General features: G+C 42.1%; 2 protein-coding genes and 2 pseudogenes across 3 annotated transcripts; 1 reads left to right on the top strand and 3 right to left on the bottom strand.

The window, feature by feature from the left end:
- Positions 1–47,482: 47,482 nt before the first annotated feature.
- On the bottom strand, positions 47,483–136,104 carry CD58 (CD58 molecule). 2 transcript variants are annotated; one of them, XM_036769221.1, is made up of 6 exons: positions 135,950–136,104; positions 135,583–135,713; positions 89,007–89,300; positions 66,434–66,682; positions 59,590–59,682; positions 47,483–48,148 (listed from the first exon to the last, which is right to left on the bottom strand). In XM_036769221.1, exons 2-5 carry the CDS (start codon positions 135,647–135,649, stop codon positions 59,591–59,593), a joined length of 702 nt encoding a protein of 233 aa, XP_036625116.1. In that variant the 5' UTR covers positions 135,650–135,713; positions 135,950–136,104; the 3' UTR covers positions 47,483–48,148; position 59,590. The 2 variants fall into 2 exon arrangements, with proteins under 2 accessions (XP_036625116.1, XP_036625117.1); XM_036769222.1 differs by lacking the exon at positions 47,483–48,148 and adding an exon at positions 50,060–50,972.
- Positions 48,523–50,717, bottom strand: LOC118858636 (annotated as a pseudogene).
- LOC118856398 lies at positions 95,980–97,470 on the top strand (annotated as a pseudogene).
- A 10,104-nt stretch (positions 136,105–146,208) lies between the features above and the next one.
- Positions 146,209–278,865, bottom strand: IGSF3 (immunoglobulin superfamily member 3). Its single transcript, XM_036768702.1, has 10 exons — positions 278,188–278,865; positions 205,559–205,936; positions 200,380–200,790; positions 192,649–193,038; positions 187,512–187,913; positions 181,443–181,847; positions 164,723–165,133; positions 160,856–161,263; positions 153,392–153,823; positions 146,209–149,601 (listed from the first exon to the last, which is right to left on the bottom strand). Exons 1-10 carry the CDS (start codon positions 278,255–278,257, stop codon positions 149,351–149,353), a joined length of 3,558 nt encoding a protein of 1,185 aa, XP_036624597.1. The 5' UTR covers positions 278,258–278,865; the 3' UTR covers positions 146,209–149,350.
- Positions 278,866–288,358: the final 9,493 nt, after the last annotated feature.

Genomic DNA, 288,358 nt, shown 5'->3' with positions numbered 1-288,358 from the left:
TCAGTTCCACAAGTTTTTGAGTTCCAAATTTTCTCCCCCTCCCTCTCTTCCCCTCTCCCCCGTAAGATAGCATAAAATCTGATATATGTTCTACATATGCCTTCACATTAAACTTATTTACACAATAGTCAAGTTATAAAGAAGAATTATAACCAGTGGAATGAACCATGAGAAAGAAGAAACAAAACCAAAAAAGAAGGAAAAAATAGAGAGAAAGAGAGCAAATAGTTTGCTTCAATCTGCATTGAGACTCCATAATTCTTTCTCTGGCTGTGGACAGCTCTTTCCATGAGTCCTTTGGAGCTGTCTTTGAACCTTGTATTGCTGAGAGCAGCCAAGTCTATCAAAGTTAGTCATCACAGATACCGCGTGTCTGTAATCATGTATAATGATCTCCTGGCTCTGCTCCCCTCACCCAGCATCGGATCACGTAAGTCTTTCCAAGTTATAATGAAGTCCGTCTACTCCTCATTTCTTATAGCACAATGGTACATTCATATACCATAATTTGTTCAGCCATTCCCCAACTGATGGGCATCCCCTTGATTTCCAATTCTTTGCCACCACAAAAAGAGCTGCTATAAATATTTTTATACATACGGATCCCTTTCCCCCTTGTGTGATCTCTTTGGGATACAGCCCCAGAAGTGGTATTGCTGGGTCAAAGGGTAGGCACATTTTTATAGCCCTTTGGGCAGAGTTCCAAACTGTTCTCCAGAATGGCTGAGCCACAGCTACTCTGAGGGTCAATACTTCTCATTACCCTCTCCCCTCTGCTCCCTCCCACACACAGTCTTTCTCAGAAGAGCCTGAACCAAAGCCTGCCCTATGCACCAGCCCACTAGAGCACCTCCCACATAACATTGCCTGAGGGCCACTGAAATGTCCCCTGAACTAAAATATCTCCTCCTTTGGACTGCCGTGGTGACTATAATTCCAGAAATTTGCAATCATTCTTCTGTATTACAGCTTCGCATCCAGAAGGTTCCAGGTAAGGCACAAATGTATAACCCAGAAGGAGTAAAACATTAACCTTCTTGGCAGCATAGTATTGTGGATACAATACTGCACCAGGAATCAGGAGAACCTGGGTTCAAATGCTGCCTCCTACGTTTACTGACTGTGGGACCACAAGACAATCACTTAACCTCTCTCCACTTCATTAGGAATAACAATGGCTGCAGTGCTAATTCACAGAGCATCCAGATGAAGTAGATTTGAGGAGGGAGATGAGCTTGTGGGGATTTAGAGAAGGCCTCCAGGAGAAGATGGCACCCAAACTAAGCTGTTGTGAAGTCGAAATGAGAGGATATTTGTTCGATATTTTGCAAAATGTCATTAATACAACATAGTTAGCTAGAAAAACTAAATCTCAAGAAGACCTTTGAGTGCTTGATAGCCCAAAACAGTTAAGTTTTGATTGGTGGGTAAGAGTGGGGAGGTAGTAAGAAAGTTCCTAAAGATGGGTTACCCTAGGGAGGTGGACTACAAAGCAATTCTTGGAGCAGCTAGAAAAGATTAAAAAAAAAACAGGTCAGGTGTTAAAGAGAAAAGCAGTGAAGACAGACTAACTTCATCTACTTCACTACTGTGCTTAGTGATGACCCCAACTGGATGTGTTGGGACATTCCTGCCAGATGTCTTAAGGCCCTAAACTGTCTTTCCAGTCTAATTTCACATTATTGTCCTCCACATATTCCATATTCCAGCCAAACTAGACATCCCCCAAGTGAACCCAGGCCTTTAAAGGCAAGAGGAAACCTCAGACACAAAATGCTGCATATTTGTTGTTGTTCAGCCATGTCTGACTCTTCATGACCCCATTTGGGGTTTTCTTGGCATCAGAGATACTGGAATAATTTGCTATTTCCTTCTCCAGCTCATTTGACAGATGAGGAAACTGAGGCAAACAGGGTGAAGTGATTTGCCCAGGGTCACACCGCCAGTGTTTGAGGCTAGATTTGAACTTGAGAAGATGAAATCTTCCTGACTCCAGGCCTAGCACTCTACCCACTGCACCACCCAATTGCCACATGTTTATGTGTATTCTTTCATATCCCTTTCTCCACTCCACCCTCCCCAGTAAACTCTCTGAGTGTTGGAATTCTTTTATCTTTTTACTTCAAGCACCTTAGACATAGTGGCCACTTAAAAAATGTCTATTGAATAAATGAATGTTTCAACCAATCAACCAAATGGCATGCAAGCTCAGTTGGCCAATGAATGCCATTTTTATATGATCTTATTAGAAAGAACACAGGAATTGTAGTCCTGCCTCTTCTATGACAAGTTAATTGATTTCTCTATGTCTCAGTTTCTTTATCTATAAAATGGGAACAAGAATAATAGTTGTCCTACAGAATGGTGAAGATAGAGTGATTGATGATGGATGTGAAAGTACCTTATTTTTCAAAAATTTATTCATTTCTTTTCAATTCCAAATTCTCTCTCTCCTTCCACCCTCTCCTACACCCATTGAGAAAGCAAGAAATATGATACCCATTAAACATATGAAATTGGGTAAAACATATTTCTGCATCAGCCATGATTTGGGGGTTGGGGGAGCCAGAAAAATAAAGGAAAAACTATGCTTCAATTTGCAATCTGAGTCTATCAGTTCTCAATCTGGAGGTGGATAGCATTTTTCATCATGAGTCCTTTGGAATTGTGGTAGGTCATTGAACTAATTTATCTTTATAATATTGTTGTTACTGTGTAAACCGTTCCTCTGGTTCTGCTTACTTCTCATCAGTTCATATAATTCTTCTCAGGTTTTTCTGAAACCATCTCCTGTATCATTTCTTACAGCACAAAAATATTCCATTATATTCACGTATCATAATTTATTTAGCCATTCCCTGATTGGTGGATATCCCCTCAGTCTCCAGTTCTTTGCCACTACTAAAAAATCTGTTATAAGTATTTTTGTACATATAGGTCCTTTTCCTTTTTCTTTGCTCTCCTTGTAGTGGTAATGCTGGGTCAAAGGGTATGCGCAGTTTTATTGCGCTTTGCGCATAGTTCCAAATTGTTCTCCAGAATGGTTAGACTAATGCACAGCTCCACCAACAGTGTATGAGTGTATCTGTTTTTCCACAACCCTTCCGGAATTAGGAATCCTTTTCCTTTTCTGTCATCTTAACCAATTTGATGGGAATGAAGCAGTACTTCAGAGTGGTTTTAATTTGCATTCCTCTAGTTATTAGTGATTTAGAACATTTCCATAAGATTGTTGACAGCTTGGATTTCTCCCTCTGAAAACTGTCTGTTCATATTCTTTGACCATTTATCAATTGGTGAAGTGAAGGAATTTTAAACAATTAAACATACCATACAGATCTATGGTGTTGTTATTATTAACTGGACAGAGACTATGATTTCTGGCCTGTTTAAGCTAGTATCAGATAAATGTTCGTGGCCGAGAACACTGAACTGAGTCAAGATTGGGTCCTTTCTGTGTGGATTGGCAAAAGTCATTTAAGGCTCTCTAAGCCTCCGTTTCCTCATCTATAAACTGAGGGTCACCGCACCTGTCCTTACCATTGGAAAGGTCATACAGCAAAGTGGATAGAGAGCTGGGTTTGGAATCCGGAAGATGGGTTCAAATACTACCTTCTAAATATTACAAGCTGTCTGATCATGGATGTGTCCTTTAAATTCTTCACCTGTAAAATAAAAGGAAAAAAATTAAAAGTTAAAAAAAATAGCTGTAGCAGTTAACTCAGAGTTGTGTGAGACGCAAGTGAAATAACATACATAAAATATTTGAAAAAAATTAGGTACTATGGAAATATCAGATATTATTATCACTTACCTCATAAGGTTGTTGTGAAGGTCAAATGAGATAATTTATGTGAAAAACTCTCTAAAAACATATGGCAGTGTAGGGGTGAGGAACCTGCAACCTTAAGGCCACATGTGGCCCTCTAGGCCCTTTGACCAAATCCAAACTTCACAGAACAAATCCCCTTAAGAAAAGGATTTATTCTGTAAAACTTGGACTCAATCAAAAAGCCGTACCTGAGGACTCAGAAGGCCACATGTGGCCTCAAAGGCACAGGTTCCTCACCCTTGGCATAGTTTAAGGGACACTGGACTTAAGAGTTAGAAAGAATGGGTTAAAATCTCATTTCAGATACTTCCCGACTGACTGTGAGTAAATTACATTCTGTGCCTCAGTTTCTTCATTTATAAAATGAAAGTCTTGGACTCAATTACCTCTAAAGTCCATTCCAACTCTAAATCTATAATCCTATTATCTTATTTTTAGCCTATGCTTCATAACAGAACTCTAGACATCAGTGACACTATAGCAGCTCAAACCCACAGAAAGAAACTTCCCCTTTCCCTTCCATTCCTTCTTCACTCCTCTTCTTCCTCTTTCAGTAGGAGGCTTTCTCTGTAGGCAGAGCCTGGAAGGGCCTTCTTGCTTTCAGAAGGGAAGGGCTCCTGAGGTCCATCTACTATGGGACAGCCCTCTGAAGGTCCAACTGGACCAGACCCAGCAGTCTGTCATTCTGACTTCACAGCTCGGTATCTTGCATAGCTGGATGAGATTGAAATGGGCCATAGCAGAAAAGCTACTAGCTTATGGTAGAGCCAGGTAGGATTTAGACCTGGAAGGTTTTGAGTGAACAACAAAACCAACCCCTCTCATTTCACAAATTGAAGCTTAGAGTGACGATTTGCCTTTCTCAAAGCCGAAAAGCCAGTAAATAGCAGCTCTTAGATTTATATGTTCTAGGACCTAGAGTGGAATATAGAAATTGAACTCCAAAAAAATTAAAAAATTAAAATTAAAAAAAAGAAATTTAATTCCATGTCTCCTTGATATCGCCTTGATGTCTCCTTGATATCCAGGTGGAGCTTTTCAAGGGGTGGAGGATGCTGCAAAGGACACTGCAAATTCATTTTGTTGTAGTTATTGGAAATGGTTTTATTTTTGTTTAGCTTAATGCCATAATACATACACACAAAAAGATGACTAGAAGGAACTTTAAACACCATCCATTCCAACCATCTTCTCTGACAGTTGGGGAATCTGAGGTCGAGAAAAACTGAGTGACTGGCCCAAGGTCACAAAGGAACTAAATGGCAGAGCAGAGATTCAAATCCAGGTCCATTAGACTTCTATTTCCTCTGTACTCCAGCTGCAGCCTGAGGTGCTGTGACACTTTCCAAAACAATGACGGAATCTTAAAGCTAGAAGAGAACCTTAGAATCATGTAGTGCAAACCCTTCAATTTACTCTTTTGCGTTCCTTCCATTGAAGTCATGTCTCTGAGGCCCAAGGTCACACAACTAATTGCAGCAGAGGCAGGTCTCCACATGACTACCTGTTTCCACTCCATCATATTTTCTCCTCTCTGGTATCTACTAGCATTTTCCTGAGTCCCTGTCTAACTTTAGGAAAGGAGGAATTATGAGGGCCATCTATGGATAGGCCCATGAGTCATCCAGGATGTACATGTCATCATGTGAATGTGTCACCAAAAGATCTGTAGTTCTCAAGTTGAAATTCCATTACAGCTTCCCAGCAGTCACTGTGGGAGTCTTCTCTGCCCCCACTACCCTTTTTCTGTTCACTCTCACAGTGAGGAAGCCATAGATCCTTGAAGTATTGGCCATTCTGACATCCTTCTCTTTGGAAAACATCGGCAATGATAGGGCATGCAGCTTGGAGCTGTAGAAAGAGTCCTGGGTTTGGTGTGAGAATGTTGAGTTTAGAAACAATAGCAAGAGAAGGTCCCAGAAATACGCTTGGCTCTGAATCCCACCTCTAAGTCATTATTAGTTAGATGTCATGAAGTCTCACTTTCTTCATTCGTAAAATAGAACAATACTTCAGCTACTCACATCACAGAACTGTTAGGGGACATGGGGGAAGGAGGGGACATGGGGGGAGGAGGGGACATGGGGAAAGGAGGGGACAAGGGGGGAAGAGGGGACATGGGGAAAGGACAGTTTTTGCCTTTCCATATATCCCCAGCTCTCAGCGAAGTACCTGGCAAATAATAAGTTCTCAAGGAAAGAACAGAATTTAATAATACCACAAAGGATTAAGTTGCACCGATAGGCACAACACATTTTTAAAATCCACAAGGCAAAGAAAATAAAGATAGGATGACCTATTTTATTTCAGAGTAAAATTATAATAAATTTTATGCATCAGTTAACATGCCTAGTCCTTCTAGTGTTAATCAACACCTGATGACGGACTCCTCTCTATATTTATGAACTATTATTATTTAAAATCACAAAGCATGACATAGTAGATAAGGAGTTGGCCTTAGAATCAGCAGAACTTCAGTTCAAGATTCATTTCTGACATACTGGCTGTGGGATCCTTGGCAAGTTATTTAACTCATCAGGGCCCAGGAAACTCTCTAAGACTTTAAACTGACAATCTGCATTGGCAGCTTCTCACCAGCATTTCCCCATGCCAATGATATCACAGGTCTGATTTAAAAGAAAAACTAATTTGTTAAAAATAATGTCTATTAATAATAGAATGTCAGAGGTAGACAGAATCTTGGAAGCCACCTAGTCCAAACTGGTAGCCAATCAAGCATCTCCTCTCCAAATTCTCTGACAAGCAGTCGTTCATTTTTTTAATACTGTCAAAAATAATCTGCTTCGCAGATAGAGTTAAATTAGAGAAAAGTTTCATTTACAGATAAGTAGCAAGCACTGAACACTATTCACCACTGAGTTTGCCACCAGATAACACACTAAACTAAGCCAAGCTGAAAAGGCTTTTGTTGGGAGATTCTGAGCAGCTCCTTCAGTCTATTGGCCTTCATTTTGTGACCCTCATTTGCCTGTTGCCACATCAAGGCCCAGGGCAAAATGTTGATGGAAGGGAACATTAAGCACCAGGGTTGAAAGATTTCTATTCTAATACACTGCTCACCTCCCTCCACGGTGAAGGTTAAAACTGCAGCCCAACTCTCCAGTGAATCACTCCAGGAACAGGACATGTGACATGAATGAACCTGGTTCTCCCAGGCCTGCTCACCAGGGGGTGAGACAGAGATGGCATTGTTCAAGGGAAGATCCAGGAAGTCAAATATCCGGAGTAAAGTTGATGTACTCAGTTCGTCCTGCAGCCTTAAAAATGAACTCATTTTTTCCACTAATCAGACCAAGGGGCTTACTTATTGGTGTCCATTTTCTGAGAACACTGGACAGAGCTCTGGAGACATTAGTTCATTTTTTTTGGAGGGGGGATGGCAGGGCAATTGGGGTTAAGTGACTTGCCCAAGGTCACACAGCTAGTAAGTGTGTCAAGTGTCTGAGGTTGGATTTGAACTCAGGTCCTCCTGACTCCAGGGCCAGTGCCACTTAGCTGCCCTGACATTAGTTCATTTAATTTCTAGGAGGTAAGAAGGAGAAGAAGACAAGCCTCACCTCTGCACAAATATGGAGACAAAGATATGAGAGAACTCACACAAAAAGTGTGATCACAGGGCAGTGTTAGGCAAAGTTAATAAATGTAGTAGGCTTCATAGGGCCAAGGTGAACATGGAAATACATATTCAATCACTACTAACCGAGAGCCCTGTGCCTACTACTGTATGTAAGTATCTTGTATAGAAGGGCCACCCAATTTTTCCATGAGGAAAAATGATTCTTTTAAAAATAAAGGTCTATTGAAAGATTAACATTGAACACAAACACAGCCAACCAAATGTGCTTAGTAATTATTTTTCAATGCATACTATTGTTCAGTTGTTTCTGTCATGTCCTACTCTTTGTTACTGCATTTGGGGTTTTCTTGGCAAAAATACTGGAGTGGTTTGCCATTTCCTTCTCCAGCTCATTTGACAGATGAGGTAAACAGAGTTATATGCCTTGCCCAGGATCACACAGTTAATATCTGAAGCCAAATTTGAATTCGGGTCTTCCTGATTCTAGGCCCAGAGCTCCATCCACTGTGCCACCAAGCATAAAGGATCCTAAAAAATGTTTTCAGTCACTCCCTCTAAGTCTTCAGGATTTGTTGTTCATTTGTTCATCCTCATTCCCTTTTCCTGCTACATGGTCGTAGGGTTATCTCCAACCTTCAGATTCTGCTTCCTTTATTTTGCAGTGTTCTATATAGATCTTTCTAGATTACTTTGCACACTTCATACCCAGATTCCATTAAATTAATGTACTCCCAATTACTCAACCATTTCCCTATTATTGGATATTTAGGTTGCTTCCAGTTTTTATTCAATGACATATACACAGATCTCTTCCCAAGGAAAGAGATCCAAGCTATCAATAGCCATATTTAAAAAATGTTCCAAATCACTAATTACTAGAGAAATATAAATTAAAACAACTCTGGGGTTCTACTTCACATCCATCAGAATGGTCAAGGTGACCAAAAAAAAAAGGAAAAGTACAAATATGGGAGAGGCTATAAGAAAACAGCAATATTAATATACTATTGGTTGAGGCATAAATTGATTATATAAAATGCCATTAAGAAAATTTTTGTATAAATAGTTATTCTGTTGTTTGTGACAATACTTTAAGGCTTTATTCTCAATTATGGGATTATTGGGTCAGAAGGTGTTATTTTCATAATTTTTACAATGTACTGCTATAGTACTTTACAAAAATTTACATAAGTTTGCAATTCCACTAACAATGAATGTGTTCAACAACCTTGACAGCACCAAGTTTCATTGCTTTTAATTATTTTTGCCTATTTAATGAATGTGGGGTAGTACTTCAGCATTGTTATGATTTAAAGAGGAAAACCCACTCTTCATTTCTTCCAGTGTCTTAAGATCAGTGTGGTTGAAAGTTACTGAGAGTGAAGTCATATCTGGGAAAGGAAAGAAGGAAGGAAGCAGCCTGAGAAAATGTGGTAGGTATAGTGAAACTAGATTTCAAGAGGGCATTTGTTAGCATCCTTATGGACAAGATGGAGAGACAGGGGACTCTAGGCTGGTTGAAAGGCATTACCTGAATACCGTTGATTAATAAGCCAATGTCATCTTAAAGAGTAGTTTCTCTACTGGAGTGCCAGAGTTCTGTATTTGGTCATTTTGTTAAACATTTTTATTAGTAACTTCAAGGAAGAAATAAATGGCACATTTATCTTATGCTTACCTAACTGGTTTATAAGATTTAAACCTGGAAAGGACCCTAGAAAACATCTAGTTGAACATCCTCATTTTACAATGAGAAAACAGAAGTCCAGATGTATGGAATAAGGCTGGAGGTCACACAGATCAAAAGTACAAAAGATAGGATCCAAACCCAAATCCTTTGACTTCAATGTTTTTTTTTTCCACTAAATCACACTGCTTTTCACACAGATGACATGTTGCTAGTATAACAGGGGGCTAGGCACTGAGGGCCCAGACCTCATTTTTTGCCCTTCCTGGTGAGTTATACAGAGCATACAAACTATACCCTACCTGATTTCAATCCAGCAGAAGGCTTGGTGAACCTTCTTCTGGCCAAGAATGAGTAAGAGCCTGGTACTGTAGAGTGAAAGAGCCTTCTGATTGGCTGAGGAAACAAAAGAACTAGTGATACCAGAGAGGCTGAGCTTAACCTGAATCAATGTGCTCTCTTTCCTGGTGATTTTCTCCTGAGGAGGACTGCTTTGAGTCTCCAGGTGGAGCCAAGGCAGTAGCCTTTATCTCCCACCCAGCTACTCTGTGTTTGTGAATTTATGATGCATCTGTTCCTTTGATCTCTTTTCTGTTTATTTTTTCCTCATTATAGATGAATGAATTGACCAGGTTACAGCCTCATGAGCTTCAAAAGGTCAGAAGGGTCATGCACTCAGGGGCAGAAGTAGCTGAATCAGGTGAAGAGTCAGCCTTGAGGATCAACCTACTCCACCTAGCCCAATAATGGATTGTCCCATCTCGGCCAATACACTCCACTCCACTAGGAATCAGCCAAGATGAACAAGTGAGTCACTTGTCCATGTCCAAATGTCCTCAACCCAAGGCAGACTTGATGGGAATTCCCTGAAATTCCTTGGGGTCATAAGTTAAGTATCCCTGGGTTCCACAGGTTCCTTACAGCTCCATGAGTCTCATTGGAATGGCAATATAAGTTTGATCCCATTTTCACTAGGGGTGTGTGTGTGTGTGTGTGTGTGTGTGTGTGTGTGTGTGTGTGTATAAAGGGAAAAGGTGCCCTCTGGTTTGTGGAAATTATTTTGTTCTCGGTCAAGTCTACTGTTCTTGCTACACATTCTAAATAAATTCCCTCTATAAAAAGCTAATTGATGTCAGCTGATTGGTTGATATTAGGGGAAAGCACACCAGATGGGGGCTCATTAACATCAGCAATCTCAGCCCTTTTGAATTATCTCTTGAACTCTAGGTAATAGGAGGAGAAGCCACACTCTGGGGATCCAACTTGCTAGTGAGTGAGTCCAGAGGGAATGCTATGCTAAGAAGGATAACTTAGATGTCAAATAACAAACTAGAGATCTCTGGGCATTCTCACATGATATACTGAAATGCTGATCTAAATCTAATGAAATTCCGTAGAGATGAATGTTAAGAAATGCACTTAAGTTTTTAAAAATCCATTGCCAAACTACAAAATGGAATAAACCGGTAGTTCATGTGAAAAAAGATATGGTGCACTTAATTGATGGCAAATTCCATATGCACCCTGAGGGTGATATGGTTACCAAAACCCCAGCGAGATCTTAGGTTGAACAAGTATCACATTCAAAAGGAGGGGGCTTGTTAGCCCTACTTCACTAGGCCCTGGTCAGACCATATCTGGAATCAAGCAATATATTACAAGCCTGTTGTGACCAGGCACTATAGTCAGGAGGCACAAGTCAGACAAAGATGAAAACGAATGGCCCCTGATCACAAGGAGCTTTACTACTGATAGGGGAGCAAAAATGTAGATCTATAAGAGTATACCGAATGTGTATGTGCAAAATAAATACATGGTATTTGGGGAGCACAACCCAAGCAGTGGAGGAGATCAGGATACAATTCACACAGTAATATTGTCATGAGACTGTAGGAACATGGTTTTAGAGCTGGAAGGAACCTTTGGCTATCATGTAATCAAGAATTCCCAAGTCAAGTGTTCATGTCATATGGAAAAACAATTAGGGGAAGAAGGGTAACTGAAGAAGAGAATAATTGGTTGAGGGGAGCATCATACCTGTCTTCAAATTTCTCTCTGGCTGTTGAGTGGGAAAAGGAGCAGACTAAGAGTTCTCTGGAGAGGATAGAAAGAGGACTGAAAGAAAGATAGAAATTATATCCAGGCAAATTTCAACCTCAGAGAAGAACGTTTTAACAATTAGAGGCATCTGAAAATAGAATAGGTCGCCTCATGGGAAAGTGAGTCAGCTTCTGCTGCTGCTGTTTAGGAAGAGGAGGCTGGAAACCACTTGTCAGAGATGCAGTAAAGGGGATTGATAAATCAGGCAGGGGGCTGGATTGCCTGAACTTTTTGAATCCTTCCAGTTTTAATTTAACCTTCCCGAAGAAGAAGTCTGGAGAAGCCTTCCTTCCCTGGTTACTCAGTTCTTTTATTCCTTTACAATACTTCTGTTTTTCTCCTTCCTTTAAACACACACACACACACACACACACACACACACGTTTCTCCCTCTTCTTTTTATTTTTTCCTCCTTCTGTTTTTACCCCTCCTCTTCCCAACCACCTTCTGAAAATGCTACAGGATCTCCCAACCACACAAACAATACTAGTATTTCACATTACTTTTCTCTGTATTTTTCCATTTCCTTTCCTGACCTTGGTCAGACTCCTATGCTTCATTGTCTCTGTCCGCTCTGCTGTTTGCTTTTCTCTTCTAACCAAAGGAAGGAAAGCAAAACCTTATTGAGTCATGGAGAAAACATTTATTGGATGTCTTGTACCTTCCTAAAGACAGTAGCTGGTGGTGTTGATTCTCCACTTTTTCCAATTCTTCCATACTCCTCTAATTTCACACTGACTCCCTCTTCTTCCTTCACAAATAACTCTACTTGGCTCCCAAGGGGAAGTGTGGAGAACTGAAGGATAGTTGGGAAAGTGATCCTCCTGAGTACCTAGGCTCAGAAGGTACAATTTATTTCTTTCCAGGCTCTACTCCAGACTGCTTCATCATGTTCCAGAAAACTCTTCATCTTGGAAGATGATTTTAGTCTTGGAATGCTCACTTTGGAAGGACCCTTAGCACCTTAGGCCTCTCCCTTTGATCATATGGCTCCTTCCATCACCTCCATTTAGAGGGGCTCCTAGTTGTTGCTTACTCATGTCCGACTCTTCATGACCTCAAGGACTGTAGCACACCTGGCCCTTCTATTTTTCACTATCTCCCAAGTCTGTCCAAGCTCATATTAGTTGCTTCTGTGACACTATCTGTCCATCCCATCCTCTGCCATTCCCTTTTTCTTTTGCCTTCAATTTTTCCCAATATCAGGGTTTTTTACAATGAGTCTCATATTCTCATTTTGTGGCCAGAGTATTTAAGCTGAAGCTTCAGCATTTGACTTTCCAGTGAACAGCCTGAATTAATTTCTTTAAGTATTGACTGATTTGATCTCCTTGATGTCCAAGGGATTCTCAAAAGTCTCCTCCAGCCCCACAATTCAAAAGCATCAATTCTGCGGCGTTCAGCTTTTTTTGTAGTTCAACTCTCACAGCCATACATTGCTACTGGGAAAACCATAGCTTTGACTATAGGGACCTTTGTCAGCAAGGTGATGTCTCTTTTAAAACATGTATGCTGTACAGATTAGACATAGCTTCCTTCCAAGGAGCAAGCATCTTTTAATTTCATGGCTGTGGTTGTCACTACAGTGGTCTTTGAGCCCAAGAATATAAAATCTGATATAGCTTCCATTTCTCCCCCCTCTATTTACCAGGAAGTGATGGAACCAGTTGCCAAAATCTTAGCTTGTAGACTGAATGACTGACCAAGGGAAATATTGATGCGGTTGGGAGGACAATCCAAATGCTAGAAGAAAGGAAATGCCATATAGAGAACTGAGTCAAATTTACAAGAATACAAGTCATTCTCCAATTGTTAAATGGTCAGAGGGTATAAACAGGCAGTTTTCAGAGGAAGAAATTAAAGCTATCTATAGTCATATGAAAAAATGCTCTAAATCACTATTGATTAGAGAAATGCAAATCAAAACAACGCTGAGGTATGACATCACACCCATCAGATTGGCTAACATGACAAAGCAGAAAAATGATAAATGTTGGAGACGATGTGGGAAAATTGGAACACTAGTGCATTGTTGGTGGAGTTTTGAATTGATCCAACCATTCTAGAGAACAATTTGGAACTATGCCCAAAGGGCTATAAAAATGTGCATACCCTTTGAACCAGCAATACCACTTCTAGGGCTGTATCCCAAAGAGATCACACAAGTGGGAAAAAGACCCACATGTACAAAAATATAGTAGCTCTTTTTGTGGTGGCAAAGAACTGGAAATTGAGGGGATGCCCATCAATTGGGGAATGGTCGAACAAGTTGTGGTATATGAATGTAATAGAACACTATAGAGCTATAAGAAATGATGAACAGGCAGACTTAAGAAAAACCTGGAAGACTTATATGAACTGATGCTGAGTCAAGTAAGCGGAACCAGGAGAACATTGTACACAGTAAGAGCCATAGTGTGCGATGACTGACTTTGATAGACTTAGCCCTTCTCAGCAATGCAAACAATTCCAAAAGACTCATGTTGGAAAATGCCCATCCACATCCAAAAAAAGAAATATAGAGAATGAATGCAGATCTAAGCAAACTTTTTTTTTTGTTTTGCTTTGTTTTATGTTTTTCTTTCTCATGGTTACTCTCGTTCATTCTAATTCTTCTATATACCATGGCTAATGTGAAAATATGTTTATAGGAAAGTATATGTAGAGCCTATATCAGATTGCATGCCATCTTGAGGAGAGAGAGGGAAGGGAGGGGGGAGAAAAATTTAAACTTGTGGCATTGAATGCCGTAAACTAAAAATAAATAAACTTATTGAAAAAGAAAGAAAGAAAGCACACACCACAACATTAGTCACCTTGAAGCTACCATGAAACTGTAGACAGAAACCAATATATAAGCTACAATGGCAGACAGTTCACCTAGTGGATCTGCGAACTTTAAAAATATGTATTTTGACAGCTATATTTCAGTATAATTGAATTCTTTTGTAAATACCATGTACTTTATTTACATAGCTAAAGACATTATTTTGAGAAAGGATCTATAGGATTTAAAATATTGCCAAAAGGTTAATAATAATCCCTTATCTAGTGGCTGGTTCCTGGGAGACCTCATGTCTATGATACTAGAGGCTGTGGGAACTATTACATGAAAAAAATGGCTTTAGAAAAATGAAAGCACTTTAGTATGGAGTTTTGTTTTCAGCTATAAATATACTCAGGTAAGAAGAGACTTCTGAAGATTCTTACCCTACCATATATTACAGAGAGAGAGAGAGAGAGAGAGAGAGACAGAGAGAGAGAGAGAGAGAGAGAGAGAGAGAGAGAGAGAGAGAGAGAGAGAGAGAGACAGAGAGAGAGAGACAGACAGAGACAGACAGACAGACAGAGAGAAATAAAGGCTTGAATAGCTTAAAGCTGCACTTAGACTTTTGGGACACCATATGGCATCTAATGCCTAAAAACCATTCTCCAATAGATAAATGGTCAAAAGATGTGAACAAATAGCTCTCAAAAGAAGAATGGCAAACTATCAACAACTGTATGAAACATGTTTCAAATCAGCAAATGGGAAGAGAAGCAAACACAAATCAAAGTAACTTTGTCAGCTTGACAAAGTGGAAAAACTGACAAAAGATGGGAACAGCCGATGTTGGAGGGCAACTGGGAAGACAGTAGTAGATGTTGGTGGAGCTATGAATTACTACAGTCATTTTAAAAAGAAATTTGGAGTGATACAAATAAAGTGACTAAAATATCCATAGCCTTTGACTCAGAGATTTCACTAGGCTTATGTTTCAAAGAGGTCATCAATAAGAACATCTCCATATACTCAAAAATATTTATTGCAGCAGTTTTTGTGGTGGCAAAGAACAGCAAACAAAGCAGATGTACATCATTTGGGGAATGGCTACACAAATTGTGGTACATGAATATAATAGAATATGATTGCTTTGAAACAATGCATATGATGAATACAGAGAAGCATGGGAAGACATAGATGAACTGATACAGAGTGAAGTGAGCAGAACCAAGAAAACAACATATACACAGACTACAACAATGTGAATGGAAAGGACGACCACCACAAAACAATCAAAAATGATTGTTGTAAAGTTAATTAGAATAAATATGGCTCAAGATAAGAGATATGAGGAAATATTTCCATCCCACTCCTTTACGGAGATGGTTATAGAGGAGTGGAATATTGTATATATTTTCAAAATATTTTGATGGATTGTTTAGTTTTGCTGTGTCTCTCCCCCCCCTTTCTTTTCTTTTTCTTGAAAAAAATATTTTTTGTTACATGGGATGGCTGGAGGGAGGATCAGGAAGAGTGGGGAAAATGTTTGTAAACATGTAAGCATGTAAAAAGAAAAGATACAAAAATACATATTTTTTAAAGATCCTTATCCTATAGACTAGGTTAGAAAGTGAAGCTATTAGAAAAGGAATCAAGCGCCATCTGCTGGAAAGCTGGTGAAAACTTTGATACTTCAAAGGATCTAGGATCTCATCAAGGTGAGTATGCACAAATTTAGAGAATCCACCCCAAATGTTCACATGGACTATTTGTGCCCAACCTGTGGTAGAACATTCCAAGCTCATGTTGGTCTGATCAGCCACAGCTGGACACATTGAAACTTGACTCTGGCATAGTGATGTTATTTTGGTCCTCTTTGAGAATGAAGGAAGACAACCAACCAACCAACCTCCAACAGTGGATCCCAACCCATCCATGCTTCCTCATCCTGGGAGACTCTTGTCCTTATCCTCTTGTTAATATTCCACAGTGGATACACCGACCATGCTTGCATGCTTCCTTCAGATTTCTTGACCTTGCATAGGTGTTCCTGTTGCACAAGGCTGCCCATCATTTGGGCTCTGCTCTCATTACATGACTGGCCCATCTCCCTTTCTAATCATACATTTCTTTGAAGGGGCAAGAGTGACATAAGAATTACAATGCATCAAGGGACAAAGAGGCCTGTGAAAAACAACCAACACATTCTGGGAGCAGACGAGAGCTGCAGAAAGTAGGGCTGGAAAACAAGAGGGGATGGGAAGACAGACCTTGGGGAGAGGCATGGAAGAGCATCCTTCGAAAGAACAGCCACTGACATGGAGGGGCAACACCACGGAATCACACAATTTGAGAGCTGCAAAGAACCTCAGAAACCACCTAGTCCAGTCTATTCATAAGAGGAATCCCAAAGGATGAAGAGGAATTTCCCAGAGCTTTGGGGTTCCTAAAAGGAATGTAACTATAAAATGATCCACTGTTAACTCAGACATCCTAAAAGTCAATCAACAAGCCTTTATTAAGCATTTACTATATGCTAAGCACCAGGAACACAAATACAAGCATAAAGAAAGGCAGTCCCTGCCCTCAAGGAGCTTACATTCTAATGGGGGAAGACAACACATAAAAAGAAGATAGCTCAGACAAGGTAGAAAAAGTCCATAGAGTCAGGAATGAGGAAGAGAAATGAAGACAAGGTTGGTCCAGGCTTGGGAGGGTCCAATAGCAGGTAATGAGGTAAATAATGCTTCATCTGCCCTTTTCATGCCATAAAAAGCCCCCTTACACTACTCTAGAATCATAGAATTTTAGAATTGGAAGTTGCCTCAGTGGCCTTCACTATAGCATACCCACCAAAGTGGTCATCCAGCCTCTTCCTGAAGACCTGTAAGGAATCCATCAAGTCTCTAGGCAGTCCCTTTGCTTTGGGACCACTCTGATTGGTATGGAGTTCTTTCTGATATCAAGCCTACATTTGCCCATTTGCCACTCCCACCCATTGCTACTTATTTTGTACCATGTGGCCAAGCAGAACAAATCTAATTACTGCTCTGTATAAAGCCCTTCAAATACTTGGAAACAGCTAGCATGTCCTCCCAAGTCTTCTCTTCTCTGGAACAAACATCACCAGGGTCCTTCACCATTCTGTGTGCCTTTTTCTGGTCCTTCTCCAGCTATGTCTCTCTTAATTCAGGCCAAGATTGTATTGGCTGTCTTAGCTGCTATATCACACTGCTGATTTATATTGAATTTGGAATCCACTAAGACCTCTAGTTCTTCATCAGAACAACTGCTATCAATTAATCAATCAATCAATACTTATTAGGTGCCTACTGTGTGACAGGCACTATGGGAAGTGCTAGGGCTACAAAAGGAGGCAAGAAAATCCAGTCCCTGCCCTCAAGGAGCCTACAATCTAATGGGGGAGATAAATGCAAACTATACATACATACACACACACACACGCACATACACACACACACACATAAATGTACATACACACACACACACACACACAAAGAGAATTGTAAACAGGATAGATAGAAAAACAATTTACAGAGGGAAATTACTGGAATTAAGAGGGGTTGGAGAAGGCTTCTTGCAGAAGGTAGGATTTTAGTAAGGACTTAAAGGAAGTCAGAGAGGTCAGTAGTTGGAGCAGAGAAGCAAAAATTTTCCAGGCAGGTATGGGGACAGGTAGAGAAAATGCCCAGAGCTGAGAGATGGAATGTCTTGTTCAAGGACCAGCCAGGAGGCCAGTGTCACTAGGTGGAAGAAAACATGTCAGAAAGTAAGGTGTAAGAAGATTGGAAAGGTAGAACAAGGTTAGGTTATGAGGGGCTTTGAATGCCAAACAGCATTTTTTTAATTTGATCTTGGAGGCAATAGGGAGTCACTAGAGTGTACCGAGCAGGGCCTGATTGGAGGATGGATTGGAGTGGGGAGAGGCTTGGGGCAGGCAGCCCCAGCACCAGCTATTGCAAAAATCTAGGCCAGCGATGGGGAACCCAAGGCCTCAAGGCCATATGTGGCCTTCTATGTCCTTGGGTGTGGCCTTTTGACTGAGTCCAAGTTTTACAGAACAAATTCTTTTCTTAAGGGGATTTGTTCTGTGAAATTTGAATTTGGTCAAAAGGCCACACTTGAGGACCTAGAGGGCCACACGTAGCCTCGAGGCTGCAGGTTCCCCACCCCAGATCTAGGTTATGCCTCCCAAGCCCATTCAATACCATGATAAGACTATGCAGACCTCTAGGGGATGGGCTACTCAGTGGATATTACTATCTTCTACGAGTTCCAGCAAGTGTTTTATTTCCATTGCCCCTAAATAAACCTGCTTGTGTTCAGGATCTTGTGATTCTGTGTGATTTTGAGGGGAGTTAGTGACTGCAGCTAGGTCTCTACTAGTGAGAACAATTCATCCAGTGAAATGGTTGCTTATTTGAATTCACACTGCCTATTCCCATTGGAATGGAACCAATGACTATATTTTACGTATAATGACACCTCAAAGAGCACAAATTAAAATAATGTGACCACTTCATAGGACTAGTTATTTACACTAATCAGGACCCGGTGGTATATACCAGGATGTTTGGAAATTGGGGAGTAATCAGACCATCTGGGTAGGTGTAAGGAGAGAGAGAATGGAAAGTGTCCAAAAACATTTCCAGGCCTTTCTCTTCAGAAGGGAGCCTCTGAAAGAAGACTTTGAGTCATAACAAAGTACTTCTGAAGTTATAACATTGTTTTTTGTTAGCATTCCTCTTCCTCTATCCCCTAAGGTACTCCCCCCCAACCCCCGCCCGTTCTTTTACTTATTATTTATTTATTTATCCATTATATTTGAATTTATTTTAAACTTAAATCCAAAATAAGGAAACAAAAAAAATATTTCCATGTAGATAGCGAACATAAGAGACGATTCAGTATAAGGCAATAAACCCCCAAGGTACTCTGGACTGCACTTGCCCACCCCTGCTTGCCCATCCCCTCTCCCTCCTCATTTTTTCTCACTCTGTTGCAGAACTGGAAGATTGTCAGGGCTTAAGGATGGAGGGGGTGGGAGGGTAAGTTATTTAAGGTAAACAATCTTTTATTTGTGGAGGGCTTCATAGATTATCAATTTCTTGAAGGCCTCGGGACCTGTTCATTTTTCCTTTCCTATCCTCAGTACCTGAGATAGTGCCTGGCACATAATGGGCACTTCAATACAACGAGCTTTTATTAAAGGCCTACTATGTGCAAGTTAAGTGATTAATAAATAATTGTTGAATTGGTGTTTGAAACAGAATGACAGATCTGTGAGGCGGGAAGAACATGAAATTGGGAGTTAGATGACAAGTATTGAACCAAGCAGTCAAGCTACTTCCTGTCTTTCTCACTCTCTCTGGCCTTCAGATTACTCATTTGTAAAGTAAGAGTTCTGGAAGGGATGAGCTGTAATGTCCTTGCTTCCTTTTCCCTTTCCACCCTCTCTTTCCTGATCCTTCTAAGTGTGAGTGTAGAAGAGGTCAGTTGTATCCAGGTTCCTTTTTCCTCCTTTATGCAAACACTGGGAATGGGCCAGAGCAGCCTCTCCTCCTTCCCCCCTCCTCCCTCCCCCACTCCCATTAATATTCATGTCTTGTTTTGGCTTAGCCTTCATAATTTCATTCACCAGGCTTTACATAATGCAGAATCATCTCGATCCTGCTTTTGCACAGTTTCCTCATCCATCTTCTTTGAAAACTTTTCCTTTTATCCAGGTTGTATCCAGGAGGCCATTTTGATTATCATCCCATGACTAAACATAAAAGATCATCCATTTGGTCACCCAGTGCACATAAAACTTCATATATTTGAAATTCGATATTTGGAATTGATTGCTGAACTTAGATTATATATGAAGAAAGAGTTAGCCAAGCCAATTAAGAATATACACAAGACTGTGATGTGAGTGTGGGGTAGAATTTTTAACTACTTGAGAGAACAGATAGTTTTAGTACACTTCATTTTAAAAATAATTTTATATTTTAATAAATGAATTATCTTTTATTTACATCATCTCCATTTCTTGATCTTCAGAGATTTAGATTTCAGATTTCAGAGATTAAAATTTAGATGCACCCATTTAAGAAAGCACATAAGACTGATGTATCAATTTCAATCTATTCTTATCTATTGATACAAATAGAGGATCTTGGGGTCCTTAGCAGTCAGCATTATTAAACAAGGCCTAGTTCAGGGGTTCTTAACCTAGGGTTTCTGTATTTGTTGTTTAAAAATTATGTTGATAACTGTTTTTCAATGTAATTTATTTCCTTTGTAATCCTGTATATTTTTGATGCACTTAAAGTTTTTGCTTCAAGGAATCCATAGGTTTCCCCATCACCTGTGAAATAACAAAGATGTTACTATGCTTGTTTTATAGAGGAGGAAATAGTGGCTCAGAGGGGTTAAATCCCTTGCCTAAAGTCACACAGGTGGTATCTGGGGTACTGTTTGAGCCCCCATCCTTCCTAATGACAAGGCCAACTTTCTTTCGGCTATACCACACTGCTCTTAAAATAATAAACTTCATTTCTCTAACATTCATATTTTCATTAATTCAGATTGCCTCTGCCCCCACCACCACTACCTTAGCTCAAATTAGTGAGGACTGTATTTGGTATCATAACCCCTAGCAAGCAGCACACTCTAATACCCAGGAGAACTCATTAAATGAACGGGGGAGTGAATGAATGAGAGCAAAGATCCTGTTAGATCATGATTCATGACTTAATCAGTGCTATTTTCCTTTAAATACATTAGAGATGTGTGAGATTAAAATGAGTGTATGTAAGATGCCTTCTTTTCTGCCTCACAAATATTCCATTGTCAAACAGAGGCCTGCCCTGCCTGCCATCTGCCCCAACCTGGCAGACTGACAGAACTTGTTGTCGGCTGTCCTTGGGAGCTATCTTCCTTGTCGGCCCTATTAGATGGTTATTGTTGGTTTTAGCAAACAGCTGATGCCTCATGGAAATTTCAACATGTTATTCTTCTCTGCTCCATTTATCTTTTATTTTGTATGGTTTTTCTCGTCTTTATTAGCAGGGGCATTTACTGGGGAAACTAGATCTCTGTCACTTAGTGGTTTTCTGTTCCGAACCCACCTGGAGTCAGAAACACATCTCTGTGACAGAACAATTGGTTGCTATGGAAACAATTGTCCTCCCTAGATCAGAAAGCTTACCCTCAGGAAAAGTGAGAGTCCTGTACGGGTTGGAATGAGAAGCTTGGTAGCCTTGGGCCTTGGGCTATTATTGATTAACTTCTTCAACTTGAGTCCTTTGTTCCAAGGCAGGCGATCTTCTTTGACCCAGAGATGACCAAAACGGTTTATTCCCATCTCCCCTCTGCCAGCTCAGAAGAGATGTAGACCTAAAAGCGACCTAAGAGACAGATCATTTCACAGATGAGGAAACTGAGATCCACTGAGGTTAAGGAAATTGCCTAGGGGCACATGGGTAGTTAGTGGCAGAGCCAGGATTCAAATCCAGGTGTCTTGCCTCTAAATCCAATGCTCTTAATGCTACCTCCTTTCAAACACAGCTCACAAGCTTCTCCTTCCAAGACTTCCCTTGTAAATCGTTGCCTGATTCTGTTTCCTTTCACTCTATAACGAGACCCACCACCAGCATTTAGATATTTGGTTTGCATGGGATTCTTTAGTATCCTGCCTGTTCTTGATTTTTTCCAATGTGTCTATCTTGCCTCCCCAACTGTATCATGGGCAGCACAGTGCTGGGACTGGAGTCAGGAAGACTCATCTTCCTGAGTTCAAATCTGGCCTCAGACGTCTTCTAGCTGTGTGACCCTGGGCAAGTCACTTAACCCTGTTTGCCTCAGTTTCTGAGCTGTAGAAGCAAGTGGCAAATTACTCCAGTATCTTTGCCAAGAAAACCCCAAATGGGGTTGCAGAGAGTCAGACACAGCTGAAAGCAACATCACATATGCTATACAGCGTTAACGCTTTGAGAGGTAATTTGGAACTTGACTGGAACTTATCTATTTCTCACACGGTGCCCCAGTGCAGGATAGCAGAGTTAGAGCAGGACAGGACCTCAGAGGTCATCTCAACGAGGTGAAGAGTCCTGCACAAAGTCACACAGGTGGGAAACAGCAGAGCTGGAATTTTAACTCCAAATCTAGACTCTTTCCCACCCCATACTAGTCATAGCTTGCATTTACAAATCACTTTAAGGTTTACAAAGTGCTTTATAAATATTTCATTTTAATCCTCACAACAACCTGGGAGGTAGGTGCCATTATGATTCTCATTTTACAGATGAGGAAACTGAGGCAAGTAGAGATTAAGTGACTTGCCAAGGATCACATGGCCAGTAAATATCTGTGGCAGCATTGGAACTCAAGTCTCCCTGACTGACTCCTGGGTCTAGTACTCTATCTACTGTGACCCCTAGCTACCTCTCTTCATGTTTCAAACGAGTAACTGCCTCCCAGAAAAGGGAAATGATTTACAGAAAGTTAAATGAAATGTGGGATTGGAACTCGAGTCCTCTCCAAATCTAGGGTTCTTTCCACTAAACCACAGATAACTTTTCCCTCTAGGGCATGATGGGAAAGGGAAGAAGGAAAAAGAAAGTAAAGAGTGTTATCGTTCTTACTTGAAAGGCAACTATTTAACTGATTTTTAAACTAAAGCTCCATGTAAACAAATTAGAGATTTTCAGTAGAGTTAAATAGTAACTATGTAGGCTCACTTACCTTGGAAAGAAGAAAGGTTTGAAGTGTAAGTATTTCTAAAGAGCTGTTTGAAAAAAAAAATTAGACTGGATGGAAGAAGAAGGAAGAGAATAGAGGAAGAGGAAGTTGGGTCTAGCTTTGAATTCTAGTATTTCTGATGACCCACTTTGTCTCTGTCAGGATGCATAGTGTGCTATGCTCTGAGTCAGGAATTCTCCCTCAGTAGCTTGGTGAGCCTGCCACAAACCCCTCTGGGCTTCAATGTCCTCAGCCCTAAAATGAGATGGTTGTACTTGACAGCCCCTGGGTCTCTTTCAGCTCTTGACCTAGGATCCTAGGATCCCACAACCCATCGGTCTTCACTCTATTCAGTGGAATATTACTACAAAGAGTCAATGACTCTCTCAAGGTCAGATACGGGGTATTGTTGTTTGTCTGTTCGGGTTGATATTTTTAGTTTTGTCTTTGTTTTTATGGGGGTTGGAGTGGATGGGGAGGAACAGATTGGGGTAGGGGAGGTCGAAATGGAGAGTGATGATCTGACTCTGTGATTTCATGTGCAGGAACACCTACCACTACCCTCCCCCCATCCCAGAGCCCATAATGATAGATGCTCCCTTTCATATGGTGCTTTAAGGGTTTCAAATAATTTTCTATACATCTCATTCCATTCTCGTCGCCACCCTCTGAAGTCAGGGACAACCACAGGGTAATAAAACTATTGCTAGAAGGGCCTTCAGAGGTCTTCTTGTTCAACTTCTTCATTTTACAAAGAAAGGGAGGTTCAGTGCTTTCCCCAAGGTTAGTAAGCATTAGAAAAGGTAGAATTTGAACCCAGGGCTTCCGATTCCAGAATCAGTGTTCTTTTCACTGTGCTCATTGTCTGTTATTATCTCCATTTTACAGATGAGGAAACCGAGGTTCTTCCAACCCTTAATCTTTAGAAATATTAGAAACCCTCTACTTTAGAAATATAATAGAGAATGTATCCACCAACATGCTTTATAGCCTAATCATTTTCCCAAAAAATCATATTTAAGTCAAGCAGAGCAATGCAGAATATGACTTTTAGGGGCATTACCTGGGAGCTCACTCAGTAGTGAAGGTAATGATTGACCACAATTTCAAGCCAAGGGCTAAGAGAAAGGCAACGTAACACCAGACTTGGAGCCAGAGGACCACGGTTGTGATCCTGGGAGCTGCCTTCACCTCACTGTGAGGTGACAGCATGGTACAGTAGAAAGAGGGCTGCCTTTGGAGTCAGAGGGCCTGGATTCAAATCCTACCTCAGTCCCCTACTACCTGTGTGGCCTTGGGCAGATCACTGAAACTTTCTGGGTCTCCATAAAAGAAGGGGATAGAACTAGACAATGTCTAATGTCCTTTATGGTTCTAGATCTCTGATTCTGTCGATGTCTAAGGTCCCTTGATATATGGAGTCCATGAAAAGAATTTGGGGGAGAAGTGCATAGGTGCCTTCTCCCTGATGTCTGCAAAAAGTAACTTTGTATTTTAGTTCAATAACATAATACCTCTTAATTTTAAAATATAGATCATATTATGTCTTAATGCATTATATAATGCATAAACATTATGCTTAAGTTTAGTTTGGTTTTAGGTTTTTAGTTTAGTGAATAAAAATAAGATCCTTATAAACAAATAAAGAAAATTCCTTGAGTGTAAGCCTGAGTGAAATATGCTGCTCTCACCTTGGTAGCGAGGGAGTACAGACTGTACTTGCTGCTAACCTTTGGTGCATGAAAATTATCTTTTAGCTGAAAGAGGGGAGCTGGTTCTTTAGATAAGCATCAAGATACTTATCTGGAGTCTACTGTGTGCAAGGCACTTTTAGGTGAGTGGGCCATATGGCTGGACTGAATTCAGTACATTGTGTTTGGCCCTTGTACAAAGACCTTCAGCAATAAATTAAATGCCAAAGATTTAAATGTGAGAACACCTCAACCTAAGGAACTTGCTAAAGAGGAAAGTCTCTCCACTAGTACAACCATCTGTGATTTCACAGGTAAGACCTAGGAAGTAGCCTCAAGTATTGTTAGTCTGGGGGTTATCACATGGTATAGGATGATCCTGTGGACCAACTTGAGAAACCTCACACTGAAATTGTTCTAAATGTGAGACTCCAGTATTAGTACCAAAACTCAGTCTGATGCAACCATGTTGGGAGGACTTGGAATCAGAAACCTGGGTTTGAGCTCCACCAGTTTGGTCAAGTTTAAGGAGTATGGGCTCTGCTGCTTCCTAGTCATGTGATCTTGGAGGGGGCCATTTACCTTTTGGGGCTTCAGTTTCCTGATCTATAAAATGAGGGAGTTGGACTAGGTAATCTTGAAGGTCCTTTCCAGCATTAGCATTACACAATTTTATTTCATTTCATTGGCATCCTCCTATGAGGAGTCTCTTATGAGAGCGATGGAAATGTGGATGACAGGTTGCAAGGAACCCAGAGAAAGAACAAGAATAAATTGTGTCATTGAAGAAGTGTACAAGAGAAAGAGAAGATAGGCTTGTCTAATGGCAAGAGCGAGGAATGACTGAAGGCTAGCCAGTCTCCTGGCACCCTTGAGATGGAGAGAGAGGGAGGGGAGAGAGAAAGATACAGAGAGAGAGAGAGAGAGAGAGAGAGAGAGAGAGAGAGAGAGAGAGAGAGAGAGAATATTGAACACAATTGCCCATGGTAAATTTTTGGGAGAACATGAACAAGTCACATAGGAGGTGTAGCCATGGATGGGTTGCAATCTACATAATTAGAAGGAATTATTGGATAGATGAGATTACAGATTCTCCCAAATATCTGATTCTTCATCAGTATCCTCCAGAGGAAGACTAGGATGGGGTTATTCTCTGTTCCCAGCAGAGGATCAATAACTGTATCCTAACTCAGTGACTTGGTTACCAACCAATCTGCCAAACCAAGCATCTCAAGTCTCATTTGTCAGAGAACAATGGCTCTTGGAACACAATGATCTATTAACAATGCCATTTCCACTTCCCAAGCCATTTTTTAAAGTGTTCAAGAGTAGCTCTTAATGAATATTTTAATGCCTCACTGTATTTTAAAGTCTCTAATGTCCATCAACCAAGACAACCCCAGAGAACAATTCAAAATGTTCTACCCCAGAGCCCATAGTCACTTTCAGAATTAATATGTAAGAGAAGCCCTTCTGCATTTTAATGTCTGAACATGAGGGAGAACTGTGGTTACTCCAGGCTGAAAAATTCTGGAAAATTCCCAAGAGTGACCCTGGGCCAAGGTTGGGCTTGCTTAAGTTACTAGACCAGACTAAATGATCTCTCAGACATCTTCTGACTAAATCTGTCACAACTTATGTATATTGGGCCTTTGAATTCAAAATGGTGGCCAGTGTTATCTCTAAACTGCAATGGCTGGCCACATACAAGAAGAATACTTCCAGGCCTAGCTTTTATTGGTCTGAACACAATTGAAGGTGAATAAGATAGTGCTAAGAAAGAAAGAAATGAAGTTTGTCTTTGGTGTCCCCTATCTCCTTTTCTCTGTGCCCTTTGCCCCCCTCCCACCTCCTACCACCTCTTACCACTCCTACACCTCCAGGTGAGGCCAATGCTGTAACCTATAGGTAAGCAACTATGCAATGATTTCAGTAGTGGGTGCTCACTGTAAATTCAGCCAAGGGGGGAAGAGAGTAAGGAAAGAGACAGGGTGGGGAGGGGCAGGGAGGGGAAAGGCAGCATTCATAGTGTTGTGCCAAAGAAAAGCCATCGAGACCTGGATATAAATTTGGATGTGGATTTATTCAAGTGAGTGATTGTTAGGAGTAAATCCCCGAGCATGGGTAGGGAGAGGGTACTTAGAGGGAAAGAACACAATTTGGTTTCTGTAAAGATGGGAACACAAACAGTGGGACAAGCTGAGGCAGGATTATTTCTGTGGAGAAGGGAACACAAACAGTGGGGTCCATGGAGATGGGAGTGAAAACAGTGGGGTGAGCTGGGGCAAGGTGGAGAAACTGGAGGGGGGGCAGGGCATAACAATAGAAAGAAGATAAGGCTGAAAATCGTCAGGCCCATAACAGAAATGATGCAATTAAAATCAGCAAATATTTATTAAGCACCAATTAGGTACAAGGTCCTTTTCCAGGCACGAAATAGACAAAGATGAAAATAATTCACACTCCTTGCCTTCAAGGAGTTTAGAATGTTTTAGGGGCAAGGCAAGGCCACGAGAATCTATTAAGTACTTACTATGTGCCAGGCACTGTGCTGAGGACCAGGGGTTCAAATACAAGCAAAGAGAAACACAATCCCAGCCCTCAGTGAGGAAACTCTAATTCTAATGAGGGAAGGTAATACATGACAGTCATGGTTTGGGAGGACAGTGACTAGGAACAGGATACTTGGTCCATAAACATGGCTCCCCACCGATTACATATGCATTCAGTATCTATAGAAAGAATAAATGAACTCTTGCTCTCCCATCTTCAGAAAGGTGGACAGTCAGTAAGCATTCATTAAGCACCAGCTATATGGTATCAGTTTTCTCAGATATAGTGTTAGGTGCTGCAGATGTAAAACCAAAAAACGAAACCTTTTCTGCCTTCAGGGAGCTTAAATTCTATAGGAAAAGACAACATGTATTTAATAAGTATAAACAAAATATATTCAAAATAATTAAAGGGTAATTATGGGCAGCTAGGTGGTACAGTAGATAGAGATCTGGGCCCGGAGTCAGAAAGACCTGAGTTCAAATTTGTCCTCAGATGCTAGTTGTGACTCTGGGCAAGTCACTTAACCTTGTTTGTCTCAGTTTCCTCATCTGTGAAATGAGCTAGGGGAGGAAATGGCAAACTACTTCAGTATCTTTACCAAGAAAACCCTAAATGGGGTCACAAAGAGTCGAACACAACTGAAAAATGACTTAGCAACAACAATTATAAGGAGAACTGATAAGAAAGAGAAACAAGAAAGGGTTCATGTAAAAGGTGGTTCTTGAGGTGAATGATGAAGAAAATAGAGATTCTAAAAAGGGGAGGTGAGGAAGAAGCATCTTCTAACCATGGAGGACAGTCTGGGAAGATGTGAAAATATGGGGGGGGGTGTGGAATATCTTGTGTGAGGAAAACCAAGAAGTCCAGTTCGAGGCAACATAGAGAGTGTGGCCAGGAGTAATGCGTAAGGGAGTAATGCGTAAGAAAGACAGAAAAGTAGGTTGAAGCCAGCTCACGAAGGGCGTTAAATGACAAACAGATGAGTGTACATTTGATTCTGCAGGCAAGATAATACATCAGATGTGTCTAGTACTATCAGGTGGCATTTTCCCCTCATCACCTCCTCCTCCCTCTCCTCTTCTTCCTCCTCCTCCTCCTCCCCCTCCTCCTCCTTCTCCTCCCCCTCCTCCTCCTCCTCTTCCCCCTCCTCTTCCTTCTCCTTCTCCTCCTCACTATCATGGAAAGACCTTAGCTCTAAAAGGTCAAGGTCTCCCACTGCACCTGGGGCCATTGCCAGTTGTCCTGACCTATGTCTTCCCACTGGACTCCAATGACTCTGGAGGAGAGAGTGGGGCTGATGACTTTGTACAGCCCGGCCTCACTTAAATCCAATTCCCTTGTAAGTTGAGACATAACCCTCTTGATGTCATTGATCTTCAAGAATGAAGGACAAACAACAACAATCATTTATATAGTGCTTTAAGGTTTGCAAAGTGTTTTATAAATTCAATCGATCCTTGTGCCAATCCTAGGAAGTAGGTTCTATTATTGTTCCTATTTTCCAGATAAGGAAACTGAGGCAGGCAGCAGTTAAGGATCACAGAAGTAGCAGGTGTCTGAGGCTGGATTTGAACTCAGGTCTTCCTGACTCCAGGACCAGTGCTCTATCCACTGCACCGCCTAACTGTCAGAATGTCAGAACTAGAATGGACCTTTGAGATCATCTATTCCATCTCCCTTATTTTACAGATGAGAAACTGCCTCCCAGAGAGACTGAATAAATGCTAAAGGTCACACAGATAGAATTCACCCCTTAGTTCCCGGGTTGATTCCAAGTCCAGGGCTCTTTCCATTATACCATTTCCTAGTGTTAATGCCAAACATTGTGTTACATAGTGCATGACTAGTTCTAAGAGAAAAAAAAATTGATCTGTTGACCATCGCCTTGTAAAAAGTGCATATGCCGGCACATGTCTACATTTCTAAACTAGGGAACCACAGGATTTAGGACTAGAAGGAGGCTTGGAGGTTACCTAGTATAGCCCACTTATATGACATAGAGGTAACTGAGGCCCAGAAAAGTGACATTCCTAACCCAAGGTGTAGCCAGAATGGACTTTGTTTTCTTTGAATGACTCAGCTTGCCTCATTGAGCTTCCCTGGACGCTGGGGCTTGCTCTTCCGGGGCAGGACCAGAGCTTCCTGTGTGATGAGTCGTGGCGCTGGCTGAGGGGAGGTGTGTTAACGTGGTCTATGCTGGGGGAGGGGCCAAGTCAAGAACCAATCGGCCCTGGTCGTTCAGGCGGCGCTTGATGATGTCAAAAACTCTATAAGAGGGGAGAGGACAGCTTGAAGATCCTCCTTTCCTTTTCCGGTTGGAGCCAGAGACGCCTACAGCCGAAGCTGAGCTGCCGGTAGCAGAGCTGACTGGAGGCCAGTGGGTAATCTTACTGTAGAGGGGAAGCATGTATACGATTTTGCCTTATACCATCTCGCTTCTCTGTGGCCTCCTAGTTACTCTTGTGAGGCGGACTTATTGGGCCTGGAAGCTTTTGATGAAAATATCAAAATGGGGACGCTGGTTTGTGGGATTGTTACTGTGGAGTGTAAATACATGCTTTAGTTCTCCTGCCTTCTGCCTAGAGAATTCTTTATATCCTGCGGTTCCGGACCTTTTAGGCACATATGAGATTCTCTTTGAAATCATAAATTCTGCCTTCCTAATATACAAGGTCACAGAGAGAGGCAGGATTCAAACCGAGGTTTTCTAGGTTCTAGAATCTAGCATTCTTCTTATCTACCATTCTACCCCATTCACCCTCACCATTCCAGGTCCTCCTGATCTGGAAGGCAAACTTATCTGGCCATTCCAACCTGAGTTCAAAGAGATCCTACCCCATTCCTAAGTGGATTTTTCCAAGAGCCAGGGGCCTGTAGCAGAAACACAGAGATGACACAAGTGGAATCTTTCATCCACTAATTTCCTGACTAGAAGGGCCTTTAGAGCTCACCGATTATGACTCCCTTATTTTGCAGATAAGGAAATTGAGGCAAGATGGGGTGAAATGGATTGCTCGAGTTTGCACAGTGATGAGGATGCAAACCCAAAGTTTCTAATGGTATCATCCAACACACATTTTTCAACTGAGCAAACTGAGATCCAGAGAGGAGAAGAAGTGATAGCCATCTTCACACAACCTTGGCATTCAGATCCAGCCCTTCTGCCTCCAGATCCAACACACTCTCCCCTATACCAGATGAAATGTACATAGATTCTACTCAAACAGGGATGGGGAACAAAAGAAGAAAGACTTTCCCCTCTCTCTGCTGGAGAGCTGTTTATTGTGTGAGTAATCTAAGGGCCACAGCGTTTACTCTAAATGTGTGTGTGTGTGGGGGGGGGGGGTATCTGCGTGTGTGTATGTGTGTGTGTGTGTGTGTGTGTGTGTGTGTGGTGTGTGGTGTGGTGTGTGTGTGTGTGTGTGGTGTGTGGTGTGTGTGTGTGGGTGTGTGTATGTGGTATGTGTGTGTATCTGTGTGTGTGTGTGTGTGTGTGTGTATTGGGGGGATGGAACAATGAGGATGTGGGAGTGGAAGAAAGGAAGGGAAAGAGGGAGGCAGATTTAAACTCAAGCTGCTTAGCTGGTCACATCTGGGGCATTTTTGAGTTAGCTGTTTTTGGAAACAAAACTATAGGGTGTCTACTAGGCTTAGACACCACTACAGGCAAACAATGGGAACATTTCCCTAGGCATCCAGAACAAGGTGGTTCGTCTTTCCCCAAGAAACAAGTTCAAATCCTTTCTCCAGAGTGAGCTAAAATATAATATAGAATGTAGGAACCCCAGCAAAATAATCTGAACCTGACTCTGAAGGGACCTTGCAGGCCGCTGTCCACTATTGACAAGCTAAAGGTCTCCGTCGATAAGAAGGGGAAATCACAGGGAGAGGGAAGCCAGAAAGGTGTAAGGCAGAAGCATAAATACTTTAGAAAGATTTCCTCTGGCTCAGACCCATGGGCTGGAGTCTTTGACCTGACACCTAGCAGTTACTTCAGAAGGAAAATTTGGAGAAAAAAGGAGAAGGCACCAGGGAAGGGAAACACAATAAAAAAGAAAAAATCGAAAGGCCTTTAAGGTGGAAAATGCGCTGCAAGAGTCAGAGGTAACTATATTATGGAAGAAACTGGAAAGTTAATATGGAAGCAGCTGATATTGAAGGTGAACAATGAGAAAGCTTAGGGGGCCTGCTATTAGATTAAGGCCTGTCTGGGGGATAAAGTTCATAGTTTCCAGGAAGAGGCAACCAGCTCAGAGAAATCTGAACGACTGAAGGCTTCTGGATCTGGAGATAATCAGCGTCTTCTAACCTGAGTCAAGCCAAGTCAACAATCTTTTTTTTTTTTAAGTGATTACTATGTGCCAAATACTGTGCTAAGCCTTGGGGATACAGAAAAAGGCAAAAAAAAAAGAGTCCCTGCTCTCAAGGAACTCACAATTTAATGGGGGAGACAACCTGCAAACAACTGCGTATAATAATACTTATTATTAACAATAATAGCTAACCTTTATAGAGCATTTACTATGTGCCAGGCACGATACTATAAAGGCTTTACAATTTTTAATCTCACTTTGAGGTAGGAACCATTCTTATCCCCACTTTATAGGTGAGGAAACTGAGGCAAATAGAAGTTAAGTGGCTTGTCCAGGGTCACACAGCTATTACGAGTCCAAGGCTAGATTTGAACTCAGGTCTTCCGAACAATAAGATATTGACAGGATAAACTGGAGATAATCTCAGAGAGAAGGCAGTAGCATTAACAGGGGTTGGGAAAAGGGACTGAAGGATAATTGCCACCTTTTCCTATAACTCAAGTCCCTAATTTCTCACCTAGTTGTCTTTTTCCCTTAAAATGGTTGTCTCTTCTCTGACTTGTGAAAGCCTTATTCACTCAAAGGCTCTTGATTATAGTGGGGTTTGTGAATTTTTCTTTCCTTCCCCCTTCTCCAAGGAGTTTTAGAAAGTAACCCTATCCAGCTGCCCTGGAGGCAACATAGTGGAGAAATCAGGGTGTTATCACAAACTATAATACCCTGGGGAGATAGTGAGTTTCTCTTCATTGGAGGTAAAGGCTGGGTGGCCACTGGTCGGAACCTTCCTGATGTCATAGTTCTCTTCGAGAACGAAGGACAAACAACAATATTGTTGTGGTATGAAGTGAACTACATGGTCACTGAGGTCCCTCCTAGCCCCAAAATTCCGTGACTCTAAATAATTCAGAGAAGGGACCTTAGAATAACTGGTCCAACTTTCTCATGATCCAGATGGGCAACCCAGAGGCCATAGAGGTTAAATAATTTTTCACCCAGTCACATGTCTAGTTAACAATAACATTAATAAAAATAACAAATGCACATTGATCTCTTGCCATAAGGTGTATATATAATAACAAATTGCTTTTCTCAGAACAACCCTGTTGAGGCGCGTAGGTATTGGGTAAGAAAGGACACGACATTGAAAGTCACCTGAGCTGCTGTGGGTCTGGGGAGGGAGAGCAACTTAGAGAAAGCAAGAGGAGACATGTTCTTGCTGTTACTGCTGGGTGAGCACATGTCCCTGAGGCCCAAGGTCATGAAAACAAAGTTCCAGGGAAAGACTTGGGAATTGATGGCACCCTTGTATGGAGATGTATAAGCACCGTGACAGTAAACTCCCACCTCCCATCTCCTACTTCCAGAACATCTGGAGGAGGGCAAGGGAGTGATCACGAGTTTTCAGGCAAAAACTGGATTCCACTTGTCAGACTGCAGAGGGAATCCTCAGTCATGCATTAGTTAGACTGTGGCCCTCACTGACTAATTCTGTGTGGTTGCCTGGGAAGGAAAGCGACGTCACTTTCTATGACCTTAGCAGAAATGCAGGTAGAGAAACCACACTACCGCGCAGGAAGGGACTGTAATAGGGGTGTCTGGTGTCATCAGCTGGGAGCTGAAGGAGACAGAAAGAGGAAGATGAACTCAGAAAGCAGAAGACCTGAGCCCCGGAGAAGGTTGAGGCAATAGACTAAGTAAATATAGAAGCCTATATGGAGAGGCAGCCCTGAGCACCCCAATCTAGAACCTGAGCCAGGGCAATACTCTAAGTCAGGAGCGAAGAACTTGCAGCCTCAAGGCCACATGTGGCACTCTAGGTCCTCAAGTGCAGCCCTTTGACTGAATCCCAACTTCACAGAACAAATCCCCTTAGTAAAAGGATTTGTTCTGTAAAACTTGGACTCAGTCCAAAGGCCACACTCAAGGACCTAGAAGGCCACATGTGGCTTCGAGGCCACAGGTTCCCCTCTCTTGCTCCAAGTTGTTGAGCCCACAAAGGCCTCTAGCAATGGTCACTCATCCATGGAGATGGCTATTTTCTAGGGGCTTTAAAACCAGTTCCATTTGTGTTTTTTGATTCATTCAAAAAACATTTATTAAACCTTTACTATGTGCCAGGCACTGTGTTGAGCACTGGTGATACAAAGAAGAGCAAAAACAGTCCTTGCCCTCAAGGAGCCCACATTCTAATGGAGAAGCCAACATAGAAACAAATATGTACATGGAACACAGTGTAAATGAGAGGGAATCTCGGAGGGAAGATACCAGCAGGCAGGAGAGATTGGGAAGGGCTTCTTGAAGAAGATAGGATTGGGGCTGACTTTTGGGAAGCCAGGAGAGAGAGCTAAAAAAAAAAAATAGCATTCTAGTCATGCAGAAAAGGTACAAAGCTGGGAAATGAAATATTTTGTTTGAGAAACAGTAAGAAAGCCAGTGTTTCCGGAACACAGAATATGTGGGCAGGAGTAAAATATATGGAGACTGAGAAAATCAAAAGGAGCCAGGTTTTGAAGCTTGTTAATTGAATTCAAATAAAGTTGTTCTTTCTTTTTTGGTTTGTTTTTAGAGGGGTGAAGCCAGGGTTAAGTGACTTGCTCAAGGTCACACAGCTAGTAAGTGTGTCAAGTGTTTGAGGGCAGATTTCAACTCAGTTCCTCCTGACTCCAGGGCCAGTGCTCTATTCACTGTACCACCCAGCTGGCCCTAAAGTCGCTCTTTCTTTAACACTCATGATCTGGGTACTTATAATGGGAATTGATAACAAGTTCAACTGGCCAAGAGAAAGGAACCCAAGAAGTAAGGAGCCCCTCCAAATATACCCAGGCCCTGACATAAGGGCCATCCAAAGACTGAAAGAAAACCAACCCAATAGACCTGGGATTCTCACACATGTAACTGCATTTTAGCCCAAATCCATGGCTTTGGATGCAGAGTAAAGACAGCTCAGTCACTGAGGTCATCCAATGCCTGAAGGTTCTCCCCATAGGGCAGAACCAGGAGCAAGGAGTGGAGATTGCAAGGAAACATGAGGTCTGATGTCAGGAAAACTTCCTGATAATTAAAGCTGACTAAAAGCAAAATAGGCCGCCTTGAAAGGGAATGAGTTCCCCATCACTGGAGATACTCAAACAAAAGGTAGAGGACCCCTTGTTTATGTTGTGGAAATTCTTCTTCTGGTATGGATTGGGCTATGTTCCTCCTTCCAACTCTAAAATTCTGTGATTCTGTGAAAGGACCTTTAAGGACATGTAACCCAACTCTTTCATTATATGGTTAAACGAACAAGTCCACAGAGGTTGTGATCACAAGGTTTGCTAGATTATAATAGTAATAACAAAAGTAGTAACTCATTTTCTACTCTGATGATGTCTTACAGATTGCTTTCCTTACAACCATCATGTGCGGCAGAGAAGGAATCTGAAGATCAGAGAGGTCAAGTGACTTGCCTCTTGTTACACGGAAGGACCAGCCCTTTTTCCACAGGCCTATGCCCTGATTGACTGTGCCCCTAGGGCATGAGGGTGAGCCCTGGGTCATCTCCAGCCTTGCATTTCTCTGGGACCACACCGGTTCTGGTTCTAATACTCTCTGGTGAAGCCGGGTCTTTTGTAAAGCAAGCCCAAAGGAAAATGGGTTCCTTAGGGCGGGGGTAGGGAACCTGAGGCCTCAAGGCCACATGTGGCCCTCTAGGTCCTCAAGTGTGGCCCTTTGACTGAATTAGGCCCAAGTGGGCCACTTGTGGCCTTGAGGCCTCGGGTTGCCCTCCCTGCCTTAGGGCCTGGCTGGACATAGGTTTATTTCCAACAGCTCAGTGCTACCACCAATGGGAGAAAACACAACTCTCTTAACTGTGGTCCATAGAAATCACATCAATCCTGTACCACGCCCTTTACTCTCTTGAAAATTCTTTTAGGTAGTGATGAGAACCAGAGGGAAATGGAGTAGGAGGCCCACAGACTAGAATGGGATAGAGAATGACTGTTGTTGTTTAATAAGTATATTAAGCTTTGAAAAGTGCTTTCCATATATTATCTCATCTGATCTCTACTACAACCCCATGAAGTACCACAGGCATCATTGTCCCCATCTTACAAATAAGGAAACTGAGTCTCAAAAAGGTTAAGTGACTTACCCAGCGTCACACAGGTAATAAGTATCTGAGGCAGGAATTAGCCGTCGTAATTCCAAGGCCAGTATTCTATCCGCTACAAAGTACAGCGAACTCCACAAGAAGATATCTCATAGCACCACTTCCGCTATTGTGGGTAAATCAAAGACCTCACGGGCAACCCTTCAGAAAGGGCATCGTTGCCACAGATCATCATTTTAATGTTTTCTAAGTACTTACATTTGTTACTGAAAAGTTTACTTCCCCAGGAGCAGGTTTTCTCTGCTCGCTTAGGTTGGTTTTGACTCTGTTGGTCATTTCCTACAGGCTAATGCTCATAGCTGGGTTTAGCAAAGGAAGCATCCTAGCTCCTGAGACCACATCCTCAGCCTTGACCTCTGCAGCCTCTGCTCAGCCAGACAGGTCGTCCCTTTTAAAAATCTCTACCAAACTGGGCTAGAGGCCCAGGAAGGCCCATGACTCATAACATTTATATTGGCAGAGCGATGAAGCATTTTCAGATTAAAGTACATACTGGTTCAGAATCATAAGGTATTATTACTAAAATGAAAGGCTTTTTTACTGGATTATCTGCTGGCCAGCTCTTAGAGACATTTTGATCCTCTTTCAAACATCCTCTGGAAACAGCCCAGAAAAGAAAACTATGAGGAGAAATCTTTTCCTCCTCACTTAGCCCTAGGATTTGGTTGTAATGAGAGGGACCTGGAAGCCCAGGATTTTAGGCCTAGAAAGAACTCGAGATTAATACTAAATTTTTTATTTTAAAAAGGATTAATATTAAGGGGTGGCTAGATGGTGCAGTGAATAGAGTAACCAGCCCTGGAGGACCTGAATTCAAATGTGGCCTCAGACACTTACTAGCTGCATAACCTTGGACAAGTCACTTAACTCCGATTGCCTCCCCTCCCCCCAAAAAGATAAATATTAAATTAATTAATTAGGGGATTAGTCCAGTTCCCTTATTTTGCAGATGAGTCCCAGAATCATGTACAGAGATAATGGCAGGACCAAGACGGGAACCCAGTTCTTCTCATGCCTTGTCCAAGGCTCTTTCCACGTCAACATTTCAGCACTAGATTGGAGTCAAAAGACTTGGATTCAAGTTCTGGCTTGGCTATATAGTGTGTGTTTTATTATTTTTTTTTAGGTTTTTTTGGGGTGGGGCAGGGCAATTGGGGTTAAGTGACTTGCCCAAGGTCACACAGCTAGTAAAATGGATAGAGCGCAGGATCAGGAAGACCTGAGTTCAAATCCAGCTTCAGACACTTACTAGTTGTGTGACCCTGGACAAGTCATTTAACCCCTGTCTTCCTCATCTGTAAAATGCGGGTAATAATTACAACTATCTCCCAAAGTTGTTTGTGAGGATTAAATGAAATAATACTTACAGAGTGCTTAGCACCATGCTTGGCATACAGTAGGCACTAAATAAATGTTGGCTATTATTAGCTTTGTGTCCCCATTGCTTAGCACAGTCCCCTGACCCATAGTTGGTGCTTAATAAATGCTTGTTAGTTTTTTATTTGCTTTTGGAGGCAACTGGGGTTAAGTGACTTGTCCAGGGTCACACAAGCTAGTAGGTCCCTTCCAGTTCTAAATACCCTCTGATCATAGGATTTCCTCACCAGAAGACTGGAAGATTTCAGTGAAGTTTTATGAATATAGGATCATAGGTTTGGAGTTAAAAGGAATCCCAGGGACTGTCTGGTCCAGGGGTGGGGAAAATATGGCCTCGAAGCAGCATGTAGCCCTCTAGGTCCTCAAGTGTGGCCCTTCAGCTGAATCCAAACTTCACAGGATAAGTGCCCTTAATAAAAGGATTTGTTCTGTAAAACTTTGATTCAGTCAGGAGGCCACACCTGAGGACCTAGAAGGCCGCATGTGGCCTCGAGGCTGCAGGCTCCACATCCCTGGGTCTAGTCTAACCCCCTGATTGTAGAGAAGAAGAAACTGGGGCCAAAGAGATTATATGACTTGCCCAAAGTTACACAGAAGATTTGAACTCCAGTCCTCTGACTCCAGAGCCAGAGATCTCTCTTTCTACTCCATCAGGATTCCCATCCCTTGCTGCCATAATCATTCATTCATTCCTTCAACAAGCATTTATTAATCGCCTACTACAGCAGAGAAGGAATGAATATAACAGAGTGAGCTATTGGCCTGATTCAGTCCAGCAACACCATTCCCTCCTGAATCCCAGTAAACAGGCGAGGACTGTTATCACTGGACGTTCTCATATCAAAGTGCTCGATTCTGCAAAGGGTTTAGAAGAACAGAATGTCTGCCACACGACCACGTGAGGAGCCGGGCCTGGGAGCTACAGTGATCCCTCCTGCCAATCTAGCTTAGCAGGGCGTTCCTAAGAGGCCCATTCCTCCGGCATCCATTTTCTCTAAGAGCAGATAGTGCATGGCCGCTCTTTTGGTAATGCGAGAGAGACCCCAAGTGGTGGTTCACATTATCGGCACGCCTACCTCTCCCTCTGTGCCCCAGGCCAGGCTGATTTCCTAATAAACAGATCAAAACTGCAGAGAACTGAGATATCCAAATTTGACCCTTTGTTTTACAGAAAAAGAGGCCGGGGCTCCTCCTAGAAATATTAAAAAATAGTATTTTCTCTAGCCTAAAACCCTTTCTGGACTCTTTGTTCTGAAAGCGATTGGTCAAGGACAAAGGCCTTTCTTAGAGAAATGGTTGATAACAAAGAAGAAATACTTCTTGGTAAGAAAAGTGACGTCCTCACTCCCCGTGAAATGATTAGGCTATTGCCCCATTTTAAAGAAGTCTCCTGGTCAGTTCACTCAAGAAACCTTTTGACACAAAGTCTCATCCTTCTCCATGGAGAAAAGATTAAGGTATCGATTCCAGGGAGGAGACCCCTTGGATTTTACAGGGAGGGGGTCCAGGAAGGAATTAAGTAGTGACTATGGTTATGGAATGTTAATCCCAAACTATATTTTAATATATTATATTTTGTTTTATACACACACACACACACACACACACATATACATATATTACGTATTATACAAGATTCCTATAACTGTTACTTCAAATCACCCTGTGCTACCGGTGCTGCTGTTTGTCCTTCATTCTCGAAGAGGAACGTGACACCAGGGAGGTGATGCCATGACATGCCAGTGAATTGGATTTAAGTGAGGCAGGGCTGTGCACACTTTCTCCTCGGGAGCCATCTGGGTCCAGTGGCAAGATATGGAGCAGGATAATTGGAGATGGTCCTGGACACAGTGGGAGACCTTGGCCTTTCTAAGCTAAGGTCTTTAACAGATCTCATTTCAATTGAGGCAGCACCCATTCAGTGATTAAGGCTAGGTAAGAAATGAGGGCCTCTTTACCAAGTCCAAATAAATAAATAAATAAATCTGGGAGGGGAAGACCCTTAGGGTTTCTGACCAAAACAGAAACAACTGCTATTTACATTCACTCTGAGCCAACGAGGGCCCAAACAACGACCAGGTGGGGCTTAGCCTAGAGACATGAGAGAAAGCACTGGGTGAATTTGCCACTTTAATATCTCTCTCAAAGGTAGAAATGATTAGATATTAATAATAAATTTTAAATAAAGTTGGGTTTTATCGAGCAGACTTAACACAGTATAATTTTTATATCGTTGCTTCAATATCTCCTAAAGGTATTAAATGTACGTGTTACGAGAGACTGAGCTAGGACTCTTTCTGGTCTTGAGCAGCCTGGGTTTTGATTCTCTTATGCCTTCCTGCATGGGAAAGGAGTCAGACTAAAGAGTCTTAAAAGTTTTCTTTCCACTTTGAATCACAAGGTATAATATAATATAATATAATATAATATAATATAATATAATATAATATAATATAATATAATATAATATAATATAATATAATATAACATAATATAATATAACATAATATAATATAATGCAATGTAATATAAGTGCACAGACAGTGGCAGGGGGGTGTACTCCAGAGAGATTTTTGGACTAGATAGTGTGACTTTCAGGTTTATCCAAGTAGGCTACTGAACCTAGGTAGGGGAAGAACATAAACGTGAAGGAAAAAAAGAGGGGGGGGTATACCCAAGGAGAACCTAGGATAGATTTATTGAGAGAAAAGGTACTTAGAAGTAATTAGTCTATCAGGCCAGAGTCACAAAGAGAAAGAAGATAAAAGTTGGGGAGCTAGGTAGCATAGTGGATAGACCACTGAGCTTAAAATCAGAAGGACTTGAGTTTAAATTTGACCTCGGACACTTAATAGCTGTGACCCTGGGCACGTCACTTAGCCTATTTTGCCTCAGTTTCCTCATCCATCAAATGAGCTGGAGAAGGAAATGGCAAGCCACTCCAGTATCTCTGCCAAGAAAACCCCAAATGGGGTCACAAAGAGTCAGACATGGCTGAACAGGAAGAGTTGGGTAGGACTCGAGATATACTGATAAAAGAGTGGAATTTCATTTCTAGGGTAGTAATTAGCTGGCATGTCCAAGACCAAGAGAAGAGCCCATCAGAGAGTTTCTCTGGTCAGAGTCCAAGCAGTTCAAGTGGTAATGGCAGAAAAGTGGTACGTACAGTGGATCGAGCATTGGGCCTGAAGTCAGGAGGATCTTAGTTCAAATACAGCCTCAGATACTTATTAGCTGTGTGACCCTGGGCAAGTCACTAAACTTCTGAATATCTCTACAATAAAATGAGGGTAATCATAGTACCTACCTCCCTGAGATGTTGTGAGGATAGAATGGGATACTATTTGTAAAGCCCTTGCTTGCTGGTGAGAAGGAGCAAGTTTTGACCAGAGGCTGAATGTAATGACCAGGAGGCCCAGACAGAAACACAGACCCAGTCTGTTCATTGTAGGCATAGAGGAAGTGGGAGTATGATTTACTACTGAGTCAGGAAAGCCCAGAAGAAATCAATGAAGTTTTAAACCATGCCATATTCTTTATACATCTAGAGCTGAAGGGGCCTCAGGAACCATTTAGTCTAAACCTCACATTTTATAGATGAAAGAACTATGAACCAGTGATGGCAAGTATCTTGCCCTGTTGAGGACTGGGGGAGCCAAGGTCCAGGGACCCCAAGATGGGAGTACCCAGACAGGGTTGTTGAGGGGGAGTGCCCCTCAAGGACCCAAGTACTGGAGAGGGTCAGAGATGTCTGGAATGAATTCACGATCTCAAGCGTTCTTTAGGTCAAGGTGGGAAAGATTTATTATGCTTTACAGGGGGCAAGAGTTCTTAGGGAACCTACAACCTTAGAGGGATACAGGGAAAGCTTTTATAAGAGATTTAGGGGTGAAACATGTCAATTAGTTGCTTTTGGGTGGGATTAGGAAGTGGTTAAGGGGTGGTCAGTTCTTAAAGGAATGTGCACTTTTTGTATCTACTGTGCAGGTATCTTACCCAGAGTTCACTGGGAAATAGCCTAAGGTGGGGGGGAGAGGTGACCTGGAGTTGTGGTTTTGACCATGAAAGGTCACTAAGTCAACTAATGGTCAGGCCTGACTGGAAATATCCGGGTGACTCTCATCAAATGTCTTGTTAGACAAGAAGAATGTAAGGGAGTATACATTTGACTATGTCTAGGATACATATCAGTAAGGTCGGTAAGTAGTAAATATCATTATGGCCCAGTGCACAGCCAATTAGCACATACACAAGGAATACAAACTAATAAATTCCATAGGTGCAGCTGGCCACAGTATCAGGAGGAGAGATAAGTGTTTTGCTAAGGCATGCTGCCCTTGAACTGGAGAGGAACTGTCTCAGGCAGTATTTTGAGGCTAGGGAGAGGTGTGATTTTGGAACTGGATGTGGTTTTGGAATTGGGGTCCAGGAACAGGCACCCAAGCAGAGGCTAAGGAGAAATGTTAGAATTAGGGTCCAAGCACAAGCATCCAGGCACCCCATCAGCTCAAAGTTCTACAGACGGTAAGAATTAGAAGTAGGATTTGAACCCAGATTGCTGACTCTAAACCAGTGTTCCTTCCACTGTACTGATTCCCTCCTCTGAATTCCTATTGGACTCTGTCCAAAAAATTAAATAATTACTTAAATATTTAAATATTGGGTTGGTTTTTTTGTTTTATTTTTTATTTTTTTGCTAATTTGGGGAGGGGGTTGGCAGGAGAAGCTCAAATGGAAACCTGGAGTGAGTGATGTAAGTGGAGTGATGACTCCTGAAGGCATGGTCTAATGGGGGCAGAGACCAGCCAGTCTCTGCAGCTGAATCCCTAGGCTTCTAGACCTCTGAACACTTACTTTTCGCAGAATCAGCTACATCTAGTAGAGCCTCCAAATGGAGACTGCCCTTTGTCCTTTTTCAGGTGGCCAATAGTGAGTTATTCTCACCTACCCTATAAAGATTAATTTGTGTTGCAGCTGGCTCCCTAACGGGGATCTGCAAAGGGGGGGGTGTGTCAAATTCCTTAAGAAAAGGGGTTAGATTGACTGTATTTACTCAGACTTCCCCCTGGCCTGCTACACTCCATTCCCAGCCTGCCCCAGGGCAGAGTAGATCCTGCCTTCTGCATGAAGCCCCACTGGAATAGCTTCAGACTTCAGCCCCATTTCTATACAGGTGTGGGCTAATCAACTGGTGAAATTTGAGCTGGAAGTCAACAGTTAAAACTTGGGCAAATACTAGGGTCAGCGTAGATACTCTGAGAATGGGAGGGGAGGATTCATAGAGTCCATTGCCCTACTAGGTGGGCAGAGACAATTACATCCTGGAAAGGGTCTAACTCCTGAAATCTGGACTTAAGTGAGCAGTGATGGACAGCCCATGGGGGTACCAGTAAAACTGTACAGAATTCAGCACCAGGGCACTCGCCCATGGCTAACAAATCATTCCCATTGCAGTCACTTGGGGAAGGCTACAGAGAGCACACCATGAAGGGAAGGGCTGCTTTACATGTAGTCTAATACATCACCTCCCAAACTATCACAACCTCACTGCCACAGACGCTCCACAGAAAAGCCAAAAGATGGTAGGGCTCACTCCAGCCATCAAGCCCCTAACCCAGGGGACCAATAATTCTGGAGAATGCTTTAACTTGATTTTTTTCCCCATTAAAAATATCCTCTCTCCCACCTCTCTTCACTATCAGAAAAAAAAAAAAAACAGAACAAAACCCTTGTTACAAATATGCAGTCACACAAAACAAATTCCTGTAGTGGTCATAACAAGAACAAAAAAAGCCTAATTATGCATCCTGAGTCTATGGCTTCTGTCGGGGAGAAGGCGTGGCATGCTTTGTCACTGGTCTTCTGGAATTGTTATTATAACATTACATATGAACATATTTTATAATATTATTGGATGCTGGGATAGATAATTTATATATTAACATATTCTATAATTACACTGTTATAGGATACCTGGGATGGAGAACATTATATATTGACATATTATATAATTATAATATTATTACTGAATGTCCGGGTTGGGATAACACATTCTATGTTACAGGCCTGCACAAACTGCAGCCCATGGGCCGCTTGTGGCACACCGAAGGATTTCAGGCAGCCCACAAAAAATGTAGAGGCCAAAAGCTTTTGGCGGGCCACAAGCAACCCACAGGCTGTGCAGGTCTGCTATATTAACATACTATATAATTATATTATTATCAGATGCCTGGGATGGATAACATATTCTATATTAACATATTATGTAATTATAATATTATTACTGAGTGCCTGGGATGGAGAAGGAGGAAAGTTCAAACAAATATAATGACTTACCAACAGTTTCACAGCTGGTAATTATCCATGGCAGGATCTGAACCCAAGTGTTTTGACTCTAAACCCACCACTTCCCCCACTATACCAAGATCCACTTCAACAAAATCTCCATTGGGCCTGGAATATACTTGCTCTTTACTTCTGCCTTCCATCCCCTGAGGGTTAGCTTAGGTGTTACCTCTTCTAGGGGCTCTTCCATGATCCCCTGAGCTGAAGGGCTATCAAATGTTGCTATAACATTTTTTTTTCTGGAATTCTTCTTTGCTCCCATAACCTTATACCTTGCTAGACTTAGAATCATAAATTTAGAACTGGAAGGAACCTTAGAGGTCGACCAGACTGACTCCCTCACGTAATAGATGAGGCCCAAGGATACTGGGTGCCTCACCCAAGGTCACACAGTAAGAAATACCCCTGTGATTCAAAATCCAAGTCCCCAGACCACAAATACAGTGCTCTTCACCCTCATGCCTTTTCTTGTCTATATACAGCAATGATTCTCGAACATTCTTTGATCACGACACAGTAGTTTTCGCCATGAGGAATCAAGGCGCACAGTCAGTCAACAAGCATTTATTAAGGACTTACTGTGCACCAGGCACAAGTTTAAGCGGGCAACACTACGTAGAATGGGGAGACCCACACATGCACGTTTCCCTTCCATGAGAGCAATTATTTGTTAGTTTAAGGCCTGGTGTGTTTTAAAGTTAGTACATACATGTAATAGATAAGTTTTGTTTATTTTGCAAATGCCATACTTATATACTCTAGGTAAATAAAAGTTATGTTAAACAAATTATTTATAAAGTTTATTTTATTTGAAATAAAACCCCCAAAATTTTGATGCACACCTTGTAAAACTTGTGCATACTTGGGTGCTACCTTTGGAGAACCTCTGATGCATTAGACATCCCTTCATCTCCCCAGGAGAATGTTTGTTCATCCTCCACTCTTGAAGAGAACCAGTGACATCACGAGGGTGATGCCTTGACTTTCACGTGAATTAGATTGAAGTGAAGCAGAGCTGTGCAAAGTCATCGGCCTCATTCTCTCCTCCAGTCACGAGAGCCTAGTGGCAAGACAAAAGTCAAGGCTGCTGGCGATGGTTCAGGATGCAGTAGGTGACCTTTAGCCTTTCTAAATTAAAGTCTTTCCCAGGTGTGTTTGTCTGAGGCCATGCCCACTCAATGACTAAAGGCTAGGTGCCATCGTTGTCCTGGTTCTGGAAGAGGAAGATGACTGCAGGAAGATTAAGACACAATTTGCCAGTGAATTGGATTTACATGAGAGGGCTGTGCAAGGTCACCAGCCTCACTTTCTCCTTCAGAGCCAACTGGCCAGATATAGATGAGGATGACTGGATATGGCCCCCAAGGGCTAGGTAAGTTTATCAACACAAAGATACCTATATCTGAGGGGAACATTCTTAGAGTTTGGACAAAACAGAAACAATTGTGATTTACGCTCATTCTAAGCCATCAAAATCTAAATAACGAGCCCTTGTGGCTTTCTCCAGGAGAATAGAAGTATCTTGAAAGTAGGCTTTGTTAATTTTTAAAAATTTGTATCCCTAGTGCCTAGCACACAGGAGGCACTTGCTATACATTTGTTTGTTGTTGTTGCTCTTGTAAAGGTCTATTAATATTGTGCTAGACACAAAGGAAGACATGCAAAGATAAATTCAAACTGCTCCGAACCCAGGAGGTTCACAGCACAATCCACGAATAACCTTAATACAAAACATCCGTTACAAAGTACTATGAGGAAGAACATTTTAGAGGAAGGCCATAGATGGGCAACCATGGACCAACAGGAGGGAGATAGTTTTCTTTAATTTCAATATACAGCTACCCCTTCCACACCATGGGGATTAGGGAAACAGCGCCCCCTCGATCTGAAAAATCCACTTAAAATTTTTTGGCTTTCCCTCTGTACCAGAAAAAGTCTGAATTTTTTCTTTTTCTTTTATGGGGTGTTTACTGTAGCTTATTGTAAAATTTGGGTTGATATAATACTATGCATATACTTAATGCATTTCTGAATTTCAAAACTTTTTCTGTCATCCGCTGGCCCTCATGTGTCATCTGTGGCTTCCACAAAACTCCCCCAAAATTCCCCATTAAATTTCTTGTGCTAACTTGCGATATATCAAAACTGCGATGGGGAAAGTCACAACGTGGAAGGAAGGGATAACCATATAAACTGTGCGTGTGCTGGGGGAGAAATGAGGGAGCGGAGTAAGGGAGTAGGCTGACCTAAAAGAGTCAAATAAGGTCTATCAAAAAAATGAGGGCATGACTCCACGGGCTTGGAACATACTAGTTATGACTTGGCCTTCCAGCGAGGCTGGCATATTTGTCCTTGATATTCCCCATACACCTGGGAATGCTCTTCCCCCTCCACACCTCTGGCTCTGGGAACTCCCAGCTCCCTTTGAGAGGGAGCCCAAATGCCACCTCCCACATGAGGCCTTTTCTGATTGCAGCAATGATAGAATTATTTTGTATTTATTTTGCTGCGCTGCATATAATACTTACTGATACACATAAGTATACTGTATCAAGGGTGGGAAACCTGCTGCCTCAAGGATACATGACTTTCTAGGTCATTGGGTAAGACCTTTTTGACTGAACTCAAACTTCCCAGGACAAATCCTTTTATGAACGGGATTTGTTCTGTGAAATTTGGATTTGGTCAAAGGGCCGCACTTGAGGACCTAAAGGGTGACACATGGCCTTGAGGCCTCAGCTTTCCCCACCCCAGCTCTAGTTCCTACCTCTCCATCTGGTCCACAAGCATATCACGATGGACTCAGACAAGTACTTTGATGAAATATGGGTATGCCAGGGGTATGGTGGTAAATGTTTAATAACCAGCTCTCCAGCGGAAATAAAAGAGCATATACAATACAATTTTTAAAAGAATATTTTATTTTTTCTCCAATTAACATTTGTTGCTTTTTTGAGTTGTAAATTCTATAAAACAATAAATACACCTTCGATCTGTAGCATTTGTCAATTTTGGAGGCAGAGGGAGCTGGTTTCTGCACACTCCTAGCTATATCAAATATAAGGCACTTACTCCCTAAGCTCCAAGTCTGGAAATGCCATTATCTTTTGACCACTGGATATACTGTCTTGGCTCCGTTTAGGGGAGGAGGGTTTAGACATATATTTCCTTCTCCCAAGGCAGACAGGAAACTAAAACATCTGGAACTTATGCTGTGGATGGTGTCAGTGGCCGTGGTGGCAGCAGCATCAGGCTGCACTCTAACCTCTGAGGGAGATCTGTAGCACCATAGAGGCCTGAGGCACAGCCAAGAGGCTGTGAGACCAAGACCCAGGAAGCCAGAGCAGGCATACGGGGCCCATGTGACCTCTAGAGGGGAGGTCCAGGGGTTGCCACAGCATCCTGCCAGCAAGTTCCATGTGCTCATGTCTGAAGTCAGCTGGTGGCCATCTAAATGGTCATACCATGCCTGGAACTTAAACTCTTAAGATAATTCCCTCATGGGGCTAGCTAGGTGGTACAGTGGATAAAGGACTGACCTTGTGTCAGGAGGACCCAAGTTCAAATCCAGCTGTCACTTAACCCCAATTGCCCCCCTTCTCAAAAAAATAATTTTCTTGTGGCACAGAGACACTGAATGACTGGCCCCCGGTCACAAAGCCATTATGCCTCAAACACAGGATTTGAACTCAAGATTTAATTTAATAGTATTTGACTGTGCCAGAATATACTCAATCTCCATCCTTCATGGTTCAGTTTGACTGGTTATACCAGGCAGTTTTGCTATTACACTCTTAGTTCATAGGTTTATTTCTCATATTTTGTCAAACATGAATTTGATTTCTGAATTTAATTATCGCTCGTGGCAGAATTTTTTTTTAAACTTTTTTTTTGGAGGCAATCAGGGTAAGGAGGAAAGGAGAGAATTTGGAACGTAACATTTTAAAAAACAAATGCTAAAAACTGTTTTTACATGTAATTGGTGGAAAAACACTAAATATTTTTAAAAAAGATACTGCCATGGTTTGCCATTAACTTTTCTAGTGGATCTTTATGTCAGGCAGAAGTTAAGTGACTTACCCAGGGTCACACAATTAAGAAGTGGCCAAGGCTGGATTTGAACTTTAGTCTTTCTGACTCCAAGCCCAGTGCTCTATCCACTCAACTACCAGCTGCCTCAGCACTAGAAGAATACCTTAAAAATGTTTTAAATAAAGTATATATATGTATATACACACACATATACATACACACATATATACACATACATACACATACACACATACATACAGACACATACTATGTGTGTACTATACCATATATATATAATATTTACACAAAAATTCAAAAATCTTAACTCAGTGTTTTCCTATAGAGCACAGTCACAGTTACAAGTCTAAGAATCTCCCCTGGGCTGCAGTTTCAATAGGACATGGTGGCTTTTGGGGGTTTCCTTGACAGGCTAACTGGCAACAACAATACATAGGACTCAGCAAGATGTCATCAGTAATAAATATCCCTTCCTACCTGCAGCTTTCCTTAAAAGGTCTTCCAAAAAAAGAGAAGGGAAAACCCACATCCCTCTTGTCCAAAGGCCCCAGCTTAAACACACCTAATAAAACCAATTGGTTTTCTTAGCAGATGGCTTGTGCCCCCTGGTGCTGACTGTGGCTCACTACCCCATCTTCTTGGGCCAGGCTGGTGAGGGCGGTGACTTTCTTCTAGAGCAGCTCCATGGATGACAACAGCCTCAAGGCTTTAACACTGTGAGGTAGGTGATTTCAGTGTGCTCAAAGTGCACTTTAACAAAAAAACATGTCCTAATTCCAAATGTTTCCCAGCTTCTGTCTTTAAGAAGTTACAGTTTTGTTTTAGCAATAATACATTTCTCCATGAAGAAAACACTCAAACAGAAGGCAGTGACTTTCTAAAGATATTTCCATCACTCCATGGAAAGGCGTTGGAGCTCATCTTTTGTTCGGTCCTCCTACAAAACACAAGTTCATGTGAATAACTTCCAAAACTCAGTTCGATTAACTTAACCAACATGTATTCAACACCTGCTGTATGCATGGCCCTTTGCTAGATTGCAGAATGAGGGAAGCTTGGAATGCCAGGTGAAAGGGTTTGGATTTTACTCAGCTGACAACAGGGACACACCATCCTTCCATCTGTGCTACAAAGTAACATTTTCTTATCGAACAGTGAATCCTTTTCTAATAGATGCAATTGATTAAACAAACATTAAGTGTCTCCACTGTTCCAGGCACAGTGCTAAGACCTGGAGATACACAGACAAAACAAACAAAAGAATCAGTCTCTGGCCTCAAGGAGCTTACATTCTCTTGGGGTGGAGGGAGATACAAAGATGAATAAATACAAAGTAACATCAGGAGTGAGAGGGAAGAAGAGGAAAAGCTCCACAGAGTAGGTGACACCTGGGCAGACCCTTGAAAGAATCCAGGGATTCTAAGAGGGGAGTCTCCAGTTTGTTGTGATAGGATTTTGCTCAAATAAATACACTGATTAAAAACAGCATTTTTTTTTTAAAATACACTTTACTTTAATACATCGTCTCTCTAGACCAGTCCACTAGGGTTTGTGCTGTCCATGAACATGCTCAGGTTGTGTTCATACAATTCAACAGTTTCAAACTCAATGCAAATGCCTTTTAACAATTATATTACACATTGTGGAAACTTATGCACAGATTCAATGGGTTCTTCTCCATCTCTTTTAAAGTTTATACATTTTAAACAAATAAGAGGGACAGAGGCCAAAGTGTAGAAGAAAAACAGCCTATACAAAAAGCCAAATCTCATTTTTACAGTACATTAACCGAGAATCTTTCATATAGATTTCTTCTAGTGTGTGGATTTTGATGATGCCCATATTGCACAGGAAACTTCCCAGCAGAGGTGACTAGAGAATGCTGAACATCATCAGGGAGAAATTAAGAAGAGTCTTGGGAACCAAAAGCAATTTCAGCAATATATGTTCTTATCCCACCAGCTTCCTGGATAGTGCCTGACCAGGAGTTTTCGGAACTTGTCATATAGCCAGATGACAATGGCATATGGTACTGCCACAAACCAATACCGAACCCAAAGTGTGGTGAAATTCAGGACTGGAACATTTACAAATCCACAGGAGAGGATTGCTGCTATGATAATCTGAGATGCAATCCCTACCCAGATGACTTTATTTCTGAAGAGACCTTGCCGGAAAATGGAATTTATCCTTGTTTTTCTGATGATCACATCTGCAATTTGCTGGACCATGACTGCAACAAAGTAAGCAGTGTATCCACTCCATTCCAAGTACTTCTGCTGATATTTTGTCCATTCTTGTCCATAGCTGTCTTCAAGGTCATTCAGATCCCAGTCTTGTCAGAGCAGATGATGGAGGTGGAACCCAGAGTTTCCACTGCTTCCAGGTTCTTCACCAGACAGGTCTTCTTGGCCATCCGTTTTGCTGTCAGGGACAGACTCACAGTGACAGCAGCCACCAGACCCTCTGGTACATTGGCCAAAATGATGCCAATGAGGAAGATGACAGCATCTAGGACTCGGTATTTCATGCATATTGCAATGATGAAGAACACAATACCAATAGAAACAGCTACCCCTGCTACAATATGGACAAAGTGCTCAATTTCAATGGCAACTGGTGTCTTCTCATGGCCAACTGATGAAGCCAGTGAAGCAATTCTTCCAATGATGGTACGTACGGTCACCTGTGTTGATGACCATTCCAGCTGCTGTTCCTTCCAGGCAAGTTGCAGAGTAAAAGCCAACGTTCTTTGTTTCCAATGGATTCTCATAGGTAAAATCACAAGAACGAGACTAAGGCTCTGATTCCCCACTAAAAGATGAATTATCTACCTTACATCCCTGTGAGACCAGGATCCGGATATCAGCAGGAATCAGGTCACCAGCTTTAATCTCTACAATATCTCCTACAACCAGCTGCTCTGCAGGGATCTCAGTCTTTTCTCCATCTCTGATGACCAAAGCTTTCCGAGGAATCATTTTAGTGATGCTGGCAATGATGTTGGTGCTTTTTGCCTCCTGGTAATAAGCAAACATCCCAGTGAAGATGACCACCACGATGAGCACAACACCTAAATAGAAATTGTCCATGGAGGCAGACTTGTCCTTTGAAAACTCAATCAGATATGCAATGAAACACAGGACAGCTCCTGCCCACAAAAGGCTGGAGAATCCACCCACCATTTGTTTGAGGAACCTGATGATTCCTGGAGTTTCTTTGGGGGGAGGAAGGGCATTGGAACCATCCTGAGCCAAGATCTCCGAAGCTCTTGTGCTAGTGAGACCTTGGACGATGTTTGTTCCATACTTTTCTTCTAATTCCTTAGTGCTGAGTTTGTGGTCATCCAGATCAAGGTCTTTCTTGAGTTCTTTCTGCTGGTCCTTCTTGTGGTTTCTGAAGCATTCCTTCCACTTGCCTTTGCCATTATCCTTGTCTAATGTTTCAATGTCTTTTGTTCCATTGAACTCAACAGAGTAAATTTCTGATTTCTCCTTGCCCATTAGTGCAAAGGCTGTGGAGGGTCTGAGGTGAAGTGGAGTCCTGGGCGGAGAGAGCAGTGGAGAATTCAAGAAATTGAGCCTCAAGCCGAAGAACTCAGGAGTCTGGCGATCAGGTCACAGGAGCTCACAGGTTCTGGCAGGGCAGTTAGCAGGTTCTAGTGCTCAACTCTGGGTTTCTCCATCTGCAGACATCCTGACAGGTTCAGTGTACTGCCAGCCAATAGGCTTACAGATTAAACACAGCAGACGACAGGCACTCTATAAAGATTTAGCAAATGAAAATAAGTGCTTTGGACCTCTGTAAGGAAAGAAGGGAGATGCTAAATCCACCCCATTCCTAAACTTTCCTTCCTTCAAATTCCCGAATATTTCTGGTATGCTGCTGAATGGGAGAAATGAAATGAAGCCTAAGAGGATTTAGTTACAATTTGTTGTATGTAGCAGAAAGTACATGGGACTTGGGTGTCAGATGGTCAGGTTACTAATAATAATAGCTAACATTTATAGGTTTACAATGAGCTTTACAAATATTGTCTCATTTTATCCTTACAACAATCCTGGGAGGTAGGTGCCATTACTATCTCCATTTTATAGGCAGGTAGAGGTTAAGTGACTTGCCTAGGGTCACACAGCTAGTAAATGTCTGAGGACAGATTTGAACTCAGGTCTTCCTGACTCCAGGTTCAGTGCTCTATGCACTAAGCCACTTCACTGCCTAGACACATGAAGCTAGTTATTTCCCATCTTTAAGCCTCAGTTTCCTCATCTGTAAAATAGGATAACGGTACTTGCTTCCTCCTTCACAGAGTGGTCATGCAGAAAGTCTGTGGCAAACAACAAAATTCTATATAATTATAAATTACTACTGTTTAGAGGAAGCACAATGCAGTAGAAAAAGGACCATATTTGGAAGCTGAGGACCTGGGTCTGAATCCAAGTATGTTGAAAGGAGTAGCACAAGAAGACTGGAAAGGAAGGGACTAGGTCATAGAGGGCTTTAAAAGCCAAATGAAAGATTTTCTATTTGATCCTTGAGTCCATAGGGAGTCACTGGAGATGACTGAAGAAGGGGGAGATTAGTTAGATCAGCTTTAGGAAGATCAATCCAAAAAGAAGCTGAGTGGAGAATGGACTTCATTTGAGAGGGACTTGGGGCAAGAAGATTAGCAGCAGGCTACTGCAATAGCCTAGGCATGATGTAATGAGAAAAGGAGCAAACGAGAGAGATGGGTAAGGTAAAATCCACAAGCCTTGGCAACAGATGAGATGTGGGAGGGGAGAGCAAGGAGTTGAGGATGACACCTAGGTGGTGAGCTTGGATGTCTGAGAAGATAGTAGTGCCCTGCACAGTAACAGGGAAGTTAGGAAGATGGGAAGGTTTTGTGTTTTGGTTTTTTGGGTGGGGGGAGAAGACAATGAGTTCAACTTTGGACCTGCTGAGTTTAAGATATCTATGGATAGAGATATCAAGATATGGATATATCTGTAGATATCAAGATGTCCAATAGGCAGTTGAAGATGTAAGACTGACACTCAGGAGAGACCTCAGGACTAGCTAAATAAATCTGAGAATCATCTACATAAAGAAGATAACTGAATCCATGGGAACTTATGAGACCACCAAGCAAAATCTAGTGGGAGAAGAGATTGGCCTCAGGGCAGGGGCTCTGGGCACATCCAGGTCTAGTGGGAATGAGCAGGATAAAGGTCCAGAATAGGAGACCGAGATGGCACAGTGAAGCAGAAGAACCTAGAAAGAGGAGAGCATCAAGGGGAAGAAGGTGGCCCACAAAGTCAAACGTTGCAGAGAGGTCAAGAAGGAAGAGAACTGAGGAAAGGATATTCGATTTAGCAATTACGGGATGACTGGTAACTTTGGAGAGGGCAGTTTCAGTCAAACGATGCCTGCAGAGTTAATTAGAGAAAAGGAAGCAAGAGTTCCTAAAGCACGGAGTTTAGCCATTTAAGGGAGGAGAAATGCAGGATGGCAGCTTGTGTACCTGGATGATCAAGGGAGGGCTTTTTGGAGGACTGGGAAACATGGGTTGGATGGAGAACTTTGAGGGAACATCAGTATGGATGTTGAAGCGTCCTAGAATAAGGGAGGAGAGAAAGGCTCCCTGAGGAAAGGAGAGTAACCCAGAGTAAGCTGAGTGTACCCAGCAAGGTCCTAGCAAGGTTAGGGTGTGCTGACAAAGAGAGCAGAGCTGAACACCACACCTTACAAATGGTGTTTCTCAAGAGTTCTCCAGGGGAGCTAAGAACAAGAATAATAATGGCCCAAGATTTCATTTCCAACAAGTATGGAGAATAGGGAGGCTTCTGTTACAATCTGTATAGAAAGCAGTACAGGTGGATTTCTGTCATGGCCTGACAGGAGGGAAGGTAAAGAGGTGTCAGGGAGAATGAAGTATTCCTTTAAAAAAAAGATGAAGGATTTCAGTGTGAATCAAGGAAGATGAGTCATTTCATTTGCCAATTTGAACCTTGGTTTTGTCCTGTGTAAAATGTGGGGGAGTTGGACTAGTCGAAGACCTCCAAGGTTCCTTCCAGGGCTTGCAATCTAGGAGCCAATGAGCACCACTGACTCTGGAATTCAGGGCTGGCAACAGGTGCAGCCATTCTGTCTCTCACTAGGCATGCTGGGGAGTTGGAAAATGGAGGGTTGTCATCATAGCTTCTATCCATTTCCTTGCCCAAACTGGTGGCTTGAATTAGCAGTGAAACTATCACAGAATGGGATGAAGAGCTGGAGGATCCCCAGAGTACAGAATCATCAGCCTCCAGTTAACAAAGAATGTCCCCATGGCAAGGGATGGGCACTGAAACCAGTGGGATTTGCTAGAAGGAGTGTGGTAGAGAGGAAAGAGGACTAGATCTGACATTCAAAGCCCTGGGCTTGAATCCTGGACCCCTTATGGACTTCAGTTTCTTCATCTCTAAAATGGGAAAGTGGGATTGCCGTTAATGAAATAACGACTGGCATATACACAGCGCTTTAAGGTTTGCAGAAAAATATCCAGACGCTTTCTCATTGACTTTCATAACAGTCCTGTGAGGTCAGTATCACAGAGGTTATTAGTATTTTATAGATGAAGAAATTGAGGGCCATTAGGATTAATCGCTTTGACCATGATCACACAGCTACGGGGTGTCAGAGGTAGGATCTGAATCCTGTTCTCCTGTGCCTCCGAGGCCGGTGCTCTCACCACCATACCAAGGTAGGTCTCTGCCGGCGTTATCATTGTTCTATCTATTGGTGTCTATGATTTCACTTGTGTAGAGGGCTCCTACGATCAGTGGGATCAAATGAGATTATATTTGTAAGGCAGCTAGGCGACACGATGAACTGGAATCAGGAAAACCTGAGTTCAAATCCAGCCTCAGACACTTATTATTGTGTAACACTGAGCAAGTCACTTAACCTCTGCCTGCCTGTAAAACGAGGAGAGTAATGGCACCTGCTCTGCAGGCTAGCCGTGAGGATCAAGGGAGATAATATTTCGAAAGTGCTTAGCATTAGTTCCTGGAATGCTTACTCAATTCCCCCACTTAGCACACAGCAGGCGTTTAAAAACTGCCTGCTCTCTCCTTTCCCTCCTGATGGGGAGCTTCCTCTACTGATAAAGATCAGAGGGTCCTTGGTAACTTAGAGCCTTTGATAAGTGAAAGGGTAAAATGACTTTCTCAGGGTCACAAAGTCAGTGTGTGTCAGAGACAGGATTTGAATCACGATCTGTCTCAAAGGCCAATTTTCTAACCACTGTGAGTCAATGCCTATTACTGTTGTTGTTAACAGTAACAATAATCTCATTATCATCTTTTACACTGAGATTAAGACAAAAACAATCCTCAGACAAGTGGTTTTCCTGCTGTTATACTTTTATATTTCATGTCCTGTTGTAACCAGAATGGCCTTTGTTTTCTTTGAGTGACTCAATTTATCTCAGTGAGCTTTACTAGGTGCTAAGCCCCGGGCCCAAATCCCATTAGGTGTTAACATAATTCATGTGGATGTGAACCTCCCAGGGTCCTAAGGGGAGGGGCCAACTCAAGAACCAATCGCCAGAGCCTGAGCTCTGGTGATTCAGATGATGTTTGATGATGTCTGAAGCCCTATAAGAAGTGAGGACAGAGCCATTTGTGCGGGGCTCTGGAGATGGTGTTGATGAGGAGGCTCCAGGCAGCTGTAGCTAAGGAGCCCTCCAGCTTATAAACCCAGATGTTGAGATTTTGTTGAACTCTGGTAACTATATGTTGGGATTTAATCAGACAAAGTCTGTTGATGTTTGTAATTTGTTTGCATTTTGTTTTGAAGTTCAGGGTGCTGGCTTTTTCCCTTGAACTAACTGAATGATATTTGAATGCTGAATTAAAAGTAAGCTTGTCAACCCCTTCACTCTGCTTTCCTTAATTAAGCAGATCAGAAGAACCTGTGCTGTTGGCAGCTTTCTGGGTGCTGGCTGTGGGTGAATCTTATACCCCCACAGAAGCTGCTAGCCAGATTGTTGAAACACCTGTATACTACTCTATGGTGGACAAGTCAACTACTTTTTGTAGTTGGATACTAGGAGTGTAGCATCCGTAGGTGCCACTGATTCTAGTCATCTTCTGTAAGGTCACTGAAAGCATCTCGAGGACAATTACAGCAGCAGGAGACAAAATGATGGAAATGACGTACCCCTTGTCCTGTTCTCAAAAGATTTTGATTTCTTCCGCTAGGTATCAGTTTGGAAGGTTTTGTGGTTCCACAAGGTTTGGAGATTATGAGTATCTGGTATGATGATATCTATTAAACGTTGTTCTTAGTTTTTTGATGGGTTTGTGGTTTTTTTAAATGGAACTCTGTTATGCCTGGGTGATGGTGGGTGATGATACCATCCATGGTAACAATCTGCTTTCAGTACAGTTTGTTATTAATGCTGCTGTCATTTAAATAAGAATAATTCTAATTCTTAAAAATAAATTATTATTTGACTGCATAGTTATGACTAAATCTTATGCTCCTTAGTCAATTGGTAGAAAAAGTTAAAAGGGCCCTCCTTTCAGAACTGTCACCTAGAGTGCCGGGCCAAGAGTCAGGAAGCTCTGAGTTCTAATCCTGCTCCAGACACTTACTAGCTATGTGACCTTGGGTAAATAAACTTCTTTCTGTCTCAGTTTTCTCATGAGTAAAAGGGGAGAATTATACTCAAGAGCCGTTAAAATCTTTTCCAGCTCTAAATCTGTGGTCTTATGACCAGTTTAAAGACTCCTTAAAAGTCACCTTTAAAGTGACCATTTTAAAGTCACCTGAGGAGTCACCTTTCTTGGCTTTTGAGTGATTTTATTTTTCCCCTGCTGTGGCATGAGGGCAGAGTTTATAATTTCAAAGAGGATCATATATTTGTCTGAAAGGTTCAGAACCGCAAGACATAAGGAATCTTCAAAGTAGGAGGCAGAAGAATCAAAGCATATATTTAGGCTCCACAGTAACCAACCCACAAACCAGCATCCCCATTTTGATATATTGATCAAAAGCTTCCAGGCCAATAAGTCCACCTCACAAGAGTAACCAGGAGGCCACAGAGAAGCATGATGGTATAAAGCAAAATTATATACATGCTTCCCCTCTACGGTAAAAAGATTACCCACTGGCCTCAAGTCCTTGTTCAGCACTCCTCAATCCTCAATCCTCATGTAGGTCAGCTCTGCTACCGGCAGCTCCTGCTTCAGCTTCGGCTGTGGCTATAGCTGTAGCTGTAGCAGCCTCTGGCTCCAACAGAAGCTGTTTTTAACCATCCGGCTTCTGCGGGGGTGTAAGGTACGCCGGGGAAAGCATAGGTTCTTTCGATCTGCTTAAGCAAGGTGAAGGGGTTGACCGGGAAAGTACAGGTTCTTTCAATCTGCTGAAGCAAGGTGAAGGGGCCGACAAGCTTACTCCAATCCAATGTACAAACAGCATTCAGTTCAGGGGAAAAAGCCAAACTAGTCAAGGGCACTTGTTGACTAAGTGCTAAGGAGCCCATTTTTGGTTACCAACACACCTGTGTTGTTTGAGACACTGACAAGCACTACACAGGATGAGGTGTGGATGGATTGTGAGCTGCTCAGAGGCAGGGAGTTAGGCCCCAAGGTTGAGTCTGAGGACACAGAGCCAAGAGCTGCTTGCAGTTAAGCAAGTTGCCACAGGGAGGCAGCACACGTGAATAGGTTGTGGGATGTCCGAAGAGGAAGAAGCTGTGACCATCTATCTCACTGAACGTTTGAAAGTGTTGAAGCGGCCAGAGAGCGAGTGTGCTAGGTCCTGGGGATATCACATACCTGAGCAGGATGTGAGGAGGCTGTGAAAGCAGGAGAGAGGAAAGGAGCACATCCTTATAGAATGCATACTCTTACACATATGTTTGTATGTGTATGTGTGTCCTGATGATAAGGGTAGCATGTACCTTCCAAGAAAAACATAAAGGGTGGAGAAGCAGACAGTCAGAGTGGCCCCTCCCCGCCACAACTTCCTCATCCTGACCTCCTCTCACTTCTGCTGTCTGTGGCATCCGGTATCTGACACCACAAATCTACTCTCTTTGTCCAGGGGTTTTTGTTGCCCTGACAAATTGAATCTGCCTTACCCAGAGAGGAAGCTGAAACCAAGCTACAAGCAAGAGTCCAGCAGCAATGGCCACAGGAAAGGGGAAAAAGCAAACAAAATTAGATAAAACGAATACTAAATTAAACATTAATTAAACAGCACCTACTATGTGCCAGTGCTTAAACACTTTACAAATATTACCTCATTTGATCCTCACAACTTTGGGAGGTAGATACTATTATTATGCCCACTTTACTGATGAAGAAACTGAGACAAACAGGCTAAATGACTTGCTGAGGCTCAGATACCTGGTGAGTGTGTAAGACCACATTTGAATTCAGCTCTTCTTGACTCCAAGACCAGCACTCTATCCACGGCACCACCTGGGTTGGCTTCAGTCAACTAAAAAATGGCCAGGACTCTATCAGGACATAGCCTTAGCATCTTCCCTCTGAGAATATCTCCAATTCGTCCTGTCTATATCTTGTTCTTAGAGTCAAGAAGTCCTGAGTTCTAACCCAGCCTCAGATACTTACTAGCTGTGTGACCACGCAAATATAATGGTTTGCATATTTTCTCCCCCATCTGACTGTGAGCTGGGATTCTTTTGTACCCTACTTTGTATACCCCAGTACCCAATGTGGTACCTAGCACACAGTAGGTGATTCATAATTGCTTGTAGACTTGATTTGATAACTAAGTGGCTGCCTCTGCTGGCAATCCAATTTACTGCTATGATGACCATTTATGGATGGTGCCAAGCCACCTCAAATCTTGTGAATTGAAAACCAAAGAAAGCAGAATTCACAGCAACAAATATAGCTTCTAACAGCAGAGTTACAATGATAAAATGTGACAAACTTACTTTAGTCTAGCTTCCTCTCTAATCTGTTAAAAGAAGAGAAGAAGGTCTCTTGGGAGTGGTGTACTTTCTGACTCAGGCCCTCTTCCTGATGACTCAGCTGAGGTTGTGCTGAGGCCCCAGCTATAGTGGGTGTGCTGGGGAGGGGCTGGAGGGAGAGCATGAAACAGTATGGCAGAGAGGTGGGGAGAGTGAAGCACGGAGAGCCTACGGAGACCTAAAGGTCAGTGAATTCTTAATGCCTATGTGCCAGGCACGGGGCTAAGCCCTGGGAGATACAAAAAGAGGCAAAAGACAGTCTGCCCTCAAGCAGCTTAAAATCTAATGGAGGAGGCAACATGCAAATATATTGAAAGGAAGCTGCATGTAGAATAAGTAGGAAATAATTAACAGGGGACGGCACTAGAATTAAGAGAGGTTGGACAAGGCTTCCTGTAAAGCATGAGATTCTACTGAGACTTGAGTTGAGGCAGAGAAGTCAACAGGCTGAGTAAATCGGTCATTCCAGGTATGGGAGGCAGTGGAAGAAAATTCTCAGAGCAAATATAGGGATTGTCATGTTTAGAGAAGAGTCAAGAGCCCAGTATCACCAGACTGAAAAAGCTGAAATGTGTCATCAGGTCACAGAAGGGATTTTAGAGGCCTGGGCCAACCCCTTCATTTTACAGATGAGGAATTCAAGTGACCTGTCCAAGGTCACACAGATTTCTTAGCTCCTCTAATTGCAAATGCAGCCTTCTTTCTCTGGCTGGTGACTGTCTCCAGTGGAAACCTTTATAATCTTAGGTGCGCATCTGATGTGGTTAGCCACCAGGCAAATTTCCACTGAGGCATAGAGGGCCCTTCATCACACCCAAAAAGCTTAAATTGGGCCCAAGGTCATTAAGAGTTTTCATAATGATGCTGGGTCCAGGTTGGGGATCTGTCTGCAGAATCCTAGAGAGGCTGGATCTGTTCCAGGGTCTTTAGGTGATTCAGACTTACTTCTGGAAATAGCATTATTATCATAACTCCTCTCCAAGACCACTTTGGGGCAGACAAAAAACATTGTCACCACTCATCCCAGGCTACTTTGTATCCACTTCTAGGAGCCTCTGTCTAGAAAAAGGAATCTGTGGCATGATTGGACGTATCCCCATACCAGCATTCTCCTAGGCCCAAGATAACACATAGAAAGGTCCTTTTGCAATATACACGTTAGTTATCAATGCTATTCTTATTCTTAGTCATGATGTTTCTTATCACCATGGGGAAAACTAGAATGGCAAGCAGTCCCAAATTTTAGGCAATTGTTGAAAAACTACAACTACATGAACCAGTTTTTACGCATCCTGCAAATGTCTAACATTTCGGCCAATGGCTTCCATTGCTAAACTGTTCTTTCTACAACTTCGAAAAACAGGTAAAAGAATTCAGAAAGTAATTTAAAAAAAAATTATACATACCTCATGTTTTTAAGATGCGAAAGACTACAGCAACGCACAGCACCAGAAAAAGGACTGATCCAATTAGTAGAAATCTGTTCCTTTCCTGACTCCCTGTTAAAAAGAAAAGAAATTATAATAAAGTGATTGCTGTATGCTGTAAATATGCACTGAAAATGAATTTACACCATTAATCTCATTTCACTTGTCAAGTGAATTTTCTAAGCTTAGGTCAAAGGTAAAGAAGGGCAAATTCCCCTGCCCTCCACATCAGGAAGGAGGTAGGTAGAACAGACAGTGACCAGATTACATTATTTGACGTAGCTACCTTGTCCCAAAATAGTTCTCCTGAGCTTAAAATTCTATCAAGCGAAGGTCAGTGAATTACAGACTCTCAGAGTTGGGAGGGCCCTTGAAGGTCACCTGGTATAATCGACATGGGAACAGAAATTCCTTTTGCAAAAGCCTTAACGACTGGTCATCCAGCCTTCTCTTTGATTTGTTACTGAGTTATTTCATTTGTGTCTGACTCTTGGGATTTTCTTAGCAAAGATACTGGAGTGATTTGTTACTTCCTTTCCAGTTCATTTTAGAGATAAGGAATATGAGGCAAACAAGGTTAAGTGACTTGCCCAGGGTCACACAGCTAGTAAGTGCCTGAGACCACATCTGACCTCAGGTCCTCCTTCAAGCTCAGTGTTCTATTCACTGTGCCACCTAGCTGCCCTGCTTATCTTCAAGACCTGCAGTGAAGGAGAATCCACTATCTCTAACATCAAGGAAGCCCACTGACCTTTTGGGTGACTATATTTCATTAGGCTGTTCAAAGTATTTACAATACTACCACTAAGAAGCATGGCATAGCAGAGGTCAGGAACATTCAGTTTCTAGTTTCTCCTCTGACACATCAGAAGTGTGAGTCTGAATTTCTCAAAGTCTAAGGCCATTCTCTAAGAGTGCAAAGTTGCAAAGGAGGTGCTAAGATCAATATTGGTGAGGGACTTTCCTTTTCTGGGAGTTCCCTATACCAATGAAAGCACAGATCCAGTCCAAAAAATACTAGTACTAATTATGACTAAAAAAACCCCCCCAAACCCAACCCCAATTACATATGTTTACTCTATGAGGTAAGGAGTGTGAGTACATGGGAAAATGCTTTGGAATTAAAGTCAGAATACCTAAATCTTGACTCTGATCCTTTTATTAGTCATGTGAGCACAGGAAAGGTTATGTTACTTCTCTGTCTCAATTCTCTCATCTGTAAAATGGGGATAATAATTTTTGCTGGACCTATATTTTATTTGCATTAGACTGGGAGCACCCTGAGAGCAGGGACTGTTCTTGTTTACTTATTTCTTTGGTTTTTGCCTTTCTCTGTATCCCCAGAGGTCAGCACAGTGCCAGGCACATAGTAGGTGCTTAAAATGCTAGTTGTCTGTCACATATTAGGTGCTTAATAAATGCTGCTGTTAGGAGAGAAATACTTTGCAAATCATAAAGAGCTGTATAGATTTCAGGAGTTGTTATCATTATTATTACTATTAGGCATGTGACTATAGACCAGTGCCACACAATTAAGAGGTGACAGAACTGGGACCTAAAAACAGGCTCCTGATTCTAAGTCAAGCACAGCTGCAGTCACACCCAAACTAGAAACCAGTGAACTTGACTTTGATTCCCGACAAATTCTCAAACATGTTAATTATTAAAGGAATAGTTAGTGAACATCTGGAGAAGGAAGCAAAGATTAGAAAAGAGTCATCAGGGCTTCATTGAGAAAAGGCCAAACCAGACTACCCTCATCACGTTTCTTTATTGTTGTTTGTTCATTTTTCAGCTGCATCCAACACTTCATGACCCTCTTTAGGGTCTTCTTGGCAAGGATACTGGAGCAGTTTGCCATTTCCTTCTTCACCTCGTTTTACAGATTAAGAAACTGAGGCAAACAGGGTTAAGCAACTGGCCCGGGTCACACAGCTGGTAAGAGTCTGAGGCCACATTTGAACTCCAGATCCCGAGCTCTAGCCACTGCACTACCTAGCTGCCCTAGGAAATGTTAGAATACAACAAAAATAGAGTTTTAGCCAAACTCCATTTGGGGAAATGAAGAGGAGATATTCATAAACTCTTCCTCTTTGTGGGCTCTTTCCCATCTCATTCTTAAACGAGCCTTCTTTTCCCTTGCCTTTTTTCTTAACTTATTCAGCATTACCCCACTTATCTTCCTTTCACTTCTAAACATAAACCTTGCGGGGTGGGGGGGTGACAATTCCAACTGAGAATTTATTGCAGAGAAGAGGAAAGCTGGACATAGGACATGGACCTGAGACTTTGTTTCCCCCAGTATATCTCAGATCCTTTAAGGACAGGGACTGTTTTGCTCCCCAGTGCCTAGCACAATGCCCAGAGTGGGGAAATCCCAAGTTATACTGCCTGTCTAAAATACAGCGCCAAATATAATAATATTAAATACAGATAAAGGTAATGAATTCCACTGGGGTTTTAAAAAATCATCTTCATAAATATAAGATGGGCTGGGTATGGATAACCAGCATTTTGTTTGAAAAAGGTCTAGAGATTTTAGTGGACCACAAGCTCAATATGAGTAACAATGAACAGTGGGATAGAGAAGCATAGAAAGCCATATGATCAGAGACTAGAGCTAGGAAGCATCCTCTTACTGTTGGGAAGCAGAAACCTAGAGGGGTTAACTTCACTATAATCACAGAGCTTGTGAGTGAGTGGCCAATGTGTCCTGACTCCTAAGTCCCCAGCTTTTCCCCTGCCTGCTTCACAACAGTATTTTGGGGAAGGCACATTATAACCCTTTAATTATCATCTAATGAATTAAGTGGTTAAGGTACTTCTGGATATGGCTGGAGACAAGATGAACTCAAATGTGGACTCAGACACAATCTGTGTGACCTCAGGCAAGTCACTTAACCTTTGTTTGCTCAGTTTCCTCATCTGTAACATGGGGATAGTACTGGCACCCAACCTCCAGGGTTGTTTTGAGAATCAAAGGAGATAATATTTGTAAATTGCTTAGCGCAGTACCTGGCACACAGTAGGCACCTAATAAATGCTTGTTTCATTCCTTCCTGAGCAAACAAACCCAAAGAACAGTGAAAAATGCATCAAAACACAGATCTAGTGGAACTAGATGTCTTTAGCTAACTAGTCACAATGTCAAGCTCAAATAGAAAGAGGGACTACTGACCCAGACGTAGGGATCCCCGTCAATTACACTTTGACTTAGTTTCTAAATGTGATGTTATCTAACTTTTTCTTGTGTTTTTATTTATTTGGTTAAATGTTTCCCAATGACATTTTGATCTGGGTCAGGCTGTACTCGGGATCACTGTAGGGGTATGTAGGCCCCATGTAGGCCTCTGTTCAAGAATCCTTTGAGGTCATCCAAGACTAAGGACAACAACAATAGCTTTGAAAGGAGGCTTTTATAAGCACAGCTAGATCAATGATACAGCGACTACAACAGTGTAAACAAAAATAAAATTAGCCAAAGAAATGCAGACTCTGAGTAATCAAACAGCTAATGATAATGGTCTCAGAGGAACTAATGAACCTGCCTCCTGCCTCTTAGGAGCAGGGAGGTGGGGGACTACAGATGAGAACTCGAAAGGTCAAGTCATTTGCCTATGATTACTCAGGTAGTAAATACCAGTGCTGGGATTTGAACCCAGGACTTTGAATTTCACATCCAATGCTCTTTCCATGGCACCCAACTGGGTCAATAGCAACTGCAGTGAGACCTCTAGTTGAGGTGCTTAATAAATACTAGTTGATTGATCAATCCAACCAACATTTTGTCTTTGCTGACCAATGAATGGAATAAAGATAGAAATGGAATTATAAAATATTTGCAGATTGCTATTATTGTTTGTCCTTCATTCTTGGAGAAGACCGTGACATCAGGAAAGTGATGCCATGACTTGTAAAAGTGAATTGGATTTAAATGAGGGAAGACTCTGCAAAGTCACCAGCCTCATTTTCTCCTCTGGAGCCATCTGGATCCAGTGGGGAGATATAGACCAGGACGACTGGAGACAGACTCCACTGGGAATACCAAAAGAGATAAAAGATAGTGTGCCCTCAAGAAGCTTATAATCTAATGGAGGAGGCAACATGCAAACAAATACATTTAAAGCAAGCTATATAGAGAATAAATACTGGCAGGTTACGAAGAATTGGAAAGAATAGTTAACATGATGGATGACCAAATTTGGACCTTGATGATGTGTCAATCTAGTAAGATAATAGGGATTAACGTAAAGTCATCCACTCATCATCAAGAAGAGGACAAGGGAGGCGTGGGTAAAGAATAGCTCACATGAAGAAGGCCTCCTGGGTTATGTGCTGTTGTACTCTGCCTTGGTCAGATCATGTGTGTGTGGGGGGGTACTTATTGTGTTCAGTTCTGGGCACCACATTTGAGGAAGGGCATTAAAAAACTGTCATGAATACACAGAAAGCAGGGCTATAAGTCTAACAAGGAGACTGGAGCCCATGCCATACAAAGATGGGTTGAAGGAACGAAGAGTGTTCAGGCCTGAGAAGACAACACTTAGAGAAGAAATGATAGCCATTTTCAAGAATGTTAAGGGCTGTCCCACGACAGAGGGATTAGATAGTTCTGCTTCTTTTTTTAAAACAGGAGAGGACTAGGAGCCATGGGGAGAAATTATAGAAAGGCAGCAATTGGCCAATATAAGAAGCAAATTTCTAATAAGTAGAGTGGCCCAACACTGGAATGAGCTACCTCGGAAGGCAATGAATTCCTTACCCATGAGAAAGTTTAAGTCAATGGGCATGGCCACTTGTCCTATGGAGAAATGAGTGTTCAACTTTGGAAATCCCACCCAATTCTGAGTTTCTGTGAATAGGATTGTAGTTCAGGTTGTCCCCTGATGGATTTATGGATCTCCTGAAATGGTTGTTGTCCTTCATTCTCAAAGAGGACCAAAATGACATCACTATGTCAGAGTCAAGACACAGTGCATCCATCTGTGGCTGATCAGAGCAGTAAGAGCTCAGAAGGCTCTACCACAGGTTGAGCACAAATAGTCCATGTGAACATTTGGGGTGATGTCTGTAAATTTGCGCACCTCCCATTTCTTTTGAGCTATGTCCTCCCAACCCTCTTCCTCACCCCCTCCACAAGACCACAGTGCCCCACAAATGATGTAATGTTCCTACCTCTAGAACTTTTTCTTCCTCCACCACACCCAGACCGAAAAGTCCATTCATTTCTCCCCACTCCCCCAAACATACAAATTTCCATTTGGTTTCTTTCGTGACAAATCATTGACTGACTAAAATAAGAAAGTCTGAGAATAAACATGCTATGTCTTTGCTTCCTGGTTTTATAACTTATTAAACATATGGCCTGACCAAAAAGTCTCAAAATCTATTTTTCTCACAAGTAACTTTCAGGGAACTCATTATTTTGTCATTTTGCCTAACTCAAAACCGAAGAACTTGACATTTGCTGTCTTTACACCAGACAATTTTTTTAATTTAATTTTTAAAATTTTTTAAAATTAAAAAAAAACTTTAATTCTTAATTTTTAAATTTAAAAAAATTAAATTTAGATTTCTGGATTTGAATTTAAAAATTTTCAAATTAAAATTTTTAAATTTCAAAATTTTCAAAATAAAAAATTTTAAATTAAAATTTTTAAATTTAAAAATTAAAAAAAAAATTTACTGATGCCCTCTGTTTTATGTCATAGTCATTTCTGCTTACAGCCACCCCCACCCCCAATCCTCAGAAGTGAATCCTCCCGTACAACAAAGCAAAGTAGTTTCAAGCAAAAACAAACCACACAATGACGAATGTGTACAACATCAATGTACCATATGTAAAACATTCTGCCCTGGTAGTCCCCCACCTTCGGACAGTTTCATTATTGGTCCTCTGGGACCATTATTATTAGTTCTTTGATTACGCAGAGTCTGTTTTTCTTTTGGTAATTTTATTTTTGTTTATATTGTTATAGTCATTATATTATTGATCTGGTTCTGCTTATTAATGACCCCTTTAAAAGTGTATGGTTGGGGCAGCTGGATGGTGCAGTAGATAGAGCACAGGCCCTGGAGTCAGGAATTCCTGAGTTCCAATCTGGTCTCAGACACTTACTAGCTGTGTGACTCTGGGCAAGTCACTTGATCCCAACTGCCTCAAAAAGAAAAAAAAAGCATATTGTTGCTCTTCTTGGTTTTTCCAGGTTAAGGAATTCACTACCTGTGTGGTAGTGGACTACTGGACTACTCCAGGGGTGGAGTACCTGCAGCCTTGAGGCCACAGGTAGCCTTCTAGGTCCTTGGGTGTGGCCTTTGACTTAGTCCAAGCTTTATGGAACAAATCCTTTTGTTAAGGCTATGTGTTCTGTGAAGTTTGGAATTCAGTCAAAGGGTTGCACTTGAGGACCTAGAGGGCCACAAGTGGCCTTGAGGCCATGGGTTCCACACCCCTGGACTATTCTAATTATTAGAAAGTTGTTCCTTATATTGGACCCACAGCTGCCTCTCTCTAAACATTTTGCTCAAATGATTCTGGAGCGAAGTTCACTTCCTAAATCCAGGCAACTGGGCAAGTTTCTGCATATGAACTGCAGAGGTTTAATGCCCATAGATTTGGAGCTCTACAGGATTAGTGTAGCCCAATCCATTTCTTTTCCAAATGAGGATCCTACAGCCCAGAGAGGGTTAAGTCACTTGTCCAGGATGTTGCTGAATCAGGCTTTGAACCCGGATCATAGAATCAAGTCCTGTGACTCTAATCCCAGCACTCTTTCCACAGTGCTACACTGCCTCCTGTAGTCAACTTCATATAAATACTCACTCTCTTGGACACAGGTCTTGAGAAAGAGTGAAGATTCATTGGTAGATTTGGGGTTCTTGATAATGCAAGTGATGTTTTGATGGAGATTTCCAGAATTCCTCAGCTGCACCTTTGATTCTGAAAGATTCACATACGATCCAGAAAATTTCCATTCGTAATTTAGAAAGCGACTGCCTTCTGACCCATTACACCATACTGTGAAGTTTTCACCATCAAAAGAACAGTAGAGATGAGGTTGTGGAAGGCTCTCTAAGGAGAAAAAAAAATTAAGCAAGTTATGTATCACAACAGAAATTGGTTTATGCTCCAAATACATTTAAAACTGCCATTTAAAAAAGTGAGAGGGCAAAAGGACCTACATATACAAAAATATTTATAGCAGCTCTTTTTGTGGTGGCAAAGAACTAGAAATTGAGAGGATGTCCATCAGTTGGGGAATGGATGAACAAATTGTGGTATATGAATGTAAAGGAATATTGTTGTGCTATAAGAAATGATGAGCAGGCAGACTTCAGAAAAACCCAGAAAGACTTATATGAACTGATGCAAAGTGAAATGACTAGAACCAGAAAAAACACTGCACACAGTAACAGCAACACTGTATAATGATCAACTATGATTGACTTGGCTTTTCTCAGCAATACAATGAGGCAAGACGGTTCCAAAAGACTCAGGACGGAAAATGCTAACCACATCCAGACAAAGACCTGATGAAGTCTGAATGTAGATCAAAGCATATTATTTTCAGTTTATCTTTTTGTATTTTTTCCTTTTGTTCTGTTTCTTTCACAACATGACTAATATAGAAATGTGTTTTATTCGACTGCATATATTTATATGCTATAACCTATATCAAATTACTTTCCATCTTAGGGAGAGGGGAAGAGAGAGAAAATTTGGAACTCGAAATTTTATTTAAAAAAAGAATGTTAAAAATTCTCTTTACAAATAATTGGGGGAAAATACTATTTAAAAGAAAAAAAGTGAGAGGCAGCAGGTAGTAGTGGAGCGACCTGCTTCAGATGCCTCATGGCTGTGGATTCTTAGTAAATCACTTAACCTCTCAATTTTCAGCAACTCTCTAAGACTGTAAATTGTAGACAAAAGCTGCTAACCTATCCCAGTGGAGCAAGTATCTCCATCCAGGAGTCCTCTATAGCATAGAAATTACAGGTCTATTTCGTTGCTTATTTACAAATCTATAACAAGCCTTAGTCTTCCTTATAACCTCTGGAGTACATAAAGACAGTTCCTTTCCCTAAGCACTAGGGGGAAAATCCTTTCTCTTGCATGATTTGGAAACTCCTGGGTAAACTGATAGCTCATGGTGTCTGGCAGCTGGGGAAAGTCCCTGTATCCCTGCTGTTTGATGAGCAGTAAGGCTACTGGTATACATCACCAAGGTCCCCGGAATGCAAATCCAGCAATCTTGCCATCATACCATGCTATCTCTCTTGTATTTGTATCCTCAGTCCTTAGCGTAGTATTAGGCACACAGCAAGGGCTGAATAATTGCTTTTTCACACAATCATTCATTCATGGGTTTAGTCTTGTGACTTTAAGCATCAAAACTAAAAGAAGACACCAGTTACCTGGATAAATGTTACACATTAAGCTACTGTCACTTATTAATAATTAATAATTGCTAAATTAATTTGCCAGATTGCCCAGTTACTTTAGCAAGGAATAAAACAAAAGTCAAGTGGGTGAATTTGGAGACTCAGGAAGGTCTAGATTAGAATGTAAGATGTTGCCCTGGCTGTAACTAGGATTCTTTAATCCAGGAGGACAAGATTAAAGAGAGTCTCTGTATTCCCTCTGTAGGTAGAAATAACTGAGCTTGGCACACACCAGGAAGAATTATGAAGATAGGAAGTTACCTTACCCATGCTTCCTTGGTGAGAGCTCCTCCCCGACTGGGTTATTCCCTGGTCCCTCCCTCAAGATTCCCATAGTGGCCTCATTCAGTATATTGGAGCTTCTGACCATAAAGTGCAACCTTTGTATCACCACGGGGTGGGACAATGTTCCAGGTTTCTTCCCCCAGTGGGCCTTGTATCCCTAGGCCCAAGTGGGTTGGCCCACCTGCCCACAACTGAATTTGTCTTAAGAAGTTGATTTGAGAGGGGCAACTAGGTGGCGCAGTCGGTAGAGCACCGGCCCTGATGTCAGGAGGACCTGAGTTCAAATCTGACCTCAGATACTTGACACACTTACTAGCTTTGTGACCTTGGGCAAGTCACTTAACCCCAATTGCTGTGCCTTTAAAGCCCTCTCAAAAAAAATTAAAAACAAAAAAAGAAGTTGATTTGAGAACACCTCTCCTATTGTTTGTCCCAGACATTGCTGGGGTCAATGTCTAGTGGGGCTTCCAAAACAGCCAAAGTAGCAGCATGAAAGGACTGTGGGTTTGCAGGAAGGGAATCAGAAGGAAAATAGAGAATGCTAAAAATAGATTTCATAGGCATCGAGCTGGGAGAGACCTTCAAAGATCCCATTAGATTGTGAGTTTTTTGGTGACAGGGACCAGAACTATATTTTTGCCTTTCTTTCTAAGTATAGCCCTCAGTACATACAATGCCTGGCACATAGTAAAATGGTTAACAAAAGCCTTCTGACTGGCTGATCCACTTCAAATCCCTCATTTTTTACATTTACATAGGAGACTGAAGCCTAAAGACTTACCCCCAATCACATAGACAGTAACAGAGCAGGGACTGGAGCTGAGGGCTTCCTTCACTTCACCATATGGCAGAAGCCTAGCTCTGCTAATCACCGATCTACATGACTCAGACTGGCATTCAAGCCCCGATGTCATCAATGTCCCATTTCTATCACCATGAGGCCTATCAAAACTGTTCATTCCCCAATACATTCCACTGGCTGGGACAGATTGGCTTTCTTACCACTCCCACAGATAGCCTCTGTGAAAGATGTCCCTTCCTGCCTTAAAAATCCATCTGGTCTTCTTTCTACCATTCTGACTTAAATTCCAAACCAACCTATGAAACCTATGAGGGGCCTGGAGTGGATGGCCTCTGAAGTCACTCCCTACTGTGATCCTAAGGGCAACACACATGATAGGGATAAACAATCCCTGCCCACATAAAACCTGTATTCTACTGGGAGGGATGTGAAGGGGGAAGTGCAACATCTAAAGAGGAGGGATTCTTAACCTGGCTTCATGAACTTGTTTTGTTTGGGAGGCGAGGTGGGGAGGCAACTGGGGTTAAGTGATTTCCCCAGAGTCGCATAGCTAGTAAGCATCTAAGGCCAAATTTGAACTTTAGGACTGGTGTTCTATCCACTGCGCCACCTAAATGGCCCATGAACTTGTTTTTTAAAAACATTTTATAACTCTATTTCAACCATATAATTTTTCCTTTGTAATTCCATGTTTTACTTTATGCGTGTAAAACCATTATTCCAAGAAGGGAGCATGCCAAAGGGATCTATGACACAAAAACAGATTAAAACCATAATTTCCCAACTTGGGTTTATGCAAATAAAGTTACTGAATGTATTGGTAAGCAAAATGGGCTCCTTAGCACTTAGTTCACTAAGTGCCCTTGAAAAGTTTGGTTTGTTTCCTTTGAGTAATTCAGTGTATTTCATTGGGCTTTGCTAGGTGCTAAGCCCCAGGCCTAAACCCCTATTAGATGTGGAACCTATGTGGATGTCGCGATTGGTGACTGGGGTGGGGCCCAAGGTGGGGCTGGCTAAGGGGAGGTGCTAACTCCAGAGCCATGCCCTATTAGGTGTTAACCTAACCTATGTGGATGTGAACCTCCCAGGGTCCTAAGGGGAGGGGCTAACTCAAGAGCCAATCATAGCAGCCTAAATTCTGGTCATTCAGATGACATTTGATGACGTTTGAAGCCCTATAAGGGAGGACAGAGCCATTTGTGCAGGGCTCTCTCTCAAGATGGTGTTGATGCAAGAGACTCCAGGCAGCTGTAGCTAAGGGCCCTCCAGCTTGTAACCTGGATGCTGAGACTGTTAAACTCTGGTAACTATGTATTGGGATTTGAATCAGATAAGGTCTGTCTGTTGATGTTTGTAATTTGTATTTTGTTCTGAAGTTCAGTATGCTGGTCTTTTTCACCTGAACTAAGTGAATGATATTTGTATGCTGAATTAAAGTAAGCTTGTCAACCCCTTCACCTTGCTTTCCTTAGTTAAGCAGATCAAAAGAACCTGTGCTGTTGGCAGCTTTCTGGGTGCTAGCTGTGGGTGGATCTTACACCCCCACAGAAGCTGCTAGCCAGATTGTTGAAACACTGAAACATCCATATGCTTTAATCTAGGGATTCTGTTATTGGGCTTATTCCCCAGGGAAGCTGTTGATAAGAAGAAAGTTCCCCTACACTTCAAAATATTTATAGCAGCCCTTTTTTTGTGATAGCTAATAATTGGAAACAAAGTAGATGCCTGTCAATTAGGAAAAGGCTACACAAGCTGTTACCACAGCTTTGAATATAATGGATTATTATGAATATGTATGGGATTATACAATGAATATAATGAATTTTATTGAATATGATTATTATGGTACTCTAAGAAATGATGAATCTAGAAAAGCATAGAAAGAGCTATATGAATGATACATAGGTAAGTAAGCAGAGCACATATGAAATAGTTAATGAGTGCCCTTTAATTGTCTATTAATTGTTAACTAATTAATAATTATTTCACTTCATATATTGTTTAATAAAATATACACAATGACTCCGGCAATGTAAACAAAAAGACCCACACACGCGAAAAATTAAAAAGTGAATGTTACAAAATTATAAAGAATAAGCCTAGCTTGAAAGAAAATAGCTCTGTAAGAGGCCACTCCCAATCCAACCCCTTCGGGGAGAGGTAAAGGCCATAGGTGTTGCACATTGTAGATATTTTCAAACTTTCAACAGAGTGACTGGTTGCACTGTGTTGTTCCTCTTCTTTTTCTTTTCCTTTCCTTTTTCTTTTTTGTCTTTTAAAAAAATGCTATTTTTTTTATATGGGATGGTTCTCTGGGAGAGGGAAGGACACTGGGGAAAACTATGGCAATATAAAAAAAGAGATGAATAAAAACCTATTTTTTAAAAACCAGCATTCCACTTTCTATTTATGTGGCAAAGGATAACTATGGGGCATCTCTGTTTCATTGGTAATTCACAGCATTGAGCTATCTACCAGAAGGCCTTCAGCATTTAATGTGGCCACCACCACCACAGAGGAGATGTGCAGGAGGACTTGGACAGGAGTATAGGAATCGGCATAACATGATGGGTAAAAAGACAGATTCCCAGAGGAAGGTTTGGATGCCAGCCTGCCTCTGCACCTTGCAGTGCCCAAGGCATCTCTCTAAAACGATAAGTTGAAGAAAAGGCCAAGATCTGAATTGGTAAAGGGAATTTTCTCTCTGGGATTTCCACATAACGGTGAAATCACAGGGTCACAAAAAATGGACAAAAATAACACAGGATGGACAGGTATGTGTGTGTTGAAATTTAAAGGGAATACTCAGATCAATGATACCAGAAATCCATCAAACTCTTACTGTATTATACAGAATTTAATACAGTATTATTTATATATTATAATTCATGTTCCTAAGGTGCTGAGCCTGGAGTCAGGAAGACCTGAGCTCAAATCCTGCCTCTGATACGTATTAGCTGTGTGACCGTGGGCAAGTCATTTAACTTTTGTCTGTCTCAGGTCTTCTCATCTATAAATAGCTATGATACTAGCATGGGGTTGTTGTGAGGATCGAATGGGAATATACGTAAAGAGCTTTGCTAATTTTAGGGTACAGCATAGATGTCAGCTGGCACTATTGCTACTATTACTTCTAAACATGCCAACACAAAGACTGATATTCCAAATACCGGCACAATCTCCTCCGAGAGTCTCATTACACTCACCAACGCCAGATAATTCTTTTATTAAAATATGCAAATATAATCGCAGAGGTCCACATCCCATCTCCCCCAGTTCTGGATTTTCAGGTTATTCTAAATCCCATATGACTCTCATTTTTTCAGAGACACACCTTAACCCTCCAGGCAAACAACAACCCTAACCACTGCCTGGCTCAGCATCCACCTGGAAAGGAAACAGGCTGTGGGCTGGCTTCATGACTAAAATATGAAATGAGTAACCTATTCATAAGTGTTTATAATTAATTAATGCAATTCATTTCTCATTAAGAAGAGAGAGTTACATGCATAACTCCAAAAGAAATGCCTGAGTTAGTCTATTTAAAGGTATTACTGCAATTCAGATTGAGGGCAAAGTAGTTCATCTCACTTGTATGAACAATCCTTTCTGGCAGTGAGAAGGAAAAACAATACCAGAGCTAGCATTTCTCAGCAGTATAGGATTTCTCACTCTGGAAAGCCCCTTAAGCACGGAGGTGAAGTGAAGAGAGAGCTTGATCAGGATTCACAGAACCTAGCTTCAAATCCAATCTCCGCCACTTATTGCCTGTATGGCCTTGAAATAGTCACATAACTTCTTTGGGCCTTGGTTTCCTGATATGTAAAAATGTGGAGTTGGACAAAATGACCTCTAAGTTCTTTTACAGTTCAAAACTTGAAATTTCAATTGTACTGGTAAATATTTAACAACCAGCTCTCCAAAAAGTAGGGAATGCTTTTGAATGCTCTGTTTAGCATTCAAAAAACCTTCTTAACCTCCTCCTACCTTTCCAGTTTCCTTAGGCCATATTCCCTGCCAGGTACTCTTCAATGCAATGGCACTAGCCTCCTGGTAGTTCCACAAACAAGCCCCTCCACCTTTCAGTTCTAGGCATTTTCTCTAGCTGTGCCCCCTCCTGCTTTCCCTGCCTGCTCCAACCTCCCCTCCCCGCCTCTCTTTGCCTAAAACCTTCTGCCCAGACTACTGACCTCCTCAGTTTCCTTTAAGTCCCAACTAAAATTCCACCTTCCACAGGAACTCTTCTCCCAACCCCACTTAGTTCCAGTCCTTCTCTCTCTTAATTATTTCCTATCTATCCTATATATAGTTTGTTCTGTATATATTTGTTTGCATGTTTTCTCCCCCATTAGATCATAATCTCCTTGCAGGCAGGGACTGTCTTTTGCCTCTTTTTGTATCCCCAGCACTTAAGCACAGTACCTGTCACATAGTAGGCACTTAATAAATGCACTTTCTCCATCACTTTCTGAAGGGTAGACCAGTGGTATCAAACACCAATAGAAATGGATTTCTGCAGGTCATATATTGACTTAGAAAACCAGAAATTAACATTATTATGATGTATTGTGTTTTTATTTATTTTCATTCATTCAAAATTCATTTCACTATTCACCATTGTCCAATTACATCTTAGTCTGGTTCAGGCAGCATTCAACCGCTGGCAAGTTTGGTACTCCTGGTCTAGACAAATAATAAACAATATATAAAATCTTGATTTATAGCTCTGCCAGTCTCCCAGGTGTATTTGCTCTCACACTGAAAATGTAACAATCAGCTCATCTGAGTATGAGCCAGCTCCCATACATACACCTACCTCTGTATGGTTTGCACAGGAAGGGATTTAAAGGAGCCCTGAAGAGAATGGGATTACAACAAACAAAGCAAGTCACAGTCGTAGGTGAAGTAGGAGTTTGTCTATGTTACATCATTTGAAGGATCCCAAGATCTCGCCACAGAAAACCCAAAACTCTGTTAAAATTCTACCCTAAGAGAGTCATTACTCTGAATAACCATCTTCTTTAAGAAATAAACACACAGTCCTTGGGGAATTCATTCCGCCTCTCTCTGTTAAGGGCACTGCCATTCTTTCAGTTTTCTTTTTGGAGGGGGCAAGGCAGGGCAGTTGGGGTTAAGTGACCTGTCCAAGGTCACACAGCTAGTGTGTCAAGTGCCCGAGGCTGGATTTGAACTCAGGTCCCCCTGACTCCAGGGCCGGTGCTTTACCCACTGCACCACCTAGCTGCCCCTAGTTACCCAGGTTTGACTCCTTAAGAGCCATTCTGACTTCTCCTTTATTGCCTACAGGTCAGTTTTATTGCCTTTCCTGCCTTGCTCTTGCTAAACCTGATCTGTGCCTTTAGCACAAGCACCGGTCCTTCAAATATCCCTCCAGCTTAACAGACTGTAAAAACCGGAAGTCCACCTAGTCCCACACCTTCATTTTCTATGTGATGATATGTGAATCTAGTCTCAGACAATTATTAGTTGTGTGACCCTGGAGAAGTCACTTAACCTCTGCCTCTGTAAAATGGGGATAATGATAGCATCTACCTCCCAGGGTTGTTGTGAGGATCAAATGAGATAATGTTTGTAAAGCACTCAGCACAGCACCTGGCTCATAGTAGGCACTTAATAAATATTTATTTCCTTCCTTCTTTCTTAATACCCGCTTCTCTTTCAGATCTCCTGACACCACTCTCTCTTGGTTTTCTTATTGTTTAAATAATGAAAGGCCACACAGTCAGCGTGACAAATTTAGTGCTGTGATCCTGGTGTTTTCCCTTTAAGATGGAATAGTGCTCCGCTCCTTCCTCTCCATCATGGTGTGTCCTTGTTATTCAGATCTATTACCCTGGTTCTAACCACTTCCTTCCGAAGTTTTGACTCCGGAGATAACCACTTTAGAAGTGATCTGTACTTGGTCCTGGAATCCTTTGTCTAATCTAATGGCCATTCTCTGCTTGCACGACTCCCAACCCAGAGTCACTCAACTGCCAAGTGGTGGACTGGAGCCAGAGCCAATTGTGAAATTTTCAGCATTAGTATTTACACCTCTAGAATCAGTAAATGCTCCAGATGAAGATTTGATTTATTCCTTTGTTGACTGCCTAGACCTTAGAAAAGTGACCAGAGAAAATGTTAATAATGATGCACATTAAACTTAAAAGTGTATCCTGCACATAGGCTGTTGTTTGTTGTTTTTGGGAAGTCCATTGTTAAACATTTACGAGAACACCACTGGGTCACTCCCCTCATCTCCCTTCTCAGCCCTTACTCCTGAATCACTCTGAACAGCTGTAAGAAGTCCCCCAAAGCGTGCTGGCTGGCTTCACTACAAATCTGTCATCTCATTCAATTGGGCTCTCACTCTTAGGAAGCAATCTTTTTATTTATCCTGTATGGACTTTTCCTTTCTGCTAACAAAAACACTCAAGTCTCCCTTACTCTAAAACAAACAAACCTTCCCTTGTAAATTTCTGGAAATTTACAATTTCTGAAATCTCTATGGCTAGTTCTTCCACTTTCTAATTATCAACTCACTCACACCTAAACCTTCGAAATTCAATTTCTGTCTATACCACTCTTCTCCAATTGTTCTCATCACGGTTACTATAAATTACCTCTAATTGCTAAGACTAAGGGCTCACTGTTATCCTTCATCTGTCATCTGACACCCTCCCCCTCACCCCCACTCCATCTCTCACCACTCCTTCCTTCAAGTTCCTACCAACTAGGTGGCAGAGTGGATAGAGTTCTGTGCCTGGTGTAAGGAAGAGATGAGTGCAAATCTAGCCTCAGATACTAGCTGTGTGACTCTGGACAAGTCACTTCTGCCTCAGTTTCCTTAACTGTAAAATGGGGGTAATAATAGCATGTACCTCCCACGGTTGTTGTGAGGATCAAATGAGATATTTGTAAAGTGTTTAGCACAGTGCCTGGCACACAGTAGGTACTTAATAAATGCTTATTTCCTTCCTTCTTTCTTAATACTCTCTCCTCTTTAAGATTTCCCAACAATACTCTCTCTTGATTTTCCTATTGTTCAAGAAATGAAAGCTACCTGTTCACTCTAACATAAACATGTGAATTACAAGTGAATAACCTGCCTCAGGTGGTTAGTAGTAGGCAGTAGGTGCCTCTTTATCAGAGGATGTGAAACGAAGTCTAGATGACCTTTGGTGGGGATAGTGGAGAAAGGCAGGCTTCTAAGTTCTAGTTCTTGGATTCTATGATTCCCCAATATAATATAGTCTGTTTCTACCAACGAGTAGAGGGGAACTCTACCAGGATAGAGGTATACACTACCTGGACCCAGCTGAGCTCAGGCCAGCTCCCTTCCCACCTGATCCTTGGTCTAAGGTCCCTATTTAGGCACAAACATCACCCAAGCTCAGAGTACATTCCTTGGTTCTAACAGACATTCAGGGATGTGGGAGGCAAAATCCTAGTCCTTGCTGTTGCATCACCAGATGATGGGAAGGTCCTGAGGCCAAGCAAGTCTGCAGAGCAGCTATGACTATGTGCCAGCCAGCCTGGATAAAAGGGTGATACCTTATCTCCTTAGCCTTTGGAATATGTTGCAGCCAGCCCTTGAGGAAAGGGCTGCCAGCATGAATTTTGATCTCATCTCCTTAGCACTAATCTCATTTCCCTATGATGCTATAATAAAGGAGGAGCCAAGAAAGCACTAGTGCTTCCCCTTTTAGACAGGTTTACCTCTCAGGATTGTTTTTCATGTCTTCCATGGGAAAAGTTGCCACCTGCAGGTGGCAACTTTTCCCATGGAAGACATAAGAAATTAAATGGGAATTGGGAGGGAGTCTTTCAGAAGCCATGGATGACACACGAAGGCCAACAGACAACACAGAAAAAGTTTAGAAACTCATAAATGCATAAAATATGTGATTAGCATTGTATAATATCAACATATTTTATCTTTTAATACCATAATAATTCAGACTTCTTTTCTGGTATGAAGGGAGGGCCAAAAAATTTCATGCAGATCTTCTAAATTGAGGGGAAGCTTACCCCTTACCCCCACGATGTGGAAGGAACAACTGTAAATTCCTTTCATTTTCTTTCCTGGGTTTGCCTTATTTTCTTTTAACAGGGCCAAACAGAAATCACCCACTACCTTTTCTCTGCCTCCATATGTCCTTAAATAAGGCTGACACAATACATACTGAGTATGAATATGCTCCTTGTTGGGGCAGCTAGGTGGCCCAGTGAATAGAGCACGGGCCCTGGAGTCAGGTGGACCTAAGTTCAAATACAGCCTCAGACACTGTGTGCCCTTGGGCAAGTCACTTAACCCCAATTGCCTTGCCTTCCCCCCTCCAAAAAAAAAAAAAAAGAATATGCTTCTTGTGGTAGCTCATGGGATCAGAAATGGAGAGTTGGAAGGGGTCTTACAAGCCATCTAGACCAACTCCTTTTTTATACATTTTATAGATGAGGAAACCAAGGCTAAAAACGCCAAAGTAACTTGCCCAAGGTCACAGAAGTACTAACGGTCAGAGGCAGAATTTGAACCCAGCTCCTTTGACTCCAGAGTCAGATAATACACTTTTCATCGTACTACAATGAATCCCTTGAACCTAATAGGACCCAAACCAGTGAGGTTCATCTTTCTCCTCCTGCCCTCTAAGAGCATGCCAGACAGTCAACCCATATTAAGGACCTACTATGTGTGAGGTTATATGCTATATGTTAGCAATTCAAAGGAAGGTAAAAGGTAGTCTCTGATAGCAAGGAGCTCACAATTTAATGAGGGAAACAACATGCAAATAAGACTTGGTCCTTGGCTTCTTTTGTCTTAATATTGTCTCTGTGATTCGATATTCACGTCCATGGCTTCAATAACCATCTGTACCTTAACTCATAAATCTAGGTATTCAAGCACAATCTTTCCCCTGTCTCCAAATGGATATCCTGCTAACATCTCCAACTCAGATTATTCAAAACATACAACGAAATCACTATATCCACGTGACTCAAAATCCTAATTTTCTTATCTCTGTTAATGATTTACCTAACCACTCTAGTCTAAAACTGCAGGGCAATGTCTGCCTTCCCTTATCATATGCCTAACATGTCCTAATCACTATCACCTGTTTATTTTTTGTTCTTGATGTTACTTATATCCTTCTCACTTTCAATGGCAATACCCTAATCCAAACTTCCATTTCTGGTCTACTGTCTGTCATATATTGCTAGCTATTTTGTACTAGTTTATATTATAATGAGGGGCATAATGGAGAATGTTTAACAACCAGCTCCTATTTCAGGGGTATGGTGGAAAATGTTTAACAACAGACTCCTCTTTGGGGAGAAATGTGGACAATAGGCACTTTTAAATTAAATCTTCATTAATAACATCTTCTCCATCACTTTATTAAGTCTACACGATCAACAAAACAATAAATCAAGCCCTAATTTGTGGAATTTTCTGACTTCTAAGGAATAAGAGCTCAGACAGGAAAGTTAACAACCAGCTATTACGAGCTGCCTCCAAATTACTTTTCTTACAATACTGCTTTAATAACAACTAAAACTGATATAACACTTTAACATTTATATACATGATCTCATTTCATTTGCACACAACTTTGTGAGGGAGGTACTATATGTATTATCAACCCCATTTCATACATAAGGAAACTGTGAAATGTCTTTCACAGCCACTATTTCAGTGGTGGCATTTGAACCCAGGTCTTCCCGGATCCAAGACTAGTACTTTATCTCCTGTGCTGCCCTTAATGCTCTGATCTTGTTACTCCCCTGTTCCAAGACTTTCAATGTTCTATAGGAACACATTTAAGCTCCTCAGCCCTCCACGATTTGGCCCCAACCTACTTTCCTGACTTTAATTTCTTCCAAATTCTTTACCTGGACAGGTCTACAAATGGACCTGCAGCCTGGTCTACTGGGAGTGGGAATGGGGAAGAGCAGGTGCCTTCAAATGTGTAGGAGGGAAGCTGCCATGTAGGTAAGAGATTGGACCTGTTTGTTCCCCAAGAGCAGGTCTAGAATAGTGGGTGAGTAGAATAGTTCATTCTTAGCTCTCCCAAATCGAAATGTTCTGCCTTTGGAGTATCAAGTGTCTCCTCCCTGGGGGGGCTTTAGGCAAGGGCTGGATCTCCCCATTTCAGATGTGGATCTCCCCATTTCCCTCAGATTGGAGAGTCTCCTTTTGGGTATGGGCTGGCTTAGATGGAGATCTCTCTGAGGTCTCCTCAGATTCCATGACTGAGTATGCCACAAACTTTTTTGTGTTTTCAAGAGAATCAAGAAAGAGGTCACCAGAGCTGAGGAGGCTGAGAAATCTGGAAGTCAAAGTTGGAAGAGAAAAGGGGCTGGGAAGACAAGATGATAAGTCAGATATTGAATTTACTGGGGAAGAGGGAAAGGGACTTGGAGGTCCACAGATGACAGCAACAAGGATATAGTAGATGGATGGAGGGAGAGAGACAAGACGCAGAGACAGACACAGAAAGGATATTTATTAAGTGTTTACTATGTGCTGCCATAGTGCACAGAGTGCTGGGCCTGCAGTCAGGAAGACTCACCTTCATGAGTTCAAATCCTGCAGACACTTACTGGCTGTTAGACCTTTGGAAAGTCACTTAACCTTGTGTATTGTCAATGTATTTTTTGCTTGATGGAAGATCTTTTCCATCCATTAACAGGCCCATGTGACCTGCTTACATCACATGGAAGCCTAAGTCACACGAGCCTGGGTCACAAGGGTTGTGATGCCCTCTGACCCTGAAGAAGTATATATATACTCTGAGGTTGGCATTTTGCTTTGGGGTTCACTCATGGGAAGAGTGTTCTATGATGAAGCCAGATGAGACTCTGGGTAGCCATTAAGGAGCACCCACACTTTGAAAACCCAAATGTTGGTGCTTCTCTCTCTGGTAACTATGTATATATTGCTTTTGGTCAGACAGTTAGAAGCCCCATCTGCTGATTTGTGTTATTTTCTCTGTTTGTAATTTCTGCTTGTAATATCTGTTTGTATTTGCTTTGAAGTTCAGGGTGCTGACTTTTCCTCTGAACTAAATGAATGGTATATATAATATGTGTGTGTGTGTGTGTATGTTTGATTAAAGTAAGATTGTTGACCCCTTTTGAGTTGCTTTCTTTTAGAAAAGCAGATCAAAGAACCTGTGCTAGCAGCTCTCCTGTGTGCTGGTATTATTGATCTAACACCCCCACAGAGCTGCAAGCAACATTGCTGTTACACCTTGTTAGCCTCAGTTTCCTCATTTGTCAAATGAGCTAGAGAAGGAAATGACAAACCACTCCAGTATCTTTGCCAAGAAAACCCCAAATGGGGTAATGAAGACTGAACGGACCAAACAACAAATGTGCCAAGCACTGTGCTAAAGCTAGGGAGATAAAGAAAAAGTAAGTAAGGCACAAGGAGAGGATGAAGTATAATTTAAAGGAGAGATAATTACTGAGTGATGGTGGTAGAGAGAGCAGCAGTGGGGAGCAAAGAGGATGCCAACTCCTCCTTCTGGCCCTGAATTTCAAGAGGCCTTGGAAAGGGTGCCAAGAGATGTGATGCCATCAGGAAAAAGTGAAGTTCCTTTCGGCACCCGACAGGGAAGGAATCTACAGGAAAGAGATCTAGTATCAGTCATAGGTTTAGAGCTAAAATGAAGGAGAAAGGAACAAGCATTTCTACAGTGTTCCTAGAGTCTGGACACATAGGCAAAAGTGCATATTTTCAAGAAATGAAATGAATGAAATTTTTATTTAATTGGAATATAAACAAATAACATCTTCAATACGATTTCCATCATTTGTGATGCAAAGGTTGACGTGCTTTGCAAGATTCACATGAACTCGATGCAATAACTCCACATTGCTGTCAATTGCCTATGTGTCCTGACTTTAGGAACACCCTGTATAGTGCCTACCACGTGCCAAGCACTATGCTAGGTGCACTTACAAATATTATCTCTTTAGATTCTCACAACAAATTTGGGAGGTAGGTGGTGTCATCATCTTCACTTTTCAGTTGTGGAAATTGAGGCAGAGAGGTTAAGTAACTTGCCAGGGTCATACAACTAGTAAATATCTGAGGCTGGATTTTAACTCAACCCTTCCTGATTCCAGGCCCAGTGCTCTCTCTGCTGTACCACCCAGTTTCCTATGAATGAACCTTGGAGGTCATCAAGTCCACCTCTGTCCTTCTGACAAATAAGTGACTTGCCCTGAGTCCCACATAAAAAGTGATAGAGTCAGGATTCAAACTCAGGTCCTCAGGTGCTAAAACCATCTGTCTTTCCACTTCACCTTAGCAGGAGGGCTCTCAGAGGAAGATAGTAATAGGGAAGGCTAGGGTTGTTTACAAATGAGGAAACTGAAGTCCAGAGAAGTTGTGATTTGCCCCAAATCACACAGATCAGAGGAAGGATTTGAACCCAAGTCCTCTGACTCAAAAGCCAATATTCTTTTCACTCTATCAGGCTACCTCTTGTCAGAGCCTCTTTAAATTCCCTAGGTCTCCTTGTCTCCAAGTCCAGCACTGGCTGCCATGAGTCATGTAGAAGAGGGACTCATTCTGCTTGGCCACACAAGGCAGAGCAGGAAGCAATGAGTGGAAGTTTCAGAGCAGAAGATGTGGTCTCTCTGTAAGGCATCTTCCTCAGCATTTCTATTCCAAAGCACAATGGGCTGCCTGGAAAAGTAACTGGCTTCCCATTTCAGTTGTTGCTCAGTCGTATCAGACTCTCTGTGACTTCTTTTGGGGTTTTCTTGGCAGAGATACTGGAATGGTATGCCACTTCCTTCTCTAGCTCATTTTACAGATAAGGAAACTGAAGCAAACAGGTTTAAGTGGCTAGCCCAGGGTCACACAACTAGGAAGCATCTAAGGCCAGATGTGAACTCATGAAGATGAATCTTCCTGACTAAAGACTGGGTACTCTATGCACTATGGCATCACCCAGCTGCCCCAGGTTTCCCATTACTGACGGTCTTAAAATGGAGGCTGGATGATCTCTTGTATGGGATGTATGTTGTAGATGGACTTCTGACCAAAGTTGGACTAGACTATTAGACAGCATGTCTTAACTGGGTGCCTTTGCACTGGTAATTCCCCTTGCCTTTGAAACTCTGTTCTCTCACCTCTGACTCGGAGCTTTCTTCAAGGTTCTGTTTGAATCTCACCTTGGGTAGGAGGCCCGCTACTGTGCCTCAGCTGCCACCACCTTCCCCTTCCAGATTCCTTCACATCTTCTCTTCATATGCCTCCTCTTTCTTTTGAATGTCGGCTCCTTTGGGGCAGGGACAACAATTTGGGGGGGTTTGGGTTGATTTTCTTTGTATCCTCAGCAGTTAGCACAGTACTTGGCACAGTCATCACTCAATAAATGACTGCTGACTGAACAGAAGATCCTCTCAGGTCCCTTCTTACTCTGAGATTTTGGGATTCCTCACTGAGGCAGGGGCTCATCCTCTCTCTACCTTGTCCTGCCTCACAGGGCTTAGAATGATGTCTACTTTTCACTTAGAAACATTGGCTCATCACCACAAAATACTTTTTCTTGTTAAATTAAGTATTTTTCAATTAGGTCGGTTAGAATTCCTAGATGAAATGGAGAAAGAGCTAAAAAATGATATCATACTTGTATATATTAAATTTTTTTAAAGTTAAACTTGCACCCACTTCTTAGAAGTTCTTTGGTGTAAGGACAGATTTTCCAAAACCTTCAAGTCACAAGAAGAAATAACCACAGTGGAGAAATGGCAAAACGTATGGTATGGGATTATGATGGAATACTATTGTGCCATAAGAAATGATGAGCAGGATGCTCTCAGAGAAACCTGGAAAGACTTGCATGGGCTGATGCAAAGTAAAATGTACTGTGTACAAAGTAACAGCAATATTGTAACATGATCAGCTGTAAATGACTTAGCTATTCTCAGCCATACAAGGATCCAAGAAACTCTGAAGGACTTAGGAGGAAAAATGCTACTATCCATCCCCAGAAAAAGAATGAATGGCATCTGAATACAGACTGAAGCAAACTTTCTTTGAACTTTTAAAATTTTTCTTGAATTTTTTTGTCTCTTTTCTTTCATAACATGACTATTAAGGATATGTTTTACGTGAATATGCATGTACAACCTATATCGAATTGCTTGCCTTCTCAATGGATGAGCAGAGTGAGGAGGGAGGAAGGGAGAGAATTTGGAACTCAAAGTTTAAAAAAAATGTTAAAAATTGTTTTTACATGTAATTGGGGAAAAATAAAATACTACATAAATCAATATTTTAAAAAAAGAAAGAAATGGCGACAAGCCTCAGGCCTGTTTTTAGTAGCCCTGGCTGTGATCTGATTGAGAATAGCACAACTGAGCTTGTAGAATTGCAGAGAGAAATGCCTTTTGCCAAAGACAGCGCCATTTGCCACATGCTCATTCTCCTCCCCATTCCCCAGCTCACCAGGAAAACCACTGGTTTTAGATGATCAAGCATTTCTATGTGTGAAGAACACAGGAACAAGGAAGTGGTCAAGGGGGAAGCAAGTTGTTCTTCTTACTTTTGAGGACATGCACCCTGTTACAGTGAGCCATTTCCATAGAAGGGCCAGAATATCCCAACAGACTGGGGTGTCACTCCAGCACATGGTCGCTGAGCACCTGCTACTTCGGCAACAAGCTTCACTGACTCCAGCCTGCTAGCCATTTGAAAGCAAGAAACAAGGATTTGGAAAGTGTGACAACTTCAGTGAGTGAGATAAAAAAAATACAGTTTGGGGCCAGAAGGGCCGGCCCCTCTGATGAGAAAAAGGCTCACAGGAATTCCTGGTATGTCTGTAAAGAATAGAACAGGGCCATCCAACCTTAGGTTATCTTAGGGCTGCATTAAAATAATTATTCGAGGGCTGTACCCAGAAAAAAAAATACAGTACACTAATAGAAAGTGGAGGAACCACAAAGCCCAAAAGCAAAACACAAAACAACACAACAGTATAAAGGTAGGTGCATACTGACTAGTCTGCATCGTACAGACGGAACGCATCCCACAGATTGATTGAAAATTCCATGCAATATGTTTCGTCCGTAATACTGCTTAAAAACACCAAAGAAAATGAACATTGAGATTATTTATTAGTGATGGAATTAAAAAATCTAATACGCATTCCATGCAAATTATTATTTTATTTTTTCACTTGTGAAAATTAAAACCCACAGGCTGGCTGCATAAAATCGCACTGCAGGCTGCATGTGGCCCATGGGCTGTATTTTGGACAGCCCTGGAATAGAACATAACAGCCACAGGAAGAAATGTTTAGAAATATTTCTAGGATTGGAACAGAGAATGAAAGAAACAAATGTTAAAAATTGTTTTTAACATGCAATTGGGGAAAAATAAAATATTAAATAAAAAAATGAGACAAAAAAAGAAATACTGAAGAAATGTGGAATGGGCAGGAGCTTTCCATTACTGGACATATTTAAGCAGAGGGTGGATGATTCTGTCAGGAAGACAGTGGAGGGGACCTCTTTACTGGACAGGAGGTGGAATTAAACCTCCCTTTGAGTCCTGAGATTTTCAGACTGTAGAGGGGTTTCTCATTCCAGTATAGGTTAGATTAGTTGGTCTCCAAAATCTCTCTGAGATTCTATAATTACCTGTTTTATACAGTAGTCATACCTAAAAATCTGACCACTAACAGTGGTGTGACATAGTGGATGGGGTAGTGAGTTTAGAGTCAGGAAGACCCAGGGTTAGGTCTCGACTTAGCCCTTTGCTAGCTCTGTGACCCTGAGCAAGTAATCTTTGTGCCTCATTTTCCCTATTTGTAAAATAAGGAGGCTGAATTTGATAACCTCTAAGGGCCTTTCCAGCTCTAAATGGATAATCCTTAACTAATAGGTTGGTGGTTTATCCTTCATCTTTGAAGAGGACCATGACATCAGGGAAATGATGACATGACTTGTAGTTGACCTTGATGTGAGGGAGGGCTGTACAAGGTCACCAGCCTCGCTTTCTCCTCTAGAGCCACCTGGGTCCACTGGCCTGATATTTAGCAGGATGCCTGGACATGGCCCAGGATGCACTGGGAGACCCTGGCCCTTTTAGGCTAAGATTTTTTCAGGTTCTCACTGTGAGTGAAGTAACACCCATTCAGTGAATAGACCTCTTTAAGAATTAACTAATTCTTAACTTAATTTAATTAATTAACTTAAATTAACTAATTTAAGAATTAACTAATCAAGAGATGGCCCCTGTAATCAAAAACTCAAAAAAAAAACCCCCAAAAAACTGGGAGGGGAAGACCCTCAGGGGTCCTAGCCAAAAGAGAAACAGTTACTATTTAGTATCTTAACTAATAGCAGCTAACAGATACGGCACTTTAAGATTCATAATATGCTTTACCCCATATATCGTCCACCTCATCCGGGCCTCAGAACAGCCCTGTGAGGTAGGGGCTCTTATTACTCCCACTTCACAGACGAGGAGACTGAGGTTTGGAGAAGTTAAGTGATTTGCTCAGGGCCACATGAGCACATGTCTGAGGTAGGATGTGAACCTGGGTTCTCTTATCTCCAAGTTCAGCAGTCTTTCTACCCTGTATAAATGAGTCTAGCGTCTTTGAAACTCGAATTTCATTTAGGAAATTTTATAGCATTTCCCACGACCCTGAGTAGCTCGCTGCCCTGAAAATCCATCCTCTTAGCACCACCATTCTCTGAGGGTCGTTCCGTGGTCACAAAGCATGGAACATCACGATCTCAGAAAAATCAAACTTAGCGGGGACTCAGAGATCAACGGGGAGAGGGAGAGTGGCTATGAGCAGGCTGTAGCGAGGATGGCGTTTTCAAGAATAGGTTATATCTACAAAAGTGAGGCCAGTCACGTAGCGAGAGAGACAACAGATGGCCAGCCTAAGGGAAGGCCTGCAACGTGTTCAACGGATTGGGGGATTTATACAAAGATGTGGGCAAGAATCCTAGAAATCCAGATTTAGATCTTGAAGTAACTTCACAGGCCTTTTGGTTCGATCCCCTCATTTTACTGAGGAGGAAACTTACATTCTCGCTCTAGGCTCAGGCACTTGACCAAACACAGGGAATACAAAAAAAGGCAAAAACATGGTCCCTGACCTCAAGAAATTCTCTTACTAATGGGGGAGACATGGAAAAAACTGTACATATAGAACATACATATAATTTGATCACCTTGGCGGCACAATGGATAGAGAGCTGGACAGGGAGTCAAGAAGACCCGAGTTCAAATCCTGTTTGAGAGACTAGTTGTGTGACCCTGGGTAAGTCACTTAACCTTTATTTGCCTCAGTTTTATCATCTGTAAAATGGGGATAATAATAGCACCCTACCCCCCAAGGTTGTCCTGAGGATCAAGTGAGCTGATATCTGTAAAATATTTAGCACAGTACCAGGCACATAGGCAACACTATATAAATTTTAGCTACTGTTATTATCATATGTATGGTGTAAATGGAAGGTAATCTCAAATGGAGGTGAGGGAAGGTGGGAGAGGAAAAGGAGGAAGACTGGGAAAAGCCTCCTACAGCTGAGTCCTGATGGAAGGCAAGTAAGCCAGGAAGTAGAAGGAGAGAGAGCATCCCAAGCATGGCAAATTGTCAGTGACAATGCATTTAGTCAGGAGATGGCCATGAAGGGGGAGAGCATTCCAGTCATGGGGAATAGCAAAATATAGAGAGGATACAGAAGGAGAGGGTCTTTGACAGCATCAAAAGCTGCAGAGAGGCCAAGATTAAGAAAAGGCCATTAGATTTGGCAGTTAAGAGATCATTGGTAACTTCAGACACAAGAGTTTCAGCTGAATGATGAAGACGGCCAGACTTTAGTTAGTTAAAAAGAAAGAGAGAGTAGAGGAAGTGGAAGTACTGAGAATGCACAGCTTTCTCAAGGAGTTTAGCCATGAAAGGGAGAAAAATATAGGACGTTAACAAGCTGAGATGAGAAGGATTAAGTGAGGATTTGTTTTAAAGATGGAGGAGACTTGGGCATCTTCACAGACAAAAAGAAAGGAGCCAGCAGCTAGGGAGATTGAAGATTAGCAAATGAGTGGGGAAGAGAGAGGGGCAATCTGCTGGAGAAGTTGGGATAGGATGGGATAAAGGGATCTCACCTTGATAAGGAGAAGGACCACCTGTGAAACAGGGGTGTAGAGGAAGAAATCTGAGTGATATGAGATGAACAGGAGAAAAAAATAGAGAGCTATTGACAAATAACTTGTTACTTTGGTGAAGAATGAGGCAAGCTTCTCAACTAAGAGCGTGGGATGAGATGGTACCCTGAGAGGCTTAGGGAGGAATGAAAAAGTTTGGGATAGCCATTCTTTTTTTTTTTTTGAGGGGGGAAGGCAGGCAATTGGGGGTAAGTGACTTGCCCAAGGTCACACAGTTAGTAAGTGTGTCAAGTGTCTGAGGCCACATTTGAACTCAGGTCCTCCTGATTCTAGGGCCGGTGCTCTACTCACTATGCCATCTAGCTGCCCCTGGGATAGCCATTCTTGTGAGCAGGATGTTGAATTGATTAGGGAGGGAAAAAAGAATTGCCTGTCTGCAGTGAAGTTGAGATTCTGTAACATAAATTTGTAGTGATCCCAGTTAGCACTGCCACCACCGTCCCCTTTCCATGATGTGCCAGGAATTCTAGCAGAGGGTGAATGGCTGGACAATGATTTAACCTTCCAGGATCTCAATTTCCTCAACTTTAAAATAAAAGGGTTGAAACAGGTGACTTCCAATGTCCTTTCCAGCTTTAGACATATGATCTCAAGATCCTTTCTCTTCTCCACTCAAGGATGGTACTATACCTACACCAGTTCAGCCAAACAATAAATCAGTAAGCATTTACTAATCACCTACTATGGCGCTGCAAGGTGGTGTAGTGGATAGGAGCGCCAAGCTTGGAGTCTGGAAGAGTCATCTTCCTGAGTTCAAATCTGGCCTCAGACACTTAGCTTGGTGACTCTGGGCAAGTCACTTAACCCTGTTTACCTCAGTTTTCTCATCTGTAAAAAGAGCTGGAGAAGGAAATGGCAAACTACTCCAGTATTTTTGCCCCCCAAAAAACAAACAACAACAACAAAAACCCACAAATGGTGTCAGGAAGAGTCAGACATGACTGAAAACAACTGAACAGCCTAATCATCTACTATGTAACAAACACTAGAGACACAAAGACAAACATGAAACAATCTCTCCCCTCAATGACCTTACATTCAATCAGGGAAACAATATAGACACATACTTTCCCCACCACATCCCAAACCCAAGGATCGGAAAGCTCCAAGAAAAGGGAACATCTGTTTGAAAATGTCTTCTGTCAAATCCTTCTCATTCCCATCATTATTCATTGTAAAGGTTTCTTAAAATAGTGGGAAATGTATCTTTTTCAATATTGGTATAAAATTTATCCTTCACTAAGTCTAATACAGGGGTGAGGAACCTGTAGTTTGGATTCAGTCAAAGGGCCTCACTTGAGGACCTAGAGGCCCACATATGGCCTTGTGGCTGCAGGCTCCCCATGCCTGGAGCATCTCACTATGGTATGGTGTGATGTGGCAGTGACCAAAGGGTCTTGAAGACTCTACCTGTCAATTTCACGTTCTGGCCAATTTGACCAAGTTAGAAGGATTTTAGGTACGGGTCTGATGAACACTGTCTAAAGACACCTTATGGATGTGGGCAGGCTTATTACCAGAAAACAGATAACTAGCAGATGGAAGTTTTTGTCCCAAACAGCTCACAAAGACTTAGTGCCAAAGGACAAGAGGGTTGCAATCTTCATTGGTAGAGAGAGGGGGTCCACATTGGAAAATTCAAAGCAAGTCTGTACTTACCTAAGACATAAAGATGCATGGTCTCACTTGCCCCAGGGTTAAATGACTCTATTTCATACTGGTCTTCATCAGATGCCGTTAAATTCAGGATGGTAAAGTTCCCAGTTTGGTCTAATGTTGCCCTTTCTTGAAAGGACCCAAAGTAGTTAACCAGGCCACCTTCTTGCAGTTCTGCTACTTTATCTTTGCCTTTCTTCCAGGTAATATCTTTAAACACTGCTTTCCGCAATGGTGAAAGTGTGATGTTATTGTTCATGAGGCCAAATATCTTCACAGGTTCACAGCTGCCCAAGTCTATGAAAAACATAAAGAGATAGATGGGATGAAATCCCATAAACATATTGCTAATATAGTCGCCCCTCTCTTCTGAGACCCCTCCCCTCATCCCTGCCAATATAAATGATCTCTAATCTAGGGAGCCAACATCATTACCAACTGAACGTTCACTATCTGGAGGGAACAGAAGGCATTAGATAGCACCTGCCTGTAACAGCTTCCAGTCTTGTGGGGAAATTGAGACAAACCCAGAAACACTTTCATGGGTAGTATTCTGGCACATGCTGATAAGCCACCACCCATTCGAGCACTTTTCTGCTTCCTGGCACACTATTCAGTGAGAATATTACCAGGGAAAGGGAAATTACCTGGTTTCAAAAATGGGTGTTAAACTGTATTTTTCTTGCTCTTTTTTTTAGCAACATGGTTAATATGGAGATGTTTTACCTGATTTCATATGTATAATCAATATCCTATTATTTGGCTTCTCGACGTGCAGGGGAGGGACTGGACAGAGGGGGAGAATTCAGAACTCAAATTTTATAAAATAAATATTAAAAATAAATGAATTATAAATTTGGCTTTTTAATGGGTGTTAAAGACAGCTAATGAGCTGCAGTTTCTCCCAAGTATAATCAGAACTGAAAGGACAAGGAGGATGACTAGGAAGAAGAGGAGCAAGGGGAAGAGGGAGGAAGAAAATTCAAAGGGAATTAGTGAGGAGCCTTTTTCAGTCTTTTTGCATAGAAACAAACGTTCATGGATTTATTAGTCTTATTTCTCTATTTGTATTTTTTCTTATTCTGTACTATCTCCTCAGCAGTAATGAATTGCCCCCAACATACAGCACTGGGTTTTGCAACTTTATAAAGCAGTGGTTTCAACCCTGAATCCAGACGACTGAAAATGAAGCATGTTAACCACCTGCTATAGGGCAGCTAGGTGGCACAGACCTGGAACGAGGAAAACCTGAATTCAAAGCTGACCCCAGACACTCGGTAGCTGTGTGGTCCTGGCAAGTCACTTAACTCTATTTGCCTCAGTTTCCTCATCTGTCAAATGAGCTGGCAAAGGAAATGACAAACTACTCCAGTATCTTTGCCAAGAAAACCCCAAACGGGGCCATGGAGAGTCTGAAATGACTGAACAACCACCACCACCTACTGACAAGGAAATGAGAGACAAGTCCATGCTCAAGTTGCAGAATGAGACTGCACAGGCCATCTTCTCTGACTAGTTTGTATCAAAGGACTACATTAGGAGAAAGACTAGAGCTATGATTTCATTGGTATAGGCAACTCCTTGGATGAAGAAACTTTTTTACTAGTGATACAGGTCAAGACCCTCTCTTCAGTTTATTTGTTTAGAGAGTAGTCCAGAACATTGAGAGATTAAGTGATTAACCCAGGGTTACACAGACAGCAAATATCAGACGCAAGACTTGAACCCAGGTCTTCCTGGATCTGAGGCTAGATTTCAATCCACCACGTCATGTTGCCCATTCATCAAAACCATTATTAATAATACCTTGGTCGATCTTGGAAAATATAATTTAATTTAAAAAATAAAACTTGGCATTTACGTAGGGCTTTTGATCTTTCAAAGGCCTTTTCAGACACAATATAATTTGATTCTCATGACAATCCTGCCAGGTAACCACTACAGGTATCATCATCCCAATTTTATGAATGAGAAAACAGTAGCTCAGAGCTATTAAGGGCTCTGCCCATGATGACACACTTGGATTTGCACCTAAGCCGGCCTTCTGGAGTCCAAGTCTAGTAATTCACTCTGCCATGCTGCTCCTCCTCCTCCCCCAGCACTTATCTGCTAATTTACTGACTCTCAGTCCAGTGCCAGTGCCAGGCAGAGATTAGACTAGACCCACAGGATGCTGGTCGTTCATTCTACCTGGTCATCTCAGCAAAATGGCCATCTTGGGTGATCATGGCTACAGAGGAGGAAGACACACAGCTAGATCTGATGGTTTGAGAGCAAGACACAGAGAGAGAGAAATGTCTTACCATGAGCTGCCACTTAGAGTAACAATTATTAGTATATAAGTAGTATTAGTGTGCTAATAATAATGATAACTAGTAGTATAGCTGATAACAACCAATGTTTGGTGTTACTGCGGCTAGCAAAACAACACATGGCTGTTTGGAGAAGATTTTCCATGGCTATTTAGCGTCAAAGAAAGGATATTGGGTTTTCACCTGTGCTCTTCCACTCATTGAGTAGATGACTTGGGGCAACCTCTGGGCCTCATCTGTAAAATGGAGTGAGCTGGACTATCAGGAGACACTTAGTCTCATAGGGATTTTTATTGGGTTGTGTTCTCTTTAGTAAAGGAACATAGCACTAAGGATCTAGAACTGAGAGGGACCTAGAAGAAATCCATTCTAACTCCTTTATTTTAGAGATGAGGAAACTAAGGAGGGGAGGGGACAGCAGTTCTGTGATTTGCCCAATTGTATGTGGCAGGATTTGAACCCAGGTATTCTTGACTTTAAGGCTAATGACCTTTCCACTACACTATGCTGCCTTTCAATTTTGCCCTAATATTTTTATCAATGATTTGAATAAGGGTATAGATGGAATGTTTATTAGATTTGTACAGAATGTCAAATACCACCCCCACATATATATACTGTCATTATTAAAAAGAGTAAACCCCTTTGAGAATACCATCCCCCAATCTCTGCCACTACCACTACTCCCAAGTGCCAACCAAATGCCACTGGGGGAAGAGGCAAACTAGCAGCAAGAAGCCCTGAGAAAGAGAAAAGAGGTGGCATGTGCCAACCAAGCCAAGCCACCACAGCCAACTCCTTTCAGATCCTAGTGGAAACAGCCCAAAACCTTACACTCAAAAGTCCTAGGAATAGTAGTGCCCTACCCAGGCCACCAGCTCAGCTTCCAGTCTGGCCCTAAAGCCATTATCCAGAGAAGTAATCCTTGTAGAGATAGGGCCCAATATCCCTACCACCATTAACACCAAATGCTAACCAACTGAAATAAGCTCTAGACACCAAGAAAGAACAGTGCCCCAAATGGACCTGGGCTCTTTTTCCAAACCACCACGTACCCCACAATCAAGGAGACAACCATTGTGAAGACGTGACCTAGCAACTGCCTGTACTCACCAACATCCTAGTCATCATTGAATGGTTCGATATGGTTTTACTAATGGAAATGACACTAAAGATGGTGTTTTACCATCTACCCTATTCCTGTATCCTAAAGACCACCAGCTCTTTCCATCCATCCTGCAGTTGGACCCTTTTCTATATGTTCCTTCCCTATATTCATATGTGAGCTATTTGAGAGTAGGGACTATCTTACTTTCTAAAAATTTGTATTCAGTGCACCTTAGACGGAGAAAATGCTTAAGAAATGCCTCATTCATTAATTCATTTGCTAATGACATGAAGATGGGGGCAGTAGTTTACACGCATCAGGGTAAAAAAGAGATCTCCCTAAACTGTGATGATTTCATTATAAGATTAAATTTAATAAGCTGAGATACAAAATCTTATTAAGTTTAAAAACAGCAACTAAGTTCACAAATATAAATGGGGTTGGGGGAGATGGAGAGATAGGGAGGAATCACAGGTAGAAAAATAGTCCTGGCCCTTTGATAAGACCAAATGCTCCAGGCAGCACACCAAGCAGTGACTGTCATCTTGGGCAGTGCTGGGAGTCCTGATAGCTGGAATGATTGAGGAGATGGTCCCAATGGCTTTGGCCTGGTCATATCACTGCTCTAATCCTGGTATTACTTCTGGCTGTCACCTTTTAATAAGGTAATTAGCATTTGGAGACTATCCAGAGAAGGCAAGCAAGATGGTGAAGGACCACATGAGGAACACCTGAAAGAACTCAATGTAAAAGAACCAGGGACGGGAGAGCTGTCCATAGGGGTATCACACGGAAGGCAGTCACAGACTCACAGAGCTGGGAAGGTCACAGGAGGTAGTTTAGGTTCAACTCTACCCCCCTCCAGTATAAATCCCTGATACAGTGACATCCAGCCTTCACTTGAAGACCTCCAGTGATGGGAAAACCACTACATCCTTCGGCAGCCCATTCCTCTTTTAGACACCTCTAATGACCGGGAAGCTTTCTAAAATCTGCCACTTTGCAACCCCTATCCGTGCTCCTCATTGTGCTCTCAAGGGTCAAGCAGACCATGTCAAATCCCTCCTTCATATGTGAGTATGTGAATAGTTAAGGATGGCCACAATGCCCTCCCTTACTCCTTAAAGTCTTTTCTTTCTCCAGGCAAAACATTCCCAGTCTCTTGAACCGATCCTAGGCCCAGTCTTGAGCTCCCTCACCATCCCAATGGCTCTCTTGCTTTACAAACTGTAAGTAGATCAAATATGTGTACTATAGACAAAGTAGGATAAATTTACTTATGATGAAGTAACGGAGCTGAAGTGCACTATTGACTTCAATGAAAGCTGTTAGCCATTCATTTGCCTACATCCACAAATGAAATTTGTTAGATGTTTAAAGAGAGCCCAAGAAAAAGGCTCTGTTCCTTAGGATTTTGGTCCCCCAAATAGAAAATCTTACATAATGCCCATGTTTTATAAACACATGTTGAGATATGGATGAGATTAACTACCCTTAGATTTCTAGGCAGAAAACTAATGAGGAACTGTTGGGAAGTTCACACAAAACCTAACCTACCATAGTTTGAGTTACAAATATTTCTCCTCCCCATATGGAGAAGAGGAGAGAAAGAATGGGAGAAGAGAAAGGAAAGAAGAGAGAGAAAAGGAAAGAGAGAAGGGTGAGGAAAGAGAGAAAAGAGGAGAGAGAAAAAAAGGGAGGAGGAAGAAGAGAAAGAAAGAGAAGGAGGGAGAGGGGATATAAGATTTAGGTATACATGAAGCAATTAGGTGGTATAATTCAATAGATCATGGGACTTGGAGTCAGGAAGACTTGAGTACAAATTCTACTTCAGACATAGCTGTGTGACCCTGAGCAAGTCACTTAACCTCTGTCTCAATATGCTCATCTGTAAAACAGGATAATAACAACACCCACCTCATAGAAACACATTTCCATGTTTCTCTGAAGTGAGGACAAAATGAGTTAACATATATAAAGTGCTTTGCAAACCTTAAAGCCTATATAAATAAATGCCAGCTATTAAATTTTAGCTAGCTATTTTAAGACAAAGTAATCCTTTAGTAGACCTCTCTAGACAACATCATTTGTTGCTCTTATTAAACAAACCTTTCCAGAAAACTTGGTGAGAAGCAGAGGGCAAGAGCTGGCACCGTTTGAGCTCAGAACACAAAAACTCACTCCTAACACCTCATTCTTCCACTTAGTCCCCTAATGTCCCAACTAGCCCCTGGGCAGCACTTTTTGTCCCCCTTAGACGTGGGCATTTCAGCACCAATGCACTGTTGGGGCTGCTCCCTGACCACAGAAAGTGGTGAAGGAAACAACTTCCAATCTTGTTGTTTTGAGGGAATTAGAACAGCAAGTGGTTAAATTGTGGGAATTGAGTGAAACGTACCCACTGCACCTTGCGACTCAATTCTGGAGCTAGCTCATTTTCCTTTCTACTCAGTTATGGGTCTAGTCCAGGCCTGGAGGCCACAGGTTCCCCGGCCCTACTAGTCCAAATTCTATCCTGTGAGAAACCTTTATTCAGATGTGAAAATTGGGAGAAAACCTTACTGTACTGTTCGAACCCAGCCCTGTGTGGCTGAGATGTGGGACCACTTCTACCGGCTGCTTAGAAACCCTTGACTAAGGATCAAGGTTAAGCTGACCAGAAACTCAGTCATATCCAGAGATTGATGCAAGGGGTTTTCTAACAGTTTTATAGCTCAAGAAACCTATGTATTTTGTCTGAAAACTGGCCCTATGCTGATCAGTTATTGTTTCCATGTTTCTTTGATTATACACATTTTTTGAGGGGATTTGGACACCTCCTTTTCTGATTTAAGGGAACTGTACCTGTTTACTCTCCCCCTCCCAGCTTGAAAAGTCCCTAAGCTTTCATCCAATTAGAAATCAGATCACCTAATGTTGCATTGTTTCCTTTTAATTAATTGACTTTATTTGACTGTTTTTTAATGTGTAAAAGTCTCTCTTGGGAGTTTACAAGCAAAAGAAACACCTCTTCCTCTGACCTTGGAACAAAGGAAAAGTAGGGGATGATAGTAATAAATGTTTTTTAATAGACTGAATTAAAATTAAATTAATTAATGGATTGATTGAAGTGGTTTGGAGTGTGGAGTTGAAAGGAGAAGAAGCCCAGATATGCAAGCAAAGGAATAGCTATGGGAATATATTCAGAAAGAACTTGGTGGATTCTTCTGGGTTGTCAGAAGAGCAATTAAAAGAGATTCCTTAAACCAAAACAGAGACTTAAGGTGACCCAATTCTCAAGTCATTCTCACGAGCAGTACTGCAGATCCCAGTGTGGAGACAGAGAGAGATCAGTTTTGTCTGAAGTGAATTCAAAGACAGGTCACCACTTCCTGTGACTCGGTCTTCAGATTCACCATGTTTTGGTGGTTCTACTCCCTATCATATTAGAATTGGATCTACAAATAGCCTGATACAAGAAAAACTTTAGATATCCACAAGCAATTTGGGCAGAAAACACAGGACAAAGACAATATAGATCAAATAAACATCTCACTTCAAAACAGATGCTTGATCCATGACAAAGGAGTACCAGGATTGTTCCTTTGAATCTGTAAATTATACAATCATACCTTAGTCCTGTGCTTATTTAGCACAAAATCTTTTAAGTGTTGGTATATTTTGGGTTTTTTTTTTAAGTCTGTCTCCCGCTGTATTTGGGATCCAGACCTAAGCTGAGGAGGTCTAGTCTCCGTTTGTTAAGGCAATTGGCATGCATTGCTCAATAAATCGATATACTTAGAAGATTGAACCTTTGTTTTCCTCAATCATTTTATATTTCTTGCACTACAGTTTTGGGAACCCAATGCCTCTTAGGAAAAACTAAACTAGGCATATAAGAAGCTAACCTTGAAATATCACCTGGATAAAAATCCAATGAAGGAGAAAAGTGCGGATTTCTAGAGTTTATGAAAGTGCTTTTTGATCCAAAGAAGAGAGATTTATATGACAAAGGTGGAGAACAAGCCATCACAGAGGGTGGTTCTGGTGATGGTTTTGGTTCTCCCAAAGAATATCTGTGATATGTTTTTTGGAAGAGGGAAAAATGCAAAGGGAACAGAGAAGTAAAAATGTTACTCAGTAAGTGTTAGTGATCAAGATTGATATAACGGTGCAACAAGAAAAGTGGCTTTGCAAAAGAATGTAATTTGTGATAAATGTGAAGTACAGGATGAGAGGAAAAGAGGTCTAGAATGCTGTCTCAATTGCAAAGGTATTGGAATTGGAGTAAGATAACTTTATTGTATATTTAAAAGAAATAAATAGCAAGTTGTACATAAAAGGTTTGCAGTTTCATGTGTAATCTTTTTTTATTATACTATGTTATGGAGATGCTTGTTTTATTCTATTAAATTAAAAATAAAATGAATGAAAAATTTTAAAAAAGAATTCTTCAGATAGAACCTGGAATGCTTCAGCAAATTCAACCAATTTGCATGGAATGCCAAGGGCATAGGGAACAAATCATCCATAAAGACAGATGAAAAAGCTGTAATGGAAGGAAAGTTGTTCAAGGGAAAGAGATTCTGGAGATTATCTAAGGCATGAAAGATGGTCAGAAGATGACATTCCATCGTGAAGATGACCAGGCACCAGGCCTTTAGCCAGTAAATAATCTCATTGTTTTGCATCAAAAGAACAATGCTATATTTATATGACGAGATGAGGACCTTCTCATGGGTATAGCTATCCAGTTGGTTGAACTTTTGTGTGGCTTTCAGAAATCATTAACAACTTTTACCAGTAGAACTACAGTCATCACTCCTTATCCTGGTCAGATTGTCAGCGATATCAAATATATGCTGAATTTATGCTAATTACATGCTAATTTATCACCAGCCTTATTGAAAAGGGGATTTTAATAGTTGGATTTAAGGTAAACTTCCCAGAGAATAGCTTTCTTCCATCAGATAAGTCAGCTTTGTTGGCAAAGGTGCTGCCTGAAAGAAAGGAAGTAGAAGAGAATGAAAAAAAAAAAAAAGAATCAGGCAGAATTGGTGGACTCTGACCCAGTGTTGCAACAATTTGGCTAGTAGCTGCCGTGGGGGTGAAAGGCCAACACATTCTTTTGATCTGCTTTACTAAGGAAAGTAACATTAGGGGGTTAACAATCTTATTTCAAACCAACATACAAATATCATTCACTTAGTTCAGGGGAAAAAGCCAGCACCCTGAACTTCGGAGCAAATACAAACAAATTACAAGCATACATTATAAACAGACCAAATACAATTCATAGTTACCAAGAAACCATCAACATCTGAGTTCAGGAGATGGGGAGCTCATAACAACGGCTGGCCCAGAGTCACGTGCCACTCCTCCTGTGGCTCAGAGCCCCAAGCAAATAGCTCTGTTCTCTCTTTTTATATAGTCTTTGGATGTCATCAAACATCACCTGAGTGACCAGAACTTAGGCTCCTACTGTTGGCTCTGGTCTTAGCAACAACCCTTAGCACCCTGAGGGCTTCACGGCCACATAGGCTTAGCACCTAGTAGGTAGGGGTTTGGGCCTGGGGCTTTGCACCTAGTAAGACTCAATCAAAGACACTTAATTAATTTATCATTCTAAAACAGTAAAAGAAGTCTCAACTTAACTGACATTACACCCACCTCAAGAAAGAAGCCACCATTACAATGCAGAGGGTTATGAGTGTCATCCCAGAGTCAAATCTCTTACTGGGGGCCAGTGAATACTCTTCATCATCATACTGGTTTTTGTATGCAATAGTGACCCAATGAGAGACTACTGTCATTTTAACTCACATACTGCTAGCTATCATTTCTGTTATAATATTCAACTAAAGTATAGTCATATTTGAAAAAGTTAATGAATAAAATCCATACTATAAAATGATAACTTTACAATTTATTATAGTCAGTGTGCAAGATAGCTTAACATTATTAATTATGTCCTTATGGTAAAGAAGCCCCTGGGCAATTTTTCATGACATATTTTTCTCTTTCAATGTGTGTACGAAGGAGCCTAGACTGAGATTTGTGTCTTGATTGACTAAATGCACACGAACATTTATAATTACAAAGCTCTGAAATTAAATTTTTGTACTAAAAAAGTGAAATAGCTTTTTATATACAGATAATATTCTACCAAAGAATATGAAGTGAAGGTTAGACAACAACATAATTATAGTCAGGATCTATATGTGCTTTAAGTTTTGCAAAGTACTTTGCATATATGGTGCGATTTGATAGGTAGTTTATTTCAGAAGGAGCTAGCCTTAAGTGATTTTTCAAGACCTCAATTTAACAAGTCATTCAATTCCAAATTTCTCACATATTTTATTCCAGAACATTTCTAATAGTAGGTCAGGATTTCTTTGGTTTGTCCAGTATTTCCTTGGGCTGTTCCTCTCATGTATTGTCAATCTAGTTAGTATGGAGGAATTGTCCTCTTGTTTTAATATTTTTCAATTGAATGGGAGTGGGTACGGGATCTGATCTGGAGACTTTCTGATTAATCTAAAGAGTTCCACCAATCAAGTTGATGAAATTTGAGGAATGATGGAATTGAAGGAAGTAGGACAGCAAGTGGTTAATTGTGGGAATTAAGTGAACCACACTGTCTCCAGCTTGTGACTCAATTCTGGAACTAGCTCAGTTTCTTTCCTATTCAATTATGGCTATAGTTCAAATTCTGTCTTGTAAGAAACTGTGGGAATTGGAAACTGTGGGAGGAAAGTTTATTGTATTCTTTGAACCTAGCCCTATGTGGCTAGGAAACTGGACCACCTGTACCTGTTGTTTAGAGACTCTCACTTAAGGACCAAGGTTATGCTAACCAGAAGCTCAGTCAGATCCAAAGATTGATGCAAGGAATTTTCTCAAAATTATACATATGAAGCAAAGAATATCTTATCTGGGCAGCTAGGTGACTCAGTGGATAGAACACCAGGCCTGGAGTCAGGAAGACTCATTTTTCTGAGTTCAAATCTGGTCTCAGACACTTGCTAACTGGGCAAGTCATTTAACCCTGTTTGCCTCAGTTTCCTCATCTGTAAAATTATCTGGAGAAGGAAATGGCAAACCACTCCAGGATCTTTGCTAAGAAAACCCCAAATGGGGTCATGAAGAGTCAAACACAACTGAAACAACTTAACAACAAGATGTCTTATCTGAAAATTGATCCCATACCAATCAGTTATTGTTTCCTTGCTCCTTTGTTCACAGACACTTGGGAGGAATGGCACACCTCTTTTTCTGAAATCAGAGACTCACACCTGTTTGATCTCCCTCTCCCAACTTAGGAAGTCCTTAATCTTTCATCCAATCATACATCAGATTACCTAATGTTGAATCGTTTTCTTTCAACTAATTGGCCTTATTTGATTTTTTAATGTGTAAAAGTCTGTCTCCCGACGTATTCAGGATCTAGGCCTCAGCTGAGGAGGTCCAGTCTTGCTTTGTTAGGCAACTAGCATGTACTGCTTAATAAAATTGAAATATTCAGAGGATCAAACCTTTGTTTCCTCAATCATTTCATCTTTCACTCACCACAGGATGTGGAACCTTGTTGGAAAGAGATACTTCCCATTAATCTAGGCTTGCCCTCCAGACGCTCTGCTGAGAAGATACAGGAAATAATTTCTTTCATTGGTCTCCAGTGACTGGTGACTGCGGGCTATTAGACAGCTGTGGAATGAATCCTTTTTTGAAGGCTTTCTCCAGATAATATTACCGAAAATAATAGCTATTATCATATAAAGCTTAAAGGCATATAAAATGTTGTATATTTGTTATCTCGTGATTCTCACAAACATCCCTGCAAGGTGGGTGTTAGGATCTCCAAGGACACAAAAGATCTTATGGATTAAAACTTCAGCAAGGAAGTGAATCCATTGGAGATGGGGAGTTCTCCGAAATGAGATTCTGAAGTCACAAAGAAAAATTAAAATGAGGAAGAAAAAGAGGAAACCTTTAAAGATCAAATGAAATAGTATTTTTTAATCTTTTAAATTAATGAATTAATAATATTTGTAAAGCACTTAGCACAGTGCCTGGTATATAATAGGTGCTTAATAAATGCTTATTCCTTCCCTCCTTCTACAGATGGAAAGGAAAATGATCAACACACTTAAGGAAGGAACAGGGTAGCGGGATCCAATAAAGTGTCAAGGGTGCTAAATCTCAAGGGAGGTGGGCAGGGGGAGGGGAAGCAGGGACTGGAGAGGACACCCAAGAACAGTACATTTCAAACTAACCTTATTTCCTTTTTAAAAGAGGATTACAAGATGGATAGATAAGGAATATGAAAGAGAACAAAGATTTCAGGGAGACCTTTGACCGAGAAATATCTGACAACATCTCTCATGCTATTCTTGAGGAAAAGATGGAGAGATGTGGGTAAGTCAATGGTATAATTAGGTGGATTATCTTTTGCCACAAACCAGCCCCTATTCTAAACATCCCCATCTCCACTGAAGGTATCACTGTTCTTCCAAGTTTCTCAGCTTCATAAGCCTGAAGTTATTTTCAGTTTCTTACTCCTCTTTAAACCACATAATCAAACAGTTGCTGACACCAGCCATTTCTATGTCTCTCCCTCCATAGAACGTTGTTGCTTGTTGTTTAGTCATTTTCAGTTGTCTGCCTCTTCAAGACCCCAAGTGGGGGGGGGGAGTTTCTTGGTAAAGATACTGGAGGGGTTTGCCATTTCTTTCTCCATTTTCTAGATGAGGAAAACTGAGGCAAACAAGGTTAAATGACTTGCCCAGAGTCACTCAGCTAGTGTCTGAGATCAGATTTTAATTCCGGTCTTCTGACTCCAGGCCTTGCACTCTATCTGTGCCACCTAGCAGCCTAATTGTTCAATATGGCAGCAAAAAAAAAAAAAGAAAGCAAACATGATCTTAGGCCAACAAGTGAGGCATAGGGTCCATGGCTGAGGAAGCAACTTTAGCGTTTTCTTCTACCCTGGTCAAACCATATCTGCAGTGCTGAGTTCATTGCTGGGCCCCACATTTCAAGAAGGGCACTGATAAGCTGGAAAGTATCCAGGAGGGTAAACCAACTGGCAGAGGGCCTTCAGATCATGCCATGTAAAATACATCTGAAGGAATTGGAGGTGTACAGAACATACCGAAGGGGAATATAACCTTCTTCATGAATTAAATGTATTATATGGAAGAGGTGTTAGACTCATCCTGCTTGGCTTCAGAGGGCAGAACCAGAAACACCAGGTAGAAGTATGTCATAAGGAAAAACTGCCTAATAGGGAGAACTCCTGATCAAAAGTGGGCTATTCCAGGAAGTAGTAGGATCCTACTCCCCACCAACATGGAGGTTTTCAAGCAGAATCCAATTGTCCACTTGCTGAGTATGTTAAAGAGGGGATTCTTAGACCAGATGGTCACTGAGGTCCTTTTCATACTCTTGGATTTTGATTCTTACATTCCCATGAGGAAATGCAATTTGTATATCATAGTTTTAATAGAAAATATCAGCAGCCAGGTGGCACAGTGTATAGAAGCCTAGGCCTAAAGTCAGGAAGACTTATCTTCCTCAGTTTAAATCCAGCCTCAGACACTTACTAGCTGTCTTGCCCTGGGCAAGTCACTTAACTCTGTTGGTCTGTTTCCTCATTTGTCAAATGAGTTGGAGAAGGAAATGGCAAACCAATCTAGTATCTTTGCCAATAAAACCCCAAATGGAGTCACAAAGAGTTGGACATGACTGAAACAACTAAACAACCACAACAATAACGATCAGTTTTATAATATATAATTATGCCAAAATGTCACCAAGCTCTTCAAACCTTCAGATCCAGAAATCCCCACTACCAGGCAAATATACTAAGGAGGTCAAGACAGGAAAGGCCCATGTGCAGCAAAATATTTGTAGCAGAACTTTTTGTAACAACAACAAAAGCAACAAAAACCCATAAGTGAGTGCCCATCAATTGGTGAATGGCTGAATAAACTGTGATATGTAATAAATGCTTTGGATCATCATTATTTTGTAAGAAATGACAACTAAGAGACATTCAGGGAAACATGGGAAGTTGTATTCACCACTGTGAGTGGAGAAAGTAGAATCAAGAGAATAATACACACATTAACTATGAAAATGCAAATGAATGCAGCTCTAAGAGTCTTATGTCCTTAAATTAACTGCCATTCTTGGTCAGAGAAAGCATTTTCTTCATATCCATAAGAGTTGGACAACAAACAGGTGTGGGATCTTGCGTGTGAAGTGTGGTCATCTTGCCAGCAGGTTTCTCTGAACTGTTCAACTTATAACAAGGAAGGATTCAGTTAAGAGTAAGGAGCAGATGCAGAGAAAAGAATGAAGTGGCATCAGTAAAACTTAAAATTTAAAAAGAAAATACAGTCTTATGCAATAAAACTGACATGCATTATATCTTTGTCTATCAATTGATAAAAGGAATAAAAAGGAGGTTTGACATCTTTATCTCCTATCATTATTCAAACAACACCATACTATTTCTTAAGACATTATATTAGAGTGATTTTCTTCCTTGAATCCTGGCAGATTCTGAACCAAAAAAGAGACATAATTGACTTGTCATCTCTAATCATCTGGAATCTTGATGATTCTTTTATTAAGGGGATTTGTTCCGTGAAGTTTGGATTCAGTCAAGGGGCTGCACTTGAGGACCTAGAGGGCCACATGTGGCTTCAAGGCGGCAGGCTCCCCAGCCCCGATCTAGATGGTGCAGTAAATAGAGCCCTGACTCTGGAGTCAGGAAGATGCAAGTTCAAATCTGGTTTTCGGTACTTACTAGCTGTGTGACCATGGACAAGCCACTTAACCTCTGTTCGCCTTGGTTTCCTCAACTGTAAAATAAGGATGATAGCACCTACCTTGAAGTGATATTGTGAGGATCAAATGAGATAATACTTGTAAAGCACTTAGCACAGTGCCTGACATATAGTAGGTGTTACATAAATGCCTATCCCCTTTCTCTAGTATTTATTTGTGGATAATGCACTGAACTTAGAATCAAGACCTGGGTTCAAATCCCACCTCAGACTCTTTACTAACTGTGTGACTCTAGGTAAGTCACTTAACTTCCCTCAGCCTCAGCTGAGTCATCTGTAAAATGGGGATAACAATGAAACCTCCCTCACAAGAGTTGTTGTGAGGAGTAAATGAGATAATACATGACATAAAAACAGATAACTGTTTTTATAGCTGTACAAACTTTAAGGCACCATGTAAATGTCTGTTGTTGCTGTTTCTCTATCAGTGACCCACTTTGTGGGGATTTTCTTGGCAAAGATACTGGAGGGGCTTGCCGATTTCCTTCTCCAGCTCATTTTACACATGAGGAAACTGAGGCAAACAGTGTTAAATGACTTGCCCAGGGTCATCCAGCTAGTAAGCATCTGAGGTCTGACTGGAACTCAGGTCTTCCTTAACTCCAGGCCTGGCATTCTACCCACTGTGCCACCTAGCTGCCCACGTAAATGTTAACTGCCGTTATTATAATTACAACAGTAATTATTATCATCACTATTGACTATGCTTTTCCATTGCCAGTCATCAGTCCCTATAAAGACATGATAATATTTTTGGATTTGCCGAACTAAGCTGCAATTTCAAGGGTTTCTATTTCCTAGCAGACTCTTCCCTTTAAATCACTACAAAGAGGCAATTTTAACCAAGGCACAGCATTGTTTTTAACATATGCTTATCATTCACAATAGATCTATAGGAAGGATTCTAATTAATAAATGCACAAATTGATTTTCCCTATTGTGACAGGTATGTATTAAATTGAAAAATATACTGAATTATCTTAATGCACAAGTCAGTTTCCCAAGTCTTTTCACTCTATTGCCTGGGGCACAATAAAAAAAAAGGGTAGGTAGCTCTAATTAGATAATTAGATTTTTACTTGTGGACTGGGTGCTGTTTAAATTTGGATGTTTATTTGTTGCATCTTATGTTTGCTGTCAGCTAAATGCACTTAACCTCACTCAGGAGACAAGAGCCAGGTGACAGGGGAAATACTGGAAGATATAGGGAGACCAGCGACAAGGACAAACAAGGCAGATAGACTTAATTAGATCACTGGATTTCTGCTAGACAATTGGCATCCTTTTCGTTCAGTAGTCCTGAGGAGGTAAGAACATCAAAATAATGAAATTGGAAGAATATTTCTCTACCCTCCATATTAATAGGGAGAGTTAAAAATGAGCTTCAAGAAGAAAGCAAGGAAGAAAAGGATGAGAAGAAGCAAAGGGAATTCACAGTCTGTGGTAGCCTGGATTTGATTACCATTCTGGTGCTTCAGGCTCAGAATTGGAATTAAATGAGATTCTCCTGGACCACCCAACAGTCAATAAGCATTTATCAAGCACCTACTACATGTGCTAAGGACTAGGGATATAAAGAAAGGCAAAAGATAGTCCCTGCCCTCAAGAAGCATACAATCTGTGGGGAGAAAGGAGGGACAACATGCAAATGATCACGTATGAAGAAGTTATATACAGGATAAATAAGAAATAATCAATAGAGGGAAGGCACTAGAATTAGAAGGGATTGGGAAAGGCTCTCTAGAATTCTCACATCAACTCAATAACTCACAGTTCCTCAATACCCTCTGCCTGCCCCCATAACTTTCCCCTTCTCTTTTTGCTTTTCCTCCACCCCCACTTTTAGCTTCTTTTAATGTGTTGTATTTTTCCTCATTAGACTGGGAGCTCATTGAGATTAGAGATGGTCTTTTGCCTTTCTTTGTATCCCCAACACTTGGCACAGTGCCTGGAACATACCAGTTGCTGAAAGGAACAAAGAGGACTAACAGCTTATCTCCTGTCATTATCCACTTTTTGAGGATGTTTGTAGAAGAGACTTTTGTTCAAGTATGAGCTGGGCTTGATGACCACTGAGGTGCTTTCTGCCCCTCAGATTTAGGAAATCTACAAGGTAGGAGAAAGGAAGAACATGATACAGGAAAGGAAGGGAAGAAGGAGAACCAGTGAGCATAAGGAGCCAAATAAGAGACACCAGGCTTTTGGGTAAGAGGAAAACTGAATACTTCTGGAGGGAGCAGACTTGTCAAATGTGACAGCCGCCACTCCTGGTGACTCATGAAAGAAATGGCAACCACTCCAGTAGCTTTGCCAAGAAAACCCCAGACGGGTCACAAAGAGTCAAGTATGACTGAAAAAACTGACTAAACAACAACAAAGAACCAAGAGAGCCTGGATAAAGATTATGAAGTCCTCGTTAAAATTCTGAAAACCTTAGGAAAGTCTGACTGAAGAGTAAGATAATAATTGTTTATGATAATATCCAAAAGTTGGATTCAGATTTCCGGGAAATAGTTTAAAATACAGGAATGAAAAGCTCTTGGCTACGGCTGTTGTACACTTAAGCAGGAGTGGCAAAAATAAAACAAAAACAAAACTCCACATTTTCCAAGAGTTTTGTGATTCAAAACTACAGGACTTTAAACTAAAAGGGAAGAACAGGAAGGAAACAGACCTGAGAATTCTGGTACCACAGAGAGTAGAGGAGAGGATGAAGAATTACAGGAGAGAGGACCAGTAATTCTTAGGAGACAATAGAGAAGAATCCAGCCAGTAATAAAATCCATGGCCTCAGGCATCTACATGCAAAATGCAGGACACATAGGCAATGAACATGGGGATGAATAATTTCCCCACACTAAGAAATAAAGGTGAGTTCAAAGTCAGGCCCACCAAGAGTAATTCTGAACCTGGGGCCCTCCACCTGGGGTAGAGATTGAGTTAGCCTCTGGGGAAGAAAATGCTTTTCAGAACACCACAAACTTTCTAAGGCACTAGAAATAAAATTTCTATTCAATAGAATTCAGAAAAATAAAATTCCAGGACTGGTGTGTAGGTTGGGGTAGTCCCTGCTCTCCACAGAAGAGGAGGCAACCAGGGCTACTCATAACATTGCTCACGTGAGAACGCAGAGTTCCTGGAACAGGAAAGGAAGCAACCCTGGGATGGTACCTCATATATTTTACACCAAGAGGTAAAAGCCTCCTTCCTCCCTACTTGAATTTCTATTCATAGGTATCACTAAGGCTTAGTGGGACTCATGAATGGAAAATTTAAAGGGTTATTAAGCAGCAACTGAAATAACCAATCTATATGCCTGTTCTCCCATCTATACAAAAAGCTTTAGGAAAGTCATCTATGCACCAACTGAGAGCATCCCTGATTAGTGGAGAACAAGTAGGCCTTTATGAGTGATGGCCAACAATGGATCATATCTTTGCCATTTTTCAGTTGGCTGAAATATGTTGAAAACATATGATCCCACTGTACTTATTGCTTATTTGCTGCCCCCTCCCCCCCAAAGCATTTGATTCAGGAGAATAAATATACTTGAAGACAACTATTATGTTACTCCTTGAGTCTTCTCTTTTTTGGGTTAAGCTTGCTTACTTCCTTCAACTGATCCTTGAACGACATGCACTCAAGGCCCTTCACGAACCTGATTGCCCTGATCTGGCCATTCTCCAGCTTATCAATATTGGTCTTAACTATGGTGTCCACAACTGGACATATCATTCCAGATAAAGTCTGACAAGGGCAAGATATAGTGGGACTGTCATCTTCCTATTTCTGGGAGTTACGCTTCCACCTAATAATATTCTCATCTAATCCATCTCTCTCTATCTTCTTTCTCCAGGAGAATAATACGAGATAACTTTATCAAAAGTTTGATGGTGAGGTGGTGTAGTAGATAGAGTGCTAGGCCTGGAGTCAGGAAGACTCATCTTTCTGAGTTCAAATCTGGCCTCAGACACTAGCTATATGACCCTTGGGCAAATCACTGTGGGCTCTTTCCAATCACTGCTTCTTTCCTAGGTGATTGCCAAAGATGTCTTTAAAAATCCATTCTAGAATGTTCCTAGGAATTAAGTCAAGCTCACTAGCTTATGATCTGCAGACTCTTGTCTCTCTTGTTTTTGAAAATCAGGACATGTCACATCCAATCTTGTGAAGTCTTTCCTGTCTTCTGTGACCCTTTTCTTTTAGGACCCTTCACTAGGTTCCACAATCACCCAAAATTCAGTGCCACTGTGATGCCCTGAGGCCTCTACTACACTGTCCCTTGTAGAATTAGTCTGCCATCCTTGACTCAGGGTGTCCTTTGGGACACAGAAGTGTCTTTGTGGTTTTATTTTGTTTCGTTTTTGGAGGAGCAGCTTGAGCTTCAAGGGGTGGGTGAGGTGGAGAGAGATCTTCACTAGACAACAGCCTAAAGACAACAGTTAAGAATAGCCACCTTCCTGCCTCTCCTTGGACACGGCCAGTGCCTTGATGCTGGCCTTTCTCATCTCAGTCTGGACTATTACAATAGCCTGCCTATTGGTGTCCCTGCCTCAAGTCTCTCCTTAATCTGGCTCTACTCCATTAGGTGTCAAACTGCTCTTCCTAAAGTGTAAGTCTGATGATGTCACCCTCTCATCCAATAAATTCCAATGACTCCCTATTGTTTCGAGGATCAAATCTAAAATCCTCTGTTTGGCTTTTAAAGCCCTTCAAAATATTGCACCTTCCCATCTTTCCAGTCTTCTCATACCCTACTAGAGCCCACCTGCTCTGCCATCTTACAACAGTGGCCTCCTTGCTGTTGGCCACACAAATCAAGCCATCTTCCACCTCAGGGCATTTTCACTGGCTGTCCCCATGCTTAGAACTGTCTCCCTCCTCACCTCTGCCTCCTGGCTCCCTTCAAGTGTCAACATCAGAAACCTTACCTTTTTGCAGTCTTTTCCAACCTCGATTAAATGCGGATGCCTTCCGTCTGTTGACTGTCTCCAGTTTATCCTGTTTGCATGCTCTCTCACCCATTAGACCCTGAGATTCCTGAGAGCAGGGAGTGGATTTTGTTGTTGTTTTGCCTTTCTTTATATCTTCAATACTTGGCACAGGGTCTGGCACATAGCGGGACCTTAATAAATGTGTATGGATGGACTGACTGACACACAGTATATGTAGATTATGGGAAAATTACGTCTTTAAATTGAAAGAGACTGGAAGAAGTATAGGAACCCGTCTACCTCATTTTACAGATGAGAAAGCTGACTCCTAGAAAGTTTAATTGACTGGCCAACTGGCAGGACCTGGACTCAAACTCAGATAGACAGATAAACACATACACACAAGCCTGAATAAGAAATTTCAAATGAGTCTGAATAATATAAATACATAATTAAATATATACCTGTCCTCATGTGCTTACTATGACGCACAAAAAACAAACTTAATGGTTTCTGAATGAACAAATGACATGGATAAAATAATCTGTTGAAGTATTAATGGTATCCATGGGCTAAAAAGATACCTTTCCCAGGAAACATATTTGCATTGTAAAGGGAGCCTTCTCAGGATGATGAGTAAGGGACAAGCAGAGGAGTCTGGGGAAGAAGGGAGGGGCATCCTCCAGGCCTGGACCCTCCCCCCTCCTGGGCTAGCTGTCTGTAAGGCCCAAGCTGATTCAACACACAAATACAGATTGGGTTTTTTGGCTAAAAGAGCCAGGCCTAGTGAATAAATAAAAAAATGAATAAAATAAAAGCCCTGAGCAAGTATCTAGCCTCTGGTGTCTGGGATTCCCACCAAACACAACCTCCCCTGGGTCACACAACTAGCTAGTAAGTGTCCGCAGTGGGACTTGAACCCAACTCTCCCTCTAGCTCCAAATTCCCACTCCAACTAATTACTTCTGATTTATTTTGTATGCACATGGCAGGTAGGTGGCACCGTGGATAGAGTGGCATGGCTGGCCTGGCCTGAACTCCCTGAGCAAAACCACTTCAGTATCTTTGCCAAGGAAACCCCACAGTGGGTCAGAGAAAGTCAGACATGACTGATGACAGAACAACAACATTTTGCCTCCACTTCCTGACACATACTTTTTGTTGCAACCTAAGAAATGATAGACAAGTAAATATAAGGCATAAAATAGTTCAGTCATAAAAAAAGAGTCAGAGCCTCTTTAAATTCCCTAGGTCTCCTTGTCTCCAGGTCCAGCACTGGCTGCCATGAGTCACGAAGAAGAGGGACTCATTCTGCTTGCCACACAAGGCAGAGCTGGAAGCAATGAATGGAAGTTTCAGAGAAGAAGATGTGTTCTCTCTGTAAGGCATCTTCCTCAGTATTTCTATTCCAAAGCACAATGGGCTGCCTGGAAAAGTAACTGGCTTCCCATTTCAGTTGTTCAGTCCTTTTTCAGTCATGTCTGACTCTGTGACCCCCTTTGGGGTTTTCTTGGTGAAGACACTGGGGTGGTTTGCCATTTTCTTTTCCAGCTCATTTTACAGATGAAGAAACTGAGGCAAACAAGGTTAAGTGACTTGCCCAGGGTCACACTGCTCGCAAGTGTTTGAGGTCAGACTTGAATTCAGGAAGATGAATCTTCCTGACACCAGGCCTGGTGCTCTCTGCACTATGGCACCACCTTACCGCCCTATAAAACAGTAATATAGAGTAATTTCAGGAGGAAGAACTGGGTTTCTTCAAGAGGGAATATCAGAGCTAAGATGGGAAGGAAGCTAAGGGTGAGGGGGGGAGGGGGGGAGGGTGCATCTCAGGAATGGAGAACACAAAGAAACAAGAAATGGAATGAAATGTATAGGGTGAAAACATGTAGAACCCTTTGGCTGCATTAGAGTACGTAAGGGGGAATAAAGCCTAGAAAAGAACATATAGGTATTTAAATCCAACGGAAGCATGAAATGTGAATGTTATCTAAACAATGATAATTAGCATGATAGTACTTTATAAATATTATCTCGTTTCATCCACACAACAACCCTGGAAGAAGGCGAGTATTCCCATTTTATTGATGAGAAAACCGAGGTTGAGTGACGTGGCCAGGGTCACACAACTATAAGTGTCTGCAGCTGAGCTCTACCCACTGCAATACCTAGGCTTCTAGTAACTCTCTCATCGCCTCTCACCAGGACTTCTGCAGTAGCCTTCACACAGTTCTGCTTATGTCCCTCTTCTCTCCCATTCATCCTCCACACATCTGCCACACAATACCACTTTCCATATATATTTTTTTAAAAATCTTAAGTGGCAGCTAGGTGGCAAAGTAGATGGAGCACTGACCCTGAAGTCAGGAGGACCTGAGTTCAAATCCCCCCTCAGGTACTTCCCTAGATGTATGACCTTGGGCAAGTCACTTAACCCAGATTGCCTCAAAAAAAAAATTTGCCATGTCTCTCTATTGTCTCTAGGATAAAAATAAAATTCCCATGTTTGGCAGTTTAATGCCCTCACAAGCTAGTTCCAGCTTACCTGGACAAGTAGTCTATGTTACTATATAGATGACCTTTGTAGTAGAGTATGAATATATACCTATGTATATACAGATAAGCATAGATAAATATTTCAAAGAGCAGCTAGATAGTGCAGTGGATAGAGCACCAGGCCTGGAGTCAGAAAGACCTGAGTTCAAATCTGGCCTAAGACAATTACTAGCTGTGTGACCCTGGGCAAGCCACTTAACCTTATTTGCCTCAGTTTCCTCATCTGTAAAATGGGCTGGAGAAGAAAATGGCAAACCACTCCAATATCCCTGCCAAGAAAACCCAAAATGGGTTCAGGAAGAATTGGACATGACAAATGATTGAACAACAACATATTTCAAACACTTAATTTCAATTTTAAATACGTTTGAAGCCTGATTGGTCACATGTTCCCTCCTGTATTGGCAGAGATTTGGAGGGGAGAAGGGGAAGCCATAGGGGTGGAGTAGTATACATAATATTAGGCTTTTTCAATATGTTGATTAGTTTTTCAGAACTGTCTTACTCTTCTTTTTATTCTTTATTATAAGAGATGTAGTAATGTAATAATCCCCTGACTACATTCAGATACAGGGAAAGACATTACTGACATGAGAATTATCCTTGTACCAGCTGTCTGTGCAGTTAGACCATTGTCTCATAAAAACTAAAAGCAGAATTTATAATAAACAAGAAGAAAGAATAGTAATGGGGGAAAAATATAACACACAATTAAGAAGATTTAACCCAGAATTATTTTAATAAACCATTGAAAGTCAAAAATAGGAAATGGACAACAGAAATTATATTGGCCCTGATTATAATAATTTCATCTGGAAGTTAAATTAATGTAGATTAATTGCTGCAACAAAGAGACCAAAAGAGACTAGAAAGTGCCTATAGGCAACAAATACTGGACTTGCCAGATGGTGAGAGATGGTAACCAAAGGGAACACTGGGTGAGAAGATAAATTCATCTGCAAAATCTTACAAAGAGGGATGATGGACAATTAGGAGCAATGTTGTCTCATAAAGTAGAGAGAGGGTAAAACCAATTTAAAGAAAGATTGACAAGATATCCCACTAGGCAGCACCATCCTAAGGCATTCAGGGGTGAAAATGGAAAGAAGATTCCAAACTGAATAAAAAAAAGGAGAAGATCTGAAAAAAATCCCCCCAAAATTGCTTTCTCCAGCAAGCACAGTGGAACTGGGATCTTAATATTATAGTCTCTGAGGTGCTTACAAAGGGAATTGTTTGTTCTTCGTTTTAAAAGAGGACCAATTTCATTACAAGTAATGTCTTGATTTGGAAATGAATTGGATTAAAGTGAAGCAGAGTTGCACAAAGTCGTCAGCCTCACTCTCTCTTCCAGAGTCATCAAAGTCCAGTGGTAAGATAAAAATCAGGAAGACTGGTGATGGCTCATGATGCAGTGGATGACCTTGGCATCTTTGATGTCTCACCAAACTCACCTGCTTCAGCTGCCTTTGTGGCCGTTGGAACAAACTGTCACCCACCCAATCTGTTGGGGAGTCTTCATATGTTTGGATTAGATACCCTAAAACTCACAGATGGATTTGAGGCTTGTCGATTACCCTCAACATGGTTTAGCCTGTCTGCCAAGATGGTAGGGTGTGGCCACTGTGCATGCTACAGCTCCTTGGAGCCAAAGATGAGAACTGAGTGCCAGATAGACACCAAAAGTGGATTGAGCAGCCCTGAGAAGGGCTCTGCAAGCCCTCACACAAAAGATACTAGTTCTCCTTGAACATTCCATACACCCCTTACAAAAAGCACTAAAGAGAACAAAGCTAGAAGGTAGGTTGGTCACATAGAGCAGGAATGTCAGGTGGACCACCAGAGTAGTCCACTGGTACCCTTATGACATCAGGAGAAAGAAAAGAAGGCTTTCCAGAGGTCATGGAAAAGTTTCACAGAATGGGCTGGCATGGATGAGTTTTGATATACATCATTGGAGGGAACTTTTGAATTAATCAGATCACATCTAATTCAGTATGAGTAATAGAAAGAAAAGCATAAAATCTTTTTAAAAAATTTTTCAGGTTATAAGTTTATTCTCTAACCTTCCCATTATCCCTCATTAAGCAAATTAAAAACAAAAAAAAATACCCAACAAAAACCAAAGAAACAAAAAAACTAAATACCAAATGAATATTGTCTTGCAAAATGAATTCCCACATTGGTCATGTACAAAAAAACCCAACTGCCTGTCACTTTCTGCATTTTTAATTCACCACCTCTATCAGGAGGTCGCAGCAGCACATTTCACGGTTTCACGTCCCTTCTTTTGGACTTGTGGTTTATCATCGCGCTGATCAGTACTAAAGCCTTTCAAAGTTGTTTTTCTCTATAATGTCATCGTTGTACAAATTATTTTCCTAGTTCTCATTTCACTCTATATCAGTTCATGAAGGTCTCCCCAGTTTCTTCTGAAATTCCCCAATACATCATTTCTTATAGCACACTAATACTCAATTACATTCATACAGCACAATCTCTTCATCCAGTCAATCAGTAATTGTCTACTATGTGCCAAGCACTGTGCTAAGTGCTGGGGATATAAAAAAAAGCAAAATATCGTCTTTGTCCTCAAGGAGCTCACAATCTCATAATAATCTAATAGTCATCCCCCAAGGGGAATAGCTATCTGGGAGGGGAAAGGGTAGGGATATATTGAGAAATGTAAGGAAATGTTAAAAAAAAATCAGGATCTTGTCAAATACTATTTTATACTAATATATCTATATCTATCTATATGCACATATACATATATACACGCATGAAAGTAGAAATAAGAAATAAGTTTTCAATTTTGTTGTTGTGTTATTTCAGTTGTATCCAACTCTTCATGATCCCCTTTGGGGTTTTCTTGGCAAAGATACTGGAGTGGTTTGCCATTTTCTACTCCAGCTCATTGTACAGATGAGGAAACTAAGGTAAACAGGGTTAAGTGACTTGTCCAGGGTCACACAGCTAGTAAGTGTCTAAGGTTGGATTTGAACTAAGTCTTCATGACTCTAGGCCTGGTACTCTATCCACTGCACCAACTAGCTGCCCTGTTTTCAATTGGTGCCAGAGATTTTATATCAATCTCAGCTATGCTGGTTTCAGTATTTTATTTTAACTATTATTAATTATTAATTTAACTATTATTAATTAAATACATTTAATGCTTGATTTTATTTTACAAATATTATTTTGTCCGTATTATTATTATTACATATAAAGCATGTCCAAAAATGATTTAAATATTTTAGTGGCAATTTTTGCTGAGGCAATGAACTGGAGGAAAAGGAGGTGGCCATCACTTGAAGAGATGGCTAAATAAATTGTGCTACATAAGTGTAACAGAATATTATTGTGCCGTAAGAAATTACAAAAGGTAGTGTTTCAGAGAAACCTGGGAAGAATTGTCCGAACTGAGAAAAAACAAGAGAATAATTATACTGAGAGTAACAACATTGTAAAGAAAATAAACCTTTGAAAGACTTCCGAATGAAATGTCTATGGCCCCAAAAGGGCCGTGAGGAGCCAGACTCCACAGCTAGGCCATGCAGTAGTAAACAAGGATTTTTTTAAACATTAATTCTATGCACAGTGTTGCGCTAAGTGCTAGGGAAAAAAGAAATGCAAAATAAAATAGCAAATGAGGGGATTTCTTTAGCTTGACTGGGCTCACTTCTTAAAAGGCATTTGTTCTTCTTTTCTTCACTGGATGGAGGAGGGATTTTGTAGGGGAACCAGTACAACTAAAACAAAAAAAGAAAACTGGGTTCATTGAAGGGATCACAGAGAAGCAAGACAGCTGTGCAGGTAACATGTTGAATCTATGCTTTTTTTAAAAGTAAGGCTTTCTGAAACAGCCACCCTTTCACATCTAATCCTTTTTTGTTTTACTTGGTATATAGAAACGGATGTTTAAAACATTTTAAGAACTCTGTGAATATTATAAAAATGAATTCCCAGAGAACGTTACAGACCCCTTCCCCATGTGGGTAAAGCTGGCCCAACCTAAATTTAGAACTAACTTTGTTTAAAGCCAATTTAAAGGGAGGTTTTAGGGAGGCACAAATTAGGGCAACTGCCCCAGGCCTCAAGCTTTGGGAGGCTTAAAGTTGCAGCAGGGAACTCTGGGACTGAGCCAAAGGCAGGAGACAGCACTAATGGCCTGAGGCAAGGTTATGGAAGCAGAATATCTCTGTCACAACCCGCTCCTCCTCACCACACCTCCCTCCCCTCCCCCCCAGCCAAGGTGGGGGCCTGGGGCTCACTGAAGAGCCTAGAAGTCCCCTTTTCTTTCCCCAGTCCTCGAGTTCTTTCTAGCCCTAGTACACTTGAGCCAATTTTCTTAGACATAGTGTGGGAGGTTGGTCTGATGGAGGAGGGGGAGGAGAGGAGAAATCATGTAGGGAAACTTGCCCGCACCTAGGAAGGGCACCCCAAGCAGTTGGTCTGTGAGCACTGGTTAAGCCAGTGTAAAGAGATACGCTAAGAGCTAGGGATAAGGAAGGTAGCGCCGCCCCCCTCCCCCCCCCCACCCCCAAATGGAACCTGTATTCAAGCAGGAGAATCCTACATTCAAATTCTATGGAAGAGATAGTCACAGTCAGTAAAAAGTATTTATTAAGCCTTTACTATGTGCTCGGGGAGCTGGCCCAGGGCAGATTCAAATCAGAACTGAGGCCATGCCCAGGACAGCACCTGCCCCATCCACCACCTGTATTAGGCATAGAGTTTGTGCCGAAGGGCATGTCATGGTTCAATAAAGTGGTTTTACACTCTGACTGGCTGGATGTGAGTTGTACTGAAGGGATGTCAGGGAGAAGGGATGCCAGATAGGAGTGAAGAAGAAGGGTTGGGGCATAGTGGTCCCTGAAGGAGAGCCATCCCCAACCTTCAGGCCTCCCTCCCCACTGCCAAGCACAGGGGCTGCAGGCCTTTGGAGGGTCCCGGCATTTCTCTGACTAGGTTTTGTTGGGTTTGGGGGTATTTCATGCTTAGAAACAGGCAGTACATTTCTAAAACTCTACCACCTTGACACTGTCCTGCAGATTTGCAGAAAAATCCCTTCCAAGCTGTGGTTAAAGAGAGACATCCTGGTGATTTCCCCCAGGTGAATGACCTCACCATTGTGATTCAGCAGTTCCAGAGCCTGGGCCTTTTCACTAGAGCCAAATCTGTGGTGGGCAATGTGGAGGGAGGCCTGAAGGGTGCAGATGGCCCTTTGTCACAAACTCTATGCCCGATACAGGTGGTGGACAGGGCAATGGCCTCGGTTCTGATTTGAATGTGCCCTGGGCCAGCTCCCCGAGGCCTTAGGACCAATCATAAAAATAATACAATCCTAGGAAGGTACCTATAATAATGATTACTGTTATAGCTAACATTTATACACTGCTCCCTATGCGCCAGACAGTGTGCTAAGGGCTGTTCAGTTATTCTATCATTCGGTCCTCACAACAACCCGGGAGATGGGTACTGTTACTGTTCTCATTTTACAGTTGAGAAAACTGAGGCAAACAGATGTAAAGTGACTTGCCCAAAGTCATCCCTGTAATAAGGGGCAGAGCTGGGACTGGAACCAGGGCTCTTCGATTTCAAATCCCAGTGCTCTGTCCACTGCACAACACTGCCTGTGAATGATAGAGCTGTAAGGAGCCCTTACTGCCCTTTAGTGCAAAGCTTTCATTTTAGGATCAAACACTTAAGCAGGAAGGGGCCTTTGAACTCATCTAATCTGACCATCTCATTTTACAGATTTGTAAACTGAGGCCTGGAAATGTTCAAAGGAAACAGAAGCCCAGACAGAAAGGATTTGCCATAAATCACATAATTATTTAGTGTCAAAGCGAGGACTAGAACCCAGGATCTTGATTCCTAGCCCAGTGTGTTGTTCACAACACCACACTGCCCCTTTTCTTCCCTGGCCCCTTATTCCTACCCCTGATCTAAGCTATAGTTTCTCCCTTGGTCCCCTGGATCACAGAGGAGAGGAAGTAAAGTCCCTCTGGGCACATGTTCCCACCCCCGGGTTTCAGTTTGAATCCCTCTGTAAAGCCAATAAAACCCAGCAAATCAAAAGATTCCAATCACAAACATTTCCCTTGGCTGGGTCCTCTCTTTCGCCCTTCTTCAGTCTCCTCAAATGGCTGATCCCTGCTTATAATCTCAATCTCTCATAATGAGAGAAATGATTATTTCTATCATATTAATAACCAATTATTGAATTAGAACTAAGGGTTTTCCCCTTTCTATTTCCTCATTCAGAAATCAGCCCCTGTAGTTTATTCAGCCAGTCTCTGAAACGCAGGGCTGATAATGAGATGAAATCTTGGGGGAGAACTTAACGCAACTGAGAGAATTTAGATCTGATCAAAAACTAAAGATGTTTTGGTCCAGGTGAATTCTGGTCCGTCATGTTTAAGTCAGACAGGTTTGAGTAGAAGTTGATCCTTTTTTCTGTCTAGTTTACCTTAGACTGGGTGATCTGGGCAGAAAGAAGTCTCTTTCTACTTAACTGAGAGATCATGTCCTCTAGCCCCTTATTAGAATAAGCCCACCTCTCATTATAATATTCATTCTCTCATTAATTGGGGGTTTTGGGGGGAGGGGGTATTTTTTTGGTTTTCTCCCTCTCTGTTTTCCTTCTCCTCTCCCTAAGTCAGCATGCAATCTGATATAGACTATACATGTACAATCATGCTAAATATATTTCCACATTAGTCATGTTGGGAAAGAAGAATCAAAACAACAGGGAAAAACCATCTCTCACTGTTAACCAGAGTTGATTGCCAGCTGTCAGGAACATCCACTCTTCCAAAGACAACTTGAGAGGTCCATTATGTTTCAACAGATGACCTTTCTTTTAGGAATTATTTATTATTTTATATTACTACATATTATATTATACATAAATATCACACATTTATATCAATAAGTAATTTATTAATTAGTAAAATGACCAATTATCTAGGAATGATGTCCCTGGAACTTCTTTTCTGTCACAATACTTTACTGTGAAGATTGAGGCCATCAGGATCTCCCTCTCTTCCCATTTCTGCACCTCCAATTTTTGCAGCAACAGCTTCTTCCCCCACCTCCTTCCTCCTTTGCACCAGTTTGGTCCTGACCAAGGCCCACCTCTTACCTTTGCCCTGGATCCTGTGCTTTACCTTTTCTTCCTTCTCCAGAAGCACTGATCTTTTGACCATTCCCTTCCTATTTATCTTTCCCTTGGCTCCTTCCCTCCTGCCTATAAATAAGTGCAGATCTCTCACATCCTTAATTTTTAAAGTCTTTCATTTGACTCTGCCACTCCTTCAAGCTCTAAGTCCTAGGTCTCTCCTCCCTTCCACTGCCAGACACCTAGGAAAAAATTTGTTTATACTTATTGTTTCCACTTCCTCAGATAAAAGTCCTCTCTACAAAATTACCAATTTGCTAACTGCTAAATTCAGTGGCTTCTTCTTAGACCTCATCATTCTTTGTTAGTTTGTTTGTTTTTGAGGGAGGAAGGCAAGGCAATTGGGGTTAAGTGACTTGCCCAAGGTCACATAGCTAGTGCCAAGTGTCTGAGGTCAGATTTGAACTCATGTCCTCCTGAATCTAGGGCCAGCGCTCTTATTCACTGCACCACCTAGCTGCCCCAGACCTCATCATCTTGAAGTAACTGGTGGCCCAGTGGACGGGGCACTTTATATGGAGTCAGGAAGACCTGAGTTCAAACATCCTCAGATACTTACTAGCTGTGTGACCCTGTCTGCCTCATTTTCTCACCTTTAAAACGGGGGTAATAATAGTACCTTCCTTCCAGGGTTGTTGAGGATCAAATTAGATAATATTTTTTAAAAGTACTTAGCACAGTGCCTAGTATATAATAGGTGCTATATAAATGCTTATTCCTTCTCCCTCCCTCTCTCTGGCTTTTGACACCACTGACTACAATCTCCTTCCCAGACACTCTTTTCTCAGTTCTCCTAACCACATAACTGTTACTTCTTGGGCTCCTTTGCTGGGTCACCATCCACTTCCTTTCTGTGGAGTTCTGCCCAGAAGTTATTTTGTTCCAGGTCTTCTTCATCTGATCCCACGGATTCAGTTATCATCTCTATGCAAATGACTAACAAATCCATATCCAGCCAGATTTGTTTCGTGTGCCAGGCAATCCCTTGACTTCAACGTCTCCATCAGAACATCCCATCTTGTTGCTGTTGTTGTTCTGCTGTTTACTGCCATGTCTGATTCTTTGTGACCCCATTTGGGGTTTTCTTGGCAGAGTGATTTGCCATTTCCTTCTCCAGTTCTTTTTACAGATGAGGAAACTGAGGCAAATAGGGTGAAGTGACTTGTCACACAGCTAGTAAGTGTCTGAGCCAGTTTTGAATCCAGAAAGATGAGTCTTTCTGATGCCAAGCCACTATCCACTGCACCACCTAGCTGCCATGATATCCTCTAGGCATTTCCAATTCAACGTGTCTGAAATCCAGCCCTTTCTGTAATTTCTCTATTTCTGTGGAAGCTCCATCATCTTTCCAAGTGCCCAAGCTCAGGACCTTGGAATCATCCTCAATTCTTCATTCTTCCTTACACCCCATATACACAAAGTTACCGAGTCCTATTGACTCTATCTCCATAACATCCAGCTAACTGTCTCCTTTGCTCCTCTCACATAGACATCACTTCATCATCTTTAACTTGGAGCACTATAATAGCCTCCAATTTGTCTCCTTTCTTCCAGTCTTATTTCTCTAATTCATGCTCTACACAGCCTGCTGCTAGGCCTAGGGGTGTGCTGGTACATGTTTAACAATCATCTCTTACACACACACACACACACACACACACAAACATATTCAGGATATTTAATTTTAATTTAAGTTTAATCCGCAATATTAACACTTACTTAAGTCAATTAACAAAACAATAAATCAAGGCCTGATTTATATCCTTTGCTGAAGTGTAAATGCTCAGGCTGAACATTCCACACTTAACTGGCTCTCCAACTAGTGAGCTGCCTTCAACACACAGCCCTGCCTAAACTACCCGTCTTAATAGGACACTCCTCTGCTCAAGGAACTACCGTGGCTCTCTACTAATTTGTAGATAAAATATAAACCCCTCCATTTGACATACAAAGCCTACGTTCTGGATCCAACCCAGCTTCCATTTTACTTTCCTTCATTTGCTTGAGGTGAGAAACTCTGAGAATCTTCCCCTCCCAGACTGATTCTTCTGTGAAGGCAAACTAGACTATCTTTTGCCTCAATTCTTACCTAGCCTTTAACTACTGAATGGGTGTTGCCTCAGACAAACAGAGACCTGAGGCCATCAACAGTCATCCTTATCTGCGTCTTGCCACTGGACTCCAATGACCCTGGAGGAGCCAGTGAGGCTGATGACTTTCCACAGCTCTGCCTCACTTAAAACCAATTCACTTGGAGGTTAAGACATCACCCCTCTGATGTCATTGGTCCTCCTAAAGAAGGAAGGACTGAGAAGGAAGGACCAAAAGCAACAATGACTACCACTATTTGCTCTAGGTTCCAACCACACTGGACCTCCCATGAATGCCCAGCTTCCGTTAAAGCACAGCACAGCCGAAGCCTCCTATAGGAGGCCTTCCCTCAGATCCTCAGCTGTTAATGAGCTAAATGACCCTATCTACAAAACCACTTTGCATTTACTTTGTATACTGTCTATAAATACTTATCTGTGTACCTGCCATTCAGTAAACTCCTAGAGGTCTGGAACTCTTTTTAGTTTTTGAGTCTTCAGTTCTTTGCACAAAGCAGTGATCAATAAATGCTTGTAGAATTAAATTCTAATTCTCTGAACCAATGACTTTCTAGCCTTTACATCTTTTTGATCTTTTCCCCCCAAACACCTCCCCTTGGAGTCCTCATCAGTGCCCTAGAGCTTTTTCTTTGGCAGCTAGTTTTTAGTACTTAGAATGCAAAACAATTAGCACTCTCAAACTCCACATTTACATTTTAATTATTTCTGGCTCATACAAGAGTAGGACATTCTAAGGAGACAGATTTTTTTTTAACTCTTGTAAGAACACAATATAATCTAATCCGACAAGCATTTATTAAAAGCCTACTATGTACAAGGAATCCTTGTCTCTTGGGGCTTTAAATAGCTAAGCCTCTGGAAATTTTGTCTCTATTGAGTTGCAGCCACTGAAAGTAGAAACTGACTATGGTGAAGACCTGGGGAGATTTTTTTCCCTCTTCCCCCACCATCAGCCATCAGCCATCACCATCATTATCATTATCACCATCATCGCTAATATTAACATAATAACTACTGATGTAGATACAAACAGTGCCCTAAGAGTTAAAAATAATATTAAGGGTTGACTTTGTGAAGCCCCTAGCTTTTTCTCTAACCTGAAGGCATCATAAAGTCCCTTTCCCTTATCTTGAAATACCATAAAACTTCCCCCTTATCCTGGACCACAAAATTCCTTATCTCCCTCATTCTGGGTCATAAATTTTCCCGTCTCTCTTATCCTGTCCTTACAAAAACAAGCCCCTGTCCCTCTGTAAATTGGTAGTCCTTCGTTCAGGGCTAGCCCACTGCTTTTGTGTCAATAAAGCTCCCCTTGGTTAGGAGAAAATCATCTTAGTGGATTCTTTCACACCTGAAGCATCTCTACCACCTCTAAACCTTGTCACTACTATGAGTCATTTAAAAAATACTTTATAATATTATCATACTTGATCCTCATAACAACCCTGGAAGGTCGATGCTATGACTATTACCATTTTTACAGATGATGAAACTGAGACAAACAGAGGCTAAGTGACTTGCCCAGAGTTACACAACTAGTAAGTGTTGGAGGCTGGGTTTGAATTCAAGAAGATGAGTCTTCTGTCCACTTCTTTCCAAAACTCTATCCACTGAACTACTTAGCTACAATACAGCTTTGCAGCTTTGAATAAGAACTACTGGTCCAGTAGCAGACACTGGTAGGGAGCAGGGACTATACATTCTAGATAGTCACTGGAGGCAAGGATCTAGCAATCAGGAGTCACGAGGAGAGAAGGAGACCTTGTGAACCTACCCAAGAAGAGCTGTGTGAGGTGCATAAAGCTGTGAAGAGTTCTATGAAAAAAGAAAGGACAACTAGGTCCTGCAGTACTAAGAGTTGTGAGTGACCTTTACCATATTTATTTCCTATTGCAGCAGGTTTGTGCCCACTCTTCCTATGAATGCTGTATTTGTGTGAGAGTGTATCACAAATTTATGGGAGAAATTTTTGTATGCCATCTGAGAAAATTCTTTTATTCAGAGCTAACTGTATCTAGTGGCTAACCATTAATGAGAATCACACTGGTTGGGGCTTGTGAGCTATGGTATTTGAAACGAAGACACACAGTTACCAAAAGAACTTGAGAGAGCAGGTACCTGTCGAGGAGCCAAACTAACAAGGCAAGTTGGAAGATGAGCACCCCTCACACGCTTTTCTACCTTTCCAAAGTGGACACAGGTGTTATTTCTGGAGAAGAACTAAAGATTCAGAAATACAAATGGATTCTTTTTCAGCTTTCCAAAACACCCTTGACTGCCAAACAGGTTTTTTGAGCTATTTATATTTAAGATGCAAAGTGGATTGGAAGCAGAACCTGTTGACTGTTACCCTCTCAATGCCTGTAGGCACCAAAACTATCCTATGCAGAACAGTAACTGATCTGCATGGGTAAAGGGAATTTCCTCATGGGGAATTCCCAAAACTAATTAAAAAAAAAAAAGGTTTTAGTTAGGAAAGCCCTTTGTAAATGAAGCCCCACATAAAAAGGAGTTCTCACTTCCCTTCAGTTTCCCCACTTTGAAACAGTTTCTAGTTTTGTCTGCAACGTTGCAAACAAGGCACTCCCAGAAACAACTGATGATTTCATCAAGATCATGTCAAGTTGCCAATACTCCATTTTTATCTTGTTCAGTGCATTACAGGACACATCTGTGCGTGCATGGCTTTCTTGGGCACATAGCACTTGGGATTTCACAGTCTCTTTGGGAGAGAAGGTGAAATTTTATTTGAGCAAGAAAGGATTACATAGGTGGAAATCACAGAATGGTCAGCCTGCTGTGGATATCTGGCAGAAGTCTAGAACAGGTTCTATAAACAGATTCGTGAGATTTAGAAAAGGCTTACCAGGAACTTTCTGGGCTCATCCAGCTAACCCAGTTTCCTGTCTTGATGGTACTGCTGGGTTGTTCTGGATTATTACTGTTGTTGCTGATGTTGTCAGTATTGCTATTTTGCCTATTAGTCCATTCTGTCTGGCACCATCCTTATCTATGGTTATCTTGCCACCTCTTCTGATCCCCTCCCACACTCCCAATTGTTAGAGGGACTCTCTCTTCTCAAACTGTTTTGGATTTTTCTTGTCTTTAATGCACTTTGTATTCCACTACCTCCAACAGCTTCCTTTACATTTGGGGTAACTGAGGTTTAGGGAATTTAAGTGATTTGCGCAAGGTCACACAGATTATAAATGGAAAGCAAGAACTCAAACCCACCTTCTCCATCTCTCCAAATCTATTACTCTTCCCATTGCAACATGATATCCTCCAATCCATTTGTATCAATTCAATCCCATACATGAAATTTCCAAACAGGAGATCGCTAGCTCAAAAGCAGTTCATATAAAAAAGATTTAGGGGCTTTATCTGACCTAAAATTCAGTGTCAGGCAACATGGGGGAAAAGTGGCTACCTAAAAAGTTACTGCAGTCAGCCTGTATTAATGGTAATATAGAATAGCTAACATATCTATAGCACTTAGCATGTGCCAGACACTGTGCTAAGAACTTGTGTGAGCATTTTACAGATGAGGAAATTGAGGCAAACAGGATTGTTAAGTGATTACTTGGCCAGGGTCACACACCTAGTAAAGTGTCTGAGGCCAGATTTGAATTCAGGTCTTCCTGACTTAAGACCCAGTGTTCTGTCCACTGCCACCTAGCTATCTCCAGTGTCCAGATTAAAAAAGGAAATGATCTTATTTTACCCTAATCTGGCCAGATCACACTGGAAGTACTGTGCCCTGGTCTGTGTACCACACTTTTACCAGGACCAAGGTTGACATATTAGAAACAAATCAGAGGAGGCCAACCAGTAAGGTGATGGCTCTTGAAACCAGTCTTGAAAAATAACTGAATGATGTGGGGATTATTCAGACTGGAGAAAAGACTGGGGCAGGGCAGGCAGAAGAGACCACAAAATAACTGTCTTCACTTATCTGAAGTACTAAAGAGGGACTAGATATGCTCTGTGTGGTTCCAGAAGGCACAAGTAGGACTAATTAATGAGGGGAAACTACCAGGAGACCTATTTTGCTTCAACAGAAGAAACAACTTCCCAAGAGAGCTATATTAAGGGACTTATAGCGGGGCAGGGCCAAAATGGTGGAAAGAAACCAGGAAGCTGCCTGAGCTCTACCCAGTTTCCCTTGGAAACAATGTTAAATCAAGCCTCTAAAAGAATTCTGGAGTGACAGAACCCACAAAAAGATGGAGTGAAACAGTCTTCCAGCCCAAGATAACTTACAAGGACTTCAGGAAAGGTCTGTTTCACTTGGGTAAAAGAGAAGCAGAGGCCAGTGTTGGCTGGGTCCAGGCAAGCCAGTAGGAGGCTCTTAGCCACAGCACAGATCAGCAACAGAGGCTCCATGGTCCTGGCTCAGCAGGCCAGTGGCACAATAGGCCAGCTGTGACGCCTCTAGCCCCAGCTCAGTAGGTAAACTGCCAGCCCCAGAACCCAGGGCTCACCCTAGCATAGTGGGCAAGCCACCAGCCCCAGAGGGTCCAGCACAGAAAGCTAGTGACCAGGCCCCTGACCCCCAGTGCAAGAAGCCTGGGACAGTGCCCTCTGTACTCCAGGAGCAGAGCTCAACTTTTAAAAATAAGCAAAAAAAAAAACAAAAAAAAAAAGCCCTGACCACAGAAAGCCACTATGGTGACAGGGAAGCTCAAAACACAAACTCAGAAGAGGATAACAATGTCAAAATGCCTACATGTGAAGCCTCAAAGGAGAATATAATTGGTCTCAATCCCAAAAAGCCCTCTTGGTAGAACTCAAAAAGGAATTTAAAAATCAAGAGAGGTAGAAGAAAAATTGGAAAAAGAAGTCAAAGCATGTAAGAGAGAGTCAACAGCTTGGAAAAAAGAAGCACAAAAGTTGACTAAATAAAACAACTCCTTTAAAAGTAGAATTGGCCAAATGGAAAAGGAGGTATAAGAGCTCAGTGAAGAAAATTATTCCTTAAAAATTAGAATTGGGTAAGTGGGAGGTAATGACTTTAGGAAACATCAAGAATCAATCAAATAAAATCAAAAGAATGAAAAAATAGAAAAAAAAATGTAAAATATCTCACTGGGAAAATAACTGCCCTGAAAAAATAGATTCAGGAGAGATAATTTAAGAATTACTGGACTAGCTAAAAGCCATGATCAAAAAAAGAGCCCAGACAGCATCTTTCAAGAAATTACCAAGGAAAACTTCCCTGATATCCTAGAACAAGGATAAAATAGTCATTGAAAGGATCCACTGACCACCTCCTGAAAGAGATCTCAAAAACTCCAAAAAGTATTGTAGCCACATTCCAGAACTATCAGATCAAGGTGAAAATACTGCAAGCAGCCAGAAAGAAACAATTCAAATATGAAGAAGCCACAGTCAGGATTACACAGGACTTAGCAGCTTCTACATTAAAGGATCAGAGGACTTGGAATATGATATTCTGGAAGGCAAAGGGGCTTGGATTACAACCAGGAATCAGCTACCCAGCAAAACTGAGCATAATCTTTCGGAGGAAAAGATGGCCATTCTAGGAAATCGGTAACTTTCAAACTTTCCTGATGAAAAGAACAGAGCTGAACAGAAAATCTGATCTTTAAATACAAGACTCAAAAAAAGTATAAAAAGGTAAACAGGAAAAGAAAAAAACACAATATTCAATAATTGTTTGCATCCCTACATGGGATGAAGAAATTTGTAATACTTAAGAACTGTATCTCTATTACAGCAGTTAGAAGGAGTGTACTTAGAGGGTGTGGGTATAAGTTGACTTCAATTGATGATAAAAAAAAATTAAGGGGTGAAAAAAGGATTGTACTGATAGAAAAGGGGAAGGCAGAATGGGGTAAATTATATCACATAAAGAGGCATTAAAGACCTATTACAGTAGAAGGAAAGAAGGGAGTGGGGGTGAGCATTGTTTGAACTTTGCTGTCATTGGATTTGGCTCAAAGAAAGAATAATATATACATTCAGTTGGATAATGAAATCTATCTTACCCTATAGGGAATTAGAAGGGGAAGAGGAAAAGAAAAGGGGGGGTGAGATAGAAGGGAGTAGGGGTAGTCAAAAGCAAAACACTGGTGAGGAGGGACAAGGTGAAAGAGGAGAGAGAGAAAAGTATAAATGGGGGAAATAGGATGGAGGGAAGTACATAGTTAGTAATCATAACTGTGAATGAGATGAATGCCCCTATAAAATGGAAGTGGATAGCAGAGTAGATTAAAAAACAGAATCCTACAATATGCTGTTTACAAGAAACACTTTGAAGCAGAGATGCACATACACAGAGTTGGAACAGAATATATTATGCTTCAGTTAAATTTTTTTAAAAAGCAGGGGTAGTAATCCTGATCTCAGACAAAGCAAAAGCAAAAATAGATCTAATTAAAAGAGGTAAGAAAGGAAACATCTTGCTAAAAAGTACCATAGACAATGAAATAATATCAATACTAAACATATATGCACCAAGTGGTATAGCATTCAAATTCTTAAGAGAAGTAAAGTGACTTCAGGAAGAAATAAACAGCAAAACTATACTACTAGGGGACCTCAACCTCCCCCTCTCACAACTCAATAGATCTAACCACAAAATAAACGAGAAAGAAGTTAATGAAGTAAAAAGAATTTTAGAACAGTTAGATATGATAGACCTCTGGGGAAAACTGAATGGGGATAGAAAGGAATATACCTTTTTCTCAGTGGTACATGGCACCAATACAAAAACTGACCATGTATTAGGGCATAAAAATCTCACAGTCAAATGCAGAAAGGCAGAAATATTAAATGCATCCTTTTCAGATCATGATGCAATATAAACTACATGTAATAAAGGACAATGGAAAGACAGATTAAATGTTAATTGGACACTAAATAATCTAATCCTAAAGAATGAATAGGGCAAACAACAAATCACAGAAACAATCAGTAACTTCATCCAAGAGAATGACAATAATGACACAACATACCAAAATTTATGGGATGCAGCCAAATCAGCAGTTAGGGGAAATTTTATACCTCTAACTGCTTAAAATAGAGAAAGAGCAGATCAGTGAATTGGGCATGCAATCTAAAAAGCTAGAAAAAGAACAAATTAAAAATCCCCAAACACCAAATTAGCAATTTTGAAAATCAAAGGAAAGATTAATAAAATTGAAAATAAGAAAACTATTTAACTAGTAAATAAAACTAAGAGCTGGTTTTACGGGGAAAAAATCCAGATCTGCTTCTACCTAAATTTACTTATTCAGTGCTATACCAAACTACCAAAAATATTATTATATAAAGCTAGAAAAATAATAAAATTCATCTGGAAGAACAAAAGGTCAAGAATATCAAGGGAACTAATGGAAAAAAAAATTAAAGGAAGATGGCCTAGCCATACCAGATCTACAACTATATTATAAAATAGCAATCATCAAAACTATTTGGTACTAGCTAAGAAATAGAGTGGTGGATTAGTGCAATACATTAGGTATACAAGACGACACAGTCGCAAATGACTATAGTAATCTACTGTATAATAAGGCCAAGGCCTCAGCTTCTGGGATAAGAACTCACTATTTGAAAAAAAAAATTGCTGAGAAAACTGGAAAATAGTATGGCAGAAACTAGGCACAGACCAACATCTCAAACTGCATACTGAGATAAGGTCAAAATGGGTAGATGATTTAGACATAAAGGGTGATACCATAAGCAAATTAGGAGAGCAAGGAATAGTTTACTTGTCAGATCTGTGGAGAAAGTAAGAATTTATGATCAAATAAGAGATAGAGAAAATTATAAAATGCAAAATGGATAATTTTGATTACATTAAATTACAAAGTGTTTGCATAAACAAAACCAATGTAACCAAGATTATATTAGAAGGAAGCAGAAAGCTGGGAAACAATTTTTACAGCAAGTATCTCTGATAAAGGCCTCATTTCTAAAGCATATAGAGAACTGAATCAAATATATAAGAATACAAGTCATTCCCCAATTTACAAACAGTTAAAGGATATGAACAGGCAGTTTTCAGATGAAGAAATTAAAGCTATCTATAGTCATGTGAAAAAATGCTCTAAATCACTGTTGATTAGAAAATTAAAATTAAAACAACTCTGAGATACCAACTCACACTATCAGATGGCCTAATATGACAGAAAAGAAAAATGACAAATATGGGAAAATTGGGACACAAATGCACTGTTGGTAGAGTTGCAAACTAATCCAAGCATTCTGAAGAGCAATTTGGAACTATGCCCCAAAGGGCAATCAAACTGTGCATACCTTTTGATCCAGCAATACCATTACTAGGTCTATATCCCAAAAGTAGCATAAAAAAGTGAAAACGGCCTACATATACAAAAATATTTATAGTAGCTCTTTTTGTGGTGGCAAAGAACTGGAAATTGAAGGAATGCCCATCAACTGGGGAATGGCTGAACAAGTTGTGGTAAATGAATGTAATGAAATACTATTGTGCTATAAGAAATGACGAGCAGGTGGATTTCAGAAAAACCTGGAAAGACTTATATGAACTGACACTGAGTGAAGTCAGCAGAACCAGGAGAACATTGTACACAGTAATAGTAACTGCGATGACCAACTTTGATAGACTTAGCTCTTCTCAGCAATACGATGATCTAGGACCATTCCAAAAGACTCATGATAGAAAATGCTATCCACATCCAGAGAAAGAACTGTGGAGTCTGAATGCAGATCGAAGCATACTATTTTCACTTTTTTTTGTGGCTTTTCCCTTTTGTTCTGTTTCTTCTTTCACAACACGACTAATGTGGAAATATGTTTACACGATTGCATATGTATAACCTATATTAGTATGCTTGCTGTCTTGCAGAGGGGGGATGGGAGGTGGGATATAAGGGAGAAAAACTTTGGAACTCAAAATCTTACAAAAATGCTGAAAATTGTCTTTACATGTAATTGGAGAAAAAATAAAATTTATTTACCAAAATAAAATTTGTTTACCAAAAAATAAAGAAGGGACTTACAGTGATAGGAAAAACAGTTTCTTCAGGCCACTGTGCTCATCACTTTGTTTTCATCTTCCTGTTTTGCTGCTGCCCTTCTGCCCTTCTCCACCTTAGCCCCAGAACCAACGGTCCAGTGCCCACTGTGAGGCCCTATACTCGTCATTTTTAAGAGTTCACTACCTCTGGGTCTCCCCAGGCCCTCCAGAATGCACTTCCCCCCACCTCCCTGCCAGGCCATAGTTTGGTTTCTCTCCAGTCCCCACCCACTACAAAACTCTGAGTCATAAGGAAGAGGGCCTGAGTAAGAAACAGAACCACACCCAACGGGCCTTCTAAAAAATGTTGGTCAAAAGTTTGTATTATACATTTTAAAATTTTAGCTCTACTGTTAGAAGTTATATTTATTGATGTGAATTCTCCTTCTTTCTTTGGTTTTCAATTTACAAGACTTGAGCTGGCTCAGCACAATCTGTAAATGGTCATTGTAGCTGCAGACCGGATTTCCAGCAGAGGCAAGCCACAGATATCAAGTCAAGGGGCAATTATCAAGAGACTAGACTTTTAGACAAGTCAACAAGCATTTGTCTAACACCTGCTATGTGCCAGGCACCACGTTGAGTACTGGGAGTACAAAGTAGGGCACAAAAGAGTCCCAGCTCTCAGTCTAATGGGGGGAAAATATGCAAACAACTACTTTTGCACAGTTTAGGAAATTACTCAGGGTCACACAGCTAATAAATATCTGAGGCTGGGTTAGAACTCAGGACTTCCTGACTCTAGGAACAAGATACAGACAGAATGAATTAGAGGTATTATCCGAAAGAAGACGCCAAGGTTAACATCTATGTCCTGATAGAGCCCTGCCATCTTTTAACTGACCAAAGCCAACCCAGGTGATACAGTGGATAGAGTGCTGGACACAAGAAGACTTGAGTTCAAATCTCAATTCAGACACTGGGCAAGGCACTTAACTTCTGTTTGCCTCAGTTTCCTCAAATGTAAAAGACAGATGATAATAATAATAATACCTACCTCAAAAGCTGTGAGGATCAAATGAAATATTTGTTAAAAAAAAAATTCCCAGGGCTATTATTTCCCCATTCTTTTTTAATTATATCCCCAGTGTCTTGAACATAGTAGGAACTTATGAAAACAATAAATCTAAAATGGGAGTGGCTCTTAGAAACCCTCGAGTCTAATCCTCTTATTTTACTGATGAGGAAGGAGGCCTAGAAAGCTTTAAAGACTTACCCAAGGTCACCCAAGCAGAGGCCAGATGCAAACCTTGGTCCTTTGACTCCACTGTGTCACAGTACTCCTCAATAAAAATTAATTGTATTAAATGATACCTCTCCACTCCCAGGTAGACCATACACATCTTCAGGGCCAGATTTTGGTTGGCTCATTTCTGTCATCTTTTTCTTTTGTTTTTATATCATCTGCATTGTCAAATATATCCCTCTTCTACCTTCCTGGCAAACTAAGTGGCACAGTAGATAGAGCACCAGAGGAAGGCCTGAGTTCCAATTTGGCTTCAGACACTTACTAGCTGTGTGATCCTGGGCAAGTCGCTTATCCCTTTCCATCTCAGTTTCCTCATCTGTAAAATGGGCTGGAGGAGGAAATGGAAAAGCACTCCGGTATTTGCCAAGAAAACCCCAAATGGGGTCATGAAGAGTTGGCACGACTGAGATGACTGAACAGCAAAACCACCTTCCTACTCAAAGAACCATTCCTAATCACATAGAATTTTTAAAAGTGGAAGAGGAAGCACAGTTCAACAAAACTCATCAACAGACCTACTGAGTCTGAGAGTGCATGCGATATTCTACCCCCAGACCCCCCCACTTCTGCAAAGCTGAGAAGCAGGTATATTTTCCCCTTTGTTCTCTGGGATCGAGCTGGGTAATTACAGGTCTTTCTGTTGTCCCAGAGGGTAATTTTTCATTCAGGTCTTTCTGTTGTCCCAGAGGGTAATTTTTCCATTTACATCGTTACAGTCATGGTTATGTTAGTTATTGTTTTGTTGGTTCAATATTAAATGCCCTCTAGTTGGGCTAGTCAACAAGCATTTCTTAAGTCTTTATTAGCAAGTCCTGAGGGTTTACTAGATACAACAGGTAGGTGTCAAAGTAGATAGAGGCTAGGCCAGGAGTCAGGAAGACTCAAGTCTAGCCTTCAGACACTGGCTGTGCGACCCTGAGGAAGTCACTTTAACCTCTGGTTGCCTCAGTTTTCTCAGCTGTAAAATGGAATAATACAAGCACCTAGCTGTCCCAGGTGTTGTGAGGATCAAGTAAGATATTTGTGAAGAGCATAGCAACAGTTCCTGGCTCACAGTAGGTACTTAATAAATGCTAATTCCCATCTCCCCTTCCCCTATGCGCCAGGCTCTAGTACAGGTCTATGAGGGCTAGGTAATAGTACACAGATGAATGAATGAATGGATGGATGGATGCCTCTTAGTTTGAATTGAATAGGTGAGGGAAATGACTTGGACAGAGTGTATAGGCAGAGTGTGATAGCAACTATCATGAATTCCTCCTGTAACTGGGAAATGCAAAAGGCAGCACACAATTATCAGGCCAGCCCTGCTCTGGCTGGCTGCCTGCCACCATGATCTCAGAGCTACAGGTCCCAGTTGTCTCTCTACTTTCCCCTGGCTCTCTCAGTTTCAGCCTAAAACCTCTCCAGGGAGGATTCTCAATTCTCAAAATTCTCTCTTTGGATTCTCAGTTAATGAGAAGAAGCAGAGGGGGCTGACCTAAATAGGGCAAAAGGGGGTGGAAGAAGTATGACTCGAGGGCCAGGGTCAGGTTTCTATAAATTCACTAAAACTTCTTCCTGAATAACTTGTCAAAACTGGTTCTGAGGATGATTCCAAAAGAAAAGTTTCCTGTAACTTTTTTGTTCTCTGGAAATCATTTTGATGAACAATATTCATTCAGATTTAGAAGAGGTTCCTAACCAGAGATCCATGAATTTGTTTTTTAAAAAATTTTTGACAACTTTAAAAAATATAATTTGTTTCCCTTGTGATGCTCTATATTTTATTTTATACATTTAAAATCATTTGTCTAGTAAAGAATACTGGGGCAGCTGGATGGCTCGGTGGATATAATGCCAGACCTGGAATCAGGAAGACTCATCTTCCTGAGTTCAATTCTGGCCTCAGACATTTCCTAGCTGTGTGACCTTGGGCAAGTCACTTATCCTTGTTTGCCTCTGTTTCCTCATCTGTCAAATAAGCCAGAGAAGGAAATGGCAAACCATTCCAAAATCTTTGCCAAGAAAACCCCAAATGGGGGTCACAAAGAGTCACACATGACTAAAAAAAGACAGAGCAACAACAGAAGTCTTGCAAAACAATTTAAGCCTCCACAGTAAGTTGTTCTTAGCTTTAACTGTTCAAAAAAGCAGAAAAATCACATAACAAAATTTACCAAAAAAAAAATCAACAAACCCAGAGCAATAAGACAGACATCCCTGAATCCGTTTCTAAAAATAAACAACAAAACACAAGAGAACCTAGGTACCTCAGACATCTACTTAACATGTTCATCAAAATGTATAACTTTCATTAGAGTCCCTTTTCCAGGAAAATACCACATTCCAGGAGGCTCTTGACACTCATGATATGGTGGGAAACATAAAAAAGTAGGTCTGGTAATAGTAGTTAGTGGTATTCAGAGCTAGTGGAAAAATACCTTCCCGAAAAATGTGGCCTAATGGACAGAAAATGGACCAGGGAAGGAATGTCTTGATGAATACTTCAATATTCCACATGGCTATTCTTGTTCAGTACTTACTGTCAATGACTTAGATGAAGATACAGTCATAGTATATGATTGGTTGATAAGGTATTTGCCAAAGACCCAGAGGTGGGTATGATAAAATGGATATCAGTCAGGAGTCATTAGATTTAGAGCTGGAAGGAATCTTAGAAATGCTATCAAGTTTAACTTCTCCATTTTACAGATGAGCAAACTGAGAAACAGAGAGATTTAGTGATTTGCACAAATCTAGGAGGCAGAACTCAGACCTAGATGTTCCTGACTTCAAATAGAGCATTCTATTCATTATTTATGCTGCCTTATTTCAACAGGTGGACAAGATGAAATTTAAGAGAGAAATAAAAATGACTGCATTTTAATGAATTTTTAAAAAAAACTGTACAAAATGAGAAACACATGGTTTAAGAAAAGTTCATTTGAAAAGAGCAGCTAGGTGGTACAGTGGATCGAGCTACTGGCACTGGAGTCAGGAGGACCCCAGTTCAAATCTGACCTCAGACACTTACTAGCCATATGACCCTGGTGGGTAAGTTACTTAACCCCACTGCCTCAAAAAAAAAAGGTCATTAACTCAGTGGGAACATGGTGGATTTACTTTTTAAAAAAAGGCTCCAATCTTGGACCAGATTAATAGACGTGTAATGTTCTGATTCCAACAAATAATCATCCCATTGTACTGAGGATTAGTCAGCCCACATCTGGAAAACTAAGTTCTATTTTGGTGTCACATATAAAAAAGGCAACGACACTATGCCAGAAATGACAGCTACAATGACAACAAAACCGGATGAAAAAATGTTTCCTTTGGCAAAGACAATGGGTGAGAGATCTGTCTTCAAATATTCCAAGGGTTTTCATGTGCTCTATTGTTCCAAAGAATAAAATTAGGACTCCTGGGCTGCTGGGAGGTAAATGTTAAATTAACATAAGCAACTTTCTAAGTTTTAGAAATTTACTTTGAGCGGTTTTTTTTGTTTGTTTGTTTCCCCACCCCAGGGCACCCTGGTGGCACAGTGGATACAGCACAGCACCAAGACCTGGAGTCAGGAAGACCCAAGTTAAAATCTGGCCTCAGACATGCACTAGCTGTGGGACTCTGGGCAAGTCAGTTAAGCCCATGGCCTCCCCCTCCCACTCTCCCCAAAATATGGAAGGGACCTCATAATTCCTTTATTCCACCCTGCCCCTCTATGGAATGTTGAACAGTGCTACAAGTTATAAACACTGAGTATGGAAATCTTGAATTCTACCTCACCCAATGGGATCATAGATCACAGGGCCACAGACTGAGAGTTAAAAGGAACTTCAGAGGGCATCTCCTCCAATCCCTTCATATTGCTGGTAAGAAAATTGTGGCCTAGAGAAATTAAATGACTTTTCCAAGATCACAGCAGTATTGACAGAAACATAATTTGAACTCAGGTCCCCTGGCACCTACCAGCTGTGTGACCTTCAGCAAGTCTAAAATTCCCCTTTACCTTGAAAATCCTAGGCTCCTAAGATTTATTCTATAAAAAGCAAAGTGTTAGCTACTATGGCAAAGATAATGTCTAAGATGGGCCCTTCACTATGAGAAACACGAGTTTCAAACTCCTGAGCTCAAATTCAGTCTCAGACACTTACTAGCTGGGTGACCCACCGTCACTATCTGCCTCAGTTTCTTCATCTGTTAAATGGGGAGAATACCAGCACCTACCCCCCCCACCCCCCAGGATTGTGCCTAACACATGTGCTATTTTTTTTTCCTGTTTGCTGTGGGGAGCCATGGAAAACTTTCTAGCTGGAGAGTAACGTGTTTTAGGAAGATCGAGCTAACATTTCTAGTGAGGATGGATTGGAAGGTGCAAAAACTCAAAGGAAAATAACTATTGCAATGCAACAAGCATTTATTAAGTAATAAGAGGCACGCTTTGAGTTCCCCAACTAGGAAATCACAGGAAAAACAGATATGGGAGGGGGGGGAGGAAGTTAAGCCCACCCAAGAAATCCTCGTGGCTTGTGGGAGCCACCTAGTCTCTTGGGTTTTCCTGTCTTATCCTACAAAGTAGCAACTTCATTTGACAATGAGGTGTGGGCTGCTCCTTAACAGGATCAGAAATGAAAGATTCCTTAAAGCTTTAATTTTGAAAGGAACAGAGTGGTGAAAGGGGGGTGGGGAGAGAGCATAAGAACTTCTCAGTTTTGGTAAGGTTTAATCATCCGGGCAGCCCCCCAACCAGTATCTTCTACTGTTTGGTCAAGGTCAAGTACCCTTCTCTCTGCAGTTTCCTGACTTCAGAAGTTCTGATTGTAGAGATAGGGAGGAGGGGAAAAGGGGGAGGAGATTTTGTTGACTTGTTTTGTCGGAGACGGGGAGGCCAGGGAGGCAGAAAGGGTGTGGAACGAACTGGGAGGCACTGAGAGAGACAGCAAACCACCAATTTGGTATCTTTCTTAGGATTTATTCAAACTCTGCTCTGGATCTTTCAGCAGGAGATCCTTGTCCTGCAGCTCGCTCGCTTCGTCCCTCCTTACAAGCAACTTCCCCTACCCTTTACCCATCTGTTTATCTCTGAGGGGTGCCTTCTGTCTCCCCGGCAGCACCCCGCCTCACACACCCCAACCCTCGGTAGCACCCTCCCCGCACCCCCCACCCCCACTCCGGAGTTTGGTACAGGGCAGTGCGCTGGTGCATAGGCGTTTGCAAACGCGCGATCCAGCGAGTCCCTCTGGGCCGTGGCGGCCCAGAGAGCAAGACCAGCCCTCCCACTTACCGAAAAAGATGGTCAGTCCCACTGCAAATTCCAGCAGGATCTTCCTCCCACAAAATTTTGTCGCCATAGAGCCACAGATCTCGAACGAGAAAAGGGTGAGATGCGCGCTCTGGCAGAGGTGGCTGCAGGGTCTGAAAAGCAGTCAAAAGAAATTAACTTCACGCTTTCTCCGCTTTAAAAGGGTCAGTCCCAGTATACTCCTTTCCCCTTCCTTCCTCTTTCCCCCCAACCCACATAGCTCCAAGGTCTCCTTCAAGTGTGGGGTTCCCCCGCCCCTTTTACTTCTCTTCCGTCCTCGGCGTCCCCCCAATTCCGCTTAGCAGAACTCACGGGACGGAGGGAATTCGCTCGGTCCTTTTCGACTTACCCCGACTTTATGTGGTTTAAAACAGGTCGGCCTCTCGTTGTTTCCGTAGCGACGCGAACTCGTTTTTAGAGTGCGCCTTTGGCAAAAACTTTTTCTGCCTTTGGATTCTGACAGATCGGAGCGCGCAAGTCCTGCACCGCCTGGGAGGGCTTTCTCCAAACTAAACAGGCCTGAGAACCCCAAGAAAGGCTGGGCGGACAAGTGGGCGGGGTCTGCCGACGTCAGGGTGGAACTCGGAACAGCTGACAAGATTCAGCCACTGTTTCTTTATTAAAATCACCGGGGAGTCGGGGGTGGGGTGGGGGAGGGGGCGTGGGGGGACACCGGGAGAGAAACTGCTTTTACTTCACCGGTGGCAAGCAAGGGAAAGCAAGCACAACCTATACTACTCTAGACCCGCTCTTGAGCTGCCTCCGGAAAGTCTTAGTCAGTCGTTTCCTTGAAGGCCACCCCCTACCCCGCCGCCCCATTAACCCCTGAAGCATTTCGAATTCTCCAACTTGAGATTCAGATTCTCATCCCCCTTCTCTAACTTGTTCTTCCCTGTTCCTTCACTTTCCTCTAACGCATCCTCTACCATCTCAGAGCCCTTGAGGGTCCTCGATCAAAAGGCCCTGAATGCCTGTACTATAGCTAGCAAACTCCCACTTCTTCTACCCTTAATTCTGGCCATACAGGATCCCTGCTGCCTAGGCAGACCGACCTTGGCTTGCTCACGCCCATCCACAGCAGCCGTGCCCCTGGGACGGCTTTTCCTTCCTCTACTATTGTGTCCACTGGGACAATGTTCCGTTGAACAGCCTCCCCTTCATTCTTTTCTTCTCTCTGCTATCTTTTGAAATTAATCATCTGGTTTTCCATCTGTCCCCTCCCCCAAGCCCCCTCCCTCCCATACATGCGACCCTTGGCCGTCCTATCCAGGTCTGTATGTACCTTCTCATGACACCAGACACACCTCGATAACTGCCCTGCATCTGATCTTTATTAACATTTCTAGCTCCTTCTGCCCCATCATTTAACCACCTCAGTCAAATCAAGAAGCGTTTCTTAAGTGCCAAGCAGTGTGCTAAGAACTGGAAATACAAATACAATAGAAGGGATGAGGGAAGAAGGTACCTACTCAAGGGCATGATGAAGAAAGAAGGTGAGAGATGGGGCCCAGAGGGGAAGAAAGGAGTTAACATGGCTGGCCTGGGGGCCCTTCTTTAAAATGCAGGTTCTGAGAGGAAATGACTAGCAGTAGTTGGTCAAAAGGTCTTGCAGGGCAGAGTAGTAAAGGGCATAGAGTGCAGGAGTCAGAAGAACCTGGCCACTAGCTAGGTGACTTTGGGTGAATTCTCTGGACTCCACTTCCCTTATTTGTAAAATGAAGAAGCAGGGCTCAACCTCTAAGGCCCTTCCTACTCCAAATCTATCATCCCATAGTCATTCTCCTCCCTTTCTCAAGGAGTTACATAGCTGGATCACAGTCTTTCTCCGCTCCCCCCCCCCAACAACTTCCCTTATATTTGGGGACTTCAATATACAGGTTGATGCCCCCTTAAACAACCTGGTTTCCCAGTTCACCAGCCTTCTCAGTCAAGTCCCATGATTTGTGAAGACTCTTATGGCAGCTCTACCCAGAAAATAGTCACACACTTGACAATCTGGTGGGCACTCTGCAATTCCTGCCTGACCGTCACCTGCCATGTCTCTTTTGCTGCCATCAGCCTAAACCCATTCTTCATACCCATTCTGACCTCTAGTTTTCTCCTCTCTCTGGCTATCACTCTTGGTGTGGCTTCACTTTCCTCCCTTCTCAATCTTAATCCTATAATTAACCAATTAATTCACTGTCCTCAACTCTCAACTCTTTATACCCCAACCCAGAGTTACCTAATTGTCTTCCTTTTTCTCATACTCTTACACTACTGAAGATACTGAAAAAGCTTACACAACCGTGCTGACTAGGTCCAAGACATAGTTGTTTTCTCATCTCAGGCCCTCATAGCTATAATGCAATTCATCTACTCTTTGGGGGGTGGGGATTGCCAGTCATTTTGGCCTGTCTTGCCATCCGACCCCGATGACTCTGGAGGAGAGAGTGAGGCTGATGACTTTGTGAAGCTCTGCCTCACTTAAATCCAATTCACTTGCAAGTCCAGACATCACCCTCCTGATGTCATTGGTCCTCTTTGAGAATGAAGGACAAACAACAATCCCACAGGGAGCTGTTCCAAACCTTCTCTCCTCAAGCTTCCTCTCCTCCAACTCCCTCTTAGCAGAAGATGGCCTTGTCTCATACTTTACTTTGAAAAGAGACCCTTCGTTGAGAGCTCCTTCTCCCCTTTTCTATGCCTCAGAATGCCTTGATATCATTTCCCATTCTCTCCTCACTTGCTTGGTCCCTGAAAAAAAGGAGACCCTTCTCACCAACACTACCAAGTCCAACCCCTTTACCTGTGCCCATCCTGTCCCTCTCCAGTAGCTTTTCCCTTTGGTCATTGCCCATCTAAAATCTCTTCCTAAATGGGGCTCTTCTGTTGGCTACAGACATACCCCAGTCCTGCACATAGTGGGTCATATGTTGTCTCCTCAGTTCCTTGAGGGCAGGGACTGGTTATTGGGGGGGATGGGGAGGAGGGTGTTGCTTGGTTTTGTTTTGCCTTCCTTTGTATCCCTAGAACTTAGCCTACACTTAAATGCTTGTTGACCTAACTCCACCCCTAAAAAACCTTCACTTGAGTCTCCATTCAAATTACCATCTTATATCCCTCCTCCCTTTTCATAACCAACCTTCACTTCCTTACCTCTCCTTCAATTTCTTACCCTGTTCTAATCTAGCTTCTGAGGTCATCACTCGACTGAAACACTCCTAAGAAAATCTCTTAATTGCTCAATCAGGCGACCTTTGACTCCCCTTTCTTTCCAGATAGTCTCTCCTCCCGGAATTTCCAGGACACATTCTCTACCTGTTCTCCTACCTGCCTAACAGATGCCTTCCTTAGTCTCCTCTGGGGGATCATCTTCCATGTCCCACCCCACTAACCATGCTCAAGGCTCACAATGTCCTTAATTCTTCACTCTCCCTCATTTCCTATAATCAATTGCCAGGTTTTATGAATTCCACCTCCGTATCTCACTCCCCTGTGTTTTCTCCACTCAAAGGGCCATCCTCTCTTAGAGTGGCCCTTCACCATCTCTGGACTGAATATTGCAATAACCTCCTAACTGATCTGCCTGCTTCTGGTCTTTCTCATTTCCAATTTATCCTCCACACAGCCGCCAAATCTACATTCCTAAAACACAGGTCTGACTACCTCATTGCCCTGCTTCAGAAGTTTCCATGGTTCCTTTTTGGCCTTCAGGTTGAAATAGAAGCTTCTCTGTCACATTAAAGCCCAACCCATATTTCTAGACCAATATCACAACCACACCCCCTTCAAACCCTTTACTTTCTAGCCAAACTAGCTTACATTCCATTCCAAGCTTTTCCTCTATGCCTACTTAGAGGCTGGCTGCCTTGATGCCCCAGACCTGGAAATTCTCTCCCTTTCCTCCTCAGACTCAGCACATCTAGCTTCAGTTAAGGTTAAGATCAAGTGTTCTCTTCTATACAGGGTCTTTTCTGACCACCACCACCCCTCCACATTATCTTATTTACTTTTTATATATTTTGTATTCCCTTACATATGTGTATGAACATGTCTGCCTACACTGAGAGCAAGCTCCTTCAGGCAGAGGTGGTTTGGGGTTTCTTGTTTTTGTCTTTATATCTCAAGTACTCAGTACAGTGCCTGGCACATAGTAGATACTTCATAACTGCTTCTTGAATGAGTGGATGAATGACAAAGGAAAAATACAGACACCGTTCTACATATTTTTAAAAATAGCTGAAATGACTAAGTCATTTTGAGTATTATAAACACTCAGTTCAACAATAAAGGACCTATGAAGATGCTATCCACATCCAGACAAAGAATTGTTAAACAGAAGTATGTTTAGTATGGTTTTATACACACACACACACACACACACACACACACACACACACACACAGAAACATATTTGTGTCTAATGGTAGCCTTCTCTAGGGTGGGATGGGGAAAAAGGAGAAAAAAGTTAAAAGTATACAACAAAGAACAAAAGAAAACTTCGATGGATGCACAGAAAAGCAGAGCAGCTTTGAAAATGATGTGTAGTTTTTATCACATAGTTTTTAAAAAAAAGGAAACTGAAATGGTTTTATATTGAATCCTTTTCTCGTGTTGTACTCTGTACATGGAAATATTCTCTCTTCTGTCTTTTTAAATTTAAGTTCAAAATGAATAAAAAATTTTAAAAAATATCTGAGGGAGGCAGATATGTCACTTTTAGTGGGGATGGGGAAGGGGCATCAGGAAAGTGGTGATCCTTCCTCCAATCGTGGAGGAAGTGGTACCTGAGATGAGTTCTGAAGGAAAAATTTGAGATACTAGGGATGCATGTAAATGATGCTGAGCAGTCAGAACTACAGCTGAGGGGGGCATCAGGACCAGAGACATCGATTGGGAGTCAATTGCATCAAGGGGCCAATTGAAATAAACGGAATGGGTAAAACCAGTGAGAGAAAGCAGAGATTAAAAAGGGAGGGAGGGAGGGAGGGGGAGAGAGGGAGATTGAGAGAGAGACAGAGACAGAGACAGAGAGATAGTTGAAGACAGAGCCTTGGGAAGTACTTATACCTGGAGGTGGGGGGAGGGGTGGGGGTGGGCCAGAATTGGGACAACAGAAATACAGTGGTAAGAGAGTTGGATTAAAGTGTCACAGAGGGAGAGGGAGAAAAGGTGATCAGTAAAAGGATGGTCAACAGAAAGGTCAAGGGGGACTCCCTTGGGAAAAGGCTATTCAGTGTGTCAGTTAAGAAATCACTGGTGACTTGGGAAAGAGCCATTTGGGTAGAGTGCTGAGAAGAGAATGCATGTTGCAGGGGAATGAGGAGGGCATTGTGAAGAAAGAGAGACAAGGACTACGGTATCTTGATAAGATCACAGGCAAAGGAAGGTTTTAACTGTCTTAAAAAAAAATCTAAGTTCTTATATCGTTGGCAGAAGGAAAGGAACGAGCAGGGGGAAAGGGCTGAAAATTAAGAGAGGGAACAGCTGGGAGATGAGGGTCCTTGGCTAGGAGAAACTATCCTTTGAGGCTAGAAGAGTGAATTAAGGCAGAGAGGTTTGAAGTCAGGAGAATGAGAGATAAAGAATCTGGCCTAGATGTACTCGAACTTTATAAAAAACAAACAAAACGAAGATAGATACAGATTTTACAAAGACACGTATGGAAGCAGGTAACCGGGGATTCAGGGAGAGGTGACAAAGGAAGATCCAAGCATGTGTCACCATTGAGTAAAGCCAGAGCCAGAAAGCTCAGTGAGGGAAGGCTGGCTAGGGCCTAGTTCTCTAAGCTGTCAAAAGGACTTCTTCAAGGATGCTGAAAAAAGAAAGCTCGCTGAAGGGATGAGGCCCAGGGGGTCCTGAAAAGTGTTTAACTGGCTCTCCAGGAAAAAAGAAAAAGTGACCAGGACACATATTTGAATCTGATCTGCAGTATTAATATTTTCTCCTTCACTTTCTTCAGTCTAGACAAGGGTGGGGAACCTGCGGCCTCAAGTTCACACGTGGCCTTCCAGGTCCTCGAGTTTGGCCCTTTGACTGAATCCAGACTTCGAAGAACAAATCCCCTTAATAGAAGGATGTGTTCTGTAAAACTTGGGCTCAGTCAAAAGGCTGTACTCGAGGACCTAGAAGGCCACTTGTGATCTTGAGGCCGCAGGTTCCCCACCCCTGGTCTAGACGATCAACAAAACAATAAACCAAGCCCTGATTTGCAGTATTTGCCCATTTCCAACGTGCAAATAAATGCTCACAGGGAAAACTGAAGAGTTAGCAGGTACAAACTAGCTCAAGCACTCCGCCCTGAATAGTGTGACTGTCAGGGGTGTAAAATGGACAATGAAAATTAAAAGCTGGGAAGGTACAACCACTCAGTTTCTGTTTTCTCCACCATGATCTTTTTTTTTTTTTTTGAGGCAAACAGGGTTAAGTGACTTGCCCAGGCTCACACACCTATTAAGTGTCTGAGGCCAGATTTTAACTCTGGTCCTTCTGACTCTAGGGCCAGTGCTCTAACCACTGTGTGACCTAGTCACCCCCACCAGGATCTTTCAACTACCATGCCTCCATTCTTTTATATGGCAGCCAGCCTACCCATCTCATCATCTGCCTGTTGCTGCTGAACTGATCCTCCTCACCTGGATCACCACCATCCACAGGGTACTTGAGACCTAGACCTCCAACTTGGGGGTCATCCAACCCCAGGCCATAGGAAAGTTAATCCATTCATCTTAGGAGTTCCCATCCCAGGGCCCACTTTTGTCCACTGTATCTACATGCTAGTCTTAGACATCAGCCTCCCATCCAACCATCCACCCAGGCCATTTCACCATCACTGTAACCTCACTTACCTCTTCTTCCCCAGGATAAAACATCCTCCCTGATCATGATGTGTTATTTCCTTTTTTTAAAAAAAAAATATAAATTCCTTGAGGACAAGGGCTCTTTTCTAATATTTGTATTCCCAGCACTTAACAGCATCTGGTACACAATAGCTGCTTAATAAGTGCTTTTTCATCCATCCATCCATTCATTCAAAAATAGTAAGCATGGAGTTGAAATTCAAGATGAAAGAGATGTGAGCACTTGGCTACTCCTCAATGAATTCCAGCACTAAGCTCAGATGAAGTGCATCCCAGGTTACTGAGAGGGGACCCTCCTTGGATGACCATTTTAAAGACTGTATAGAAGGAGAGATACTTCAGGGCCAGAGAGGGGCAAATGTACCAATTAAGGAAAAAAAAAGAGGATAGATTCTGAAAGTCATAGACCATTGACTTAGGCCAGAATCATGATCCATAAAGTCTTCAAAGGGCTGAATCTAATAAAGTGAGATTCAGTAAGGATAAATCCCAAACTCTACATTTGGGTTTGAAGATCTAACTTCACAAGCACAATACAGGGAAAACATGGCTATATAGTAACTGGTGCGAAAAAAATTTGAGGGGGTTTTGTGGACTAAAAACTTAATATGAGTGAACACTGTAAGATGGCACCAAAACAGAAAACCTCAAGCCAACCCCAACTCTATTGCAGGCTTAAGCTGTGTTGACAGAGGCACAGTGTCCAGAACAAGGAAGGGGTTAGTCCTGCTGTCCTGGTCAGGGCACATCTGAGTACGGGGTTCGGTTCTGGGAGTAACAGTTTAGGAAGAACATGGATCAGATTCAACTAAAAAGTTAGTTGAAACAATAATTTTAGCAAATAGTAGGTTATAAAATAAGCCCATGTAAATCACCAGCATTTTTATATATCACCGACAAAACCCTGCAAGAAGAGATTGTATGAGATACCCCATTTAAAATAACAGTGGACAGTATCAAATACTTGAGAGTACACCTGCCAAAACAGACCCAGGAACTATATATACATTATAAAATATTCTTCATATAAATTTTATACAAATAAAGTCAGGTTTAAATGACTGGAGAAATATTAATTGTTCATGGGTAGGCAAAGCCAATATAATAAAAATGATAATTTTACCTAACTAATCTATTCAATACCATCCTGATTAAATTACTAAAAGTTATTTTACTGATTTAGAACAAAATGATAAAATTCATTTGGAAGAACAAAAAGTCAAGAATTTCAAAGAAAATGAAAAAAAATGTAAAGGAAGTTTAGCAGTACCAGATCGTAAACCAGGGGTGAGGAACCTGTGGCTTTGAGGCCACACGTGGTCTCTAGGCTGAAGGTTCACTACCCCTGTTAAAATATATTATAAAGCAGTAATTATCAAAACTATCTGGTACTGGCTAAGAAACAGAAAGGCAGATCACGGGAAAAGAGTAGACATACAACACACAGTAATAAAAGATTATAATAACCTTGTGTTTAACAAATGTAAAGATTTAAGTTTTGGAGGTAAGAATTCATTGTTTGGTTAAAAAATTACTGGAAAAGCTGGAAAGCAGTCTGGCAGAAATTGGGCATAGAAACATATTACCTATCAGACTTATGGGTAGGAGAAGAATTTATGAATAAACAAGAGATAGGGAGCACTGTGAGATGTAAAATGGGTAATTTCAATTACATTAAAAAGTTTTTGTACAAATAAAACCAATGTATCTAAGATCAGAAGGAAGGCAAAAAATTGGAGGAGAATTATATAGATAGTCTCTTAGATAAAGGTCTCATTTCTCAACTACATAAAGAATTTTGCCAAATACATAAGAATATGAGTCATTCCCCAACTGATAAATGGTCAAAGGACAAAAGACAAAGTTTTTCGATGAAGAAATCAAAACTATATGTAATCATATGAAAAAATGCTCTAAATCATTTTTGAATAGAGAAACGCAAATTAAAACAACTTTGAGATATCATCTTAAAATTATCAGACTGGCTAAAACAACAGATGCCCTTCATTTAGGGAATGGCTAACCAGGTTGAATATGTAATTGTGATGGAATGGTACCGTGCTATGAGAAATGAGGAGCTGGTTGATTTTGGAAAAACATGGAAAGATTTGCATGAAATAATTAAAAGTGAAATGAGTGGCACCAAAAGATTGTTGTACATGGTAACAGAAATATTGTCCTAAGAAAAACTTTGAGGGACTAATTCATCTTGAGCAGGGGTGGGGAACCTGTGGCTTCAAGGCCACACGTGTCCCTCTAGGTCCTCACGTACAACCCTTTGACTGAATCCAAACTTCACAGAACAAATCCCTTTAGGATTTGTTCTGTGAAGTTTGGATTCAAAAAGCCACACTTGAGGAGCTAGAGGGCCACATCTGGCCTCAAGGCTGCAGGTTCCCCACCCCTGATTGAGTATCAGAAACAAACTACATAGGTCCAACTTCAAAGGACCTATGAATAACCTCCAGAGAACTAATAGACGTATGTATAGTGTGTGTGTGTGTGTGTGTGTGTGTGTGTGTGTGTATTTGTGTTTAATTGTAGCCTTCTCTAGGATGGGGTGGAGAGGAAGAAAAAAAAGTACACAGCAAAGAAAGAACAAAAGAAAACTTAGAAGGAAGCACAGAAAAGCAGGATAGCTTTGAAAATGATGTGTAGTATATATTACATAGTTTTAAAAAAAGTCTGAAATGGAAATTCATGGTTTTATATTGAGTCCTCTCTTCATGCTGTGCTATGTAGATGGAAATGTTCTTTTTTTTTTAAATTATTGTCTTTGAACTGCTGTTGAGTTTGATGTTTGTCCTTCCCACTTTAGAGGTAACACAAATGCCTCATACCCAAAAAAATAAGCCAGAGACATGATGCCAGGAGAAAGACTAAAAAGTCAGGAACCCAGTAATGCATATTCTCTGCTCTTGTATGTCCGGCCTTTTTTCCTGATTTATTCAGGGTCCAGAAGAAACTCCTCCATCCCCCATACACTTGCTCTTTGAAATCTAGAAGCTGGCCATTTAAAACTTGAATCTGGTGTTTGTCCTACTCTCCATGAACTAGGTCAGGACAACCAAAGCCTCAATCTTGATAGCAGCTTGTTTCTAAATCTTTATCTTTATCTTTACCAGGTCTTTATACATACCTCATCACAACCAACCTGTAAGAGATGTGTGATCACATATTTTACCACCATAGAAGTTTTTTGTTTTTATTTTTAACCACTTTAACCTGTTTTGGGTAGACAAGGAAACTCATGGACAGAGCAGGCTTACTCAAAATCACAAGTTGAGTGGACAAATAGGATTGGAATCCAAGTCTTTTGACTCCTTGTTTCAATGCTCTTTCTACCGGTACTAAGAATTACAGATTCGGGAGCCCAGAGCTTGCTCCTGGAGATGGAGGGGTCAGAGGCTGCAGTTATCCCTTCCACATCGCAGGGACTAGGGGCATGGCACCCCTGCAAAGTGGGAAATATGCATAAAATATTCTTCCAGAGAAGAAGTCTGAATTATTATGGTATTAAATGATAAAATATGGTGAAATATATATAAAATGCATTTCTGAGTTTCTAAACCTTTTCCATGTTATCTGCTAGCCTTCACGTGTTATCTGTGACTTCCGCAAACTCCCCAAAAATTCCCATTTAATTTCTTATGCCGACCCGTGATATGTCGAAGCCTCGATGGGGAAAGTCACGATGTGGAAGGGTCAACTGGAGAGAGTCTTGAAGTTGAAACAAAAGAACATCAAACAAAGTAAATAGAAAGTCATATTTTCAACATAATTTACTACAGGTCTCTGAAGTGTTTATAAAACATTTTTAGTGCAACATCATACAAATAGTTTTCTTAAAAAAAAAATCCAACAGCTTTCCACATCATGCATGGGCAATGTCCTTCCTCCCCTCCTTTTTGCTCCAACTCAAGTTAATGCAGAAGAACCGTTGTTTGGAAAGAATAATAAAACTTTTTATAGAAACACCCTGGTGAAGAAGGTCTTCATCTTGTCTGTGTCCCTTCAAAGGGCCTAGCACAGTGTAGTTGTTTCATAAATGCGCCATCATTAATATTGCATTTATACCAAAGGTTACTTAACAATAGATCAAAGCTGTTTTTCCTCCTTGGGACCAGGGAGGGACAAAGCCCCAGAAAACAATGTGAAATGAAGGACTGGGGCCACTGGAGGGCGCCATTTGACCATTTGTCTTAAGGTCCACAGAAAGCAAACCATTCCCATGGAAACGGCCATAGGGAGAGTCCTGGGCAAAAGGCCAAGTTCACCCTTTGATGACATCCCTGGGTGATGAAATACATACAGAAGGAAAAAACAGCATCATCATAAAATACTGGCTTCGGTTTCTTTTTCAATAGAAGATTTCTTATGATGAATTTGACACGCTTTGTGCCATGTAGCATCTTCTCCCTTCATCTAAGCGCCAATCAGCTTGAGGTGGCTTCCTTCCGAGTTACCACGAACATCTTGGAAAGAAACAGCTCACCCATCCCACCCTATGGCACCTTTCCCTTTCAGACAGAAAAAGTGAGTCTTTCCCCACCCGCCTCCAGTCTATTCTGGCTCCTTCTAGTAGGGAGTCACCTGCCCTGAAATGAAATAGAGGTGGCAAGAAATACAAATTCCCAAAGACTGTTTCGTTTCCCAACACAATGACAACTGAGATAATGCCATATGTTCGAAATGCTGATAGAGTAGATAATAAAAATAAGCCAAAGGAAGAGGGTTAGGCAGCCAGGATGATTAAGGTGGCAGTGCCTAGGTGTTCTCTGAAGGTAGAGTACTGGTATGGCTGGTGCTAACCAGCCCTGGTCATGCCAGGCTGTCGGAAAAAAAACGACTACTAGGCTGATCACCTCACTGCAGGTGGTTTAGCAGAAAAACAGGTGAAAAGCATCTAATGAACACACTGCTCCCTACACAAAAATGCTGAGACTCCTGGGACCACCCTGAGGGCTGGAGTCAAGCCTGGTGTGGCCTGAAAGTTCCTCAGCTATCTATCCTCTGGATCCTTCTCCTAGTTTAGGCTAGAGTTCTAGGAAACTTGTGAGAGTTCAGTTTCAACATATAGCGTGATCTGGGGGGTCGAGAGAGGGTAGAGTGTCAAGGTCACAAGGTGGGAGAGATGGGGTTCCTCCAGACTGGGGGCTACTCTGGGGTTTGAGATTTGGACCAGCTGGGGGCTGCCACCACCACCTGGCACTGTTGGTCAAGTTAAACAGGTGAAGAAAAAGTCTGGAAACAAACATCTTCATGAAAAGGGGGGAGGGACAGAGGAGGAAAAGTAATTGAGCCCCCCTTATCTTTACTATACTGATGACCCAGAGTAGCAAAGCAATGGTGGTAGCATCATCCCAGGTCACGTCTAGGAGGCTCTAAAGAATTAACCTTTCTCAACAGGAAGACTCAAGGATTGGGCCAGGGGACAAAAGTCCAAGGTACTGCTAAATGACAAGTCTAAAACTATTAAAAAAAAAAAGATCTAAGTGGGTAAGGAAGAAAAGCATCCACAGACAATGGCACTGGCTCCTTTCCCACTAAGACTAGAAAAAGCCAAGGTACTCAAGCTACTAAAAACTTATACTAGCGCATACTGGATAATTCTCCTCTTCCCTCAATCCCAGACAACATTTTTCTGAAGATAGGACATAGGAAGAAAGATTAATGATAGCCAAAAGCAACGCCTATTTCTTGGAGGTTCAAATCACTTATTTAGGAATGGATGGTGGTTATTATTCACCAATTTCAAGCCTAGGAAATCCTTCCCCTCTCCTCTCAATCTCCCACTCTCAACAAATCTGATTGGTGGGAGTCCCTAGTGCCCGCCATCTACTGACTTGCTACAATATGCGCTGCCTCATTAGAGCCTGGCTCCTGGCTCACCATATGCTTGGCCTCCTTAAAGGCCTGGCAAAGCATTATAAACTAAGGTCTCATGCACTCCAAGGTCACTGCCATCTTCCAGTGACCAAACCAATGGGAATCGAGCAATTTTCCTTTCCTCTCTAATCTACTAACTGATAAAAATGAATGGAAAACAGCTCTCCTTCTGTTACTTTGGAGGAGTATTGTTGAACTTTGACCTCCTTGTCCAAGTCTTTTTTTGGGGGCAAACTCCTGGTGAAGCCTTTTTGGTCTGATAGGCAAATTAGCAAGTCAACATCTGCTCCTAATGGGCTTCCGCAGTACTCCTTTTCTCTTCTATGCACATGGTCCTTTGAAGTAAAATTTGAGGCTTTCATCTTGACTACAAAGTGATTCAAACCACTCTGGGCTGGGCTGAAGGGAAAAAAAAAATACAAATTGGGCCTGTGCTACACACCACTTTCAAATATTTTTATGCAAGTAAAACAGCTTGGAATATTTTGATTCAGGGGTAGCTTTTAAAAAATGTGCAAAAGAAAGTCTCAAAAAAGGCCCCTCATCAGTCCATAGTACTTGGTTATTTTTGCAATCAGTTGGGGGTGAGGGGGTTCCATCCATTCAAAAAGGCTGAACCAAAGTGATTTTAAAATCTGGACCGAAAACCCCCACAAACAAACCCCTATGACAACCATCAAAGAATACCATAAGTTAATCAGTCAAAGTGGCTCCAGGAAGTACTCACTATGTTCCAAGAAGAAATCTCTAACAGTAGGGTTATAACATCAGAACCAGAGTAACTAGCCAGGCAACGGAAATAAAGAGCAGAGGGGCTCTGCTGGGTGCCAGCAACAAGTGTCTATCTCTGTCACTGGCTGGGGGATTTTATAAAACTTTTCAAGTCTGAAAACCCTCTAGGCAGGGGACTCCAGAGTCTAGCGGCTGCTGTCCTACAGTACGAAATGTACAGACAGAGGAACGGAAGCAATAGAGATCCATCTGCTCCTTGATGTGCCACATCCGCCCCAGTCTTCCCGTTAGTCTATGGTTCCTGGGTGGATGCTGAGAACAGGAGGCTCCAAGCAAGTTGGGGAATAGTTAAGATGAGGTTCTTTAATCCACAGCAAGGGCACTCCATTCTTGCCTTCAGAGTTCTTGCTAGAGTTCCTACCCTTGAAACGGACCAGTAAGATGGTGATGATCAAAATGCCGACGATGGGGAAGGGGTAGAAGAACACAAAGTAGAAGAGGGCATCGTTGGAGCATATGATGGACTGGAGTGTGGACCCTGAAAGGCAGTGGCAAGAGAAGAATCAGTAAAAGGCATGGAAGTCTGATCCTCATCGGTTACCAAAGTCAGTACTCAGACAAACGGAAACCATGTGGCAGAGCTCCTACACCTCCCTCTGTGTATTTTTTTTTCTGCATCCACTAATGGCGGGGGAGGTCAAGAATGACTTACCTGTTACTCAGTGACAAGCCCTTTTCCAAATCCAGTGGCAGTTACTCACAGAGCAAGCCTCCCCTCCCCCCATTTCCATCACTAACCATGATTACTGTTTGCAATGCTAAAGCAAGGACATGGATGTTATTGATTATGCACTAATAATATTTATTATGCTAAAGCAATTGATTCCAACTCCATCTACACTTCCTGCACAGTCATATTTTTCATATTCTTTTGCACTTAGCTCTAGCAGTGGGATAGAAGAGTCATCCTCTGGGATTTGGATGCTCATTCATCCTCCAAGCTCCTGAGAACAGGCTTGCAGGAGATAATGTCTGCATCATAACCACTGCCAGTTACATTACCATTAGCATTTTGCATTTGCTAAAGCATCCACAGGATGTCTGTTGCCGCACATGACCTGAAGAAAGCAGACTGGGGGCAATGGAAGGCACACGGATGAACTCAAGGTCTGGGTGCATAAGCTTCAGTGGGGCAGGCCTATGCCATTCATCCCCAGCTCTGGAAGACCCTTCCCAGAGATAAGTCATTTCTTCTATCCCACAAGTTTCTCTTAGATCCTTTCCTTAAGGTGATTTACTGTCCCAGGAGATACTTCAAGAGCACTGCCAATATTTTTCCATCTGGGAGTTTGCAGACTGTCTTAGGGTTGAGACAGTCATGCATGTTAATATGTACATTTTATATTAGTGGACCCGGACCATAGCTGGGTTTAGGAAGTTATGGATCCTGGCTGGCTGGACTGAATGGGGCTGCCATTTAGGACGAAAATTTAGGACTAGCCTTATTTCTAATTTTCCCCAACATGCACTCTCTATGTTGCCAGCAAACCGGACTGTGGGGCCCACTCATTTCCATAGGATCCTATTTTTCTATCACTGGGTAAAAAAAACCTCTAGCCTTTTAAATTACTCATGAAACTCATTTCTGGCACACTGTAATTTGAACTCAAAAAACTGACTGGTGCGGAAGTCAAGAGTTCCGAGTTCTAAATGCAGGCTCTACCAATAACTAGTTTTGAGAGTTAGGCAAGCTGTAACTTTTCTGGGTTTCGGTTTTTTCATAAAGAAAACAAGGCGGGGAAGTTGAGCTGAGTGATCTCAGAAGTCCTTTCTAATTGTTCCATTCGTTTATGAAACCTCCACCCTGAGGCCCCACTCTCCTGATGGCGAGGTTCATTGTCTTGACTGTACCCTTTCCTCCCTCCTGCTTCCCTTTGCTTTCCAGCTCTTTTCCATAACCTGGCCCCTCCATCCCTTCCCAGTCTCCTTACACCTTACTCCCCTTCATCTACTCCAGGTTTCTGATCCTCGTACACAACACTCCCAACTCTGGACATTTTCACTGGCTGGCTCCGTGCATGGAATCCTCTCCCTCCTCCTCTCTCCTGGCTTCATATCTCAGTTAAAACCCCACCTTCTACAAGGACCCTTTCACTGTCATCCAAAGTGGTGCTAATGTCTACCCTCGGTGATTATTTCCAATTTATCCTGAATATTAATTGTATGTGGATAGCTGTTTTCATGGTACCCCTGCCCCCAATCAGACTGTGAGTTCCCTGAAGGGAAGGACTGTTATTTTTGCCTTTCTTTGTATCCTCAATGCTTAAAACAGTGCCTAGCACATAGTAGGCACTTAATAAATGACTGCTGACTTGTCTTCTCTCATTAGAATATAAGCTCCTTGACGGTAAGTAACATTTTGCTTTTGTTTGTTCTTCCATGGGGTGTCGAATAGCACGGTTCCTGGAAAACAGTAAGTGCTCTATCTATGAAAATGAACAAAGAACAATATGAAAAACCGACATGTTCCCAAACACTTCCCTTTTAATTTGGGTCGTTTGGCAGGTAGACTGTTCACCAGGTGACTATACAGTCTGTAGATTACCCAGGGCTCTGTTCTTTCTCTCTGAATGCCTGTTTTCTACTTCATTGCTCATTATAACCTTCAACAGGGAGGATCAGGAAAGCAAAAGGAGATGGGATTTGAGTCAATCAGCTCCACGATTACTTGTGAGCAGAGTCTTGTTGGGAAGGAGGCAGTAGATGCTGGTTCAAGCAAGATGCTTGAACTGCAGGCAAATCCCAAATTTGTTGTACAAATCCCATTACCAAGTATACTGTAATTCCAACATTACTTCTGTGTCCCAACAGATGGCCCATTAAAAACCAGCGTTCCTTCTGTTGGCCTTGTTGCAACACATAACTGGATACAAGTACCCTCCCAGGTCTCTCTTCCTGTAGCAATCGCTTACCAAGACAAACGGTATTTAACTGATGAGGTGAAGGTACAGGGAAATTGTGAAAATCTATTTTACGGTAATTATCCTTCCATTCTGTGAGCCCCTCTTCTTAAATCCCAAGCACCTAAGCAAAACCCACCTAATCTCTCCGAATGCATCCTTCCACTTGACCCACTCTCCCAGAAACAAGCGCCACACAAAAAGATCCAGGATCAAGAGGGATGAGGGTGGTATATGTATAACCTCTTCCTATTGGCTCCCTAACATCAGAGCACTTGCCAACTCAAGACAAAGAAGGTGAGTGTCCCCTCCGTTTCATCTCTAGACCTTGGAGCTTGGGAATGTGATTTATAACAGTATTCTAAGCTCCACTGCAATACAACGATGTGATAATGGCAAGGCTTTAGGGAAGATTCCATTTAGCCTAAGGGACTGACTCTATAAATTGGCCAAACCCTATTAATGAGCATCCTCTGAGAATGAATAAGCCCCATTCCTTCCTCAAACCTTCGAATAGGACTTTTACTTTTTAATGCACTATTATTCTGGGATAGGCAGAAATGTTCAAACTCTGGGGTTACAGGACCCCTCTACATCAATTATTAATTCATTATTTATGCGATTTATTTATAATAATATTTGATATTTATTTATGAGTATTAATAATTATTTATTAATTAAATTATTGAAGACCCACCTTTCTCCCTCAAAGAGCTTTTATATATGCGGACTCTATCTATTGACACTTACTATATTAGAAATTTCAGGGCAGCTAGGTGCCACAGTGGATAGTGTACTGGGCCTGGACTCAGGAAGACTCGTTTTCCTGAGTTCAAATCTGGCCTCAGCCACTGATTAGCTTTGTGACCCTGGGCAAGTTACTTAACCCTGTTTGCCTCAGTTTCCTCATCTGTAAAATGAGCTGGAGAAGGAAATGGCAAATCAATCCAGTACCTTTGCCAAGAAAACCCTCAAATAAGTTCACAAAGAGTTGGACATGACTAAAAATGATTAAACAACAACATATTAGAAATTTTAAACTCTTCATATTATTATGGAAAGTTTTGAACTTTTGACCCCTGAAAGGGCCTTTGGGACCCTTGGGGTGCCTGGAACCACACTTTGAGAACCACTGTTCTAGTGTACAATATAGGTGTTTATCTCTATCTCAGCCTTCCTTCTACACTGTAAACTCTCTGAAGACAGGAATGAAACCTTATCATTCAACTGTGTGTTCTCTCCCAGTACCTAGTGCCTAACAAATTCCTAGGACCAATCTGTAGACTTGCAAACAGTGAGTGGATTTTTCCATTTTCCTACCAAGTAGAGTTTGAAAGCTCACACTCTCTGGCCACACTAAGGGCTCACCTGTGTCAAGAACTTGGATGCCAATTGGGCCAGATTCCTCCTCAGTGAGTCGATACCACTCTTTCTGAGGGTTGGACAGCCATTCTTCCACTCGGCAGGAGTAGTTGCCTGTGTCACTGGGATCTGCTTGCAAGACCGTCAACCGATAGAGCACGGGTGAAAGTCTCTGGAACCGGAGCCTGCCCTCCCAGTGATTGCCCTCAGGGCCAAAGATGGCGTCGGGGCCCACACTTAGCATGGCCTTCCGCTCTATTTCCTCATCCTCCAGCATGCTGCCTTTCTTTCCTCCTGCTTTAGTCCTGAGAGCATACCAGGCAACTGCAAAGCGGGAGTCCTGACTTGAACGGGATAAGATGTTGCAGTCCAGTTGGAAAGGGGACTTCTCTGGCACTGTGACGTTGGGTACAACGGTGTCCACTTGCAGCGTGGCATCTGGCGGGGAGGGAAATTTGGAAAGAAAGAATACAGAAAGAAGACTCATTATGGCTTTGCTTGAACAGGGGTAACAATGGGTGAATGAGCTACTCCTCCCCAAGTATCCATGACCAAAAGGTAGGCTTGCTGAGCATTAGTACAATACAGCCTGTGCTGGCCTCTTCCTTATACAGACATTCTGTCTAGACATCCATCTGAACCTATCAGCCAACACTTCTTACCCTAATCCAAGAGTGGCAGACCTACAACTGATGCTGAGAGGTGTTCCAGTCAGACGACTTACCATCATATACAACTTGTCTCCTCCTCAGCCTGACTGGTCAAAAATAATATTAATTAGGCTCCTTTGGGCATAGGATGGGTAGGCAAGGATAGGCTGCAATCTGTATCATGGAAGCGAATTTTCCCAATTGATGAGATCACAGATCCAATGGAGAAGTGGGTGGGTATAAATAAGACCAATAGTTCACTTCCAAGGTCCCGTGAAAGACTTATTTTTGACACTGTTCTCTATCAAGTACTTGTGCAAAGTGTCCCAGAATTAAAATTCCTAATAATAAATTAATTGAAATTAATAATAATAGGTTTTTAAAAGACATTTTAGATTAGCATCAAATGGTAGTATTCCCCAAATTATTGTTTTAAGTTTTAAACAAATGCCTATTGGAGATCTGAGATGGACACAAAGCCAGGGTTCCCAGGGTTTGCGTGAGCCTATGCCCAAACCCTCCAAATCCCTTAGCACACCTGGAACTTCAGTGTCCCTTCCACATATGGATGGTAGGGAGAACAGGGCACTATCAACTGTCAGAAGGAGAAGGGTTCTGTTGAGGAGAGAATTACTAAAACCATTCAGCAATATGAAACCCTGGAGTTGACAGCCTGAAATCCCCCAAGCAGCTCATGTAGATTTCCCAGGATTATTTTTTTTTTGAGGCAATCAGGGTTAAGTGACTTGCCCAGGGTCAAACAGCTGGTAAGTGTCAAAAAGCTAGTAAGAGGCTGGATTTCAACTCACATCCTCCTGATTCCAGGCCCCATACTCTGTTCACTGTCCTACCTAGCTGCCCATCTCAGTATTATTTAAGAGCTGTGCTAGGTCCTAGGAGAATATATAGTAAGTCTCCTGGGGGACCTAATACGCCACCTCAAAATTCTTAGTTGATGGATTTCCTGTCATGCCAAAAGTCATTCCCTTCTTTGAAAACTTTCTGCGGCTCCCTATGGCCTGAAGGATAAAATATAAACTCTTTAGCCTGGCTTTCAACGCCCTTGACAATCCAGCTCCAGCTCCAGAAGACTGAGGAGGAAACACATCTCCATTTTCTTGGTAGAGAGATGGTTCACTACAACGTGGACCGATGCAAACATTCTTGGACACAAGGTGTCAGCTGGTTTCATCTAACTGTACATTGTTACGCAGAAGGGGGAAGGAACAGAAGCAACAATGGAAAGGACAGCCAAGTCAAAATGTTCCAGGCATGGAAAGATGTATATGAACTGATGCTGAGTGAAGTGAGCAGAGCCAGGAGAACACCGTACACAGTAATAGCCACAGTGTGCGAGAACTGACTTTGTTAGATTTGGCCCATCTCAGCAATGCAAGGACCTAAAACAACTCCAAAGGACTCAGGATGGAAAACGCCATCCACATCCAGAGAAAGAATTAGGGAGTCTGAATGTAGAGTGAAGCAGACTAGTTTCTTTTTGTTTGTTTGTTTATTTGTTTTCTTTCTCATGGTTTCTCTCATTCATTCTAATTCTTCTATACTACGTGACTAATGTGAGAATATGTTTAATAGGAATGTATATGCAGAGCCTATATCAGATTGCAGGCTGTCTTGGGGAGGGAAGGGGAGAAAATTTAAAACTTATGGAAGTGAATGTTGAAAACTAAAAATAAATTAACTGATTAAAAATAAAATAAAATGTTCCTGGCAAACTGGCCCACAGCTGTTCCCTGAACTCAACAGACACCATCTCTTGCCTCTGTGCATTTGCCAAGGCTGTACACCACTCCTAGAATGCACTCCCTCCTCATTTCCACTTTTTGGAATCCTCCTCTTCCTTCACCTTCTGCATAGGATTCTCCCCTGATCGTCCTCCCTCCCCCTGCACATGGTGGTTCTCTCCTTACATTTCTCTAGATCAATTTGCTTGGGTCTATTCTTTGCCCCATTAGTCTCTTATTATGTTGGTTTATGACCATGCTTCATTCCCCACTGCCTGAGTAGGGGAACTAGGTTACACTAATCTTGTACCCCCAGCTCCACAAGGGTGTTAATAAAGGTCTGCTGAAGTTAGGTGAAATTTGATGTGGGAAAGGGAAAGGCGGCCTCCCCACCACCAAAGAGTTCAGACAACCTTTCAGCTCTCCTTGGCCCACTGTTTTCTGCTGACTTCCTGTCCTCTTCTACCTCTCTCCTGCCTGAGTGAATCCCTGCCTACTATACTCCCAGCCTCCCCACCAAGGGGAGCTGGGGGGGAGTCGGCAAGCCCCCCTTCCTTTTCTTTGTCTCAGCCTCAACCCTACAGAGGAGAAAATGCTGCAGAAAAATGGCGCCCCCTCCCCCACTGCAGCCCACAATGCACAAGATACACATCTTTTAGCACCATCACCTTCCAGGAGTGTGTGTAGTCATGACATATTCCCATTTAGTTGTAGTCAAGTGTCTGGTGTGGTTTTTTAGTTCTTCCTCCTAATGACTGCAGGAAATCAATCCATGACATTTATAATATAGGCTCTCTGAAGGTAGGAACTATGACATGGGCATGCATATATCTACATCTATGGATATATATACACACATACACATATGTAATGTGTTTTTAAACCCACCATGGGTTCTACATACCCATGTTCTCATGTACACAACACAAATGATATATACTGAGAAAGTAAATATATACACTATATACCATGTATACATATACACATGTACACACATGGCTTTACATATATATATATACACATACATTCATATATATGTGTATATATATGTATATATATGTGTATATGTGTGTGTATGTGTGTGTGTGTGTGTGTGTGTATAAATGTATACAAACATACACCCATACATATGTGTCTATGCACACTTAGTAAGGAGGAGAAGAATGCCAGGCGCTGGGATTTCATCAGTGTAAGGAACACCCAGTGAGGAATCTCCCTCTACTAACACAAATCAGCACCTACTCTGTAAGTTACAGCCTTAGAACCTTACCTGTGACCCTGAGAGATGAAGATATTTGCTCAGGACGAGGCTGCCCAATGTGTGTCAGAGGCAGAAAGTGAATCCGGGTCATCCTGCCTTTGAGGTGAGCTCTCCAGCAATTCTACCATGAGGCCTCACAACACTACTATTATTGATAATGATAATTGATAATAAGGGGTAGCTAGGTGGTACACTGGATTGAGCGCTGAGCCTGGAGTCAGGAAGACCTGAGTTCAAGTCTAGCTTCAGGCACTTACTAGCTCTGTGACTCTGGGCAAGCCACTTAATCTGTTTGCCTCAGTGTTGTGATAAAATGAGATGATAACTATAAAACACTTAGCACAGTGCTTGGCACATAGTAAGCACTATGACAGCTATGATAATGAGAAATAAAATGTTCTAAGTATATGCATGCATAAACACATGCACATAGGCACATAATACATGCATGTATTTAAATGAAAATATATCTATTCCCCCCTCCATGGAGGTGGGAGGGGGAGAGATAAATAAAGCTCTGTGTTCAAGCCCAAATCCTTCCTCATTAGGGCTATATGATCCAACTTCTCAGTGCCTCAGACAACTTTCGAAGAATAAATTACAGACACGGTATTGACTATCAGGAGATCAGAGGAGACTAAGGGAGGAAGTTTCTCCAATAGGATTCTCCTTGTATTATTGAAATCTTAGGTCTGAACCAAAATATTCAAATCAAAAGTAACAAACAAACAAAAAAACCCACCCAAACAACGAAAAAAACCCTGATCTTCAGAATGACTTTTATCTTGTACTTAGGAAACAAATGCACAAGCAGCTTGGCCAAGCCCACCTAGTTTAGGTTAACTGCTGGTCCATGAGACTCAATCCCAGGGGAATGCGTCCAAGCCACAGAGTCAGGATTTCATTTTACAGGATTCAGAATACAATAATAGAAAGTATGTGGGCTGAAGAATCTGGAAATTCGAGGTCTAGCCCTGGCTTCACCGCTAACCTTGGGTGTGACTTTGAGGAACTTACTTAACCTCACTGGACCTCAAATTTTCTCACCTATAAAATGCAGATGTTAAACTAAATGCCTCTGAACCCCGAAAGGTCCTTTCTACTTTTAAATCTACAACCTTATGACCTTTAGCCTTCTAGGTCAAGACTGGCAGGTAGCTTCCAAGAGAGAGAAAAGAAAAAGGAAAACAGAAATAGCTGGCATGCTATGGCCTTTCTTCCTATCATGGCAAATGACAGTGACCCAAGGCAATCTGGTATTCCCTTCCAGTTCAGGCACTAAAATTATATTTTAAAAGATATTTCTAAATGCTTTAATGTTTGCACTTTTGCCTCACAACAACCTTGTAAGGAAGGTATTATTATCATTTTTATTATTATTTTGTTGTTGTTGAGGGGGGAAGGCAGGACAATTGGGGTTAAGTGACTTGCCCAAGGTCACACAGCTAGTAAATGTGTCAAGTGTCTGAGGCCACATTTGAACTCAGGTCCTCTTGACTCCAGGGCAGGTGCTCTACTCACTGCGCCACCTAGCTGCCCCAAGGTATTATGATGATGATGATGATGATGATTTCCATTTTGCAGCTGATGAAAGGTTAACTGAGGGGTGGGCAACCTGTAGCCTCGAGGCCATAAGACCCTCTAGATCCTCAAGTGTGGCCCTTTGCATCCAAACTTTGCAAAATAAATCCCCTTGATAAAAGGACTTGTTCTGTAAAACTTGAACTCAGTCAAAAGGCTGCCCCCAAAGACCTCTTCCTCTCTCCCTCTCCCTCCCACCACATGCGACCCCACCCCAGGTTAAGTGATTGGGCAATAGTCACACAACCATCAACTATTAGAAATGAGATCTGGACCCAGGACTTCTGGTCTCCAAATTCAGCACCCTGACCACTAGGCCATGCTGCCTCCCACTGGTTAGTTGGTCATTGTCCTTCACTCTCAAAGAGGACCAAAATGAGATCAATATGTTGGGGTCAAGGTACACTGTGTGCCAACTGTGGCTGATCCGACCAATATGAGCTCAGAAGGCTCTACCACAGGCCGGGCACAAATAGTCCACACAAACATTTGGAATGGAGAAGGCACTAAATTGGCACATCTGTCTCCCACTACACCAGGGAATAAGAAAATACATCTCCACCACTAAGAGACACATAGCTAGGTATAACATAACTTTGTTCACTGGGACATGTAAAAAAAAAGATGCTCATAAAGCATTAGGATTATTTTCTAGCATATTATAACACTTCACAGAAGACGCTTCCGTGACTGTAAAGTGCTACCGAGATTTTCTCATTATGGCTTCTAAGTAGCAAAGTGGACAGAATGCTGGCCTTGGAGTCAGGAAGAACTCAAATCTAGCCTCAGACACTTCCTAGCTGCAACCCAGGGCAAGTCACTTAATTGCTGTCTGCCTCAGTTTCACCTTTAAAATGGGGATGTTAACGGCACCTACTTCCTAGGGTTGTTATGAGGAGAAAAATGAGAAAATATTTGTAATGCATTTTCCAAACCCTAAAATGTTCCACAAGTGCTAGCTGCTATTATCATTAGTATTAAGATCATCATTATTATTAATCTGACCAGGGGTAGGGCTGCATGTTCGCCGCTCCTGAATCTGACCTTCACAATAGTCCAATAGGACACACAGTGCAATTTCTTTTTTTCACACGTTACTGATGATGAAATATACATTTACGAAGATCTAACAATTTGCTCAAGGACATATACTAGAATAATTTTCAGAGCAAGAAATGCAATCCTGATCTCTTGACTCCAAGAAGGCCAAGGCTCTTTCCAACATAGGAGGACAGATGAATCAAAAAAAGTCATTGAAACTAAAAATAGTACCATAGAGGCAAAACCCAGCCAAGTTTAAAAATTTTATATGCTAACGTGTGGGGACAGTCTGCTATCAACTCATTCATGCTAAGCATTCTCAGGCAGACTGCTAAATGGTAACTGGCTCCTATTTTGACAGCTGACGTTGCCATGGAAACAAGGATCACGCATTTCCTGATTTTTAAGGTTATTCCTTTAAATTGGTAACAAGCCATATGTGTAGGCCATTCTATGCTTCTAAATACCTTCTAAAAAGGAAAAAAAAATGGAACAGTCATCACCATGAGAAAAATTAAAAGGAAGGCAGGGAGGGAGTTTGGGGCTGTTTACATCTTTTTATTTATGTGTACACTAATCATTTCTCCAGTTTCTCATAGGGGCAGTTAGGTGGCACAGTGGGATAGATTACTGGCCCTGAACTCAGGAGGACCTGATTTCAAATCTGGCCTCAGATGCTTAACTAGTTGTGCAACCCTGGGCAAGTCATTTAACCCTGATTGCCTTAAAAAAAAAATCAGCAATCCACAAAGAAGCTTAAGGAAAACAAAATTTGACTATTTTAAGTTTTACACATCCTCTGAAAACTTATTCTTTTTAAGAAATGATATTTAAGTGCTCTGCCATTAATCTCAAGAATTTATTCCATCTAAAGGGGAAAAAAATCATCCTTAAAACAACCCTGGGAGGTAGATGCTATTAAACCAAGGATGAGAGAGGCTAAATGACTAACCTAGGGTTCACCCAGCTAATAAGTATGAGATGAGATTTGAAACCAGATGTGAGATTTTTTTTTTCCACATAAAGGAAACCTTTTTTTTGAGGTGAATTTTGTAATAGAAAACCTTATGTAGCTAACTGCAATGTATCTAAGATCCTGCTAGCATTTACTAATAAGCAACTGTGTCTTCTGTATATAAAATGGCATCTAATGGGGAAGATGTTTAAGAGAAAGGTTTGGAAGCCAGTCGTTCACCTGGTCTCAATACCGTGACAATTGTCTGTCCAGATGAATCTTCGGCCCGTTTATACCACACATCGCTGGGGCTCAGCAGCCACTCCTCCACCAGGCAGTTGTATGTCCCACTGTCCTGAACAGCAGTATTCTGGATAATGAGGCGGTAAACTCCCAGAGAAGGGCTTTCCAAATGCAGCCTTCCCTTCCAATGGTTCTTAGCGACCTGCTCTCCATAGTGGAAGGTGGCCTCTCGACTCAGGCGGGCGACTGTTTCTCTCTCCGGGTGGTTGGGCTTCCACACATGCCATTCCACAGCAAGCCGGGAAGTCGCACTGGTACGATTTAGGACCACACACTCCAGTTCTACCTTCTGGGTTTCCAGAACTGTGATGTTACCTTGGGTCTGGCTCAGCTTCAGGCGGATATCTGCCAACAACAGAGTAAGAAAAAAATCAGACTAGAAGATGACAGATTAGCCCATGACTTTAAAGAACAGAGAAAGCAAACATATCTAATGCTGCAGGACCCAAATCAAAGGGTTAGTGGGAGGGGGAGCTGGGGTAGAAATCAGCAGATTGACCCTTGAATAAAGAGAAAAATATTCCTAGAATGTACTATCTGGATCATTCTGAGTCTTGGACAGAAATCAGCAAACATTTAATAATTAATTACCTGTGTATGTAAGGCATCAAAGATACAAAGATAAAATCCAAAGAGCTTCTGCCCTAAAGGGGGCTAGGGACATCCTTGGGGGAATTGGGGGAAGGGTGGGAAGGAGGTAGAGAAGGTAAGTAAATACAAAATCTACTTGATATTCAATCATATCTCAGTTGTGCCAACTCTCCATGACCCCATTTGGGTTTTTCTTGGCAAAGATACTTGAGTGGTTTGCCATCTCCTTCTCCAACTCATTTGACAAATGAGGAAACTGAGGCCAATTGGGTTAAGTGACTTGCCCAGAGTCACACACCTAGTAAGTGTCTGAAGCTGTTTTTGAACTCAGGAGGATGAGTCTTCCTGATTTCATGACCTGCATTCTACCTACTGTGCCACCAAGCTGCCCCACAAAATATATACAAGATTATATTAAATGATTTCAAGAGAGAAAAAGAATCAACTGTTGGAGGGGGAAATCAGGAAAGGCTTCCTGAAGAAGGTGGCACCTGAACTAACTGCATTCTGAAGGAAGCTTGGATTTCCAGGAGATAGGAGAAAGGAGTGCAAAGGCAGGGAGGTGGGAGAGGAAATAATGCATACAAGAAATAGCTTGAAAGCCAATTTGATACAGGGATGGAATATGAAATAACACTGGAAAGGGAGGTGAGGGGGTTATATTGAGGAGACTTTATGGGCTACATTGATGGTTTTGTATTTTATCCTAGAAGTAATAGGAAACTATTAAACATTTTAAAGAGATAAAGGGAGGCTGTGATTAATTCTCCTCTAACTAAAACATTCCTCGTATGACTTATTTGATAACAGGGAGAGAACGAGGATGAGGAGTATATGCTTTCTGATGAAATATGTCACTAATTATTAAAAGAGCCAAGAGGCTGGAGCACACAGAGCTTTGGATTTGGAGTGAGGAGGGCCTGGGTTCGAATCTGAACTCTACTACTTATTAAGTGTGTGCCCATGGGCTGAATACCCACCTACCTCCCTAACCAGGTTGCTGTGACATTCAAACAAAATAATCCTTGCCAAGGGCCTCCCAACCTTCAAATATAACTATATGACTGTATAAATATGACTATATAAATGTCAATTAGCATTATTAAAGTGGTAGGAATCTGGGAAGGAGGCTAGAGGAGCTTCTGTCAGCAGAGAGAATGTTCAAAATGGTAGCAGGGGAAGCTAATACATTCTATAAGTTAATAAGCTTGTGTCCAGTTATAGAACGTCTGTTTGACTGCATAACGATAAAATTAATGGTTAGTACTGATAAGAATACTTAAGGTACGCAAAGAACGTTTTCAATCTCATTTGATCCTTAAAACGTCCCTGGGAGGCAGGTGCTATTATTTTATTTCCATTTTATAGATGGGTAAACTGAGGTTGAGAAAAGCTGGGTGACCAGCCAGTAAGTGTCTGAGGCAGGTTTTGAACTCGGGCCTTCCAAACAGTGTCTGCTCTTGCTCACTGCACCACCTCGCTGAATCCAAACCATCCCACCTGCTTCTCTATCAAAATTCCCATTCCTTCAGTGCCTCAATTTCTCTCAGTTTTCACAGAGTAAAAGGGTAGGAGTCAAATAATACATATACATATATGGCTGAAAAAGGCTTCATCAATTCTCTTCCCCAGGATCATCAGTCTTTTTAAATTAAGCTTAAACCAAAGGACTTCATCTCTAATAGTTGAGATTTTGGCCATTGTGGCAGGTTGCTGGGGCCAGAATCTGGGCCTTTCCCTGGTACAGCTACTCTGTCTAGGCTGTCCCTGCCCCTTAAACCTTTTCAGTTTTGGAAAAAGGCAACCCCCCTTTCCAGCTCCACAAGGCAAGCTCCCACTAGAAATTAAATGAAAATTCTCTACCTCTGAGTTCCCAGTTCAAGCACAGGGTACTTCTAGGGGAATAATGACCAGTCTAGTTCTTGGCTAAATCCTCAGCAGCCTTGAACACAATGCTTTAATACACAGTAACTGAAATGAGAAGGTGAGCAGGGGGTGGGTTCTTAGGTCACAAAACCTAATGAGGTGTGGTCCTACCTTAGCCTTCAAAATCCTGTTAGCTAAGCTAAAAACCCAAAGCCATCTACTATAAACGGGATTTCCATCCCTCTCCAAAAAAAAAAAAACAAAAAAACCAAACCCCCAAACTTTTAACAAGGCTCATTTTGTTCAAGCAGAGATTTTTTAAAGGCATGTTTAGAATACCTCTTTTTGATTAGGACCTTGTCAATAAGCATTTATTAATGTTCCAGGCACTGTGCTAAGACAGGCAAAAACCTGGTCCCTGTCCTCAAAGGTCTCACACCCTAATGAACAACATACGATCTCTAGTTTCAGTACAAATAGGGTTTGATAAGGCAAAGCACCTTCTAAAGGCTTCTGAGTACTGGTACTGGTACTGGAACATGATCTTAACTGGAAGTTCAAATCCTATGGTAAGGACAGATAAGCAGGATAATGTGGGCAACCAAGATGGTGGTCACTGGCAATCTTCAAAGTTCAAAGGCCCTAACAAGAAGCCTTGGAAAAACTGAGGTCAGAACACAGGCCACCAAAAACCTCAACTGGATGGATATGAGGTTACAGCTGCACACAGCAGTCAGGCCCATGGCTCTGTGGGCGTAGTTTTTCAGAATGACGTTGTTTTCTAAGGCCTCTTAGGCTCCCAACACATCCAGCACACACGTGTACACACACACATGCACACACACGTACACGCATGCCTCCAATAGGCTTTCCTAGGCTAGTATCCACCCTGGTTGTCCCTACATCCTGCTCTCTTTATGTATAGGAGACAACTAGGTGGCTCAGTGGATAAAGCACTGGGCTTGGAATCATGCAAATCTGAGTTCAAATCCAGCCCCCAAAACATCCTAGCTGTCTGAATTTGGACAAGTCACTTAACCTCTGTTTACAATGGAGCAAGCCACTTAAGCATGTTTGCTGAGAAAACCCCATGAACAGGGAAGTCCACGGGGGTCATGGAGAATCAGGCCCAACGGAAACAACTCAACAGCAACATTAGATCCCCGAACAAGTTATTCAACAACCTCTCTGGATTTCACGTCCCTTAGCTGTAAAATGAGGCCTCCAGAAGGGGTGTACTTGATGGCTTCTAAGGGCCCTTCCAGCTCGAAAGCTTGGATCTCAGGATCCCTTCACCCTCTGGAGGTTTCCATATTTGGTGACGGGAGGTGACCCAGCTCACGTTACCTGGCCGTTTCACTGTGACCTCAGTCCGTCCTGAAACTTCTTCTGCCAGCTTGTACCAGGCGTAGTTGGGACTCAAAAGCCACTCTTCCACATGGCAGTAGTAGCTCCCACTATCGCTGACCTGCGCCCTCTGGACGGTTAGGCTGAAGAGGCCACCAGACATGTGCCTCTCAAACTGCAGCCTCCCCCGCAGGCCCTCCTCCTCAGCATAGGTGCCGTACTCAAATGCAGAGTTGTGGGTGGTCTTCAAGATGAGCTTCCCATCTGCATCAGAGGGCTTGTGGACGTACCAGAGGACTGCAAAGTGCGAGTTCGAGCTGGTCTGAGACTTTACCGAACAATTCAGCTGGATGGGCCTGTTCTCCACCAAGGTGATCGTCCTCTTTGACTTACTCACTTGTAGCTTTGTCACTGTAAGGGAAGAGAAAACAGGTCACCAAAGACAGTCAAAGCATCCATCCTCTCTGCCCCCCTGCACTGGGTAAAAACCACAGCTCTCCTCAAAGTGAATTTTCAGGTTTTGAGAGGGTCTTGATGTATAAGTCTCACACACTAAGGTTTGTCAAAACTATATAAGAACTACATATAAGAAATGACAAGCAGGAGAGTTTCAGAAAAACCTGGAAAGACTTACATGAACTGATGCTACATGAAGTGAGCAGAACCAGAACACTGTAAACAGTATCAGTAACACAGTGCTATGATCAACCATGACTGACTTGGCTCTTCTCAGCAATATAGACAATTTCGAAGAACTCATGACGGAAAAGGCTATCCACATCCAAAGAAAGAACTATGAAGTCTGAATGCAGATCGAAGCATACTATTTTGACTTTTTTCTTGTTTTTTGTGTTTTTTCTTTTGTTCTGTTTCTTCTTTCACAACATGACTAACGTGGAAATGTTCTACATTATTGCACATGTATAGACTATATCAGATCGCTCCGTCTTGAAGAGGGCCTCAATTTCCTCGTCTGTAAAATTAGAGTACCGAACAGATGGCCTCTAAGGTTCATTTCAATTCTAGATCTATAACCCAATGACCTTGGTCTGAATCCTGGCTCTCAGACTCTACGACTACTCCTGTGCCTGACTAGAGGTCAATCACTTCTCTGCTCTTGAGTTCTTCATCTATAAAATGAGAAGGTTAGACTAGATGGCCATCGTGTGGTCTTTCAGTCCTAAATCTCTGGTCCTATGACATGACAGAAGACAGTCAGAAAAAATTGGGTTAGGGCTATCGGAAGGAAAACAGTCAGGTGGATGAATGGGGAAGGAGCGAAGGGAAGGAAGAACAGTCACACCATGGAGAGATCCTTGTTTCTTCTTCCCCTCTGCCATCTGTTATTGGACTACCTGGAAAAGAAGGAAGAGCTGACTCCAGAGATGATGCACTAATCTGTGATGAGACTGACCCTCACAGGATTGTAACAGGACCACTGATTTAAGAGCTCAAGGGTAAGACTGGAGATCTGCTTCAACCTCCTTGTTTTTCAGAAAAGGAAACTAAGGCCTGGAGACAGGCTAAATGATTTGCCTAGAGTCAACTCAATAGGAATCTGGCCTTAGACACTTACTAGCTGTGTGACCCTGGGCAAGTGATTCAACTGTTTGCCTCAGTTTCCTCATCTGTAAAATGAGCTGGAGAAGGAAATGGCAAACCACTCCAGGATCTTTGCCAAGAAAACCCCAAATGGGGTCACAAAGAGTTGGACACAACTGAACTACAACAACACTTCAATAGGCATTTAGGCTAGAGGGGTAGCAGAGCAGGGATTTATACAGGTGGTCCTCGGACTCAATCCATTTATATCGTTGGAGTTGTCTTGTACCTTGTTTTACTGGTTCTGCTTACTTCATTTTGCACCAATTCATTTAACTCCACCACGTTTCTTGGCCATATCTCACAACACAATAATCTTCCATTACATTCACATACAACAATTTATTGAGCTCTTCCCCCATCAATGGGCATCTGCTTTGTTTCCACTTCTTTGCTGCTACAAAAGACATTAACTATAAATACTGTGGCGTTTCATAGAGCCTTTCTACCATTGGCCTCTTTGGTGTAGATGCCCAGCTGTGGGATTCCAGGATCAAAAGGAAAGGATGTTTTATTCACTAGGTCCTGTGAGGGTAATACAGCACAAGTTACACCTAAAGGGAATTCTATGCTAGGGTCTGTAGCTGAAACACCTTATTTGCCTTAAGGCACATATGCAAATAATTTTAAGATTCCCTAAAATCTCCATCACATACAACCATTACCACAGTGGGTTCCTTCTTACAAGCAGGCCTTAATGGCTACCTCTGTGCCTGGTAAATAGTCACTGCTAACAAGGTCAGTAGGTTTCCATTCTTTCTACATGCTAAGCTTCACACAAGTAGGAACTAAATCTCTCTTGTGGGTGGGACAGGAAAGAAGGAAAAACTCCTGCTTACAGGCTGCCCCATGCTGAGCCTGTGCCAGGGGCCAGCCCAGTGAGCACAAAAAGCTGTGCTCTGATAAGGCTCCAGCATCCTCTGCTGGCCAAGCTCTTGATTTTCAGGGAAGAATGGGATTTCAGTGCCAGGTGCAGATGAAACAAAACTAGAAAGGCACACTTGGAGAGAACAGCTGATTTTCTTTTGCTGGCTCAGGCTGGTTAGTTAGCACACAGAGCTGCCCATGGTCCAAGCTTCATTCCCAAAAGGGCCAGTTCCTTTCAGAGGACAAAAATGGTTTGACAGTCACAACTGGTGTGTGTGTGTGTGTGTGTGTGTGTGTGTGTGTGTGTGTGTGTGTGTGTGTGTGTTTAATCCAGCCAGCTGTCCAATCCATGTGTGCTGTTGGTCACAAGAGGGGTGGGGAGAAGGAGGAGTGACAGAGTGAGAGTGTTGCTGGATCTGAGCCCTGGACTGTGAATCAGGCCTTGGAAGACTATCAAATCTTTACATACATTGTCTCACTGGATCCTCACAATAACCCCATGAGGAATGAGTGTGACATAAAAGAAACAACGCTGGTTCTAGAATAGAACCAGAGAATCTGGGTTCAAACCCTGCCTCTGATGTTTACCACCTGTGTGACTGCCACGATTCACTTTACCCCTCTGGGCCTCAGTTTCCTCAACTGTAAAACAAAGGGGTTGGACTACGTGACCTGTGAGGTCACTACACTAAAAGTAACATAGAGGCAAAAAAAAAGAGTTATCCCCATTTGAAAACTAAGAAATTCCTCAAGTGACAGCTAGTATCAGTGATGACATTCGAACTCAGAACTCTACCAACTCTAAAGCCATCACTCTTCATTATACCATTCTGCCTCATCCTAAGGACATCTGTAGAACAAGCCATATTTTCTTATAAAGGGCAGGCTATCCATACATACCATTCAACCAACCTAGTCAATAAGGCTGAAGCAAAAAGCTTACTGACAACATATTAAACATCTCTTGGTGGAAAATCCCATCTCTTACTGCCCCAGTCCTGCTTTGGTATTACTATTTATTAAGTCCAGCATTCAGCCTTCTTTCCTTCTCAGACAATGATAGGCCTCCAATGCATACTACAGAATCGAGGGCAGATTTCGCTAGGATAGAAAGTCTGGGAAACTTGGTTCATATTAGCTTGCCAGTCTACACCTGCTAACTGATCCAGATTTTTTGGACTGGCAAGTAACCTACAACACATGCAACAACCAGTTACCCACCCTCCCCCCTTTTTTAAGCTTTTCCAAACAAATATTCCATATGCAGATGAGATCAGTACAGATGATACCATCTGAATTATCTGGTTCTTTGCCAAATAATTTGGTTGTTTGGTGTAGTGTAGAAATAGCCTTAAAATGTATTATTAATTGGGGCCAGATTATTTTTGCAACCGTTACTAAGGAAACCTCAATTGCTATAGAAACTGCGTATGTTAAATTGGTATCCTATGACTAAACTGCAACACAGTCACTGGGCACAGAAAGCAAGAATCAAAAGCAGAGAAGCGATTTTTTGTTGTGTTTTTTTTTTAAAGTAATTTCCATTTATTCTCCTCACATCAAAATATTGTGAAGTGTTGAGAAATTTGAAAGAAAGGCATTTGGGGAATAAGGCACACACCTGGCAGGCAGGCCAGAGCTCAGCTCCTATTCCAAGCCTGATGTTTTTCTCTTTCACATCTCAAGTCCTGCAAGGGTTACTTCTGTAGCCTGAGGCCAACTTTAGATTCCTGCATCCAGTTCAGTCAGTTACACAGAATTCCTGGCTGGGGAACTGACCAATGCTGTAGCACCTTCTTTCTACTCACACCGGCTACCACTTTCGTGAAGTTCCTAGACTATAAAAACTCTAGGTCTATTTGGTGGTCCCCTCATCAGTCAACTGAAACTTCTCTCTTCATCCAAAGTTGCCAATAATTGATTCATTGACAAATCGGATGGTCTTTTCTCAGTCACTATCCTTGACTTATCTAATGCACATGACGTTGATGACCATCGTCTCTTCCTGGACAGGTCCTCCTCTCAATGTTTTTGTCTATACTCCTCCCCGATTTCCTCCTCACTCCTTGGTTCCTTATCTGTAACAGATCTCCAAACTAGGGGTATTCCTCAAGATTTTACCCTAGATCTCTTTCTCCTCTCCCTTTACAATCTCTCTCGGTAATGTCATCAGTTCCCACAGACTTAACTATGATTTCCATGCATGTAAGTCACAAGTATCTGCTGATACATATGTATCTATCTATTTAATCTATATATCTACCTCTGTATACAATGTCTCCCCTTAGCTTCAGTCCCATATTACCAACTGGATATAACAGGGATACAACTCACATGTCCAAAATGGAACTCATTGTCTGCCCCCTTAAATCTGTCCCTCTTCCAAACTTTCCACTTTTTGTCAAAGGCAGTTTTCAAGGTTCGTAACCTGTGTATTCTCTTGTTTCCTCATCTTCATATAGCAAACCAATTGCCAAATCTCACCATTTCTATGTTCACATATGAACCTTCCTCTATCCTCTGCTACCCTATACTTCAGCTCCTCACCATTTAGACTGTAGTAACAGCCTCCTAATTAGTCTTCTTCCTTCAACTCTCTCCCTAATCCAGTCCATTCTACACATTGCTGCCACAGTAATTTTCCTTAACTGCATATTGAATCACGTGACTCTCCTACTTAATCAATTCCAGGGGTTTCCTATTACCTCTAAGATCAAATATAAATTGCACTGTTTATCTCTGAAAACCCTACACAACTTAGTTCCAATTTCTTTTTCCAGCTTCATTGGTTATTATTCACCCAGTCAAAATGACCTTTTTTCCATTCCCTACACTTGACATTCTATATCCCACCTCCATGACTTTTTGCACTGACTGTCTCCCATTCGTAGAATGTCTTCTCTCCTTCCCTCTGCTTCATAAAGTCCCTTAAGGTGATGTTCAGGCATTATCTTCTGCATGAAGCCTTTCCTACTCTCAAATGCTAGTGCCCTCCCTCCAAAATGCCTTTGTATTTAACAATTTTGTTTATGTTTGTAGTAATTCGCTTTATCTTTATATTGCATATATTTATATATGTATTTCTTGTCTCTCCCATTAGAATGTAAGTTCATTGGGAGTAGTAATTTTCTTTTCCTTCCTTTCTCCCTCCTTTTTTCTTTCCTTCCTCCCTCCCTTCCTTTTCCCCCATTTCCTCCCTCTCTTCTTTTTCTTTCCTTCCTCCTTTCCTTTCTTCCTTCCATATTTATATCCCCAGTGTCTAACACAGTTTGGCACAGAGTAAGATTTAATAAATACTTGTTAAATGACTGACTCACTCTTAGCCTCTATGAAACCAGAAATCCCAGAGGCCAGGCCCCATCACTTTCATGGTAGCATCATCTTGTTCAATGATGGAAGGCAATGCACTCTGTTTTTCTTTTAAGTTGTCCCCTGCCTATTTGTTCTGTTGGAGAATTTCCAAAATGAGCCCCTGATTAAGCTAGGCCTCTAATTCCAGATTAAATCCAATTATCTCTTCCAGATCCTCCTAGAGTTCCCCTCCAGGCACTCTACTAGCTCCTAGGACACAAGTGCCAAGTTACACACCGCACTCTTAACTGTATGCTTTTGTCTACACTATTCTTTACATCTAGGGAGAATCCTAACTGCCTCAATGAACTACCTTGCAGTCTTTAGAATCCAACTCAAATGTCCCTTCCTCCAGAAAGTCTCCCCTAGCTACTACACCAAGAATTTCCTGTCCCCTTAGACCTCAACTCATCCTCCTTTCAACAATGGGCAGATTTCTCCTCCCAGCAATCAAAGACTACTGAGATCAGTAGTCTTTAAGGAAATGGAGGTTCAAAGAAGCTGAGCACCCCACCCCCACCAAAATGGTTAAGGTTCAACAACCCCAGTCCACAAGCCAATAAGTACATACTGCCATTTTACCAAGGAGGAAACTAAGGCTCAGAGTCATTAAATGATTTGGTCAAAGAATGAGTTAAAATCTGAGGCAAGATTCAAACCAAGGCCTTCCTGACTCTCAGAATGGTTTTCTATCCGATATCCCAAGCTGCCAGGCATACAGCATTTGTTTTATAATTCCAATGCACAATCTTAAAACTGTATTTCATAGTTATCTATGTTTGTCTTATCTCTCTCAGAGACTATAAACTCCTACAAGAGGCAAAATCTGAATTCCCCCAGTGTTCTGCATGCAACAGGCATTTAAAAAAATTGCCATGCTTGTTTGTTGCTGAGATTGCTATATTAACACTTTTGACAACCATGGTTGACAGTAGTTACATACAGAGATCGCAGAATTATTTGCATCCTGACCAGATACCGAGTAAAGAAGTAAATACTGATAGAAAAAAAGCTGAGGCCTCGGTCTTGGGAGACACAACAAGCCTATGGAAGACAGAAAGAGAAGTCAGAGCAAACAGGATCATGAAATCTAAAGCTCTCAAGGGAGAGGGATCTTAGAGGGTATCTTGTTCAACCTTCTTATTTTATTGATGGGAACAGTGGGATTAAATACCTTGCTAAAGGTTACAAAGGAAGTTGGAAGAATCAGAATTTGAACCCAGTTCTTCTCATTCCAAATCTACTGCTCATTCAAGCTTTGCCTGATCTCAAATATTCCAATAAGCTTCTGATTTCTTGATGTGATTATCCCCTGCAGTGAGGGAGGGTGAAACCTGTCCCCCTGCCCTGTACAATCCTTATCTCTGATGATGACAATGATGATAACTAGCATTTATGTAGCACCTGTGTGCCAGGCACTGTGCTAAGTGTTTACAAATATTATCTCACTGGATTCTCACAATACTAGGAGATAGACGCTACTATTATCTCAGTTTTATAGATGAAGACACTAAGGCACAGGGAGGCTAAATGAATTACCCAGGGTCACAAGCCACTAAGTATCTGAGGCTGGATTCGATCTCAGGTTTTCCTGACTCCAGGCTTAGCATTCTGTCCACTGCACCACCCAGCTGCCCCATGTTCTCCAGGAGTTCATCACAGGGGGTCTATCTAACACTCTGAAGAAATTATATGACTTTTCTTGATATCTCCAAGATGCCAGTAGATTTCTCATTGGTTACTGACATATAACCACTCCATCTTTTTTTTTTCAGTAGTATATTTCTTAGGTAATACATCATTTGTCTGATTTTTTCAGCAGAATTGATTTATCTTCTGAATTCCCATGGCTCCTTCTTTGTATCTCTTTTATAGCACTTATATATCATCTCATGTTTTCTCTCTCCTCCACCCCCCACCTTATTCCATATTATATTCCATAATCATAGAATCTCCGAGCTAAATGAGACTTTAGGACTCATGCAGTCCAACCCTTTAGTGGAAACAAGAGTATCTCTACATTCCAGGCTCATCCCAAGTCATCATCTAGTCTCTTTTAGAAGACTTTTAGTGAAAGGGACTACCTTATTTCACAAAGTAACCAACTGCACTGCCAGACTCCTTAATCCTGAGAAATTCTTTTTGATGTTGTGTTTCCTGCCTTAATTTCTATTCTTCCCTCCCCTCCCCACCACCCCCACCCCACCCCATTCCTAGTTCTATATTCTGCAACCATACAAAGTAAAACCAAGACCCTCTGCATTTGATAGCCCTTCATATAAAAAGTAGCTTGGTGAAATCAAAAGAAAGCGGGATTTTCGGCATTTCTATATGTTACTAACAAAGCCCAACAGCAAGAGATAGAAAGAGAAATTCCATTTAAAGTTACTATAGACATTATAAAATACCTGCAAAAACAAACCCAGGAACTATATGAACACAATTACAAAACACTTTTCAAACAAATAAAGTTAGATCTAAAAAATTGGGAAAACATCAGTTGCTTGTGGGTAAGCTGAGCTAATGTAATAAAATTGACAATTCTACCTAAATTAATTTACCTATTTGGTGCCATACCAATCAAACTACCAAAATTTATTTCTTAGAGCTAGAAACAAATAACAATAAAATTCACCTGGAAGAACAAAAGGTCCAGAATATCAAGGAAATAATGAAAACAAATGTTAGGGAAGGTGGCCTTGCCATACCAGATCTTAAATTGTATTCTAAAGCAGCAATCATCAAAACTACTTGGTAGTTCCTAAGTGGATCAGTGGAATAGATTAGATACAAAACACACAGTAGTCAAAGACTACAGTAATCTACTGTTTGATAAATCCAAAGAGTACAGCTTCTGGCATAAGAAATCACTATTTGACGAAAACTGGAAAATAGTATGGCAGAAACTGGGCATAGACCAATATCTTACGCTGTATACCAAAATAAAGTCAAAACAGGTCCACAATTTAGATATAAAGGCCAATACTATTAGCAAACTGGGAAAGCAAGGAATTGTTTACCTGCCAGATTTGTGGAGAATGGAAGAATTGATGACCAAATGAGAGAGAGAGAACATTATGAAATGCAAAATGGATCATTTTGATTACATTAAATTGAAAAGTTTTTGCACAAAAGAGGGCTGATTTGGAGCAGAAGACAAGTTACAAAGGACTTCATACCACTTACTATCTCTATCTGCATGTCCTTTGGCCTTAATCCCTATGAGCTCCAGTTTTCCCATTCAGGCTGGACTATCTAGAATCCCTTCCAAACACTAGAATCCCATGAAAAATACTGAAAAACAGTTTCCTCCAGGCCACACAATTCCAGTTTCTTCAAACAACTTTATGATGTGCAATGGTTGAACAAGGTAGGTATCTGAATGGGATGGAACACTACTGGGCTATAAGAACGATGATGGGGATGGCTTTAGAGAAAGGAATGCTGGGTGAAGTGATTAGAGTCAGGAAAATAAGTTATATTGGGACAATAACATTTGAAAGACAAATATCTTTGAAAGGCTTAAGAATCCTGATCGATGCAATAGCCAACTGCCATTCCAAATATCTGATAGACTGTGCTACCTACTTCCTGAAAGAGAGGCAAGGGATTCAGGGTACAAATTCGGGAATCCACCTTTTGGACATGGTCAACATGGGGATTTGTTTTGCTTGACTGTGTACATGTGTACGTTGAGCAAAATATACTTGTGTATATTTGTTAAAAGGACTTTCCCCCCTTTTCCTCCTATTGATGGTGGGGGAGGGGAAAGGGAGGGAATACTACTTCGGGGGGGGATATTTAATTGAAAAAAAAAATAAAAACAATTCTATGACGTGGTCCAAGTTCCATCACTATCTTGGTTACCCTCCTTTGGATATGCTCTAGTTTATCAATGTCCCTCTTAAATAGACCATTAACTCTCTTAGAAGCATTTGCTGAAAGAATTATAAGAAGTCACATGAATCACAGCACTAGCCTTGCCTCACCTGCCTACACATACAGAAGCAGCTTCAACAGTGAGTAACTTTGCTCAGAAGCCCCAGGCCACTGATGATGACAATGATGATGATGATACCCACTTGACATGTACATATGTAAAGCATTTTAAGGTTTGCCAAGTGCTTCATATTACATTATCTCATCTGATGCACACTACAGTTGATTGAGGACAACTAGGTGGAGCAGTGGCTAGCGAGCCAGGCCAGGAGTTAGGAAGACCTGAGTTCAAATCTAGCCTCAGATGCTTACTAGCTGTGTGACCCTGGACAAGTCACTTAACTCTGCCTGCCTCAGTTTCCTCATCTGCAAAATGAGCTGCAGAAGGAAATGGCAAACCACTCCTTTGCTAAGAAAACTCCCAAAGGGGTCACAAGAGTTCGACACGACTTAAAGCGAGTGAAGAGCAAGAACAACAATCAACTGAAGTAGAAGCTATTACCCTCATTTTATAAATAAGGGAGTCAGGTTAAATAACTTGCCCAGAGTCACAAATAGTAAGTGTCAAGCTGGATTTGAACTCAGGTTTAAGTGTCTAAGAATTCAAACCCAAGCCTTCCTGACATATGGGCTGAAGGCAGAAGGCAGGGAGCTCTCTCTGCCTATGCAGAAAAGCAGTCCAAACTATTTGGAATTGAGGGAGGGAACCCAAGAGGAGGGGGAAAGTTCCTAGCCCAGAAGAAGCTGAGGCTAAGGGAAGTGAGGACCAGATCGTGGGGAAGTGTCTACTTGGTGACTGGTTAGTCAACTTATCCACCTGTGACAAAGGAGTCATTGGATCACATGCTCTTGAATAAAAATCACAGGAAAAGGCCCCAAACAGCCAGATCAGCATTAAGGAACAGAAGAAAACTGGTTTGGCAACATCCACAGAGTATTAAATATTCATCCCGACTGCCCATCAGCAAAGTCCCATGAGCAAGGCAACTACTGACAGGATAGCTTTCTACCACTGGAGGCTGTCCAAGTATAAGCTTGTTTATTGCTCTGTCAATTTTAATGTGCAATATTTAATAGCCAGACCAAGATCTGGTCGTAAACATTTGGAAAATGAGTGCTGACATTTCTCTTATTGCTTCTGTGTTTGGAGAGACACAGTGGTAGAGTGCCTTTTGTGTTGGTCCAAATCAGAAGGGTATTGAGTCTCTAAAATTAAAAGAGTAAAAAATGATTAGGAATCAAAATGTGTCAACCTGGCTTAAAAATAAAGTTCTTCCTATGGAGTTTCCCCTAGGGGCTCAACCATAACTGACTGAAGAGTGGGAATCAAGCTGGGCCCCACCCATTGGCAATGACTAAGTGGCCCTGTGCTTGCCTCTAAGGAATTTCTTGGATCTCTTTTTCAGCCTGGTAACAAAGGATCCAACACTTTAATGGAGGCAATGATCAGAAGCCAGTATATTACCCCGCCTCTCCTCCCCGATTCAGACATACTCAACTTCCACCTGACTCAACACTCCAATTCCTAATTTCATTTTGAGAACTCAAGCAAAGAGGAGAGTCAGCAGAAGTGAATTTAAAGCCTGAGCAGTCCACGCATCTGAGAGCAACTGAAGAGTGCTGGATTTGGAATCAGAGGACCTGGCTTGGAATCCCAGCTCTGTCATCTACTTCCTACTTGTGTGACCCTGAGCAAGTCACCTCCAGGAGTCTCAGTCCTTCAGTTGTTGGACTAGGAAGCTGCTAAGATCACTTCCAGCTACAATCTATGAGCCTATGAACAGCAATGAGCCAAATGATAGCCACTCCAAGTTCATGCCACATCAACTATTCCCCCATTTGGCAGAGTCACACTCTGGTGATACGAATGTGTAAATAAGACAGACAGCCTCTGGTGGCCACTGACTCTCCAGGGAACAGGATAAGTCAGGGAACAATCCATCCCTTGGGTTTCTATTTAACTCTGGAAGTCAGAAGATGGCCAAGGAGTAGAGGGGAGGTTAAGGGATAGAATTCTAGAATAGTATTCAAACAATCATTCAATCAGAAACACCCCAAAGTAGGCAAGAACTGAGAAAAAGCAAGGCACTATGAAAGATGCTGGAGGCAGGCAATTACTCCTACACTAAGAGAAAGGAGAGGTGCATGAGTTAAAAACAAAGCAAAACAGAACACCTAAAGTTCCCAAAGATCAAAGACGCCTTAGGGCAGAGCAGGCATCAGTTTACCACATGCACCATTAACAAACCTTCTGTCAAAGAGCACCAAGATGCTTCTCTGGAACTCAGAGTTCCACAGATCACAGCTTAGGACCCACTGTTACAGAACACAGAGGGGAGATAATCACTGGCATAAAAATACCATTCAGTTTGAAAAATATGTAATGTCAAAAAAGAGTTCCCTTCCCCTACTCATTTCCCCATCCCCCGCCCCCTCCCCCAATAACAACCAACCAAACGAAAACAAACCCCAAGCAGTATGACGAGGCTGTTCTCTTCTGATACCTCAAGTACACAAAAAGGAAGGCAAAATATTTTGAAAGTGAAAACAGAGACAGACCAAAAAGTGTACATGCAAATGTGTGATCTTGGGGGAAATCACAGCCTCCTTCTTCCTCTTTTTCCCCCATCTCTGGTGTAAGATGAGGACACCAGTTTCTAAGTAGGATGGATATGAGAAACAATATAGAAAGTGAATATGAAACACTTTGAATATATTAAGTGCTATATGTGTAAATATTTAATAAAGTGGGAACAACCATATTTAATGGGATACATCCTTCCCCGTGCCTGACACTCCCTAGTAATAATGCCTCTCCTCAAGCCCCTAACTTAATTCCTGCTAGCCATAATCCTGCACCTTTATGTATATGCCTTAAACACAACACATATGCACTAATTTTTCATATTACCTCAATTAATACTGCTAGATAAGCACCCTCATTTTGCAGTAAAGGCTCAAACATAGAAGCTGATTTGCCCAAAGCCACACAAGGCAACCCAAGTTTCTAACTCTCCCATCAATTTTAATTTAATTCAACAAAAATCACATGCCCACAACACCAGATATAAAGACAAAAAACTCAACAAAATCCTTGTCTTCAAGGAGCTAACATTTTACTGACTTACTAACTTACTTTAATTTGAATGCATGAAAAGGCCTTAGCCTAAAAGGGCCAGGGTCTCCCATTGCATCCGGGGTCATCTCCAGTCATCCTGATGAATATCTGGTCGATGGATCCAGATGGCTCTGGAGGAGATAGTGAGGCTGGTGACCTTGCACAGCCCTCCCTCACTCAAATCAAAGTCAACTGCAAGTCGTGTCATCATTTTCCTGATGCCATGGTCCTCTTCAAAAATGAAGGACAAACATAACAACAACAACAACCTTACTAACCTAACATTCTACCCTAGTGCCATTCTCATATATTCTCTCTCTCTCTCTCCACCACCACCACCACCACCACCACCACCACCGTGTCCAATCAGCTAACAAGTCCTGTCAACTCTACCTTGGTAATATCACACCCCACTCTCTTCTCTTTTCTGACACTACAACTAACTCTGGTGCAGTTCCTCTTCACCTCATACCTAAACTACTACAATAGCCTTCTAGTAGGTCCCTCTGCCTCAAGTCTCTCCCCACTCCAATCTGTATGCCACTGTCAAATTGATCTTGAAGTGGAGCATCTTTCCCTCCCTCCTCATTCAATAAACTCTAATAGCTCCCTATTACCTCCAGGATCAAATAGAAAATCCTTTTGTTTGGCCTTTTAAAACCCTTTATAACCTGGTCCCTTTCTACCTTGCCAGTTTTCTCACACTTGACTCCCCCCACCATAGATTCTATAATCCAGTGACAATGAACTTCTTGCTGATCCTCAACTCCGACTATTTTCACTGGCTGTCCTCCCATGTGTAGGATGCTCTCCCTCCTCATCTCCACCTCCTGGCTTTCTACGGGTCCCAGCTAAAGTCCTCCCTTCTGTAAGGAGCTTTTCCTAGTGCTCCTTGATCTAGTGCCTTCTCTCTGAGATCACCTCCAATTCATCCTGTATATCTTTTTTGTCTATTCACAGCTGTTTGCATGTTGTCTCCCCCTCATCTGTGAATTCCTTGAGAGGAGGGACTGCTTTTTGTTTTTAGTTTTGTTTGTTTGTTTTTTGTCTTTCTTTGAATCTCTAGCACTTAGCACAGTGTATTTAATAAGTGTTTGCTGGCAGGATGACTGACATATACACCAAAAACATACACAGCAGCATTTGTTGTGGTAGCCAAGAACTGAAAACAAAGGAAGATGCCCATCATTTGGGAAATGACTAAACAAACTGTTGCTGTTAAGTCGTTTTTAGTCAAATCTCACTCTTCATTTTACACTTTAATACGATTCCCAGTGCAACACTGCACATTTGACAATGCTCACCTGAACGACCTCTACGGTACCTTCCAGATCTAGTTCCAAGATCCCACAATTCTAAAGTTCTCAGCACATTCATCTTTGACCCATAAAAACATTAATTTGGACTTGGATAATATGACTTTTTGGGATTTTATTGGCAGACTTCTCCAGCTCATTTTACAGATGAAGAAACTAAGGCAAAAAGGGTTAACTGACTTGCCCAAGGTCACACTGCCGTAAGTGTCTGGGGCTGGATTTGAACTCAAGATGAGTCTTCCTGAGTCCAGGCCCAACACTTTATTCATTATGGCGCCACCTAGCTGCCCCTAAACAAACTGTGGTATACAACAAAGTAAGAGAATTACTATGCTGTAAGAAGGAATGGATGTGAAGAATTCAGTGAAGTCTGGTAACAAATTGATGCAGAGTGATGTTGGCAGAACCAGGAAAAATGACATACACCATGATTACAACCATGTAATTGGAAAGAAGGACAACAGGCCTCCCTCCCCTGAAACAGAATACTATACAAAATTTACATTTACAATGACCAGGCATGGCCCCCAAAGAAGACATGAAAAAATTCACCTCCTTTCTCTTTTTGTAAAAATAGGAATGGGGGAGGGGGTGTGGAACACTGCACATAGACTGTCATACTGAGTTCATACATTAGTTAATGTTGTTGTACCCCTCCCCTTCCCATTTTTTCTTTCTTTTGTTACAAGGAATGGCTTCCTGGGTAGGGAACAGGGGAGAGATAGGTTTGGAAATGAAGGAGATATAAAAATAAAAGATTTAAAATAATATTTCAAAAAATCAATCTCTCTTACATTCACAAAGGAAAAAGTTATAGGATATGGGAGCCAGAAGACCTGGGTCTGATTCTCAGACATAGCTAGGTGGCTCTGTGAATAGAGTGCTGGGCTTGGAATCAGAAGACTTGAGTTCAAATCGCACCTCAGACACACTTAATAGCTGTGTGACCTTGAGTGAGCTCTGTTTACCTCAGTTTCTTCAACTGCAAAATGGGGATAATAATAGTGCTCACCTCTCTGGGTTGTCATGAGGATCAATAATACTTGTAAAGCACTTAGCACAGTGCCTGGTGCACAGTAGGTGCTATATAAGTGTGAGTTACCTTTATTGGCTGGCACTGACTAGCTATGTGACTTCAGGCAACCTGCTTCTGTCCAGGCCTCTGTTTTCTCATTTGTAAAAAGAAGAGGCTGCCCCAGATTTCCTCCAAGAACTCTCATGGCATCTAACACTCTATTAAGATGTTTCTGGTGTACCTAGTAAGATATTCAACACCATAATCTGAAAAGATCTTCATCACAAAGGAGGCTCTCTCTCTCTCTCTCTCTCTCTTTCTCTCTCTCCTCTCTCTCTCTCCTCTGTGTTCTCTCTCTCCTCTGTGTTCTCTCTCTGTCTCTGTCTCTCTCTCTCCCCCCTCTGTGTTCTCTCTCTCCTCTGTGTTCTCTCTCTCTCTCCCCGCCCGGCCCCCCTCCTCTCTATTCTCTCTCCTCTCTATTCTCCCTCTCTCTCTGTGTGTGTGTATATATATATATATATATATATATATATATATATATATATATATATATATATGTATATACACATACATATGCACAAAAAATTTCTTTTCAAAAACAACATATCCCACCTTTCCCCCACCCCAGCTCTCAGTTCTAGGTGAGTCATCAATTCTGTCTTGGCACGGGGAATTTTTACATCGGGAGTTCCCCCAACAATTAAGTCATAGTCTAGATTAAAGGAAAAAAAAAGTCACAAAATGAATTCAAACCACATTCAAGTCACTTGGGATGTGATTTGTGTTGGCTGCCTTAGTAACACAAATGGTCTCAGAGGGTAAGGAGCCAGTGTATGGGATACCTTCATTTTCTACACCTCCCCATTAACTGAAGCTGACTAATTCAACTCTATTACAATTCCTGAGTAATCATCAACATCCATGAAATACAAGTCATATTATCCAAGTCCAAATTAATGTCTCGATGGGTCAAAGATGAATGTGCTGAGAACTTTAGAATTGTGGGATCTTGGAACTAGATCTGGAAGGTACCGCAGAGGTCGTTCAGGCGAGCATTGTCAAACGTGCCGTGTTGCACTGGGAATCGTATTAAAGTGTAAAACGCAACTGGGAAATAATTCAACCAGATAAATAAAAATCCAGCAGAGCACAGACAATGTTCACATGTGGTTTTCTAACCCAGTATGTAGGCTCCAAAGGGGTGCTTATGTATGATTTGGTGGCCCCTGTTTCTATTTCATTTTGACACCTCTGCTCCTATCTATCATTTTACAGATGAAGGAAGAAACAGGCCCAGGTCTCAATGACTTGCCCAAGGTCACATCAATAGTAAGGTTCAGAGGTGAAATTTGCACTTAAGTCCATAATCCGTACTCTTTTCACAAACTCCTATTTCTATGGGTCAGAAAGGGCTCTGCTCAGAGTTTTATGGAAGAAGAGGTCATCGGGGTCCACTGTGCCTATGTTTCCAGACTGTGAGACACTGTAATAAAAGTAAATGACTCTTGTTACCTGGCTGCAGAACTCTTATCTCCAACAGGTTGGATGTTCTCTCTGCCAGGCGGGTCCAGGTGCTATTGTGGTTCTTTCTCCAAAGCTCAGCCACACACTGGTATTTGCCAGCCTCAGTGTCGCTAGCCCGACTGATGCTCAGACGTACGTTGTTGCTGGACTCTGCTTTCTCGATGGCAGTACGAGTTCGGAAGCTGGAGGACCTCTCCCCCCACTGAACCCCACCATCACGGGTGAAGGTCACCAGATTGTGGAACTCAATGGTGCCCACAGGCTGGAACCTCCAGGTCACTGACACTGGCACCCAAGATGGGTAGTGGGGTTTGATGATGCATTGTAAGTCAAATGATTCACTGTAGGTCACGCCAGGGGTGCGAGAGATGGCTGTGACAGCAAAGCCAGTCTCTAGAGAGAGAGAAAAAAAAGAACAAGGATTTTAGACTCTATGGAAACCATTTCACTTGGGTAGGAAGTCTGTCAGCTCGTAGAGCTAAAAAAAGGACCTCAGTGGTCAGCTAGTCCAACACTCTCCTTTTATAGATGAGGAATTAAAGCCCAGGATGTTTATCACTTGCCCAAGGTCAGGAATAATCCATCAGAAGTGAGATTTGAACACAGGTCCTCTGACTCAGCTCAGTGATCTTTTTCCTGTATCACAGGAGACCTCTCTGGGTCTCCTGGTTAGAACTGGAAAATAATAATTAAGGTTCTTGGCTCTTCTCATTTCTTATATAATGTTATTACTTCTTAGTGCCAATGATTCTTATGGTGTCAAGCTAGGCCTGTTAAGAGCACTACTGAAATGGCCAGGACAATTGGGAGGAGATAAAGTCTATGGTCCTGTCCATCTTGGAGATTCTACGAGTCCTGAGCTCCTAGAGACCAGGGTCTATGGACAGCCCTCTTGGTGTGGGCATCTATTCTAGGAGGCCCATAATTAGGTGCTTCACTGAAGCATTTTAATGATGACCAGGAGTTCCATGTTGGCCAGGCACTGACATTCTCATCACAAAGGCTTGTGAGACCTAGTTTACAGGGCAGCGCCAAACTTAGAGATTCCAAACAAACTTCAGAATGGATCCTGGGAAACAATAGCTCTCCAGGGGAGACGATGAGGGTCCTTTCTTCTTGTGAATCTCTCTCTTAATTGCAGGAAGGAAAAGAGAAAGGACACAGACAGAATGGAGCCTCTCTCCCTCAGACAGCTTAGCTCAATTCTGCTTCTCTTCCTTTGGGCCTTTTCTACTTTCTCTATTCAGACTTAGGGCATTAGCTGGTGACAAACTAGATTTTGTAGAGGTGGATCTCTCTTGCAAATGTAAAGTAGATATTATGGTATGTAAATATTGGAAAGAAGAGAAGGACTGGCCTAGGCCTCCAAGTATGCTCGGGGTGAATGCTTGGAGAACCTGCTACTACTGAATGGGAAGATGACATGGAATGGAGAGGCCCAGCTCTCCATTTACTTATATATTTATCTGTCTATTTATTTATTTATTCATTCGTTCATTCATCCATTTATTTAGGGAGGGGGGAAGGCAAGGCAGGTGGGGTTAAGTGACTTGTTCAAGGTCACACAGCTAGTAAGTGTGTCAAGTGTCTAAGGCTGCATTTGAACTCAGGTTCTCCTGATGCTGGTGCTCTATTCACTGCACCATCTAACTGCACCCTCCCCGCCCCCAGCTCTCCACTTTAGAGATTTCCAAGAGAAAGGGCTAGAGCTCCAAGAGCTCAGAGATTCATCTTTACAGCACTGGGCCAGAAAGAAGGAAAAACATTCAATTCTGGCCTTTCCATCATTACACGGTAAGTCTATGGGAAACAGACAAAGAACACCTCCATGTGCTCTGCAGTAGCGGGCAGGGACCACCATTTGGCTTTTCTGGCAGTGAGCTCCCCAAACATCTACCACATGGGCTGGCACCAGGCAGAGCAGATTGGCGTGCTCCCTGGAATGGGCCTTTATTGGCCAGTTGTCCTGCCATTGGAATCCCATTACAATAGTGTTTCATGAGCCTTACAGATCTTAGCTATTCAGCCAGCACTCCTGATTGAATTAGTAATTCTCCTGAACCCTGATGCCATGATTCATTAGGGTGATAATGTTGGGGCATCTTTAGTTGCTCTCCACTACTTCACTGTAGTTTTCCTGGCTTTGAGGACAGCCTTCTCTTCACTATAGCACACTATCTCTATTATTATTATTTTCATCATCATCATTATTATTTTTTGTGCAGGTAATCAGGGTTAAGTGACTTGCCCAGGGTCACACAGCTAGTAAGTGTCTGAGGCCAGATCTGAAGTCAGATCCTTCTGATTCCAGGAACGCAGGGTGACACAATGGGAAGGAGTCCAGAGACTGAGTTTCAAACCTGGGTTCTGACACTTACTAGCTTTGCCACCCTGGGTCAGTCACTTTACCAGACCCTCATTTTATAAAATGGGCAGGAGAATAATGCTACTTACTAACACTACCTATTTCACAGGGTTGGGAGGATGGCTTTGAAAGCAATACGAAAAGAGAAATTTCTGCTATTTATACCAAGCTGGCAAAGTCCATATCGGTGACTGGGCTTTAAGAGTACATCAGGGGCAGTTGGTGGCACAGTGAGTACAGCACTGGCCCTGGAGCCAGGAGGACCTGAGTTCAAATTCAGACTCAGACACTTGACACGCTTACTAGCTGTGTGACCTTGAACAAGTCACTTAACCCCAACTGCCCTGCCTTCCCCCCTCCAAAAAAAAAAAAAGAGTACATTGGCCCATTCTATATGAGCTAAATAGAACTTGACCCAAGAAACTAGCTCCAGCTACAATCTGCAAACTTAGCCTGTTTAGTGTTACATTGTTTTCTTTCTTTGTATTTCCAGTCCTTGGTACAGTGTCTGGGATACAGTAAGTATTTAATAAATGCTTGCTGACTTGGCAAGCACCCTACCCTCCACGATGAGTCCTGGTCCTGCAACAAGATGCTACTCAATAATAAATTTTTATGCAAACAACTAACAAAAACATGGTCTTTAGTATACCATATAATCCAATGACTCAACAGTTATGAAAACCAGGAATAAGGACCCTTGTACAAAGGGTTACGGATAGGAAGTACACCTGTAATTCCACTGGTGCTGGGAACTTCTGAGTAAGGACGCCTTATTGCACATCACTAAAATTCTAGCAAGGCATGGAGGTGATTCAGGGTTCTTAAATGGACCTGTTATAGTTCCATACACTCTAGAAAGGGACCTGGTGATAGACTGACTGTATGTCTGTCATTTAAGGACTACTGAGTTAAGCTTGGGGAAAAAGAAAGGAATACGCATTTATTAAGCACCTACTATGTACCAGGTACTGTGCTGAGCACTTCACAAATATTATTTCATTTGAGCCTCACAGCAACCCTGGGAGGTGGGTACTATTATGATCATCATTTTATATTTGAGGAAACTGAGGCAGGCACAGGTTAAATTGCCTAGCTAATAAGTTTCTTGGGGGGGATTTTGAACTCAGGTTTGACTCTAGGCCCAGCACTATCCACTGCATCACCTAGCTGCCCTACATTCCTTCAGAGACTACCATTAATTTATCCTGTCTCTATCTTGTTTGTACATAATTGTTTGCATCTTATCTCCCCCATGAGACTGTGAGCTCCTAGAAAACAGACTGTTTTTTCCCCTTAGCATAATTTTTGGTACACAGTAGGTGGTTTATAAATGCTAGCCGACTATCTTCTCTGCAACTTTTAGACTTATAATGTTGCCTGGGGTACTGAGAGGTTAGGTTCTTGCCTAGGGTCACAAAACCAATATACAGCAGGGGCAGGACCCAAACTCAGGTTTTCCTGGCTTTGAAACAGCCCTCTCTTCACTATATCATACTATCTCTATTATTATTGGTATTGTTGTCATTTTTTTGTGGAGGCAATCAGGGTCAAGTGACTTGCCCAGGTTCACACAGCCAGTAAGTATCTCAGGCCACATTTGAACTCAGGTCCTCCTGAGTCTAGGATCAGTGTTCTATCCACCTAGCTTCCCCTACACTATCTCTATCATAAGCAAAAGATATGAGTATCTTATAAAACCAGGCAGGAACAGAGCAAGAGACACACATCCAAACTCTGAGAGAAAAAAATAACAAAACCCACTTCTGTATCTCCACTCTGGGCAAAGAGAAGTACCACCCTGTGATAGAACGAGGAACAGATTAGGCTCTTCTAAAAGGTATAACACAACACCTCTTGGGCTTGGCGCACTTAAGTGTGCACCTACCTACGCTAATGAGAAAAAGATTCATTAATAAAAAAAGACTACTGGGGCTCCTGGGTAATGACTGAGTCCATTGTGCCCACCTAGATCCTGCTGGGGAGGAGGAAACTCCCTTTTGCCAATGCAGGCTGGCATCTTCTTGAAAATTCCAGATTTCTTGTTACCATTCCTCATGACTGTTATTTTCAGGTTAGTGGACTGAAACTCATAGGTGGCAGTGACCTTCTCTTGTTAATGAAGACCCTCACAAATGGGATGAGTGCATGGGTATGTTTGCATAAGCATTTGCTGAAGATTCCCCATTAGCCAAATGAAGGTCAGAAACTGTAATTCTCCATCTTGAATCTCCACATCCTTAGGAAAAAAACTGGCACTTCAGCAACATCACAAGCTAAAAGTAGGGCTTTGGTGTGTGAGAAATGTAATAATATGCCGTGGAAAGTTCTCCCGCATTTCTAGCAGCCTCTGGTACTTCTCACAGGCACTCAGTAGGATTAGAGAACACAGCATTCATTGAAATTGAGTTGACCTAATTAGATCATGCCATCTTACATTTATTAGGGCTTTTTACTTTTCAAAGCACTTTCCTCATCCATTATCTCTTTGATCCTCTAGACTACCTTCATGTTCCTACAGGGGAAAAAGGTACCCAAACGCAAATGACCTACTGGTTTATAGATATAAAAATATTTGTCTTTAAATGAGGAGGTAAAGCTTTCAACCACTGGCATTCCCCACCCCCATCTTTCTCCAAGAGCTGTCTTGGGAGGGGAGATCATTTCCTTAAGGATGGCTACACTGGAAAGGTAGGGGGGAAGGATGACTCTGAGGGAAAGAGTTAATCAGCATAAAGAACAAAGTCCCAGAGATCCTTGTTCAAAAGTGTTTTGGAAGCTTAGTGGCCAAGTGCCCTCCTTGACCAGTCCTGGGCAAACAGTTAGGTAACAAAGAATCCAAGATAACAGAATGACCAGTCTTGACAAACTTATTCCACTTTCTACCTTCCTCACTACACAGGGCAGGAAGAAACCGGCCACCATCAGACAAATGGGACAGTCATTATGTTATCTTTCCCAGTCCTGCCTCAGCCTAAAGCCCATTTTCAGCATTTGAGCTGATCAAGCGTCTTAATCACTAGAAGTTGCTGTGGCAGAAATCTGGGCGGTGTGATTATGCCAGAAAACAGGTCAAGCTTTCGGATTAAATGCTCAGAAAGTCAATTTCATGCTTATCTTGGGAGGAAGGAAGCAAAGACACTGCCTGACCTATGGAAAATTCTATCTATCATAGGGCTTACCCAGGACAACCTCTAGGAGTGGGTGTGGTCCTAACTCAGGAAACTGAGCACAGCCTTGCTTGAGGCCAATGATTTCACAATCGGGCATCCATCAGCCCAAGAACTGGCAGGCCTATTTACTTTACTGGCAGAGCAGGCCAGTCTTCTAAAATCCAATATGCTGATTGTATTGGACAGATAAATGTTACAGGACAGCCTTCTTAACTACCACATGAGAACTAAATCTAATATTCTTGGGCATTCACAAATCTCAAGGTATTTATTTTATACTAATAAGGAAATGGATTTTTTAGGTAGCAGCCTTGCAATGCATTTCAATAGAAACAAGGAAGCCAGCTGGAAAATGTGTGGAATCCATAGCTAAAAAGCAGGGGGCGAGAACACACAGAAAAGAAAGGGCCATAACATAGTTCCCATTGACTACTCGATGTCAAAGTCAGAGGGCAGTTTCTTGGATCGGAAGTACCTTCTTGAACCACTCTCTCAGTGAGGTAAGAGTTCCATGCTTACCCAGAGCAGTAATGGAGACAGGTGTGCTAGCTCTCCGCTCTCCAACGATCTGCCATTCACCATCCACTGCCCGCACCCACTCGGTCACATGGCATTCGTACTGGCCTTCATCTTCCTTTCTGCTGTTAAAGATGCCCAAGGTAAATGAGTTGGGCTGAACCTGTTCCATTTGGATGCCTCCAAAGCTGCTGCGCTCCCAATAGGAAGAGCCAGGCTGCACTGTACCATCTCGGTCTAGCCACATGATGTTATTTCGCCGATTCCGTCTGTCCAACAGCTGCCAGATGACTGAGAAGCGGCCCTGGGCTCTATCTGCTGTACGCACACTACAAGAAAAGTGAAGATTCTCTCCCTCTAGGATGGTGCTGGCATTGCTGGTCACTTCCACCGAGATGCTGCTCTCTGAGGAGGAGAGAGTAACAGGGAGGTGGCATTATATATCCACTGACCCCCTCCCCATGACAGTAAAAGAAGACATTTCTAGCACCAAGGAGGGGGAATAAGAACACAGAATATTCCTAACTTTGTTGCTATTGTCATTTCTAACTCATGGGTAGCTGGGGGTTTTGTGGATTAGAGCACTGGACTTGGAGTCAGGAAGATCTGAGTTCAAATAATGAATCAGATACTTGGTAACTGTGACCCTGGGCAAGTCACTAACCCTCTCTTCAGTTTCCTTTATCTGTGAAATGGGGATGACACCTCATAAGGCTGCCATGAGGGACAACATAAAGGCAATAAACATATGTCAAGGGCTTTGCAAACCTTCAAGCCCTACATAAGTACTAGCTACTATGATTAGTAGTAACAACAAACCAAAATACTTCATTATTGATACACTGCTTATTTCTGACCTTCGATAATGAATGCCATTGATTCAGTGTTTGTTCTTTGCTTTAAAATCACAGAACCAGAGCTGGGAATGACCTTCGAGGTTATCCAGACCAACCACCTACCTGAAACATGAATCCCTTTATGTAGAGATGCTAGTTTTCAAGATTCAATGGCTGTGTGGAACCCCCTGAGAACAGCCCGACCTTAACTTTAGGGCCCATCCTCTGCTTACCCATACAACTGAAATGAAGGGGTTTTTTTCACAGTTCTTCATATTTTAAAAATTTGAAACTCCTACTGAAAATTGCTTTTGAGAAACTGACATTTTCTTTATTCTACCCAGCCCCTCTGATTCCCCTTTCTTAATCCTGTGCACCAGTCAAACAAAAGACAAGCTGTACATCAATACCTTGCCTTTTTCTGCTCATTCTAGGTACAGTTAGAAAGAAGAAAAAAGATGGGAAAACCCCTGCAGGAGTTTTCGTAGCACAGTTATTTCTCAAAAATAGAGAAGGGCAGCTGTACAGATAATTCAGAGCAATCGACAGTCCAGTCGTTATTTACATGGAGTCTGGGAATACTTTTTGGACTTATATTAAACAATGAGAGTTCACTGACTGGGCTGGTTCACCACCCACCCACCCATCCATCCATCCATCCATCCACCCACCCATCCACCCACACGGATCCACCTATCCATCCCCCCACCCATCCCCCCATCCACCCATCCACCCATCCATCCATCCACCCATCCATCCACCCATCCACCTACCCACCCATCCATCCATCCACCCACCCACCCATCTACCCACCATCCATCCATCCATCCACCCACACATCCATCTATCCATCCACCCACCCATCCCCCCATCCACCTACCCATCCATACATCCACCCATCCATCCACCCATCCATCCATCTACCCATCCATCCATCCATTTCCAACTCATGCTGATTATTGATTTTTCTTGAACACTCTTTATTAGCTACCATTAGAAGAGAAGTTTTGAGTGGGAATTCCACCCATCCAATCCAATAAATAATTATTAGGTACAAACTACATTCAGGGTAATGAGCATCACAATGAAAAAGTCTCTATCCCTTAAGGAGCTTACAAGGTTTGAAGCACTGAAGGAAGAATATGTGTCTCTAGTGTGTAGGACAGTGCGCTGAACACTTTAACAGGCACTTAATAAATGCATGTTGTTGTATTCCCAGTGACTCTTTACTCCTTCCATTTTCCTTAGAGCTTTGGTTCTGTTTGTTTTGCTGCTGGCATTTTTTTCCTAAAACACTCAGGTGCATACCAAAAGTTTTCCAATCTACTGGACTGCAAAAATATGAATAAAGAGACCTTGACTGTTTAGAATATAAAGTGCATTTGTTAAGGCAAAGCACCACAACCACAACTGTCTCTAGCATACAGAAGAAAGAATTTTAATAAAAAATTAGATGAAATTAGATGAAAAAAGATTTTTCAAATCAATCAATTTAATCAATTTCCAAATTAGGAAGCACAGATATGATAGACCTATGCAGCTTCTATATCTGTTTTCTTCCCTGTCACTAGAATGTCAGAAGAAACTAGGGACCACAGATTTGGAGCTAGAAGTTAGACCTCATTTCATTCAATTCCCTCATTTTACAGATGAGGAAACTGAGACCCATTGAGGTTAAGCAATATGGGAGTCCAGCCAGGATTCAAGCCCAGGTCCTTTGACACCCAATCTAGCATTCTTTCTACTATTCCACAATGCCTCTTTAGTAGCTACTTTCAGGAAGTCAATTCATTGGCTCTTGCTACCATGAATATGACTGCGGCCTATCTGAGACTTCTCAGGATAATGCTAGGTATGAAGTACAGGATACTCGATGATAGAGAATGATGGGTCCTCTCCAAATCCCATAAAGGTCCTTTGCCCAACAGTTAGACTTTGCAGAATCATAAGTCATAACAAAAAGGACTCTAAGGCACCATGGTACTCTCCCTGGGATCAGTTCCATGTCCGTTGCTTATTAGCCAAAACAATGGACAAAAGGCAGTAACTCCAGAACCAGGGCAGGAAATCCACCTTAGGCAAAAAATGACTTCCAGGTCAATTGCTAGCCTGGACCCACTGCAACTCCATATATATATACACACACGCATATTTATATGCAAACACAACATACATATGTATGTATTTGTAACGCATCTCTATTTAAATAAATGTGTATATATGTACAAATATATGTGTACACATGCATACAGTAGGTCTACAACAACAACAAGAATTGCAATATTGGGCTAGACAACATAAGGTGGCTTGGGAAATATGGGCAGTGCCAATTGGGGGTCAGCACTTGCCTTGTCCATCAAGATTGCCTATTCATGCGTCCAGGATTGGGAAAAGAAGAAACCTGAGATTAAATACTATCTTGGTAAAGTTAAAAAGGGACAAAACTGGGAATGATACCATAGAAAGTTAACAGGGATCTTCAAGGCAAGAGCTGATGATACAGCAGAAGTTACTGGGAAAAGCCCTAGATTGGGTGTTGGAAGCCCACAGTCACAATCTTAGTATTATTAAGCGAACAATGTTGGTTAATGCCTCACTTTTCTGTACTTTGGGTTTTCCATTCATAGAAAATGGCACATCTCCCCCTAACCTAGTCTAGACAGATTTTTTTTTTTTAGCAGAAACCTGGAAAGAAAAAAGGCAATCTGGGCTCTTGCGAAGAAAAGCACCATTAGAATTCAAGGCATAATCATCATCACCATAATCGTTGTGGTCATTTTTGTTCTCTGATAGACTTACCCAAGTGGCCTTGGGGCAGCATCTGATGGTGCTGGGGGACTTTAACTACCCAGTTATCTGCTGGAAAAGCAATATAGCAGGCCACAGATCATCAAACAAGTTCTTAAAAGAGATTGGGGGGAATTTCTTAGGGTAAAAGAAGATATGGAGTATGGTGGCTGTCCATTTGATCTTTATCAAACAACAAGTAATTAGTTTGTGGATGAAAAGCCAGATCAAGTCCCTGGATAAAGCCAGCACAGAATGATAGAGAATTAACAAGACAGAGGAAGGGGAAGAAGTGAGAGCTAGTAGAAGAGGGAGTCCAAGGAAGAAGAAGAAAAAAGAATTCAAGAAAACTGGATGCATTTTAAACAAGGACAAGAGTGAAAATTATCCTGGTATATAAGACCAAGAAGATCAGAAGACTCCTATCTTTACCCCATGCCTGATTCTAGTCTCCATATTTTAAAGGGAATAGTAAAGAACTAGAAATGGTTAAAGAGGAAAAGAGCAGTAAAAATAATAAGGCTAAAATATGAAGAGAATATGAGAAAAGGCTAAAGAAGCTAGGTTAAGAGTTAGTTTAGGGAAGATCAACATCCATCTTTTTTTTTTTAAAAGAACACTGAAATGCTTAATTTCCATGAAACACAGAACTAATGGGAAATGGATAAAAACCGTAAGTGCTTTAAGTCAGATAGCTGTGTAGGCTTGCCTGGAGACAGGGGGCTCAACTAAACGACCTTCCTGAGCATGGAAAACAAAGTTTTACGATTCTTTAACTCCAGGATAAAGGAGTCTGTTTCATTCTTTGATTTTTATACCAGAAATTTTAGCACAGCAAGGAGATTTAGGCAAATGCCAACTTCTGAGTTCTATGAATTCTTGACCTCAAGCATCATCCTTATAAATGATATTTTGAGCTAAGATTTAAAATCCTTCCACAAAAAGTTAAAATTCTAAGAGGCACCCACTTCTCTGGGGCTTAGCTGCTGTAGGGTAGGCAAAGAGTTTTCCTAGATCTCAGATTCTCTCTCTATACCTTGGGAGTGGTGCAACTGTCCATAAGAGGCAATACAGCATAGTGGGTAGGGCCCTAGATCTGGACTCAGGGGACACTTAGCATCTGTGTGATGCTGGATAAGCCAGTTAACATTCTTGTGCCTCAGTTTCCTCATCTGCAGAATAGAGGATCTGATAGCTCATAAGGTCCTTTCCAACTCTAAATCTATGAGCTTAAGTCTGTCCTTGTACAACCCTAGGCTTGCTAGGTCTCAAGTCCCTCCTTCTCTGAAGCTCTGCCTACCTAAAGAGGGACAGTGAGTACTGAAAGAGAAAAGCTGTAGAAGGAAGGGAGGTTAAGTATTTTGTTTTTCCCTAGTAGAGTGGTTACCAAGGCTGAGTGCCACCCACTCCCATCTGTCACCCTCTAGTTTCCCTTAAGCGAGGATACCATTTGGCAAACCAGAAAACAATGGGAAAGAGTGGGGAGGGGGAAGGGAGAAGCACACTTCTCTACTTACTGAGAGGAAGAACAATGATGGGGATGTTCTTGGGGCGCTTGCTTTCTTTGTCGATGAACTCGCCAGTCACCGTTTTCTCTCGTTCTGTTACCCTGCAGTTGTATTTACCGCTGTCCTCCTGGCGGAGGTGGTAGATCTTCAGCACAAAGACGCTGTCACTCTCTTTGGACACCTTGAGCTGGCCCCGGCTTTCCCGCTGAGCAAATTCACTGTTCAGCACAGGCACAGCATTGGGTCCCAGGCTGGCAATGAGGGAGCTGTTGAAAGCCCAGGAGACAGCAAAGTAGCGGTCGGGAACGTTCTGAGCCTCAAGGATACAGCGGAACTCTACTGGCTCACCGACTGTGTACAGCCGTCTGTCTGTCTCTAGTCGAACACTGAACTCTTTGTCTGAGAAAGCAATGGAACAGAATGGGGGAAAGAAGCAATGAGTGGTCGCTGATGCCAAAAGATACGTATCATTCAACAAGCTTCAGGTGAATATAGGTTCCCAACTAGTCAAAGTATGTCAATAAACCACTTGATAGAGTTGACCTAATATTCCAAGATAATGGTAACACAACTGTGTCCATGAGAGATGGGACCCAAATTATTGGAGAACCAAGTGACACCTAGAAGTCAGAGAAATTTCAAGACTGACCCAAGGGCCTGAATTCATTAATTCTAAGAATATAAGCTCCTTGAAGGCTAAAACTGCCTTCAGATTTGAGTTTGTACCTCCCAGCATGCAGCAAAACTTTCTGAACAACTTAAGTGCTTAATAAATTCTCTCCCTTTCTTCCTCTCTGTCTCCATTTCTTTCCTCTCTCTCTCCTCCCCTTGGCTCCCACTCTTCCTCTTTCCCTCTCTCTCTCCCTTTTCTGTTCTCCTCTCTATCTCTATTCCTCTACTTCTCTCTCTTATGTTGGACTGAGACAATAGATCCAAACTTCAGGTCAGCCCTAGAATTTACCAGCATCATTCTGAAATGGCTGCTCTCTCAGGCCTACTCATGACCTATATCCAAGAGAAAAAAAAAAAGAACACTAGAAATTCCAGAATGGAAAAAGAAATTTCAGAAAACCTGTCCACCCCACCTTTATCAGCTGGTCAGGTTTATGAAGCATAAACACTCTACCCAGCTGTCCACCCTGCTACTCATAAATATTCAAAGATGAACAGAATGAGACTGTGCTATATTCTTTCCCATATCAATCACTCAACAAGCATTTATTAATTATTTACTCTATACCGGGCAGCTAGGTAGTTCAGTAGATACAGCACTAGGCCTGAAGTTAGGAAGGCCTGAGTTCAAATCTGGCCTCAGCTACTAAGCTGTGTGACCCTGGGCAAGTCACATAACCCTGACTGCCTTGGTTTCCTCATCTGTCAAATGAGCTGGAGAAGGAAATGGCAAGGCACTCTAGTATCTTTGCCAAGAAAACCCCAAATGGGGTCATAAAGAGTTGGGCACAACTGAAAATGATGGAACTGCAACAACAACAATATACCAGGGACTATGCCAAATTCTGGAGATACAAAGAAAGGCAAAAATAACCTCTGCTCTCAAAGAATTTACATACTAATGGGGAAGAAAACATGTGAATAAAAAGGTATATGTGTGTGTATATATACACATACATATACACATGCACACATATGTGTGCACACACATTTTATTCACATGTTACATCAAGAGTAGAAGAAGAGAGGTAATCTTAGAGGGGAAGGCTCTACCAGCCTGGGAACCTAAGAGAGGCTTCCTGAAGAAAGTGCCATTTAACCTGAGCCCTAAAGGAAGCTAGGGATTCTAAGAGATGGCGATGAGGAGGGAGAACATTTCAGTAGTGGGGTCAGCGGTTCAAAAGCATGGAGGTAGGAAATGGAGTGTCATATTTGAGGAACAGCAAACAGGCCAGAGAGCACATAGGAAGAAGCCAAATATAAGACAACTGGAGAGGTAGGAAAGGGTCAGGTTTCTAAAGAGCTTTAAATGCAAAGGAGAAGACATTTATTTGAGCCTGGAGGTAAGAGGGAGCCACTGGAACTTATTGAGTAGGGGGAAGACACTGTCGGATCTGCACTTTCAGAAAATCCTTTTGGCAGCCAAGTGGCCAACAGATTGTATTGGGGTAGGGAGGTAGGGAGACCAACTAATTGTAATACTCTGTTTAAGAAGTGAGGGGGAACTAAACTAGGGTGGTGGCTGTGTGTGCGTGAGGAGATAGAAAAGGATGCATCAGAGAGATGGTGTCATGGCAGACGTGACAAGATTTGCCAATGTACTGGCTGAGCAGAGGAGTAAGAGTGAGGAGTTGAGGATGATATCATGGTAGCAGATATCATCAAATGTGGTGGCACAGGCAAACTCAACAGAGTCATATGGGAGAAATTAAAATTAACCTCTCATTAGAAGTCCACCAGTTAGATTCAGTATTTTAGGACAACCTCTTAAGTGGGGTTCCCAAATGTTCTTAAAAGGGTTTTGTTTTATCCAAGAAGGAAGAGGTGGAGGTCAGAGGTACTCTTTTTCCCTAAGGAGTCATTTAGTCACTAGCAGAAGGAGGCAGCATAGGTTAGTGGAGAGAAGGCTAAGTTTGGTCAGAGTCAGGAAAACCAGACTTCAAATCCCACCTTTGAAATTTACTAGCTGAATCTACAGTCATATGAAAAAATGTCCTAAATCACTATTGATTAGAGAAATGCAAATCAAAACAACTGTGAAGCACCACATCACACCCATCAGATTGACTAACATGACAAAACAGGAAAATGATAAATATTGGAGAAGATGTGGGAAAACTGGAACACTAATTCATTGGAACTATGCCCAAAGGGTTATAAAAAATGTATATACCCTTTGACCCAACAATACCACTTCTAGGGCTGTATCCCAAAGACAGCATAAAAATGGGAAAAGGACCAACACATACAAAAATATTTATAGCTGCTCCTTTTGTGGTGGCCAAGAACTGGAAATTGAGGGGATGCTCATCAATTGGGGAATGGCTGAACAAGTTGTGGTATATGAATGTAATGGAATACTATTGTGCTGTATGAAATGATGAGCAGGCAGACTGCAGAAAAACCTGGAAATACTCGAATGAACTGATGCTGAGTGAAGTGAGCAGAACCAGGAGAACATTGTACACAGTAATAGCCACAGTGTGCGATGGCTGACTTTGATAGACACAGCTCTTCTCAGCAAAGCAAGGACCTAAAACAAGTCCAAAAGACTCATGATAGAAAATGCCATCCACATCCAGAAAAAGAAATATGGGGTCTGAATGCAAATCGAGGCAGACTACTTTCTTTTGTTTTATGTTTTTCTTTCTCATGGTTACTCCCATTTGTTGTAATTCTTCTATACAACATGACTAATGTGAAAATATGTTTAACAGGAATGCAGATGTAAAGCTTATATCAGATTGCATGCTGTCTTAGGGAGAAAGGAGGTGAAGGAAATGTAAAACTTATGGAAATGAATGTTGAAAACTAAAAATAAAAATAAATGTTGAAAACTTATTAAAAAAAACTGAAACAAAGAAATTTACTAGCTGAAAAAAATTGGGACCCAGTGTTCTATCAGCCTTACAAACATTAAAAAAAAGAGGAAGAAGAAGAAGAAGCCAGAGCATGATACTGTCAGGAAGAAGTGAGCCTGTCAAAATAGGGCTTTCTTAGGATCACAGACTTAGAGCTAATTTCAGTTGTTTACAGCTGTGTCCTACTCTCCATGACCCCATTTGGGATTTTTTCGGCAAAGATACTAGAGTGATTTGCCATTTCCTTCTCTAGCTCATTTGACAGATGAGGAAACTGAGACAAACAGGGTTGAGTGACTTGCCCAAGGTCACACAGGTAGTAAGTGTCTGAGGTCACATTTGAACTCTGGAAGAAGAGTCTTCCTGACTCTAGGCCAGGCATTTTGCACTATGGCGCCACCTAGCTGCCTCATTAGAGATACAAGGGACCTTAAAGGCGGTCCACTTCAACCTTTTCTTTTTACAGATGAGGAAACAGGCGTAGAGACTTAGTATGCATCAGAGGTAGGATTTGAATCAGGAGCCATCAGGCTCCAGAGCCAGAGTTATTTCCACTGTGTCCAACTGCCCCTTCACTGTCATGTAGTTGCTATACAATACGGGCAGCCAGGCAGGGAGCAGAGCTGGGGAAGGAAGATTTTTTTTTTCCATTTGTTCTGCGACGTTTAGATTCAGTCAAAGAGCAGCCCTAGAGGGCCTTGAGGCCACAGGCTCCCCACCCCTACTTTCTCCTATAGGGAGAAGAACTATAGCCCCACAGTTGCTTCAGCACCCACCGGTTTCCTCCTCAATCTCCTCCCAGTCAACTTCTCCCTGAACTACTTACCACAGCACTAAGCATGATTTGGGAAGGGTACTAATTTAAGCCAGCTATCGCTGCAGCTAAACAGACAGGAGGTGATGTACTGACGCCACAACCATCTTTCTTTCAGCTAATCTGGGATTGTCTTTCAGAAAGATGGAGCTTGGATGAATTTGCATGTCAGATTTGGAAAATCCTAACTCCAAGTAGGTATGATTAAAATAAAGATGAATAAACTCAGGCAACCTAATTCAAGTGCACTCAGAGTTCAGGACTGATCTTAAAGTTACTCAGGATAGGGAGGAAAGACCAGAGTTACCAAGTAAGAAGCCCGAGGAAAGACCCAAAGCCCTTTCCCCTTTGACCTGCCTTTCCTGACCAATTGAATATTATCTTCTTTCACAGACTCGACATGCCAGACAAACTGGCTTCATTGTTGTTCCCCCATCTGACATTGCATTTTCTAACTGAGGCTTTCAAAGCTGTCCTTCCGTTTTCACCTCCACCTCACAGGATCCCCACTGCCTTCAAGACTCAGCTCAAGCGTCCCCTCTTACACAAGGCTCTGGTTCCGTTCTTTATTCATCACCTCTCCACCCCAACTATCATTTCATATATATTTTGTACTTTCTTATCCACACTCACATTTTTTCCCTTTAATAGAATGAGAGCTTCCTTAGGATTACAGCTGTCTTTGTTTTTACCCATCTTTATACCTAACACCCACCATTTTGCCTGGAATACAGTAGACCCTATTAGAGCAATTTTCCTAAAGCAAAGATCTGATGACATCATTCTTTGAATCGACCAACTTCCTATTGCCTGCAAAATAAAACATAAACTCCTCTTTGTGGCATTTAAGGACCTTTACAAGCTGGACTTCCAACCTACCTTTCTAACCTTATTATATATTATTCCTCCCTTTCTCCCACTTTGTGGCCCAGACAAATGGTCTTCTTGTTCCTCACATTTGAGACTCGATCTTCCAATACCCCTACACAGGGGGCCGCCTGTCCCGCATATTGAAATACACCCCTTCCTCACCTCAGCCTCTTAGAATTCCTCATTTTCTTCAAAACTCATCTCCAGCACTGCCTTCTACACAAAGCTTTTCCTGAGCACCTCCCCCACTCCCAGCTGCTAACCACCATCTCACTTCTGAATCCGTAATCCCAACACCTAAACTTTAGTATGTTACTTGATAGGTGCTTAATCAATGCCTGTTGAATGGTTATGATAGAGGACTTAAAAGATCCCCATCACCACAAATGACCATGTTTCTAACATGAACATAAATATACTTACAGACACAGACACATACACCCCCACACATGCACGTATATGCATGTACATGTATATGGATGCATATATGCAAATACATGTATATGTGTGCGCACATGTACGTGTGTCTCCCTAGGTAAAATAAAAGCCTTGTACTGCTCCTGAAACACAATAGTTTTAATACGTGCTTGCTGACTGATTAATAAATTCTTGTCAAATGAATTCATTTCAGGATGTCTAAAAGATTCAGAAGCTTCTGAATACTCCAGTCCTCAGGAGCTAGTTAGTAAGCACCTAGTTAATGACATGGCCTCAAGCTCTCACACCCCATTAGATTTCCATATCATTATGGAAATTAATAAACGCTATCTAACCATGGAATGTCGACCCTCCTTAAAGGTAGAAAACAGCTAGAACAGAGGATCCTAACCTGGGAAATGGGGGTAGGAGGAAGGGATGGTGTCCCTGAAATTGGATGGGGAAATAAATGGCATCTTTACCATCCTTTGTGATCCTGTGTATTTTACTTTATGCATTTAAACACATGATTCTGAGAATGGGTCCACAGGCTTCACTAGATTGCCAAAGGGCTCCATAGACACAAGGAAGCTTAAGAATCTCTGAGCCAGAAGAGAACTCGACAAAATGTAACAGCAGTAAGAGAAACCAAAGTTTCTGACTTTTTTTCCACTTAGAAGAATCCAAATGGAACTTTCCCATTTCCTCCCTTGAACTGACCTAGACTCATCATTCCACAGGACACTCAAGCATATACTCACTCACCCCCAACACTACTAGCATACTTTTTAGATTAGAATATTTGGTGAATTCACAAAGAGACTCAAAACAACTTAAATGCCAGCAACACATGGCCATACAGAGAAAGTCTTCCCCTACAAAGGCGTATATCAGCAGCTCGTGGTGGCAAAACCAAACATTTAACACACAGGACATCAGCGCTCTGGTTTAGACCCATGGCTCATGCTGGACGTGATCTCTTGTTCATGGAGGCAGCAGGAGCCTGGAACCCTAGCTATTGTTTTCAAACACCAATAGAAGAAAAATATATAATCCAATTCCCACTCTCAGAGTCAAAAGAGATACTGTCTCAACATGGTGCTCCTTCACCCCTGGCATCGATGTCTATTTTTCTGCTGGCCACTTGGAGTTAGAACAATCCAAAATCAGGAAACCATTCTCAGGGGAAAATATTTTCCAAGTTCCCTACCATAACTAATCAATCAAAAACAAAGCATTTCTGGAGCATCTGCTGTGTGCAAGGCACTGAAGTGGGGATGTAAATAAAAAATGAGATGGTTCCTGCCCTCAAGGAGCTTATTTTCTATCATAAATAATCATTACAGTAGAGCACATGATTTAATAAAAGACTCTCATAGGCTAGCTCAACAATATCCTCTATTCTCCTGAGATTAGTGACATAAATATATGCCAGGATTCTTTCTGGGATTACATACCAGAAACCTGGAATTTGCACAACAATTTGTATAGGTTCCTAATGTTACGCAAATAAAATGACAGACCCTAAAGTACTTATATTAAACATCCTCCAACCTCACTGGTCCCTAGGTAAATCCAATGTTTAATAGACCATTAGAGTCATAACTAGGACAGGGCAATTGGGGCTTTGCCTCAAGGAACTGAATTTAGGATGCTGACAGCATTAGCACCTTAGAAACAACAGAATTAAACATCTAGTTAACAAGAATAATTAGTTAATATAGCAATCTTCAGATGGAAGGATGAAGAGAACTCTTCCCCAGCCCAGCTCTCCTGTCTTGTCCCCACCTTATAGCCTAGTCTCTACAAAAAGCAGCCTTTGAGTTAGTATCCAAGGGTTTCTGCTTCTATCCTCATCCACTCAATAGAATTAGTCCTCTCCAGACACTCATCCCTCAACAACTCTGGGCCTACTTTGGCTGTTTGCCCAGAGTGGTTTATGATACCTGTCCTGATTGCAAAGATATCTAGATGTGATATCATATGCCACATATACATAAAAATCTGGTTTTTAATGGCCTCCAAATTCACCCAGTCTAGTGCCAAGCAACCCGTACAGCCAGGGAAAATAAAGCACTAATGGAAGAGAGGCTCAAAGACACTAACCAGTTGGCTGGACATTGACCACAGTTCCTTCCGAACGCTTGAGGGTCATGGGGTACCATGACTTGTCAGGATCCTGGATCCACTCGGCAGCCTCGCAATAGAACTCGCCCTGGTCAGATGTCTGCAGGTGGTAAATGGTGAGCCTGAAGGTTGTCTCTCCCAACTTGTCCAGGCGGACCTCTCCCAAGGTCTGCCTCTGTGCATACTCACTGCTAGAATGGAGCACAAAATCCCTGCTCAGGGAGATCACCTCCACGGGCTTCTCACCAGTCCTCTGCCTGTACCAAGTAACTGAGAGGTGGCTGTGCTGCAACGTCTCCGTGGCCACGTCACAGCTCAGCTCCAGAGAGTCCTGCTCCACCTTCTGAAGAGTCTGGGGTGTCGCTGTTGCCTGAAGGGAATCTGGGATCACTACAGGATGGAAAAGTAAACATGGTAAGAATACTACAAAGTGAATGTTGAAAACTAAAAATAAATAAATTAAAAAACAAAACAAAAAATACTACACCAATTCCATGGAAACAATATAGACTGGAAACAGAGGACCTGGGTTCGAAACCCAGTTCTGTTGTTGGTTGCCTGAGTAGCCTTGGGCAGTAAATCAATTTATCTTTCTAGGCCTTAATTTCTTCAACTGTAAAACAAGGGAATTCAATAGGTTTGAGAATTGCTGAGGTCTCTTCTGGCCCTCAGTCTATGACTCATCAACCAACCAACATTTACTAAATACCTACTATGTGCCAGGCACTAGGGATATAAAGGCAAAAATTCAAAAAATCTTGGAGTGAGAAGAAAATTTACAGCCTAATCTAATGAAATAGTATTTTTAAGTGCTCAGCACATAGTAGGCTCTTAAGAAATGCGCATTCCCTTCCTCTTCAACAACAGAGGAGTCCCTTCCCCCTTTGTAGCAACCTAGACAAATGGTCAAATTTCAATTATCTGAGCTAATGGAAGGGAGGACTGGGGGGAAGGAGCTCTGATACAGATACTTCAAAAATCTTTTCTATTTGGCATGGGAATGGGCTTTTATGCCTACCATGAATATGCATATGGGTGGGTCTGATGTTCTGGGAATTTACAACACTCTGCGTAAAATATGAGTATATGTCACTTTACATAATAAATTGGTTCCCTGAAAAGTTGCGTAAGTACAAATTTTTAAAAGTCAGTCTGGGTTCTCCTCTTGATTTATGTTACAGAGAAAATGTTTTCATTTCTTCAAACAGCGGAAACGCCTCAACTGAAGCTTTCTAGTTTATGCATTCAACATCACTGACCACCCTCTCCTTCTAGATAATTATTCCACTCTGGATTTTCATGACACCATGCTCTCCTGGCTCCCTTCCTACCAGTCTGATCTCTCTCCTTCTTGGTTCTCCTTTCTGAGTCATTATCCATATCAGACTTCCGACTGTATGCATACCCCAAGGTTCTGTCCTATGCCCTCTTCTCCATCTGTCTCTACCCTCCCACTTGGTGACCTCCTTGTACCTAATAGGTCTAAGTGATCGTCTCTGCAAAGGACTCTCAAAATTTATACAGCAAGGCATAGACTCTCTCCTGAGCACCATATTCACAATCTGTCTTGGAGCCTTAAAGCTCAATGCCCACTCAACATATCCCAAACAGAGGTCATTGTTTTACCCCCAAATCTCCCCCGCCCCATACCCTGAAAGCTTCTCTACTTCTGCCGAGGCCACCACCATTCTTCCAATCTGCCCATGCTCACAATCTTGGCATTATCCTTGACCCCCCCCCCCAATCTCCCTCGCCCCATGGATTCAAGGAGTTGGCAAATCTTGTCATTTCATTTACTTCCATCTCTTGCTTTGCTCCCCTTTTCTCTACTCCCAAGGCCACCACGCTTTAGATACTTCAGATTCTCATCAACTATGGCCTGGACTATTGCAACAGTCTCCGAACAGGCATCCTGACTCAAAAGAGAGCTCTCTTTTCTCTAATCCAGCCTCACTCACAGATACTAAAATGATGGTGCAGGTTAGATCCTGTCACTCCTCTTTTCAATAATCTCCAATGGCTCCCTATTACTTTGAGTATTAAGTATAAGCTCCTCTGTCTAGTTTTTAAGCCCTTCCAAAGTACCTTTACAACTTATTATACATTGCTCTTTTCCTACTCCATGGTCCAATCAGACTGGTCTTCTAGCAGTTCTTCACCAATGACATACAATCTCTGGTCTCCATGCTTTTGTACTGGCTGGGCCCCATGCCTGGAATGCACTCCCTTCTCATCTCCACTTCTGCAAATCCCTTATTTTCTTCAAAACTCAATATGAGCAACACTTACGTGAAGCCTTTCCTGACCTAGAAAATGTACCTTTTGTATATTTTGGCCATGTTTATACACACATGGGGGGCGAAGCACTGGGCATGGAACCAGGAAGATTCAACTTTATTAGTTCACATCTAGCCTCAGACACTTACTAACTGGGCAAGTCTCTTAACCCTGTTTGCCTCAGTTTCCTCATCTGTCCAATGAGCTGGAGAAGGAAATGGCAAATGCTTCCAGTATCTCTGCCAAGAAAACCCCAAATGGGGTCACAAAGAGTCAGACATGACTGTAATGACTTGACAACAATATGTACATATTGTCTCGCTCTGATAAAATGTAAACTCCTTGCAGATGTAGACTGTTTCATTTTTGTTTCTGTATCTCTAATTCCTGGCACATTGCCTGGCACATTGTAGGTACTTAATACTCACCGATTAACTGATCCCTCCCACAAACACATTCAACCATACTTTTCCTGCTAAATGGTTAATGATCTCTAGATAAATACTTAAAAAGTGCTAAGGGGGTCACTTAAAGACTTTATTTTTTTTTAACAAAGGAAAGTATCCTATTGTAATGTGAATAATCATTTTCTAATTTAGCTGCTGCCTAAGTGTGGATTTTCATATGCCAGGCTGGTAAATCATACACATTTGGTAGGCAACTGCAGCATAAGAACAACATGCATGGCTCACGAGTGGTGATAACTCTGTCCCAGGTCCCCAGAATTCCTCCCTCCCCAGCCCCAGATCTTCAGACCATCTTGATATATTTGTAGTACATTCTTTGGAGTGTGGGGAGGGGGAGGGAATAATTACTATTTTGGTTGAAAAGGCCACCTGCTGGAGTACAGGGCCTCTAGAGGAATAAAAGTAAACAAAAGATAGTGAGTTGTGTCAACTAAAAGCTGTGAACAATTCTGCCTAATTAAATTAATAAGAATTTGAAAGGAAGATTTGCACATTATTGGCTCAATGACAGAAGAACACTCAACAACCTAGTTATTTTTAATCCATTTGCATTGGCAGCACATAAGCACTGTGACCAATGCCATCCATCGAATTTCCAGATTTCCACCCCCTTCTTCCTCCCACTCCTACCATCCTTTATCAAGCATCTCCGCCAAGAAAGCAGCTGGTTCACCATTTCTTATGCATGGAGCTACAAGACTTGGGAAAGGCTCGGTATTTAAATAAAGGGCTGCAACCACATCGACTTCATCCTTTCTCTACCCTAACCGCTTCCCATTCATTTCTGAATCCTATTTGAAGCTCTAGTTGCTGAAAGCCTTCCCACCCTTCGCCAAGGAATTTTATAAACTTCATCTTACCCTGGCTCCTTCCCTCTACTCTAGGGGGTGGAGAATCTGTGGCCTCAAGGCCACATGTGGTCCTCTAGGTCCTCAAGTGCAGCCCTTCATCCAAATCCAAATTTCACAGAACAAATTTCTTTAGATTTGTTTGGATTCAGTCAAAGGGCCACACTTGAGGACCTAGAGGGCCATATGTGGCCTCGAGGCTGCAGGTTCCCCACCCTTGCTCTACTTTCTTCAGTTCCCCCAACATTAATTCCCTGTTTCCACTTCTCATAATTTCTTTTCACTGTGTTAGAGCAAAATCCTGCTCCGCTTTCCTCAGGCAGATCCTTATGCCTGGAATGTCCTCACCTCCTTCTTCACTTTTTTGAATTCCTATTCAAAGTTCATACCTCCCCCAGCAAGCCTTCCCTGATTCCCCAGGTCTTTCTCTTTTATATTTCATGAGGCACCCTGCAGACTGAAGAAGGCACTGGCTGTGTATTACAGCTATCTGTGTGGCGATCTGTCCCCCTACCAGCCTGCAATCTCCTTGAAATCAGGATGGGTTTTTCTTATCTAATCCTTGTATTCTTTCCCCCAACCCAACACCCTCCCCATGAGAGACACAGGGCTCCATCAGACTATATTATATTTTCCTCCAAAGCACTTGACACCTGGAAGGGGGCTACATCTAAGTTTCAACTCCAAGTTTCTCCTGTTGTTGTTCAATCATTTCTGGCTCTTCTTCACCCCACTTGGGGTTTTCTTGGCAAAGATACTATAGCAGTTTGCCTTTTCCTTCTCCAGCTCATTTGACAGATGAGGAAACTGAGGCAAACAGAGTGAAGTGACTTGCCCAGGGTCACATAGCTAATGTCTGAGGCCCAGTGCTCTACCTACTGCCCCACCTATAATGTGTAAATCAAACTCAAACACTTTTCTTTAGAGGAATTTGTTCTAAAGCCAAATTTGAATTCAGGTCTTGCTGACTCCAGGCCCAGGGTTCTATCCACTGCTCCACCTAGAATGTGCAAATCACACTCAAATACTTTCTTTAGAGGAGTTTGGTCTAAGGCCAGATTTGAATTCAGCTCTTCCTGACTCCAGGCGCAGGGCCCTACCCACTGGGTCACCTATTTATGTGTAAGTCAAACTCAAAACTTAACTTAGAGGAGTTTGGTCCAGAGGAAAGAGTACTCAACTTGGAGTCAACAGAGCCCAGTTCAAATCGTAGCTCTACTGCTTCTGTGTGAATTCAAGCAAGTTACTGCACCTGCTCTGACCCTCAATTTCCCCTTCTGTGATAGAAGGGGATTGGATAAGGTGATCTGTAGTGCTCCTCCTTAATCTAAGTCTCATTCTGTATTTATGCTGTGCAGTTTTTTATACAGGCAACCAGAAAGGAAAGCAAGACTGGGGAATAAGGGAGGGGCTGTGGTTTTTGGCAATGGGGATTTTTAATAAATGGAATACACAATACAAAATAAAGCTCTATTTTATAGAGGGCAAGGGCACCAGAAGGCAAAAAACCCCAGTTCCTGGCATACTCCCTTTAAAAAAAAAAACAAACAACACTGGCTCCCTTACCTATTAGGTTCATCTTGGCACTATAGCTTCCAAAGTACTTCTCATCTGTGTTGGGGGTGTGGCACTCATACTCCCCAGCATCCCTGGCCTGCAGTTCTGTGATATGCAGTAAGGCTGAATTGCCTTGGATTCTCTCCACGTAGATCTTCCCACTCCGTACTCTCTGGGTATAGATAGCGTAAGGGAAGGAAGAGTCAATCGTGCTGACAATCTGCACCTCCCGTTCGGGTGCAGACGGCAGGTAAATGGACCACTGGAAATTCTGTTCAGAGGGTCCCTGAAAGCCACTGACATTACACCAAATGGTGATGTGGGAGCCTTCTGTGCGATAAAGTGGTCCCTCTTGGACAGTGACTTGTCTCTGTGCTGACACCACACCTAGACACAGAAAAAAAGAGGGAGAGAGAAATCAGAACAAAACACAAAATGGGCCTCATTGTTCAAAGAGTTTATTGCTTCATCTGACAGTAGTAATAATTGCAGTATAAATGTCTTACCAGCTCCGGTGATTTATAAATATTAATTAAAACTCTGGTAAGGTAGAATCCCTATGTTACATATATAGTAATTTCACATTACAAGACCATGTCTTTGTCACCTTTAACTGTCTAACTCTTAGGAATAATTACTTTAATTGTTTGCAAGCAGGATTAATATAGGTGTGGAAAAGTGTCGATAAGTACCAAAGTACAGTAATACCCTCAAAATGAAAAGAAATTAAATTGATTACATGAATCCATAGAAAAAGAAGAAAATATTTACTGGGCCGCCTATTTTAAAGCAAAGGCTACAATATGACGAATGAAAATGTGGTTATTGCTTTTATTTAGTCAGGTCAGTCAACGAGCATTTATTAAGTGTTTCTTATATGCCAGGCATTGTGGGAAGTGCTGTGTATACACAGAAGGGCAAAAACATAGTCCCTGGCCCCAAAGAGCTCACATTCCAGTAGGGGAGACAACATGTAAATATTCACGTACATACAAGATATATATAGTACAGTGCAAATGGCGGCCGGGGCGGGGGGGGGGGGGGGGGGGGGGGGGAGGGAGGGGGCGGGCGATAATCTCAGAGAGAAATCTCACCAGGGAGAGTCTGCAAAAGGCTTCTGGCAGAAGGTGAGATTTGAGCCGAGTCTTAGAGGAGGCCAGGGAAGCCGGGTGACCAAGGTAAGGAGGGAGAGGGCATCCCAGGCAAGAAGGACAAGAGAGGTGATGACCTGAACAGAAATAATTACAACGTTTGCAAGAATGCTTGAAAATATAATAAAAAGGTGTGGGAAACTAGGAGAAGAACATGGCAAACCGCTCCAGTATCTTCGCCAAGAGAACCCCAAAGGGTCACAAAGAGTCAGACACGACTCAAAAATGGCTGAACAAACTAGATAATGGGAAGATGAAATCTAGTTAGGGTGGGGAACTGTCAGAGGAGGAAAGTCAGGGAAGAATTTATAGTGGAAAGAGCATTTAAGAGATCCAAAGATAGGCAGGACTTGAACACTTAGAAATGTAGCAGAGCAAAGGGTGTGGCACTCTGAGCATTGGAAACAGGATGAGTAAAGGCACACAAGCAAGAAAACATGGGATACTTATTGAAGGAACAGTAAATCAGCTCATTTGATCTAAAAACTCGTTTGTACTTAAAAGGAGATTATTGTTATCGTCAAGTCGTCTTCAGTCCAACTCTTTGTGACCCCATTTGGGGGTTTTCTTGGCAAAGATACTAAAGCAGTTTGCCATTTCCTTCTCTAGCTCATTTTACAGATGAGGAAACTGAGGCAAAAAGGCTGAAGTGACTTGCCCAGGGTCACACAGCTAGGAAGTGTCTGAGGCCAGAGTTGAACTCATGAAGTTGAATCTTCCTGGTTCCAAAGCCCAGCACTCTATCCACTACCACCTATCTGCCATTTTAAAAAGTGGGTATGGTATTAGATTAGACTCTTAAAGTTAGTTTAGTACCAAATTGTAGAAAGCCTTGAATGTCAGGCTAAAGGATCTGGACATAATTTTGAAGGCAAAAAGGGAGAGATGATTGGGAGGAGGGCAATGATGTAGTCTGACCCATGAATCAGAAAGATTCATATGGAAGCAATATGAAGAATGGGAGAGGCATCATGCTAATAAAGACAGGCTGCCTCAGAAGACCCAGACTGGAGTCCGGGCTCTAACCCATACAGTATATATTTAACTCTAGGCTAGCCATCTAATCTCACAATGCCTTGGGTGGCTCTCTAGGACTCAACTGCAGAGAAGCTATCAGCAGGAGTGGGTGGAGAAAGCTTCCTCTTCCAGTAGTTCCTTTATCCATACTAATGAAATCACATTACCAACCAGTCCCTATCTCTAAGAAGGATAGATAAGCACTGTATGTGTCCTAGAGTGGAAAGGGCCCAGGCTCCAGGAGCCTGCCTCTGATGCTTTTACTACCTGTTTGTCCTTGGCCAAGTCCACTAACAAGTCCAATGGGCCTCCATTTCCTCATGTGTAAAATTAGGAGGTTGGAAAAGATGGTTTCTGGGATTCCTTCTAGCTCTAATCCAACAAGTCTGTGAGCTCTCTCTCTTTCATTACCATTTGTTCCCTTCAGGTTTAATTCTCCAACAGGACTTCCCTGTTTTCCCCAGTTCAATCAATCAATAGGCATTTATTGTTTACTCCGTGCCAAGTACTATACTAGGTGCTGGAGATAAGAGAAAGGCAAAAGCAAAAACAAACAACAAAACCACCACACTTCTGTCCTCAGGGTGCTTATGTTCTAATGGAGTACATACAAGATAACAGGTATGAATGGAAAGCAGGCAATCTCGGAGTGAAGTCACCAGCAGTGGGGTGGGAGAGGAAGGCAATAATATACCCAGAAAGGTTTCTTGCAGAACGTGGCATTTCAGTAAGTCTGGAAGGAAACTAAGGAAGACAGGGTGTGGAGGTGAGGAGGGAGGGAACATTCCAGGACACTGCCAACTTCTGGTGAAATGGATCTATCTTCCTTCCCTCCTTCCCTCCTCCATCCCATAATTCTGCATTTATTTGTGCATATCCCATCTTTCCTAATCAGCAACCATGCTGAATCCCTTCCCCAAGCCCAGAGTACTTAATCAATAAGGGGGAAGGAAATGTTTAGTTTTTGGAATGTGTATCCCCAGGGCCTAGTACAGTGCCAGCCAGATAAGGTAAATGCTTAGAGATGGACAACCAACCACCCTAGGCAGACTAGTAGAGAAAGCAAATGACTAAAAGACAAGGATATGTACCCTGGCTATGGTGAGCATGGGGAGGGGGTGGAGTTGGGAGGAATTCTAGCATGTTTAGGGGAATGCTATTAATGCTGGGGATGCTGGGAATGCTGGATGACCAAGGAGTCAATGCTAGATAGGGAAGTAAGTAAAACCAGGAGAAGGACTGATGAACTGGAGCAACAGCAAGGGGTGAAGTGTCCAAAAGTCAAGAAAAGAACAAGTTGCTTCTTAGAAACCTCCCAAAGAGTCTAAACATTAACCCGGCCCTCCCACAATCAGCAGAGAAGATCTTAATGTGGCTTCTCTTTGTATTCTCAGATCTATCCTTCCCTCCCTTTTCCAATGCCACCCAGGGAGGCATTGTTTATTTCTCCTCCTTCTGCTGGCCCACAAAGGGCACTGGGCCAGAGTTCTTGTGAATGGCTGCCCACCATAAGCCACTGCATTCAAACGTAAATCTTGAGGGCTGGAATATAGCCACCTGCCACAATCTCCAATGAACTGACAACCAAGGAAAAATGGATACAGCCAACTGAACAAACCCTTAACAGCTACTGTCAGGCTGCCGTCTAAATCACAACACTCAAACCAGTATCCAAGAGGCAAAGCCTCCCCTAGACCAGTCCAGTCAACCCCACTCCTTCCATATTACATCCCTTCCAGGATTGGGGGCTCAAAGAAAAACATGGGTTCACTAATTTAGAGCTAGAAGGGGTCCAAGAGGCTACCTAATCCAACCCCTCATCAAAGGCCAAAGAAGTTAAGTGACTTGTTCAAGGTCATATAGGTGGTGGGTAGCAGAATCACTCAATGAAAATGCAGGGCTCTTTCCACACTGCCTCCTTGTGGCTATCAGAGTCTTCCCTTTAAAGTGTACATTTTCTAATTTTTTGATTTCTCCTGCCATCAGATGATTTTCCTACGTACCTTTTTGGCTCCTTGTGTTATAGAAGCAGCACATTCGATGCTGCCTTGGAACTCTTTATAAGCATTGTCTTATATTCAAGCTAGAACTGTAATCCCATGAGTTAAGCAGTTCAAGGATTATACACACATTCTGCAGATGAGCTAAGTAAGCCTCAAACAGCCTAAATGTAGGCATTTCAAAATGGATATTCCCGGAGACATGTCAAACTCTGCAGTCCAAAATAGAACTCGTTATCTTTCCCCCCAAGCCCACCCCTCTACCAAACATCCTTATTTATGGCCAAAGCAAAGCCATTCTTCTGGTTTCCTAACCTCACTATTATACCCAACTCTCCCCCTCTCCCTCACCCATCATATCCAATCAATCACCAAATCTTGCTGTTTCTCTCTCCATTATGTAACTCAGGCATGTGACCCTTTTTTCTTTCCTGATACAGCTCCCTCCTGAGTTCAGGCCCTTCACCTAAACTATTCCAAAAGCTTCCTAACTGGTCTCCGAGACTCAAGCCTCTTTCCCCTCTAATCGATCATCCATACAGAGTGATATTCTTTAAGTCAGAATAGACTACATCATTCCCCTGCTCAAGAAGCTTCTGTATCTCCCTATTTACTGCTAGGAACAAATATAAACCTTCCTACTGGGCTTGTAGGTCCTTCATTTGGCCCCAACCTAGAGTTCTATACATACATCTCTTCCTGTTCCACTCTATAGCCAAATTACTCAGAGGGCTGTCCATATCCTTTCTCTGCATCTTGGTACCTGCTCTGCCCCATGGCTGGAGGGTACTTCCCCTTTACCTCTGCCTTAAATAACCTTTCACTTCCTTCAAGACAATGTACATGAAGCCTGTCCTGATCTGCCCAATGGCTAGCACCAGCCCTAAAGGCACACAGCAGATATAGCACTGGACCTAGATAGAGTCAAGAAGACCTGGGTGCAAACACACTCTCAGACAATTACTAGCTGCGTGACCCCGGGCAAGTCACTTAACTTGTCTGCCTCAGTTTCCCTATTTACAAAACGGGCCTAATAATAGCACCTACCTCCCAGTGAGGATTTAATCACATAACATTTTTAATGCCCTTAAAACAGTGCCTGGCATATAGTAGGTACTTGTTTGTTTCCTTGTCTCCTCTTTCCCTCATGTATATGGCATTTCCAATGGAATATAAGCTGCTTGAGAATAAAAACTGTTTCATCTTTTTGTATTTTTATCCCTAGTACCTGGAACATAGTAATAACTTACTAAATACTTACTTGATTGAATATGGCTAGGAGAATTGGTTCTGGCCCAGTAAACAGGTAAGCTAACTCAAATATAACCTCCACAGATTTTACTTTCTTTTCTTTTAAAATTATATCTTTTGTTTCTGCATTGCCTAAGTTTCTCCTTGTAGCCTTCCAGGAGAGCCATCCCACATAACAAAGAATACTTTTTAAAAGAAAAGAAGAAGAAACAATCAGTAAAACTGATCAGTACACTGAGAAAAATCTGAAAATAAATACAATTTTCTAGCAGGGGTGGGGAACCTGTGGCCTCGAGGCCGCATGTGGCCCTCTACGTCCTCAGGTGTGGTCCTTTGGATTCCCCACCCCTGGAAAAGAGGGAGAAACATTCTCACATCTCTTCTTTGGGGCTATGTTTGTTCTTTATAACTTTGTGATATTCACTTTCAATTGTCTTGTGGCTCGTTATTTCCATTTTCTTTGTATATATTTATTTTCTTGGCTCTGCTTACTTCATTCTGTATCAGTTCAAATCTTCCCATGCTTCTGGGTTGTTCCTTACAGCAATATGATAATGTTCCATTATATTCATGTACCACAATGTGTTTAGTCATCCACTAGTGAAGGAACATCTACTTTGTTTCTTTCTGCCTCAAAAAGTGCTACTGTAAATATTTTGGGGTACATGAGGATTTTCTTTCTATTAATAACCTCCTGGAGTATAAGTGTAATCTCTAGGTCAAAAAGTACAGACATTTTAGTTGCTTTATTTGCATAATTCCAAATTGCTTTCCAAAATGGCTGTACTAATTCATAGCTCCACCAACAATGCACTAGTATGCCTATCTTCCCACAACCTCAATAAAGGTTATTTTCACTATGAGAGTCAAGCAGGACAGCTTGGGCAAAGTGGGTAAGTCATGAGGGCACAAAAAACTGCAAAGGGCTTGGGGCAGGGGGCAAGGTGTCGAGGGTGAGTTTTGCCCTCTGAAACTTTGGACACTCCCAGTCCACAAATCTCCCAGAGCCGACCCAAGGAACACATTTTTCCCAGGTTGCAACCTCCCCTCTCTACTAAATAAACTCCAGTGGCTCCCTATTACCTCCAGAATCAAATGTAAAATCCTCAATTTGTCTTTAAGCGCTTCACAGCCTAGCCCCTCCATACTTTTCTAGACTGAGGCTGGTCCTCCCTCACTTCAATCCAATTCATTTGCCCAACATGGCATCACCTCCCTGGTGTCATGGCCTTCTTCAAGAACGAAGGACAAACAACAACCTCTGTCTTCTCACAAGTGACTCCCCTTCATATGCCCTACCATCAGTGACATGAGGCTTCTTGGTGTTCCCTGACCATGACACTCCCCTTCCTCATCTTCATGCGTTTCTACTGGCTGTCCCTCATGACTGGAATGCACTCTTGTTTCCTCCTTATCACCACCTCTTGGTTTCTCTGGCATCCTTCAAGACTCAGCTCAAATCCCACCTTCTGCAAAAGGCTTTCCTGGTCCTTTCCACCCTTCTGAAATATATACCCTTTCCAAATCTTGTACATACCGAGTTGTCTGCATGTTATCTCCCTCATTATAATATTATCTCCTTGAGCGCAGAGGCTGTTTTTTTGCCCTTTTGAAAGATATTCCCAGTACCTGGTACACTGTAAGCGATTAAATGCTTTTCGATGATGATGAGGAGCCCTCCCCCCTTCCCTCCACTCCTGAGAGTAGGCAAGGTGTTTGAAGTCAAAGAGCATTTCTGGCTATAAGCCTCAGAAGGTTCTACTTCAGCTGCTCCAGACTTCAGATCAGCAGGGGACAAGCTTTCGAATCCCATCCATCCCAAATGCGGCACCTGACGCAGTAATGAGCTTAAGCATACCAGCTACTATTTATACACACGATAGATTACCTCCCCAAGATACTGCCCCTGGAGTCCACAGGGTACTTTGGAAACATCACACATGACAAGAACACCTGATAATTGGCGGACAACACAGGCCCCACTCTGCAAGGCAAACAGTGATAAACAGACTGATTAGGAAGCTGGAGCAGGCGGGTCAAATAATCTGCCCATGCCCCAAGGCAAGTTCTGTAGGGTATTGGCAGAGCCGAATAACGTACAGTACTTTAAATCTCAGGTGCCAAATTCTAATTGTTTGCAAGCTTCCTTATTGTTATTTGGGAGGGGGAAAAGAAAACCCAGTGAGCTTAAAAATAATGAACTTTATGCTTTATATTAATCATTTAAACCACCCTCCTCCACCTCACTTAGTACTTCTGATGCTGTCGAAAAGCATAAGGTCCCCATTTTAAGGCTTCTGGCTTTTATACATCAGATCTCCCCAATTCTGACAAAGCCAACCTCTGACCTTGCTGTTCCCTCCAGCTAACCTGCAACCCAGGGACTGCTTTCTCCCATTCACGAATCAAGTCCTTGAACATTCTTTCTCTACTTACTACACCTTTATTCCCTCTTCACATTCCATCTTTGATCCTTTGCAAACTGGTATCTGCCTGCACCATTCCATTGTAACTTAGCTTCCCCTCGGGTCCCCATGGGTCTCTTCCTAGCTAGCTTCAATGCTCGTGCTCTCTCCCCTCAGTTCTCACATCCCACTGGATTCTTCTGATGTTTCTGCCAATGCTTACCGCCTTGCCTTCTCCCTTTTGGCATTCTCACTAGCCTCCACTTCTGGGACATACACCAATCTTAGTTTTTCATCTCACTTTCTGAGAGTGGTACTTGAAAGAGCATTGGATTTGCAGTTAAGAGGCCACAGGTTCAAACCTCAGTTTTGTCGTGTACTGTGGGCAAGGCCCTTTGCTTCTAAAGCCTCAGTTTCCTCATCTATAAAATAAAGGGGTTGGACTAAGGGATCTCTAAAGTCCTTTCCAACTCTACAATCCTCTCTTTTCCCCCACCCAATAATTCTAATTACCTCTCACTATCCCCTCAAATCTCAAGCAAGAGAGCCCTAAGTTAAGGTTTAAAGGCTGGCTGTGGAACAACCACTGAGGCAGAGTGTGCAGGTGCCAACTCCTGAGCTCTTTTTTTTTTAAGTACACTAGCTGATTATTAAAAGCAGCTTTGGCTTTGTTCTTAACCTGCCCTGTCCCCCAAAGCCTCTGTCCCCTCATTCCATCTTCTTAAATCCCCTTCCTAGACTGCAGCTTTCATCTCCTTTCTCCTTCGTCCTTATGAGGGGAGGTAGCATGGCAAAGGGGAGACGATACTAACTAGACCTGGGGTTAGGGAGACCTAGGTTCGAATCTGAATCCTGACATTTAATAGCTGCACTTCCATAGGAAAGTAATCTATTTGAGGCTCAGTTTCCACATCTCTAGAAGGGGTATAATAATAAATAATGACTTTAAACAATGACTTTACAAACTGTAGTATATGAATGTAATGAAATATCACTGAACTGTAAGAGATGGCGCTCATGAAGAGTTAGTTCGGAGAAGCACAGGAAGATCTGTATGAACTGATGTATCCTAAAGTAAGAAGAACCAGGAAAACAATTAACACAATGACTATGATGATGGAAACGGAGAAAACAATAACCAAAAAAAATTCTGAAACTGAAGCTATGTAATTACAAAGACCAACTCTGTCCTCCAAGAGATGAGAAAATGTGCTTTCCTCTTTATGGGCAGAAAAGAGTGTGCACGTGCACAAACGCATACATGCTCTCTCTCTGCATCTTTGTCTCTCTCTGTGTCTCCCTCTCCCCCCAGCTGATGTGGTTTTTAACTTGGCTGAGCTATTCTCCCTCCCCTTTTCTTCTTTGTTAGAAGGGACAGCTCATTGGGTAAAAAAGAAAAAAAAAGGGATATTGAAAGTGAGATGAAAACAAAATCGATGAATAAAAACATTAAAATAGCCTACCTATCCATGTAGAATTTCTCTCCCAAGGGTGTTATGAGGCTCGAAGAATTTTGCAAAAGCAGAAATGTCTCAGTTATTATCATCACTAACTCAATACCACCATTAATTGACTTATTAAATAATATTGGTTCAGATGAATCTCTTCCCCTTCAGTCACAAATTAGGAAAATACTTTTTATAACTGTCTATTGTTTATGAATATATATATAGAGTGAAATATGTATGTGAATATAAGTGTATGTACATATACACACACATATATGTACACATGAATGAATTCAAATCCAAACTACGACACTAGCTGGGTGATCCTAGGCAAATCACTTAACCTATGTTTGCCTCAGTTGCTCAACTGTAAAATGGGGATAATAACAGTACCTACATTGCAGGGCTGTTGTGAGGAACGAGATAATAATTGTAAAGCACTTAGCACACAGAGCCTGACACATAGTAGGTACTACATAAGTGTTAACTAGTATTATTATGTCACTGCACCTCTCCTGCCTCAGTTTCCTCATCTGTAAAATGGGGATAGTCATAGCACCTACTTACAAGGTTGTGGTGATGACCAAGTAAATTAACAAACACAAAGCACATGGTAAACTTTAAAATGCTGTATAGATGTTAGCTATCATAATCACACATCACTTTAAGATACGCAAAGCAGCTTCAAGCCTGGTGGCTAGCCACTGTCACTTTAGATTGTGGTCTGTACAGTTCCCAGCAATGTCACATACACCCCAAGGATGAGTGACACATAGATGGCTGTAACTGCTGCTGCTGCTGCTGCTGTTCCAAGTGCCACCACCACATTGATTGATAGAGCACTATTATACCAAGCATATACAAGATAACAAAGTAGATACAAGGTAACCCTACAGGGAATGCTGCAAAGGCCTCCCTTAGCAGGTGGAATTTGAAATCAATCTCAAAGGAAACCAGGATTTTCAAGAGGCAGAAGTGAAGAAGGGCTATATTCCAGACATGAGGAACAGCCAGTGCAAATACATGGAGACAAGAAAAAGAGGACCATGTATGAGGAACCCAAAACTGGAGAAGAGTAATATGGAAGAAAGATTGACAAGGTAGGAGGGGCCAGGATGTAAAGAGCTATAGATGCGCAATGGGACTTTATATGCGATACTTGGGTTAACAGAGAGTCACTGGAGTTTCCTGAGTAGTGGCATGACACCGTCAGGACTTTATTTTTGGAAGGGCAGCTAGGTGGTGCCATAATACCTTTCAAAGAGCACTGGCCCTGAAGTCAGGAAGACTCATCCTGCTGAGTTCAAATCCAGCCTCAGACAATTCCTAGCTGTGGGACCCTGGGCAAGTCACTTAGCCATATCTGCCTCAGTTTCCTCCTCTGTAAAAAGAGCTGGAGAAGGAAAGGGCAAGCCATTCTAGTATCTTTACTGAGAAAACCCCAAATGAGGCCACAAAGAGTTGGACACGACTGAAGTAACTGAACAACAACAAAGATGCTTTAGGAAAATTACTTAGGTAACTGTGTGGACATTGGATTGGAGAGAGGAGAAATGAGGCAGGGAGATCAATTAGCCAGCTAGTGGGGATGGTAAGATCAAGGGAACCTTTCCCAGGGTTGCATTGGAGGTGTCAGCCTTCACCTGAGCCTTGGGGACAAGCAAATTCCCCTAGTATCTTTCCCTTATCATTACTACCTCCTGCTCCATGTTTCTGGGATGTCTCCAGTTAATCCCACATGGCCTTCCCTCAAACACCCTAAATGAAAGCCTTTCTGAATTGATAGGCTTGTCTAATTTTTCCAAGACTCCCCTTTAATCCCAGTAATAGACCCCCAAAAGAGACAATAATGAATCTGTACTGAGCCCTGGAAGTTGCTTTGCAAAAACGAAGTAAAATAAACAAACCAAACAAAAACCAACCAATACTCCTCCATTTTCCTTAGCATTTAGCTCTATCTCCCGATGCTGCAACAAGCCCAGTCAACTAGCATTTATTTTTTTCCTTTTAAATTTAATTTTAGTATACAACATTCAGTTCCACAAGCTTTTGAGTGTCAAATTTTCTCCTCCTCCCTCTCCTCCCCCCTCCCCACCCAAGACAGCATGCAATCTGATATAGGCTCTACATATACCTTCACACTAAACATATTTTCACAACAGTCAAGTTGCAAAGAAGAACTACAACCAATGGAATGAATCATGAGAAAGAAGAAACAAAACAGAAACAAAAAAGAGAGAGAGAACAAATCGTTTTGCATTCAGATTCTTTCTCTGGATATAGACAGCTTTTTGCAACATGAGTCTTTTGGAGCTGTCTTAGAACCTTGGATTGCTGAGAAGAACCAAGTCTATCAGAGTTGGTCATCACAGATACAAGGTGTTTGTAATTATGTACGATGTTCTGCTGGTTCCGCTCCCCTCACTCAGCATCAGCTCATATAAGTCTTTCCAGGTTATTATGCTCCTCATTTCTTATAGCACAACAGTATTCCATTACATTCATATACCACAAATTGTTTAGCCATTCCCCAATTGATGGGCATCCTCTTGATTTCCAATTCTTTGCCACCACAGAAAGAACAGCTATAAATATTTTTGGGCATATGGGTCCTTTTCCCACTTGTATGATCTCTTTGGGATACAGTCCTAGAAATGGTATTGCTGGGTCAAAGGGCATGCACATTTTTATAGCCCTTAAGGCACGGTTCCAAATTGCTCTCCAGAATGTCAACCAGCATTTATTAAAGCCCCTACTATGTGCCCAGCACTATAACTAGTGCTGGGAATACAAAGAAAGGCCAAAGACAAAAAAAAAAAAAACAACCCCTGCCCTCAGGGAGCTCACAGCTTGATGGCAGACACAACATGTAAATAACAACTTTGTGCAAACAAGAAATAGAATAACTGGGGGATAATCTCAGGGGGAAGGTATTAGCATTAAGAAGGATTGGGAAAGGCTTCTTGAAGAAGGTGGGATTAAAATTGAGACTTGAAGGAAGCCAGAGAAGCCTGGAGGTAGAGATGAGGATGGAAGAGGCATGGGGATCGACCACTGAAAATGCTCAGATATAGGATATGGAGTGTTTTGAGGAACAGCAAGGTCAGTGTTACTGAATCAGAGATTATGTGGAGGGGAGGAGGTATAAGATACCTAGAAAGGTGGGAAAGAACCAGGGCTTGAAAAGTGAAACAGAGGATTTTCTATTTGAACTTGAAGGTCAGAGGGAACCACAGGAGATTTCTGAACAGGGAGATGACATGGTTAGACATACACTTTAGAAAGATCAGTTTGACAGCTGAGTGCAAGACAGATTGGAGTGGGCAGAGACTAAAGACTATTGCAATTATCACAATGTTGAGATGGGAAGTGATGACGACCTGTGTCAAGGTGGCGGCTTTGTCAAAGGAGAAAGACAGTGATGGGAGAAAGGGGAGGAGAGATATTGTGAAGGGTGATGTGCCAGGACTTGGCAAATGATTGAGTATGGAGGTTGAGAGAGTGAGGAGTCATGAGTGACATCTAGGTTTCAATCCTGGATGATTGAAAGTATGGTGATGGCAACCTTGGCATTAATAAGGAAGTGAGGAAGAAGGGAAGGTTTTTTTGGGGAAGATAATGAGTTCCGTTTTGGACACGAAGAGTTTAAGATGTCCACAGGACATCCAGTTAGAGATGTCCCAAAGGCAGTCGGAGCGGTAAAACTGATTATCAGAGGTTAAGGAAAAATGCTCATTAATGGAAGGCTCTAGTTATTCGAGATTGGCCATAAAATGGGCTAAAGGCAGGCTTATTAACAGGGAACTCAGTTCCTTGGCCTAGTGAAAAATCATTTTTCTTCATGGCGCGATTAAAAATTCATAGTACTGTTAAAAATAAAAGAGATGTCTACTGACCCGCAGAGCACCACCCCCATTTTGTAGGAAAAAAGACTGAGGTTCAAGGGGGTAGGTGAGTTGGCCATGGTCATGAAGCTGGTAAAGAAAAGTGCCAGTATTCAAACACAGACCTTTGGATTCTCCTAAAAACACCCACTTCTTCCTGCTCTTGACCCCACCTTTCAGAGCCCTCTGTAACCATGTAATGGAAGACACTGGACACCAATACTGAGCCATCACATTTGACAGAAGATTACATCAATGTATACTTTGGGAAGGCATTTAATTCCTACATATTTTAAAGGAAATGCATCTAACCTCACTCAAAATCTCAATCAACAACATAAACAAAAGCTCCCAAGTGGCCTTCATCAGCCACAAAGGTTAAGACCTGGGACCTAACTCACGGAGCTCATCTCCAAAGTAGCTGAAGACAAAGAGTCAGAAGAGGGCTCGGCTGTTAACCTGGGAAGCAGCCAATTCATTCCCAATCTAAGCACTTTGAATCAATAAAGGGCTTGGGAACATAATGAAAAGTGTATTCAAGAAGGTATTGGTAAAATGGAAAAGAACATTGGACGTGGGAGTTGGGAGAACATTAGCTTTAGAGCTGGAATGGACCTTGGAGGGCATGTAGTCTCGTCGTTATTCAGTCCTGGCAGAGATACTGGAACAGGTTTGCCATTTCCTTCTCCAGCTCATCTGACAGATAAGGAAACTGAGGCAAAGACGGTTAAGTGACTTGCCCAGCATCACACAGCTGGTAAGTGTCTGAGCCCAAATTTGAACTCAGGCCTTTCTGATGCCAGGCCCCAAGCTCTATTCAGTGAGCCACCTAGCTGCCCCATGTAGCCTACCCACCTTCATTTACAGATAATAAAGAAAACAGAAAATAGAAACGCTAAGTAACTTGCTCAAGATCACACAAGTGTCAAGTGGCAAAGCCAGGATTTCAATTCAGGTCATCTGACTCCAAATCATACGCTTGTATTATTCCAAGCCATTTATCTCTCTCTCTCTCTCTCTCTCTCTCTCTCTTTCTCTCTCACACACACACACACACACACACACACACACACACGCCATACTACATAAACATATGCATATATACACACGTATATGTGCGCATACATGTGTGTACATAGATATATAGATATATGTATATGTGTATACATACACATATACATATATACATATATATGGTTGGTTGTCCTACATTCTCGAAGAGGACCAAAATGACATCACTATGCTAGAGTCAAATTTCGGTGTGTCGAGCTGTGGCTGATCAGACCAATATGAGCTCGGAATGCTCTACCACAGGTCAGGCACAAATAGTCCATGTGAACATTTGGGGTGAATACTCTAAATTTGCGCATCCTGGGTCTCCTTTGAGCTGTTTCAATTCGGCTTTGCTCATAGAGCACAGCACCTTCTCTGATGAGAGCACGCCATACTGAGTGGTCCTGTGCCAGTGTCTCCCATGTCACATAATCAATTCCAAAGTTCTTAAGAGAGACCCTGACATACACACACACACACACACACACACACACACACACACATATACATATATATATACACACACACACACACATATACATACACACACAGACATATATAGATGTGCGGTGCAGTGGACCTACTGGGCATGTCACTTAATCTCTCCTACCTCTCAGGAGTTATCATCATCAGATGAAACCATATTTGTAAGATGCTTGGCACAGTGCCTGGCACATAATAGGTGCTGTATGAATACTTGCTTTCCCTCCCAAATATGAGCATAAATAAGTCACTTTCTCTCTCTAGGCTTTAGTTTCCTCACCTGTAAAATGAGGGCATTTGAGAAGGTGTAACAACAATGCTACTTGCCGCCACTGTGGCTGTGTAAGGTCAACAACACCAGCACACAGGAGGGCTACTAGCACAGGTTCTTTGATCTGCTTTTCTAAGGAAAGCAACTTTAAGGGGTTAACAATCACACTTTAATTAAACATACATATATCATTCACTTAGTTCAGTGGGAAAAGTCAGCACCCTGAACTTCAGAGAAAACATAAACAGAAATTATAGAAACAGAGCAAATAAACACAAATCAACAGACAGGCTTCTAACTGTCTGAGCATAGCAATACATACACAGTGACCAAAGAGAAAAGCAACAACATCTGGGTTTTTCAAAGGGGGACGGTCCTTAACGTCTATCCAGAGTCTCCATACCAACACTCTTCCAATGCAAAGCAAAACCTCCTGCAGTTCTGAGAGTTCTTGATTCTCAACTATCAATTCTGAGTTCAATGGCTATTTTCTGGGTATAAATTACCCTTCTTCAGGGCTCAGGGACTTCACACCTCTAATGACCTAATTAGCAAAAGGGTGTGGGCCTTCCCTACAAACAAAGGCAAGACTCAATCAAAGGCACCTGACTGCCTTAGTGCTGAGAAGCACTCCAAAAGAAAAAAACAGTAAAAAGTCCCACTTTGCTTGCCCTTACACAAGGTCTGGTATTCTTGACCTGCGTTCTATAAACTTTAATTGAAAACTACATTTCAATTTCTTTTGTAATCTTATGAATTTTATTTTAGGCATTTAAAAATACTATTCTAAAAAGGGGTCCATAGGCTTCCCTAAGGGGTCCGGGACACCAAAAAAAGGTAAACAACTCCCTGGACTAAGTCTTACAATCCAATGAACGAACTTCAGGACATTCAGTCTAACCAAACATGACCTCATTGATCCCTGTAACAGCCCTTGGGAGATAGGTGCTATTATCTCCATTTTACAGTTGAAAAAACTGAGGCAGACAGATGAAGTGACCTGCCCAGTGCTGTGTCTACTGCACCACCTAGTACGTGTGTATATGTATGTATGTGTATATATGGTTGCATGTATATATAGAGGGATGTATATACATGTACATATACACACGTGGGTGTTTGCATCTGTGTGCATACATACATCTGTATGTGTGTGTATATGCATGCATATCTATGTATCTACACACACGTATGTGTCTGCATCTGTGTGTATCTAGAATCACAGAGATCTATAACGTGAAGAAATCCTGCTAACGGAAATGACAAACACTTGCTGTTTTTGGAATGAGAGGTGCATTTTCTGGCCTAACAGAGTAAGCTGCTGCTGCAGGTACTTCTAAGACAAGCTTCCTTTTAAACAAATTCCAAAAACGCCGCTTGTGACCACCAGCACTTCAGACTCCTCCCAAGCCCATCTGCTGTGAGGTCACCCAGAGCAGCCTCAGTTATCCTGTGGGGAGGTCCTGAGGAGGATGTCTGGGGGTGGTCTGAAACCAGGCTCCTAATTCATCCCAGACTTAGGTCTTTCCCAGGACTTAAGCGGTGCCTTGGAAAGCACTTTCAGGAGAAAACAGGACCAATAAAGAAATTGCCCACACAGAAAGCCTTATAAGGAGAGCAATATGTACCAGACATGAGATTCCCTAATACCCTGGATAGCAGCATACGGGAAGGTGGATTCAAATAGATTAATTTTTAATCCTGCCCTCCAAGTTTTTCTGGCCCTTGTATTTCTGCTTGCTCTAAACTTAGAAAGGGCCTTAAATGAGATCTCAAGGAAAAAAAAAATCCAAGTCATCACTCAAAGCTGACCTAACCCCCAACAGGATTAACTGCCCATACCAGTCTAACTAACAGAGCAGAGACCCCCCCCCCACACACACACACAAATAAATACCTTCTAGGGGCAAAGGGATGACTGACGCCTCACTTATAGAACCCCACCCAGCTCCAAATCAGAGAGGCCTATGGGCTGGAATTCCTGACACATCAGACAGGGAAAGTGCTTTGACAAAGTTTAAAGCCTTACATAAAGGCTAGGGGGGATGATTACAGACTACTAGATTCACTTTTTGAGGCAGTGATTATAAGGGATTACAGAGCATGAGTGGATAATTTCTTCAATCCAGATATCACTGCCAGGCTCACTGTGAGGAAATGAATGTTGTGGTCAGGTAGAGAGTGGAAAATAGCTAGAAATGCAGATCAATAGAGAATGGTGCAGAATTGAAATTTGGGGTTTCTCTCGAGCGTATCTGGGTGTTGCAGACAAAGGCACAGTTGCTGGCTGGTCCCTTTAATGCCACACTCAATAGATGCAGGCCCGGGGCAAGATGCCAGTGTACCTTCACTCCAGTCAAATGGGACTGTTATGATTTAAAGCACTCCTGTTTATAAGATAGATTTTCCTGGGATCTATCCAAGACAGGCACTTACCACCTTCTAATGAAAGGAATTAGGGCATCAGAGCAGGTCCCCAGTTGATGGAAGAATAGCGCAGCTTAGAAGGGGGTGGGGGAAATGTTAATCAAGGCCAGAATCCCAAGCTGGCTTTATGATTTTGGCCAAGTCACTGGACCAGGGAAGTCAGGCTTCCTTCAGGACTCAGATGAAATCCCACCTTCTGGAGGAGACCTTTCCTAGCCTTCTCTCCCCCTAGTCCCCACCACTGCTAGCACCTTCCTTTTGAGATGACTTTCCATTTATACCATATATATCTTGTATGCGCATAGTTGTTTTCATGCTGTCTTCTCCATTAGATTCAATGAGCTTCTTGCAATCAGGGTTAAGTGATTTGCCCAGGGTCAAACAGCTACTAAGTGTCTGAGGTGGCATTTGAACTCAGGTTCTCCTGACTCCAGGGCCAGTGCTATATTCATTGTGTCACCTAACTGCCCCCTTTTTTCTGGTCAATGAGCTTCTTAAGGCAGGGACTGTTTGTTGTCTCTCTTTGTATTCCTTAGAGCTCAGAAAAGTACCTGGCACATGACAAGAAATTAATAAATATTTATTGACTGACTGGGCCTGTAAAATGAAGACTAGGTAAGGCAATATAATGAAAAGAACACTGAACTTGTGTTCAAATCCTAGCTTGGTAGTGATGGGTTATGTCAATTAACCTCCCAGGCCTCAGTTTCCTCATCTGTAAAAGAAACAATTACAGACTAAAAAAACACCATTCTAATGAACCAGGAGTTGGATTAAATGTTATTTTGCCACATTCTCCTAATTCTAGTGCCAAAGGGGGCACTAGGTAGACCAAAGAATAGGATAAAATCCTACAGGAAAGTGGGGGTCAGAAATAAGTACACAGTCTGGGGGTAATGGGGCCAGTCAACATGGAATAACAGACTTGAGTTGACAAAACGTAGTCATCCACAATCAGCTAACATCCAATGTACCAATTCTTGTAAAAACAGCAGTGATAAGCTGGCCAAACCACAGCACAGAATCTATCTAGACAGGGACTCTGGTCAGAAAGTCAACCAGGAAACTGAGAGGAGGAGGGAGATGGAAGCACCCAGTCAACCTTGGTGAGTGACTTCCTCCTCCAAATCACTTTACACAGTTACTGGTTCAAACCAAGGCCTGTTCACTCTTCTCTGGTTACATCTCTGCTTGGGGGATGAAAGGAGCAAGGAGGATGTGGTTGTTGTCTTCAAGCATTCAAATGGACTGTCCTGTGTGAAAGGGATCTGACCTTCTCTGTTTGGTCCCCAATGGGCAGAACTAAGGATACTGGGTCAACGGTGTTCGAAAGGTAAATTTCGACTTCATGTGAGGAAAAAACTCCTAACAATGAAAGACAGCAAAAAGTGAAATGGGATACCCTGAAGGTGCTGGATTTTTCCTCCCTGGAGATTTCCCAGCTGAGGTTGGTCTGGATGATCACTGGACAGATATGTCACAGAAGGAAATCCTGCGCAGGGATGGGTCAGACTAGACTACAGCCTCTGAAAACCCTTCCAACTCTGTGGTTCTGTGAAGGAAAAGGCACTGTATTCAATTCTGGGGATATAAAAATGAGCTAAAAGACAGCCTGTGCCCTCAAGAATCTTAAAATCTAATGAGGAAGACAATAAACAAGCAAATATGGGTAATGCAAGCTATGTACAGAATAAATAGGAAGTAAAAAAAAAAAGGAAGGCACTAGGATTAAGAGGGGATAAGAAGGCTTCCTGTAGAAGATGGGATTTTAGTTGGGACTTAAAGTAAGCCATGGGAGTCATGGGAGGTGGAGATGAGGAGAGAGAGAGAGAGCATTCCGGCATGGGGCGGGGGGGGGGGGGGGGGGGGGGGGGGGGGGGGAAGGGGTGGCAAAGGAAAAAATGCCCAGAGCCAAAAATGGAGTCTTGTTCATGAGATTGCTGTTCATGGGACAACAAGGAGACCAGTGTCACTAGATCAAAGAGTATATATAAGGTGTAAGGAGACTGTAAAGGTAGGAGGGGGCTAGATTATGGAGGATTTTGAACACCAAGCAAAGGATTTTGTATTTGATCTGGGAGGCAATAGGGAGCCACTGGAGTTTACTGAATGGGGAAGGGGTGGTGGTGCCATGTTCGGATCTGTGCTTCAGGAAAATTATTTTAGTGGTTGAATGGAAGATATATCGGAGTAGAGAGAGACTTGAGGCAGGCAGACACATCAACAGTCTATTGCAATAGTCCAGGTGCGAGGTGACAAGGGTCTGCACCAGAGTGGTGGCAGTGTCAGAGGACAGAAAGAGACAAATTTGAAAGATGTTGCAAAGGTTAAATCCCAAGCTTTGGTAACAGAATGGACATGGTGGGGGGTGAGTGAGGAACCAAGGATGACATTTAGGTTGTGAGCCTGAGGGACTGGGAGGACGGTGTTGCCCTCTACAGTAATAGGGAAGGTAGGAAGAAGAGAGGGTTTGGGGGACAGGATAATGAGTTCTGCTTTGGGATGTGTTAAGTTTAAGATATCTACTGGATATCCAGTTTGAAATGTCTGAGAGGCAGCTGGAGATTCAAGATTGGAGGTCAACAGAGAGATTAGGCCAGGATAGGCAAATCTGAGAATTATCAGCATAGAGATGGTAATTAAAACTATGGGAGCTGATGAGACCACCAAGTGAAGCAGAGAAGAGAAGAGAAGAGAAGAGAAGAGAAGAGAAGAGAAGAGAAGAGAAGAGGAGAGGACAGGAGAGGGAGAGGAGGGAAGGGAGGGAAAGAGAGAGAAAAAGAGAAGAGAGACCAGGACAGAACTCTGAAAGACAGCTATGGTCAAAAGGTATGATCTGAGTGAGGATCCAGCAAAGGAGATTGAGAAAAAACAGTGTGATAGGTAAGAGGAGAACCAGAAAAGAGTGGTATCTCTAAAACCTAAAAAGAAGACAGTATCAAGGAGGATACAGATAGACATATACACACTTACATACATACACACACATATACACATGGGTAGGAGGCTGCGTGATGGTCACAGAGCTGGTACTTAGCATAGAATGAGAAGAGCAGAATGAAGGTTTCCCCTTCCCAAGTTCGATGGTCTCTCCGCTGGGCCATACTGCCCATCCTGCCCATCACTGGCTTTCTTTTGTTTGCCCTCCCCTCCCAGGCAGATTTCAAATACAGAGTTTATCCCCAAGAAATTTTGGAAAGTATCCAGGAATTCTCTTACTGGCTTTAAAATAAACTATGACAAACGGCTCAGCAGATCTATCAGGCCACATAGCTGAGCAAATGAGATGGCGATTCAGACTATTAACTTAAATTCTATTCAATGCTGCTTCAAATTATGGGGGTGATGGGATGGATTTATCCAGAAATTCTTAAAAAGCCTGGTTAGAAAAATAAAAGACCATCTTTTACAGAAACTAGTTTCTGGCAGCGTGTTTGTGACCAAGCTCCGGCGCGTTTCAACCAAGCTGGCAATGCTTTTGGCCCAGGCCTGGCCAACAGCCTGTGCATCTGTTGTCCAAGGACCAGCCTGGCTCATCCCCAGCAGGTTGGCCACTAGATGAATTATTTGGCCATGGAAACCCATGAAACAAAGAAAAAGAAAAGGCCCTCAGTCCTGTGTGAATCACCTCTTCCACATCTAGCGTGATGGGCCAAATGGCTGAAAAGGGGACCAAGAATGCTTAGAATCACATATTAACTTAGTGACGGATATTCCAAATATCCTGAATCTCTTTTTAAAGGGCTTTTTCCCCGGTGGCAGAATTGATACCCTATGGGAAAAAAAAGCTAGATCACATTCATCCTCGTGAATATATTCAATATAAACAAAAGGAGAAAGAAAGGAGAAAGACAACACATCTAAATGGAAGGAGGGATCACAGGATCTCCCTGGAGACTAACAGAGAAGTTGAAAGAGTTGGCTACATCATGTGTATCTTGGCTTACATCATGGAACATCTTGTTAACAAGATACATTTCAATGGGACACTTGGTCAGGAAGAGCCTTGCAGTACTTGATCACGAGCAGAAAAACCAACAACAACAACAACAAAAAAAAAAAAACAATTGCAGTGTAGACACTGACTGGCATCTGACAGGCAGAGAGAAATTCTGGGAAGAAACTGGCAAGATTCCTTAACCTATATTCTTGACTTGAGTTCAGGGGGTTTCAGGAGAAGAAGAAAAAAAGAAGTTGGAAAAGATAGTAGGGGGGAGGAACCAAAGCTGCCCACAAGGTTTGTCAGAAGCCTCATACCAAGATAGATCCTGAACACCATCCTTAAGTTTCTTGAGAACAGGGATTTTCTCATTCTTTGACACCCAATGCCTAGCACACAAAGGTTAAAATCAAAACTAATTTAAAAAAATAAAAAATAAATAAAAAATAAGAAACATAAAAAATTTAAAATAAAATAAAATTTTAAAAGAAAAACAAAAAATGAAATCAAAACTAATTTAGAAGAATGTTTAAAGGTAAAACACTGCATGCAATTACAACAGTTCCAAGGAACCTATTCAAAACAGTTATGGACTGAAAAGGGGTGAAACTAACACAGGTGAAGACAATGATCTTAATCGCCATTTCTTATAGAAGTTTAATTCACATAAGAAAATTGCTGGGGGAGCCATATGGTGTAGTGGATATAGGACCAGCCTTGGAGTCAGGAAGACCTTTTCCAGTTTTATCTTTGTCACACACTCACTGTGTGACCCTGGGCAAGTCACAGTACCTGAATGCCCTAGGCAGCTTTCTAAGAATTGCAGAGAAGGTGCCACCCTCATTTGGTGAAGGGACTTTCTCATTGAGAGTCTCCTACACCTATGAAATCATAGGTCCATTAAAAAAAAAAAGCTGTCACAATCAAAAAACAAAACAAACCCTGAAACCACCCTAGCTGGTAAATACTCAATCTCCTTGCCAAGTTAGGATATGAGAGATATGATATGATCCCCAAGAAAGATACGATAGCCAAGAGCAACAAAGATTTCGAATACCAGTTAATCTGCATAATGACAGAGATGAAGATAGTGGAAAATGTTAGGTAGCATTGCATTGAAAAACAATACAGGAAAAAACAATTCTCCAGAAATCTTGGCATGAGATCCAACTAAGCCAGGACACCCCAAGTGCCTTTATGACTGAAATTGGAAGAATAATAAATAGATGGAAAATGGAACACATCTGTCAGTGTTTCTGCCATCCATTCATATTATCAATGAAAAGTCAATATCTTATAATCTCAATACCTTAGTACCCATGTGCTACTCAAAGAGAAGAAACCATTTTAAGATTGGTTGGATAAGACAATTTTTTTGTTGTTCAGCCATGTCTGACTCTTTGTGACTCCATTTAGGGTCTTCTTGGCAAACACACTGGCATGGTTTGCCATTTCCTTCTCCAGCTCATTTTACAGATGAGGAAACTGAGGCAAACAGGTTAAGTGACTTGCCCAAGGTCCCACAGCTAAGAAGTATCTGAGGCCACATTTGAACTCAGGAAGATGAGTCTTCCTGACGCCAGGGGCCCATACCACCTAGCTGCCCTCTTTACACACTATATTGGAATAAAAATCCTTTTGCCCAGAGATTAAATGCAGGTCTCCTGGAATAATATAGTCAACTACAGTTGGCATAAAATGGTCTTCTGTGAAATGAACTGTTTTCTTCTACTTACAGACATAAGGCTGGAAGATATTTTAAAAATCATCTCCTCTGGTCCCCTCAATATTACATTTGAGGAAAACTGGCCTCCATTTTATGAATGGAGACATATTCACTAGGGAAGAATTCCAATAGAGTAGATAGGAAACTTTCCTATTCAGAGTGTTAAGATGGTAACCAGACCTACTAGATGCTAAACTGAGAAAGTTTTACAGCATTCTCACAATTCTATATTTTGACTCAACTCATATCTTCCCCCAACTTAGAGGATTTGTTCTTATGTCCACTAAACTTTTGATCCTGTATCTACAGCTCTCCTAGCAGATTATATTTTTGTAGTTAGGCTTATAGTCCATACACCACAGGCTCTCCTCTGCTATTTCATTTTCAAATGAGGTAGAAAAAGGGAAAAAATACTCTGGGTCTTTATCACTCGAGGAAAACTATTCATCTTCTGAGACTCTCACCCTCAGTTAATAAGAATCGAGACTCCCCCCCCCCCCCCACTTCCACTGCCCCCATAAATGCAAGGGAATTAGGGACAAAGTTAATTGTAATCTACAGCTCCTAACACTTCTTTCATGTAGACATTCTGTGATGTTCAGAATGGGGGAAAAAACCTTTAAAGGGATATTGCTACTTAAGAGAGAGACTTTAAGAGGGTGTTATGAGTAAATGTTTGAAAAATGGTCTTTGGATTCCAGATTGCCTTTGTCTCTTCCATTCAAGCTTCAGTCCAAACCTCTCTGGTCCACAGAAAGACTTTTCATTCTCTGTTGGAGTCTCCCCACGGGGTTGAGGGCTTATCAGAAGCTGAGCTGCAATACTGCACCCCAGCCTAGAAGTGAAGAGGAGCCCATGGCAGGGAGAAGCAACAGGAAGAAGAATGGAGTTGACCAACTCTGAATCATTCGGTTGTTTTATTTAGCGTTTGTTTGCCCTAAGAAAGGACAAAGGTCCATTTTGATCATAAAAAGTCCCAGGAGTGGTACGATTCTTACTTCAAAGAGGGAAAGAAGGAAAAAGGACTGTGTAATAAAAGCATTTTTCTTGATTTTCTCTCTCAATATGAAGAGGAGCAGGATAACTGAGTAGACCACAGGTGGCAAATTGGACAGAGCACTGAACTTGGAGTCTAGAAAACCTGAGTTCAAATCGGGTCTCAGACACTTAGTGACTGGATGACTTCTTTCAGCTTCTGTTTCCTCACCTGTAGAATGAAGGCATTGGATTCAATGGCCTCTAAAGGTCCCTTCTAAATAGAAATCTGCAATCCTATGTTCACATTCAACAGAATTAGGCAACAAGATTCCTCCTCCCTAGAGGCCATCCTGTTGGACTTGGTTTAGATCAGGCCACTAATGTTGGCTCTTAACTTCCATGACACTGTGGCTCATGTAAAATGAGGATCATATCAGTGCTTCTTATCCCACAGATCTGTTGTGAGGCTCAAAATGATGTATATAAAGTGCTTTGCATTATTTAAAACTTGAATATAAATATTATTATTTATTATTATATATCTCCCCCTCAAAAACTGCTTTAGTTCAAGGCTTCACATTACATGAATGCTTTACTTTATCAATACTACTACAAATGCTTCAAAGCTACTTAAAATTCATCCAATGAATATTTATTGGATAATGTTGACTATTAGAGACAGAAAGGTACTGATGGATGTTAGAGTCAGAGGAGCACAGACTGAGGACTGGAAGAGGCCTTAGGTATCATCTGATCTACCTCTTCATTTTTTAACCAGAGTGAGGTTAAATATCCCACCTGACTGCATTCCTGGACCTCAGTCCTGGACTTCATCAGAATCTCATCCACCTGCAAGGTCACATCAACCCTGAAACTCACACCTCCTCAGGCTATTCTGTGCCTCCAGGGCCCCTCCCTCTCTCTGGCTGGAAGGGCTGGAGCGGGGACAGTGGAGAGCCCCTCCGAGATTGTCTATTTAAGGAGAGCCCAGGGGAGCTGTCTTATCATTTCCCTGTACCTGGCTTCGATCCTGACTTCAACAGACCCTATCTTTGAAGACTCTCCTCTCTCACCAACCTTTTCAGGCTTTCTTTTGTGTGATATCTTTTCCCATTACACTGTGAGCTACTTGAAGAAAAAGAATCATCTTTTGCCTTTCTGTGTATCCTGAGCACTTAGCACAGTGCCTGGCACATGGTAGGCACTTGATAAATGTTTACTGAATGACCGATTGACTTAAATAACATAACCAAGTGACATGGACTTAGAAAAAGTACAAGAACACAGGTCTTCTGACTCAATGAATGCTTACCACTTATACAATGGAAGGCACTGGAAAATACAAATTTGAATATATCCCATCTCATCTCAAAGAACTTTGAATCTAGTTGGGGAAGATAAAACATATACATGAAAAAGGAGCTAGACAAGAGTGTTGGACTCGGGATCAGGAAGACCTGAGTTCAAATCCTTCCTCAGATACTTACCTAGTTGTAAAATCCTGATGGGAAAGTTACTTCACCTCTCAAACTCAGTTTCCTCATCTATAAAATGGAGATAATAATACCAGCTGGCTCCCAATGTGGGGAGGAAGAAGGAGAAAAGGAGGAGGAGGAGAAGGAAAAGAAGAAGGAAGAAGAAGAAAGTTGAAGAGTACAAGCTTCCCTCAACACCTGGCGCTTTCTCACCTTGGAATATTCCTCACCCCTCCAGGTTCTTTCTCCTCAGGGGCCTCCAATTTGGGGAGGAGCCCAAGCTGGCCATCCTTCACTGCCTTTGCTTCTGAGTCTCTGGACTTTACCACCAGGTCATACCCTCTCCTTCTGTCCACTACAGCCCCATTTAAGTGCGTTCTCTTTCTTTCATTAGAATATAAGCTCCCAGAGGGCAGGCAATGTTTTTTGTTTGTTTGTATTTGTATTTCTCAGCTTATCTTAAGTGCTTTATAAATGCTGGTTGCCTACTGACATTCTGGCTGTTAGAGACCAGAAACAATGGCAAGAAGAGATCCCTGAGATAGGACAGGTAGGGACAACTAAGGAAAACAGGCAGATTAAAGAATTAAAATCTCTTCCTTGGAGCGAGAAAGGGTTCAATCCTCACTAGCCTCTAAGAACATCTGCCCTTAGTAGGAGATCGTGGAGCTAGAAGGGGCCTTATTGTTTATGACGATGCCTTTGAGTCATCAAGAAAAGTTAAACTCATGTTCTACACACCATGTCCTAAGAAGGGAAATACTGATATAAGCTTTAGTTCTGTTTAAGATGCCAGTCCAAAATGGGGAGAGAAAAAAAAAAGTTTTACAGCTTCAAAGGAACATGCTTCAGTTATCTAGAAAATTAACTTAGCTGGAACATCTATCTCGTTCCCTGCTAAATATCTGATAAATGGAGTGTTACTATATTCAGTTTCACATTTCCCCTTCAAGTGACTTGCTGCTATAAATTGCTATTTTTGGCAAATCCCTTGAGATTATCTTCATCAATTATGCTTTTATACTTTTCCTCACATAAGCACCTGCCAAATCCTTAACGCTCTCATCCCAAGGAATGAAAAGTCTAAGAGAACAGAATTGCTCTTCCCAGTCCAGGAGTGGTCCCCAAAGCTAACCTTCCCATGAGGCTGGCTAACATCCTCTAGAAAGGGAGGATGAGCTAAGGTATCCTTTTTCTTCCTCCTCTTGTTCTGGACAGTTCAAGGAAGCTTTAGAGCCTGCCTGCTAGTTATTTCTAGGAGATAAGAGTCATTAGAATCATTATATCAAAGGCAGCTGGGAAGAATAATAAAAAAGCTTTGGACCTGAGATCAGCTCAGGCCTCAGGCACTGACTGTGTGACTCCGGATGACTCAGTCACCTAACCTCCCTCAGTTTCCCCACCTGGAAAAGGAGCTGGGGAAGGAAATGGCAAACCACTCCAGTATCTTTGCCAAGAAAACCCCAAATGGGGTCACAAAGAGTCGACAGATGGAAATGACTGAATGACAAAATCAGGCTAATAATAGCACCCACCCCTCCCCAGGGTGGTTATGGGGATCTACCAAGATAATATTCATGAAGAACTTTGCAACCTTAAAGCAGGACAGAAATGTGAATTCATCACCATCCTCGCCAACACTCTCAGCTAAGGGATTAAACTGAACACTTTCAGTGTCTCTAAGAATTTTCTCCTCTACCTGGCCTATGACCTTCTGCAAACCAGGACAGAAATAAAAACCATGTTTCAAAGTAAAATTGTCAAAAAGAAGATGAGGGAGACAAGGAAGAAAAGAGGAAATAAATGATGGAGATAGAGGAAAGGAATGAAGAATGCCAAGTACAAACAAGCAATGTAACCCAGAAGTGTTCCAGGAGTTCAGAGGGCACAGGGGTCACCAGAGGCCAAAGAATCATTCATTTCACTTGAAAGGCCACTGAGAAGAAAAGAGAAATCTGTCCAGCCTTAATGTGGTGGCTGGAGAAAAGCATGCTTCCAGACTTAAATGGAAGGTCCTCTAAGGGATGCACAAAGGCAGAAGAGGCAAAAAGTGACACACCGCCCCCCCCCCAAGTCTTATTTATGCTTCCTTAGAAAGGCTGCTTCTGCTGGTGAGCACACCCCCTGGGCATAGCGGACTATCAATTAAAGGAACTTTCCTGCTACCCAAGCTATTTAGGGCCTATTTGCAGCATAAGCTTAATCTCTGCAGTCTCTTCATGCAGCACCCAGCAAAGCCAAACTGTACTTTGGGGTACAGACCATGGAGGTCACGTATGGGAGGAGGGGGCCAATTGGGGGGCGGGAGGGGACAAGCCAGAGTCACCAAAGGAAGGAGCTAAAGTGCCTTAAGCACTCCCAATAGCATCTTGCAGTCTTCATGCTGGCACCTACCCACCCTCCCTGACCCAGGAGTCCACTTCCCACGGACTTCTCCCACATTTTACTCAACTGCTCTATACACACCTTTCTTGCTCATATATGCATCCTTCATAACTTCCCCAATCACTGCCTTACAAGTTCTGGCCCTAACCTCTGGTCATTCCAAGGTTCAAGCAGAAGCCGGACAATCACCTGTCAGGGATGAGAAAGAAACAAGCCTTTATTAAGTGCTTACTGTATGCCAGGCACTACGTTAAGCACTTAATCATAATACCTCATTTGATCTTCACGACAATTCCGTAAAAGTAAGGAAACTGAGGCAAAATGAAGTTAAGCGACTTGCCCACTGCTACTATGTGTCTAAGGCTGGATCTGAATTCCAGTCTTCCTAACTCCAGATCCAATGCTCTAATCACTGCACCACCAAGCTGCCTAAATGTCATGGAGGATGTTCCTATATGTGGCAGGAGGCTGGATTAGTTCCTCTAATTATCAGAGTTCCTCTCAAGTTAACCATAGTTTTATGACCAACCCCAGGGCTGTATTCATAACTGCCTTCAGAACAACTCTGCTTAGACATCCTGCTGTTTCATCAACTCACTGTGCACTGTGCAGGGTAAGTGCTTATTAAATACACTGATTTGATGTCCGAAGCTTCAAGTCAACGCCCACTCCCAAGCACTGGCCTATACTAAAACAGCTTCCCCCCTTGCTACCTGCTCCATTTTTCACCCATCGGCAGAATCATCTTCCCAGTTTTCTTTTCTTGGTGCTGAAGATGATGCCTCTTCCCTCCTCATCCCTTATTCTTCCAAAGTGCCTTAGATCCATCCATTGTTCCTTCATTCCCACAGCCACCACCCTAGTCCCAGCCCTCCTCTCCTCTAGGGTAGATGTGGTTTCTTAATGGGCCTAACTACAACTCTTCTCTGCTCCTGCTCCTAAAATGGCACTTTACTATGTCCTTCTCCTGTTCACAGACCAAGATGCTTGAGATTTAAACCCTTCTGCCTGGCATTTAAGGATTCTGAAGAAGTGGGACCCACCCTATTCAATCCACCCTTCTTTCCCACTATTTCCCAACATATTTCCAGGGATCTAGGCCAGCTGCTCTCTGTCATGTGCCCCAACCTTCTGTGCAGGGTCTCCATGCCTTTTATAATTCCATTTCCATCCTGCATGAAAGGCTACTCCCTTCTTCTCTACTAGTCCAGAATCTAGTCATCTTTCAAAGCCAAACTCAAGCCTCCCCTCCTTCAGGAAGTCTTCACTCACTACTCCAGGCCTCTTTGGTGCCCTACATTTTTCGATCTCCACACTGGGCCTGAACCCCTCCACCTAGCACAGGGACTGAAAGACAAATCCTAACATAAGGCTGCTTTGAAATTTCTTTGTGACACCTAATATTTCCAATAATACCGGGCAGTAAGACAGGAATATACATAGGTGCAAACGTTAACATTAAGCCTCAGCATTTGGGGTTCTCATTGGGCATCCAAAGCATCACAGAGGCCCTGGCTCCTCTTGGGAATGGAATCGAGCGTTTGTCTATCAGGGACAGGAAACAGATCTGAAATTTCAGCCCACTAAAAGGAGACAGAAAAGTGGGAGCAGGGAGAAGAAGAGCAGCTCCTTCACCTTTCCCCAACCATTCCCTTGTAGTGTCCCACCCGTTTCTCTGCCTTCCAGTTTTGTTTTTAGTAATGGATCCTCTACTCTCTCCAAATATTACTTGTTTTGCCTATCCAGGAAAAAAAATGGCTTCCCATCTTGTGTGTGTGTGTGTGTCTACACTAGATACTGAGAATAAAGTGTGAGTTTGGCAAGTGTAGAATGTAGTGGGGGAAAAAATGATAACCAAGTTATGCAGAATAGAAAGTGAAGTTACCGTATAGAACAAGTCATATGCTAAACAGAATATCAATCAATCGAACCGCAATCATTTTTTAAGCACTTACTACATATGCCAGGGACTGGGCTAAGGGCTGAGGAAATAAACATAAGCCCTCAAGGGACTTACATTCCAGCAGAGGGAAGGAGACACTACGTGGGCATGTGTATATACACATATATACAAAATAAACGTGAGTATTTCAATCTGTATTTGGGTGGATACCCCATGGCACTCACCCACCTGTATCTGGAATGGGCAGTACAGAGGAACAATTAATTGGGCCCAGAGTTGAAACAGAAGGAGAGTGGGTTGGATTGCTTTTGGGAAGTTACAAAGGTCTTATACAGACGCTGAGTATGCCATGAAAGCTGCATGCCATCTTTTAAATACAAGATTTACTGATGGTGCCACGTGGCATCAATACCGGGCACACCACGTAGACTCAGGAATGAGCAGCACACAGAGGCTAATGGAAACGACCATGGTGGCGGTGAGCAAGTTGTGAAATGTAACCAATGAGGTTTCCCCTGTTAGAATGTAACCTCCACAAGCATGGGGACCGTCTTGTTTGTTTGTATGTGCATACCCAGTAGTCCAAACATTTATACTAAGGTTTGCAAAACATTTTACCAATCTTTGATCCTCAAAACAACTCTTGGAGGGAAAGGCTATTTTTCTACTCATTTTACAGATGAGGAAACTGAGGCAACCAGAGGTTAAGTGACTCGCCTTGTGCTGTGTCAAGCTTGAAGAGCCCACAAAGAGGAGTAACATGTAATAAAGTTGGGAGGGTGGGTCAGAGGCAGGTTTTGAGGGGCTTTTAAATGCCAAAAAGAGAAGGTTCTATTTCATTCCACAAGTAATAGGGTTCAGAGCTGAGCTAGGCTCTAGGGATATCACTTTGGGAGCTAGGTGGATGATAGATCACACTAAGACTTCTCAGGTCTGGGGGGAGGCTCCTTTCTTCTCCATCCCACCCACTACCAACAAAAATCCACCTCTTCCCTTCATCTCTCTCCCTCCCATGTAAATGGGAAGCTCCCTTACTTCCGGTGCTATGACTCCAAAAAGAGTAAGCTTTCATCTGAAGGTGGGAAGGAGGTGGGAAGGAGCAGCATGATGAGCAAACAGGGAGGGAACAGCCTCAGCAGGAAGGAAACCTGAGCCCTGAAGTGGCTTTGGAGCCAATGGTCCGCCAGCTCTGCATCTGCCAGAACCAATGAGAAAGCTGGCAGAGTAGGAGGGGGGACAGACAGCCTAGGAGGTCAGAGAGAGCTGAGAAGTCCATTAATCGAGGCACACCATGCAGTAGAAGCATCCATCAGAATTCCATGCTGAGAATATCAGTGTTCCCCATAATACATCACAGCGGGGCGAACACCACAGAGAGCTCAAGGGCCTACATGGCAGCTTGCCAAGGAGCCCCAAGGCCAACACACAGAGCACTGGCAGAATCATTTGCATACTGTTGCCTAAAATCATTTGATAAAATGGAACGGAGGTGCCCAATCAATCTTCCACTTGCTGTTTCTCTCCCCACCTCTGCCCCACCAAAAAAAGGGGAAAAAAACCACAATTATTCACTAACTATGGTGATTTATCACCCCATAATGAAAGCGGCCCTGATCTCCCCTGCCCTTCTTGGCAACCCAGGCGCAACATGAATGGTGAGCAAATCTGACCTGCACAGTGGGTTAAGGCCTGGCCTAGAGAGGCTTAATCACAGAAGACAATTTTAGAGTTATATAAGGAGCTGGGGAGATAAATCATCCTGTTAGGCCCCTCATTTTTACAGATGAGGGAACTGAGGCTAAAAGAGGTCAGACTTCAAGTCACAGAGGAACCATGACTAGACTCCTAGTCACCTGACTCCCAGCTTAGAGTTTCTGCCTTTACGTGACGGTCAATAGGCACAGTCAACAGAGTCTCTGTGGGCTTAGGTTCTTAACATTCATTTTTCTGTCCAGCCTGTTGAGAGATTAGATGACCCGAACCCCACTTAGGACAGACATTCATCTCAATGACCTGCTATGGCACTAAACAGGGCTTTGTCCATTTCATTCCTTCATTTGTCTCTAGGTTCCCATCCCCGCCAAAAAGGACTTTGTTCCCCCAACACTCCCTCTTCCAGATTCTTTTTCTGTGATGTCTTCTCTCGTTAGAATGGAAGCTCTTTGCTGCAGGAATCTCTTTGTATTCATAAGCTTAACACAGTTTTTGGCAGCATACATGTATATATGTGCATATGTATGTGTGTAGGAAAGCACTTAATAAGTGCTTGCTGGTACTGAGGACCCTTGGGTGAGTCAGTTCCACTCTACGCTATCTTCTTCCCTCAGATCTCTTGCCCCCTTATCCTTCCTATGATCTTGCCCTGCTAAACCTCAACCTTGGATCACTCCCCCCATGAGCTGACATCACTCCCATACACATGATGCTGCTGAACAAGTTGGGGAAAATCATGGAGCTCTGCCAATTCTTGCTGTTCAGTCATCTTTCCATCATGTCCAACGCATCACGATCTCATTTGGGGTTTTCTTGGCAAAGATACTGGCATTTTTTGACATTTACTTCTCCAGCTCATTTTGCAGATGGGGAAACTGAGGCAAATAAGGTTAAGTCATTTGCCCAGGGTCACACAGCTAGTAAGTGTCTGAGGCCAGATTTGAACTCAGGAGGATGAGTCTTCCTGAACTCTATCTACTGTGCCACCTAGCTGAATGGGTCCAGTACAAATTTACATTACATAATCTCAACTGGGCTCTCACTGACACAAGGCAATCCTTTTACAACTCCCAAATTATCTCATCAGCCCACTCAACACTGTGTCTTTTCCAAACCTTTCTCATCTCTCTTCAGATTTCCCATGGTTCCACCTCTCAGCTGAGAATCTTGATTTACTTTTCACTGAAACAACTGAAGCCATTCACCAAGAACTCCCTCTTCTCTTCTTCTCCTCCTCAGCTCACATTACTCAGATGCTTTCAGTCACAATCTCCTCCTTCACCCTTGTCTCACATGAAGAGGTGGCCCTTCTCCTTGCCAAGGTAAACCCCTCTATATGCACAAGGGATCCCATTCCATCCCATCTTCTCTAGCAGATTGCCCCCTCTATCATCCCCACTTTCTTATTTATCTTCAATCTCTCTCAAACTACTAGCAACTTCCCAACTGCCTAGAAATATACCCACATCTCCCATATCTTGAAAACACCTCACTTTGTCACTCCATCCCAGCTAGCTACTGTCCCATTGTCCTTCTCCCTTTTGTGGTTAAATTCCTTGAGAAGGACAGTCTGGCTTCCTACCTCATCATTCAACCAAAACTGGTTTCTCTAAAGTTACCAATGACCTCTTAATCACCAAATCTAATAGCCTTTTATGAAGCCTTGTCCTTGTTGAATTCTGTGGGGGGGGGGGGGTGGTGTTCAGGGTTCCACCTTCAACTCCTCACTCTCACCTTCATAACACTTCTTATTACATCCCTTCTCTGACACTGCCACCACCCTAGTTTGGGCCCTCCTCCTCACACCTAGACTATCTCAACAGCTTGAGAGCTGACCTTCCTTGCCTCAAGTCTCTCCCGTCAGCCACGTAATTCATCTTCCTAAGGTGCAGATCAGTCCGTGTCAATCCCACTAGTCAGTAAACTCCAGTGACTTCCAATCATCTCCAGGATAAAACACAAAATCCTCTGTTAGGCATTCAAAGTCCTTCATGACCTTCTCCTACCTTTCCAGTCTTCTTACACCTTACTCATCTCATTCCCACTGATACTGGCTTCCTTGCTCTTTCTCACACAAAACCCTCCATGTTCAGACTGCAGGTATTTTAACTGGCTGCCCACCATGCCTGGAATTCTCTTTAACCTCATCTCTACTTCCTTGCTTCAGTTAAATCCCTACCTTCAACCAAAAGCCCTTCCTGATTCTCTTAATGCTAGTGTCTTCCCTGAGTCTATCTCCATTTTATACCGTCTAGATTTTGCTTGTGTTCAGTTGTTTGCATGTTGCCTGCGCCCCATAAGATTGTGAGTTCCTTTGGAGCAAAGACCATCTTTTGCCTTTCTTCGCATCTGAATTGCTTAGCACAGTGCCTAACACAAAGTGGGTGCATAATAAATGCTTATTAACTGAAGGGCTTCATTTTTCCTCTACTGCAAACATTTCATCATCAACTTTCTCTTTTCTTGCATTTACTCCAGATAGTCTAATGGGACCAAGATGGTAAGGTGACTAGAGAACGTGCCAAATGAGTATCCCAAGAAGAAGGAGATGTTTCACATGGAGAATTGGGGAATTCGAAATGAACAAGGCTGTCAAGTGGAAGAGAAATCAGGCTTGCCCTTGGGCTCAGATTGCCAAACCAGGTGGGCACAGTGGACAGAGCACTGGACCTGGGAGTCTTGGAGACCTGAGTTTAAATCCTGCCTCAGACATTTACCAGCTATATGATTCTGGGCTAATCACTTAAAGCCTCAGTTTCTTTATCACTGAAATGGGGATAATAAAAGCACCTACTACCCAGAAATGCTATGAGGAGAAAATGAGATATTTGTAAAGTGTTTTGCAAAGCACCATATAAATGCTAGCCATTATTATTATTATATTAAAGAGTTAGTGATTTCTACTCTCTGGATAGGATCACTTCCAAACAATCAGAGCTGGTCAAAAATCTAAGTAGTGAGCCTTCTGTCACAAAAGATGTTTGTGCAAAGGCCTTAGTACCATGCATTGGGTAAGGTATAAAATGCATTCTTGTTCAGGTACAGGGTTGACTCAATGTCCTCCTAAGCCCCTTCTAATCCTGAGACTCTGTGAGAGAGAATCAGGGAGTTAAAGTCCAGTCCAGTGAGCTCTGTTACTCTTGTTGTCCGTCTGTGTGTGTGTGTACGTGTGTATGTGTGTCTTGTGTGTGTGTGTGTGTGTGTGTGTTTATACACATCACATGTACTGTGGCATGTGGGGGGAGTGCGGGGCGGGGGGGGGGTGGAAGGAGAGAGAAGGGAGACCTCAGAAACTCTTCTAGAGTCCCTATGAATGTAGGTCCTAAAACTCTGGCCTCTATTACTGACTGAGACACTAAAATGCATTAGTAAAGGCCCAAGCGATAAACTTTTCCACAGGCCGTAATCTTGTCCACTTAATGGGCTAAGAACAATTAAGAAGAAGAACTAGGCTCCACAGGACTTTAACTTTGGCCAATTCCTTTACGTAGAGTATCTCATCTGATCCCCCCAACATTCTGGTGAGGTAGATGCTATCATTACTATTATGATTCCTGTTTTACAGATGGGTAAATTGAGGCAGAGGAGCTTTAAGTGACATGGCCAACGTTGCCCAACTAGTGTCTGAGGCTGACTTCAAACCGAGGTCTTCCTGACTCCAAATCCAGCACATGTACCTGCTACGCCACCTGTCTCTGAAACACTGTGAAGCCCACCAAATAATCTGCTTTCTAATTCTGGCTCTTAGCACCTTGACCTACTACTTGTGTCACCTAAGGTAAGTCCCTTCCACTTCTTTGGGACTAGGAATCTGACCCAGTTTTCTGAGCACTAACCAAATTTTTGTTTGTTGTATAGTCAGTCATTTTTAATTTGTGTCTGACTCTTCATGACCCCATTTGGAGTTTTCTTGGCAAAGATAATGGAGTGGTCTGCCATTTCCTTCTCCAGCTCATTTGACAGATGCGGAAACTGAGGAAAAGAGAGTTAAGAGACTTGCCCAGGGTCACACAGCTAGTAAGTGTCTGAGGGCAGATTTGAACTCATGAAAAGGAATCTTCCTGATTTCAGGCTGAGCGCTCTATCCATTACACCACCTAGCTGCCCCTCTGACTAAATACTCGCTGACAAACATGAATCCCATGGACAATATCCTTAACAGACAGTCATTTAGATACTGCTCAAACAGCTCCAGCAATAGGAAAATTACTTCCCTAGGAGGCAGCCCTCTCTACTTTTGGACAGCAACAAGGAAGATGTTCCTTAGGCTGAGGCAAAATTTGTCTTCCTTGCATTTCAAGCCATTGTTCCTAGTTCTAGTCAACCCTACCTTCTGAACCTAAGCAGAATAAATCTAATCTTTCTTCCATCGGATGGGTCATAGGTGGGCACCCCATCCTAACTCGCTCGGTCAAATATGGAGTTACTTCAACCATCTGATCTTTGGTTCCCTCACCCTCCCGGCCATCTTCCTCCAGACTCCCCTCAGGTCGTCCGTGTCCTTCTTAAGATACAGCCCTAGAACTAAAAAAACATCTTTAGTGGTGTGCCCACAGAGGACAGTGGGACCACATGTTCAACTATGCAGTCTTGTGTACTTGTCCAATTTATCCCACGGAGATTCCAACCTCTTCCTCGTTTGGACTGCCACCCCCATCAAATCCAGTTCAGGAGATGGCAGCTGAGGTAGGTGTTATCATCATTACTGCTATTTTAAAGAGGGAATTGAGCAGAGCAGGTTTAAGCGACTTGGCTAAGACTGCACAACCAGCAAGTGTCTGAGGCTGAATTCACACTGAGGTCTTCCTGACTCCAAATCCAGCTGAGGATAATAAAACAGAAAAGCAAACAAACAAACAAACACCACATGCTCAGGCTTATCCTCTAAAAAACCAGCTCTCCATTTGCTTCCAGTCTCCATGTTAGCACAGAACTGTAACCTAACAACTGTTCCTATGGGATTTCGGGCTTCCAGGGAACATGAGGGACCAAACAGGAAAAAACTGCAGGAAACTATAGCTATGCTACTAGCTCATTAACAAGCACTCTGAACAACTGTCTCAGGACTCAGTGGGGCCTCATAAATTCTAGCAACCTCCCCGCCCCAAACCGAATGCCCATAAAACATCAGAAAACAAAACCGAGGCAGCAGCTAGGGCTCAATGATCTGCTCCTTATGCTTCCCTGCGTCTGTTGGAAAGGGGTCCCCTCCCTTCAAGTCTTGCCAAGTGCCAACATGAGCTGTGGATGAAGAGGTCTGGATGCTGTTCCTACTGAGCAATACGACCGCCACCAATCACAAGCTGGGGGTTCAAACTCCATGTGTAACTTGCAATTATGAATGTAGATCATGGCACGGAGCACGAAAAAAGATAAATAAATAAATCAGAAAGCTGTGCCTTCCTCATGTAGAGTAGCAGGAAATAGGCTGAATACCTATCAGACCAAAACATTTCCACCCAAACCCCAGATCTCTCCAAAAATCTCTCAGGGATCTTTCAGTCCTAAATAGGCCCCACAGTGGATAAAAGACAGGAAGTCATTATCACCTCAACAGAAATTAATTTATTAAGATGAATAAGTCAAGATAAAAGGGCATTCCTGTCTCCATGCCTTTGCACAGGCTGTCCCCATCCCTTCTCCTCCACGTTGCAGAATCCCTCTTTTTGTGGAACACTCAGCTCAAGCACTTCTTTCTTGTTACCACCTGCTGATGCCCTCCCTCACTAAACCTCCTTATATTTATATTCTGTATATGCTTATCCATGTACACATTGTTTTCCCTGATAGACTATAAGCTTTTCAAAAGGGGACTGTATGCATGTGCAGCACCTGACACACTTTGTTGCTGCTGTTCAGTCATACTCAACTGTTCATGACTCCATTTGGCGTTTGCTTGGCAAAGATACTACAACGGTTTGCCATTTCCTTCTCCAACTCATTTTACAGATGAGGGAACTGAGGCAAACAGGGGTAAGTGACTTGCCCAGGGTCACACAGCTAGTAAGTGTCTGAGGACAGATTTGAATTTTTACTTACTCCAGGACCTGACACACCACAGGCCCTTAATAATGCCTGTCAATGGACTGATTGTAGGCAAAGAACAAGTACACGATATTGTTCAGAAAGTGTGTGCCCACTGTGTCCATGGAAAGCGGGCAGGGGGAAGAAGGATGTGAGCACACTGGGTGTGCTCTCTCCTTCTGTGGAAGGAGGGACGGAGTCCAGAACAACACTTCCTCCTTCACCATTCTGCATGGGCCAGGTCTTGTGTGGCTAGCGATCTTTCATCACCTATACTTTAAGCAGAGTTCAGATGAGTACTTTCCAATAATAACTGTAACCACACCAAAGCTCCGACTTAACTATGGAACTCAGAATAGGACAAAAGATTCCTCAAAGCCAAGCTGCAATTTGTTCCATCCGTGTCTGCCATTTGAGCCCTGGGTTTTGTCAATTGTAGTGCAGAAACCTCAGCCAGCCCAATGAATGTCAGTCACTTCACACAAGTGCTGGGCCATATTCCTTGGCCTCCTAACCACTAGTCTGGATAATGGCCACATCAACATTTCACTTTCCTGGCAAGCCAACATGAAAGCTGTTAAGTAACTGGTCTTGAAGTAGACGAGGAGCTGTAACAGAAAGGCAGCTATGTAGCTTGATAGAAAGAACACTGGGCTGGAGTCAGGAAGACCAGCGTCAGACCCTTTACTAGCTGTGTGACCCTGGGCAAGTCACCTAACTGCCATCTGTCTCAGTTTCTTCAATTGCAAAATGAGAGTAATAAAAGCAGGGTTGTTGTGAGGATCAAACGAAATAATATTTGTAAAGCAGTAAGACACCATGTGGCACAAAGTGGGTACTTGATAAATCCTTCCTTTAAAAAAAGAAAATTCCTTCCTTTCTCCCTTCTCCCTCCCTCCCTCCCTTCCTTCCTTCCTGAAGAAATCAGGAAACCAGGGTTGAGCTGTGTGACCTTAGGCAAATCACAGCCCCAAACAGCAAGGACAACTATAATCCTACATTATCTCAACAACTCTGTCTGGAAGGACTGGAGGTATCAGAAACCCTATTTTACAAATGGGGAAACTGAGGAGCAAAGAATTCAAATGATTTTCCTAATGAGCATTTTATTAGTAAATGTCAGAGGGAGGATGCAAGGCCAGGTATTGCCGACTCCAAACTGAAGACATTTCTTCCTACACCACTGCGCAGCCTCTGCTTGCCCTCAGCTTCTTCCCAGGTAAAAATGATAGGTTTGGCCCAGGTCACTGCCAAGATTTCTTCCAGTCCTAACACGTTAGGATGGATGGCCAGAGTCGGTGCCAGGGCATGCCTGTTAATCAGCATCGGCCCAGGACCTGAAAGAAAAGCTAAGCCCCAAAGATGGGACCCTGCAGAAGACAGAGGTTTCTGTTCTATTCGCATCCTTCTAGACAAAAGAGTTCTGCATACTATTAAACTCCTAACATCTGATCATCATCTCAAGATGTGAGCACGATCAAGGACCTTGTTATCTCTCCGATGATCCCTTTAAAGTCTCTTCCTTTGAATCCTCTCATTCCTTTCAAATATATCTTTCTGCTTCTTAGAAACACATATTGGAACTCAAAATCTTTTTTAAAAAGTTATTTATTTTTACTTTTCAACATTCACTTCCATAAGATTTTGAGTTCCAAATTTTCTCCTCATCTCTCCCCTCCCCCACCCCAAGACAGCATGTAATTTGATATAGGCTCTACATAAACATTCATACTGAACCTATTTTTACATCAGTCATGTTGTAAAGAAGACTTAGAACCAATGGGAGAAACCACAAGAAAGAAGAAACAAACAAAAAAAGAGGAAAAAAAAGAGAGAGCAAATAATATGCTTCAATCTGCATTCAGCCTCCCTAGTTCTTTTTCTGTATGTGGACAGCATTTTCCATCATGAGTCCTTTGGAGTTGTCTTGGATCCTGGCATTGCTAAGAAGAGATAAGTCTATCAAAGTTACACAATGTGGCCATAACTGTGTAAAATGTTCTCCTGGTTCTGCTCACTTCACTCAGCATCAGTTCATTGGAGTATTTCCAGGTTTTTCTGCAGTCTGCCTACTCATCATTTCATACAGTACAAATAGTATTCCATTGCATTCATATACCACAACTTGTTCAGCCATTCCCCAATGGATGGGCATCCCCTCAATTTCCAATTCTTTGCCACCACAGAAAGAGTTGCTATAAACATTTTTGTACCTGTGGATCCTTTTCCCATTTGTATGAACTCTTTTGGGATACAGACCTAGAAATGGTATTGCTGGGTCAAAGGGTATGCACAGTTTTATAGCCCTTTGGGCATAGGAACATAAAAATCTTATCAAAAATGAATGTTGAAAACTATCTTTACATGTAATCGGAAAAAAATAAAATACTATTTACAAAAAGAAAGAAAGAAAGATGTGTTACCACTACAATGGGCCTCGAAGGTCACTGAATCCAACCCTCTCATCTTACAAGGCCCTGAAAGGTTACATCATTTGTCCTCAGTTATCAGAGATGGCCCTGAGTTGGGATTTAAACCCAAGTCCCATGATTCCAGACCCAGTCCCCTGCCCCTCCCTTAGCAGAAACCATGGATGCGGATGTGTTCCCCGTCACTGTAACAAGCAGACCAGCCAGAACTCACAAGTGGGAATGTGTGTGAAATATTTACTGTTAAATCATTCAAACTCAGCTTCATGGTACAGTGAATAATGAGCTGGGCCTCAAGTGAGAAAGACTCGATTTCAAATGTGTGACCTTGTGCAAGTCACTTAAAACATTGTCTGCCTCAGTTTCCTCCTCTGTAAAGTGAGGATAGCAATAGCACCTACCTTTCAGGGAGATGAGAATAAAATGAGAGAATATTTGTAGAGACATCTGCAAAACTTAATGTGCTATATAAATGCTATTATTGTTTTTCCATAGAAATAACTTTTACCTATCACTGTAAGGTTTGCAGAACACTTTACAAACAAACGAACCTCTCAATAACCCTAGAAGGTAGCTACAAGCAATGTAATTTACATTTGACAAATAAGGAAACTGAGGCAAATTCAAGAGCTTGTCCAGAGTCACATAAAAGGTAGAATTCAAACCCAAGTCTTTCTGACCCAAAGTGAGGCCCTCTATCCGATGTTACACACAATGGCTGGGCTCCCAAGCCAACCTACCAAGGCCTATTGAATGTGTAATGCAGCTGAAATATGAATGAATAAAAAAAACATTTATGAAAGGCTTAGTATGCATCACGAACTGTGCTATGCATGGACATTACAGCAGAAAAGTGAGACAGTCTTTGTCCTAAAGAAGCTTACATTCTAACATGGGGAGACAACACAAGCAAAGGACATTTTACTCTAGAGACTCACAAGGTCAGTGAGAGGATCAACAGGAGTCAAATGACCTTTTTCAGAAGTAATGCTACTAGTGACTTGCTTCCTGGCCCCAGAGCAAAAGATGGAAAGGCAGATAGCAAGACAGCCTGAGAAGGCAACTGGATGGGATGGAAAACATGGCTGGATAGACATGGCAGGTTAGGTGAGTGCATGCAACCGCTCACAAAGCAAGACAGCTCAGTTCCTGGGTGGGGGATCCAAAACAGAGTGGATTAACTTCCACCATGATTGGGGACATGGTTTCTGGATCACGAAATACACGTGTAAGAGATATCTCCATCAAATTCACTCAAGAGCCCTTTGGCTCGTTCCTCTGCCCAATCATATTCTATATTGTACTCATCTGTGTACATCTCATACGTAGCTCCTTTATTAAACTGTAACCTCCTTGAAGGAACTATGGGTTTCCCCTCCCCACCTTTGCATCCCCACCTTTAGCTTGGAGCCTTGAACATTATCAATATTCAACTGAATTTACAACGTAACTTATCAGAATAATAAAACATGATTATAATACCAATACTAAATCAAAAGAGGAAAAACAGCGAATCCTAAATTCTGGTGCTTGTGCTTAAAAAAAGTTTAATCAGGCTGATTACATCACTCAAGACCTCAGTTTCTTCATCCGTAAAATGAAAGGTCTGATGGGAGGACCTGCATGAATTGGCACAGAACGGAAGAAGTAGAACCTAGAACAATTATCGATATGATGATTACAACATCACTTAAAAGATCACTAGAAAGGAAACAAAATTCTAAGTACATTAAAAAAAAAACCCCAGCAACCCAATAATGGTCCTTCATGGAGAAAAGTAATGAAATATATGCCTCACTCCTGATGACAGAGAGACAAGGAGCAGGATGTTGCATGCACTGTCACAACAGGCCACTAATGGTTTTTCGCTAGGCTGTTTTTCTTTGTTTCAATAGAAGGTTCAGTTCCTGGTGGAGAGGAAGGTTCATAGGGAGTAATTTCCAGAAATGGCTATGATACCAAAACCCAAGGAATCAATGCTGCTGCTGCTGCTGCTTCTTTTTGGAATATGAAGAGTTTGGCCTAAATGAAAGTCCTCTATGCCCCCAATCCTGTGGTGATAAAGGTGGGATACCAAAGAAAGAAAAGGGAGGGGGGAATACTTAGAGGGAGATTCTCAGGGAGTCTTCCAGGCACTTTTAAGGGCTTTGGAGACTGGTAGTATTGCTGTATATTATGTCCAATTCACTTTAAATATTACGAGCCTCATTTTTCTCAACAGTATCATATCTTCTAGTCTTGGTTTTATCAGCAAAGGTTAGGATTCATTTTTAGAGGGAGATTTTTCTGGAAGTAACTGGGCAAAAGCGGTGAGAGGGATAAAAAGGAGGGGATTAAAGCAGATGGAAGAGGGTATACATGAATGAGGAAGAGACTACCAGAAGAGAAATAATAGCTCTCAAAGTCTGAAAGAAGAAAACTCAGAAACATGGCAGGGGCTCAGCTGCTGGGGGCCTGACAGTTCCCCTGTCTAACCACTAGGGGCAGGTAGGTGGTGCCACTGAGCAGAGTGCTGGACCTGGAGTTAGGAAGACCTCTTCCTGAGTTCAAATCCTGCCCCAAGACACTTACTAGCCATGTGACCCCGGGCAAGTCACTTAACACTCTTTGCCTCAGTTTTCTCATCTGTAAAATGAGTTGGAAAAAGGAAGGAAGGAAGGAAGGAAGGAAGGAAGGAAGGAAGGAAGGAAGGAAGGAAGGAAGGAAATGGCAAACCACCCCAATATCTCTGCCAAGAAAACCAAAAATGTGGTCATGGAAAGTCAGACATGACTAAAACAACTGAACAACAACAGCCCAATCACAGCCAAAACAGCCCCAAGGCAACTTGGTTGCAGTGTAGTCCATAAGCATTTATTAAGTGCTTACTATGTGGCAGGCCCTGAGATTACAAAGAAAGGCAAAAACAGTCCCTGCCCTCAAGAAGCTTACAGTCTAGCAGGAGAGACAACATTAAACAACTATACCCAAACAGGTTATATAACATACAGTATAAACAGAAATAATCGGCAGAGGGAAAGGGACTGGGAAAGGCTTCTTGTAGAAGAAGAGATTTCAGCTGCGACACAAAGAAAAGCAGAAGGCAATGATGAGGAAGGAGGGCATTCCAGACTGCAAAGACTAAGAAGTCTGATATCAGAGGACCTGTGTTCAAATGTGCATCTCTTCTATTTTACATCTATGCTACCCTGGGAAAATCAACCCTTTTCTGGGCCTGCTTCCTGAGGTGCCAAATAAAGTGGCTGGACCAAATGATCTCTAAGCTACCTTCTAGCTCGAAAACTTAGGACTCCTCTCTACAAAATCTGCTTCTATTTACATATGGGTCTATTGGAAGTCAAGCGTTAACAACTCAGAGGAGTTGTTATTTGGAGTGATTTCTAAATAACAGTCTCCTGGGACCACTCTTCCACCCTGCTATCTCCTTCTCCATCTGGTCTCAGACTCTCACTTTCTTCAGGGCCCTCTGAATCACCAATTCTAATACCTTCTTATGCTCAATACAGCAAAGTGAGAACATTTAGTCAACAAGCATTTATTAAGCACCTACTATGTGCCAAGCACAGTGCTAAGGGCTGGAGATATAAAGAAAGGCAAAAGACAGTCCCTTCCCTGAAGAAGTCCACACTCTAACGACTAATCTAATAACTAGTTCTAATAACCTAACGGTGACTAGTCTAATAACTTTTATTATCTCAAAAATTTAGTACAAAGCTCCAGATACTGTTTAAATCAAGTCAGTGAGCATTTATTAAGCACCCACTATGTGCTAAGCATTGAGCTACTTCTTGATTAAGGAGATATGAGAAGACAGAGTAAGATTCTGAGAAGAAAAGACAGTAACAGGGCTGATAGTAATTAGGAAGGAGGAGAGAGAAGGTATGAAAGATGATACTTTGTATAAGTATGATTTAAATTTTTTTAATCTAATTTAGGATTAAAGGATCATAGATTTAGAGCTGAAAGTGACCTTAAAGGTCAATGAATCCATCCCTCTCATTTCACAGATGAGGAAACTGAGGCTAGAGAAGTTAATGATTTTCCCAAGATTCTAGTGTCTAAGGTGGGATGATTTGAATCCAGATCTTTCTGATCCCAAGTCCAATTTTTTTTTTCTATTATACCACACTGTCTTTAATAACCACTCCCATTTTTCCAAATGACGGAAGTGAGGCTCAGATCATCGTAAATGACTTGTCAGGGTCACACAGCCAATAAGCAACTGAGTCTGGTAGTCTTTGACATCAAGGCCGAAGTTCTTTGCACCACCCTGCACTGCTCTTTAAAGAGGCAGATCTTGCATTAAGTGTGCTGAATTTTAGATGCTGGTGAGACATAAAAGGGAAAGCATCTGGCACGAAGAAAGAAGCACAAAACAGCAGAGACATCGAGCACGATGTCGCTGAGAGGTAACGGAGATCCATGGATGACTTTTAAATCTGCCAGGCTACATACATGCCGATGCTCCTGCCTCTAATGGCAGAGCACCAAAGACCACGGAGGGAGCCGATGAGCACTTAGCAAACGGGTCAGGGTATAAAAGGGCAGGAACTACAGAAAGGAACCCCATCAGGATGCCCTTCAGAGACAATGGCTCAGTAAGAAGTATCTTTGAGCCTTAGGTGATTTGGGTTCAAAAGGACCTACCTTAATGGGTCACTGAACCTTCAGATCCAATTTGTCGACACAAATGCCCCATAGAGTCTGTACGGTCTAGCACCGGCCTCAGATGCTTAGTATCTGTTCAACCCTGGGCAAGTCACTTAATCTCAACTGCCTCAAAAAAAAAAAATCTGCAAAAAGCCTACAGGTACCAAGTGAGCAGGCCCAGCTGTGCCTTCAGCATTCTGCCTTCTTCCTGGCCCTGTTCTTACAGGCCTTAGACTAGCTTCAGAAAACTGAAGAAGTGGGTGAGGAGTGAAGGAATCCCCAACATCCACAGAAAGGTAGCAGGCTACCCTGCTCTATCTGTCCCAGACACACAAAACAGTGTAAAACACAACTCAAAAAGATCTCAGCTTTATTAGTGAAAACACACTACACCACGAGCAAATCACTTAACCTGTGTGCCTCAAGTTTCCTCAACTGTAAAAGTGGGATAATAACAGCGCCTACCTCCCAAGGCAGCTGTGAGGATCTAATGGGATATTTGTAAAGCATATAGCATAATGTCTGGCGCACAGTAGGTGTTAAATAAATCTCTCCCTTCACCAACTTACATTTTCTCCTTACCCTTTCAGAGCTCATGGGAGAAGATCATTTTCACCAAACCAACCAACATTTACTGAGCAAGAGAAAACAAGCTGACTCCATTTTGGGATTAGACAGACATACTCCCCTCGATGTCTGTGACTTCTCATGATTAATAACTCTCTCCACCCCGCCCCCCAAGGTGCCTGCTTATCTCCCTGGCTCTTTCACACCCTCACCTCCCCATCATCCCCAGCCTCCATCCTGAAGGGTTTTCTGTTGGGCATTTACAGTCAAGCTGAGAAGCTGGGCCCATTTGAGATTACACAGACCCTAGAAAGAAACGAATGATCTCCCTTGTGACTAAGCCCCTCTTTGTTTAAGGCAGGATCGGTTTCAGCGTCTGTACTTTAACTCCCAGCCTGACAAAAAGCAGATGTAAACATGCCTCTCGGTGCTAAATCTGAGCATTGTGCCCCAAGGAGAACGAAGTAAGTTGGGCAGGCAAAATGAACAAGAGACTGTTGAGAAAAGCTTATTTATAAAATGTGCCGATCTCCTGGCCCCTGAGCAATTAAGACAAAGCAATGAATGCATCCACCATGTTAACATAATGTTTAGCAATTTTAGAAGAAAGCACCGCTTTTCAAAACCCTTCCAAACCCATTCAGCTTTGGCTCCATTTCTCCCCCTCCCCTTCACTGACCAACTTCCTTAAAAAAGTAGTCTCTGCCTAATGCCTCCACTTCCTGAAGGCCCATTCTCTCACCCAAGACCCCTACAAACCAGCTTCCATCATGGCCCCTACTATTCTCAAGAAACTGCCCTCTCCAAGGTATTGACCTTCAGACTGTCCTTCTAAGGTCTGTAACATATTTTCAGCCTCATTCTTAAAGGTTCAACTGAAGTGTCAGGGGCAGCTGGGTGGTGCAGTGGGTAGAGTGCCAGGCCTGGAAACAGAACGACCTGAGTCCAAATCTGGCCTGAGACTCTTTTACTAACTGTGTGACCCTGCTCAAGTCACATCACCCCGTTTGCCTCTGTTTCCTCATCTGTAAAATGAGCTGGAGAAGGAAAAGGCAAATCACTCCAGAATCTTTGCCAAGAAAACCCAAACGGGGCCATGAAAAGAGTCAGACAAGACTGGAAAAAGCAGCTGAAGTGTCACCTCTTTCAAGGGGTCTTTTCTGACTGTTCCAGTTGTTAGCGGTGTTCCTTCCCCAAATTCCTCTGTACGTAACTGGTATGTATTTTGTATTCACTTTTCTGTGCATGTGGTATACATATCTTTAGTAGAGTATAAGCTCCCTGAGGGCAGACTGCTTCAATTTTGTCTTTGTATCCCAAGACAAATCACCAAAAAATTGGATTCAATAACCCAGGGTTCAATAAACCAATAAACCTAAAATTACCTGGAATGAACTCTATATTTGGTGAGATTTTCTGGGAAAACTAAAAAGCAGGTTGGCATTAATTAGGTTTAGACTAACATCTTACACCATATACCACAATAAATGAATGTATGATCTAAATACTAAAGGTCCTATCATGAAAATATTAGAAGAAAAATAAATCACTTGCCTGTTATAGCTATTGGTAGGGGGTTATTTCTTTAACAACAGAAGTTATTAAGAAACATAAAATAGATCATTTTGTTACATAAAATTGAAAAGCTTTTGCATGAACAAAATTCATGTGACTCAGATAAGAAGAGAAACAGTCAATTGGGAAAAAAAATTTTGTAGCAAACCTCTGGTAAGGATCTGATATCCCAGATAATTAACAAATATTTAAGTTGAAAAACTACTCCTCAATATGTAAGTAGTCAAAGAATATGGATAAATAGTTCTCAGATGAATTTCAAATTATTAACAACTATATGAAATAATGTTCCAGATCACTAACAGGCAGAGAAATAAAAATTAAAACAGCCCTGAGGTTTTACCTCACATGCAGCAAATGGGCAAAAATGAAAAAAAAGGGGGCATAATTAATGTTGCAGAGATTGGAGAAAGGCAGGAACACTAAATGCATTTTTGGTGGAGCTATGAATCAGTACAACCATTCCGGAAAGTAATTTAGAATTATGCTAACCGAGTGGCTAAATTGTCCATACCCTTTAATCTAGAGACTCCACTGCCAGGCATATATGCTAAAAAAGGTCACTGACAAAAAGAAAGGCTCCATAGTCACCAAAATATTTATAGCAGCACTTTTGTTGGTGGCAAAGAACTGGACACAAAGGAGATGCCTTACAATCTGAGAATGGCCAAACACTTATGCATTGTTGGTGAAGCTATGAATTGCCCCAACCATTCCAGAAAGTAATTTGCAATTACATAAAAGGACAAACTAAAATGTCCATATCCTTTGACCCAGAGATTCCACAGTTAGTCATATACCCTAAGGAGGTCAACGACAAAAAAAAAATGAGGCCCGAGAGACACAAAAATATTTATAGCAGCATTTTTGTGGCAGCAAAAATCTGGAAACAAAGGAGATGCCCAACAATTCAGGAATGAATAAATAAATACAGTATAATAGAATATTACTATGTTATAAGAAGCACGGAAAGACACACAAATTGATGAGAAATGCCCTACATAGAACCAGGAAAATAACATACACAGTGATTACAATGTAAATGAAAAGATGAACATGAAAACAATTAAATTGAATTCTATGAAATAATGATAGCCAAGATTGGCCACAAACAAGACCTCCTTCCACTTCTTTGCTGAGGTAGGGGGCCAGGAGTATAGAATATTGCAATGTTTTGGTCAGATATGGTAAATTTTTTTTTCTTCTTTATTATAAAGTATAGCTCTCTGGGACAGGATGGGGAAAAGGAAAAAGAGGGAAACATGATACGAAAACAAGAGATTTCAATAAAAATTTATTTTTTAAAAAAAGATTCATCTATAGATCGCAAAGTTAAACCCAGGGAACAGAGACCGTGGCCTCCGCAGGCCCTTATCACTTAAAGATGACTGTCTGAAGAGCAGTAAGTGCAAAGAAAGGAACATGGCAGAAGCATCCTGACTGTGATTGATGACCAGGCAATGTCTCGCCCCATCTCCTGGTGATAGCCAGACTTAGGGGCTAAAAATAAGCCAACTCTTCATCCCTTCCCCCAAACCAAGATTGGGAGGCCCTAGGATGTGGCTTTAAGTTCCAGTGGTAAGCTAATCTCCTGGCTGCAGGGACTTGATCTAGTCGGATCAGCAGAAGGAAAATTACATGGGTTCATACATATGTCCACTTAAATCTTAAATACAAATTCAGAAAGACTTCTACCCTTGTGGCAACAACCCATCATTAACGATGATTCCCAAATCTCTTTCTCTATCCTTGACTTCTCAACATGTTTCTAATTATATTCAGGACCTTAAAGATGTTCAGGGCAGGGATTTTTGTTTCTGGTTTGGTAACCCCAGCACTTAGCATGGTGTCTTGCCCGAAGTTGGAGCCTAATAAACATTCGAGTTTATGTTGTGCCATCATTCCAAGCTCATTTTATCCCACCTACCCCCCAAATTCCATCTGCCAAGGGGCCCACTTAATATCAATGGTATCACCTCTATTTTCAGACCCCAAACCCTAAAGCAACTGTTGACTTGCCCCAGATTTCCATCTATTATCCTACCTGGAAGCAGGGTCTTTGGATTTCAATCCAGCCCTCTTTCCCCAATGTCCCACGTCTGCTCGTGTATCATGCTAATCATCCATTCAGCACATTTTGATCCTCACATTTTTAGGGTCCTCTCTAATTATTTGGTTTAAGTCCTGTTCCCTCCTCAAGGTTTTAGGATGTTTTACTTATTCAAACTAGTATTTTCAATTGATACAAATTAATAAGGTTTTTACTGTTTATCATTAAGCATCATTAAGAAAGAAGGTATATGTGGGTGTGCATAATGAAAGCAGCCAGCATGCCATACATACTGTAGCAGAAAGAACAATGACCCAGGATTCAAGAGAACAGAGTTCAAATCCTTATACCACCATCTTACTCTACCCATCTGTGCAACCTGGAAAAAGTCAGGTGACCTCTGAGGCTCTCAAGTTTTTCATCTAGATAATGAGGAGTATGAAAAAGGTAACCTATTCCTAAGTTTGAAAAGTCTCCCTAGAAGCTGATTCTGGACATAAACCCAACTTTACATGAAAGAATCGCTCAGCTTTATGCTGTTTTATATATATATATTTTTAGCACATATAGTCACAAGTTAGAAAAGCCCTCCTCATCTAATCAATCAATTCAATGTGAAGGTGTCCTTGCCCAAGGTCCCAGAACAAGATCATGGCAGAGTCTAAGAAGGAGGATTCCAATCTCCTTGACATCTAGTACGTGAAGGCAAGGGCTATTTCACATTAAGGGCATTGGACGGGATGGTTTTTAAGGTCCCTTCATGCTCCAATATGCCATGGTTCTACAGTCCCTACATATTTCTTTGGCATCCTCCAGTGCAGGGCACACAAATGCATTCCATAAGTGGCTGTAGCACTGAACTCAAATTAGAAGTAGTTAGCTGTCCAGTGGGTGTGGGGAAGTGGTGAATGCATTACAATTGTGCCCCACAATTGAAAACATATGCATAAAAACTGAAAAGAAGGCCGACCATGAAATTCAAGCAGATGTCAAAGAAGATCTTGGCAGGGAAAGTTTGGGAACCATCGATCTGATAGAACCTGGCCTGGGCTTTCCTCCCAGTTCCACTCACACAGCAGCAGGCATACAGATCAGACTGCTGGACTATTCACAGCTGCGGCAACTTTCGTGGCCAATCCTCCTGGCTGAGCCAGTGTTACCAGGAAGCCGTGGTTTAAGGTGGTACAACATCCCCTCAGCAGAGAGTTTAAACACAGAAGAAACTGAGCATCATGAAAAGGCTATGCTTATTCTAACACAATGCTGGGCACATTCTCTCCATCTTCACACCTCTATTGTGGGCAGCCCCCTTTAAGCAGAGATTCACTCTGTTACAAGACCTTTTATTAGCTTCCTAACAACCCCAGTCAACACTCCTTGGCCTGGCATCCAAGGCCCTCCACAGTCTCTAGCTTTCCAGTCTTCCAGAGCCTACTCCCTTCCCTAGGTACTCTTATGCTCTAAGGTACATGAGAAGTACATGCCCTAGAGTAGATAGGCTGATCTAGTATGCCCTGGCTTTCCTATTTTTTTTTCATGCCTCTATTCACACCATTCCACATACTTCGAACGTCATTCCAACACCCCCCCCAACCAACTCATCTTGTTCAAGACTCACCTCTCCCCCACCACCATCCCTCTACAATCAGGCCTCTGATCTATTCAACTGAAACCACCCTCTCCAAAATTCCCAATGACCTCTGAACAGACAAATCTAAATGCTTTTTTCCATTCATGCTTCTTGACCTCTCTGCAGCATTTGACCCTACTAACCACCTTTTCCTCCTGGACACCCTTTTCTCTCTGGGTTTTCATGACTTTGCTTTTTCCTGGTTTCCCTCCTAATCAGTCTACTCTCTCCTTCTCAGGCACCATTACTGGTTCTTAATCCATGCCATTTCCACTAATCAAAGGCTCTGTCCTAGGCCTGTTTCTCCCCTATCCTACTTCACTTGGGGTTCTCTTCAGTCACCATGATCACCTCTATGCAAACGATCCTTGGATTTTTATATCTAGCCCAAGCTAGAGTTATACATCACCAAATGCCTTTTGAACATCTCAAGTTGGATCTTCCATGGGCATCTCAAACTTATCATGTCAAAATAGAACTTGGTACCTTTACTTCCACACTCTCCCCTCTTCCAAACTTCCCTCTTACTGTCAAGGGAATCACCATCCTCCTAGGTAACCTGGGATTACAAATCTTGGGGTTATCCTTAACTTCTCACTGTCACTCACTAAACATAGCAAATCTGTTCCCAAATCTTGCTGTTTCTACCTTCACAACTTCTCTTCTACATGTACCCTTCTCTCTACTCCAAAAGAACCCTAGTTCAAGCCCTCACTACCTTTCAACAGAACCACTGTAATAGCATTTTAAAATAATATTTAATTTTAACATATCTAATTATATATTAATTTCATTACATTTCATATTCCAAACCATCGCCCTCCCTCCCCTGACCACACTTCTTGACACACAGATATAGACAGATCCATCCACATACACGTCTGTATATATAGAATGTGTATGTGAGTGTGTGTGTGTGTGTGTGTGTGTATGTATGTATGTGTATAAAACCATGCTATGCATACTTCTATTTACCAGTTCTTTCTCTAGAGATGGATAGCATCTTCCTTCATAGGTCCTCGGTAACAGCATTTAATGTCTACACCTCAAGTCTCTCCCCATTCAAATCTATCTTCCACAAAGTGATATTTGCAAAATGCAGTTTTGCCTGTTTCATACCCCCACCCCACCCCCATTCAATCTCCAGAAACTCCCTATTATCTCCAGGATGAAACAGAAAGATGTCCAGTTGGCATTTAAAGCTCTTTTCTCCATTTCCAGACTTCTCCCTCCCTCCACATATTCTATGATCCAGTGACACTCACCTGTTTGCAGGACCCTCCCACTTGGCTCTCCATCCTCTCTCTGTGCCTTTGCACTGACCCTCATGCCTGAAATGCTCTTCCTTCTTTCTCCTGCCTCTTGCTTTCCCTGGCTTCTTTCAAGGCTCAGTTCAAATCTTGCCTCCTGTAGGTGGCCTTTCCCAAGCTCCCTGGTAACTAATCAGCGTTTTCCTCTCAGATTTCTTTCCACCTACTCTGTATATATCTTAGGTTGTCTTTCGCATTAGAATAAGAGCTTCATAAGTTAGGTGACTGAGACCTGGTTTTTTTTGTCTCCAGTACTTACCATGATGCCAGGTACATACTATGTGCCTCCTCCTCTGTGTGTGCTGAATTCTGACTTAGTAGCTGTTGAACTGGCCTAATGGTTTAGTAAGCATTCGCTCAGTAGATGCTTGCTGAATGAATAAGATTATCAATTAGAAATGTGAACACTACCTACTGAACCCCTGACCAGAGTTTGTTTCCCTAGCTAGGCTTTTACTTTTCTTTCCATCTTATTTCGTGTTCCTTTGTCCCTTTCACCCTCTTCCCCCTTAATGTTTTCACAGCCTGCCTTATACCTGTCTAGTTATGAATTCTCACAATGCTGATTAATCCCTAAGTCCTCTAATGATTAAAAAAAAAGGTGTCTGCAGTAGGAAAAAAAGCAACAATACGCTCCGCTTCAGAAAACGAAAAACTCTCATCAAATAAAACGCTCTGAAAACAGTTAAAACATTACACAAAATTAACATGAGATTATTATCTTTAAAGCTTCATTGGAAGGTCCAGGCTCAAAGGAGAATTTGATGCTTCTGCCAATCAAACTGAGGCAAAACCTCCGACAACCTTAGAAAGAAAACCCAAAAGGACATCAGGAAACACTGATTAACTATCATAGACACATTCCATAGCCCTAGAGATGCTGCTGCTAAGCTGATCCCCTCCAGGAGGTCCACAAAATGCAGACTGTGGGGATGGGCTGGGGTCAAAGTGACATGGAACCACATGGCTCAGGTATGATCACGTTTGCCTGGTGGTATGCTGATTATGACTATAAGATGGCAGAAATGAAAATCACAACACAGAGACAAGAGAGGTTCGAGAAGCACCCTCCAACCTCACCCTTATGACTAGAAAAGAAAATGGTAGTTGGTTAATCTTCTGTCTTTGTTTTAACTGGATGATCTGAGTGATGACTTCTCAGTGGGCTAGCTCATAGGACACTGGCCACTCCCACAGTGTCCAGGGCCTTTAATTTGATAAACTGTCGATGAGTCATACCAAGGCCCTAGAGCTCCCTGGTACTATAAACAAGCACATATCCAAGAGAACAAAGTTTAAGCACAAACCACTTAAATAATAAGACCAGTTCTGTTTCAGTATCTGCCAGGCTGCCTTTCTGCTAATAACAAAGGGCCAAAATGTATTGACCTTGTGCTCCATTTACAGGATCCTAGATTCAGGGCTAGAAGAAAGCAATGGAGCTTGGTCACGGGAACATGGATTTAGAGCTGGAGGGTTCTAGGTCAGTTATCTGGTCTAAGGGCCTCATTTTACATGAGAAACGGGAGGGTCATTGAGTTTGAACTTAAGTGCCCACATTCACAAAGCCATACTTGGGAAGTTTACAACTACACAAATTAACATCAGAGTTGTACCTTATTATTATATAAGGCCACCTGGACTAGATGGCCAATGTCTTTTGCCAATATTCCCTCGATATTCCTCCTGATCTTACCAAGGGTTTCACTCGTTACAGGTGGTAGAGTAGCTAGCTATCAGGCCTTCCCAGTGGCTGACGGGGCAATGGCAGCTCAGAAGGAGAAAAAACAAATGGAATGCCTTCTACCCTTGACAATATTAGTCAAGCCAAGCAAGCCAAGCAATTGTGGGCCTTCCCAGGCAGCTGTTCCAGTCACATGCACCACCCCCCCCCCCCCGACCAAAAAAAGATCCCTAAGCCAAGAATGTAAAGGTTCCATCAAAATCATGAGGTACATATGGATTGTTTTCACTGCCCTCCCCTCCTTATCCCTCTTATTTCCACTAGTGAAAGGAAAGCTTTTACTCCCAGTTAAGGAATTTAAATCCCAAAGGAAAGGATCCTTGCCTCTGCCCCTGCAGTCCCAGCCCAGATAGGCAGCTTAAGTCAGATTCCCCACCACTGTTCAAATAGGGAAGAGGAAAATGCCTCTACTAGAGAGTGGGGGATCAGGGTAGGGGCTGGGGGGCTTTAATGAAGGACATCAATCAGCTCCTTCTCAAGTCACACTGCCATACTCTGAGTCAGCAAGTTTTCAACCAGCAGATTTCCTGAAACTCTTCTCTTTTTTCCCCTCAAAATGATTGTTATTACTTCTCTATGCATTCTCCTGGCTAATGAAATTAGCCTTAAAATAGTCAGCAGAGTAAGGCCCCATTAATTTCAACTTTAGAATTATAGAACTTTACAACTAGAAGACACCTTAGAGCTTACCTACTCGCTTTCATTTTACAGACAAGGAAACTGAGGACCTCCAAGGGTGAAGTGCCCTCCCCAAGGTCATATAACTTTTTAGTGGTAGAACTAGACCAGAACCCAGGTCTCCTGACTCCTGGTCCTTCTATCCCCCAATGGCTCCTAATTTAGGATCTGTGATAATTCTAATGAGAATGGTCTCCTAATTTAGGATCTGTGATAATTCTAATGAGAATGGTCTAAAACATACTATACCAGTCCTTCATAAACAGTATAGTTAACATAAACAAAGATTTCTCCTAGGACTATTTAAAATACACGTTAAGAATCCACTGTTTTCAGTAGCTGAGTATTTCCAAAGCAACATTTACACACAAACAACCAATATAGGCTAATGAAAAATCATTCATTTCTTCAATAAAGCAAGATCTCTAAAGACCTCTTCAAGGCAACTATATAGTATTACAGACAGAGCTGGAAAGGACCTCACAGATCACCTGCTTCAATTCCCTCATTTAACATATAGGGCCACAGAAGTTAAAAAGACCATCTCAAGATCCCACTGATGCCAACACGGTTCTTTTTTTTTTTTCCCAAGGCACCTGCAGCCTCTTTTGTTAGCCTAGTTTATGCAGAAGTAACAACTCAGTTATTAACAATATTCTGTAATTCAGACGTTTTACTATTTTAAACTAATATTTCCAAATAGTACAAGTTAATAAGGTTTTTGCTCTTTATTATTAAAACATTACATACGGAGAAAGACACAGGGAGACAGAAAGACAGATGGGGGAAGGGAGAGGAAGAGAGAAAGACAGGGGGAAAGAAAAAGAGGAGATGGGGGAAGGGAGAGGAAGACAGAAAGGCAGGGAGAGAGAAAGAGAGGAGATGGGGGAAGGGAGAGGAAGAGAGAAAGGCAGGGAGAGAGAAAGAGAGGAGATGGGGGAAGGGAGAGGAAGACAGAAAGGCAGGGAGAGAGAAAGAGAGGAGATGGGGGAAGGGAGAGGAAGAGAGAAAGGCAGGAAGAGAGAAAGAGAGGAGATGGGGGAAGGGAGAGGTAGACAGAAAGATAGGGAGAGAGAAAGAAGCAGCGCAAGGAATGGAAAGAAAAATGATAGATGATACAAGAGAAGAGGGTTCAAATCCTTATGCTACCATCTTACTCTACCCAACTGTGTAACCTTGAATGAGTCCTGTCTCCTCTCTGACTCTCAATTTCTTCATCTGGAAAACAAGGAGACTGAACAAGGTAACTCATTCCTATAACCTGTTCTGGAAGGATTCCTGAAAAGTCAGTTCTGGACATAAACTTTAGATGAAAGCACCAGGGTGGCTAGATGGCCCAGTGGAAGGAGTATCAGACCTGGAACCAGGAAGAACTGAGTTCAAATCCAGCCTCAGACACTTACTAGCTGTGTGACCCTGGACAAGTCACTTGAATTGTGTTTGCCTCATTTTCCTCTATAAAATAGAGATAATAGTGGCCCCTACCTCCCAGGGTTGTTGTGAGGACCAAACAGGATAATATTTGTAAAGTGCTTAGCATAGTGTCTGCAAGCCCTACATAAATGTTAGTTATTATCATGATTATTGATATCTTAATGTCTCTTTAGCAGATACAAGTCAAGAGTTGGAAAAGATCTTTGGTAATCTAATCCAACCCCTCTGTACAACTGATGGGACTGGGTAAGGATCAGAGAGATGATATACCTAGCCCAAGGTCACCCTACAAGGTCGTGGCACAATAAGAAGAGAACTTCCATCTCTGGAGCCCCAACCCAAAGCATTTACCTCTAAGCATTGTAATGTTAACAGCACACTAGTCATATGACATCCCAAAGAAGGGATCATCTAGTCTCTGAGCCAGAGGCAAACAAAACAAAGTGCTCCCAATGAGAGGGTGACAAGCCTTCATTTTTCTTTCAAGGATGTAAAAGTGATATGTTCTGCCTCCTTTGCTGGGCCACACAAATCTCCCAGATGCAGGCAGAATGATCACTGACTAGGAGAGATTATACTTGGAATATCTTATGAGATTAGATATTGTGAATCCTCCACATGACTTCCTCCATCCCAGTTACAGCTCAGAGAATAAGAGGCTGCTTGGTTAAAGGCTTTGGTTAATCTCTTACAGTTTTCAAAAGGAGGAAAAAAACAACAACAGCCCCAAAACAAACTAGGATGGAGCAAAGCAAAGCATTGTAGAGAACAGCTCTGAGATTGCTGCCTACTTCTGGCATATAAGCCCATGTGGCAGTCATTAATTTCCTAGCTACACCAGAGTCCTACCAGATCTCCCATGTTTACTCACTTTGTCCCAAAGCTAGTGACTGAAGGTAAGTTTACTGAATAAGTTCTAGTTCTTCCTTAATTCCAAGAGGTTTCTATTGGATGGTGCTTCAATTAAAATAAAGAATAAAAGAATCATCTCTCTCCATTTGGTTATAGAGATTTTCCAGTCCTTCTTCCATCTCATCACCCTGTTTTCATCTCTTCTCCTATTTCCCACTTTGTACTTACTTCTCCATATCGCCTCTCAATAGAATATAAGCGCTTCGAGGGCAGGAAGGGTCTGTCATTTTTTTTTTTTTGCCCTGGAGCACCTAGCACATAGCCTTTTCTTATTGAAGATACTTCAATTTTCTCTTCTTTAAGAGGGTGAAAAAAATATAAACTTCTTAAAGATCTTCCCAAATCTAAGAGAGAGCATAGTATATGTAAAGAGTGCTGGTTCTATCACTTATTACCTGTGTGACTTTGGACAACCTACTGAAACTTTCTGTGCCTCAGTTTTGTCATCTCTAAAACAATGACCTCTAAGGACCCTTCTCTTCTGGCTTCAAGTCTATTACTTCTGAGATTTCTATTTACGAGAGAGATTTCCAAATTCAGATATATATACATACATATATATATATATATGTATATATATATGTGTACATAAACAAAACTTTATAATTATTTATTACACTATTTTATATATATATATTCTATGATGGTTGACAGCACGTATACTATGATCCTATAAACTGAAGAGATTCAATCCCTTCCTTTCCCAACCTGAGAGCTGCTAGAATACCTAACTTGAGATCATCCCATATTCACATAGGAGAGGCAGAAGGAAGAAGCAAAAAGACTTGATGGGGGGGGGGGGGGAAGAGAGGGCGGGTGCTGTGGGCGAGGTGTTCAGAATATAATTGTGGCTTGTACTGAAACATTTTGAAGCTTTATTATGAAATCACTCTACAAACTGTCTTCAAACCTTGTCATAAGGGTTGTCTTGCCTTTGGGTAATGTTAGGATACCAGAAGGAATCTATCTAAATAATAATCTCTCTAATGTGCTAATTTGTCCATCTGTGACACGAAATTCCCGAGGGCCCCGGCAGCCTTCTCTAAGCACGGAACTGGTCACCAAGCAAAGAAGGCTTCAATTGTAAGACAGACCTTATAGAAGATACTGAAGAAGGATGAGGCATCTGCTGCTGGGAAATCACAAGGGAACGTCAAGACAACCCCGATGTGCTTCATGGCCATGTCTACACCAAACATTTTGCAAGCCCATACAAAATACCTTGGGGACAAGAAGCCTTGATGAATCAGGGGAAAGGGAGGGGGAACACACAGTTATACAAAATGCCAATGATGACTCATGAGAAAAATACTGATAAATGCCTTCATAGACGATTGGCCTGAGGAGAGGGGGGAGGGAAAGGAAGCAGGGAGGAGGGAAGGGCTCTGGCAGAAACAGGACTAGAACAATTTTTCTCCCACCGATCTGATTCGACAGCAAGTTAAAAAATGGTAGGCAGATAGTGGGGCTCCCCCAATCCTGCCTACAATAAGCTATCTTCTTCCAGATAACTTTGATGACTATGCATTCTGGGAACTCAACAGCAGTTTGAAAAGGGGAAAAAAATTACCACACAGCACCATTCCATTATCACCAACAACTCCTCCAACATAACATCTCTAGCTGTAATGTGGGCACTCTCTCTGGTAAACAAGCCAAATGATACAGAGCTAGGAAAGCGTTGCAATGTGATAGCATGCAATGAATGCTGGCTTTAGAATTACAAGTCCTGGGTTTCAATTCCTCTTTTATTCATAACTACCTACATGACCTCTGGCAAACTATGGAATGGATCTGCACCCGAGTTTCCTCATTTGGAAAATGCGAGAGGTGGAATTGTTCTCTAAAATCTCTTCCAGCTTTATATCTATGATCTTATAGTCTAAGTGCTTAGGGCAGGTTGGGTTCGTCACAAGTGATGACAAAGTGAAGGCAGAACAACTCAACTACTACTTTGCTTCTTTTTTCTCTATCAAGGAAAATGAACTTCAAACTGGGAAGATTGGAACAAAAATAGTCAAGTGGGAGTAGCCGAATTAAATGACTGATTATAAGCAAAATATCTAACATCCCTCTAAGGGTTCAATTCATCAAGTCCAGAAGAACTATAATCCCAGGGTACAGAAAGAACTGGAGCACAAAATTAATGAGCCATTGAATAGTCAGGAAGAACTAGAGAGGAAGTAAGAAAGAGGAGATAGAGGAAGGCTGTCTTAATTTTCCAAAGAGGAGAAAGAATGCAACATATTGGTCAGTGACCCTCACAACAATTCCAGCAAAATTTTAGAGTGTAAAAGGGCTGATTAGAAAACATCTGAAAAAGAAATTGGTAATTACTAAAAGCCAATGGAGCTTCAATGACAACAAGTCACGTCAGGCTACCAATATTTCCCTTTCTGCAAGTGCTACTAGACTGGTAGATCTAGGGGAACAGCACTGACATAATGGAACAACGTTAGAGAAGTCTTTAACCAAGTCTTTCATGCCACCTTTGTAGGCATAAATGGAGAGATGTGGGCTAGATGGCGGTAGAGTTAGGGTGGTACAGGACTGCTTGAGTCATGGGACCCAAAGCAAAGCCACTGATGGCTCTCAAAGTCAGTTTGGAGAGAGGTTTCTGGGGGCGTGCCTTAGGGATCTGTCCCTGAGGCCAAGTTATTAATATTTTTAATCAATGACGTGGATGACAGTTTAGTTGGCATATTTATTGAAATGGTAGATGGCATGAAGTTAAGAAGGAAGAGATGCCATTATTTTATGACAGAAAAAGGACCCAAGAAGCTCTTGACAGGAGCGTCAGAGTGATTAATTCAATTTTCTTGGACTGAACTTGGAACTCTTAAATCCTAAATACCAGATGTGGGCCGATGGGAGCAACATTCAAGATGTGTCAATAAAGTGGCTGGAGTTGATCAAGTTCACAGAAGAAATATGTGTTAGAAGATCAGTTCTCAAGAATATCTTAGAGAGGTGAGGATACCAAAAGACTTTTTTAAAAAAAACTCATGGATATCCTTACCAATAAAAAAAAAGGTTATGGAGAAAACATGAGAAAATCTCACCCAGTATGCCTCTGTTCTCAGCTCCATAAAACCTTTCTGAAAATGATCTACACATGCATGAAGGCATATTTGTTATAAAAATATGAGCAGCAAAGTGGCAGGCTTTCAAATACTTGAATGAGAAGTATAAAGAATAGAACAGCCCATTGAGTCTACTGATGACAACAACAACAAAATACATTTGACTAGGTAGGGTAATATGCAGCTTCAAAGATTCTTTAGTAGCTTTCAGATGCATGTTCAGATTATTAGAGATTCGATACAAGATGCGACCACACTGACCACTCACACCAATAATCCTCCAATTATTAACATCACATGATGCATGACGTTGAGAGATAAGTGGTATTAACTAGTGGATATGAAGATGGTCTCAGTTAGGAATAGAATCAAAAAGAGAAAAGAGAGCGGGGGGTCAAGTCTCACCACTGAGATATGGCAATAAAATTGTTCCAGGCAATTTTAATCTACAATGGGCAGAGAAGTTGGTGATCTGCGTTGGTTAAGTGAATTTCCATATATTAATGAAATAATAGTTCTAAATACCTCACTCTCCTGGACAAAAAAAAAAAAGAGATTTGCCTAAGGCAGTGCTGTCCAAAATGCAGCCAGCGATTTATGTGGCCCACCTACATGCATAGAAATTTCCATAAATGCTTTAGTAAATGAAGCCCAGCTGCAGAGTTCTCACTAAAATGGCAAATCAAAATATATTGTCTATTGTTTCAACAAAAACCTAAGGTTGGACAGCCCTGGACTAAGGTATTCACCTCTGCTTGAAGGATGCCCTGCCTAGAGTTCAAATGCAAGGATTCTCTATAAAATAACGGAATCCTCCATACACTCCTGTTTGCAAATGACACTGCGCTGACTACAACAAAGCAAGGATCACTTTAATAAAATCTATGGCCAATAAAAAGAGATAGGCCTAGGAAGCCATACCTCAAAAACCAAGTAGATGAATTCATATCATCCAGATTATGGCAGCCTATTAAGTTATTCCAATAAGCTAAATCCAGAATTAGAAGAAGAGCAGGCTGAATGGAGTTTCAGAAACTCCACCGCACTTTCAGTGATCCAAAGCTGCTGCTGACACAAAAAGAAATCTTTTTAACATTAATATACTCCCATAATTTTGTGACCCTCAGGATGTCATTTAATCTCTCAGTGCTCCAGGCATCACTGTAAGACTATAAATTGCAGAAAAGGTGCCAATCCATATTAGTAAAGGCTCTTCCTCATCTTACGCCAATGAAGGCACCTGTCCAGTTCTTCTCTCTCTTCTCTGGATGACATCAGATAGCTGCCAATCACAGAACATTACAATTGCCAAAAATTAAAATGGCAGATGACTCAAAGGTAAGTGAAGACATAATGGGTAGAATGAGGCTGTAGCATATTACCAATAACAATGTCTATACAAATGGTAGATTAAAAGACATCAAAGACATGTATGACTAGAAAAGGAGGTGGTGCTAGGGTGGTACTAAAAACTGTTTAAAAAACAAAAAAAAAAAACAATCTGAATGAATCCAGGGCTTTGGATCCTTATATGGAAGATTTGTAGGCAGGCATGGACAAGAATCATACAGGTAACTGCCATCTATAATGATGAAAGGAATATCCATAATGATTAATATGTATTGATTTCACCTTAATTATCAATTCAACAAACATTAAACTCCTACAACATGGTGGGGAAGGTGAGGGGAGGAAAATATAGGTCTGGCTCTCAAAAAGCCTACATTCTAACTGGAAGGATAAAATAAGAAGTGAAGTGAACAGGGGCAGCTGGGTGGCGCAGTGAGTAGAGAACTGGCCCTGGAGTCAGGAGGACCTGAGTTCAAATCCAGCTCCAGACACTTGACACATTTACTAGCTGTGTGACTTTGGGCAAGTCACTTAACCCCAACTGCCCTGCCTTTCCCCCTCCCCCCCAAAAAAGAAGTGAAGTGAACTACATTAATTGAGATCATTAATTGAGGTGGGGGTAGAGAGGAGTAGGGGGTAGAGAGGAGTATCAAAGAAGGCTCCAAGAAAAAGGTGATAACAGAGTGGACCTAGGAAGCAAAATAAGATTTCAGACTGGCAGAGTCTCTGAGGGAATGCATACCAAAGGCATAGTGGATAGCTTAGGTGAAAGTCCTCAGGCAGGAGACAGAGCGGAAATACCCAAGTAGGACTTTTAAAAAAAATAACTGCCCAAGTATAGAAATGGGGAGACAGCATAGACTGTATTTCATATGAAAAAGACCTACCCGGGGTGAAGTTCCCTCAATTATGAACTCACCATGAGTCAATATAACATGACAATCAAAGGAGTCTGTGCTACTTCTGGTTGTCCTTAAGAGAGACACAGTGTCCAAGGCTAGGAAGGCCTGCTGAATTCTGCCATTAGACCACAGCTAGCAGACTTCATTCAATTCCGGGCACCTCACTGTAGGAAAGGAACCGACCAGCTGGAGCAGCCAAAACAGTAAGAGGACTTTGTGCAATGCCTTGTGAGGGTTAGTAGAAGGAACCTGGTACAATTGACCAGGTGAAGGGGAAGACTGAAATGAGGACATAATAGCTGGTCCTCAAGTATTCAAGTCTATCAGATGGAAAAGAGACTCTACTTGTTTTTCTGGGCCCCAGGGGAGAATATGGGTAAAAGTGCATAGAAACAGATCTAGGTGAGATGTCAGGGGAAACTTAACAATCTGAGCTGTGAAAAGTAGAATGGGCTGCCCCCAGAAGGAATGGTTCCGAGCACCTGAAGTCTTCAGAGAGAGGCCTAATGACTACTTGTCATGGAGGGGATTCCTGTTCTGGCACCCGCAAGATGAATGACTTCAAAGACACCTCCCAATTTTAATTCAGTGAGTCTATGACGGGAAGTGACAAGCAAAAGAGGTTGCAAAATTTTCTTCTTTGGAGGTCCTTAAAGAAAAAAAAATTAGATGCTTATCTGGCTAGGCCTGCTTCTGCCAGAAGGCAGGGGTTGGCCTGAGTTCTCTTTCAAGGTTTTTAAAAATTATTTATGTCTCTTGGTTTTTTCCTCCCTAGAACTAGGCTCTCCTAACAAGTTCCATCATCAACACTACCAAAGCAACATTTTATATACAATAAAATTCAACCTTATTTCAACATACAAAGATAACTCTCTTAACAGAGAAGAGAAAACTTTGTCAGTTCCATGGGTTTGCTCAGGCCAGGACAACAATTAGAAATGAGGCACAGAGGAGGTGTTTTTGGCCTGGTAAATGGCCTACAGCTCAGTGGAGACATTGCTGCTGAGACAATCCAACATTTCTTACAATGAAATGAAATTTTTTTTAAGTACTCCTGACTTCTGTGACAGAGCTTGATTCCCAGGGGATTAACGGAGTTAGATCTATATGCTGCAAGTCGGAACAGATCCTCGGGCCAAATTTGATCTGGCCTGCCTTCTCCCAATCATTCTGGGCACTGGGAAAATTTTCATTCCAAGTACTAGCAGGACAGATTGTTTAGGGCAAAGACATCCGTGACTACAGCTCAAGCTGCTTGTGGAGCCATGGTTGTTTTTTAACCATGACCTGGGTCTCACTGGGTTATCTGCTTATCTTTATCTATACTTTGAGTAGCAGAACTAGGCCCATGTAGCTCTTCTCTTCCCTTGGCCGTAAAACAGTTAAGGAAAGTGAGGGAAGAGTTAAGAAGGCCCCTCCCCTTCGGGACACACCAAAAGGAAGCTGCTTCTCCACCTGGCAAAGAGGCCTTTCAATCAATCAGCTGTCAAGTGTTAAGCACCCACTCTGTGCTGAGCACTGGGCTGGCACAGGAGATAGAAAGACAAACATGAAACCATCCCTGTCCTTCAGAAGTTTATATTCTAACGGGGAGGGGGAGGAAGAGGGAGGAGAGAGGGAAAGAGGATACAAAATGCACAGATATAAATATATACAAAACAAAGCAGGTACAAGGTAACCTGGGGGAAGGCACCAGCAGCTTCGGGGAGGGGAGGGAAAAAGCCTCATATAGAATGGATACCTTCCCCCGGTACCGTGTACCTGTTTGGAATATATGTGTGTGTATGTATGTATGTAAATCATATATACACAGATATGTGAGTATATTACATGTCTATAAATAAAACCAAACACTTTTATAATATATGCATATATTTTATATAACATATGTGTGTATAGAACATACATGTTGTTGTTTGTCCTTCATTCTCGAAGGCATCAGGATGGTGATGTCTTGACTTGCAAGTGAATTGGATTTCAGTGAGGGAGGGCTGTGCAGAGTCACCAGCCTCACTTTCCCCTCCAGAGCCATCTGGGTCCAGTGGCCAGATATAGATCAAGACAACTGGAGATGGTCCAGGATGCAGTGGGAGACCCTGGCCTTTTTAAGCTAAGGTTTCAGTTTGTCTGAAGCAACAATCATTCAGTTTTTTAAGGCTAGGTAAGAAATGAGGCAAAAAAAAAAATGGCCTCTTTGACTTAGTCAAAAAAAAAATTCAAACTGGGAGGGGAAGACCCTCAGAGTTTCTGGCCAAAACAAAAACAACTGCTACTTACATTCACTCTGGGCCAGCAGGGCTCAAACAATGACCAAGTGAGGTTTGGGCTGGGACTTACTGTTGTGTGTATATATATGTATATATAATTGTATGTGTATGTCATGAATATGTATGTGCATGCATGTATGTGTATATGTAATGCATGCGCGCGCACATATGTACACATGTATGTATGTGCATATGCACTCACACAAGTACTTATTAAGCACAGATGTATAGATCTCAAGTTAGAGGCCCTGGGTTCAAAACCTGCCTCCAATGACCTTGGACAAGTCACTTAATTTCCTGGTCTCAGTTTCCTGATCTGTAAAATTGAGAAAAGGATGGACTTGATGGCCTCTGCTATCCCTGAATGCTCTAGAGCTATGACCCTATGTTCCAGGCACTGGATAAGGCTGTGGGTATATGAGTAGAAAGAATGAAACAATCTCTGTTCTCAAAGAGCTTACTTTCTAACCATAATAATCGCTAACAGCTGGGTAACACTTTACAGACATCATCACATCCAATCTTTGTAATAACGCTGTGAGATAAGTAGTACTGGTATTATTGTTATCCCTATTTTACAGGCTCAGAAGTGACTTGTCCAAGGCCATGCGGTCACTTAGTGTCAGAAGAGGGATTCAAAGCTAGGGTCTCCACTAACTCCTCTTCCAAGCCCAGTATTCTTTATCACACCCGCTGCCTCTCCAACAGTGACAAACCTGCCCCTTCCAACCCCCCAACCCACCACCACTCCTCCTCTGGGTTCTACCCTGACTTATGATTTTTCTTCCTAGTATATACCAGGAGCCTGGGGATTCATCTACTCCCCAAAGATTCAATCATCCTTCTACAACCAAGAGACCCAAATCTGCGAACCCAAATCCATTTAGTACTCTGCCCGTAAGGCCTCTTACCATCACTAGGGACTAGACACTAAGAGTAGAATTGCTCCTTTTACCTGCCTCAGCCCTCCCATAATAGCCCAACGTCTCTATCATGGGGGACCCCATCATCACCTCCTCAATATTCCAAGTCAGGACCCTCAATAAACCTCTCTCCTCTCCCCTGAGCATGGAAGTCAGTTTCCAAATCCTGCCACATCTTTTTTTTTTTCAATTACATGTAAATAAAATGAGCTCCATAATCTCTCCGTCCATCTGCCGTATCTTTCTCACAGCTCTTGTCTAAACAGTTCTTTCTTCTCAATTTCCCTTTTGAAGATCGGGCAACAGATGAGGAAACTGAGGCTTGGAGGGTTATGTAACTAGTCCAAGGACAAAGAGCTATTTATTAAGTGGCAGAAATCCAGTCTTCTACTCCTAGTCCAGTGTCCATTTCATTTAACTCCATTGTTCCTTTAATGCAAAAGGATTTAATTTCATTTAATGTAAATACTTTCCTGTCCATCTGGTTTTTTTTGATTCAAAGGATCATTTGATACAGAGCTGGAATAGACTTCAGGGGTCATGTAGACCGAGTCGCTTCGAGTAGAACTTCTCAAAGGGTGGTCCAAGGACTTCAAGTTCCTTTTTTTTTGGGGGGGGGGGGGGCGTGGAATCTGCCAAGTAAAAACTATTTTCATAATGCTACTGAGACATTCTAATGTCTAATATGGTCAACATTGATAGAAACATCCTGGGGGTGGTGCTCAATAACTTTTAAGAGTATAGAGGAGTCTTGAGTTCAAACCTTCAGAGACTACTGCTTTAAAATATTCTACAGATGTGGTTAAGTGGGTTGGCCAAGGCCAACGAGATCGGAAGAGTCAGAGCTGGGATTTGAATCTAGATCCTCCCTCTCCAAATCAACCACTCTTTACGCAGCACCAAACTTACTATCTGACATTTCTGTTCTCCGACTGACAAGTTATTAGAGAGCAAGGGCATTTATGTACAGGAAAGTCTCCGTTTTTATGTGAGCTCCTCAGGGAATGAGGTACTCTCATGAACTAAAATTTTCTGTTTAATGGAAGATTGGGCAGAAAACTCTCTTTCCTTGTTGAAAATCTGCCTAAAAAACATGAGTCTATTTCCTTCCCAATGCCTAGCTGATTTCATCTTTCTTTGATGATTCAAGATCCCGCCAATGCTGCAGGGGTCATTTTGCACATAAATTATTTTAGATGAAGATGTAAAAGATTGGGTTGAGTATGTACTGACCCCGGGATATAGCTGAGAAGCGGCTTTTAATAAATCCCTATCATTCTTCTGAAAGTAGAGTGGAACAATCAACAGCCTGCTTGACTGAGAGTTCTCTGGGTGAGGTTTTCCTCTCATTTTCTTCTTGCAGTGCCTTGCACACAATTAAGGGCTTAATAAGTGTGTCTTGATGGTGTTTGGCACCAAAGCATTTTCCATAAAAATATGCATGATTTTTGCACAACCATATCTTTTTCCCCCTTTGAAAATTAGGTGGCATTCACACACAGGTGTCTGAAATTCTCCTAACATGAAAGCAAACTCTTCCCAAAGAGCATCTGTGTTCAATCTGATGCAGCAAAGAGCACCGGATTTGGAGTAGAGAAAACACAGATCTTGGTTTGAATTATAGCTTCCATACTCACTAGCCATACAACCCTAAGCAAGTCACAACCTTTCTGAGCCTCAGTTTCTTTATCTGAAAAATGTGGACAATCATACTTGCAATACCAATACCTCCCAGGATTGTGAGGAAAGCTGTGTCAAACTTACATTGATCACTTAAATGTGTGGTGTTATCCCCCAGAACAATGTGCTATTCACTAAGTAAGAGTTTCACTAACAGAATCATAGATATGGAACTGAAAGGGACCTTAGAAATCAATCTAGTTCAGCCCCTCTCATTTTACTGATGAGGAAACAGGTCTACACACAGAAGCTAAGCCACCTAGCCCATGGGTACACAGGTAGTAATCATTAGAGATGGAATTTGAACCTAGGTACCATCACTTTAAATCCAGCATTTTCCCCACTATGTTGTTGTTACAGTCACTTTTCAGTGGGGTCCAACTCTTTATGACCCCATTTGGGGTTTTCCTGGCAAAGATACTGGAGCGGTTTGCCATTTCCTTCTCCAGCTCATTTTAAAGATGAAGAAACAGGCAAACAGGGTGAAGTGACTTGCCCAGGGTCACACAGCTAGGAAGTATCTGAAGCCAGATTGAACTCAGGAAGAAGACTCTTCCAGAATTCAAGCCAGGTACTTTATCTACTATCCCTAGTTGCCCACTACAGGAGACAGCACATCCATGTTGGCTGACCTAGAGTCCAGAAAGGGGAGTAAGGTAAAATGACGCTGGAAAGGAAGGCCAGCACCAGATTGTGAAAGGCTTTACAAACACAATTTCATTGATTTGGCCACACCCCCTACAGATGCAAATCAAAACCCTTCTGCAAGAGTAGATCATTTGGGAACAAATATTCATTATCCTGTGGCCAGTCCAGTAAGCATCAATAGAAGTGGAAGACACCTCGGAGGTCCTCTAGTCCACTCCCCTCGTTTTATAGAAGAAGAAACTGAGGCCCAGAAGTTAAGTGACTTGCCCAGGACCACATACCTGGTAAATGCCTGAAGCGAGATTCTAATCCAGACCAGAATTAGGAGCTGCCAGTCCAGAACTCTTCCCCACTAATGTAATGAGCCTCTCACCAATTTGCCCACTGTCTGAAAAACTAGGCTAGCCTTCAGTCTGTCTCTAGTTTCCCACTGGAAGCCTTCTTAGCATGGTAGGACCTGGTGGAGTGGATTTAGGCCAGACACAATCACCTAGGCACCAAGAAAAACCTCCTGTGTCCTAATATTACAGCATTTAAAGCATCTACTGCTTTCCTTGGAAGCTTTCTTCAATTTTTTAGAATATAGGTGTTAGCTTCTAATCCCTCCCTGTCCAAACAGGTTTCAAGTAGAATGGAAGCTCTTAACTCAGGGACTCTTGTGGTTTGTCAATTTGGGGGTTGGTTTTTTTTCCCCCAGCACCTAGCATAGTGCCTGGCAGACTATGGGCATTCACATAATGCCTGTTGAGAGGGAATCAAACAAGAAGCTTCCCCTACTCTCCAAACACACTTAATCCTGTATTTGTAGATGGCCTGGTAGATAATGCAAATGAATACCCTGTTATCTGGGTTATTTGTTCCATGTTTGCTCCCAGGATGGCCAAACTTATTTCCTCGCCCTACATTTGTAAGTGGCATTTCCATTTTTTAATATTCCATCTTGAAAAGAGATTTCAACCTGCTTGTACCATCAGCCTTGGTGTGGAACAGCTATCTCTTTCTTCATAGCGCACAGATAAAATGAAATTTTGCTTTATGACCTGAAGTTCAGTGCTCATCTGTCTTGGTTCTTCCCTTCCCCCTCCTGTCTCTCACAGGAAAGAAAGTATGAATCTATTGTCACACACACCTACCTTCCTGTCATTCTCACAATCTTTTTTGAGCGTGCTTTCAGTCAAAGGCACTATGTTCCTCATCCCTTTTCTGTCTTTATTACACTCACTGCCACCAATCCCCCCCCACACACACCTGGCCCCTGGTCTGGCCTCTCCCTATCAACATTCTTAGCGAAATTCACTGCTCCGTAGTCATTACTGATAGACTCTGGAGCTCAAAGGGGATTGGGGAGATGTGGGACAGTTTACAGAGCAGGATACATGCTAAGAGGGAAGGATCAAAGGCATGTGGATAAGCAAAAAATGATGGAACTAATGCTATGCAAAGAGAGAGGGGCATCAGTCCTGGGCAGGGAAGGAGGAGCTCAGGGCCCAGCCAGAAAGAGGTAGGGAAGTGCTGGTCACTGGGTAGGAGAGGCCAGAGAGGGGAAGGAGGAAGTGATGGGGAAGGGGCACAAGTGCAGCAAAAGGCACCAAGAGTTGCATTCACGCTTGTACAAATTCAGAGCTGGAGGAAACCTTAGAGTATGAAAACGACATATCCAAGGTCATCAGCTAGTTCCTGGAATATCAAAGATAACAGTTCCAGACTCAGGCCCTTTAGCCCCTCCTCTTTTACAACAATGGATCCCTATTGCACAGAGAATAAGCGCAAACTCCTTTGGGTCTGATCTTTAAGGGTCTCCACAATCTGGTTCCAACCTACCCTTTCCACCCTATTTCATATTCCTGCCTTTGGCTCACTATACTACCTGTAGGGACTCTTAAACAGCTCATGGTTCTCTTCCCAATTTGTGCACTCACAAGCCCCCTGCTGTCCTCCCTCACTCAAATCGAAGTCAACTGCAAGCCATGTCATCATTTTCCTGATGTCATGATCCTCTTCAAAAATGAAAGACAAACACAACAACCTGTATCTGAAGGTGCTTCCTCATCTCAACATGTTAAAAATCTTCTCCCTTAGCTTGGAGATTCAGGTGAGAGAACACCTCCAGGAGGTCTCTGGCTAAAAGTGCTCTCTCCTTCAAATTTTCCTTGAAAACTCTGTCACATCCTGCTCTGTAGCAGACTTATATGTCCACTGGTATAGTGGATAGAGTTCAGGACTTCAGAGTTCAGAAGATCTGCCTCAGATTCTCATTCCTACATTCCCCTGGACAGGCGGGTCACTCCATTTCTCAGATCCTCAAGCCAGTTAAATGAAAGGGTTGACTTGGATCGTCTTTGAGGTCCCTTCTCGATCTACATTCTATGAACCGTAAGCTTTTGGTTCTTCACTCTTAGTGTGCCTCCTGTCCTCACCCCAATCCTATGAGCCTGCTAGGTAAGACATCCTATGATTGGCCTATGATTGACTAAAAGGGGTCTTCAGAAAAAAAAAAAAAGGTTAGAGAGAACCAGTCCTCTTTACCATTATCACTTAAGTTGATGTCTGTGACTTATCCCTTCAAAGCTTCCCGATTTCACCTGTATAAACAGGTGTGAGAAGGGATGGGGTGGGGGTGGGGGAGGGAAGCACAAAGCACAACTACCATTCTTTAGCTACGTTCAAATAGCCAGAAGGAAGAAAAGCACAAATGCCAACTTCGCCTTCTCTCCCAGCCTATTCTCTTCCTCATCAGCCCCACCCTTTCATTTTATCCAAATTCCCAGCCGAGTCACACACCCCACGGACTTTCCAGATTTTTTTCCCCTTCCTTCCCTTCCCTAGGGAAATCACCCTACCTCCAAAAAAAAAAAAAGTAAACTAAATTTAATACAACCTTCAAATACTAAATTACAGACAAACAGAAAGCATTCTCCGAAGCAGGACAGTATCTAGGGATGAGTAAATGATGATAATGGTCTCCTACCTAGCCAGTTGTCTTTTTTGGCCCTTCCCACCCCAAAACTTCCGGAGGATATCTGCTTGAGCAGACAAGAGTTGTTCTCCTATGGCAAGGAAAGTGACCTGGATTGAGTCTCCTGTTCAATTCTGGGAGGGAAATGGACAAGCTCTTTCAGAGAGCAGCAAAGAGGTGGCTGCATTCAAAATCCGGGCAGGAAGATCAACCTGGAGGTTCTAGAGAGGTTTGTTCCCTGGCTACATGTGAAGATTTGGGTAGGGACAAGATAACTGTTTTCAAGATTCTGAAGAAGTGCTAGGCAATAGAGAGATTATTTCATTTTAGCTCCAGAGAGGGGAACGAGGACCAATGGGTCAAAGTACAGTTTACCCTTTTTTTTTAAGTGGAAAGTACTTGGGCTAGGCATAAAGGATATGCAGAAATATGAGATTCTTAAAGGCAAGTACAATCTAATTGGTGGGGTGGGGAGGGGAGGAGGCATGCACACACAGAATTGAAAACTGGAAAGGACGTCAACAGATCACCTAGCTCAAAAGCCCTCATTTTACAGATAAGGGAGATCCAGGGATGGATGTGACCCATCTAAATGCATGTAAAGCCAAGATCTGAACCAAAATCTGACTCCAAAACCATTGCTTTTTTTTCCACTACTAGATCATAGATAAGGGATAAGTATGATGGCATCTTGCCATGGAAACAATACTATAAAAGGTAGTGGTATACTCAAAATTCAGAGGAATAAGTCATATAATGAGGAATTGAGGGCCCGCATGCGTGTGCGTGTGTGTGTATGTGTGTATGTGTGTTTTGGGGGAAGAAACAAAAAGAAAGGGAGGTAGACACAGCAAAACCAAATAAGAGATTCAGAGAATGTCATCTACTTTTAGTATGGACAATCTCTATTAGAAATAAAGCATTTTACATTACTGAACAAGATTTCAAGGCTTTGAAAAAGGTCAGGGTTTCCTCAGGTGAGGGGTGGGGGCTTACTTTGGGCTGGGAATTCTCAAACGGGTCATGGAAAGTGGTCCAGCCATCCCCCTCAATTCAGCCCTATTCTTCCAGTCTCTGTCTTTTCTAAAGCACTGACTTGCCTTTTCTCTTGTATACAAGAGTGATGAAGAGCACTGATTCTCAACAGTTTTCGGTTTAGAGACAAATAAGAAAGAGTGGGAAGAAAAAGCAGGAAGAAAAACAAACTTCCTGGATTTCCCCGTCAATAACGGCCCTTCCCTCCCCTGCTTAGACCTTGCGTAGCAGTGTTTTATGAGGCCTTCCTGAGGCATTTCCCATGTATTATCATTATTATGTATTATAACTCTCTCTTTTGCCTGTTAACACATTGTCATAATAAGTTTAAGACAGCTTTGTGATTTAATTTTTCCATTCAATAAAATGGTACATGCCATGATGTTGCCTCCTTATACCAAGTGGTCAGTGGCATACTGCCTCCAGAGGCAGAGAACCTGGGTTCAAATGCTGCCTTTGACACTACTTTGTGACCTTGGATAAGACATTTACTTCTTGGGTCTATTTAATTCAAACCGGTAAAAGGACATCAGAGGTGCCATAGCTCCACTTATCACAAGCAAACAGCCAAACCAGATTAAAATGTCATTGGGAAATATTTAACAAAACAAATAAAAATACAATACATAACAGACAATGTTAATTTGTGGTTTTCTAAGTCAACAGCAGTTTCTATTTGAGTAGGACACCACTTGAGATGGCCCCCAGATAGATGGTCCCTTCCAACTCAAGCTCTATGATCTCTCAAGATCTACGATGATGCTCTCTACACAGTAAGTGCTCACTGAGTACTAAACTAAAAACACACAGTCCACCAATCATCAGTTCTCACTAACTGCTAAAAAACCAAACCGGACAAAGCTAACTCATCAGAATCAGCAGAAAAATGACTCAGCTTTTAAATGGATTCACACTACAAGTGGCTAGTGTAGCATTAGTGTTTAGAAAAAAGGATGAGAAACCAGCTCACAGAGGACCACTGGCCACCCTCCCTTTCCCCCTTAGTACTCCAGGTACAATGAAAAGAAAAATGAGAGTGTCTCAAAAGGATCACTCTAAGTGTCTGCCATTTGGATAAATGACTGGTATTTGTCGAGAATACCCTTCCCTCAGATTTTTCTGTCTCAGAAATGGCCAACACAATGACCTTTTCATTCTGTGATGCACACCAGCGGCCTCCTGGGGTCACCCACAGCTCAGTGTGGATGGAGGACAACCACCATCAGTTACAGGAGGTTAAACTTTCTCATCTAGTGAACTGATAAAAGCACATACACTTACCCAGTAACACCAGGGAAGCCAGAACTTGGAAACAGCACTTCATATCTGCTCCTGGGAAGGGAGAGAACATGTGGCCCTTCCTTTTCTCCCAATACTTATTCTCCACTCCTCAGCTGGCCACTTCTGAGTTCCAAAGGATCTCTTTGGAGGTGGATTTGATGGGAAAAGAGGGACAGTTTATGGAAAGGGGGGGCAGAGGGTAAGGTAAGGCATCTGGGAGCTACAGCACTGCCATATACTAAGCGAGGTGTCCAGATTCATCCTGAAGCCGGTCCAGATCTCTGCCACATTACATGTCTTGCTCTGTTTCCCACTCCCAGCCAATCCTTCTGGATTAATCCTCAAGGAAAACGGAAAGAAGAGTTTTTAAAAATCCTTTCATCCACCAAAGCTGAATTATACGGAGATGTCCTTCCCTTCTCCAACAATGCAACACGCTCTGTCGCTCAAGATTCTTCAACGAAGAAAACCGGTTTAGTCAAAACCTGAGACACCCCTATCAGAAGGGCTGGCAGCAGGTAGTAGGTATTTGGGGTTTTTCATCAATGGGTCCGCTTCTTTGCATTGTCGCGAGGGTCACAGCCCTACCTCCTGTTTCAGGCTGGTCCGATGAACAGAAAAGCAAGCTGGACTGTCAGCAATTCCGAAGCAGCCATATAAAAAAATGACTCTCGATTTCTAAAACAAACAGATTGTAAAAGATAAAAGTAGCAACAGCAAGACCTAGACAAGATATGCAAGTGAGGCGTCCTGAGACCTGGGACTCATTCCTTGGCTTTGCTAGCTCTGACCTTCAGCAAGTTATTGAACAGGCCCGTGCCTCAGTTTCCCTGCCTGGGCCGAACAATACTGGGAAAATCCTTGCTCCTAGAGTACTTTTGAGAAACCTACACTTCTGAGGTTTCCCAGTGCTTTCTTCCTAGTCCCCAAGGCTTTGAGTTGGCCCCACCCTCTGAGCCCGAACAGACTGGAAAGGGGTTCCGAGGTACATCAGTGTGCCCTTGTTCCCACTCACTCCGCTTCCTCCCCACCCCTCCCAAGGCCCTGCCCCGCCCCAAGGGACCCCCCTCCGAGAACGTGGGCGCTTTAGGCGCCCGCCGGGTCCCAGGTGGCCCCGCTATTGTTTTACCTTCCCGGGTGTTTGTTTTGCGCCGATTGTAAAGAAAGAAAGAAAGAACAAGGGGAGGGGAGGTCTAAACATGGGAAACCACTCCCCCCGAATGGGAGCCGGGGGCAGGCATGGGGGACTGGGAGGAAGAGGGCGGGGAGCGAGCTGCCCACTCGCCCCCAGCCCCGAGCGGAGCCGGCTCTGGGCCCCGCCGTCGCCCCCCGCTGCCCGCCTCGCCCGGATCTCACCCCGTCCTTCCTCGCTACCCCTGTGGCCCCTCCGCTCGGCGCCCCGCGCCCGCCCCGCGCCCTCCACCTTCGCACTGACCTGGTCCCCGGACCTTGCCCGCTCCGCCGTGATTTCTCCGTAAGCCTCCAGGGACTAGCCGCTTCCTCCGGCAACCGCACCAGCAGCAGCTGCTGCTCCGCGGCGGCCCCGCCTGTGTCCCCGCCTCCTCCTCTTCCTCCTCCTCCTCCTCCTTGTCCTCCTGGCTCACGCCCGAGCCGGAGCCGGCTCCCGGGAGCCGAGCACGGAAAGGAGACGGCAGCGCAGCGGCGGCGAGCGAGGGAGCGAAAGAACGAGCGGCCGACCGAACTGGGCACTCACCGCCCCGCCCCCGCCGGCCCCGCCCCTTCTAAGAAGCATTGTACAGCTGGGGGAGCCGGGGCAGATGTGTGGGCCACGGTCACCGCTGGCCAGACCCTTTCCCCCCGGCGATCTTGGCTGTCTGCTTGTAGAGTTTTGCGGGGTTTTTGTTTTTTTCATTCCGAACTGGAAGCCAGGAGGCGTGGGCCCCTTTATCTAGTAACTAACTCTCTAGTTGAGCTCTCTTGAATTTCCCCACAGGCTCTAAGGCACGTCTCTTTTGTTTAAAAAAACGTATTTGCTTTGTGTTTTGAAGTTGTTAAATCACTGGAACCTCCTTAGGACCCTTCTATATTGGGGTAATTTTGATTACAATAGATCCACCCGACGCTTAGCACAGTGCCGGGCACATAGTAGGTGCTTAATGTTTACTGACTATTTATTGATTGTTCTTTCCATCAACAAACGTATTTAGTATCTGCTAAGTGTAAAGCTGGTGCCCGTGGATATAAAGCCAAGGTCCTTGCCCCCTGGGAACAGATAGTCTAGTATGGCAAAATAAATTCGAATGTTATAAGTAATGAGAAAGGTCCACACTGTCAAGGAAACATGTATAGGAGTTAGTCATCTAATTCAAACCACTTCAGTTTTTCAAATGGGAAAATAGATGATTCAAGGTTAAGTGTGCCTGTCCAAGGTCACACAAGTACTAAACAGCAGAATCAGCATTTGAACCCAGGACTTTTTGGGTGAAGAGCTAGGAGCTTGTTCCTGAACTACTCTGCCCTTCCCAAAACTCCTCCCCCCCCCCAAAAAAAAAGAGTGCCTAATGAAGGTCTTGAATATACAGCCTTTTACTGCAAAAGGAGCAGGTTTAAGGTGAAATCTAATGACTCCATTTTTGGACCTGTTGGGTTGGAGGTGCAACTAGGTGAAGAGTATAGGCAGCGATTGGAAACTGTATTTTAAGAGACAGCCCAGCTAGATTTAATCCCCTGTTACATTTCTGCAAATATCTACTGAGAGCCCAGCATTGCTTCAAATCATGCCAAGAGCTTCCAGCGATACAAAAGAAGCATGTTACATAGCATCTGCCCTCAAAGAATTTGTAATTTTGTTGAAGAGGGATAAAACGTATCTCGAAAATAACTAGAGAAAAATTCATAGCACAGTATGTATAGTAGAGACAATAAATTTTATTGGATACTTATCTCACAAACAGGACCATAAGATTTAGAGGTAGAAGTGACCTTTGAGATGAACGTTGCTGAGGTTCACACCCTCATTAGAAGAAAGAAGTGCTTGAGAAAAACATTTTGATTTTGACTGTTGGTAACAATAAGATAAATTTCCACCAACATGTTCCTGCTCTCATTTTGGATCAGTGGGAAGCTCAGATACTGCTCAGTTATTTCTGGAAACTTTTCAGACAACTCTCCTGCTTGCACTTCCAAAGTATCCACAGGCATTAAGGATGCAGAGAAGGATTCCAGAAGCAAAACAAGACCAACAGAGGCAAGATGATTTAAAGATGAGTTAGGAGAAAGTGCAGATTTTCAATCCACTGGGCCAGGGAACATATGATTGCCCAGTTGGACGTTGAGTCCAAAGTCATTTCTTGTGGGTACAGGTAAAAGAGAAATGAACAGCAGGCTATTAGGCATTCATTCAACAAACTTTATTAAGTACCTCCAGACGTAGAGGACTATGTTGACAATAAGAAGATAACAAAGTACATACAAGACATCGTCTCAGCCCTCATGGAGCTTACCATCTAGTAGAAAATAAAACAGAAACCCACAGAGCCATAATATACATCATATAACACTTGAGCTAGAAAAGTTTGTGACAAAGTGCTATGCAAGGTCTTCATGGGGAACCCTATTACCAGTGGTGCCACATAAAATGATATACTCAACTCTCTTCAGCATTAAAGAAACCTTTATATGACCCCCCACATTTCTTCCTTCATGGCCAAATCTCTTGACTAGTTAGTTTATAGGTACTATTTCCATCTCTTCATTGCTTTCTTCTCTGTCACCTCTATTCCATACTTCTAAGAAATTGCCCTATTTCAGGGTACCTAAAACCATCTCTAGAATTCTGTGAGAAGAGCTATTGAACTGTTCACTCCCTTTGACCCAACGAGCCTTCCTGGCATCCTGGTATCCCTGGCCCACCTCCTCTTTCTGGGTACTCTTCCTTGAAACATACTATGAGCCCACTTTTGTGTAGTGGTAAACCTCACAAGCAGCTGCTGACCTGGCTCCTGATCCTTTTTTTGGGTGGGGGTGGGGGAGGGGGGGTGGACCAGAGTACTGGAAACTACCAGTAGCAGAATGACGGTGAGCTAAGTCTAGTAAAGCAAAATGAAGATACCAAACCCCAAACTTACAAGACCACATCATACCCAATTATCACCTCCATTGCTTCAGTCTTGAAGAAAGAGGTGGTCCTTTTCCTCACCAATTCCAACTAAACTTGCTTACTAGCTATTTATGCAGTGGATAGAGTGCCAGCTCTGGACTCAAGACCTGAGTTCAAATCCAGTGTCAGACACTAGCTGTGTGACCCTGGGCAAGTAATTTTCTCTGCCTGTTTCCTCAACTATAAAATGGGGATAATAAGGACACCAACCTCCAAGGGTTCTTTCAAGGATCAAATGAGATATATTTGTAAGTGTGCTTAGCATAGTGTCTGGTCTGTGGGTGGTGCTATGTAAGTGTTAGCTAATATTATTATATGTTTAAATTAATTAATGTCCGTGTATAAAGTATTCTAACAATTTTTCAGACTTTCCTCCAAAATTCTCACCAGGATCCTTTGTTTTGTCCGTTCAGTCACAATCACTTTTCTATTTTTACTTTTTTTTTTTCTGCTTTGCATTAGTTCATAAAGTTCTTCTGAGATTGTGAGGGGTTGAGAAATGAGTGGGAGGTAAAGGTGTAGAGAACGAGTCTAGGCAGCTTTTTTTCTAGCAGTTTGTGAAAAGGAATAGAGTTATAAGAGGTTAGCTCAAGGGGAGTGTTTTCAATGACTGGGGAGCTCTGAGCATGTTTGTAAACAGCAGGGAGCATGCCAGGGGAATAGAATCAACTTAAAATTAGGTTAGGGAGAAAAAGGGAATTAAAAAGACAAACTCATGGAGGAGATAAGAGGGGATAAGATCAAGGAAATGAGAAAAAATAATTGGGACCAAGAGGCCAAGCAAAGAATCCCAAGAAAACTTTAAGAGAGTAACCAAAAACCTAGTAATCAGAATAGGTAATATTTATATAACTCTTACAATAATACTTTATACATTTAGTTTAATTTAAAACATAAATTTATACATTATAGTTTACATATAAATAATTGATAAGCAAATTTAGTTGGTTTCACTGATGTTCAAAGTTAACTTTTTAATAAATGATTTAAAAAAAAAAGAAGGAATGATAAGGTAGTCCATAGGAACTTCAAGGCTATTCTTATCTGAGGTGCTAGGTGAGAAATAAAAAAAGTAGAAGACTTAGGTACTAAAGTTCAGAGGATTTTTGCATTCATCTACTGTCATTGGTAAGACTTAATATTGACAGAAGCTGAATGGATGTATCAGTACTTGAGGTAACTTCTACCCTGCTCTACAGATTGGTTACTTCCTGACTGGAACCACCATTTTAGTAAGGACCCAACTATCTAACTCACACATGAACTCTCTCTGGACTTTTCTTTTTCCTCCTCCCAACCAATTTATTACCACCTAGGAGGAACTCTGCCTTGGGGCCCTGCCGTGTGATTGGAGACCTTTCGCTCCTTTCATCTTCCTAATCTAGGTAGTTTCCCCCCATTAGAATGTAAACTACTTGAGGGTACAGACTGGCTTACCTGGAATGCTCTATTTAGTAAGTGCTTAATAAATGCTGTCTTAAGAAATGACAAGCAGGATGGTTTCAGAAAAACCTGGGAAGACTTTTACAAACTGATGCAAAGATAAGTGAGCAGAGCCAGGAGATCATTGTATGAAGTAACAATACTGTCCAGTTGGTCATCTACAATGAATGACTTAAGCTATTCTCAGTATCAAAGGACTTATGATGAAAAATATCATCGACCTCCAGAGAAAGAACTGATGGAGTCTGTAGATCAAAGTAAACTTTTTAAACTTTCTTTGTCTTTCTTTTTTTGTTTTTGTTTTGTGGTCTGTATTCTCTTTTTCAACATGGCTAATATGGAAATGTGTTTTGCACATGTATAGTTTATATCACAGAACTTGCCTTCTCAAGGAGGAGAGAAAGGAGGGAATTTGGAACTCAAAAAAAATTTTTTTAAAAAGAATGTTAAAAGTTGTTTTTACATGTAATTGAGAAAAAAATAAAATAAAAACATTCTTTACATAAAAATAAATAAATAAATGTTCTATCTATCAATCTTTCATTATTCAGGTCCTCCCTCCACGAATGCAGATTGTCCCTCTGTGCAACCTAGGACATAGTCAAGAGTTGCTCTAGCCAAAAAATCCACTACCCTGAGACCAACCTGATAATTCTCTGAGAATCTGGGCCGGTTCTCAAATGATAGTCCATGGCAAGGCTGCTAATACTCGAGGCCTTTCTGGCTTGGCAAGACCTGCCCAAGCTTGCACTTTATTGGCACAACCTTCAAATACCTAGGGTCAACTCTCCTTACCTCGATGAGGCATTAAGCTCAAACTTTAGTGAAGGGCTAACATGAATGCCTATTCATAATTAGCAAAGTAGTTTACTAATTAGTAAAGTCTTCTTACTAGTCAACTGGAATCAGTCACCGAGTTTTGTGGATTCCACTTCTGCCGAATATCTAGCACCTATCCTTTCTTCTCTATTCTCATCGCCACCAACCTGGTGGCTCACTATCAGATGCCTGGAGTATTTTGGCAGCTTTCACTTCCTTTCATACCCTCTTCAAGCCCAGCCTTCACACTAGATCCAAACTAATCTTCCCTATGCATGGATTTGGTCCTGTCCTTTGTTACCCCTGCTGAAATCTGTCAATGACAGGGAAGTATGGTGAAATGGAGCCAGAGAACTGACTTTGTAGTCTGAAGAACTGAGTTCTCTTCCTAGCTCTGACACCGTGAGACCCTGAGGAAGCCGCTTCACCCCTCTGTGCCTCAGTTTCCTCATCTGTAAAATGATAATACTGCTTCTCTATCTCACAGATTAGTTGTGAGGAAAGAGTTTTGCAATTCTTAAACCATTATACAAATGTAACCCCTGTCCCAAAGCCCACTGAAATGGGACACTCTTCTTATTGGTGGAGATAAGGGCCCTGCCCTGCGTGAGGGGCTGAGCCTTCTTCTCCACCATTAAAAAGAAAGTTCTATACCACTGGGCTTTGGGACAGGGGTTACATAAATGTTAACTTTTAGTATTAATAGTAAAGTATAGGTTCCTTTACTTGACATTAAAAACTTTTCACTGGGGGGAAGGGAAGAAAATCTGGAGCTCAAAGACATGCAGAACTGATTGTTGTAAACTAAAAATAAAAAATCTTAATTAAAAAAGCCTTTCACAATATTTTCTACCTTTATTTTCCAGTTTTTTCTCATGCTATATTACTTTCACACTCCTGTACCTTTCCTTACACACTGTTCCCTATGACTGGAATGCCTTTCATTCCCCAGATATACCAAAACTATTGAGATGCTATCCATCCTTTAAGAACTAACTGAAATGCTACCTCTTCCATGAAGTCTTCTCAGATCTCCCCTCCCCTCAGATCTACCCTCAAATAGTTTACATTCTAATGGGGGAAAACTATCCAGATTAGGAAGATGAAAGGAGGGGAAGGTCTCTAATCCTACTGCAGGGCCCCAAGGCAGAGTTTCTTCTAGGTGGCGATAAATTGGTTGGGAAGAGGAAGAAAAATCCCGAGAGAGTTCACGAGTGAATTGGATGAAACATAGTTGGGTCCTTGCTAAAACGGTGGTTCCAGACAGGAAGTCACCAATCTGTAGAGCAGGGTGGAGGTGACTTCAAGTACTGATATATCCACTCAGCTTCTGTCAATATTAAGTCTTACTGATGATAGTAGATGAATGCAGAAATCTTCTCAACTTTTTTCAAGTCAATACCCAGGTCTTCTACTTTTTTTTCTCCTCCAGCACCCCAGATTAGAATAGCCTTGAAGTTCCTGTGGACTCCCCTTAGATCTCAATGACCTTTCCCCAACTCTGGCCTCACATATCACTTGACTTGAACCTCTCTCATTCACTTGATTATAAGTTGATACTCATTTGTGTCCCCCATAACCAAGGAATTGCATATTACTTTGGTTTAATATGAAGAGAAGTATGTAAGTCTAGTGACTGTCCTATCAACATAACAGGCAAAGATCACATAGTACACTTGCTGTTATTATTGTTCAGTCACGTCCGACTTCCTAATCCTATCTGGGGTCTTATCAAAGATACTGGAACGGTTTGCCATTTTCTTCTCCAGCTGATTTTACAGATGAGGGAACTGAGGCAAACAGGGGTAAATGACTTTCCCAGGGTCACATAGCTAGTAAGTGTCTGAAGCCAGATTTGAACTCAAGTCTTCCTGACTTCAGGCTTAGAACTATCTACCGTGCCACCTAGCTGCCCTTCAAATAGTACATAGTACATAACAAAGTATTTGATTGCAACAGCATAGCCAAGGAAATAACTGGAAAAGTCTTTCTCTTCAAACACATCAATAGGTATAATCTTCCACAAACATTTACTGATGGGGAAAGAAACAAAGCCCCAGAAAACTCACACTCTGAGAAGGGGAAGAGTTTCACCCTCATTGCCATCTGCCTTGCATTGTAGCTGGCTTCATCTCTTAGCAACTGGTCTCAGCTCTGCCTTCTGCAGCTCCTTGGCATGGTCAAGGGAACTCTTTGCTCCTACCCTTCTCCCCTCTGCAGCTGTCACTTGCTGAAGCTTCACCCATGGTTGCTGCTCCCTTTTTTTTTTTTTTGAAGCTTCCTATGGCTGTTTCCTCCTCCCTGCTGCTTCAGCTGCTACAGACTGGTTTCTTAGCTGCTCTTGGCTGAAGCCCCACCCCATTGCTGTTACTTGCCAAAGCTGGTTGCTTCAGGGAACCGTCATTCTTAGAATGAGATCACCGGGGCCACATGCCTCAGGGCTAGTCAACACATTTTTCAGTTCTGTCTTTAATCCACCTAATGACTTTACCCAACCAGCACAAAAAGGACACTCAAGCAGCAGAGAGAGGATTTTGTCTTTGCTCACTCAGTGGAAGCTTCCCTAGTTTACTCCCAGCTGAGTCAAGGCCAGAGAATTTCTTTCATCTCTTCTCCCCTCCCCCTATATGCAGTCAGCACCCCCAGTCTTTCTGAGTTTGCAGATGAACACAAGTACCCTCTTTTCATTTTTCCTTTCTTTTCCTGTCATCCCTTCCAGAAACTATTGTCCAACTGATAAGATTGGCTTGAAGCTGCCATATAACTCAGAAATACTGGAGGGTAGAGGACAAAGCCCTCTGTCTGTCTTTGCTCGCATTACAGCTATGACCCTGTTCACCCTAGATGCATAGGTAACTGACTGTCTTATCTCCTGTACTCAGCTGTGTGCTGGCAAATGTTTAACAACCAGCACTCCAAAAAAAAAAAAAGTACGAATGATATTTTTTTAAAGTTTAATTTGCATTACTAACATTTCTCTGTTTTGTTGAGACAAGAGGCAATCAACAGAACAATTAATCAAGCCCTGATTTGTAGACTTCATAGATGCTGATACTGAAAATCTAACAACCAGGTGCCTCTCTATATCTAGTTGGAGCTGACTCCAGCTCACCCCTTTCTGGACCAAACTATAAACTCCCCGAAGACAATACACTATTATCTAAATTTCTAGCTCCTTTACATTGACTTCACATCCCTCCCTTCTGAATGTTGTTTAATTATTTTCAGTCATTTCCAACTCTTCATGACCCCATTTGGGAGTTTCTTGGCAAAGATACTGGAGTGATTTGCCATTTCCTTCTCCAGCTCATTTGACAGATGAGGAAACTGAGGCAAACAGATTTAAGTGACATGCCCAGAGTGACACAGCTAGTAAGTGTCTGAGTCCAGATTTGAACTCAGGAAGACTCATCTTTCTGACTCCAGGCCAGATACTCTACCTCAATCCCTAGGTGCACTGCATATAGCAGGCGCTTAATAAATATTTATTGAATTTAATTTAATTAGGGGGCCAACTAGAAGATAAAAGTAAAACATGATTTACATATTTGTATGTTTGTATCCAACCACAGTATAGCATGCTACTACAAGTAGGATAAAAGTGATACCTTATGGAGGTAGTTTTCTTAGGGTATTCTTTGTCAGGGAGGAGGGCTAACTGCAATATTAAAGCTGTATCTTACTTTCACGCTAAGTCATGAGGAATGCTGTGTGCCTACTAGTCAGTAGGGCAGGCTATGATTTTTCTAGGGCTTAGCCCTTCAAGGGGCTACATGTCTAGAGCGAAAG

Source organism: Trichosurus vulpecula, chromosome 7 (genome assembly GCF_011100635.1).
Source record: "Trichosurus vulpecula isolate mTriVul1 chromosome 7, mTriVul1.pri, whole genome shotgun sequence".
In the NCBI taxonomy this organism is placed as follows: domain Eukaryota; kingdom Metazoa; phylum Chordata; class Mammalia; order Diprotodontia; family Phalangeridae; genus Trichosurus; species Trichosurus vulpecula.
This window is presented reverse-complemented; position numbering and strand designations above follow the sequence as displayed.

Coding starts and splice junctions, on each gene's coding strand:
- CD58 (XM_036769221.1), bottom strand. CDS start 135,649: ATGGCGACAAAATTTTGTGGGAGGAAGATCCTGCTGGAATTTGCAGTG. Junction 89,301..135,582: donor GGGACTGACCATCTTTTTCG/GTAAGTGGGAGG, acceptor TGTTTTTCATAG/ACTTGGGCAGCTGTGAACCT. Junction 66,683..89,006: donor CATGCATCTTTATGTCTTAG/GTAAGTACAGAC, acceptor TTTTCTCCTTAG/AGAGCCTTCCACAACCTCAT.
- IGSF3 (XM_036768702.1), bottom strand. CDS start 278,257: ATGTTCTCTCCCTTCCCAGGAGCAGATATGAAGTGCTGTTTCCAAGTT. Junction 200,791..205,558: donor TGCCAAGATGAACCTAATAG/GTAAGGGAGCCA, acceptor TCCATCCTGTAG/TGATCCCAGATTCCCTTCAG. Junction 181,848..187,511: donor TGTCTCCATTACTGCTCTGG/GTAAGCATGGAA, acceptor CTCTCTCTCTAG/AGACTGGCTTTGCTGTCACA.